Source organism: Epinephelus fuscoguttatus, linkage group LG18 (assembly GCF_011397635.1).
Source record: "Epinephelus fuscoguttatus linkage group LG18, E.fuscoguttatus.final_Chr_v1".
Lineage (NCBI taxonomy): Eukaryota > Metazoa > Chordata > Actinopteri > Perciformes > Serranidae > Epinephelus > Epinephelus fuscoguttatus.
In genome coordinates this window covers 28,177,868-28,411,249 of record NC_064769.1, presented here as the reverse complement: position 1 = coordinate 28,411,249, position 233,382 = coordinate 28,177,868, and the positions used below count along the sequence as shown (strand labels likewise).

Below are 233,382 nucleotides of genomic sequence, written 5' to 3'. Positions count from 1 at the left end.
AAACAAATAAAATCTCCTCATTTATACCATATGGGGATGAGGACATCAAGAAAATGGATGCTGACTTTATTACCACCTCTCCATGGCATCTTCACTGTCTCACTGCCCATGTACTGACATAAACTCAAACTGTGGCTCTGACTGTTGAAGTGCCTAATCACAGATCATTTATTATCATGTTTACAAATAGAACACTTATGTTTACAGATCCTGGGCCTACATGAACATGTGCAATGTGAGTATCATCACTGTAGCAGGTTTCTGATTAGAGGAACAGGGGCTGTTGCAACCATCCCCAGCCTCCCCTACTAAATATTTGTATTATTGCTTAGATCCTGTAAGAACTGAATTATATTCCATTGTATTAATGTAGCCTACTGAATAGTGACTTATTTAAGCTTTTTTTTTATTTTCTTATTTTACTTTACTACCTGTTTATTATCAATAATGCTCCAATGTCTTTATTTTTGTGGTCTTTGCGTAGTTTTCCTTTATAACAAGCAAAGAGTAGGCTGTTGCAGTGCAGCCCTCCATTGTTATTGTTCCTGTGTGATAAGTAGGGGATATCCAGTGCCGACTGTTCATTCAGCATTTGCCGGTGATGCCACCTGTCGATAATCCGGCTGCAGTAGTAGCCTGCTGCTCATGAATCAGCACTAAGAGGGCTATTCTTGGGTACTACAAGCGATCACTGTACCTCATCAAACATTTATCACAGAACCATAATTAAGAACAAGGATAAGAGAGCACAGGAGGAGAACATAATAAAAACGTACCATCTCATGCTCGTCAAAATTTACTTGACAAGAGACTAAATAAGAGCTGGTGTAGCTAGAAGTCACACTTTTTTCACTCTATCACAGGTACACTTTTTTCCGTGTATTTTTTATTTTTATTATTACTATTATTACAGTTATTGGTCTGATTATGATATTTCCTTCGGACTATTTTTTTATTACATTTTTGACTATTTTAATCTGTCATATTACATAAGCAAGACAGGTTAAAATAAAAAAATAAAAAAAAATCTGTATGGTTCTTTACGTGGTGTACACACCCATTTAAAAGGCCAGTAGCACCACCTTGTGGCCAGGGGGACCAAGGTCCAGTGACACACTAGATATATCTCTGCTCACACCCACTACCAGACTTGAACATTGATTAGACGACATTAGATAAATGTTGATGGTTTATTTACACGTATATACAGATGACAATAAGGGTGCCATACAACAACATAATATAAATATGGTGAATTTCTTTCCAAAAATCAACATATACATAATACACAGAATTTCACATCTGGAATTACCTTAAAATGAGTCCATAAATACATGCAGCACATACATAAGGAAGGATCAAACTCAGATCAAATACATCACATATTGTACAAATAAACAGCGATATTCAGGGAAGACGTGTGCACACAATGGACTGCTTGTGGAAATCACATTCAGCTCTTCAGGGGGAGGGGGGGGGGCTGTGTGAGCAACACTCCCTGCAACAGGCAACAAAGTGAGACACATGATAATAAATCAAATCCTGTGGGCAAGCAATGTCTTTTTCTCCGGGAAAAAGCAACAGCACTGCAGCAGCTCCTTGAGCTCTGTTGCCCCTAAAAGGTGCCTGGGACATTACAGCTTTTCAGTTTCACCTGTTTATAACATTTACATGTGTTGTGTGTACATGTGCGTTAAAACACAACTCTGGTATACATTTTCCTCATGGCTCGTTCTCTGCCATTGATTGCACAATGTAAAGGCACTCCTTGTCCCAAATGCACATATACTTACCTGACTCTTTATTCCTAAAAGTACCAGTATATAAAACTTACAGCCATAATCCAAGCTGATGAAAAGGGGGCTCGGGACTACCAGGACAAACAATTAATTCATTGTCTAGTTACAATCACTTCCATTTGGTCTTCAGAATTAACTTTAGGTTTACTATAACAATGGGTGCCATAAGGTATGTTCACACTACACTGCTATAAGTATGTGGTCACCCTGTTCTCATTCCAAAACCATGGTGCTGCTGTAAGAGCCTCCATGCTTTTGGGAAGAGAAATACTGCATTATAACTTAAGCAAGCAATGAATTCTGTTAATTTTGAAGCTATTAGAAACATCAATGTATATAAATTCTACTCTGGACCTGGGAGCATGTCTATGAAAAACTGTCAGGGCTATTTTTCCTTGTTTAAAAAAGTAGCAAAGAGCCAAAAGAAAAAGGACACCATTGTTATGTTTTAAATCTCTCATGGCAGATGAAGATTGCTCTCTGTTCCTGTGTTCTCGGTGATGTGAAAGCACAACCACAAACTGCCTCTCTTCAGTTGACGCGGCATGCTCGTATCATCAGCAGCTGCAGCAGGATGAACAGCGGGGAGACGATGAGGCCGTACCACAGGTCTCTGGCTTGCTCCTGCTCCGCCAGCTTCTGGCACAGCAGCACCTCACACACCAGCTTCAGGCTGAGCACCGTCAGCACCCAGAGGAGCCGCAGCACTGCCAGGCGCTTCTCATTCTCCTGGTAAAGACGGATGGACACGATGGCCGTGAAGTAGGTGCTGAGGCCATCGGCAGCGAACAGCGGGACAAACACCAGCCACCAGCTCAGCGTGGGGGTGAACATGTCAGCTCGCAGAGCCACTAGCATGCTGAAGACCAGCAAAGCTAGCAGGTGGAGGAAGAGTTCAAAGGTTGCAAAGCCCAGCCACTGGACCAGTTCCCTCAGGGAAAACAGCATAGCTGAGGACTGCAGGGTCTTCAACCAGGGACGGACGGACTGAGGATGGCCGAGTCACGCACTAGGCAGCCCTGGTAAGGGGCCAAAGTGCTCCACAGTTAGCTGGCAAAGGGTGGAGATAAGAGGTCACCAATTACGCCTGGGCACTGGCAGAAATGGTGACGTACTGCAGAGATGAACCACTTCACTCTTTGCTACATCTTCAAATCCACCCTGAGGTGGATGGTTGTGGAGGTGACTGCAGGAAGTGCTCCCAGTGTCTGGAAACCCCTCCTAATGTATGATAAAGAAAGCACAATATCAGAAAAGAGGGTACAGGGTGCTCCATCTGACAGAGCCGATGGAGAAATCAACTAGACACACACCCACACACTCACTGTAATGTAGAGTAGTCAGGGCCCAAATCACATCTCACTAAATCAGTAAACAGCTAACGTTGGTAAAGATAGGCAGTGATTCCAGCTATCTATAATTTTATCACACTGTCAGCTCAATATTCAGACTGCTTAACCTCAGCTACACACCGGCTGATACTGGTAGACAGTTTAAATTTACACGTAGTATAATATTAACGTTACAGAGCAAGTCAAGCTGCAGTTACATCGATGATACAGACTGTAGCCGATGCGAGCAGTACAATGTTAGCTAACCACAGACACTCAGAGATGATACAGACCGTCTAAATACCAGCACAACGCACGTATATGCTTATATAAAATGTATTTTAATATAACTACACATCAATTTACCTTAATAACACTCAGATGTTTTCTCCTCCATCTAACTGGACGCGAAACTGTCAGTACACAAAGCTAACAGACGGTTAGCATCGCTGCCTTTTTTTTCTTCTCGTCGCCTTCTGTGAATTATCGCGAGAAGACAAAACCCGGATTGTATGGTGGCCGAAATGGCGTTTTTAAAAGCAGGACATGAGAAGTAAATTTAAACGGACGCTTTCCTTCAAGAGACCGCTATATCATACTGTACAGGGCATGAGTTGAAGTCCACTAAGTTTTTTGTTTGAAAACCATATTAATCATTCTGTTATTTCATTCTTCTTTTAGAGAGGGCAAGAAAGGCACAATTAGAGAAAAATTACATGCTGCTTTGTATAATACTTTCCTGATTTGGTCATGCCCTTTTGTTGAAACATTCAATTCTTCAAAGGATAACAAGTTTCCATCTGAACTTGATAGACTAAATTATATACAAATGTCAAACCCTTGTTATACCAATCAGCTTTAAAACTGATATTATTTGAATTGTAATAACCCTGTTGTTCCATAATAAAGAATCGTGTAGTGAAAAGTTTTGGGTAATTATACTTTTTCCAAAATGTAATGCATGTTTGTGGAAGTCAGGAAGCTTTACAGGAATTTTACACAACTCAAAATCACAATTAAGCAAGAATTCAATCCCTCTAACCTTGTTAAATAACTTGTTAGGTATAGATTGAGGGTGAGACATAACGTTCTTTAGTGAGAAACCATCAAATCTCTTAAGCCCCCATTATCATAATCCCTAACTAAGCATTATTTGCATAGGTACTGAGCTTTATTCTTCCATATGTATTTAAATATTAAGTAGTTGGATGACTTTATCGCTTGTGATTAAGTGTATAAAGAGTGGCAAGGGTAATTAAGCCTTGATAAACCTTCTGCTTTGGAAAGAAGAATACAACCCAATATAGACAGGCTTGTGTGAGCCAGTGGTAGTGATTTCTGTACAACTTTCAGTCGGAGAATAACTTTCAGTTCTTCTCTGTTATGTAGATTTTTTGTTATTATTAAACCAAGGTATTTTACCTCATCTGAAAGGACTAGTTTTTGGTTAATGAGCAAATCTTTTGCCATTTCTGTTACCAGTTTGTTTTCCAGAAGTTCAACCTGTTCTGATTTCTCACCTCTATGATTTCTGTTGCATGTTGTTATAATAAAAACATAATAATCTTCATTTGGGTGGTGTCTTTATATCAGTGATACTAAACTTTGAATTTTGAAATTGATTCATACTGAGATTTTTTATTTTATTTTGTTTTATTTGTCTTTTGAATATAAATAAGGTGCCACAGTGCATTGAAACCCCTTAGAAAATAGAGCTTGCTTATTAAAAAAAAGTGCTAGGGGAGGATCTGGGGTCCAGCCTGAGCCCCAAATGTCTTAAAATCCTAGAATTGCCCCTGCTGACCTGTTTGTGGCTGCTGAGACTGAATTTGCCTCATTTATTAATTTCAAATGATAAATATTAGTAATGTTTGTTTATTAAGTGGCCCTTGGCCTCCTATCATTTTGCAAAAGTGGCCCCAAGGCTAAGCAAGTTGAGTATCCCTGCTTTACAGCTAGCTTATTGTAAGAAAGCCTCCAGCCAGTAGGTGGCGGCAGTGCGCCATCACGTCGCCGCACGTCGCCCGCGAACCATCGGATTCAACCGAAGAAGAAACACTGGTAGTTGACTGAAGTGTGGAGAAGTAGCAGACTCTCGTACTCACAGGTAAGTATACTGTGTTCATGTAGCAGTTATGCGGTATTTATAGATATTTTCGGATTGTAATATCACAGATATGAGTCGTTAGTCGCCGTGGGTCGTGGCTTTAACAGTCTCTGTACATTTTATAGTTAGTATGAAGGTGTTTTCCCAGCCAAGGTGACAATGACATGTTATAATAGCAACTTAGCCTCTCCTTTAGTTTAATGGCACACGAACTGTCAAAAAACACACATGTGCCTGTTAACAGGCAGCCACAGCGGCCACTAGTAGTGTGTGTTTTAGAGCTGACAGAAATGGCTTGACATGTTTAAGGTGCAGATTGGCATTTCCTTCTGCCACAGTGCTTCATATCCGAGGTCAGAAGGTAGTGGAAGGTACATTAATACAACAAGAGTAAGATCAAATCATGTAAGCATTGCAGTTTCTATAATCACAACACGGAATAAATGCTGTCTGTGGTTACTGTTTAGCTTTATGCCCCCTACGAGAAGTCCATTTGAAAGCCTGCAGCCTGCTCTCTCTGCAGTGAGACAGAGCCAAGCTGCTGTTTAGAGAAGCAGCATCACGCATGCCTGGTCAGTTTTACTGGTGACTGAGCTGAGATAAAGCACAGAAGTGTGAGAGCGCTTTCACTGACTCAAGTCCAAACAGAACCTGACCTCCTCCCTGTGTCACGCTCTGTCTTCTATCACTAATGGTCTCTCTGTCTCAGGGTAAAGATGCAGACACCAGCGGAGTCCATCCTCCACAGCGGCTACTTCCACCCAACACTAAGATACTGGCAGACCTGTGCCACTGATTTAAGACCTGACAATCTCATCTACCCCATCTTCATCACGTAAGTGAGATTTAAATCATGGAAGAGCAAAAAATGTAAGTATACCAGTCTGATTCCTTGATGTGACAGAGATCAGGGGTCGGCAATTATGAAGTGACTTTGGACTCCAATAATTCGCTGTTTTCATCACAAGGAGTGAAGTGTAGTCCAATATTTTTGACTTTAAGCTAAAATGGACTTGGTCTCAATCTTTGTTCTTTGTCCCCTCTTTCCCACAGAGACAGTGCAGATGCAGTGGAGCCCATTGGCAGCCTGCCGGGTCAGGCCAGGTAAGAGTCATCGTAACAAATCACACTCATTCCATAACTGTGAACCATTAACATTAAAGCACCTGTTTTTCTCTGAGCAATTGCAAAAACACAGTTTTAATTGCCCTGTGTTGACTGGGGGGATTGAAGTGTCCATTTAAACAAAAACCGCATGACTTGCAGCTGTGCACCCACTGAGGGTGTTGTCTTCAGATAAAAGCAGTCAGGCAGGGTGGACCCAGAGCCAAACACTGGACCTGGACTAAGATAAGAAGAGAATCCGTTAGACCTCTATTGCCCACAACAAAACCAAAATGCAAACTGGCTCTTACATTTCATGTTCTTCTGAATTACAAGACACAGGGACTGAACTGCACTCAGTTGTTGTAGTTCCTGTGTGTAAAGTGAAATGTTTTGCCAATATTTGTAAAGATATCTAGTTCCTATTTTTTTTTTTTTTTTTTTTTTTTAGTAAAACTTGATAAGGGTGATCATTGTTATTGCAATTTCAGGCATTGTGTGAAAGGCCCTTTTGTGTTTATGTTGCATGTTTCCCCATCCATAGATATGGGGTGAACAAGCTGGAGGGAATGTTGCGGCCGCTTGTGGAGAATGGTTTGAAGTGTGTGCTGATTTTTGGTGTCCCTGCAAAAATACAAAAGGTATGTAAGACCAAAAGAGGGGGAAAAAGACATGACAAAGGGACAACTCACCCCCAAATCAAAAATAAATATTTTTCCTCTTACCGTAATGCTTTTTATCAGTCTTAATTGTTTTGGTGTGATGAGCTGAGTGTTGGATATTAGCCGTAGAGATGATTGCTTTATCTCAAATATGATGGAACTAGATGGCACTCAGATTGTGGTGCTCAAAGTGTCTCTTTTCTAGGAACTGTTTTCTTTCTACTGAACTACACTCATCAACTGTATCACTGCACAGAAGGAAGTATGCATCTACTCATGGATAAGAGGCTTGTGTTCTAGCAGCGCAAGATTTAAGCATTATGGCCTCCCCCTGGGTTGAGCTGTAACGTTAGCTAGCTCAGTGGTGCTAGGTGAGCTAGCAGTAGTGATGTGGTCGGTGGGTGTTGTTCAGTAGAAAGGAAATAGTTCCTGCATGAAACTCACAAAAAGGCCTGTGGATTAAATTGAGTAACTAGGTCATGAATTTCTAGTTCCATTATATTGGAGAGAAGGCAGACATCTCTACGGCCAATATCTCCAACACTCAGCAAATCACACCATAACAATCTAGATTGATAAATAGCACTACAGGTAAGAGGAATAATATTTACTTTTGATTTGGGGGTGAACTGTCCCTTTAAAGGCAGAAGAGTGGAAACAGTTGCAGCACCAGATTAATGCCCACAGTTGTTGAATGAAATGTTCTGAGTGGCAAACCTTTCGTGTTAGGACGACAGAGGTTCCGGTGCCGACACAGACGACACGCCGGCTGTACTGGCAGTGAAGAAGATCCGATCTCTGTTCCCGGAGCTGCTGGTGGCATGCGATGTCTGCTTGTGTCCCTACACATCACATGGACACTGTGGTCAGTGTCCTCTCTTCATTTAACCTAAACAGCAGCATAAAGAGATCGTGCCCATGTTTTGGATTTTATTACTAGCGTTTTGGGTTTTTTTTTCAATTTTATTCCCACAGGTATTCTGAATGATGACGGTACTCTGAACAATGACGCCAGCTGTCTGCGTTTGGCGGAAGTGGCGTTGGCCTATGCCCAAGCTGGTAAATCCTGTTTCCCGTTTTTCAAAGTTTTTCCACTTTAGAAAACAAGCAACCTCTCAGTGAGCCTCTGTACTTGATTTGAATGATCTATGAAGTTAGGGATGCATCAGTGTGTTCATTTATTTATTTATTTATTGAGCCTTTATGATCATATTTTCACCTGTTTCAGTTGTAGAGATGCTGAGAGGTCTACATCTGTCATTTTTCCTTACAAACGTTGTGCCAATGCAAGTGGAAAACAAGCTTTTCAAACATTCTTTCTGTAATAAATTGGATATTAAGAAGGAAAATATGCTGGTTTAATTGTATTGGCATTTGAAAGTTGTTTTCACGAACAGCCTCACAGAGCCAGGGCAGCCATGTCGTTTGCATTCTGAGAGTTTGGGCAAGTTTCACAGTTAGGCAGAGTTACATTCTACAGTAAAAGATCAATTAAAAAAAATTCTTTATTTTGAGACCACATATTTTAAAGTTCACTAATTTAAAACCAACTAAACTGACATAGCTTTTGACAATGTGTTGTTGCATTCCTAATCATGTTGTCTTGGTGTTGCTCTGCAGGCTGTCACATCATCGCTCCCTCTGATATGATGGATGGAAGAGTCAGAGCCATCAAACAAGCCCTGATATCCAATGGTTTGGGGAACAAGGTAAAGGAATGAAAATCCCTGCAGTTTGAAGAAAGATAGATGTACAAAGTAAAAAGTTTTACAAAAGTTCACTTTATTCTCTATTTTTCTTTAAAGCCAATAAATCTCATCAAAAGACCAAAACGTATTCAGTATTGTGATTTCAGGAATGATATATTTTATTGACATTTTAGATTTGTTTATTGAGTTTATATTGTGACTTTGCTGTTTTGATATTACTGGTGCTGCGCTACAAACATTTTGTTAATAGTTAACATTCCTGGTATTGTAATGGAAATACCCCCAATCGAACCGAAAATCGAATCGAGTCGGGACCATGTGAATCGAAATTGAATCAGTTCAGGAAATCAGTGGTGATACCCAGCCATAATATTCCCATACTGTGTGCAGGAAACACGAACTCAAACAGGAATATATCAGCAGCGTCGCAGCATACGATGGTGCATGTGATTTATACAGTGAGTAATAACATGAAAGGCACAATGTTTTACAGCATCCTTCTACTTTGGGCACTGGTCAGGTACATTCATAAAAAGCAGATCACTGTCATCCAGTTAGGCTTCTTTGCTTGGAGGAAAAAGTGCATTTGTTGGACTATTTTCAATCGCAGATTAATTTGTATTTGGTCCTCTGGTGGATATTTACAGCAGCAGGATGGTGTTTGAGGCATTGACTTGAAATGGTAATGAAGGAACATGTCACCCAGTTATACTGTGTGGATCACTGATGTATTGTTAATAGTTTTCGGGCAAAAACAGAGCTCTGTGGCACAGAGGAATAAGATATCAGGGTTGGATACACACAGTACTTGTTAGCAGATTCAATTCCTCATTGGTTTGGTCTTTTCATGGGGTTTGTTGACAGAAAGAAAATCATAAAGGATGCGACAAGATGTTTCAGAAAAGAAGTTTTTAGCATTTTCTTCTCTTTGCTCTCATCCAGGCTTCAGTGCTGAGCTACAGTGCAAAGTTTGCCTCTTGTTATTATGGACCTTTCAGGTAAGCATGCACTTTAGGATGAGGTTTGAACAGACAAGTGAAATAGCACTTTGAAGTGAGAACAAACTTTCTGCTGTTTTAATGTACAGAGACGCTGCTCAGTCCAAACCTGCGTTTGGGGACAGACGCTGCTACCAGCTGCCTCCTGGAGCGAGAGGACTCGCCATTCGGGCTGTGGTAAGTTGATTTGTGTGTGTGTACATTTGTTTTACAGGTATTATGATGAAGCAGTCGCAGGAGATCTCACCATTGTTCTGTGCTGCAGGATCGAGATGTGAGAGAAGGAGCTGATATGCTGATGGTGAAACCAGGTCTGCCTTATCTGGATATTGTGAGAGAAGTCAAGGACAAGGTGTGTAACTGAATCATTGAATCATTGCATTTCGGAGAAATCCCAGAAGCATATTTACTGTACAGAAATGTCAGAGATTTCCTTTAAAATATTTTGATATATCAGTGTGCCTTTTGGGGGAAGTGTCCACATTGTGATTAATCTTTACTTTTCCTCATGTGCCTCTTCAGTTCCCCACTCACCCCCTGGCGGTGTACAACGTGTCGGGGGAGTTTGCCATGATGTGGCATGGAGCGCAGGCCGGAGCGTTTGACCTGCGAGCCGCTGTGATGGAGGCCATGACTGCATTCCGCAGGGCAGGTGAGAAGAGAGGACTTTATGTGACACGGCGCTCAGACCCCCTAAACAAAGACCGTGTACATACTACATTGGCTAAATTTGTTAATGTATCTTTGGCCCTCCCTTCACACTGAGCCAGTATTTTTATCACTCAGAAAGAGAGACTGTATTAATTAAAAAAAAACAGGTTTTGTTTCAGGTGTAACTGCTGTTGTAGGTTTAGTCAGTCTAAGGTTTCAGAGTGAAATGATGGACCTCCATTTCTCACGTCTCTGTCAGAAAGCTGTGTCACCAGTGTAGCTACATAGTCTAAAAGATCTGATTTGAGAAACAATGTAATTTCCCCGAAGTCTGAAAGTAGCCTTAAATGTTCTGTTTGTGACATCCAGAGCATTAATACAGCAGCAAACCACTGTCTGCTATGTAGAGATATAGTGGAGTAATGGTGTCCTGAGCAGAGACTGAAGTCACGCTCCCTCTGTGTGTGTTGTAAGCCGAGCTTCTCTGTGGTTTGTTGTGGTAAGCTGGTCCGGCCGTCCTTGCATGTTAGTGCATGAGTGCGTCCAACTGGCTAGCTCATCACTGCCGATTTTGCACTGAGCTCATACTGCGGTTACAGCTGATTTCGAGACAGCGTTGTTGAGAAACTTAGCACTCACGCTCTGGTCCCCCTGTGGTTAGCAACATTAGCTCTGTCAGCACTGTTGCCATTATTTAGCGCTGTTTATGGAGTTAGCATCGTTAGCTGCTAGCCGCTGGCTCCACCACCTCCATGTTGAGAACCATGTCCAGACATAGGCCGCGGTCGGAAAGTCCTTCCTATCGTCTATTCCTAATCACTATTCCTTGACCTCGGTGGGAAACGTCACGAGGTCAAGGAAAGATGAGTAGGAGAATTCATAAGGACTTAGGAAAAGAGAACCGCGGAGCTGAGGAAATCCGACCGCACTTACGCTGGGCTACGTCATCATGCGACGGTGGATGTTATTGACGTGGGTCTGCTGTGGTGAAACTACAGTGTTCTGAAGATGGACTACAAAATGCACACGATGAGAACATATGGGGCGTACGTTCTCATCCTGTTGTTTCATGCAGATATATAAACGTGGACAACACGGTGATATTGTTTAATTACTAAGGTCGGAATTAAATTTAAAAAATGAATATAGGCTACCAGCCACAAACTGAATCGAAATTGTCACATTGAGAATGTTTGCTCACACTCACCCATCTGAATCCCAAGTAGTAAAATGAATTAATGATATTACTAAAGGCTGGCAATACAACAACGCTCAAATGAATAAATGACTGATGCAAACTGAGCATATGTTACGGTGCATGTCCCCTCCGTCCACAGCTGTGTTCAACTTGTTTGTTTTATAACAGGATAAAGAAATATTAAATGCATTATTTTGTTTTTCCGTGTGAATAAAAAAATAATGGAAATCCACGTACTTTTTCCATTTTCTTCTTCAAATGGGCAATTGGAGGCGAAGTGAGACCACAACCAGTAATTAACTTGTGTTTGGCCTTTATTGTTAAATCAATATTATGTGCCCCTACTGCATAGATAGACAGATAAATAATAAATAATATTAATAATAAAAGCGACACTGCTGTGCCTCGTGCGTAAATGCGCACAGCGTCTCTCTTGGTGTTCGCTGCAGGTATTTAATAACCTCAGGCAGATATCTTTTAACATTACAGTCTTTTGTATTTTTTGTTATGATCCTTCCACTGTAGCTCTGCGGGGAAACACTGTACAGGGGAATAAAAAGTGGGAAGCAGTAACTTCATTGATTATTTAAATCTCCAGATACGCCAAGTATATGTGCATTTATGCACGAGGCACAGCAACGTTACTTCATTGATTATCTATTTTTTTAGATTCAATTTTATTTATATAGTGCAGAATCACAACAAAAGTCATCTCAGGGCACTTCACACATAGAGCAGGTCTAGATAAGTTTGGATCTTTTATACTCCTTGCGGGTTTCTCCTCACGACAAAATGATATTCTCCCAAACTGCATGAGGCAGCGTATCGAAAAGTCACATCTACAGCATGATTTCCCACCCACATGCGCTCACAGACGTGTCAGTCATCAATCAAGCATTAGACAATCCAACAAGCACTGCCTTAGAAGCACACTGAAGCCTTAAGCAGGTGTGCACGTACTGTGTTTATTCATTATTTCCACAAAAAAATGAATTACCGTGTTTGTCTTGGTTCACATTTGCACATTGAAAGTAATTGTCTGTGTATTAAAGTTCAAAATATGAATGTTGCTGTAACATATAGATCTGTGTCCGTTCAGCTCTCGATGTCATCAGACTTGATGGTAATAGTGTTTCCACACTCTGTGATGCAGGTGCTGACATCATCATCACCTATTACACACCGCAGCTGCTCACCTGGCTGAAGGAGTGAAGAGCCAAATATCTGAGGCCAAAGAATGCACGGACCTAGAGACGGACCAACAGACAGACCCCTTTAAAAAGTGCAAACCTGCTGTTGACTCAATCTAACAAGAAACCAGTTTATTTTTAGACCTTTATTTTTCTGTTCAGTTTTGAGATAATATCAGGTCGATAGCAGCACTTAAAATTTTTAAAGAGTTCTTTATCCAAGGTATATTTTTCTGTTGAAGCTTTAAAGGGCTAACAGGGAACTGAACACAGAATGTAAACGCTGACAATCTCATTAGTTGTCGTCACTGGGAACAGCATTAAATGAAGTTAGTCATCTCTCTTTACTAATGTGATTATGGAATGTTTATTTGTATGAATCGTGGCCATAAAAATGTCTCATATCTATGTTACTGCTGCCTCGGCTTAAGCACTGTTGTCCTCTAACAAGCTCTTATTGACCAGAGGGAATAAAACCATTTAATCAGAGCGACATGTGTTTTTCTTTTTAAAGATGATGCATTTTATTTATTTATTTGTTTATTTCGATGGGGGTATTTTCTCCTCTATGCTGCAGATCTCTGAACTTCTTCACTCCTGGAATATTTCCGTGATGTCGACAGTAAAATGACTCATCACTAAACTGAAGAAGTTATAAGGTGGATGTTTTTGATGTGTAAAGCCCTTGACTGTTGACATCTGAAACTTCTAGAAAAGCGCTAATAGGATGAGTCATTATTGTCGGGTAATTCAAGGTGCTGCTGTGTGGGCGGAGGCAATTACAGCTGGACAGGACAAAAACATGCATAAGCAGCAATCAGCAGCATCCAGGCCCATGGTGCTGTTTTAATTGGCCAGAATACTGCAGGATGTGTCCTTTCACAAACACGCTTTAATATCTTTTGCCAACAAGAATGAGTGTGATGTTTCAGCTGTGAAGTTATAGTCAGTTCAAACTTTAAAAGGGCAGCAGGAAGAGGTAATGGCAAACCAACCTCTGACCTCCCTGAGGACATGCATGTGCGCAGACCTGCTCAGTAAAAATATAATTATCTTGTAATGTGCCACAGAAGTTAGATGATAAGTTAGTTTGTGGCTTGTTATCTCTGAAAATGAGGCATTGTCTACTTAACGACCAGTCGTCACAGCCTTGACTTGAGAAATGTTTTGCTTTGTCACATTTGAATAAGTTTTATTAGCAGCACAGTTCTAAGGATGGTAATGTTGGTAGGCTGGTCCACCACTTTGGTCCAGGTGTCAAACAACTAATCATAATAGATAAATTATCGCTGCTGTGCAGCGATGGGTCGAGTCCGGGCATTTTTAGGCAATTCTGAGCAACAAGCAGAAGAATTGGAAGACATTTAGGAATTTAGCAACACAATCTGCCTTTTGCATCAGCTGAGGTTAGAATTCACAACCTCTGAGACTAAGAATCAATTTCTATCGCACGGAGCTAATTAGTCAGTGACAATTCATGTGTAGCTTCACAAATTGACTAAGCCAGACGTGCAGAAAAAAAAAAAGAAAGCAGATTTCAAACCGCTGTAAAAAATTCAGTTATCGAAACAAAAATACACATATTGCATCTAGACAGCACGGAGATGTTGGTAATTTGTTTGTAACAATGATTGATTTGTTCCATAAGTGAAAAACTGATGTTTGAAATTGCCATTTTTACATTGACTCCAATTGATCACATTAGAGCAAAATTCAAAATGCTGTCAAAAATTCAGTTTTTGAGATAAAATTCTGAAATTTGCCACACATCATCTACCGTGACTCTAGAATTTTGTCATTTTTTTCCTGAACATTTAAGATTTATTTAGCAAGAATTTGCATGTATATGTTTACAGTACTGTTTACAGTCAAAGATTTTGATGCACTGTAGGCTCAATTTTTGATAAATCAAAAATCTGAGAAGCATAGTTTTTGTAGGACAGTCTGAAGATGCTCTGTAGCAAGTTTGGTGTCAATTGAGCGTGTGGCTGTTAATTTTGACTGGAGGTCTGCGTTGGTCTTTGCGAGACTATCCAGTGAAGCCTCAGCAGTAGCTTTATCGTTTCTTAACGTCAACCAGTCTCTCATTACATGAAGTCTTTCCTTCTTGTAATCAGCCATGTCCCTTTCCATCTTCTGCATTATTCTGTTCTTGTCTTTGACAGTCTCCCATAGGTCGAATACCTCCTCTGTCAAATCCTTTTGACGACTGATAGTCCTCTTTAATTCCCAGTTTTGCTCTCTTAGCTCCATGAGTTGATCTTTAATCCTCTTTTGTTCTGACCTCTCTGCTCTCAGTGCACTGGCAAAGTCCTGTTTTTGTTCTTGAAGCTTTGCCTCTAGACTAGCCAGTTGTTGTTTGTAGTCATTCACCTCAATGATATGACTATCATTGAGCTGTTTCACCTCAGCAGCATGTGTTTCGTCATCTGTTCTTTGCTCCTTCTTTAGTGCAGTGACACTGTCATGGCTGTCGCTAAGCTCCTTTTCCAATGCCTCTACAGCACACTTACGTTCTATTTGCAAATCCAGGATTCTTTTGTTGAGGTCAAAGGTTTCGGCAGTTAGTTTTCCCTTTTCGATGTCACTCTCCTTGCATTGTTTTTGCAGGTCCTGGATTTTGACTTCAGCAGTTTTTAAATCTGCCTCAAGAGCCTGAGGTTGAAATGTTTTTTTTCACATTCATTTCTATCACTTCATCTTTCTCAAATTCCAGGCGGTCTATTCACCATTGCTCATTGCTGTTTGTCACTTTTTTTAGTTGCTGACATTAACTAGGGAAGGTGTAGGGCTTGTGTGATACAGAGCTTGTTAAAGGGACCACCTAAAAAGTTTGTATTTCATCTGGATTGGCGTGGTTCTGCAGGATGTAGCAGGGTCATCATACCAAAACGTGCCATTTTGTGTCTCTCGAACAAAACTGTGCTGTAAATGTCAATAAACAATAAATACACTATAATCATTTTAGAATTTATTTTCCATGATATCTCTTGTAACATTAAAACAATGTAAAATTTTATTTATTTTGTTTTCAAAGAGTTTTAAACACCTTTTTGTATGAAGCATCATTCAAAAACTGTAATGGCCTGTCGCTCAACATCATTGTTCTTTTACTAGCTATTAAGGCCCAAAAAAGTCAAACTATCATAAAAACATAAACTTATATATAAAGCCTCAAGTGTCCTTTTATTATTCATGAATGGGTTTTAATCTTAATATATGTAAAATGTTGTAAAAAACATCAATTTAGTCGGGTCGCCACATAATCTTCAACCCAGTTACTTTTAATGAAAATACCCCTTCTGAGATAATGGACTGCTCCGAAAGTTGCATCATCAGTGAGTGAAATCAGCTTCCGTTTGTGAACATGCTGGTGAAAAGACAAATAAGTGTCCTCTTCTTTTCATGATTTTTCTTAGAGTTATATAATGTTTGACAGAGGGGGATGAGCTTATTGTGTCAGCCCTGTTTCCACAAAAGGACACGTTAAAAAGATATTTGTTCGAAATTTTTAATGTACATAAATAACATGATTTAAGCCTCTAATGAGTGCACACCATGTGGTCTCATGACCTTCACCACATGGCTAGTAATGGCTGCCAAGAACATTTTTCGACAACCCTGTTACCATTCCAGCGTAAAAGGGTTGACGGTAACAGGGTTGACAAAAGTATGATTTTGAAAGTACATGAAAATATACTTTCCTTACCAATAGCATTTACATGATATACATGGTTTCACAAGTTTCATCTCTAGCTGAGAGGGAAATTGAAAAAAATTGTTCACTTGGTGACAAGTTTTTGAAATTTAGCATGTTGTTAAACTTGGTGGAGAGGTATAACATGGTCCAACATGGAACCCATTACAATTTGGAGCACATCCAAGTCTCTGGTGAGGGCATATTTAAATTTGTGGCTATCCCAACTTGGTTTTTGAAACCTTTATACCCATACCTTACACTATGCCAAATTTCAAAAACTTGTCACCAAGTGCACAATTTTTTCAATTTCCCTCTCAGCTAGTGATGAAACTTGTAAAACCATAATGTAAATGCTATTGGTAAGGAAAGTATATTTTCATGGACTCGCAAAACCATACTTTTGTTAACACTGTTACGTCAACCCTGTTATGCTAGAATGGTAACGGGGTTGACGAAAAATTTTCTTGGCAGCCATTACTAGCCATGTGGTGAAGGTCATGAGACCACATGGTGTGCATTCATTAGAGGCTTACATTTTTACATTAAAAATGTTTAACAACTACGTTTTTAACGTGTCCTTTCGTGAAAACAGGGCTGACACAATAAGCTTGTCCCCCTCTGTCAAACATTATATAACTATAAGAAAAATCAAATAAAAAGAAGAGGACACTTACTTGTCTTTTCACCAGCATGTTCACAAAAGGAAGCTGATTTCACTCCCAGGAAATGATGCAACTTTCCAAGGTTTATGAATGTCCCATTATCTTCATTAGACCCAAAGCTCAACTTAAACTAGCAGTATGGTAACGGTTGTCAACCCTGTTACTGAGGTGTCAGCCCTGTTACTTGTATAATATTCTAGTATAATTAAAAAAATGAAAAGACAAATGTGAAATCAACTCATTTTATATGTTACGTAAAAGAAACCAGTAATCTACAGAATGAAATGTGGGTATTATTGTTTTGTTTCTATATTCTGTTCTTAAAAAGAAAGATGCTGTGAAAGTGTCAATTGCAAATGAGCATATTCATCCATGGATAAAACATAAACACCTCAATATTCCCACTGTACAAACACACTCAGTGTAACAAGGGGAGATTTATCCTTCAAAGTATATCAGATTTGTTGTAAATGTGCATTTAAAACATTTTCAAACACTAATTGGTGTAACGTAACAGGGTTGACAAAACACACATATGCATGTTGATTACATGTGGAAAAAAATAAAAAATAAGATACCCTGAGATGGCACAGCACCTATTTTTGATAGGTAAGGATCTATTTAATCCAAAAGGGGTCATAAATAGTTTTAAAACAGTACTACTGAAATTCAAACATTAAGAATGGGAAATGGCACGTTTTCATATAATGACCCTATTAGCTAGGTTAACTGGCTTCGGCAGGAGTACCCAAACTCCTTTAACGTTACCCAGGTGAAAGTATCGACAACACAATCTAAAACGCATCACTTGGAAGTAAATGCGCAGCATATTACCGGTAAAAAAAAAAGTATCTAAAAATTATAGGCATGAAAAAGAGTTTCTCCAGAGTTTTAACTTATTTATTACTGGCTCGTTAACTAACGTTAACGGTAGTAGACAGTTGGTGACTCTTGAACAGTGCCTCTTACTGTAACAACTTGGTGTTATTTGCATTTAAAAGCTGCTTCTGAAACTTCTGAAAGCAGCTAGAAGATAAATGTAGTGGACTGTAACAACACCACCTCCCTTTGAATAGTAAACAATATCTTATAATGTAGATACTGAGGTCAAGAGACAGTAAAAATACAGGTGTAGTTTATGTAATGTTACTTGGTGACATTTACTTTTGCCTGTGTAGAATCTCCACTTACGTACTTTTATGTCCCACAAGGTGTTTGCAAGTCCTTACAGTTTTAAATATCAGGCTGTATAAGTCATTACATTGTCTTAAATAAGTTTTTACTCGTACTCATCATCCTCCGCTTATCCGGGTCCAGGTCACGGGGGCAGCAGCCTCAGCAAAGAAGCAGGGGCTGCGTCCGAAAGGCCCACTGGCATGCTGTATACTACTACTACGAACTACCACTAGATACTACTCGTACCTACTAATTAGTATGTACACTTCTGTGTCCTGTGCTGGTTTAATTTCGCCAGGCTACAGCTGTTTTTGTAAATTGTGTGTGTGGTTGGATAATTATAAAGTAATAAATCCTTTCAATTAAAAAAATCCTGTTGTGTTTTCAGTTACTGTATTATATCACAAATATCCTTTAATTTTATTAAATTGTAAATGTATATGAATGATCAGTGGAATATCCCGAAATGAAATCCCTGAGAAATTACCTTCGCTTCTATATATAAAAAACAAAAAACAATTTTACAGTAGACTCTCATTGTCTATTCTGAACACTATGATACTTAAGATACACACAGAGCCTCATGAAAAACTACTGTGTGTATACACATCAAGTATGTATATTCAAGCACTAAAATCTAATTGATCACTATTTAAAATATGCAGTGTTGCTGTAGTGTTGTGACTACATATTTACTATACAAGCAAGTAGTAAAATCTCTACATAATCAGTACTTAAATGCCTGTGTAATGAAGCAGTAGTGTTTTAACAGCTCCCTCACTACTCTGCTTGGTTACTACTGGAAACACTACTGTTTTACTACAAAACTCTACCGGTGTGTCATGAGTAGTGTATAAACTACAGATTTACTACACAATTACTACAGGTGACTACACAGCCACTACTACATGAATAGGTTTTGTGTAGTAATTTAATAGCAGTTTTTCATGAGGGAAACAAGTTGGGTCCATTCGGACATACTAAAAGATTGGTGGGAAAGCACCACATCTGCTGGCTTGACTGAGGTACTGCACCAAAATCTGAACGCACCTGTGACTATTGAAATTGCCCAAAAATGAAGCTGGCCACTCTTTATCCACCAGCAACATGTCTGCAAGCTCTCTCATGCTTCTCAACATGCAAACTGCAAGGCGTAGGCGAGCTTTTGCACATAATTAATTCACTGCCACAGTAAGCAATGACATGACATGACATGACATGCCACACTCAAAAACTTAAACTTTGCACTTTGAAGATTCTTTATATTGTTTTTTAAATAATCCAACCTGTTATGGTGATGACAACCATCATCACTTCTCATAAGTGTCACAACGCTAACATCATGTGTCAATCAAGTGATTAGTTCATTGAATATCAATATCTAGATACAGCATTTCCACCAGCACATTCTGTGATGTGTGTAGGCTGAGTCACTTTGAACACCTGTCACCTCACACAGTACAATGACATCCAATAACACTGCTCTGCCATGATGTACTTTCATTATGTCAAACTTAATCATCATTTATTTTAACAGTACTAGTATTTATTATTATCATTACTTATTTTATTATTGTTGTTTGTTGTTGTCGTTTGAATGTCAAACGACTTAATAACTTAATACTTAATACTTAATACCCGTATAAAACAGACCGCTTTGTTCATAATCATAATAGCAGAAATACATTTTGACCAATGAAAACTGTGTGTGTTGATAATTGTGCAACTACACTGAACAAAAATATAAACGCACCACTTTTGTTTTTGGGTCAGAAAACCAGTCAGTATCTGGTGTGACCACCATTTGCCTCACACAGTGCAACGCATCTCCTTCACATAGAGTTGATCAGGTTGTTGATTGTGGCCTGTGGAATGTTGGTCCACTCCTCTTCAATGGCTGCGCGCAGTTGCTGGATATTGGCAGGAACTGGAACATGCTGTCGTATACGCCGATCCAGAGCATCCCAAACATGCTCAATGGGTGACATGTCCGGTGAGTATGCTGGCCATGCAAGAACTGGGATGTTTTCAGCTTCCAGGAATTGTGTACAGATCCTTGCAACATGGGGCCGTGCATTATCATGCTGCAACATGAGGTGATGGTCGTGGATGAATGGCACAACAATGGGCCTCAGGATCTCGTCACGATATCTCTGTACATTCAAAATGCCATCAATAAAATGCACCTGTGTTCGTTGTCCATAACATACGCCTGCCCATACCATAACCCCACCGCCACCATGGGCCACTCGATCCACAGCGTTGACATCAGCAACCCCCCCCCCACGATGCCACACATGCTGTCTGCCATCTGCCCTGAACAGTGAAAACTGGGATTCATCCATGAAGAGAACACCTCTCCAACGTGCCAGACGCCATTGAATGTGAGCATTTGCCCACTCAAGTTGGTTACGACAACGAACTGCAGTCAGGTCGAGACCCGATGAGGACGACGCATGCAGATGAGCTTCCCTGAGACGGTTTCTGACAGTTTGTGCAGAAATTCTTTGGTTATGCAAACCGATTGTTGCAGCAGCTGTCCAGGTGGCTGGTCTCAGACGATCTTGGAGGTGAACATGCTGGATGTGGAGGTCCTGGGCTGGTGTGGTTACACGTGGTCTGTGGTTGTGAGGCCGGTTGGATGTACTGCCAAACTGTCTGAAACGCCTTTGAAGACGGCTTATGGTAGAGAAATGAACATTCAATTCACAGGCAACAGCTCTGGTGGACATTCCTGCAGTCAGCATGCCAATTGCACGCTCCCTCAAAACTTGCGACATCTGTGGCATTGTGTTGTGTGATAAAACTGCACATTTCAGAGTGGCCTTTTATTGTAGCCAGCCTAAGGCACACCTGTGCAATATTCATGCTGTCTAATCAGCATCTTGATATGCCACACCTGTGAGGTGGGATGGATTATCTCGGCAAAGGAGAAGTGCTCACTAACACAGATTTAGACAGATTTGTGAACAATATTTGTGAGGAAATGGTCTTTAGTGTGGATAGAAAATGTTTTAGATCTTTGAGTTCAGCTCATGAAAAATGGGAGCAAAAACAAAAGTGGTGCGTTTATATTTTTGTTCAGTGTATATATATATGTGTGTGTATATATATATATATATATATATATAAATAGATAGATAGATAGATAGATAGATAGATATACATATATAAGTAATGTAACAAAGTGTGCATGTAGTTGTATTGATGTACTGCTGCCATTGCTCCGCCATGATGTTTTGAATCTTGCCTGGCAGCGACCACGCTGCATTTAAATAGGAGACTGATGAGGGCGGTAACATGCCGTGCAACGTCTACAATGAAGAAGAAGACGAAGAAGGGGTGGGCGATATATATCGTTAACGATAATATCGTCAGTTGTTTTAACGATTTGCAAATTTACGTTATCGAGTATGCAAATGACTTCACAAAAACAACTGAAAACACACGTCGAAAGGTTGAAACCCCACACATTCACCGAACAAGAGTTACGTAACTTGCGTGTAGCAGCACGCCGCAGTACGCCTAGGTGGTCACATGATCTCTCACTGGCACCTTCCCGGCAGGTCAGCCTGCTGCTAAACAAACATTAGCGATACAACATGGCAACACCGCCCACGGATGCTCCAGCAGCTTCGAAAGACATAGGTCAACTGTAGTGATAGGTTCCAGCCTGTCAGGCTAAAGTTCGCAGTACCGCCGGAAGACCGTCTACGGAGCTACCTAGCCTAGCCACAGTTAGCTGAACGAAGCGGCAACATGGCACAGTTTCAAGACTCCCCGCCGGTAAAGTTCACCTTCAAGGCTGAAGACTGGCCTAAATGGATTAAACGCTTCGACAGATTCTGCATTGCTTCTGGATTGGAGACGCAAGCAGAAGAGAATCGCAGGAATGTGATCTTTGAGAGAGCAAAGTTTAATCAGTGGCATCAAGAAACGGGCGAGACGGCCGACAGTTTGATTACGGCGCTGCACTGCCTGGCAGAGCACTGACTGCGGTTACGGGGCTCTACATGATAAGATGGTGAGGGTCAGGCTTGTGGTGAGTCTGCGGGACAAACGCCTATCAGAACAGTTGCTAATGGACCCGGAATTGACGCTACAAAAGGCCGTCACCAGAGTCAAACAGAGAGAGCAGGTAAAAAAGCAGCAAGAAATGTTAAGAACATTTTTCCCTTAATATCATTCATGAGAAATAATTAATGAGCTATAACTCAGGCTCTTAAAAACACATGTTTAGAAGAATATTGTCTAATTATCGTTATCTTCAAAATTCTCCAAAATATCGAGATATTATTTTTTGTCCATATCGCACACCCCTAAAGAAGAAGCCCGTGGTGCATTTTGGGTAAGTAGTAGCCCTGCAGTATGCTCTGCCATCATACTACAATGTAGGCGTGTTTAGTAGGGGTGGTAGCATACTGCTCCTCCCGACTACGGTTTCGGATATACTACATACTAATTGGGTCAACTACAATCCATACTACTTGGCCTTTCGGACACAGCCCCGGACAGTCCTCTCCCCAGCCACTTCCGTCAGCTCTTCCGCAGGAACCCCGAGGCGTTCCTAGGCCAGCCGGGTGATGTAGTCCCTCCAGCGTGTCCTGGGGCGGCCCCAAGGTCTCCTCCCGGTTGGACATGCCCGAAACACCTCCCAAGGGAGGCGTCCGGAAGGCATCCTTATCAGATGCCCGAACCACCTCAACTGGCTCCTCTTGATGTGGAGGAGCAGCGGCTCTACTCCGGAGGTCCAAGCTCCTCACCCTATCCCTAAGGCTAACCCTGCGGAGGAAACTCATTTTGGCTGCTTGTACTCGCGATCTCGTTCTTTCAGTCACTACCCAGAGCTCGTGACCATTATTATTTTTAATTCAAATTACATAATTCATCTGATTTCCTAAAGCCAACCTAACCTGATATCATTCATACTCTAAAGACACACACAAGCAGTGCCAACATATGCTACCTTGACCTAACATGCCAGAGGCTGTTCACCTTGGAGACCTGCTGCGGATATAAGTTAAAATTATTGCATATAAAATAAATAACTTAATAAAGTTATTGCACACGATACAAGTATAAATATTAAATATTACCGGCTGCGTGATTTCAGTGCAGCGTTCAGTGTAGTAATGGCTTTGGGGTAAAAACTGTTCAGCAGTCTGCTGATGCGTGTTGTAATTGTCTGATAACGTCTGCCTAAGGTCAGAAGGTCAAACAGATGGTGGGCAGGGTGAGATGAGTCCTTCAGGATGTTTATTTTCTGGAGGCAGCGGGAGGTGAAAAATAAAATAGATACTTTATGCTTAGGCAGCATTACCGCTCAGCTACTGAGTCTGCAAATATACCTGGAAATATGTGGAGTGTGTTAATCTCTTTAGAGCCCAGATTTATGATCACTTGTACGTTTGTCTTCCTCATCTCCATTTCAATCTTAGACACACGTTAGGATGGAGGCGTTCTGACCAGTTAGTGTTTTCACTCAGTTTCTTTTGTTAGCCCTCATCAAGTGCTGCATGCTACACGTCAATAAAATATTAGTAACATGTAACAAGTACAGTCAACATACAATACAAATGCACCACAAATACAGCTTGAAATACACTTTACATTTAAGCAAAGGGGATATAAACATCATTAACATGTGCTTGTGTTTGGTTGCCTGTCTTGTCAAAGTGTCAAGACAAGTCATTTCTGTGTGTGTGTGTGTGTGTGTGCGCGCGCACTCAGGTCCGGAGGCCAAGAGGATGAAGAAAGGTGAGTTTAAACCGAAGACGAAGGAGCTGACGGAGGAGGAGCTGAAGAAGAACAGGCAGCAGAGGAAGAAGGATCTGAAGAGGAGCAAACAGTAGGCGGAGAGGAAGGACATGTTCCAGATCATCTGTCAGTGCAAACAAGTGTGGGGAGACCTCAGGAGGTACACACGCATGCACGCACACACACACAAGCAGAAATTGAGAGTTGAACCCCTTAACTCTGATATTCTATTTTCACGTCTTCAGGTTGAACTGAAATGCTTCACTACAGATCACATACAGTATGTACAGTACAGCTAGCCCCACGTACATGCAAACTCACAAAAAAATAACTAATAATGATAAACAGTGTCACAGAATATCTTGTTCTGAAGATGACGAGCATCTGAAAAATGCCAAGGGTCGGTTTATGCTCAATCAGAAGTCGTTTGCATTGCATGTTGTTTCACCTTTTCTGAAATAAAGAATATATTTCTAGTTGTTCTAGTTTTTCTAGTTTTAGGTCACTAAAACAAAGACACTCCCTCTAAGGTGCAGATTTTTCAAAACTCAGGTTACTTTGTATTTGTGTGGACAAGGAAAAGGGAGCATCTGGGGAACAATGACGCCATGTGCTATAAATAACAACAGCAATGCCGGGCTACTGGTTTCCCATAGTAGACCCATAGACTTTTTGACAAGAGAACCAGCGCGACACTAACTTCTGCATGGGCCTTAAGAAAAATGTCATCCCTGGAGCGCTCTATAAATTCCCATGCTTGCTGCTTAGAGTAATCACAGTCCATGGCACAGTCTCTCCCCCTCTCAGGACACAGGAGATGAGACACAGCTCGCCGCAATATGGGAGTTTAGTTGTAGTAAGTCTCTGTTGTTACGATGATGTTTTTTGGATTGGACATGAAAGAAAGCTCTCATTAGGTTTAAAATGTTTTGTTGAGGATTTTATTATTGAATCAAATTTAGGAAAGTTGAATCCCAAATGACAAATACCCTCATACTATTAAAAAACAACAACTAAAACTAATACAGAAACTAATAAAAACTAGACTTAAATGTTACATTTTTAAGCAATAAAAACTAAACTTAAACCAAAACCCAATCTGAAAACTAACTGGTACATAACTGAATAAAATCAAAATTTAAAATGAAATAAAATAAAAAACTACTGAAAAATACAAAACTCCTGGAACAAACACACTTCTTTACTTCAAGGAAAATAAATCAACTGTGTTCATATATCCAGTCAATAAATTATTTTACAGGACTCAATCATGTGTCTCTTTTCATCTACATATTTACTGTACACACAGCAACAGTATGGTAAAAAAAGAAAGAAATAATCTCCCTAGTGATGAATTAGAAAAATGATCAAAACCTAACTCTACTCTTCTGAATACAATGCGAGAAGACAAGTAATCAACTAGTCAGCTGTGATTAACAGAAGAACACTTGCAGTGCTGCTCAGTGAAGCCCTAACAAACAAACAAACAAACGGCAGAAAATATGACAGCAACAATGCAAATATGGAAATTTAGCACAACTATATACACCAAACAAAAGGTCACATTTTTCTGTGGATGAATGTCCATTTTGAGCTGAGTCAACCTTTATCTAATTTGCAAAAGCCCACTCTGTTTGCTGATCTAAACAACTGTTGTTTGGAGGGAAAACCCCCGCATCAACTCTTGCCTGCTTGACTTCCCAAAATTCAGCTGTAGATCTAGAATAGCAAACACTGAGTCCAGCGTAGAGAGGCTCAGTGAATGTGGTCTGGACTTTGTGGATTGGTGTGATAGTTTCAGAGACGCTGTAGAAGGACAGAATACCTGCCTTGTAATTTAGAAACACTCCTACTCTGGAGGACAGAGGTTTTGTGATGGTAGTTTTGCTACCGTTATGTTTGAAATCGTAAGTCATATGCATACTTTTCTTCACACAGTCTAATGTCCAAGACTTGTCATTTTCTCCAAACCTACTTTCATCTCCTGTTCTGGCAATGGTCTTGTATGCGACTGCTACTGAAACTCCTAAACCACTCCACTCCACTTCCCAGTACTGACGTCCACCCGTCAGACTTTTTTTTACACAGAACCTGAGACCTGCTCATAAATCTGTCTTGATTGATTGGGATATGACTGTTCATCTCTCATCAGTGTTGCTTTTCGGTTCTCTTTAGATAAAACCAGTTGCATGCTTGCTGTGTTTGGATCAAGTTCGAACCGATTCTTGTGAACTGCATATTATGATAATTCAGCTCTCGTCTGGGGATTTTAAGGAAGTAAAACATCCACTTCAGTCACTGTCTTTGAGATCTTGTTCCATTCCTTGTTACAAGTGTCCTTTAGTTTTTTTCCGGCTTCTGACACAGTTGCAGTCACATCCTCAAAGTGTCGCACAGGACGGATTTTGATGCTGGATGACTCCTTAAAGTTGGTAAGGTTTGGCAGTGAGGGGTAGCTCCGCAGAAACTGGGTGTAATTCTCTGTTTGTACGAGCTTCTGCAGCTGATTGCATCCTTGCCTCAGTTCAGTGATCTCCTGCTGCAGCTTCTCCTGAAGCTCTTTGACCCGACTGACTTCACTCTTCTGCCGGGATCTGATCCGTTGCTTCATATCTGTCCTTTTTTTCTCAATAAGTTGGACTAGCTCTGTGGACATCTTCTCACTGTCCTCCACAGCTTTATCAGCAGAGCGGTTGATAGCCTCCAGCTCCTGCTGAAGCACCGTCACATCTTTCTCTCTGTTCTGGATTCTCGGAGGGATGTGTTGCCATCTCATGCTGAGCTGTTGCTGCTTTTTCCTCATTTCTGCTGCAGCTGAGACTGTGTTATGGCCTTTATGTTCATCCAAGGAGCACAGATAACAGATACACTGCTGATCAGTGCGGCAGAAAATCTTAATCACCTCATTGTGACGAGTACAGATGTTCTCCTGAAGTTCCTTCGAGGGGTCGACCAGCTTGTGTTTCTTTAATGGAACAACTTCATAGTGAGGCTGGAGGTGCTGCTTACAGGCAGAAACCAGACACTGCAGACAGGACTTGACAGCTTTCCGCTTTCTCCCAGTGCAGAAATCACATCCCACATCTTCAGGTCTGGCAGAGTGATCAGCTGGAGCAGCTTGGAGTCCTGTCGTCTTCTGTTCCTCCACTAAATCTGCTAACATGGTGTTTTTCACCAGAGCAGGCCTCGGTACAAAGGTCCGTCTGCACTGAGGACAGCTGTGGATTTGCCTTTGATCCTCTTTATCCCAGTGGCTTTTAATACAGCTCATACAGTAGCTGTGTCCACAGGCAATAGTCACCGGATCCTTCAATAGATCCAGACAGATCGAACAGCAGAGTTTTCTCGGGCTAATCTGATCTCCTTGCTGTGCCATTTTACTTCTCACTGATAATGAATATTGTGGAGCTTTTGAACAAAGAGGGAGTGGTTTATTGCTTCATTCCTGAAAGAGGAGTGCTTAGAAACAACCTGTTTGTGTTCATCCCCTAAAGGATGAAAACACTATCTTGAGTTTTTAATTAATTCCTAAGAAAAGCAGTTTGAGCTTTAGTTGTAATCCAGTTTCTTACATGAAGATCAGAGATACAAACTGGACAAGACAACCAAAATATTAAGTGCTCTAAACTGACCCTACCTGCAAAGATAATAATAAACATGCCTTGCTTTCCTTGGAAGTCCACAGCTGTCTTCTGTGTCCTGCTGACCAGATCAGTTGGTTTTACAAACCTTTATTTTATTTTTTGTAATTAGTATTCACTACCCACAGCTCCTTTCTCAGTTTTTGCTTTCTTTTGAAATAAGATCTTTCCATGAAGTGACTCTTCCAAGTTTTTTTTGCATCATCATTCTTATGAACAATCACAAACATGTTTGGGCAATCAAAATAATTAAGACCTGACTTGACTTCATTCATGAAACAAAGTTGTTATGGTATTTCACAACACACACTTGGCCTCAGGGCATGATGAAAAACCGTTGTTGTAATGAACAGCGATTGAGCAATCCGAGGAGTGGTTTCTATTCAGTATTTTTAGGTCATCACAGAAGTCAACATTGCCCGGTTACCTGAACCAGTGGGATTTTCCTCTTGGGTTATTAGACTTTTGCAAAAAACATTGTGACGTTGGCCCTAAAAGGATCTATAAGATGTCTCGGGTTTCGAGTAGCAATATCTCTGCCTCCCTTGTTGATAGGAGCTTAAATTCTGTCTGCATTTCAGTTGGGGTCAATGCATAATGTTTGTCTAGTTCAGCTATTGACTATAGTAGCTCTTGTTTTTTTCTCTCTTTACTTGTTAATAATTAAGCGGACAAGAGTTAAGCAGGATTTATACTTATAACGCTATGCCGTAGCCTACGCACGCTGCCTACACTGTTGTGAGCATTTATACTTGTGCGGTGGTGTGTCTGTGTCACTCTGCAGTTACACCTCCATAACACTAGTTGGCAGCGGGGTTTCTGTGAAGTGCTGTAAAGTTTAGATGACTCAAACACACATTAAACACACATTAAACATGGCTTAATAGAGACAATTTCAAACACGAGTACACAAATCAGCTTCACTATAACTTGCAGCATTCACGTGTCTTTATCTGGACACATTTTCCCCACAAATACAACATGCTAATGTTTTTAGCACAAGCCTATGGCATTTTACATTGTATAAATTAGCCTAGCAGCTAGCGGACTTTTCCTCTTCTCATATGAAGCCAGGGACAACAGCAACATTTAACAAAGGTAACGTTACAAAATCCGGCTCCATTACAACTCACAAGTTTCACTGACAAAACAACTGTCTGATAATAAACATGTTTTCCAAACAAATACAACATGCTAACGTTATTAGCACAAGCCTATAACATTTTACATTGTATAAATTAGCCTAGCATTGAGCGAGGATTTCCTCTGCTCATATGAAGCCAGGATAAATCGCACACAAGACTTAAAATGCTATTTTGGGGAGGCTTTATTGTCTTTAACAATTTATTTTTTCTTATGTTTAAAATTAAAGTAAATTAAAGGTTTGTTTCAGCTGACAAAAATAGACAGGTCTACTTTGCCAAAATGTTACATTTATGGGGAGTTGCATGTCAGCCTACGGTGTAGGCTACGGCGTAGGCTCTACATTGATGCAGAGCCTACGCTGTAGGTATGGTGTTGATTCAACGCAGAAGTAAAAATTCCACGTAAGTTTCTTGAGGCTGCTAGACATTAACTAAAAGCAAGAAAAGAGATCACATTACTCCACATTTAGCATCTCTACATATGTTGACTGTTTCTTTTTAAGATCAGTTTTAAACTTGATGATGAGAGGAAAAGTGACGAGGAGGCTTCACACTTTACAGAGCTGCGTTCAGTAAAGACAAAATAAAAACACCCTCATCTTCTAAGGCTGTTGATTATGAACAAACAGTAGTCAAAAACAAGTATTTTTTAAACTTAAAAACAACAATAACTCCTGACAAAGTGCTATTAGTGAGCGTTACCTCTCACCTTACAGTAACTGTGTAGGTGTTTTGGTCCCCGCCTAATTAGCTCCTGATCTGCCGGGTGAGTTTTGTGCTTTAAGCTCTTTCTGCTGGCTCTTCTCCACCTGCAACTGCTTGATGCGCTCCTGCAGCCTGTTAAACTCTGTCACATCGAGCACTAATGCTTGGCTCAGGTCAGACGGCACTGAACCGTTAGTGACAAGCTCAATCTGTTGACGACAGAGGAGGTGGAGGGAAGAGGAGAGTAATTGCAGGAGATGAGAAGATGGAAAATTTTAATGAGTGGAGACAGAATTTTTTAGGATTAATAAACTTAAAGCCTGTGTTTTTATCAAAGGGACACAAGCAGAGTATGTCTACAGAAGTCTAGGGCCACCAATCCATCCATCCATTTTAAACTGCTTACCCGAAGCAGAGCAAAGCACCCCAGACATCCCTCTCCCCAGCAACACTTTCCAGCTCCTCCTGAGGAACCCTGAGGTGTTCCCAGACCAGATGTGCTCTGGGTCTGCCCCGGGGCCTCCTACCAGTGGAATGTGCTTTGAACACCTCTAACAGGAGGCACCCAGAAGGCATCCTGATCAGATGCCCTGAACCACCTCAACAAACCCTTTTCAACACAAAGGAGCAGTGGCTCTACTCCGGGCTCCCTCTGGATGTCCAAGCTCCTCACCCTATCTCTAAGGCTGAGCCCAGCCACCCCACGGAGGAAACTCATTTTGGCTGCTTGTATCCGCGACCTCATACTTTCGGTCACTACCCAGAGATCCTGACCATAGGTGAGGGTTGGGATGTAATCAAATTCAAAGTTCATTTTTCATTTCTGTGCACATTAAATTAAAAAAAAAAGAAAAGTAGGACTCTAAATCCATAAAGATCATGAAATGAAATCTGAAATTGACTTTTCATTTTCAAATTGAAGAAGAAACAAAACTAAAACTTAAAATATATCTGTAACAGAGCACCAGAGTTTTTACCTGGTGCAGTCTGAGAGGAACCACCACATCCAGTTCATTCATTTTCTGCTGTTTCTCCCTGTTGATCAACTCCAAGTCTTCCTCTGCTGCCTTCCGACTGCTCTGCACTGATTTCTCCTGCAGAGCCAAGCAAAAAAGACACACGCACACACACAGGATCAGGAAGTGAGTAACAAAAAGACAGCATGGTAATAGATAGTGACATAAAGATAAAAAGCAACAGTTAACTTTTTACGGCGCGTGCGCAACGTCGGCCGGATGGGTGGTGAGTAGCTCCGAACATGCACTGATCTAAAACTAATTTAAACTACCAACTAAACAAAAATCGACTAAAGAACCCTAATGTAAACTTTCTCTAAATATCTGGGCTATTTTTACTAAACGAAAAAAGCAGTTTAAGACACACAATAAGCTTCAGATATCGAGAGATCACTCAAACAAAGGTGAACACGTGGAAAAAGGATTAAACCGGAGGTGAGCAAGCAGATATGCATTAATCAAAACTACCAATCAAACAAATAATCAACTTTAGAACCCTAATTTAAACTCGTTCTAAATACTCGGACTATTTTTACTACATAAAAAAAGTAGTTTTAGTAACACAATAAGCTTCAGATATTGAGAGATCACTCAAACAAAGGGACAATAAACACGTGGAAAAACAAACAAATGGATTAAACTGGAGGTGAGCAAGCAGACATGCATTAATTAAAACTACCAACAAAGAATCGATTTCAGAACCTTTATATAAACTTTCTCTAAATACTTGGGCTATTTTACTAAATAAAAAAGTGGATTAAGTCACACAATAAGCTTCAAATATTTAGAGATCATTCAAACATAGGAGTAATGAACACACGGAAAAACAAACATATGGATCAACTCGGAGGTGAGCAAGGAGACATGCACGCAAAACTAGACAAAATTCTAGAAACAAATGAAGAAACTAAAACCATACTGCAAGCGATACAAAAAAGACTAGATTCTACAGATAGCGCAATCTGGACTTTAACAACAGATATGCATGAGCAGGGAGTGCAAGTGAACAAGCACAAGGAAAAGATTAAACATCTAGAAATAAAACTTGAGGCAGCAATGGATGAAATAGATCAGTTGGAAAACAGATCTAGACGTGACAACCTGTTAATCCTAAATCTCCCGGAGGGGCTAGAAGGAGAAGATATGATTGCTTGTGTGGTAAACTTAATATCAGACAAATTAAAGTTAAAGCTGTCCAAGCGTGATGTCCAGACAGCGCACAGAGTGGGGCTCAAAAATGTAAACGCAAGGTATCCAAGAATGGTGGCAATTAAGCTTTCAAACTACCAAACAAAAGTAGAAATACTTCAAGTACAGGGAAAACATGAGAAGACAGATGACCAGGATCAAATTAGATTTGTGTAAGACTACTCAGCAAGGCTCAGGAAAATCCGAAAGGAATATTATCTTATCAGGAAGAAACTGAACGAGGCAAATTTGAAGTCACAGTTGAGATTCCCAGCAACACTGTGGGTCTGGAAGAACGAAAAAAAAATACGTGTATAAATCACCTGAAGAACTACAAAAAAATCTGGATGTGCTACTGGCCTGAATAAAGTTCGCCAAAAACTCTGATAAGAAAAGGATAAATTGATTAAAATATATTCAATGATTTGTGGCCGAGGTCATGTGGATTGGGGAGGATGAGAGGGAGCAGGAGGAGAAGAAAAGAGTTTGCTTTGAAGGTTCAGAGTAAAGACTAGTGAGTTTTTGTTTTGTTTTTTTCCCTAAAAAAAAAAATAGGCTAAGTAAATAAATAAAATTAAACTTAAAAAAAGCGTCTGCTACTGCCTTCCTTTTCTTCTTTATAAGCCTACTTTATGAGAAATAAAATATGAAATTAATTGAATCTAGGAAGTAAACAGTTTTTTACGTTTAGCATGACTTAATAGGCCTATTGACTTTAAGTAAAATGTTACAATAGCAGCAGGGGGGTGCGATGGGAGGAGAGACAGAGGAGAGAAGGGGGAATGAGAGGAAAGAGGGGAGAAAAAGGAGGCGTGGAGGAGACACTTAAGCTATAACCTGTCTGTTCAAGCGGCCTAGGCTAAAAGAATGTGACCTATCTGGCTTCCTTATTGATACACTGGCCGTAATACGCGGACCCAGCAGTGCGACCTGGTTTTGACGATGACTATATGCAATGACGAAGTGAGTCATAGAATATGGAGAAGAATTCATGACAAGGTATATGTCAGATCCAGAGACGGGTTTGTCCTCAAAACATGCTGCTAATAAACAAAGGCGACAACTTAACAGGACCATATACCCACTTCAATCCAATCTTGCATGCAGCATGTAGAGTGGTGAGGGATACGATCCAATGATGGGCAAGGTCCTCTATCATGCTTCCTACGAAGATGAAGGGACAACCTAAGGCAGGACGGTTCAACCACTCTTAACCAGTCAAATGGAAGCCACAGATACAGATAAAAGGAAGAAGAATACTGGTAAAGTAGCCTAATGACTCACATCAAAATTCCATCCCCTTTATGCATCTCTCCCCAGGGCTCTCCTCTCTATACCTCCCCTGATGCACTCTGAGACAACTAGCAGATATGGGGTAAACATTTAAATTGTATACATATATATATATATATATATATATATATATATATGTATGTGTGTGTGTGTGTGTGTGTGTGTGTGTGTGTTCTCTCCAAAACTGGCATATTAAATTGATATTAAAACACTTTAAAACGTACACCTCAGGAGTTCTTACCTGTCAGGATCTTTCGGGAAACGCCAGGTGCGGGGTGTTCCACTGATAGTTGTTGCAGTTAATTGCACTACACTGTTTTCTTTTACTTTTTTTCTCCTCTCTCCTTGACATCTTGCATGTTGTCTGGGCGCAACAGTACAAGCTCATCAGTCCAAAATGGCGGCAGCGCCCCTAGTGGCTGTTGGCAAGAGATAAGATACACCTTTATTGATCCCATAATTGAGAAATTCCAGTGTTACAGCAGTCAAGGAAAAATTCAACAGTTTTTTTTTTTCTCAAAAACTTTATTGAGAATTGCTGGCACATACAGATATGTATAAAAACAATACAAGTATGCTGCTGCAACCTTGAACACAACATAACGCGAAGGTGCGCTGAACAGACAAAAAATGACAGATATAAAACAAATCACTTGCAATCAAAAGTAAACAAGAAAGACATGAGAGGTGAAGAAGACGGAAAAAAAGGTTGGGGGGGGTACGAGAGTATGGCAGTCATTTCACGTAAACACTTTATAAGTACAGCATATATTAAAGGTTCTGGTAGCTTTTTTGTTCTGTGAGGGGGAGATTGTTGATATATACTGTTCCATTTCTTTTATAAACACAGAGGAATTTGGTTTTTTGTTTGTGAATTTACACTTGTGTATGTGAAACTTAGCCAACAGTAGAATTAGATTAATAAGAAAGAAAGCGTTCTCATCTTTACTTCTGTAGTCACAACAGCCAGATAAAACGTTTTTATAGTATAAGACAAAATCTGGGAAAATACTAATAATTATGAATTTATTAATCTCATTCCACAGTTCACGAGTAAATTCACAATACCAAAATAAATGAGAGCATGTTTCGGGAAGAGATTCGCAGAAGGAGCATTTTACATTAATGCCATTCTTCAGTTTTTGTAAAATGTGTTTGACTGGATAGAATCTATGGATCAGCTGAAATTTGCTTTACCTTATTAGTTAGAAGAAACTTCTGTGGTAAAGACCAGACTTTTTTCCAGTTGATACTACTAACAAAATTGCTCCAGTAAAATGTTGCTGTAGGAACAGAAACCAATTCCTCCTGAAACAAGGCTCTTATTTTAGAATTAATACTTCTGTTAAGAGAAAAGCAAACTTTACCCAGTGAAGTTTCTAATGGATCGGGGGGGTGACAATGACAGGGGTGGAGAGTGGTCAGCATTCTTAAACAACATACAAAAACCAGATGGGATTGCATCAAAAACTATTGAAAATTCTTTTTGAGTTACAGGTATATTGTACCGGGCGAGAAATTCAGAGTAGTTGTACAGAAGTAAAATAGTGACTTATGTTTGTACAAAATACTACAGTTGTTCCAAATATAACATTTCTCTGGAGAAAAGTTGTGCTTGTAAATCAGCGCCCATGCTAATTGTACCTGCTGATGAAAGTTGGAGAGTTTAAGCGGGATTTTCTGAATACTATAATTACAAAGCAGAATGAATTTTAGGCCACCTAGATGAGAAAAGACATGGTGAGAGATAAAGTTCCAGATAGAGGTTGGGTTTTTTAAATATTGTTTAATCTAGTTTATTTTAAACGTATTATTGAGAGAGCTGAAGTCTATAAAATTTAGTCCACCTTTGTCATATGCATTTAAAACAATAGATTTTCGCATGTAGTGTGTTTTGTTTTTCCATAAGAAGTTACTGAGCATCCTATCAACAGATTTACATATGGAATTATTAACAAACAATGACTGAGCAGCATGGGTTGGGCGCGAAATGCCTTCTGCCTTAGTGAGCAGAACTCTGCCCTTCAGAGACAAGTCTCTTCGTAGCCAGTGATTGAGGACTTTTTTTGGGTCTTTTCAATAATTGGAGTAAAATTTGAGGTTCCTCTGAGCTTCTTATCTTTAACAATTTGAACACCAAGATATGTGACAGAATCTTTCATCGGAATGTGAAAAATTTAGGACACTGTACAGTTATTTACTGGTAATAGTTCACATTTGTTAAGATTAAGATAGAGCCCAGACGCTTTGGAGAAGGACTGGATAATTTTGACTGCGACTGACACTTGAGAAGTATCCTTAAGAAGTAAGGCTGTATCATCTGCCAGCTGGCTGATAATTATTTCCCTATTGGCGATAGTAATGCCTTTTAAAGGGATGGCTTTAATCTGTAAATTAAGAAGTTGTGCAGCTAGAAGGAAGAGGTATACAGACAGAGGACACCCTTGACGAACGCCACGTTTTAAAGGAAATCTTGGAGAAGTGCTGTAACTTCGTTTAATAGAGCTATTTCCATTTATGTATAATGTTTTAACTGCTTTACAAAAGAAATTGACAAAACCGAATTTGCTTAGAGCCACCATCATAAAATCATGCTCTAAGGAATCAAAAGCTTTATAAAAGTCTAAGAAAAGAATAAAACTGTCATCTTGAATAAGATCTGAGTAATCTAATACATCTAAAACTAACCTTACATTATTAGAAATATGTCTGTTTTGCATAAAACCTGACTGACATTCATCTATTACGGTATCTAGTACAGATTTCAGCCTGTTAGATAGTACAAGTGCAAAAATTTTGTAATCATTATTTAATAAGGATATTGGGCGCCAGTTATCTAATATGAGATGATCCTTCTTAGGTTTAGGAATGAGGTTGATAAGACCTTGACATAATGTAGGAGGGAGTGAACCTCTGTCTGTACTTTCTGCATATACTTCTTTTAGAAATGGGGCTAAACGTTCACAGAACTGCTTATAAAATTCGGCCGTAAAGCCATCTGTTCCATGTGATTTATTGACTTTTAAATGGTTTATAGCGTCAGTGATTTCATTCAATGTAATAGGGCGGTCGCAAAAAATACTATCTGCTTCACTCAGCTGATTAATATTAGGAATAGAATCAAAAAAGTCAGAGCTAGATTGATGGCAGTACTTGCAGCGATCGTTTTTATCAACAACCACACCTAAATAAGTGAGCGTGCTTAGCCTACAGAAAAACGTCATCCCCGTTGGTGCTTACCGACGTCACCGCGCAGTGCATTATGGGGCGGGCCGTTGATCCCTTTGCGTGTAATGTTTTTGTACTGAGAGGGAGTATAGGGGGTTTAATGCCATCTAGTGGTGAGGTTGCAGTTTGCGTGTAGGAGTACTGACGCGAAACACAAATAGCCACTTCTGTTTACGTTTGTCTCTTCAAGGCTACTGTAGAAACAAAATGGCGAACTCTGCAGATCACCGCTCCTTACATACATACACTAAGGTAACGAAAACACACCCATTTTTATTTTCAGGTGATTATAAACTAATTAAAACAAAATTATTATGAATATTACATACAATTTCTGCTAATATATGCCATTAAATAATACACACTGGACCTTTAGGTGTGACATTTCATGGTCAGGTAACGGCTTGGCTAGTTGAAGCAGCTAATACAGAACACACCAGCATAAATTATATTCACACTTTTACTGTCTTTAATTAACTCATTAACTCTTTAAACACTTTGGAGTGACAACACTGAGTGATGTGTACACTAACTGACAGCTGTAGGTGTGACAAATGACGGCAGCAGCAGGAGTTAACATGAGACATGCTGCCTGATTGGATTCACCTGTGCTTAATTGAGGGGAGGGGTCACCTGTGTTGAAAGCACAGGTTTGTGAGCTACTAATTAGTTCACACTGGAAGATGTTGAGACTTCAGAGACCACGCTGCTCATAAAATAAAAGGAACACTTAATTATCACGGTGAAACACCAAGTCAGTTAAACTTCAGGGATATCAGTCTGTCCATTTAGGGAGCACAGGTGATTGTGAATCAGTTTCAGCTGCTTTGGTGCAAATGAAAGTGACAACAGGTGCAGTGAGGCAAAAGCCAACCTTCTAAAAGGTAATGGTTTTACATGTGGTGGCCACAGACAGTTGCTCTCTCCTTATCCTTCCTGACTGACTCTTCTCTAGTTTGGTGTTCTGCTAGTGTCTTTGTCACTACTAGCAGCAGGAGGCAGCACCTGCAGCTTAATCAGGTTGCACAGGTAGTCCAGCTCCTCCAGGATGGCACATCCATATGGAAGGTTTGCTGTGTCTCCCAGAACAGTCTCAAGAGCATGGAGGAGATACCAGGACACTGGCCGTTACACTATAAGAGTTGGACAGGGCCGTAGAAGGGCATCAACCCAGCAGCAGGACCAGTATGTGCTCCTTTCTGGGAGCAGGAACAGGAGGAGCACTGCCAGAACCCTCCAGCAGGCTACTGGTGTGCATGCTTCTGACCACACTGTCAGAAACAGACTCCATGAGGGTGGCTTGAGGGCCCAACGTCTTCTATTGGGACCTGTGCTCACAGCCCAGCACCGTGCAGCTCCGTCAGAGAACACCCGAATTGCCAAGTCTACCTCTGGTGCCCCGTTCACAGATGAGAGCACATCCACACTGAGCACATGTGACTGGCGTGAAAGAGTCTGGAGATGACGTGGTGAACGTTCTGCTGCCTGTAACATCAACCAGCATGACTGGTTTGGTGGTGGGTCAGTGATGGTCTGGGGAGGCATATCCTTGGAGGGTCACACATACCTCCAGGTCATAGCCAAGGGTACTTTGACTGCTGTTCAATGCCGGGATGAAATCCTCAGAGTGATTGTCAGACCGTACGCTGGTGCAGTGGGCCCCGGGTTCCTCCTGTTGCAAGACAATGCCCGGCCTCATGTGGCCAGAGTGTGTAGGCAGTTCCTGGATGATGAAGGCATTGATAACACTGAGTGGCCTTCTTGTTCCCTTGTTAATTTATGATCCCATTTGTTTTAATAATTCAATCCCAACCCCTAACAATTTTGTCTCAAAAACTTTAAATGGCAACATCAAAGATTTTTAACTCAATATACCCATCAGTTTCTTTTCAATGTCCCAAAAACATGTAGTTTTCTTGATATTGAGACAATTTATTGACATCAAATTAGATTTGAAAGATTTTCCACTATCTTTAAATAGCTCCTCAGAGCAAAATAAGTTTTTATTGTACAATAAATAAAATAATAATGACAAATTTTAACAAACCAGTAACATTGCAAATATCATTTATGTAAAGGTCAAACATCAAAGTAAACTTAAACCTTTTTGGGTGGAGAGGGAACTTTAATTTTCCCCTGAACCATGATCCAAGGCGAGTCCAGCAGGGGGAGCACTTCAGTGACTTTGATTGATAAGCTGTCATGGGTATCAATCAAATTAATCAATCAGTCTTCAGCACCATCAGCAGGCAGCCGCTTATTTAATACAGCAGCTGACATCTGCTAAAACCTATGAAATCAACTGAAAGCTGCACGCGCGTGGGGCCATTAAATAACCATCAATCACTCAGCAGTAATTACGCACTGGAGACTGTAACAACTGTGGGGCTGCTGTGTGAAATGGCCGGCAGGGGGCGACACACGCCCGTTTTAAGGGCTTTATGTATACACTGCAAAAAAAGAGTGGGTCTAAGGAATATTTTAACATATAATTCAATCAATCACACTTTGCTTTACAGTCAGAGTTTTCCTTAAAGGTGAACAACTTGGCTTCATGTGCACACCTGTTACGCTTTTTTGCTGATGCAGTTTCATTTGTGATTTTTTTTTCTTGAAGCATAAAAATTAGTCAGAATCTGTTTTATTATGTAAGAAGGGAGAATAAAACTCATCTCTCATATGATAATAAAATACACATCTACACTGAAATGATTTAATTCCATTTGAAGCACACTAAGGAACATGTTTACCTGAGCAATTATCATTTTAACGCCAGTGGTCAACTGATTAATGAGGTGGACTTTTCTTGCAGTGTGTGACGTGTGGGGGCCGAGCAGAGGGCTGCACTGATTTAAGTTGCAGTCATCTGGATGGATGTTATCACTCTCCGAGACACTGACAGTGTGAGGACCACGCTGCGCTGGAGAAGTCGCGTTGGGAAGTACACGAACTTCATTTAACGTGGATTTACGCAGCGGAGACGCATGGCACCGCCGGGCTGGCACCACAGGATGATACCTTTACCGACTTTATTTTACGTTTGAGAACGAGAGAAGGAAACGGGGAGCGAGGGAGACGGATACTTATGGTGTGGTGTCAGGGTGCCTCAGCCGGCCGTGTCTCCTCTCCAAGCGGTGCGCTCTCCGTGGCCGTACTTTCCTCTGTGGGACTTCCGAGCGGCTGGGACGCGAGATGGGATACGGAGGCGCGCTGGGATGCTGCCTGCTCGCTGCGCTGTCCTGTTGCCTCCTCCCCGGCTGCAGAGGTAACATAACCGTGGCGGTGATGCTCCCGGACAACCACCACAAGTACCCGTGGGCTCTGCCGCGCGTCCTCCCGGCCATCCTCATGGCGCACGAGGACCTGCACGGCAAACACGGGCTGCTGCTCGGCCGCTTCATCAACATCTTGAACTACAGCACCGAGGACCCCATCGCGGGCTCGTGCGCCGAGAGCAGGGCGCAGGTTGTAGCCGTGGACGCCAAGCTTTACATCCGCCCGGACGCTTTCTTCGGGCCCGGGTGCGTGTACCCGCTCGCCTCCGTGGGGCGCTTCGCGTCCCACTGGAAACTCCCGCTGATCACCGCCGGAGGACCCGCGTACGGCTTCGACAAACGAGAGGAATACCGGACCATCGTGCGCAGCGGGCCGTCCACCACCAAGCTGGGGGACTTCACCAACGTCCTGCACACGCACTTCAACTGGACGTCCCGGGCCGTGGTGATCTTCCACGACCTGCGCCACGACGACCGGCCGCACTACTTTCTCTCGGAGGGGATCTACCTGAACCTGAAGGAGGAGATGAACATCACGGTGGAGGCCCAGCCGTACGAGGACGACTTCAAGTACTACAAGGATCTTATTAGTTTCATGAAGGAGCGCGGGAGAAGTAAGTCCATGCTGCAGGAAAAGGTGTGATTGAGTGTGAAAGTTTGAAATCCACGAGCATAGCGCAGTTGAACAAATATCCAGACTTGTAGTGTCCTAGATATCACCTCCAAAACAACTTTAACTGTATTTGATCTACATTTTATAAAAACAAATCCTTTAGTGTCCTTTGCGCCTTATCTTTGACGCATGTGCCTTTATCTCGACATAGAGCAGATCACCAGCTGGTTACTATAAAGATAATGTCCGCGGATTGGAAAGGAAATTCCCTCTAACAGGATCATCTGGGAAACTGTTTGGTAAAATTATCTCCCGCCTGCAGGCAGATTTATATCTCCTCTTTTGCGGAAACTGTGCGCTAAACTGCGAGGGAGGCAAAAACAGCTGATAAAAATATGTCTATTTAACTTGTTTTAAAAAATGCTGCAATAACAGATTCCTCTCTTCAACAGTGAGGTCACACTGAAGTTTCTCCCAGCAGATACAAACAGAGGTGGACTGGAATAGGTGCAGGGAAAAGCCTGTTAATTCCGGGAGTTATTACAGAGGAATGTTTAGGCTGTGGGCTGTCTGCTGCTGGTTTATTGCCTGCAGGATGACCACCACCTGCGCTCTTTAAAGGCAGAGACAGACGCAGAGGGTTGTGATTGAATGGGTGCCCTCTCAGCCTAAACATGCCTTGTTATGTGTGGCTTCTTGCTGCTGGTGTTCATTCACTTGTAATGAGGAGCTCATTCCAGTCCACACAAGTTTAGGTTTTAAATTCAAGTGGAGATGCCATCCTTAGATATAAAATCAGGTGGCTAAATGTGAGGGAAATGTGTGTAAAATGATGCACAAGACATCTAGAATATTTCTGTTTGTTGCCATAAAAACATGGAGGCTTGAATATTTCACTCAAGTGGAAACACACATCTTCAATTCAGAGCTGGAACAAGATGACACACACTATATATGCTCTCAGCAGTGTGGCATAAGATGATTTTCTGCCCTTAATGCTGCTTATAACAAAAGCAAGGGAGCTAAATGGTTAATAGAATTAATTATGAAATATCTGATCAAGTTGCAAAACACTCATTTTCTTTTTCACCGGCGTAGATCGCTGCTGTGTTGGCGATCAGGCGTAAATCACACAGCAGAGTGGCTGTTAATCACTCGTCACTGTTCTCGCTTTAAGTTTAATTAACTGGAAACATTGTGAGGCTTACTTCATCATTACTGCTGTTGTGAAAAGTTGATTGTGGGACTGAGAGGCTGGATTATGGCTCGTGCAGCTGTACATGTGTTTGAGGAGAGACAGAGATCAGCTGTAAGAACACAGAGGGAAGTAATGGCATATTCCTGCACACCAACATTTAGCTGTAGCTCTTGGCTTTTTTAATAGTAAATAACAGTAACAACCTTTGGGTTTTCCAGGTGTGTATAAACGCCTGTCCTGTCTTGTCCTTACTTTATAGTAATATTGTAGTTATAGGCGTAATAATTCATTAAAGTCACAGTTTAATATTAGATAAATTACCTGTATTTGCTTGCTTTCCAAAACTTATATGAGAAGATCAGTTCCATGTCTGTGTCAGGAGGCAATTAGCTTAGCATTAGCACAAAGACTGGAGGCAGGGAAAACCATAGACATATTAAGGTCCATGTAGACGTTATAATGACTGTGTCAGACTGTCACAGCGACATGTCAACATCACTGCCATATTGGAGGGGGCAAGAATTGCCTGTTGAGAAATGCAAGTAACTGGGGTGCTGCGATTTCTCTGGATTTCAGCGAGTTGTTTTTATATTCCTAAGTTTAGTTGGAAGAGTGAGTACCAGTGAGTATGCTATAGATATAGCTAACTTTTTTCCCCTAATACATGGAGATCATAAAATCAGTAAAATTGGATGAGAAATGTTACGGTAATGTGCTATTTATCCAGAAAAAAATACAGCTACCCCTGGTTACTTGTATTTGTTTACGGGAAAGTCTTGCCCTCTCCAAAATGGTGGCAGTGTTTACGTGCAATCCAGCAGCCAATGAGGCATCAGCATCTATGTGGGGCAGGGATTGACAACGGTTACTGTCAAACGAGCAATATTTAGCCAAAAAAAGAAAAAGAAAACAGCCTTTTAAGTTGAATCTAGCCTATCAACATTACTAATAAATTTACATGAGCATTTGTTAATATGTTTCAGCACAAGGTGGCAAGATTGCAGTGGGCAATTTATGATTATATGGTACTTTAACTTTGCAGTGTTGCAGATGAAAGCAACATAATTGGTGAAGAATCATTTAGGCCTATAATAATGAACAGAAATTAAAATGTTAAAAAAAAGAATGGTTATTCATCACCATCTAATTTTTTTGTCAAAGCCATAGGGAGCCATTAGAGAGGGGCTACAGAGCCACATGTGACTCTGGAACCACAGGTTGCTTACTCCTGAGATGGGGAAAACATCTTTGCTCAAAGTAAAAAACATACACCTGTACAGCTCATTAATCAACATGTTGTATCTTGTTTGTTTGGGCTATACAAGAACACTAAAGTAAAAAATCTCAGTGTGTTGTTTTGGTGGCAGTTATGTGGTGGAAATATTTCCTGATGAACAACAGCCGGACTCAGTGACAGCATGCAGCTTCCTCAAGTCTTGTCATAGTGAGGTTGCCAGGTGTGGTACCATCATGCTTGTACAGAGATGAAAACCAAAAGCGCAGTTCTCGACTGTATCTGGCAGCCCACACTGCAGCCAGAGATGCTGCATGGAAGTACTTGTCAGATGGATAAATCAACCTGGTGTCACAGAAATATGTGAAATGACTATGACCTCTTATCGCATTACATGAAATTTCATGCCGGCACAATGGAAACTAGTAGTAACACACATTCTCTGGTTCAGTGGTGTCATGCAATGGGCACAGGTATATGTTACCACCCCATAGGTGCTATATAGAGCAAGAAAGTTTGCTTCAGGAAGAAGGTTGGGATGATGGATGGGTTACACAAACACTGGACTTCACCTTGGAGACCGTTGTTCATGTCCTGTGTGAAGCTTAAGGTTAATGCTTCTTTTAACTCAATATACTTAAGTGCTTTATGTAGTTACATCACGTTGCATGATGTACTTATGTCACTTTATGTTGTATTTAGGTCTTGCATGTAACAAACAGTTATTTCAACCAAAAAACAGTCTTTTTCTAAACCTAAGGAAGTAGTTTTGCTGCCTTAACCCAACTGTGTCACCACCATGTAATTTCTACACAATATGTGCCTCCACTATGTAATGCAGTGTTAAGAGATCATGGTCACCTTATATATTTCTGTGAAAACACGTTGAGATAAACTGTTTTTTTGTCAAAAGATAGTTCTCTGTAACTCCCAGTAAAACTGCAAATAGGATTTTATATTTCTGTTCATGTATAGAGGCAAACAACATATTCAGTATTTACTAGGGCTGCCCCCTTATAGTCAACCAAATGTTAGTCAGCAAGATTTCATTGGTCACTTCGTCACAGAAAAGAACAAAAAACCAACAACATGAAACACTATTAGGAGCTGTGCTCTGTCAAAATAAATCAAAACCTATATGACTTGCCCATGTGGGAATTTAAATTGGAAGGACAGACACAGGAAGTGGCCACGCTCAGCAGTCAGACAGGAGTCACATTCATTTCCAGGGCTGGTACCTGCGGTTATTCCACAGGCTAGTTAATAACATGTCGGGCAGGAAATCCAAAGTGTGGGATCATTTTGAGAAGGTGAAGGACGAACCCAAGGTGATATGTAAACTCATCTTCATTGGTCGACTACAAACATGAGGTATCATCTGAAACATGGAAGTAGCTACATGCCCATTAGCCCACAGCGTCATTAACAGGCGGCTCGCTCAGTGTGTGACGTGCACTTGTAGATAAAATATAGGCCTATATTAATGAAGGTTCATTAGTACGGTTTGTATTTCTCTGTAATGTAGCACAGTGTTAACAATGTTACTGTTACTATTCTTTCTCACACCTTCAACTCAAACTGTTGTGTTGCCCCGCCCAAAATATATCATTTAATAATTACGTTAACATTGTAAAAATGCGGGTGACTAGTCTACTATTGGCCCTAAATGACGACTATTGGTCGACTAGGAAAATTCTTAGTCGAGGGCAGCCTTAGTATTTACCATTTTAATGAGTTTCAGAGGTGTTCGAAAGTCATATCTTTGAACTTTGGGGTGACCCAGGCTAAGTGCTTTACTGTGTTTTCTTTCCACACTTGATGCTAGGCTAACTGCTCTCGCTCTGTAACACACACAAGATTTCTTGACTTATATTCCTTTAAGTCAAAGAGATTTTTCACAACCTGGCAACCCCAAAACTGTTGTTATTAATGTTTTAAACAAATCTGTTAGACAATGATTTTTTAAAAACCACTAATAAAGCCATTGGCTACACCTTTAAACGTCTTTTGAAAAAGAGTGTTTTACTAGAAATTCGTTTCCATATTCCAAAATGCTGCTTTGGATCAGAAATGTGTTTGCAGCAATGAAACGATTTTTAAAACAAGTACTACTATTATGGAAAAGACATGTAAGTAAATCTTCCTCTCAGTTTTCACTGAAGTAAAGGTAAACAAAAAGGGGCGCCTAAAAGAAACAAAATCCCCAAACTGAAGATAAGGATCAATAAAATAGTTGGACGAAAAATAATCAAATTCTGGGGATTTCCATGCTTTCAGAGCAGTCAGAGGTATTACATGCTCCTCTGAGACTGTCCTCTCAAGAAAAAACTATAGCATCAGTTTTGTGCCTGAACCGAACCAAACCTTAAACAGAGAGCGGCCATATCAGAAACACTAACATTAATGTTTTGTTAATGGTTATTTGTGACAGTTTTGGAAGGCACTGACAAACAAAGGCTTCCTGCGAACAGGGACGTCAAAACACTTGTGTGAGTTTTTTTGGAGGGAGATTCCAAGTGACACATTTTGTCCTTTATTTTGGAGAACATCTCCAGGTTCGGATAGTTCTCTGAAACACTTGAGATGATGTTTTAAAGTCACTGCGTCTTACGTTGTGTCTTTGCAACCATCAGGTGAAAGTACAATATTTCCCTGTGAGTTGTGTCAGTTTGAGTACAAGTGCTTCCCACCTTTTCTTGTTGTTACACACAGTTATGTCAATTTAGTATTTTTCTCTAATTGGCATGTTCTTTAGAATGAATATTGCATTGATGTGTTGCAAAATGTGTTTCTCCCGATACTCCTGGCAACATTTGGAGGGAATCATATCTGGAACCAGCTCAACATCTTGGAGCGAAGTTTGCTTTCAACCAGTAAATCTTGGAATATTATGGTCTCTGGCACTGTGAAACAAACAAGAGTTTTAAAACAATCTGTTGTTACAGTAACGGCATCAACAAACAATGGAATAAACACAGCGTAAAGGTAATTAAAGGGCGGTGTGGCAGCAAGGGAAAGAGGTGAAAGGTGCAAGCCGCCAAACACCCCCCCTCCTTCCCCATTCCCAAATGAATTATGGTGCTACCGCAGTGAGCTGGAGGTCACGGAAGCTAATGGTTTTGTCAGGGCTTGTCCCGGCTCGGCATTCAGCTCACTTTTATCCCAGCAGATAACCTCCGGGCTATCAGCTCTGTAATGTCACCCAACTGCTGGTTGGCTTCAAATGGCGGGAGGCTGAGCCAAGGTGGGAAAGGAAAACTAGGGCTTTTAATGTGAAGCCACACATCATTGGAGCTTTGACAGCTGACCAAGTAATTGCGTGCTGTTGTGGAGTTAAACATTCCTCCCACCACAGCCTCTAATTCCCTGAATTCCTCATTTTAATACCTGGTAAATGCAGATGTGGGATACAAATACACAAACTCAAGTTTTCAGGAACCTCACTTGAGTATTTTTTCCTTATGCAAGACTTTCTAGTATTCCTCGACTGCATTCATTTTACTGCCTCTGACAGCTGGGAGTACTTCACATTGAAGATCCTTATTTTACATTCAGCACTAGATAAGCTCATTACCAAACACCCAGACTCTTCAGGCCCCCTGGAAGTCCCAGGTTGTCAATATTTCACGGTAGTTTGATTAATTGCACATTTGTAAGGGAATCTGCACCAGAACAATATCAACTCAGGCAGGTCCTGCGTTATTACCACTGTAATTTTGTGGCCCTGTCTTGTTGAGGGTCCAGGGGCCTCATTTATAAAGCTTGCTTACGCACAAAACGGGGCTCGAAAGTGGCGTCCGCCACTTCCCACACAAAGGTTGTGATTTATAAAAATAAACTTGGCGGGAGAATGTGCGCACCTGTAAGCAAACTCTGAGTCATGCGTGCGCACATTTTGGAGACACTGGGAAGTGGCGACGCAGATGGCGAGGTGGAGAAGTGAGTCAGATTTTTATTGATGTCTCACAAATTTAATGTCACACTATATCCACCTTAGATTCACGTTATCATTGAAATTAAATCCAGCAGCCTTATTTTGCGCTTGGAGTGAGTGATAATTGTTTCATAAAAATGTTGTAAAATCCAACTCAAATCCTGAATTGAAATTCTTTCTAAATACGTATTTAATCCGCACTCTAACGTCTCATTGTCCACTCGGTGAGCGCAGGAGGGGGAGAGGATGGCGCGACTGCATGGAATGTATTTATTTATTTAGCTAAATATTTCCAGTGCATTTATCATGTCTCGAAATACAGCCATTAAGCACAACCGTTACACTCATTTCATCAGCCCTACTTAGACATGTGCTGTTGATGATTTAACCGGCATGAAGAAACGTGTTCGCCTATTACACTTTCATCTTTGAATTGTATTTCAAATTACACGTTGTATTTTGGGACAGGGATACCACTGGTTCACGCTGTAATTCAGGCCGGGAGTCTGATCAGACTAATTGCCATAAACATAAATACTGTGGTGACCCTCATGCGTAATTGCGCAAGATGGCACTGGCACATACTCCTTTTTGCCTCCACCTTTAATGAATGTGATTCTTTATGTCGCACATCAATGTCAAACATCCTCAAATTTAAAAACAACACATTAACCACATGTTGTTAAAGGAGTAGAAATATTTGGTCTGCCTTTAGATCAGACCACTTTTTTTTTCTGTCACTGTCCACGCAGTCCCATAGACACAGCTGACAGCATCAGCAGTGTTGATGTGTTGCCACTTTTCTCGCTTTCTTTTATTAGTGATCCCGCTGCTGTGGCCACCAAATAAAATCTTTCTTCAGTCCTCCACCTCCCGTTAAAGGGTCTCAAGCTCAGTCACGGAGAAATTCCGTTTTTTGGTTCGTTTCTCACACCTGTCGCCGTGACTCTCAACGAGAGAACACTCATGCCGGCTTATTTATATGCAGATCGCATTCATGAGGTAATTTGCATGACCATTTATGGTTGAACTAGGGCGTGTAGAGGGCGGAATATGAGGCGGATCTGGGTGTGCACAACTCCAGGCGGTCTGTGATTTATAAAGAGAACATTGCGTGCAAGTGTGCGTGCACACGGTTTTATAAATCAGATTATTTTTTGGCGCACGCCATTTTCAGCTTTTGGGCGCACGTCAACTTTTAGTATGAATCCTAAGCACTCTTTTATAAATGAGGCCCCTGGCCTCTAAATCACCGCCAAGTAGCTCTGGTGTCATGTAATTAAACAAGACTAAGAATCTACAGCCATGCTAGCAGCTCTGTGAGGCTGTACCTTGGAAGTATAAGGAGAGCTGGATACAGCATTGGAGATAGGGCTCATTATCTCCTATGAAAGCTGCTCAGTGGTACGTGGTGCCAAAAAAGTTCAACTTCTCAGGTATAAGATTACCTGGATCAGACGCACTAGAGGTTTCTGCTGTCCAAGCCGGCTTCTTACGGTTTAGTCTAACTTGAATGTTATCGGACCAAATGGCTCAATTTCATTAGGGCTCTGATACTCAGCCCCATGGCGTCACATGATGGATCCGGAAGTTGTCATCCAACAGTTTTACAACTCAGTCAAATTGGCTTCAAAGCCCGGTGTTGTTGCAGGGTGCATGGGCTGTAAACGCTAACGCCTTCATGCAGTTTAGAGTATTAGCATGCTAACATTTTCTATTTAGGACTAAACAAAGTACAGCTGAGGCTGATGGGAACGTCATTAGTAAGGGCCCAAGCACTGGACGCAGTTGGTCACGAGGGCCCTATTGGAATTGAAGGGATTATTATTATCATTATTATTATTATTATTACGATTTTTATTTGTGGTCTTTGAGCACATTTTTGGGATGCGTGGGATGCTCGAAAACTCATTAAACTTTGCACGCTTGTCAGACGTGGTAAATAGATATCTGATATGGGTTTTAAGTTTAGGCCTGGCAAATTGGCTCAGTAGCAACCCCTAACATTTTTCAAAGTAAAAGCCCCCACCTTTAACTTTAACGTCGTAGACAAATGAAATTTGGTAGGCACATGTAACACTCCAAGACGTACAAAAAAAGCCTCTTGGAGCCATACTCTTAACCTAACAGGAAGTCTGCCGTTTTGAGTTTACTGTGCAATTTTGATGCATTTATAGTGCAGGGTCTGACTTTTACAGACATGGACATGGGCATCAGCCAGTGTCTTGCCAGCACCCCCCAGTTGCAAAGGCCCATTCATCACTGCTTGCAGCTTTAATTTTGTGTTTTGTCATAAACCAAATTGTTGGACAAATTTGTAAGCTCCTGACTTTTCATAGCTTCGTCGTCAGCTCAAAATGTTAGTCGTTACATGCCCCCTTTACGTACCTTAAATATCTGCCCCAAATTTCGCAGCAGTCTGTCCAATAGTTTGAAATATACATACCTCATAAACAAAAGTCAGCCTCATGGCAGTGCTAAAGGTGAAGTCAGGAAATCAGCAGTGGATAGATGGGCAATGAAATTCAAACAACGAATGACTATGCCATCCTTCTAGCTATGCCTCTAGAGGTGCTTAAAACAATCAAGCCAGTCAGAGCTTTGTAGAAAGGATCAAAAGTAAGGATGTCATCTTCTTGAACCAGAAAAATAGGCACAATAATGAGGACAATCATGAATGAGATTGACACAGCAAGTCCACTTCCAGAAATAACTCTTGAATTGGCCAATTTCTGGAATTGTGGGATAAAGTTAACTGCATGGGCTCGGCAAGGAAACACTGTCTGGGGATTCAGAGCAAGGACGTTTTGCACTAAAATGAATGTAACTTTGGATTTGACTGCAACCAATAGCTCTCTCATGTACATATGAATGAGTGAGCATTGTATTACGATAGACTTGAAAAATGTGAACCTATCCTTTAATGGGAATTTGGCAATGACAGGGTACATACAGAAGGCATAGTAGATCGTAGGTGATGGCTGGAGAAGGGCCCAACAGTGAATATTTTGCACTGGGATCTCCCAACCAGTCACTCCAGCCATGGCTAACTAAATCTCCAGAGTGTCAACATTTCAGAAAGTCCCTGTTGAAGTCGATGCTCAAATCCATTTCAGACATACCTAAAGTGTTTTCTCATCCTGTAATGGAGAACATAACCTTTCCGCTGATGTGAAAATCTATTTCCTTATTATCTCATTGTCTCCAGTTTTGGGGATTTTTATATTTATAACACTCTAACAGAGACCAGTCTTCACACTCTCCCCGTCTTCCTTGAAACTACTTTTTTTCCCAAGAAAAAATTCCTATGAAAACTGTTCTCACTCAGTGTATTCTGTGGATGGAGCATTATATTGGGGTGGAGGCAGAAATTGCAGAGATGGAAATCTAAAAACTTGGACAGATAAAAGCAAAACTATCCGTATGGCTGCGTGACCCTTTAAGTAAAAGGTTCGGAGCCCCTCTTCTGGCTCCGGCGCAGAGTGAGATGAAAGCATTATTCTGAGCGCAGTGAATATATTCAAGTTCCCAGCACATTGCCCAGTGACACTCTTGCCTCAATGCTTTTCAGTCCGCACAAGAGGGAAAATTTCAGCTGTATGAGTGGAAGAATACATGAGGCTTTTAAATTTGTTTTTCACGTTCATATGCCTGTGGTTAGTAGCTCCCGGTGAGTGATGAAAAGAGTGGCTCTTCACAATGAGACTCAGGTATTGCCGCTGTGTAATCACAGGGATCCTGTTCCCTGTGAAAACACTCCTAAGATACAATAATAGCAGACAGAGATATTAACCACACGTTGCTTTCACAGACTTTGTTTTGCTGCATTTTTAATGCAAATAATTGCAACAAAGCAAAGTGTACGAGTCGTAAGAGCCCCGCAGACAGATTAGAGCTTGAAGAAACAAAGAGCTGGAGGATAATCTTCTCTGAATAAGATTCACACAAGACAAACATTACAGAGTCGTGTTAGAAAATCCAGCACAATCCAATCAGAAAAGTGACAAAAACACATTGAGTGCAGGAAGTACTTTGTTTGTGCACTTGTGGAGCTCTTCATTACGAGTTGTCATTTCTTAAATGTGTGGAAAAAATCTGCAGACAAATCAGCTTGTTATCAGTGATATTTGCTTGATAGCTCATTCATCTTTATGTCTTGTTTCAAGACACTCTCACTTACAAATATATTCCTCAAACAAGAAGTAATGCAAACATGTACGAAAAGAATGGACGAGATGGAGGATAAGAACCCCACAACCTGAAGAAGGGTAGTGCTTCTTCCAGCAACTTCACTAGAGATGTTGAATCAGCTCAGTCAACCATGATCATGTTGTTTGTGCTGCTGTTGAATTGAATTTTGTTAGAGGTGTATCTGAAATGTTATCCACCCCATGATGCAGCCTATGTTGATAACGGTAGATTAAAACATGGACATTATTACATTCATGAAGGGAGGACTTGTTGCAGGACTGTTGTTGTGCTAGACTGTAGGTGTACCAGATAAGCAATGGAGTGTAGATTGCATACTGTGAAAACTACTATTGGCATGGGTTAGCGCAGATGGCACTAAGTTTTGTAACAAATACATTGTTTTTCTTTGAGTGCTTTACAATAAAAGCCACCTTGTGTTTCGCCATTTGAATGCTTTGAAACAACAGCAGTAGGAAATGCTGTAACAGTACAGTTCTGATACCCGAATACAGTGAGATCAAATTACTGTGCAATAATGCTGGATTACATGCTCCACGGTTTCCTGTGGAACACTTGTGCGCCGATTGTTAATCTGAATCCTGCTTGGGAATGGCGGACTCCACCACTGACAATAAAAACTACTAAAGAAGTAATACCAGGATGCAATTACATTGGTTGACTATTGCTGAAAAAAAAAAAATTCCAGCCTCAAAAACAGAATCTGTCCTCACTCCCAGCTCATCAAATACAGACACTTGGTCAGGGGCCCTCCATATAGCAGATAGCAACGCGTCAGGCACCCTTTAGCATCTGTAAGACAGTGGTTCCCATCTGGTCCAGCCACGGGTCCAGATTTCTCCTCACTCATTAGTTCAGGGTCCACACAGTTTAATACATTCAGCGTCATACTTGCATTTGGACATGTCATTGAGCTAGTTTGCTGTCTCTGTCAAGTAGCTGTCCATTAGTTACTCACTCTACAGTAGGAAACAGCACTTCAAAGTAAATCTTTGTGCCAGAAATTCACTTCATTTAAAAATTAAGTGTGTGTACAAACTTGACACGTTTGTGAGTTGCTTGCAGTCCATTCAGAGTGGTCCCACGACCCTGTTTTGGACCATGTCCCACCAGTTGGGAAACACTGCTGTAAGAGATGGAGCAGGCCGCATCATTATTTGATGTAGGGCTGAGCTTTGAATCCATTTATGGTTTATTTTTTATGTTGAAAAAAAAAAAAAAAAAGGCGAAAACGTGGTTTCTTCCAACGCTAGAATTAAGATAAAAATATTCACAAACGAAAAAACACTAATGGTCGGTGATAAGTAATGTTTAACTTTTGATTGAACACTAAATCTAAATTAAAACCCTCGGCGCACACTGCAGCACAATCAAACAGATGCGCAACTCAGAGCATCAGAAGTGTCTCTGACACCAGACTCAGAGCGGACCGGTGGAACTGGAAAATGCATATTAGGCCTACTACTTACTACTTACGTTTTTCAAGTGATTTCCCAAATTTGTTGTTGAGTTGTGATATGCCAGTTGCTTTTGGCAAATCTGGCGCTCTGCTTTCTGGGGGTTGTCGGGGCATATTTTAAAAATGCAGCCACACATCTGATGACCTCTTGGACATGTCCGCCAGCTCTGAGTGCGCTTGTCATAAGTATCGGACTGGTGGGGGTTAGTGTTGCGTTTATGGCCTCCCCCCAAAAAACGAAAAGAAAAAAAAACGCTGAAGCTTCGATTTTTTTTTTTTTTTTTTCCACAATCAAATCCCGTGCCATCGAATGAAGCTTCGAAGCTTCGAATTTTTTGGGTCAGCCCTAATTTGATGTCCACAGTATAAAGAGCAAGAGAGTGTGTATAGGGTGGGATGGACTTTCACCCAGGTGACCACTGTTCGTGTCCCATGTGAAACCAAATATCAACGTTGCATTGTTTTAAGAACGTAGTGTAGTAGACATATGTGATGTACTGCATGTCATGCGACTTACATTGCATTATGTTAGGAAGAGACATAGTTATTTTTACCTAAAACTAAACCTAACTACATACTTTTGTTGCTTAAACCTAAGGAACCTAAAACAAGTAAAGCTACATTGGAAGTTAATTTTGAAACAAGACTGTATACATTTAACACTATATATAACAAGCAGAAATTGACACACCATCCCTGAGCGTCCAAAAGTGACGCTAGAGGGGCACCTAGAGCATCAGTTTGATGAGTAGGGCCACTGACCAAGCGTCAGTATTTTACAAGTTGGGAGTGAAAATGTGTTGAAATAGTATAAAAAATGGGGGGACTGATACAACCACAAGGATTTAACGGTAATCAGAAACATGTATTCATTAGCAGTGGATTGTTTTATCCACAATGCAGAGTTTATCTTTAGAAAAACCAGCGAGCAAAGCTGAGAAACATCCCCTTTAAGAGCTCATATCATCTGTTACACAGCTCTCAGGAGTTTCTTACGAGGTGAGATAATTCTATGTTTTATTACATTGTTCTCCTTGGCACAATTCTGTGTGTCATTATCTTGAAACATGGCAGACTGCATTGTTATCAAGGAGAGAGCACTTAGAGCGCTTGCACATCCATCATCTGTATCTGTGTTCTTGTACGTGTTATTTTAATCATGGAGATGTTTAGGACTTTAGATTCAGAGGGTCAATATCAGATAATCACAGGGTGTATGGTGCAGTTGTTCATGGGAAAATACTGATTTTGCTATCTTGCAAAGTTGAGAAATCGTGTTTTAAAATCCTGGATCTTCATCAAAACCCAAATCGCTTGTTCTTTGGCTTGAGCGTAGAAATCTGTCAACAAGGTTTTGGGATATCTTACCAAATCAGTCAAAAAACTAACAGTGCTTAAAACACTGGCTCCTTAGTGGAGGCAAAAATAAGACTTGATTATGTAAAATTCTTCAAACAAACAAGTGTTATGAAAATATGAACATGGGACTTAATAACAGGCTAAATTATATAAGAAGGATATTTTCTGCAGTGTAGAGAGCCGAGCTGATTGCCATCCTGGAGTCTGTGAAGTGGAACAACTTGTACCAAACAATTTAATGTGCTTTTGTGTGAAGTGAAGCCTCGGCAGGTCTATATACTCTACAACTGCTACAACACAGGAGGACATTTTCCCCCGGCTGTGTAGCACATTTATTTTGGGAGCGGTCCAGGAGACAGCAGGACTCCTTGGCATGGTGAACCATGTTGGAAGAGATGAGAGTTGGGGTCTAAGCAGCAGCCGACTTTGGTCTAACACATGAGGAAATGTCTGCTAACTGGGAGGACTGCCTCGCAGCTGGCAGCAGCCGCTCTCTGACATACGCTGCGAATGGAAATAATGCTACGCTTTTTTTTTTTTTTTTTTTATTCATGACTCAACAGCAGGAGGGTGTAGGTGGCAGGGTGAAGGTAGTGGGTAGACACACTGTCAGAGCCTGTAGCAGAGGTCTAGAGTTTGATTCCTGCAGCAGCAAACGTTGATGTGTTGCAGTGTCTTTGAGCAAGACCTGCTCATTGAGTTTAAAGGTAAAATGTCCAACTTTCTATTCATGTTTGAGTAGGCGTGCGTATTGAAACTCAATACTTTTTTGGTGCTGTTCAAAATGTGTTTGTAGTACCTAGTATCCAGAGATGTACTGCCATTGGGCAGACATAGGGTCTAAATGATGAGATTATGTTTTATGTAAGCAAAGTTCTTGTACAACTGATACCTTTGGTCATGTTTTAGGTACAAAAACAAGGGACAGGGTAAAGTTAATGGTTAGAGTTAAGTAGGAAAGTAAAGAAGGAAACTTTTGTTGTCATGGTTACAATAATAATGACTGTTACAGAAAGAGAATGACCATGGCCGCAGATAAAAGAAAAGCAATTATAATAGGGAACAGAAAATGAATAGCAATGCCCCATTTTAAAGTCCAGTGTTTTGATCCAGCCGTTCATAGTGTTGCTCTTTAATAACCTCACCTAAATTCCTCTTTTGCACCCTATGGAAAGGAGTCATAACTCCCACCTTTGCTAGAGGGCTTTGTCACTTTCAAGGTCTAGTGCAGGGGTGAGCAACCTTTACCATTAAAAGAGCCATTATTTGCCAAAAATAAAATAAAAATAATCTGTCTGGAGCTGCAAAACATATTCCAATAAAGGTAACAACCTGTCAAGTCTAAATTAGCCCTATCAACATTACGAATAGGTCTAAATGAGCATTAATTGATTTACAACAAGGTGGCTACTCTGCATTTGGCTATTTATAGTTATTCAGTACTTTAACTTTGCAGCATTGGTGGTGAAAGCAAATGAATGAATTAATGAATGAATCCCTGGTCTAGTGTGTGGCATCTAGTGGCAAGGTTGGAGATTGACACCAACTGAATATTCTCCCTTGTGCCAAGCGTGTATGAGAACCATAGACTGTATGAAATAATGGACGTAGCCACCGTGACATCACTCATTGGTTGGAGGACTCCCATTTAAAGCCTTGAGCTTAGCATTTTGGTTGTCGCCATTAGGGGTGGGAATCTTTGGGCACCTCACGATTCGATAACGATTACGATTCAGGGGCTACGATTCGATTATAAAACGATTATTGATGCATCTTTAATTTATGTATATTGATGCACTTTTTCACAACACACATTTCTTTTTGTCTCACTGAATAAGCATTCAACACTTGCAATTTTTAAAAACAGTGCATTTGTAATAAGACACTGATGAATTCATTTCCATTATATTTTATTAAACATATAAATGGAAATGCGTGCAAACAGGAAAGTTACAACAAATAGAGTAACAAATGATTCGGTGGCGACAGACGTCCATGCATCACATGTAACTGCGATCCTACCTGCCTGCCTTCAACAGTGAGGCCATGACTTCTGTTTTGGTTTGGTTGTAGAGTGTCGGTGAAATAGCGTCGGGATGGGATGGTGTATCTGGGCTCCAGTGTATGCAGCAGTCCTCGAAATCCACGACGGAAGAAGGACGCAAATCCTTGGCAATAAATGCTGCGATAGCCTTCGTAATTCGCTTCTCCTTTTCCGATGAGGGTGGCAGCTTTCTAATTGCTTCCTCGATTGTACTCTGGTTGGTAGCGCCACTAGTTGCCGCAGCAATAGTAGCATGCCGTCTCCCTGACTCCTCCGTCAGGTGGAATCGAGTTACATGGCTTCTCATGTTTGTTGTGTTGCCAAACTATTTTATTTTAGCACGACACAGCTTACATGTGGCTCTTGTCCAGTTCGCTTCCGCCGTCAACGTTGTAGAAGGAGCTGTTAAATTAGAAGGAGCTGTTCGGATCTCACGGCGAGGTGGGTGGCGGTCAGCCATGTTTGTTTTCCTCTGTGCGCGTGTCGGCGTGTCTGCTCCAGGTGCGCATCCCAAAGTGTCCCGGAGATGACATGTACCGCGCTTCTTAGTTCCCCATTATTTAGAACCTTCTGTATTACTCTAATTAACAGATTTAAATAATCGAAATTTGGACGTTTGTGAATCCATTCACATTCGTCCACATCCGAATTGCGATGCATCTAAGATTCGGAAATTTCCCCCACCCCTAGTCGCCATCTTGGTTTTTGGATTCAGAAGTGACCAAATTTGGACCAAAGGCTGAAGCTATGGAGAAGTGAGGGGTCTATCTGACTCATAGAATATAGTGACGCCTCGCAGAGAGCCTAGCATTCAAAGTGGCCTGCCAAAAGGCCTGACCTCAAAGATGCATAATTTTAAGCCTTAATGAAATGTTAATGAGTTATTTAAACTAATAAGTGGTCATTCACGGAACTGCAGTTTTCCGCACTTCTGTGTTGGCTTCTTGTTTCAGCTCTGGAGGTCGTTGCTTGAGGAAAACAACAATGGCTGATGCGAAACCCCAAAACGCAAAAATGTGAGCTAGTGTTTAGTTTGTCCATTTTGGGCTACTGTAGAAACAACATTGCAGACTTAATGATAGTTGCTTGAGGAAAACAACAATGGCTGATGCGAAACCCCAAAACGCAAAAATGTGAGCTAGTGTTTAGTTTGTCCATTTTGGGCTACTATAGAAACAACATTGCAGACTTAATGATAGAGGACCCGCTCCTTAAGTAGATGTAAATGGCTCATTCTGAGGTAACAAAAGATTGTTTCTTAGTTTCAGGTGATTATACCATAATGAAAAAACAGTTACGAATATTATATACCAATATATCCTGCCAATACATCCTCCTGAATCCTTCACACTGGACCTTTAACAGAAATACAAGATGTTTGGGGCATTTTCAGAAAGGAGTGAGGAGGTTGCTTTTCCTTCTTTCTGATTCCTCCACTGTGAGAAGTCCTCTGACCTAACATTCACCCTCGTCCTCGAATGATTTCTGTCTCCATTTTGGCTTCTTTGTTGCCTCTGATAGATGTTTGAGGTCTTTTTTTTTTTTCATTTTATGCAAATCATGCAGGAGATTGACATTCCCTCACTTCTACAGGATATCTGAATAAAACATTGCAAATGTGAAATATATGCGGAGCAGAAGAACAGAGCTAGCGGACTTCCTAGAAATGTCCGAAACTTATTTTTGTGATAGGAGCGACTATATCGACAGAATCAAAGGTCACTTGAGGCAAAAATATAGACTTGAATGTCTGGCTGAATATTTTATTCCTCTATCCAAGTCTGTTATCTACTATACTGTTGATTTCAGTATGTGCAGCTACAAAAAATGGTGGAAAATATGGCACTCGACTCTGGTTTTAACAGATATTGTTGGTTAGCTTGAATAGTAGCGAGCAATTAAATGGAAAAACGCATAGAAGCAAATCCAGCCACAGTAAATATGCATGCTCTGCAGCCTCATGCACATAACATGAAAATGTTATAATATTATAACTAAAAGAAGTCACATATCTCCCCCTATTTTCCTCCCAGCTCACTGCAGATGTTTTGAAACTCAACATAGGTCACAGCTGAGGTTCAAAACATCAACACAGAGCTAGCCGAAAGGAAATTTGGGGATTGGATGAGCAGCAACAAAATCAAGGAGTCTATCTCAGGGCAAAGAGGCGAGTAAAGCCCTGCCCACATGCTTCAGGCTCCTCCCACTGCTCAAGTGGACCCTCCAACCTCTGAGCGCTGGGTTTCCAAGCCCACCTCCTGCTCCCCAGCCTCAGTTATTATGTCTGTCTTGTTTGTGCCTTTTGCAGATGGCGATCTGGCTGTGCACAGGCTTACATCTGGAATTTATTCCTGTATGCTTACTGCTTGTTTTGAGTGTAAATAATCAAATGTGGCTCACTGCTGTAACTGGAAATGAACAGGTGGCCAAGATTTAGAAACTAGACCAGCTTTGGAACAGTGTGTTGAGTCCTCTGGTGTAAATGTGGCCTTTGACTTTGCATTGAGAGCAAGTGAAATGTATCTACCAACTTACTCTGACTGTAGTTAAAAATCCTTTATTGATTCATGGGTCGAAACGCTTCCATGGTGCTGAACCATAGACATTTACACTGAGTGAGCTGGCCGGTCATTTTTTATACCCCTACTGCAGAGCAACCATTAGCTTTAGATCTTCGGATTATTTTTCCCTTCGATTTTTTTTTTTTAAGCAAAAATTGGTTGCAGTTATAGCCCCCTGCTCTGGGTGATTCCCTAGCTGCCGGCCTATGTCCATTTAGGAGGAGCTGCCACTGTTATCAAGCAATATCGGTCCATTATTGAGCCCTAAAAGGCTCATTTCACCTGTTTTCAACACAAATCAACTTGTTTCAATGGTTATCTTGAGTGTAAGCATCAGAAAGAAGACAAAATAGTGCAGGCTGCTGCATGAGAATGAAGGAAATCATGCTTAAATCCACAGGGTCTAAACAAGTTTAATGAAAAGCAACATTTTAAAGAAGCAAGTGATTGATCAAGATGTTTTCTTTTGTTCTTTCTGCAGTTGTATACATCTGCGGGCCCCTGGAGACTTTCCTGAACATCATGAAACTGTTCCAGAGCGAGATCCAGGACCCAGAGAACTATGCTATATTCTACCTGGACGTGTTCGCAGAGAGCTTGGTGGATCGCAAACCGTGGCAGAGTGCCGACTCTGACTGGACCGATCTCATCAAGGTCTTTAAGGTAAAAACGAACACAGAACACACATACATGCGCATACAGGCACTCGTACCCAGTGTGTAGCAACAGCCGCGCATGTGTTAATAAATTGAGACTGTGTTCGGATTCTTTGCAGATTTATTAAATCTGGACTGTCACAGTTTCACCCGCATTGTAATTGGAGGCAGGAAATAAGACAAGACCAAACCCACCATTTGGCACGAGAACTGGAGGTCTCTGACAACGCATATTTTATTCACTGTTTGAGTTCATTTTCTCTCTAAATCCCATAATCTTTATCAGACTGAACTTATTGAGTAGCACAGAATAAAGTCCTCAAATCCTGCTGAAAACTGACAGTTGGTTCAGAATCAGTTGCATCTGATTAAATATCACTTTTTCCAAGAAGTTTCTTGAAACACATCAAAACTGCAGGAAGCTTTTATGGTAACGACAGACACATATGTGCACTCCAACTAATGATCTTAGAAGGCTGTGTCATTTCTGCCAATAGGCAAATTGAGTCTCCCAAAGGACGAGGACCCCTCAATCCTTTTCGACCACATTAAGGCTTGAAATTCTTCTTTGACATTAATGAATTGGGGGGGATGTGTTTTCACAGGAAGCCATTTAGCCCGACAAATTAGTGCACTGAGACGTAAGAGAGTGGGCACAGATGTGTCGCTCGTCTAATTTGTCTCCCTAAATGTCACACTGGCTTCTCTTAATTCTCTTTGATTCAGTGTTCACAAAGTTTTGATGGAGAGTGGCTTTCTGAATAATGAATCCAGCATAATGTTGAATTGATTATGGCAATTTCTGTCATAATGGACTTCACTTAAAATGCCTTAATACAGTTGAAACATTAACTTAAGAATTTAATGGAAATAAATGCCTTCCTTTGCTTTCTATTCGTGGGACTTAAATGTGATTTAGTGTTAATGCATAACTCCACATCTCCAACTTCTATACCCTCACTTAATATTTGTCCTGCTGAAATCTGTTGTTAGCTAACAGCGTAGCAAATGCAACCCAGTTAGCAGAATGAATGTTGGCATTGTATGTTTCTGCAAACCACAGATATGTAACATTTGTTCAGTATTATGTAATGGATATGTTGAAACTTTGGTGGCACACCGTTGTTCCAATTGCCCAACATTTCAAAGCCCTGTTAGTCTGAGAAATGTCCCATTGGACCAAAGTCCCATATCTCCAACAGCCCATTCTTCCCAAAAACAAATGCCCATTGCTCTGAAGTCCCATTTCTCCGAAAATGCAAACTCTCCGCAGTTAGTTTCAGTTTCCCAGCAGCATTAGAGCCACTGCTGGGTATTTTTCAACGACCCGTCCCTGCTTTTCTAGCAACTTCTGTGCCACCAAATTTGAATCATCTTAGGCAAAACATATCCTTTCCTAACCATGACCAACCACACAGTAACCACAGCATTGCTGACAGATGTAACATATTCATGGCTTACAGAAATGTACAGTACATTTTTTCTGGCGCTTGCTTTGCCCAAATGCAGGGAGTGTGTATTTTCGGAGGAACAGGACTTAGGAACAATGGGCATTTTTATTTGGGGATAACGAATTGTGGGAGAAATGGGCTTTTGGTCTAATGGAATTTTGAGCCAGTAGGCAGTCCACGAAACCTTATGTCACTTTACATTTCAACAATGCTGTGGTTACTGTGTGGTTGTGTATGTGATCCAAGAAAGACAATAAAAACTAATGGAATGGTCAAAGTTGTGGTGGTGAAATTTAAGGTGCACTGATGGATTCATGTTGTCAACTCATGCAAACAGAAGGGGGGCCAAACATGGGGATGGTACAGAACGGTTCCTTTGGTACCATCTACAACTTTTCACAGTGGAAACAGAAAAAAAGCCTACAGAACTGAACCGTACTGCTCGGTGAAAATGGGGCTTAGGTTTCAAACAACTGTGGTCCACAGCATGGCAACCATGCATGCAACGTACAAATGTAATGTATCTGTGGTTTGCAGAAACATGCAATGCCAAAATTTTCTTCTGAAAACTGGAATCATTAATCAAGTAATCTCATTTGTTCAGTCAAAGCACACAAAAATGATAATTCAGAAGACCAATTTTCCCTATTTTATTTGCAGCTAAAGTTTTTTTATTGTTATTTGAAAAAAAATCTTCAAACAACTATTTTAATCAGCCAACACACATTTAAGATGTCATGAAAGATTTAAGTGATTTGAAACCATAAATTGGTACCAAACAGCTCTGGCATCAAACACAGTGATCTCAATATCTGTTTATCTGCACTTCCCCTAACCTTGGCTGCAGAACAAAACTTTGGCTGCCATTTCTGCTGATCACGCAAGGCGTTAATTTGTCTGCGAGTCATAACAGGGCTCATTATCGCAATATGCTTCCTTCATTGCAGTAATTGCTTGTGGAAGTTTGTGGTGGGATTCAAATAACTGTTGTAACATGAAAAACGATCTACAGCTCTTCCAGTTATGAGCAGAGCGAGAGGATTTCCCAGAAATGTCCAAAACCTCTTTTTCTGATAGGAGCAATCAATCGACAGGATCAGAGGTCACTTGAGGCAAATAGTTGAACTGAAATGTCTGGCTGAATAATTTAATTCTCTATCCAAACACTTGATCAAACATTAAACGTCTCTGTCAACACTCATGTGGTGTTCGAGCTATTTGTAACATATTCCAAATCAAAGATCATGAAAGAAGTGAGAACACTCTCTCAGCCTGTCATTTTAGGACCAACAATGTTTTCATATCCAAGCATAATCGTGTCATAATGAACGATGATGGGTTTTTTATCAATCCTGTATCCTTATCGGTGTTTCAGTTCATTTGGAGTTTACTGAAATATATTGAGGAGTACAGTGTTTTCCACTGTGTTCATAATTCATTAGCTGCTAACATCTGCATTGAGCCTCAAGCAGAAACGATGAAATACTGTAACACCAGCATATGTACTAAAAACAAGCTTATTGTCTTGTAGTGACACTCGTTTTATTATTTATTGTGTAATATTATGTATTTTTATAATGTTATATCTTTTATATTTCATTTTATGTGACACTCCTTTCTAGAAAATCTTATTAATAGTTGTAGCTGATCTTGTTTTGTACTAATGTGGCCTATTACAGACCACAGCTGTTGTCATTTACATATAATATCTGCACCAGATGACTGCAGTAGTATGCCAAAGTAATTTGGGGTCACAAAACGCTGAGAGGGCAGGAATGACTGTTAGCCTTGGTTGACCGAATATTTTATTTAACCTTTACAGAAAACACTTCTTGTCCTGTATCTTGTGTATTTGTATACTTTGCCAGATATTTAATACTCTGTTGTTCTAAAACTGGGCCCAGTGAGTGACCCTGACCCAAGGAAACCCACTGGATGTTCTGGTTGTGAACGTTGTGGTTACTGTACTTAGTGTTACTGTAATTTGAAGAGTTCTCTGGCACAAGTATTTCCTTTGAGAGCAATAAAGTTGATCGAACTGAATTGAATTAAATTTAATCCGAGAAAAACCAATTGAGATTAAAAAAAAAAAAAATCTGTTTTTCAGTGGTGCCCTGGCCAAGAAGACAGCAGAGTTACTGAGAGTACATGTTGATTATGTACAAAAAAGTACATCAAGACAGGCTAAAATTGTTTTGCATCATAGCAAGAATAGTTTGTGGTAAGGACCTCTTTTAACATTTGTTTAAAACTGGTCGGAGAAATAATATAATAATAATATAGACTCCTTTTCCAGCCTCAGTCTGCACCGGTTGCATCTTTACTTGTGGAAGATTATTGGATCTAAGATTGTAGGCGTCATACTTGCGTTTGGCTATGTCATTGTGATAGTTTGCTGTCTCTGTCAAGAAGCTGTCAATAAGTCACTCACTCTGCAGCAGGAAATGGCACTTCAAAATAAAAACTCTTTGCTGGAAATTCACTGTACTTGAAAATAGAGTGTTTTTGACAAACCTGACATTTTTGTGAGTCACTTGCTGTCCATTCAGAATGGACCTGTGACCCACTAGTGCTGTATCCCATGCTTATTAAGTGAAGACCCTCCGACCAGACTGTACAATGTGCAGTAACGAGTCCTGTAGCTTGAATGTGAAATATATCTCAAAGCAGCACGATAATGTGGGGCAAGTTTGGTCAAAGTGGAAGGACAAATCTGTAAATTAACATGAAGACAGAGAGGAATTTGACTATAATCTGTCAGAAATTCAGCAAAACGACTAGCTGCTTAGGCAGTTAACAGTGTGTGACTCTCAACCACAAACAAAAAGGTGTCACTGACGACAATTCTTCATGGGTAGTTTGGGATTTGATATGTTGAAGTAGGCCTACAAAACGGTCAGTTTTAGGATTATTGACGACTAAAACCAAGACAAAACAGAGCAGCATGTCGACCTTTACCCCATTAGCATACTTTTGAATTAATTTTTATGATTAAGGATGAAAACAAGACTACATAACATGTAACAGCAATTTTATGTTACAGTTAGAACATTAAAGTCACAAATATTTGTTTCTGTGAGATTCAGTGTCTTGTTCAGTCTGATACATTGGATACTTGTATGCTTCTGTGCTGGCAATAGCCATGGCTGAGGCCTTATGTTTTCAGGTTGTCCATCTGTACGTCCTTACGTACGTCTGTCTGGCTAATTCTTGTGAGTGTGATATGTCAAGAGCGCCTGAAGGATTATTATTTATTTTTTTTTTTTTTGTTAAATTTGGCAAAACTGTCCACTTGGACTCAAGGATGAGCTGATCAGATTTTGGTGGTTGTAAGTCAAAGGTTAAGGTCAGTGTGACCTTGTCTGTCTTGTTCTTGTAAATACAATATCTCAAGAACACCTGGAGGGATTTTCTTCAAATTAGGCATAATAGTCCACTTGACTCAACAATGAAAGGTCAAGGTCACTGTGACCTTGCATCCATCTCATTCTCATGAACAAGAAGTCTCAAGAACACTCTGATGGAATATCCTCAAATTTGGCTCAAACATCCACTTAGACTTAGCAATGAACTGATTAGAATTTAGTGGTCAAAGGTCAAGGTCACTGTGACCTTGCATCTGTCTCATTCTCATGACCAAGAAGTCTCAAGAACACCTTGAGGGAATGTTCTCAAATTTGGCTCAAACATCCACTTAGACTCAGCAATGAACTGATTAGAATTTAGTGGTCTAAGGTCAAGGTCACTGTGACATTAGACCACTAAATTTCGGGCCAAAACTCCATTCTTCATATACTGATTATGACTAAACTTAACAGAAATGTCTAATAGGATAAAATGATGAAGTGATGACATTTTATATCCAAAAGGTCAAAGGTCAGCTTCACTGTGACAGTAATGTTCTGCGAAAACACTTTTCTGGCCATTATTCAGCATCATAACTCAGTAACAGAGGAGGTTTTGGTCACATACTAAATTGGTGACTTTAATCTTGGGTGCCCACCTTGAAACTGTTCTGATTGTTTAGATCTTCTGTGCTGCCGGGGAGAAGATGTGTGTGAAGCATCCGTGTTTTCACTGACATGGATGTACACTGTAACTACAACTTGACGGGTGCACAGAGACATACAACCGCAAGGCAGTAATTCAAATTTTTTATGTTTTTCCACCTTCTGTGTCCCCTCCAGTCTGTTTTCGTCATAACTTATCGGCCTCCTGATAATCCCGAGTACAAAGACTTCCAGAGGAAACTCCATGCCAGAGCTCAGAGGGATTTCGGTGTGCATTTGGAACCATCACTGGTAAGTTACAGCCTAGAAAAACTGTTTTCTCAGCAGCATCACAACCTCTTTCATCTTTTATAATATTCTGTGCAAAATCCCCACTGTGCAGTGTAACTGGCAGCGGTTAATGATGAATGCTGTTGACAATGATTTGAGCAATTAATACTTTGTCTTTTATTACTGCTTTGATCTCAGCCATCAAGCATGGGAGTTTCAGAAAAGTGAATTAAACTGTATTTTTTCAAAGAATAATCATTTAGTGTGATTGTTGGCACATGGCACTTTGACTGACCAAACTCATATTGTTTCACAGAAGCAGGCCTTTGAATGTGAACTGAATAATAGGCCTGTCCTCCCTTAAATTCCAGCATTAAGGTCTTTGATCATAGCTGTGTAGAGTTCACGAATTTTCATTGTTGCTGGTTCTTTGAAATGATCCCTACCCTTGCAGATGGACTACATTGCCGGCAGCTTCTATGATGGTTTCGTGCTGTATGCAATGGCCTTGGACGAGACGCTGGCAGATGGTGGAGCCCAGAACGATGGCATCAACATCACAATGAGGACGCAGAACCGACGATTCTGGGGTGAGCAACTGGTGACATGCTTCATACATTATAGTAGGTTTTAAACAAGTGGCGACCTCCAGGGCTGCCACAACTACAGTTCCTTGAATGGCCACTAGTCAGCCAGTCAGTCCCCACTGCCCCTCATGTTAAAATGCCCAGCTTTAAAGCAGAAATATACCTTTATTGCGTAGTACAAAAAATGGTTTTGGTCTCTGTAGCTAATTTCCTTGTTCATGACAACTGTACATGGGATGAATTTTTATACAACTCAGCCGTTTAAATGTTATTAAGGCTTAAAGTTACACATAGTTAAGAGTATGGTCACTTTGAGTGACAGTTGGGTGCCGTCTACTGACGGGTCGCTGCCACAGTGACAACTTTGGTTTGGTAACCATGACGTAACCGCAGATTAGTCAGCGGCATAGTCAGATTTAGCTGCAGAGTGAGCGCTCTTCACTTCATGCTGCCCTTTGATACAGACAGCTGCAAACACGCAAGCAGCCACCCAGAGAACAAAAGGCTTTTCCTGGAGGCTTCAAGATAAAGTTATCGTCTGCGTTTTGCTTAGGCATCTTACAGCAACTTGAGACAATACAGTCTCTGGCTTTTGTTTGGTATCTAGTGTTGGCAAAATGTTGTTGCCGATTTACGATCCATCTTTATCGTAGTTAGCTTGTTTACTATGTCCCACCAAACATCCCGCTGATTTCGCATCTGACATAGATCTGAGTCTGGCGCAGCGCTAGCTATTTTATTGTGTTTCCATTTCATTAAAGTTAATTGTAACTCATTGTTTGCTAAAAAAAAGTTTTGACAGAGTTTGGTTGTGGTAAAAAAAACCCTCTAAGGAGTCGAATGTTCAGCTTTCGCAGTAAGTACATTTTGTTTAAATGGTTTCACCATGCTAACCAAACCAGCGGCTAGCATGAGGGTTAGCTCCAACTTCTCGTCCAAATATGGTAACTTCTGATCACAAAAATCCAAGATGGCGGCAGTCATGGCTTCAAAATGGGCGTCCAGAAACTAATGGGTTACATCATGGTAGCTACGTACATTATTTTATACAGTTTATGATTTAAAACAATAAAAGTTTGACTGTGGCAATCTGTCATATTTGTACTGTTTTACGCACACTCTAGTACTTTTTGGTTTAGATGTGTGTGTGACACTGATCCCACATCAGTTTGACATGGTGTATATGAACTTGATATTGATAGACAGTGTAAATGCAGAAGTCATTTTGCCATAAAGCCATGGCTGCCTCTCAGATAACAGAGAATGGTGCTCTCATCTTGCTGTTATTGGACAGCACCATTGAACCCAAAATGAGATTGAATATATAACCTTTCAACACAATAGTGTTATTGAACAGTTATCACACAACAGTCCGGTATATAGTCCATTTGATGTTTGATGAGGGTGCCCACGCACTTCCTTGTTTACCTAGCCGGCTGCCAGATCTGCGTTCACATCATATTGGAAGATGCAGAACAATGGGATGTTGTTGCTTCAGATTAAAAGGGTTGATGACGGCTGTTTTGCTCAGCATGATGGGAAACAACAAGGAAAACAGGGCCGTGTTGAAAATAATGATGGAAACTTTGGCTTCATTATTGTGCACGTTTTGACGTGTTACCTTGTTTTACAGAAGCAAAAGCTTTTTCAAATTTCGTAATGGAGGTCATGTTCCAAATATTTTTCAATCTTTTCTACATGATCAGTAATTATAGAGGTTAGTTAGAGAGAAATGCACAGTGTGTAGAGCCATAAAGTGCTGCAGAGTCATCTTAAACAGAACTCAATGACACAGGCAGTAAAATCAGCCTTGTAAACACTGTACGGATAAATAAAGAGTCCAGGTTTATGATGCAAACACTGAAGACATTAAAAACTGTATAGTGAATCATCCACATTTGAACGAGCAGTTCTCAGTTTATATAAGCACCACATACGATGTTGAATCAGACCCTTAATGTGAACATTGCTTGTGTTTTTAGGAGTTACAGGGCTTGTTACCACAGACCACAAAAATGCCAGGGATATAGACGTCAACCTGTGGGCAATGACCAACCAGGAGACAGGAGAGTACGGGGTAAGTCATGGTTTTACTGTTACTGTCGATAATTCACTTTGTGTTTAATGTGGTGGTGATGTTCAACATGATATGGGGAGGTAATAAATGACCGAAGAGACAGTTTTTTGCTCTGGTCCTTTAAAGTGCACTGTAAATAGATGATTTTCTCCTGTGGTGTGAAATGTTTTTCCATGGATGCGGTGGTTTGGCACAGGATTTAATGTTGGGAGGAAATCCCTTTAAAAGAACAGAAGTCAATGAGATAAAACATGACTGATATTAAAGCCGCTACAAGGAACTTTTAACTGGATATGCAAAAGTTTCTCGTTTCTGTTGATGTCTGTGCGTGACCTACAACAGCAAATGAGACCATTGGTGTGAAGATAAGCTATTTTTATATAGTGCATATCCATACCTTTAGGAAACTGTCTCCGGGTCCGCCCCAGGTCGCTTCCAAGATGAAATGATTTACGGCACTCAGACGGCACACGTCATCTTACCTAGCTGCTTACATTTATAGTGACTTTTATAAATAGTCACTATTCCTCCTCCTCCTTGACCCGACATCCACGGGGAGTTAAAATAGCAGCAATCATCAGGTAAAAGTTCTGTGAAAGCACTGGAACCACCAACAGTCAGCCACGTCTCAGTCACACAGAGAAAATCCAGTCCACGGGAAGTCAGGAAATCCTTCAGGATAAACGTTTTGTTCGCTAGCGATCTAGCATTTACCAGCCCAATCCATACTCAGTCCAAGAAGCCATGGAAGTGCTTACGCCAGAGGGGTGGAGCTGGGGCGCGGCAGAGGTGAGCTGGGATCCCCGATAGGAGTGGGGGCAAAGTTTTCCCGTCTTGTTGTTTCATTCATCCCCAAAACAAACACATGCGTGAGCCAGGTAAGCGTCTTTATGACAATACCCGCTAGAGCTCATGGGAAATGTAGGCTTCATTCCGGCAAAACACTACCGCTTTTGTCCATAGGGTCGCCAAAATCAACTCAAAATGAAAGTTCCTTGTCGGGGCTTTAAATAAGATAGAACTGGGTTAAAGAGCAGGGAGGTCAGCTGAATCACTATGATCTCATTCCTAGTCGTCATATCTTGATTCTTGGGCAGTCTTTTGTATTGTATTGTGACGCAGAAGGGTTTGGCAGTTAGGTTTAGAAAACAACTTGCTTAGGGTCAGGAAAAGATCGTAGTTGACGTTAGTCATGAGTCACATCAGTTGGCTCACTTGACTGATCAGCAGCGTGTCAAAATAACTCAACACTGACTTTTAGTTTCACATGGGACACAAACACCAGTCTCCTGGATCAAAGTCCTGTGCTTGTTGGACCCATCCACCTCCTCTCCCAACCACCCTAAGCAGACTTTCTCGCTCTTTATACTACGTCTGTTGCTCTGAAAATCTAATAATGATGCAGATGGATTTACTTTGGAGATGGTTGAAAGCCTTGTGCATCTCATACAGACGCTAAAGGGTGCATTGTGTGTCTGTATCTGCCGTTTTTTGATGCCCTGGGAGTTAGACCAGGCTGGCTGAATGGACCAAAATCTCTTTACTGGTTCAAATTTTCATAAATGCCCCAGAGTGCAGAATTTTGGACCATTTGTAAGAAAATTGGATTTTAATAGCAAAATAAATACAATTTACATGTGTTTTGTGTCAAACCTGTGTTTGGACTGTACTGACAGATAGTGCAACAAGGCACTCAGGGGTTTTTCCCTGGCTGCATTGTTCAACACTTAAGAGGCACATTTGGCATTGAGACATTTTGTTAGGCATGGACTGGGCTGATAAGCAAATGAGGAGGGACTTTTTCTGAAGTACTGTGTTATTTTCATTCTTATTTTTCAACACTAGTATTGTCTGAATCCCACGCCTTTTTTAATACTTTTCTTAAAGAAGTATGAACAGATTTTTATACACGTCGTTTCTTGTCGTCTTTCTTCTTTCGGCTATCTAATTAAGGCATGCAGCAACCCCCCCAAAACAACCATTTATTGAAAGCTGAATAAGCACAGTGTGACTTTTTTCAAAAGGTATTTGTTGGGGCTTTTTGCCTTTATTTGATGGGACGGCTAGAGCATGAAAGGGGGACAGAGAGAGGGTGAATAACATGCAGCAAATGGCCATGGGTTGGAATCGGACCCGTGCCTGCTGTGCCAAGGACACAGCCTTTGTACATGGTGTGCCTCTCTGTCAGGTGAGCAAGTGGGCGCTCCAGCACAGTGTGACTTTGCCCAGATAAAAAAGTCTCATAGTGGACAGATTCAGATTAAGAGAGCAAGTCAACAAGACTACAAATCAGCCCAATCGCCAGAAAAAAATGGCTTTTTCCATTTCTGCAAACCACAGATATGTTACATTTGCACGTTAATAATGCTTTGGTTAATGTGTGGTTAGATCAAAGCACAAAAACGACTTGGTTATGGTTGGGAAAAGATCATGTTTTGGCTTAAAATACTTGCTTTTGTGCCAGTATCCAGGCAGGAAATAAAGCGATGTCTTAGGTAAATAACAGCTGCTTTATGTGGTGCTATCTCCGTTGGAATAACAGTGATGGGGCACTATGAAGAACCCATGTTTGGTGCCTACAAAGCTGCTTGAAACATAGCAATGACCCGCTAAATCACAACCCTTTTTTGTTGTATGTTGGTCTTGAACGGAGGTCTTCAGTAGTCTGCAGCTTGGCAGCCGTAAAACCTAGATGACACACCATCCACCGTCCATTCCATCATCCGTTGACATTCAGCTCATATACTACCTGACTTTTGAAACGCTGATATGATACATTTGAAATGTACAAAATGTAAGTTATTCATGGTTTGTAGAAAAATACAATGCCTACATTTTCTTCTGGTGATAATGTATGCCAACTTTTGGTCTTTGGCAGTTTTCAGTACTCAGTGTTACAAACCCATTTTGGTTGGGAGCCAAAAAGAACAGAGGTTCAGTTAGAAACATTTTAGTGACCATAGGGGTATTAAACAAACACTTATAATATTAATCAACTTAAAAAACATAAAACATGTCATCTCCAAAAAGAAAAAAGTTTTGGGAACCTTTTGATATAAACTGTAAAACTTACTCATCATGAATCATTTTCATCCTCAGTATGTCAAGCTGTTGACACAAAATAATGACATTAACTGAAGACAATGCAAGGCTTATTCACTTCATGTGTCTCTAATCACTCTAATGAGAATCCTCTCAAAGTTCTTTTTAGCATGATACTTAAACCCTCAGCCTTTCTTTGTGTTTGCTTGTTGATGCATTGAGAGCAGAAGAGTATTACTATCTGGGACATATTCTGGGGTCCTGACTTCTCTAATGATAAGATGCATAAAACCTCAAATTTCCCGGTCCCAGTCCGATGAAAATATTTGTGTATGTTGTACTCTGCAAACACTGCTTAGTGTTTTTTTTCTCTCTCAAAGGGAAGAAGAAGTGGGTTAGCTCGATTTGACTTCAGTTAGAATTTCATAGCAGTCCTCGGAGGCTGTCAGCGTGACTTCCTGGTCTCATTTCTCTCCGGCTTTTAATTGGTCCATTTGTGTGGCCGATTGACCCGAGTAGCCGGCAGCCTAGTTGAAAACATCACGGGACGGTTTCGGCTTTCAGAGTCTCAAACTGCTTAATGTAATAAACAGAATAACAATATCAGAACGACTGATTCATTTTGACAGAAGGCCGATTATACATTTTAAGGATTGTTTGTCATCTTCAAATTTTACTTTTGGGGGGACACAAATAGGGAGATACATTTGGCAGAATTTCCCTTTATTGCCACATCTTACAGAGATATTTTAGACAATAGTGTGTTTCCAGCTTTGTGGCAACAGATTGGTCGATGCACATTCCTGTTTCACCATGACAATGCCCCCTTTGCACAAAGCCAGGTCCGTAAGGAAATCATCATCACATGTAGCGGTGTAGAATGATGGGATCCACAGACATTTGGCCACATATATTCCATGTTTTCAGCATTTGTTTTTTATGTATTCTTCTAAGCAACCTCGATATATTTTTAGCTGCAGGGGAAATAAACAAAACTGTCTGCATACTTGAAGGCATTAGAGGTTTTAAAAGTGAACACAAGATGAAGTTGTTGATTCTTTGGCAGTGCAGTGCAGTAAACACAGCCCCTCGTGCAGCTATTTCAGACGGCGCTCCCTCTGCCCCTTCACCCATCACATCTGCATTGTTTTGATGACCCTCTGTAGGGGTGACGGCCTTTAAGGTTTTAGCAGAGACGACGCGACACGCTGGGAGCACGGGTGGAAAACATAAAAACTCCTCGGGCTAGTTAGAAACACAGGAGTCGTGTTTCACAGCAGGACAACAGATGCTGCTTGTGACGCTGTGCCATCAAAATAAAGCTCACACACAAGCTGTTCAGAACGTTGGTCAGACTCTGCTTGTGTAGATGTAAGGCGCTCAATGGAGACAATGTAGCTGTGCTTATCAAGGACATGCTAATTAGCTCTCAACATATGATTCTTGATTAGCTTGAATGTTTTAATGCTATGTCACAGAATAGGTGAAACAGTAAATCAGTAATTGTTGCCATCTCAGGATGTGTGGCTAATATATGAATTGCTGTAGTAAATGCTTGTTCATTTTGAAATATGGAACCAGGAACACTTTTAACATTTTTGGACCAATGAAAGAAACCACTCATGAAAAATGTGTCAGATTATAGATGGCTGCAGGAACACGTTGTGAAGTATGGAAACCTATTTCTGTTGGTGTCATGGAAAAAATATATGGAGAATAATAAGAAACCTTCTCAGAATAATGATTTAGTATTGTTTTTTTTATTATTATTTTAAAATATTGGGTCAACACTTTGAGAAAGTTTCTCATTATTTTGAGATACTAAGTCAGCACTTTTGAGATACTAAGTCATTGTTGTAGAATAAAAACTCTATTTGGAGATATGAAGTCATTTAGATATACCAACTCATAATTTAGAGATATTCTATTTTGAGATACTAACTCTTCATTTTGAGATACTAACTCATTATTTAGAGATACTAATTCTATTTTGAGATACCAACTCTTTATTTTGAAATACTAACTCATTAGTTTGTGATACTAACTCTTTATTTTGAAATACTCTTTATTTTAAAATACTAACTCTTTATTTTGTGATACTAACTCTTTATTTTGAGATACTAACTCATTATTTTGAGATATTTGTTCTTTATTTTAAAATACTAACTCTTTACTTTGAGATACCAACTCTTCATTTTGAGATGCTCATTATTTTGAGATACTAACTCATTATTTTGAGATATTTGTTCTTTATTTTAAAATACTAACTCTTTATTTTGAGATACTAATTCTTCATTTTGAGATACTAACTTATTATTTAGAGATATTAATTCTATTTTGAGATACTAATTCTTTATTTAGAGATACTAACTTTATTTTGAGATACTAACTCATTATTTAGATATACTAACTCTTTATTTTGAGATACCAACTCTTTATTTTGAAATACTAACTCATTAGTTTGTGATACTAACTCTTTATTTTGAAATACTCTTTATTTTAAAATACTAACTCTTTATTTTGTGATACTAACTCTTTATTTTGAGATACTAACTCATTATTTGAGATATTTGTTCTTTATTTTAAAATACTAACTCTTTATTTTGAGATACTAACTCATTATTTAGATATACTAGCTCATTTTTTTGAGATACTAACTCTTTATTTGGAGATACTAACTCTATTTTGAGATACTAACTCATTATTTAGATATACTAACTCTTTATTTTGGGATACTAACTCTTCATTTTGAGATACTCATTATTTTGAGATACTAACTCTTTATTTTGAGATACTAAGTCATTATTTTGAGATACTCACTCATTTTTGTCATACTCACTCATTATTTTGAAATACTACTTCTTTGTTTTGAGATACTAACTTATAAGCTCCATTTCCACCAAACACTAAGTTACCTTTGGAACCAACAGTAAACTTCAGACATGGTGTTTCCACTGCAAACAGTACTCTTAAATGCGTGCGGGGTTGTTGTCACTCATTACTCCATCCAACATTCACTGTGTTTTCTCATCACTGGTGACACAGATGGAAGTCTGAACTTTGTTTATCGTCCACAGAACAGGCTTACTCATTGATATTTTCAGAACTAAATAAAACAGGCTGCAGTGAGAGTCTTTCTCCATGGGATATTTAAAAATAGCAAGTTTGTGCATTCAGTCCTTGTAAGGCAAGCTCAGGGGTTTAATGTTGCTGTATCCCACAGGAACGACACTCTGTGACGCCTAATATTAATAATATTAGTTCACATAATTTGGTAATTTCAAAAAAGGTTCTCATTATAAAGACCTACAGGATCTTTTTTTCTTATCACACTGGCAGAAATGGGCTCCTACAGTGAAGTTAGTTTACATCAGGCTCCAAGTATCTTTATTTTCATCCATTTAAGTGAGACTTTTTTCTGTGTTTGCAGCTTGTTGCGTACTTCAATGGGACCACCAAAGACATCATTTGGTCCCAAACAGAGAAGATCCACTGGCCCAATGGGGGTCCACCACTGGATAACCCTCCCTGTGTGTTTTCTACAGACGACCCCTCTTGCAATGACGGTATGACAACTCTGCCTCATCCCTCTTGACAACACACTTACCCTCTACTTAAAGCTGCCTACAGATGATTACACCTGTTTCTGAAGTATTTTCTACAAACAAGCGACATAAGGTTGACTAATGGACACGCTGATGTCAGGAAATTGCATGAAAGAATTACGACAACAGGTTCACGTACAGCATTATGCCACACTTAATGGCAGAATTTTTCTCATGACTTAGAGCAAGATTGAATCAGTCATCAGATGAATATTACAGCACACTAATGCTTTGTTTATATTATCACTCTCATCTCTGCGCAGTCTGTGATATTTTCATCCATGCTTTGATGATAGATGTGTTGTTTTTCCTCAATTTCATCCCAACTCTCTCCCTCAGTGATGCGAAAGAGCAAATGTAGAAGTGTAATGTTTGCTTGAATAACAAGCGGCGTGAAAGATAAGTGCTGGAAATGGTCTTAGCTGCGTGAACAGAGTGACGGTTGTCACAGATGATAAACTGAGGAGGAAAACCACTCCAATTACAAATGTATTTTGGTGTGAAGGAGGGATAATGAGCGGAGGGGCAATAAATCTGACTCAGTCACACAAATCTGAAGCCAAACAATTTGCAGAGTCGAGAGCCTGGGTGTCGTCTCCTTCTCCAGTGTCCCTCTAAGCACAAAGGGCAATGAGTGTTTGGGAATTTGATGACACATATTGACGATTAACAACATGTACAGACACACAAAGCTCAATAGCAGCAGTGTCTCATTCACAGAGTAAGGAAACAGAGATGTCCAGTTTACTGCAGTTGTGCTCGTTTGTTTCCTGGCATGATATCAGTCTTCTCATCTCAATCTTGGAATGAAAGCAAACATTGTAACCCAAAATGTTGAACTATTCCTTTAATGCTTGCTATTTAACTGTATTTGCAGGTAAGAGAACACAAACACACAATCCATTCATGTCATAATCCAACATATCAGCACGTTTTCTGACTGTTAAATCTATATAATTTCCAAAAATGTTTAGATTTATGCAGCTGAATGAATAAACTGGACACTGAAGTGCTTGCCGACTAATACAAAAGAAAACTGTGATCACTGTTTGTTGTTATGGTGACAGCACACATCAGCAGGACCATAAAAAGTGTCACGCTCACAGTTTGAGAACGCCGTTTTGGCCTATTCTTACACCTATTTTCCTCATTAAACAGAAAAATACAACCGAACCACATTTCTGTCTTTCACCAGTGTTAGCTTAATTGCCTCGTTAACTCATCGTAAAACACACATCATTCAAACTCGACAGAAACAAAATAAAACTTAACCAAAATGATCTTGGTTAATGTTAGTCTTTCCACTGTTTTAACAGTCACCGACTTTGGTTTGGTGGAAATAAACCCTTAATTTGCTGAGTTTGATGTGAACACATGCTGGATCTACACACTTTTTATTTGATTTTATGCTAAAATATATTGATAAAAAATATACATGAGTAGAATTTGCTTTTCTGTGAGAGGCAACCACGCACTGCTGTCTGGAATAATCATTAGCAAATGTAATCATAATCAGAAATAAACTCAATTTATTGCCATTCTTATTACTACCACTTCTAGTATTACGGTGTCAGGCAGTTCTGCGTCTTGTTTGTCCAAGTGGTGTTGCCGTACCCCAGTATAGCACTGCTTACTGGCATAGTTAGCTAACATTACTGTCTTTGTTAGGGGCCGGGCAGGCAGTCCTGCCAGGACCCTCTTGTTTTCCTGCTCATTCTTTCTTCTTCTTCTTCTTCTTTTTGAGGAAATCCTACTTCCCATGTGCAAAAAATCACCAAACTTTGCACAAAGGTCCAGTCCTATGCCAGATATCCTCAGCTGCAAACACAAGTCAATAGTCCTGATTGTTGCTCTACAGCAAGCGTCTAAATTTCAAAACTTTGAAAATTCACAACAAATTGACTGTATGTGCTACAGCTTCGCAACTTTAACCAAAATGTAGCCCCAATACTGAAGAAACTTTTGTACATTTAAACCTATTGCAAGTTATGGAGTCCATCACTCTGTTTTTTCAACAACTGTAAAACTTCTTAAACCTATCTCCTCCCACAATTTCTGCTCAATTGACACCAAACTTGCTACAGAGCATCTTCAGACTGTCCTACACAAATTGTCCTCACAGATTTTTGATTTATCAAAAATTGAGCCTACAGTGCATCGAGATGTTTGACTGTAAACGGTACTGTAAACCAGGCGTCACGTTAACCGGATATTCTCGGTCATTGACCGTTTTTTTTACTACAATGACCGGAAAATCTGAAGGTCGTCGGTCCTTTTGACCGGTTGCAGTTACCACCCCTGCCCAGTTGGTGGCAGAGTGCACAGTGCTGCAGAGAAAAAGTCATTCATCTGCTTCATGTAGCGTTGTTGACATAACGCCCTGGACACACCGGATGCGGAACCAAAGCGCAGCGCCCAGCAGCGGAGGCAGTTTTCAGTCAGCGCCCATTTTAACCTATCTGACTGTCCACGCAGGCCGCTGAGCAGAGCGGAGCGCCCGTGGAGTAGAGGCAGCGCTTCAGTTTGGCGTCTGGTCTATTTTTCACGGGAGCCGCGAGCGCTTCTGTCAAGCTGGATAGAGCGGATCATACCAAACAGGAAGTCGGACACAGAAAAGACAAGAGAATCCGGCCAATTTCAGAATAAAATAACAGCATGCACTGTGGAACGTGAGGAGAAAATACCGTGTTTATAATTTAAAATAACACAACAGTGCATTACCGAACACATTTTTCAATTAATTCACTTATTTCAATTAATAAGGACATGAACGAAAAGATGAACAGACATCCACACACCCGTGCCACAAGGCTTCGCCCTGGACACATCGGATGCGTTAGTGACGCGTTAGTGCCGTCCGGTGTGTCCAGGGCGAAGCCTTGTGGCACGGGTGTGTGGATGTCTGTTCATCTTTTCGTTCATGTCCTTATTAATGCACACTTTATAACTTGCTTGTTGGATTTATTAAAAACGAACGAATGAAAACTAAATGTCTTTGAATATCTTTATTATCATTTAAAAACGAAAATTAAAATGACCGGTAAAAATAGATTATGACCAGATTTTTATGACCTGGCGACAAAAAAGTCTAGCACAACATCTGTTGTAAACATATACTTGCAAATTCTTGCTAAATAAGTTTTCAAAAAAAAAAAAAAAAAAAAAAAATTACAAAATTTTGGAGTCGCGGTAAAAGATGTTTGGCAAATATCAGAATTTTATATCAAAAACTGTATTTTTGACAGCATTTTGAATTCTGTCCTCACGTGAACCATTGCTGTCAGATGCAAGATGTGTATTTTCAGTTTGAAATCTGCCTTGACAGCTGCTGTCATCCTGGTGGCTGGCTTAGTCAATTTGTGAAGCCACAGATAAATTCTCACTTGCTAATTAGCTCAGTCAGATAGAAGGTGCTCCTTGGTGTCAGAGGTTGTGAGTTCAACCATCAACTGATGCAAAATGCACATTATAATGGCAACTTTCTTGTTGTCTTCCTATCCTGCTTCTTGTTGTGCAGAATTTCCTAAATTTGCCTAAAATTGCCCTGACCATTGCTGAAGCCAATATCTCAATGCACACCTATATTGATATCTGTTCACAATAGCTTCTATAACATGTGTTATCACTATTATTACAACATAAGACAATAAAAGATAAGACAATTAGCTTTTGTGTACTGTCCACTGTTTTTTCCCCTCTCTTTTCTTTTGGTGGTAGGTCGTCTTTGCTGGTGCTTTGTTGTAATTTGCTCTCTACAAAAAAGCGATTCCTACTCCCACTAACAGCTTTCCCCTTTTAAATGTTATCATCCCTCACACTGGCTGCCAATCAGGGCTTTTGATGTGCCACACACTTACAATTCCCACATGCAAACAGGGATAAATAGGTTCCTTGTGAAGGTTTTTTAAAATTTAATTTAGTGTGCCTCTTTATTAGGAAATGGGTGCACACAACATACTGATACAGTCACCTCAGAATTCATGCATAACTTTTTGTAAAGGCCCAGTTGAATATTGCAGTAACAATCTGTGGTATCACAAAATCCCACAGCACACCTGGATTGGCATCACGGCACACCATTTGAGAGCCACTGGTGTACTGCTGTGCTTGCTTGTGATAAATAAGCAGTAGCTCATGACATCATGTTTCAACAAACAAAAGACACAAGGAAATATTGTAGTAGTTTAAAAGTAATGGACTGCTTATTTAGAAATGGACTGGAAAACCTCACCTCAGTGAGTTTGTGACAAGTCAGCTTGTTTATACGGAAGTTTAGGAAGTCGTACACATAAAAATGGTCACCGCTCTGACCATCCTGCTCCGTTCATTTAAATGGGAATGTCCGTTCTGCTCTCATTATATTTCTATGATACTGGCTGAAAAATGCAGACTTTAATTGCTTATTACAAGTAGTTAACTGTTTCTTGAATGCAGTGAAGTGAAACATCTCCTGGTGTTCGAACTGATATTTCTCCTAATGTTGAGTATTATCTTATCCTTTGATTTACAGCAGGTGCTATAATTAGTCTCCATTAGGTCTTTATATCGGGAATATCGGAGCTGTGTAATTGTGTGAAATTGTTTGCCGGTTTTTGCGGTTGACAGATTGCTTAAGCAGCGCAGCTGTATGTCAGGAAGTCACAGCTGTGAGAAACACAGCACAGAGCTTTTCTCTTTCTCCTTTCAAACATATGAATGTGGACATCTGTTGAACATATGAGCGACGACTGAGCGTGGAATCCTTCTCCTCCTGTTTCCAGGTCATCTGCCAGTTCTGGGTATTGTCGCTGTGGGATCCGGCTTAGCGCTCATCATTTTCGGGATCTCCAGTTTCCTCATTTACAGGTGAGTTTGATCGCACCTAGCTGTCGCTTCCTGTCTGTGCTGCTTTTAGCTCCAACAGTAGAAATGCAGAGATGTTTTTTTTTTTTTTTTTTATTCCTCTCAAAGACTGAAAGAGAGAGAGGGAGAAAGAGATGTGTTCGATACAGAATTTATGGGTCGTGCTGCTATAGGTGCCAGTAAGGTATTTACACAACTGTTGCCATGGCAACAGCTCAGCAGGTGACGGCATTAAAGCAGCGGTGAAGTGTGTTTAAGCTGCCAAGTGAGCTCATATACTGGCCTAGAACAACCTCTGCTGCTATTCTCACTTAATGATCATTAGTGTGTTCATTAAGTTTGTTTTCTTTGTGCTGGATTAAAGATAAATGCCACCTATTTTAATCATTCACATGCACGCTGCTGATGTCAGATGAAAATCATCAGCCGAGGTGATGTTTGTGCTCCTCTCAAAGGATTACATGTTTGTTTGTACGTTGTCATAAATGTTTTGGCTTTAAAATCCTATTAGGAGCTCAAAGATGTTTGGTCTTGAACTTGAAAACAAGGCTGTATGTTTTACACTGCAAAAATATGAGGGGGTTTTTTTTTTTTAACAATTTAAAAAACCTGCCCCTGGGATAAAGTAATTTTTAATGTGCTTCCAATGCAGAGTAACTGTTTCAAAGAGTGTTCTGTTTTCTTATTTGTAGAAATGTTTGAAACAAGAAGGATGTGAGGCTCCTCAGGGGGAGTTTTATGTTTTCCAAACTGAGGGTCTAGGGATGGAGGGTGCTGACGGTGAAGCAAAGCCCTTGGGGCAAATTGGTGGTTTTGGGCTATTAAAGTAAAATTGACTTGATTTGACAGGGTTCAACTCATAACTTTTAAAAGTAGATGGCAGGTGGGCAACAAGGCGTCAGCTTTTTGTTGCCAAAACCTGTGATACATCAGCTTTATAATAAAAATCTGACATAAAAGAACGTTAAAAAGATTATTACTGTAACCGAACAAAATTCTTTGTAGTTTGTGTTTTATCTGTTACAGATTTTTACTCCTTACTCTGCCTTATTTAAACTTCTGTGGAAAAGCTTGTGCAGATCATCTGCAGAGATTGTGTGCGGGGCTCGCAGAGAGCTGCAGAGATGCACCTCACATTTCCTAAAAATGTGATTAAGCTCCAGGCACTGCCGATGCCGCAAAAGTTTGATTGAACATCAAAGCTTGAATGTGGGATTTCCAGACAGTCCAGACAGAAATTACATGGCACATGCATTCTGCCGCAGTAAGATTATGCTTGGCGTGCCCACACCAGCCCGCGAGTAAGGCATAGGTGCACAGCCGCAGACATATAAATTAGAGGAGGCCTGTGCACACGCAAAAAAATGCACTAATGTACGTGCAGTACCGACTGACAGAAATATTTCCAATATTTAAGTATCACTGATGTAACAACTTTGGGCTATTGCTTAAATCAGATATCACAATGTTTTTGACCAAATACCTCAATATCAATATTGTGATAATATTGTAGGGTTGATCATTGGTGCTTTTATTAAATATAGTCAGGGGATGACACATATCAGCCCCTGACTATCACAGGGCTGACACATAGAGACAGACAACCATTCACACTCACATTCACACCTACGGACAATTTAGAGTTATCAGTTAACCTGCATGTCTTTGGACTGTGGGAGGAAGCGAGAGTACCCGCAGAAAACCCATGCTGACACAGGGAGAACAAGCAAACTGTGCATGGAAGGGCTCCTTCACCCTGGGTTCAAATCAGTAACCCTCTTGCTGTGAGGCAACAATGCTAACCACTGCACAACTGTGCCGCCACTTAAAACACTATGATTGTTATATCATAAGAGAGAAGGGAGATGGATGGGTCAAACAAGTACCAGACTTTCATCCAGGAGGTCGGTGTTCGTTTTGTGTGTGAAACCAGAAGTCAACATTGAGTTATGTTAACAATGAAACATAGTATGTTGATGACTGTCACAGGAGTGATTACATAAGATGTATCTGACGTGTCACTTGAGATATGTTACGTTACCTTATTAACACTAATTCTACACCAAACCATGAACTTTTTGTCAAACCTTACCCAGTAAATTTGTTGCCTAAACCTAGCTAGTTGTGCAACTGCGACTATTTCAAGTTGCAACCGTGACTGCTAACAGTCATACACGAGCTGTTCCACTGTCCATCAGTAGGTGTGGTTATTATTTAGGAACATGGTAGTATGGGTTGAAGAACTTGTTGTATTGCTTCCTACAAATACAACAAATATTAAAAAGGTATTTATTTTGAGGTTCCCACTTTTATGAAAGCTATGTTAAAAAGGCAGAGAATTGGTTGACAGTTTCTCGAAATGGTTTCCAATGGCAGCCTGGCAAACGTTATTATCATGCCCTGCTTGACTGTGGCTATGGCTGCACTGAATGCTCAATATTCTTTTTACATTTTACAATAACAAATACATATATTTCAGATTTCTTTCTACATCTTTCATTATGACTATTTTTAGTGCAAAAATACACTTGTGTCACCATGTTGTGAGATAAAAGTTGCACAAAACTTTTCCGAACAGTTAAAGGAATGAATGCAATGTGTAAAAAGCTGTCTGTTCAAACAGTTTTTGGGGGTTGGTTCGGGGTTGCACGGGAAGAATTTGAACTCATGACCTCAGTATTTCTAAAATCCTGTTACAGCCCTGCTTTGAAACAAATCAATTTGTATTCCAAACAGATTAAAATAATACAATTTTTCCACTTGTATCAGGAAAAGAAAACATTTCTGACTCAACAAAAATAACATACTGTGAAAAGATGAAGTTGTTCTGCAGTATTCATTTGTTAGATTTGGCTTCAACACAGGTGGCATTAACATCTTTAATGAAATCCTGCAGACTGTGTGAGCACCACATTGTTTAGTTAAGAATAAATGGTAATGCCTGAATGTAATCAGGTTTTTTAAATAAGTGTTAGTGTTCGCTGCCGCCCCCGAGCAGCTGTGTATCTTTTAGATAAAATAATTGCCTGCCTCGTTTCTAATGATTGTAACTTTGAGCTCTGCATTCAGCTGTAAAAACAAACTGGAATGAAATCGTTACAGTGTCCCGAGCGGCACAGTCTACATGTTTATGGAAATCACTCTGAGACTGAGCTCCATTTAATTACACAAGAAGTTAATCATGCATGCCCTCAGCAATTAAGCTACTGGAAGGATTGCTAAATTCTGGGTAATGTCATGGGTGAAATCTGCATGTAATAAAAGAAAATTAATGTTTCTATTTTTCCCTTTTCCATCACTTTTTCAAAGGTGTCTTTACATAGGCGGTTAATCATGTTCACAGCTAATCAATGTAACACAGCACTAACTAAAAAAGAAAATAAATGACACCAGTAATCTGATTACTTTTCTAATACTGACTATTAACACAAACAAGTGTTAATCACCAGCCAATCAGAATGGATTTTGATCAGAGGAATGGTGGAAGAAAGACGGAGGAGCAGCTATCTGCCTGAGGTAAATCCACCAAACCTGGAGTTGATCATTTTTTAATTTCAAATTAACTTCCAGATAATTAGACGCAGAGTGTGCACTTAATTCTGACAACACTGACATGTTCTTCTCCTTTTCTTTTGCAGCTCACAGTTCAGCAAGCACAGCATGGTTTCCTAACTAGCTAGCTAGTTTCCCTGGACCCTCGGCCAGTAAGTTTGATGAAATATGCTCTTCTTTTCTTGGAGTTTCTTTTTTAAAGATCTGGGATCCAAGGGTAACATTTGGTGACTTATGGCAACAAGTGTCTATTTCTGTTATGGGAACCCAACAGGGAAACTCTGTTATGCATTTTTGGTCCTGACCCGCAGTTTTTGCACTCTCTGCTTGAGTCCGACTATATTTAGATTCATAATTTACATAAATGACAGTTTAATATATGCAAAGCTATTTCGAACACACTCGAACACGCTGCCTTTTATTGGATTCTGAGGCTGTGAATTTGCTAATATAACCCTCCCATTCAAGTAAAAAGCATAAATTACACCACTGGTTAAAAGTTTTTCTCTGACAGTTAAGGCTAACAAATCACTTCCTGTTTTGGCAGACACCAGTGGAGCTTTGCTGATGGACAGAGGCGCACGGCCGAGCTGTTTACAGCTGTCTATAAGATCCTCCAGCTGCTGAGAGGAGGCCTCCGTGTTCAGGGCTCAACCTATAAAGACACCACTAAAATGTTTAACGAGTTTTGTCACTGTTTGTAGTTACTCTCAGATCAATCAACCTTGGGGTCACTTGATACGCATACAGGGATGCAATTTATAAGAATGATTTATAATAATATTTATTTGATATATTTTTAATAGGAGAAATAAATATATATATAAATATATTTTCATTTATATCCATTTTATATATTTGCTTACGGGTTTGTTTGTTTTTTAATAAATACAGATTTTTATAATCAGATTTATACATTTTCTAATGGCTGGGTTAATGGGATTGTTAATCTAGTTCACAGGCAGAAAAGGCTACGAAACCCAAAATGAGGAAGCTCTGTACTGTGAAATTATTGTCATATTTTGTATTTTTTGGTACGTAAACGGTGGCTGGTTGCATAGCTTTGGTAATAGGTTGCACCTCTGACGTGATACAGTGATTTCCTCGCAACTTTTTCCTGTGTAAAATGTACACAGTTGTAAAACTGGGTGAATTTAATAAAAGGAATCCTGTGTATTAAATTGTCTGTTTCCTTGTGTTGCTTTGCTATACTGCAACAAACCATTTTAACCTCAAATTCAGACTTTAAGTCTCATTTTTTTGTCATGAGTGTCAGAATTAAGGCAGACAAGGGTTTTGTGTCAACATTTTTGGGGGTCATACATATGAAAGGAGAGGTTTGGGGTCCTCCACTCAGAAATGTTTAACATCAAACACTTAATTTCCTGCATCCAGGTGATTTTTTCTGCATCAGTTTATTGGAAATGTCTTTAATTTCATCAAAATAAAAGTCCTCTGTTACTTTTATTGTTGCACATGCTCTACATATTGAGGGGGAGGTGTCCCCTGTGCCCCCCCCAACCCTAAATCAAGACTGCACTGGTACATTATTGTTGAAACAAGTTGATTTCTATTATAAACAGGTGAGTTACTCAGCTTGTCCACACTGCAAAAACATGCAGTGTACACATGCAACATAGCCAAAATGAACGCTCACTGATTTTAAGTTTTGGTGGCGCGACATCAACATCAAAATACCATCGTGCAGCACTCAGTAGATTTAACCTGGTGGACGGTGGGCAGTTGATCTTGGAGTCTGGTGTGTGGCAGCAGTGTGAGGGGATGTTGAGTAGAGCAGCAGTGGCTCTGTTGTTTTAATGGAGGGGTTGGTCCAGCAGAGGTATTCACATATGGGACTTATGAAACAATAGGCCCAGTGTGGAGCCCCACACTTTGCCCCTCTGGCTGCCAGAGGTCTCTAAACGAGGCTCCTTAAATAGAAAAATACCTTTTTTTTCTGGTGGTGGTGGAAGGGGCTGGAGGGCACCGGTGGTTTAATGGTGTTTCCTGCCCTCAAAATGGTTGCACATAGTCACGGCCGGGAGTATTTGTAGACACAAACAAGCGTCAGAATCCCCTTTAAGTTTTCAGACTGTCCGACTGCACAGTTTGTCCCTGGTGAAATGAGGTGTGTAAAGAAAAAAGGAGCCACTTTTTGGGGATGGTTTGAGGAGAGGCTAAAATGCAGTGATATGCAAACACTGCAGTAATTTCCTGCAGCCATCTGGAAGTGTTTTACACCTTTAAGATTGTGCTGGAATGTATGGCCTCCGCTCGTTTTTCATTTCTGAGTGGCTCAAACTGAAAATGAATTTCCTCCTCCCACCCCCAAAAAAGAAAAGCTCTCCAGTCTTCAAAACTCTGGGCTAATAGTTTTATTTGTGCCGTAAATCATTAAGTATCCAGAAACAGCAGCTCCTCTGAGATTTGTCCCAGATGTGTTGATTCGCTGCCTCTTCCCGTCTGTGGCGCTCTGTGTTTGCCAGTCGGACTGATTATAAACAAACAAAAATAACACTCAAAACAAGTCACAAATATAACTGACATGAAAATTGCTAGATTAATTAATTTGGTTAGGCTGTGTGTGCAGACATTTGGGGGGTTGTTTGCCGCTCTGGAGCAGTTTCTATCCGTTTCCACTTTAATGCATCCACCCGTAGTTCACCATAGAAGAGACAGGAGTGGCGATCTCAAAATTCAATTGTATTACTCGGGAGATTACGCTGACTGGGCCACATTAAAGACCAAAATTACCAGCTAAACCTGTTGCTGTTTTACTTTCAGCCCATTGTATGTTTCTACAAACCATCGATATATTAGATTTGTATGTTTTTTACATATCATTTCAACATGTCTGAAGTGATGCAGTATATGAGCGGACTTTGCTACTGAGAGGTGGAGGGGATGATGATCGGTGTGACACCCAGGTGAGACGACTGCCAAGCTGCAGACAGTGACCAGTGGCTCTTTTTCTTGTGGCTTTTTAGCCCCCAAACATAACTGTTTTTCCTGCGGTGACAGTGGCATATAGAAAGCAGTTGTTATTTACGGAGACAAACTGGTTTTCCAGTGGGGATTGGGTCCCCAAAACTGTGTATTTTAAGCCCAAAAACGGTCTTTCTGAACCATTACCAAGTGTGACACCATATCCGAGTTACAGTGTATCCGAGCCTGACCTGCCAGATTTCTAGCTGCAGCTCTGCAGCTTGTTCTGTTCGTTTTACCTGCGCTTTGGTGGCCACAGCTTTTGCCTTAGAAGACTTAAATTTGGCATGGAGGTAGCAGCTATTGCGAACTCATGCTTGAAGTACAAAGATGCAAAACAGTAAATCACGTGCACAGTGTTTAAAGCGGCCACTTCATATTAGCACAGTTCAGATGCTTATAACCAGACATACAGACCAATAAATTAATGTAACATCCCATATTTTCAGGTGAGCAGCACTGCAACATAATTGACCTTTCGCTAAGCCCCGCCCATTTGTGATTGTCCACACTGTAACTAACTGCACTCCCTGAAGAAACATTATCATATTTTTGGAGAAATGAAAGAGTGATTCCAGAGAGAAGCAGACAGAGGGGTCTACAGTCTGTGTTTGGATATATCCAGGATGTCAAACTGACTCAGCAGCAACAACAGGTTAAAAAGACAAAGATAGTTAGAAGCTAAAGCCGAACTATAGGCTACAGATCACAGTGTAAAAGTGAACCACCACATCACTGCTGATCGACACACAAGACAATGAATATTCCCTGCTTCCCTTCACTGGTTCCTGTACAGCAGAGTCGGTCTTTGTTTCACTGTTATAATCACTACAAAGCAAAAGCAGCATGTGTGTACATTCAGTAGGCTATATCTTCAGTAGCTAGCTAGCTAACCCTACACTTTTCAGGGTTTGATTTTGGTTTTGGAACAGGGAAGAAACGTATATCTTTTTCCAACCTCTCCAGGTAACGAGTATCATTAATACACGACGTGCCCCAGGCACAACATTTAGCTCTAATCCACAAAACCAGCCTGAAAATGAAGGAAATGATTGCATGAGAGTCAGTGGAGCACAGCTGTGTTGTTGTCTGAACCTGGTCTGAGCCGGCCTGATGCTACGTTATGATTGGCCAGTCTGCGTCTGGGGGTGGGACTTAGCGAAGGGTCAACTGCTTTTCACTTCCCCTCTATTACAATATATATTTCTTTTCATTTTTCACTATAAAATGTCATAAAGTCTGTTAGTGTAGTCTAAATTGTAGTTTACTGTTATCTTTTCCAGCATTACAGTATTAGCTTATTGTATTGTCATTACTCTACATGATTAAATACTGACGCAAGTTACTGTTGTTTAATTGTTCTTTGTATAATCTTTGAGGAAACAACATGCTTTTAAGGAAGCATCAGTTTTACAGTGTTTGATTTAGTAGTTATTTTTGCACCAGTGTTAGCACTAAGATAAGGTTAAAACATCTGAGTCCGCTCTCAGTGAGTTTGTTAAAAATAAATAGTGTGGGAGTAAGAACTGAAGTGGATTCTAATCTTCATCATGGTTGTCATTGTTTTTCATTGCTCTTAGAAGAAAAGACCTGTGAGTCATCAGAACAAGTAGCTCTGTTTAAAGTAAGAGAAAGACAGATCTCTCAGCCTGACATTCAACTCATCATTTCAAGTGACAAGTGGTGATTGGAAGTCAAAGAAAAGTGGTCGACTTGACTTTTAAAGCAACACTTCTTCTTACATAAAGCTACTGTTTGTGTTGATTTCCCTAAATCCCAGTATGGGTCTCTACAGCGTGATGTTTTTGCATATTCAGCATGTGTGTGAAAGAAAGAGCTCTTTGTTTGGGACTATAAAAAAATCACCTAAAGAAGTTTTCCACTTCATCAAAGTTAAATAAGCAGAGCATATGGACCCGTGAAGTTAAAATCTAATAAATGCAAACACACACGCCTGCACACATAAACACACGTACGTCACATTACTGGACGTGAAGCAGTCAGATATGAGACTGCTATCTCAGGAAATACCAGCAGGAGAGATGGAGATCAGACGTAACTGCACAAATGGAGGCTTTTTGTTTAAGATGACTCGGCAGATTGAGTCCACGTTGTTTTAAATGTCATATTCCTCATAATGCAACCGTGAGTCAACAGACCACCTCGCCTCTGAAGGATCTCTATGAATTTATTTTGTTTGTATGAAATGTGCCATTAGAGAGACGCCGCTGCGTGCAGAAAGTTGAGATTTGAAAGTCACGATTCTGTGGTGAAAACACCAGCTGACTCACTCCTGCCTCAACCCCGACCAAATCCTCTTCATGTGACATTGGCTCTCATGCGCAACAGTCTCTTTAATTTCTTACATTTTCTCTTAATTTTCTGTTAAGAGAAGAAAAAAGTCCACTCATGATGCACGGAACGATTTTAACCATCCGAATCTGCTCCTTCCCAGATGTGCTGAGTGATGAATCCCACTTAATCATAGGTAACCTAGTGGCATAGGTAACACCCCCTAAACACCATAGAAAGGCAGGTGTGCCGTGTGCAAAGACTCCAGCACAAAGGCTAGGAGGGTTGTGAAGACGTAGTAGATTAGGGATCCCACCCCTGTGGAGTCTAGATGCTGATGGTAATGGTGGTGATGAAATGAAGAGGGAGCTGAGGATCTGGATGTGAAGACAAGTGGGCTTTTGATGAGTTTGTCCTTGGCTGTGGGTAAGGTGCCTGGAGGTGAACGGGGTGGAGGAGGGTGCGACGATTCCACACAGCTGACAGGAGCAGAGAGGAGAACATGTTTAAAGTTTGGCAGCAGCAACATAAATGGCTGAAGGAGATCGTGGCAAAGTTTACTTGGAGAGGGAACACCCATAGTCAGGTGATTGGTGGAAGTGGTGGGAGTGGGATAGAGAGAATTGTGAATGGATACAGCGTAAAGAAAGTCTTCCATTTTGAGTTTACACTGAGCTTCATTGAAATCAGTGCACTGATGAAGTAAATTTTCCTGCGCATTAGTACTGATACATTTGTGATGCTGTGTCAGCAGCACTGCTGGAGGAAGTATTCAGATCCTTCACTGAAGTAAAAGTACTAATACTCATTCATGTATTCATGACTGATTGTCCTGTTCAGGGTCATGGGCTGTCTGGAGCCTATCCCAGCTGACAGCGGATGAGAGGCAGGGTACACCCTGGACAGGTCACCAGACTATCACAGGGCTGACACATAGAGACAAACAACCATTCACATCTACTGGCTATTTAGAGTAATCATTTAACCTAATCTGTACATCTTTGGACTGTGGGAGGAAGTACTGATACCAGACAGTAAAAATACTCAATACTCAAGCATTCAGAATGTTAGTAAAAGCAGAGGTATCAACTCGTGTTACATGACGTGGACATGAGTGAGACTTGAGTAGAATTTAATGACTTTAGATCAGACTTTATAAAATTAGAAAACATTTACAACTCGACTTAAATTTTTAACACCAATGACTCGTGACATGACTTGGACGTGAGCCTTCTTACCTAACAATACTTGATACCTTCCTCCGAAGATTAAAAAACTATTATAATGTTATTTAAGAGGTGTGACAAGAATGAATTAATTTCCTCTCGTTTTCTGAGTCAACTAATATTAACATTATTCATTCCCAGCAAGCTGACACTTAATCCTCCAGATCCACTTTGTTTGAACAAATCTGACACATTTCTAATCAAGCTGTAAGAGAGAACCATGAGTGCACCAAGAGCGAACATTACCCTATTGATCACCAGTTGCAGAAAGTAATAGTAAGAATTAATTTTTTTTGCAGTCAAAAACTATGGTGGGTGGTCAATGAAAAACAACATGCACTATGCAAAACTTGCAGGTTGAGACTCAACAACTTCGGACAAACTTTTTTTAATGAATAAGATCTGAAAAAGCATTTGTGATTTTTGGAAACTTAATATGTTATTGCTCTGTGGTTTAAATGGCATTGCATTCGGTGAAGGGCGCCTTTAGACTTGTCAAGGGCTCGATATTCAAAGTTTGGAACTGGGACATGCCTTGGGACTTTTCAGTCTTAGTTTGAGACTTAAGTGTTAAGACTTGAGACTTGTGACTTGCAAAACAATAACTTGGTCCCACATCTGAGTAAAAGTATGTAAGTTTAATCAGGAAAATGTATTTAAGGATTAAAGTAAAAGTACTCAATACAGAAAACTTTAATACATTTAATAAATCAAAAAAATATCAGAATGACTAAAAGAAAAGCAGCAATGGCATGCTTTTGCATAAAATGTGACAATTATATGATATGAAATAAAGGTTATACATATATATATATATATATATATATGTATGTATATGTATGTATATGTATATATACATATATATGTATATATATATATATATATACATATACATACATACATACATACATATACATACATACATACATATATATATGTATGTATATGTATGTATGTATGTATGTATATGTATGTATATATACATATGTATGTATATGTATATATACATATATATGTATGTATGTGTATATATATATATATATATATATATATGTATATACATATATATATATATATATATATGTATATACATATATATATATATATATATATGTGTATATACATATATATATATATATATATATATATATATATATATATATATATATATATATATATGTATGTATATAAGATAATGTAATAAATATTACATAAAATGTTTGCCGGTGTAGAAACTAGTAACTAAAATCTTTAAATAACTGTAGTGAAATAAAAAACATATTTTTTTTAACTCGGAGAGACAAATAATTTGCTCAATAACTCTCTTTGTCCCCTCGACTTTACTTTTGTTTATTTTTTTTATATCTATATATTTTTTTAATATATTCATTTATTTTAATTAATTTATTTTATTTTAATCATTTTATCTTATATTTACTTAGTTATTCTCTTTTCTCTCTCTTCTTCTTCTTCTTCTTCTTCATCTCTTCCTGCGCTCAAGACACTGTGATTTGTACCCACTAGGATATTTGGGAAGGTGGGAGGGTGATTTCGGAGTGATTGCTTCGCAATGTGTTGTTTGTTTCTATTTTTGTTAATGGGATGAAAAATTTACATTCTAGAAAAATCTCAGACTTCTGTTTTGCAATGAGTACCTGCACTATGTATTACTTGCTTTGAAGTCTGTTTAATAAACATACTTTAAAAAAAGGAAACATATTTTCTGCTGACATGGAGTTGAAGTAGAAAGTGGCATGAGATTAATAATAAGTAAAATAAAAGTGCATCAAATTGTGTAAAACAACAATATGTGAACTGACTTTTTTCTTATCTTGGTTAGAGCGCTCTTGACCACTCATGAAGTTTTCTCTTGTCTAAGAGGAGAGCAAATCAGTGTGTACTAACAAATAAGAACAAATCATAGATACAAAGAAAAAGAAGGAAAGTTGTCCGTGTATAGCTTCCTGCAGGAGGCCCAGCGTCCCTCTGTTCTTTGTGCTGCTGTCCTTGTTGATTTCACCACCTGTTTTTTCCCTCTTTGCAGGAAACTGAAGCTGGAGAAGGAACTGGCTGGAATGCTGTGGAGGATTCGCTGGGAGGACCTCCAGTTTGAGAGCCCCAATAAATACCACAAACGAGCCGGCAGCCGGCTCACCCTCTCGCAGGTAGATTATCGTCTCAGACACAGATTTACGTACCCACACTGTCAGACAAAACATAATAAAAATGTGCAGGTGAGGTGACAGAAAACAAACGTACCAAAGCGCTTTGCGGCTCCTGAGAGTTAAAAACTAAATACACCCACATGATCTCATATTAAAACTGGCAGCCCTGAACATCTCCTCATAATTCTGAGCTTTATATCGCCTTTTATTCCGTCAGTGTTGCTGGCTCAGCCTCCAACGTGTGATTAACAAGTTGTTTTTCTTCTGGCAGGTTATATTGCCATGCCTGCCAGTGGGAAAGACTCAACACTGGGTCCGCAGCTTTCATTCATACATGGATGATTATCAGTGTCGAGATGTCGCTGCTGTAAAATTAGACCCGCCAGGAATTGAAAATGCTAATGCTGACATGTTTGAAGTGCAGAGCTTCACCCTGTTTACACACTGCGCTGTGTATTAAGGTGCAGTTTGTGGCTTTTCTTAGAAAAAGCAAACGCTGCAGCCCTGACAGAGTCCAAATCCTTTGTTAGTTCACACATTCCTGAAAGCTTTCCCAGTGGTTTATTGAAGGTGGCTGGGTTTTGCGGTGGCAGACGCATATTAAATGATTGTTAAAATAAGCCCCCGTCTGGCCCCGCTCCCTACATACATAATACCTCATCACGTTCTTCAAGTATCAGGTTCTGTTGTGTCGAGGGGGCTAATGCATCTCCTCTGGGGTTGTGCTCTGTCCCACACGTGCAAGCGTTCATGAGAAGCACATGCACACACCTTTTTCATTACTGGTTTTCGGTCCAATTCCTGGGATAATGTGCGTGTGGAAAACGCAGTAATTTTCCAGACCAATGTATTTTCCAGCGTGCCATGTGTTGCCAACATTTGCATTCTATACAAATGTGTAGTTGACTGTGCTGGCTGGCTGTATGCACTGCGCCCACTTGATTTTTATTCACTCTGTGTGTGCACTGCAGACATTTGCCCAAGGACTCGAGTCGGTGTTATAAAAACTGAAAACACTTTATTTTCTCAAACATAAGCGAAAGGCAATTTCATGTTTCACTGAGAGGTATTTTGGATGAGAATGTCAGTGGATGAACCCTTTTCTATGTTGCAGTGAAGTGGAAGCGGTCTTAAATGACCAAAAATTTAATCCTCTTTACTCTAATCTACACAACACTAACTGACTCTTCTTCTTTCTTTTTTTTCTCCTCTCTTCTCACTACTCCTTTCCACCTTCTCAGAGAGGCTCCAGCTACGGCTCCTTGATAACTGCCCATGGAAAATATCAGCTATTTGCAAAAACGGGCTATTTTAAGGTAAGGCTTAGTGAGTTCTGACATTTTCAACTCCTGCGCACTCCTTTCCCACCCACACATGTGCACACTCGCAGAGAAAGCCGAGAGAGAGCTGGAGAGGAGAGAGAAAGAGAGAGTGTGGGCGAATTTAGGTAGTTGGTTTTAATGTGAGCTGCAGAATGCTTCAGTTTTCTTCTTCTTCTATGTTTTTTTTTTTCCTTTCTTTGTTTCTACACTCCCGCCTCGCAGTCTGGACATGGCCATCAACTTGTTGCTGCTGCTAATTTATACGTTTGAGATGGAAGAGGTGTGAGGAAGTGTGACAAAAACAAGCCCCTGGTTAATGACTGGCGTGGTGTTTCGCTGCGTGATGCAGGTTTTATATAAATGCTGATGTCACGGTACAGCTTGAATGGATCACTTGAGGAACTGATACACTTCTCAAATTCAGTCGAAGCTGGAGGTGATTAAATCTGACACCAGGCAGAGAGAACATACAGATAATGAAAAATATGTATCAGCTCTCAAACATCATCAGCTCCTAACTGTATATATAAAGCCCCCACATTGGCTCACACATGAACTGGTTTCACAGTTGCTACAACAGCATTTTCCTGCAATCTGTCACTTCTGTTGCTCCGAGATATTAACCTTGCTTTCTTTGTTTACTGATCCTCACATATCAAAGTAGCAGATACAGTTCTTCTTCTTCTGCAGCAGCAGACTGAAAAAGGCCCCAAACGTACCTGTAGGCTTTACTGCAAGACGCTGTTCTCTCCTCTGAACGCTGCTTTAATGCTCCTCTCTCCATTTTCATGCTCCGTGTTGGCACTTTTTATAGTATCAGTATGATGCTGTCGATGTTTTTTTCCCTGCCTTATTTACATCTAAATCAGTGCATACTGATCATGCTCTTAAAGGGACAGGTCTCTCTTAAATCAAGGATACATATTTTTACTCTTCACTGTAGTGCTACACACAAACTAGACTGTTTCGGTGTGAGTTGGAGGATGTTTGAGACGTCTGCCTCAGCTTGTGGTGCTCAAAGTGCCAAAAATCAAGGCAGCAATGTCTCTTTCCAGAAATCATGACCCAGTTGCTCAGAAATCCACAGACCTTGTTGTGAGCAGTTTCATGTAGGAACTACTTTCTTTCTACCAAATATGAAGCGTGCATCTACTCATGGACAGGAGACCCGTGCTTGTGACAGCGTGAGATGTAACCTTTAATGGCATCATTCTCATCTGAGCTGTAAGGTTAGCTAGCTCAGTGGTGCAAGGTGAGCTAGCAGTGGATGCACGCTTCCTTCTGCATGGTAATACGGTTGGTAGGTGTAGTCACAACAAGGTCTGTGGATTACACTTGTAAATCAGTGGATACATTTTTAGTGCATCTCAGCTCCCACAAAATGACTTGTTTCACTATCAGGATTTAATCTGTTCGGTCCGATAACATTTGGAAAGTCTAAAGGAGCATCACGATTAAATTATTTTTTTTCCCATTCCATTTAGCAGAGCGCTAAACTAGAAGTAGCTAGCTTGGCTGGTGAAAGTCTTTAGTGTGCCTTCTCTGTGGGCCAGTGCTGATCATTTAGGTAATTATATATACACAGCAATTTAACGTTTTATGCTTCATACGCAACTGAACTAGCCTGGTATGAGCATCCTGATGATGTGAGCTGGACTTGGTTCCACCCCAAACACTTTCAGTGGGCGGAAATACTCGCCTTGACAGGAAAACTCCTTCAGCCAGTCAGCGTATCAAATCACTGGGGAACATCACCTTCTTTACCAAGCGAGCCAGATGATAATCAAGCTTTTGTCAAATTCTTTTGGAAGTTAATTGGTGACTCTAAATTGCCCGTAGGTGCAAATGTGAGTGTGAATGGTTGTCTGTCTCTGTGTATCAGCCCTGCAATAATCTGGCGACCTGTCCAGGGTGTACCCCACCTCTCGCCCAATGTCAGCTGGGATAGGCTCCAGCACACCCACTACCCCTAACAGGATAAGCAGTTACAGAAAATGAATGGGCGAATGGTGAAAACATCTTTTCGTCTGAGAAACTCAGAGCCACCATTACTGTTCTGCAAGCTGCAGCCTGCATTTTATGTCGTCAGCGACAACACAGTCCCTGATTGTCTGCTTACATTGTCAGCCAAAGTGCACATCTCTGATTGGCCCCCAACCGCATTTTAATTTGTGGATACGAGATGGCCGTCACCAATTCCAGACTGATACAGGGGTTGAGCTCACATAGTCTGGGTGGTCTTACCAGGCTACAACTGAGCAACTTTCATGTAGGAATGGATGGAGCCCTGCCTCCAATGCTGAATGCAGTTTTCTATACATCCATGCTTTGAGCACCAAAAGCCAAGCGTCATCTATTTCCATTACATTCAAAAGAAAGCAGACATCTCTATGGCCAATATCTCAAACACTCTGCAACTCACACCAAAACAATACAGACTGTTGAATAGATCTACAGATAAGAGGAGGAATATGTACTCTTGATTTAGGGGTGAACTGTCCCTTTAAATGTCTTCATAAAAGTATGAAGACTTGTTGTCCCTCATGCTGGATTCATTGCTCTGCCTCTTCTTGTGCTGCACACAGGGGAACCTGGTGGCCATCAAGCATGTCAACAAGAAGAGGATAGAGCTGACCAGACAAGTTTTACTGGAGCTCAAACATGTAAGTGTTTATTAAATGTCCTGTGAAAGATTGTTTTACAGTGCTGAGTGGATTATTTTGTATCAATCAAGTCGGCTTTAATTGATTTTTATAGCAACAAATTCACAGTGTTTCAAATGTCACAACATGTAAGACTAGGAGTGCTGTCATTTTATTTTTCAGTGCAGTTTTTGAGCCCTAAATCATCTGCAATAGGCCCATAATGCAGCTGTAAGGCATTTAACCCACCCTGTGTCCCTTCACTGGTTTCCAGTTACAGGATTTGAGGAATACAGTTCAAGTTCATCACAAGGCATTACTCAACAGCGATGTCCCTTTCCAGAAATCATGACCCTGGTAACCCAAACTTGTTGCGAACAATTTCATGAAGGAATTATTTCTTTCTACCAAACTACGCCCACCAACCGTGTCACAGCATGGAAGGAAGCGTGAGTCCGCTCATGGGCAAGAGGGTCACGTAAGCATTAATGGCATCCTCCTCAGCTCAGTGGTGCTAGGTGAGCTAGATGCAAGACCAGAAGAAGCAGAAGGCTGTTAGTCTTTTTTTTCTTCAGCAGAAGAATCCAAAATTCTTGCTTTTGGTTATGAAATCCATCTGAGAGGCCGCGCTGGCTCGTGCTGTTGTCTCTGAGTGTTTGTCAGCGGCCTCAGTGTGATGAGAGCCAAGCGTGGAGACCTTGGAGGTGAATTGTATCTCAACAAGTTGTATTCAGCAAATCGTTTACAACCATGAATTGACATCATTGTGTTTACCAAAGCAGCCAAAAGACCTTCATACAGGGTTCAGTCACTCCACCTGCTTTACAAAACAAGTTCCTCAAATGTCTCACCGCGTCGGCATGGAACATTTTCTCTGACTCAGTGAGACAGTAAAAGCTTTATGTTTTATTGGTGAGCGACCTGTTTGCAGGAAGTTAGACCCAGCTCTTTATGATCACGTTGGACCATCGCAGGATGTTGCTCGTTAAAGAGTCCTTAAAACGTCTCTTCAACATCATCGACAGCAGCTGTTGATGAAAAGGTCCCTTCCACTGGGGGATATTTACGAGAGAGCGATAAGGAAGCTGACGGGGAAAAATGCGTGTGGTTTGGTGATGGAAACGCAGTGTGGCACCGGGAAACCCATAACTCGGAAATTACATGGGTGCTCATGAACAAGATGGATGCTCATGGGGAAGATTTTTGGCCATTTCTTCACTTTGTCTTCGCTCAAACCTCTCGGCTCCGCGCTGTATTTTTGGTCCTTGTTTTCGTGTGAGCTGCAGCCCGCTGGAGGAGAGCAGCGTGCGCTTCTTGGATGCCTCTGTGGCCTCTTGGTCAGTCGGCAGGCACACATGGGAGAGAGGCTGCTGTCTGAGCTGGCAGCTTCTCAGACGCCCCGGGGGCCTGATCGGCTGTCAAACCTCAGCTCATGAAAAAGCCAACCAGATGGGGGAAGAGACGGGCCTGCCAGTGGAAACTTAACCACTTGTCTTCCAGCACTCTCCTCCTCCTCCTCCTCCTCCTTCTCCTCTTCTAGTAATGGTTCTCCTCCCCCTCCTCACCAGTGTGCAGCAGGGGAAATTATATAGGCCAAAGGGTAGGCTAACATCTCCAGAGCCGTGAAACAGGAGCGACCAACTCCCTGGTTTTGGTGTGAGAGCGGCTGTCGCTCAGTGTGCTCAAAGAAGCAAAGCACACTGTTGAAACTGTGAACACTGTTTTTGAAGTTTCATGCTGGCTGCAGAAAGATTGGCCTTTTTTTTTTTTCCCCTGCTTAAGCTGCTTCTGTCAGCGCTCACACGGACTGGAATGAAAGCACGAGGAGGACGTCCATGTTTCTATAAAAGAAAATCACTGGGCTTTTTCACACTTTCTCATAAAAGGAACCTGCCAGAAAATGTTCCCTCTTAATCACTTAACCTCAAACATCTCTTGTTTTCATACATTTTTTACATTAAAAGTGATTCATGTTTTGGAAGTCACCTCGTATCGTAAAAACCAGTGTGTGATTGTGATTATTTTCCATGTGGAGCAGCTTTACACGTCCCGCCTGCTCCGCTCTGATATTCCTGCTCCGTACATCCTCTCAACACCTTTTTTTTTTCATCATCCTTCGCACACAGGCTCATTCATAACCTCCAAGGGCAATTTATGCACATGCACATGTTTCAACAGGGTGCCCTGAGCAGGAATGCGCCTCAACACGTAGAAAAGGACACAGTGCCAGGTAGCGGACTGCAAATAGACTATTTTGATGAACTGCTGGCAGCGTTATTCTCAAAACTCTGTATATAAATGAACCGTCAGTCCTCTTCCTCCGTCCTCTGTTTCCATGGGGTTAGGGAATGTGATGTTTGGAAAGAGTTACACTCACAGTTGCAGTGTGTTTGTGTGGTTATTTTCAGATGAGAGACGTTCAGTTCAACCATCTAACCAGGTTCATCGGAGCCTGCATTGACCCTCCCAACATCTGCATCGTAACAGAGTACTGTCCCAGAGGCAGCCTGCAGGTAACCTCTTCTGCTCCTATACTTTCATACATTAAAGAAAGTCCTGATTTACAGTATATGAGTATCAAATCATGACAGTTCTGCTCCTCAAAGTCTTACTTCACTCAAAAATATGTTTTACTTGTTGCTTCAGTTAAATGTTTGAGCTTATGTGCAGAGTTTGACACCAAAAGATTGTTTTTACATTCATCTCCTGAAGGGTGAAAGGCATGTACGAGCAGGATTTTGTAACTTCACAACTTGTTTTGAAACCGATCACTGTCCAGAATGCATCTTACACAAATGTGATGTGGAAACTCTAGGTCACATATGTGCTTTTCAGTGAAGCAGGGGGATCTTGTGTCCGGCAGTAAAACTTTTGAAATGAAAAATGCTTGCGTACTGATAAAGAGTAGATGTAACTGTAAGAATTTTTACAAGGTAATTGAATCTTTTTTGTGGAAGAACCACATGAGACATACGTTAATATTCATAGCAGAGTATTTTTATAGGTCCTGAAAAATGTCTGTAGGGGATCTTTAAAGGAAAAAACTTTTTTAAAAACTATTCAACAAGCAACTTAGAGGCTCCAGCACTTCTGCCAAGGCTGTCAGCGCTCCTCATCAAGCATTTAACAGATATAGAATTTCTTGAGAAAGTTTATGCTGTTAATCGATCAACAGAAAATAAAAGAAATGGTTCAACATTTAGAGAACAATTCTCCAATGTGAGAATAAGCTGGTCTTTTGTTATGGATAAATGAGCAAACAAAACAAGCAACAATTTGAAGACGTCACCTTAAACTTTGAAAATTATGATCAGCAGTTTCACAATTTTACAGACTAAAATTGAAAAAATGTTAGAATCCATAATGAAAATAACTGTTGTTTGCAGCCTTGTTCTTATGTCTTACTTATTTTAAGCAGATCCCTTGTTTTTTGGCTCACGCTCAAACTTCCCATCAAATTTAACAGGTTTTCGACTTTGTCTGAAATCAGCCCCTTCACCCCGATAAATGTTGGTTTTGTATGTTTCTGCAAACCACAGATACGTTACAGTACATATTTAATTATCTAGCGGATATGTTGAAACTCTACGTTTCTATATGTTTCAACAACGCTGTGATTTTAAACCAGCTTAGTATCATTACACTGTGAGTAGTGTGTAAACGAACTGGGACAAACTTCTCTCCCTCCACCAGCAACCAGATCTCTCTGCTCATCTCTCAGCCCAGTTTTCACTGGCTCTCAGGCTGTTGCTCAAATTACTGATCGTACCTCCTTATTTTTGTATGCCCGCCATCAAGAACACAAAGATTATAGAAGCTAATAGAGAGAAAGACCCACCCCTCTCCCTCTCTGTCTCAAACTCAGATCAAACTGTAAAACTAGACAGTGCTGATCAAATATGAACTAAGAGCCTGTCACTGTGTTGCTGATGTCTCACCTAAATGTCTCAGAAACATATTTTAGCTTACTGCGCAACTGTAAAGGCCTGAACATATTCAGGCGGAACGTACGCGGAACGGACTCCGCGGAGGTCCATGCGGACTCAAAGCGGACGTCCGCAAGCCCTGTGCGTGCAGCTCAGATTTTACAACCGCGCGGACACCGCTCCGCGCACCAGTGACTGCTCGGCATGTATTTTTCACATCGTGGGGATTTTTCACGGACATTTTTACTGGAAACTACAACACGGAAGTGTGCTCCACTATGGAAGCCCGAATGACTGTGGACGTTCCTTGCGGAGTCTCTTGCGCGTACGTTCCGCCCGAGTATGTTGTTGTATGTTGTATGTTGATTATGTGTAGAAAAAGATCATGTTTGGCTTGAAATACATGCTTTTCGTGGCACAATCCTCACCGGAAATGCAACGATGTCTTAGTAAAAAAACAACCGATTTTTACAGGACTAGCCCAGCTTGAAAAACTGTGACAGATGACGAAAAAAAGCCACATTTTTGGGCTGAAAAGCTGCAGTAAAACAGCGAGTAGTGGTCTACAGCTTGGGAGGCATCTCACCTCGCCATCATGCCACCCACCACCTCCTCTTAATGACAAAGTCAGCTCATACACATTTTTCTTACTTAGAAACACACTGCAGTTGCTTAGTGATTAATACATTAGTACATTGAAAGTGCAGCCTGTTTAATCACTGTATAAAAAGTATCTGACAGAATCCAGCTGATGGACTCTTCTTGCTGCTTTACCATGAGAGTAAACAGTTTCAGCATAGACAGCCTTGTCACATTGCTATTCCTGGCAGTGTTTGTACCGACCTCTGCCCACTGAGCTCCGCAGCAGCAACTAAAATCACCTTTTTTAGTCTCCAGTGACGGCACAGTACGAGGAGAGCTCACCTTTGAAGTGTGACATATTTTTATTCTTGTCTCACATCTCAATCTTTTGTACTTTTCCTTTTTATTTCAATACGAAGCACATGATGCTTTTCTTAAACTTGTTCTTGGCCCGCACTCCATGTTCCCGACATGCCAGCAGCTTCTTAAAATGGACGAGCTGGGAAACGATGGGAAACTCAGCCATGGTCTTCATCACTCACACTTAGAGAAAGACTTCTGTGTAAAAGGCAGATAGCTACGAGTGGTTTGATGTGGCTGGATGTCAAAAGTAGACCCAGATTCCCGTAACTGCCCAGCTGCAGGGCATGTGAGGGTAACGTCCTGCAGGGCTGAGTGTGTGACCCTGAGGATGAAAAAGAATAAATGGTATCTGGAGTGAAGGTGCTTTTGTATTTAGTCCCATAATAAACATTTGACCTGTCCAGAGTCCTGCTCTATTTTTAATTGTTTTTGTTTTCCCAGGACATTTTGGAGAACGAGAGCATCAACCTGGACTGGATGTTCCGCTACTCGCTGATCAATGACATAGTCAAGGTAAGTGGCCGTCAGACTGAAAGCTCTGTAAACAAAAAACAGAAATTAAAGCCAAGATGATCGATTTATGTGGTGCTTTTAAATAAATGTTGACAAAAAAGGTGAATTTTAAAGCACAGTTCACCCCCAAATCAATAATACTTATTTTTCCTTTTAGTTGTGTGCCATTTATCAATCTAGTTGCAGAGTGTTGGTGATATCAGCCGTAGAGATGTCTGCCTCGTCTCGAATATAATGGAACTAGATGGCACTCAGCTTGTGGTGCTCAAAGTGCCAAAAAAAATACATTTGAAAAACTCAACAGCAATGTCTCTTTCCTGAAATCATGACCTGGTGACTCAAGATAATCCACAGACGTTGTTGTGAGCAGTTTCATGCAGGAACTATTTTCTTTCAGTAAAGCTACAACTGATAACGTACAGGGTTCTCACAGTCATAGAGTTCCTGGAAAAGTTATGAAGTTAGAAAAACGTTGTTCCAGAACATTTGACGCTGGCAGCACGGGGGAAACGGCCCTGGTCTGCCATACTAAAGGGAAAAAGCATCGAAACAACCAAAAGGCTGTTCAACAGACTGCCAGCGTCAGTGCGTATTGCTTGCTGCTTGTTCACAGAATAGATTGTTGCTTCACACTCCCCTAATCAGATCTGAACTAGGAAGACAGTCATTCTCTTACAGTGCACCTCATACATGGAATAATCACGAAAGACCTTAAACTTAGACACTCTGCTACCTTTATGGCTGTTTAAATGCCTTATTTCTGATCTTGTTTTAATTGAGCATAAATGCTTTTAACTATACGTCTACACCTTAGTAGGGGTGGGAATCTCTAGGCACCTCACGATTCGGTTCAATTCTGATTCCAAGGGCAACAATTCTCGATTCTAAAACGAGCCAATAAGAAAATTTACACTAGATATTGAAAAACATTATTGTAATAAAGCTGGGAATACATATCCAGTGCATACAAACTGTATTTCTTACTGTGGTTGAGATGACTACATTCCACCAGTCTCCATCCTCCTCATCCACAAATCTCAACGGGACTCTCCTCTCCCTCGTCGACCTCCTCGACATTTCTCTTCCAGTATTTACAAAACTATAACTGACTATAACCATCTATGAACTATAAAAATACAAACTATTAAATAGACCAATTCCTCTCTCTTAATCTACAACAAAAGCGACTGATATCTGTTATCTACAATAAGATTGACCAATGGGAGAACATTTTAAAACTGATCCACTCTTCGTCAAAATGTACCAGGCACGGCCTATTGCAGTGGAGGGTGCTTCATAGAGCCCATTTCACCAACGCTAAACTTGCTAAGATATATCCCAACCACAGTGATGCTTGTAACCGCTGTAAACTTTCTCCAGCTGACCACTCACATATGCTCTGGTCGTGCCCGAAGCTAACTAACTTTTGGTTCAACATATTCCAAACTTTCAAACAGGCCCTCAACAATAATTTAGAACTGAATCCTCTAAGTGCTCTGTTTGGTCTCCATCCGACTAAAAATCTGCCCATTACTGCACAGCGTGTCATTGCCTTTACCACCCTGCTGGCCAGACGTACCATCCTCCTCAAATGGACACATGTCTCTCCCCCAACTCACAACAGTTGGATATGTGAAATTTTACAATCTCTACAATTAGAGAAGTTAAGGTTCTCACGGAGGGGATCGCTGACAACATTTCATAAAACCTGGGTCCCCTGCTGGCCTACATTAGCAATAACCTTATGGTTACTCCAGATGATGTTGAAAACTCCTAAATAGAAAGAGAGAGAGAGAGAGCCCCCCCCATTTATTTATTTATCTATTTTTATTTATCAGTTTGTTTATTTTCATTTCCCTATTATTGTAATATTTTATGCTGTATGTTACTTTACTCATATTATGTTTGCTGTGGCCGCAACTAACATGGGTTGTTGGGAGGGATGGTGGGGTTTATTTTGGGGTTTTCTTTCACTCTAAAGTAGACACTCTGGTGAAATTTGAAACGGATGTACCTTTTTTGTATTGTCTGCAGAAAATGAATAAAGAAATTTGAAAAAAAAAAAAAAAAGAGGAACTCTTGCAAAAAAGACGAACGATGGCAAAACTACGAACTATGGTGAAAACACGACCAGAACACGGCAAAAAACATTGAAAAACACGGCATAAAAAACTCAAAAGCTCTCAAAAAACCACAAATACTATTATTTACAACACTAAATATTATTTACAAAGAAAACACCACCCAAACGCCACTAAAACTCACCAAAACTCCACTAAAACACCACTAAATCACTCCAACTTGCACTCTCCTCGTCAGCTGTCTCTCTCCTCCTCCACAGGTAATGACATCACTACCGTAATGTACCATATATCACTGGAAAGCGTGAATGGTCGAGGAGTTACGGTAATTTGAAAAATAAGTATATAAATAAACTTAAAATCGATTATGAGTTTTCCTCATCCCTTCCACACACCTTAGCATGTTTATCCTGCTGTATTTCTACTTTTAGCGATTGGACTTTGTGAGGGGTGTGCTGAGGCCCTGTGCTGTTAGAGGAGCTGAGCCTCGGGACCAGCTGACTGAGAGGACTCCTCTCTATGTTCTCCTCTTGGCAATGGAGAGCCTTGTAATGGTATTTCTTTTCCTAAACCTAACCATAGTAACTTTACGTTAAACACTTATATTGAGGGCATAACGTCATTCCTGGGCTGCTACAGTAATTCATAATATCACGCGTACCATTGCATGAAGATACACTGATTATCTTCAGTAACCGGGTCATGATTTCTGGAAAGAGACATTGCTGTTGAGTTTTTCAGATTAATTTTTTGGCGCTTTGAGCACCACAAGCCGAGTGCCATCTAGTTCAATTATATTTGAGTGAAGGCAGACATCTCTAAAGCTGATATCTCCAACACTCGACAACTCAAACTTAAACAATCTGGACTGATAAATAGCACTACAGGTAAGAGGAAAAATATGTATTTTTGCTTTGGGGTTGAACTGTCCCTTTAAATCAGATACTCTGTGTGTTTGAGTCACACAAAAAATGTCTCTGTTGCCATGGTTTCACATGGACAGTTTGTGAAAGAGAGAGTGAGGCAGGGAAAAGGAATCAGAGGGGCCGACATGTAGAAAAAGTATTTCTGGCACAGCACAGTGGATAAAACTACAGTAAATATTTCTGTTATATAGTGTAAAGTAGGACAGAATCATAATCATAAACTTTGCTCAAAATTTCCTTCCAGCTTCATCAAAACTAATCACGGACTTAACTTTAGAAGATTATTTTTAATCTGTCCTAACAAAGAGGCTTTTTGTCAGCTGCCTCTTGGATGGACTGGAGATTGAACTGCACGCATGACGAGGAGCTCCGGCTAAATTTTCTCCTCGCAGATAGCAGGGCTCTGCGGAGACAAGGCGCTGCTGAATCTTTGAGGGATGTTTGACTCACCGTTTCCCCAAAATATTGAACGCGAGTACATTCAGTTCCCCGCTGTCCCTCTCCTAGAGGAATTAACAGTAATTTCACAGACATTCCCTCGTGACTGTGCCGTCCTTGAAACACAGCCTCTTTTCAAAACCTTCAGCATACATCCACTTGTCAAAGCATATTATTTCCATATGTCTGGATCTGTGTGTTTTATGTATGATGTGCTGGAGAGGGAAAAAAAAGAGGGAGAAAGAGAGCACCCCTTAATGCTTGACTTCATGCTCCTCTCCACCAGGGAATGAACTATCTCCACAACAGTTACATTGGCTGCCATGGAAATCTGAAGTCATCTAATTGCGTGGTGGACAGTCGATTTGTTTTGAAAATCACGGATTATGGCTTGGCCAGCTTCCGCTCGTCCTGCGAAAACGATGACTCGCACGCACTCTATGCAAGTAAGTGGAGTTCATGTATACGATCACAGCGCTGAATGCTTTCATTCACACAAAAAACCCGTCAGAGCTCCTGTTGTGCTGCAGACATTTTAATGAGTGTTTCTGTCTCTCAGAGAAGCTGTGGACGGCTCCTGAGCTGCTCATATACGACCGCCATCCTCCTCAAGGGACCCAGAAGGGTGATGTGTACAGTTTTGGCATCATCCTGCAGGAAATAGCCCTGAGGAATGGACCTTTCTATGTGGAGGGCATGGACCTCAGCCCCAAAGGTAAACACAACTGACTTTTTATAGGCCTCGGGGGGGGGGTCAGATGGCCAATCAGGAGGTAAACTAACATGTAAGACATGACATGGTGTCTGCAGGTCCTTAAAATATCTTAAACTTGTATAAATATTAGGCCCTAAAAGTCATTCAACAGTCTTACTTGCCACAAACATTTTATCCAATTTCATTTATACATCTTTTAATTTCTTTTTGTCAAAATGAGTCAAGCCCTTTTTACTGAAACACATTGTTTAATTTAGTTTATTCGCACATACACATGTATAGAAAATACAAAAAAAACAAATTAAAAGTTGAAACATTTTGCAGGAGAGGTTAGAAGCCAAAATGGCTGATGAAGATACCTCCCCTATAAATAACAACTATCATACCATAAAAGAAAAAGATAAAAACGAAGTTCCAGACTAAGACGTATAACACTATAAGTGTTAAGAGTCTTTGCAAGTTAGAGTCCTTTTCAGATGTTTTTTAAATAACGATAATGTGGATGATAATTGTAGAGATGGAAGAAGGTTGTTCCAAAGAGATGGTCCTCTTTATTTCTGTGAATATGAAGAAGAGAAGTCCGACAATATGGAAGACAGAGGTCCTTAGAGTGTCTTGTGGAATATGAGTAAATGTCTGAGGAAGACTTAAAACAGTTCTGAAAAACACTCGGCAAGTCATGAGTGAGATGTACATACAGTATTTATACATGAATACACAAGTCTGGTATATGCTCATATTAAAAAATGATAAATTAATTAATCTAAAAATAAAAACAAGGCCTTAATTGGTATTGAATTGTCTCCAATCAATCTTTCAAAGGATATCTGGTAATATCCATTGTTTAAAAATAATTTACAGATTGCCTCTTACATTAAGATCATGCAGATGAGTATAGCAGGAGCATCAGCACACATATTTAGCTCCCAGCCGGGATGCTCAGAGCAGAGGATCCACTGACAGCCAGCTGTCACTACACCCTGGACGACATGGGGAAGTGCAAATTCATGAAAATTGGCTTTTCAACCAGATTCAACCAAGTCAGTGCTTATAAGGCTTGGTGTATTTTATGCAAAAAGTTTGTCAAACACTGCACAATGGAAATACAGGCAGTGAATTCCCTCATGCATGAGTGAGAAACACAAAATCTAACGGCAGCTCTGTTCCATGCTCCATCTCTGCCGTGAAAAAAAAAAGTCTTAAAAACTCTTGAATCTAATTTGCCTTAACACTGTTTAAACCTACCACCAAATCTAATACTGTTAATATATGTGTACTTACCTGCTAAAAAATGTAGAATAATCTCACTCTGCCAACCATATTCTGACATAAAACCGACCTCTGCATCGGACCACATAGGTACCACTTTCCTTTATACCTTTCTGTGATTAAGAAATGTATTTCTTTCTAAAAATGAGTCCTAAATTTGTTTTAAAATGACCCTGAAAATGTCTTAAAGCATTAAATTTAAGTCTCTGATGCCTGTAGACACCTTGAACACAAATGAAAAGTAAACAAACAGAATAAATCAGCACAAACATGTTTTGTGTCTGCAGCATTATAAAGCGTCTTTATAAGAAACTAGTCTGAGAAGTATTTCTGTAGACTCGGACAAGGACAGAACAGACTGAACTTTACATACTAGGAACTTTATCCATCGGCTTTTCACTGACATTTCAAAGGTCGGGTCAGACTATCAAAGCGTGTCCCTGCAGCTACGTACACAAACAGAGAACACATGTTGGCGAGATGTCAAAGGCAGGTGGAGTCGAACCAACATCCCATATCTGGGACAAAAAACTACGTGAAAAGGTGAATGAATAGCAGAATAAAATAAGTACAAATAAAAAAAAAAATCAGTACATCAACAGCCATGAGGCAGCCCACCTCAAGTCAACGTGTGCAACAACAACAACAGGTTTCCTTTAAGATAGATTGCAGGAGGATTGTGTAATGCTTAAAAAGAAAAAAGTACATTTCTTCAAAGAGTAAAGAAAGCAAAGAGCATACGAGGAGAAACAAAGCTGGTACTTTGAGGACATAGAAAAGCAACCCTGCCACCGAAAAGAACTTCACAGGTTTGAGACAGAACGTCTCTACAGAAGGAAAACACTATTTACTGCATTTATGCTGACGTAAATCATCTACTGCTGATCCATTATGAGAGTATGTGCCAGCCCTAAAGGTTAAGGTCACATTTTTCACATTTAAACAATCCTCACATGGCCTTATGTAGACTGAGAGCACTGTTGATCCCTTTAATTATTCTCCTCCTCGTCGCCGCTAACACTTCCTATCCCAAAGCAATTTCTGTGTAAGTGATGGGGGACAAAATCCACAGTGATGTTTCTGTGGAAAAATTAATTATAAAGGTCAACCAACACTAAAATGAGGCTTTGACAGTCTGAGCTCCAAAATTATTTTTATTACTATCCTTCCACTGCAGCCGAGCAATAAAGACACTGTCCTGGGACACAAAGAGGAAATCTGGTATAAAAAGGCTCTTACTTTGGAAGTCGCTAGAAAATATATTGGCATTGTACGTCGATACTTTACATTTGTAAGTTATTATGTAATGGATACTTGAAACTTTACCTTTTTCAATATTTCAACAGCTCTGTTGTTAATATGTGGTTAGGTTTAGGTACAAAAACAACTGACGCCCCACTTCCATCAAGCAGCACAGTATGGTTCAGTTCAGTTCGCTTTTTTTCCGTTTTCACTGTGAAAAGCTGTGGATGGTACTAATGGCACCGTTCCGTACCGTCCCTCCTCTGTTGGGGTACCTAGCACACAGATCTGGTGCTAAAAGGTGGAGCTGTGAACACTGCAGTCTGATTGGTCAATAGCAGACGGTCACTCTGCTCAAGGCTGAGTTGTGGCTGGTTTTGAAGCTCATGTAACCAGTGTTACCGTACACACCATGGAGAGTTTTATTCTGCCCCCCTGCAGCTGTAGACTGAGAAAAAAATGTCTTAATTCACTGGGCCGACTGCCAGCAACTTTTAAGATGGAACGTTGACTTGTAATGTTACTCAGTGCATGAGTTGATGACATGAATCCATCAGCGCACCTTAAATTTCGACTAGATTGTGTGAACTGCATATATTCTAATCCTCATTTGGAGAAATAAAAGCAATGCAGAGCATCGTTCCTGTGGGCTCAGACAACACTAAACCCCTGAGCTTGCATGAGAAGGACTAAATGCACAAATCTGCTATTTTCAAATATCCCATGGAGAGAGACTCTCACTGCAGTTTTTTTTTTTTTTTTTTTTTTTTTTTTTAAATGTCGGCATGCAGCCTCGTTCTGTGGACGATAAACCAGGTGCAGACTTCCATCTGTGTCACTGATAATGAGGAAATACAGTGAGTGCTGGGCGAAGCAGTAAGTGACAACAACCCCGCCCACATTTAAGAGTACTGACTGCAGTGGAAACGCTAGGGTCTAGGTCCCATATCTGAAGGGTTACTGTTGGTTCCAAAGGTACCATACCGAAAGTGTTGGGTGGAAACGGGGCTTTAGTAGCAGCAAGAAACGCAATGATGTCTTGGTGAAAAAGAACCGACTTCTGCAGCACTGACAGCAATGGAAAAACAGCAATGGGTTGCAAAAAAAATACCCACGTTTGGGGGGCTAAAAAGCCACTGAAAAAAGTGATGGGTTGCCAAAACGGTCCGCAGCTTGGCAGGCGTCTTGCTTAGGTGCCATGCAATCCTCCATGCCGTCTTTCCGAAGTATGTCACTTTACGGGCCTCAGTAGCTTAGTCCTTAGGGACTTGGGTTAGGAACCAGAGGGTTGCCTGCTGAGGTGCCTTGAACAAGTAATCCCAAACTGCTCGGGGCGCCCGTCCAAGGCAGCCCCCTCACTCTGACATCTCTCTATTTAATGCATGTATAGGTCCTGTTTGTCCACGGTCTACGTGCGTGTATTTCAGGCCTGTGTGTATATGACAGCAGTTAAAAAGTTGAATTTCCCCTCAGGGATTAATAACTATATCCTCTTCTCCTTTTTCTTTAGAGACGTTGGTATGAAAAGTACAAATGTAACATATCTGTGGTGGCAGAAACATACAATGCCAACATTTTCTTCTGGTGACCATTCTGGTGACTCACACTGCTGAAGCCTCATATTAACGTCAGATGAACTTTTTCTCGCATGGACATACTAGATTTTGTCCCCCATCACTTCCATAAAAAAATGAAGTCCCCTAAGAGAGGTATCTGTTTATTATCATTATGGACAGGGGGAACAGCTGGAGTGAACAATTATGCTTTCTAGGCTTAGCTAAAGTCTGTAGTGCCAGTATGACATAATTCTTGTGAAATCATGTCTTTGGACGACAGCCTTCCTGAGAGATCTTGTGCTTGCAGTAGCTTCCTCTCAGTGGAAAACTATAATGCAAAATTGTTATCTTCTTAAGTTAACTAAGACTAAAAAATCTGAGCGTAATCACTGCTGACACTTTGGCACTTCAGCTTCCTGCGCACATGTTGCGGTTTGACCAGTTTCTTCACCACCATCTTCTTTTACCTCCACCGCTGTTTCTGCTTAGTGACAGCAGGGAAAAGTTTAACTTCCAAAGCAATCCAGGATCAGGAGTTCGACTTTTACGCATCCAAAGTGGATGTGTAAAACCCTCCCGGGGCGCTTCCTCCATGCGATGACTTTGATTAGCTTTTTATTCACAGTCACGCTCGATGCTGATTGTACAAGAGCCTGATACTTATCCATTAACACACTGAGAGCAGAGGAAGCCGTCACCTGTTCCTTAGTGTCAGAATGTGTTAACACCACAGCTGCGACTATAATTGTGTGGTCTCAAAAATGACTTTCATGATGATTATAATAACTCAAAGGAAAGGATGTATGAGATTGACTTTAGAGAGGATATCTCACACAAACTTTTTAATTTATATAATGAATGCATCAAAGAGGAGAAATCCGCACCGAGAGTTGATCTGTGATGCTGAATGCATTAAGGCTCATCCAGCAGAGATAGCACATTAACAGAAATACAGAACCATAAAAAGAATATCAATATTCCTGAAAATAATAATCGAGGTTTGAAATTTCATTGTGTTCCTCAGTCGCTGAGTGCAGCATCTCCTGCATGTAAAAAAAAACCTGAAGGGAATTCAGGAACACGGCTGAACTCCCTGCAGAGAAAATAGTAACACTCAGTAGCATTAGAGTGGTATCAATCTTCATTTCATACCCAGTGAGAATGCAAGTATTTCCAAAATGTCAAACTGTGCCATTATGAGCTTTATACTATTATTAAAGTAGGGGTACGTGCGTATGGATGTGCTTCATGCATATTGTTTTCCATACACTGATTTAATTCATCTTATTTTAATGCAGAGCGATTTCTCTACATCAATCAGACCACAAATGAGTCAAGAATGAGCTAGCTACCACACTCTGCGGTCGTTCCACCTTGCCCCCTGCTGCTGTGGACTACTTCGCCAGGGGCTGGGCAGGAAGGGCAGCAGCTCTAGGGACGAACACTTAGTTCACAGCTGGAGCAGCTTGAACTTTAACAGCCACAGTAAGCTGGTGGTCAGTGGCAGCGCCAGGTCTCACCTTTGTAACAGCATCAACAGAGTTGGGTAGTCGGAGTGTACTGGTCCCCTGGTGCTAGCTGAGTTTGAGTTGCCGCAGCAGCTGGCAGGGAGTTAGTGCCTGGGGCTGCTGCCTGCTCTACCTCACAGCGAGGTGGTCTATAGTGGTGGAGAGTGAGGCAGAGGATGCATCGTGATTCAAGGCTCTAGTTAGCTACATGAACATGAATGATAAATGGTAAATGTTCCTGCATTTGTATTGTGCTTTTCTAGTCTTCTGACCACTCAAAGCGCTTTTACACTACGTCACATTTACCCATTCACACGCACATTCACACACTGGCGGCGGAGGCTACCATACATTGTGCCACATGCTACTCAGTAACCATTCACATGCTCTCGCACACCAATAGAACAGCCATCGGAGGCAATTTGGGGTTCAGTATCTTGCCCAAGGATACTGCCACATGCGAACTTGAGGAGCCAGGGAACCGCCGATCTTCCGATTGGTAGACGACCTGCTTTACTTCTGAGCCACAGTCACACCTAGCTGTAGCTAGCTTAGCAACATTTTCTCTCCATCTTTAAAACATTTCACCAACACTGACACGGTTCATTTAAAGGTATACTATTCACAATTTTTCCAAAAGAAAATGTATAGACTCATGTAGAAATCATTCCTCTCAATCATCACTTATTATGACTAACTAACCAAGTGTGTGGCAGTGTATTCTTCTGCAGAGACTCTGCCCTCTGCTAGTATTTTAGTATCTGTGTGCACCCCCACAGTGCTCAGGGGAGAATGAAACCTTATAAAAAGGTAGCGACCAAGTGCCAGACTGTAAGCACCAAAAAAAACACAAATTTAGTGAGGCAAAACGGTAAAAAAAAAAAAAAAAAAAAGGATCTGCGGTGGCTTTTACTTTCACTTTCACCAGTCAGCGTGCATAGTATACCTTTAATTTATTGTCAGACTCTCTTATAGACTCTTTTTAGTAAGTCTATCTCCCTTTTTTGGGTTGCTTTGCAGTGTAGGCAGTTGTTATCAATGCTGGAATAGCAATCTGCTCCATTATTGAATCTGGCTTTCACCATCTGAAGGGATGTGCATGGACATCAGCAATTGTAGAACAGCCAGGAGGAACATCCTCTCTCTGAAATAACCTGTAATTGGCAAAAGTCTCCTGTCAAGGGATGGATTTTTTTAAAGCCTGAAAAGGTCTCGTTATTTCAGTCCACTTGAATTACAATAAGCTCTAAGTCTATTAAAGGATATTTGCCCAGTGATGCCAAAATAAAACCAGCTTTAAACATTTAATGCTAATCTAAGTTCAATTCAATCAGTCAAAAATTTGGAGATATACGGATTCCAATGTGAATTGAGTTTCTCATGTCCTCTCCACCACAGAGATTGTACAGAAGGTGAGGAATGGTCAGAAGCCGTACTTCCGGCCGACAACAGATAACAGATGCCACTCGGAGGAGCTGACAATCCTAATGGAGGGCTGCTGGGCTGAGGACCCCGCAGAGAGGCCCGACTTCGGCCACATCAAGATCTACATGGCCAAGCTCAACAAGTGAGTCCCGAACTTCACCTTCAGTCTCATAGTGCTTTTCCTTAAAGAGTCAGTTCACTCAAATCAGACTGTAGACATATCCCAATACTACAAGCAAGCTAAGTGAGACAACACTTATTTTTAAACCTGGGCAAACTGTGACAAAATTAAATTACACCTAAACACGAGTATCTGGAAGCACTCCTTATTAATTCAATGTTCTCCACACTTCCGTCCTCCCTCTCTAGGCGGAGATAATTTCACAAATTGAAATCGACAGTCTGTTCTTTCTCAAACTATCAGTATCTCCCCTGCCAGCTCAAATTACGGACACAGTGTCAAAACCCGATGTCCCTCTGATTGCTGTGCAAGTTGATAGGTCTGAGAGATTAAAAAAGACAAACAGGAAAAAGAATCATGTTCTGGAAATCGTGGAGGCAATTTTAGATAAAAGGCTGTTTGTAATTCCTGACAGGCGGCTCTTGACAGGAAGAGCTCTTTGCTGCCGTTCCATCTCCGAGTGCGTGTGCATGCGTGTGTTTGTGTAAGAAAGGCGAGTGTGTGAGTCCGTGTTTCTGCTATTGTTTTCAATGATCCCATGAATCATTCATATGCATATTTTGGGTCTGAGTTTTTTGTCGATGCAGGAAGGGAGGCACGCAAGTTTTCCCTGGAGTCGGGAAGCTCTGTCAGAGAGTTACTGTATGAAGCATCCTGCTGATATAAAGGGACGCTAGAGCAAACACACACACACAACTTACAGCACATTTCGTATTTGACTAGAGGCTGGCAGGAGCTGTTTGGGAAAGTGTAAAATACTTACGTTTATGAGTTTACGAGTAAAATGCGTGTTCTGTATCAAACAACAGCAATAACAAATTAATTGTCCGGTGCGATAACTTGTGAAGGTTTGCAACGGGTTCACATGAGCTGCTACAGGTCAAATTATGTCCTAATTCAGTCAGGTGACTTGAATTTGATCTATTTAATTCACTTAAGCTAAAGTTTACATGCAAGTTAAGTAGTAACTCAGGCCATTGCGTGAATGTGAAAGCAGCATTAAACTAAAGTGAAAATATTCAAGTTAAGCCAGACACAAGTGAAGCCCATCCAGTTCACCAGAGAACAAAATTGGAGGCCTTGTTTTGTAATTTTGACTGTCACGTCTCATACTTATGAGAAAAGGACTTAAAATTGCAGAAAATATCTCAGAATTAAAAGGAAACTATCTAATAATTAGGCAGCACGGTGGTGCAGAGGTTAGTATTGTCGCTTCACAGCAACCCCCCAGGGTGGGGGATTTGAGTTTGCATGTTCTCCCTGTGTCAGCGTGGGTTTTCTCCAGGTACTGCAGCTTCCTCCCTGAGTCCAAAGACATGCAGGTTAATTGGTGACTCTATGTCTGTCTCTATGTGTCAGCCCTGTGATAGTCTGGTGACTAACATAATGAGCGGTTATGAAAGAAGAATGAATAAATGAATGAATATCTCATAATTTAAAAAAAAATGACCTCATAATTATGAGATCTTCTCTAGTGACATAGTGAGTTATAAATATGAAAGGCATATTTCACCCTCTGAAATGATCATTTGTGTATCAGTTACTCACCTCAGCAAACATTCCAAAAACAGAGAAAAGCCTTGACAAATTAAAGTCACAACAACAAAACTATACCAAAACGTCCTTTGCTCAACGGGACGTTCAGTGTGAAACCAGCATTCACATGATGTAGCGAACAAGCTAACTGCACTATCGATGGATCCGAAATGTGCAACAGCATTTTTTGCCAACACAAGACATGTCGTATTAAGTTACTGTGAGCTATTAACTCACCACTTGTAAGCAGAAGAGAGAAGATAATGTTATTTTAAAGCCTGATGGTGCAGTCTCTCCTTTGACTATACCAAAGAGTATATTGAAAGTAAAGAGCGCTCACTCTGCAACTAAATCCAGGGATCAAAACGTCCTCAGAAATACACTGCACAGCACGTGGGAAAAAAAAAAAAATTAACGACTGATGATTTGAATGTGCAACTTGCAAAAATACGTTTTCAGGGCCTTTATAATTCCAGTCCTAAAAGTTTCCAACAATGCAGCCATTGGAACAAACAGATACTTTAGTACACACTGTATGTGTGACATGACTTGGCATAACAGTGTTAAAGGTGTTAAGGGTATAATTAAAGGTTACATCAGGGTTGAGGAGGGTAAGCAAAGTGCTGAGAACATACAGTTCAGCTGCCAGAGGTTGTAATGTTCTGCCAGCTGCAGTCGACCTTCCTGTCCCGTGAGTTGTGACATGGAGATCAAAACACCGGTCACGGTCCATTACACTGAATGGCAACTTGGACCTTTCTGCTTCTGACATGGTCATGTTGTGTGGTATTGTGCTCAGCTTAACTTTGAATTACACTTGTGTAGCTCAGTGCTGATTTTCACCTATATTTACCACCAGGCCGTGTTGTGCTTTAGTCGTTCGCCTCACATTGTCTTATTGTGTTTACATTTTTCAATTCAATCTGTGATATTGAGCGATGACGCAGGTTTACCTCGTCTCACTGCTTGAGAGGACACTATTGCCGTGCAATCAATAACCAAAGCAATCATGTCGACATCCTTTCATTCAACATAATAGAGAGTGAACAGTGGAGATCGCTTTGTTAGATGTGTGTTATTGAGAAGGAGAAAATCACCTTTCCTGATGTTGTCTTCCACATCGACAAGTTCCACTGGCACTGGAAGCTCGCAGGAGAAAAACATGTAACATTTGTACACTTTTTTGCAGCAGATATGTTGAAACTTAACGCTGTGGTTAATGTGTGGTTAGGTTTAGGCACAAAAACCGCTTGGTTATGGTTAAAAAAAAGATCATGCTTTGGCTTAAAACACCTCCATACATGATGTCTTGCTAATGGACAGACAGTTTTGTTGTTCGTTGGTCTTGAACAATTGTTTGCAGCTTGGCAGCTGCCTCACCTATTAGTACTATGTCTCTTTGGACATGTTGATATGATACAAATGAAATGTACAAATTATGGTTTGCAAAAATGTACAGTGCCAACATTTTCTACTGGCAGTCCAAGCTGACTAATCACAGTTAGCTACAGCGGCTACGTTCAGTTCAGACATTGGAGCCTATCCCAGCTAACACCAGAGACTATCACAGGGCTGACACATAGAGACAGACAACCATTCACACTCACATTCACACCTACGGGCAATTTAGAGTCACCAATTAACCTGCATGTCTTTGGACTGTGGGAGGAAGCTGGAGTACCTGGAGAAAACCCACGCTGACACGGGGAGAACATGCAGACTACGCATGAAAGGGCTCCCCCACCCTGGGTTCAATCCAGGAACCTTCTTGCTGTGAGGCGACAACACTAACCACTACAACACTGTGCTGCTGGGTTTTTTTAATTGCAAAGGCTAATTGTAACTTGAAATTGAATATTAACCCTTAACAGCTTGAATTATATTTAAAATAAACATATGAATATATAGAAAACACTATCAACCAAATCACCTAAACTCATAATAAGACAAACCTAACCCAACTACACTTTAACACCTTCTGTATTAACTGTTAGAGGAGAAATAATACTTGAGTTGGGATCAGTAGTTGTGTCCTTAACTCAAGAGAGACTCAGCAACTGGGCACTTCTCCATTATGTCTTCAGGAACGGCTGAGAGTGTCGCTTCATTAATAATAGGTGGTCCACATTAACAGTATACCCTAAGGGAGGCTAACTTTGCTAACTTCGGGGCTAACCCCCTTCACTTTAATCAGCAGGTGGGAAGGATGACATAGGCACTTGGACTTGTAGCATTTCTTCAGTAACAAAAAGCCTAATATGTATTCACATTGCACCACGACGTTTAACTTCATACTCTGCTCCAGACACCACAGCCTCACTGTCACACGTAGCTAGCTACGCAACAATCTGGCACCAAAAAAGGCACTGAAAACTGCGTTGTAAGTCAGCCTGGTAGGTACTGAGGTTTCGATAGACGACCTTTAGTATGACAACAGATTGTCCAGGTATCAGACTCATAGTCTGTGTAAAAATAAAGGACGTAGCCACTGTGATGTCACCCATTTATTTGTGGACTTCAGTTTTAAAGCCTTGAGTCTGGCATTTTGCTGTCAACATCTTGGATTTTTTTGAGCCAGTAGTGTCCCAAGATGATCATATGTGGGAAAGAGAGTCAACTTTTGAAGGACTGAGGGGTGGACCAGACTAAGAGCCAAAGCTGACGCCTCGCAGGCAGCCAGTCACTCAAAGCAGCACACCATTAATTATGCAAAACTTTAAGCCTTAATAAAACATAAACATGTGAGTTATATAAATATTCACCCTGGTTCATGGTGGCATTATTTCTGCTGTAAAGTTGGGCATTTTAACATTGCCGTCTATGGGAAGTGACTCGCTTCAGCCAGCCTCAAGTGGTCATTCGAGGAAGTGCAGTTTTGAGCACTTCCACATTAGCTTCATTTTTTAGCCTCGGAGGTACAGCTAATGCACCAGTGATGCTTCCAGTCCATCTTTCAAGCCTGCTGAAACTCCTTATCCAACATTTTTAATATTCATTATTTGAACGGAGAACTTGCTGTTGACTTTTACAATCAGCACAGATAATACTCCGTTCTGCTTTGCCAGAGCATCACAGCAAATGCAGAGATATGAAGTACGCTTCAAACAAGCAATCCATCACAGTGAAGATTTCAGTGCCTTTATTGTTTTTGTGGCTGTCACCTCCTCGTTGGTGAGTTCAAGGACACTCTGATGTCAGAGATTTGAGAGTTGGATGCCAAACAGCACACAAGCTACACTGTTGTGAAATCAAATTCATAAGACTGGAGCTGCATGTCTTTGTGCACTATTGTGTTGTATAGTGACTGCTGAGCCTTGAACCTCAAGGACAAATGATATGCGCACAGCGATGTGATGAGGAGGAAACTGTCAACTGTCTTTTTTTTTTTTGCATGATACGGTTGCTGTTCTCAGTTGACTCGTGAATGCCAGGCCATATTTTACTTCACGAGCGAGGGAGAGTTTTCAAAACATAAATGCAGACAGATGCAGAAGCTACGATCCTTTAAAGACAGAATGAGCGTGACAGCTTGTGTTGATTTGGAGCAGCAATCTAAAAACAGGTGGTTTGGACGGGACTCTGTAAACAGATCTGTGTGGCTGTTTATCCTCCCAGCCTGACCTCTCCTCTGTTAGCTCTGTAAGTCAGCGCAGGATGAGCCCAGTGATGTATAGCTTTCCATTTGCAGTGGCTTGGAGTAGAGAGCTCTGTATGATTGACATCCTCAGAAGCACTCAAGGATGCTCTGACAGCTGCGTACAAAGTACCTCCCCGTGTGTGTGCCTCGGACACTGAGGCCTGTGCGTTAATGCTCTGTTTGCCGGTTATTTTCATTAGGTAAATGTATGTTGTTGACATGACATGATGGATGGCCTGTTATTTTTGGTGTGCGTGTGTGCGTGTGTGTGTGTGTGTGTGTGTGTGTGTGTGTGTGTGTGTGTGTGTGTGTGTGTGAGCTTGGGCTTGAAGGGCGCGGTAACAAGAGGGGTGTTCAGCAGTAAACGGGTCGGTTTAACCCACACAGAGAGCTGACACTTTGCTCGCCATGAATAGCTGACCTCTCCCCGTGCACATCAAGTCTCTCACTGTTTGCCAGCACCACTTATGTTTATTTCACTATTTCATTTTTCTCACATTATAAAACCCATTTTTCTTTTACCCTCGACTGCGTTTTTCTCCGAGACAAGTGGCACATCAGCCCTCAGATTTGAGGAAAATGTAACTTCCTGCATGTTTAGCCACTTTGTAAACAAGAAAGCACTCAGAGAGCGCTTTCCTCTGCCAAGACTGCACAGTCGTCTACATTTGTTTTATAAATAGTTGAAAATGTTTTTAATTTTTAATCAGTGTCTAGATCCAAATCTGCATCAAATACACAGTGAAAGACAAATGCGCTGACTGGTTGGTGACAGCCATGATTCCCTGAAACTACGTCAAGGCTGGTTGGGGAAGTTACAACTTTGAATAAATAATTTAGACTCATGAGATCTAAGTTATTTAAATGCATTTAAATCTGTCAAGTTGCTGTAGGCTCATCTCCAGGTGAAATGCCATCAGATTTTACAGGAGCGTGCAAGTGTCATTTATGTCTGGTTGCAACTGCACAAAGTGTTCAATAGATAAAACAGTTTAATTCTGTCAGTAATATTTTAATAATTGCTCAGGGAGTTTCCTGGACAAAAATATGATTTGGTACAAACAGGAAAAATCTGGCAATAATAAATCACCAGAATGGCCATTAAATTCCATGGATAAGACTGTTCCTGGGGTCAGAGACAGTCAAAGTGGACTTATTATACTTTTATGTTTTGTGTTTAGTATTACGTATCGTGTTTTAATGAAGGATGTCCATATTTAACATAGCTAAAATTTCAAATAACGAGGTAAATGTATGTCGAAGTAATCCCTGAGAGTAAAAACCTCGCACCTCTGACTGTTCTAAACACTCTGTTTTCAACACTTTGTTTTTTACTTTGGCTGCAGTGTGACATTATAGTGTGCTGGATTCCTTTATGCTCCGGGCACATGACTGTAAAGGCCACAACACACCGGTGCGAATGCCACGCGTCAAAAAATGCGCCCCTAGTATTTTCAGTGTACAACCCCACACTGTCAGTGGCTAGACACGTGTTGGCACCCCCAGGCACCACTGTCCTATTTCCAGCTTGCTGCCCCCGGAATTAAATGCTTTTTCCTCCCACTCACTTTCTGCTTGTACATGCCAGCTCCCGTAGAAGCTCTTTTACTCTGCTCCTATGGCAGCTTGACTCCTCTCCTCACCATGGATGCATAAAGAGAACTCTGTTGCTGTTTTTCGTGAGAGACAAAGAATTGAGGAGGAGAGACTCATTGTTGAGAGAAATATCCTGAGCTAAACAACCCAGAATCCCATCACCATAAGACTATGGCCAAAAATATATTTCCTGGCGAGTCATAGCTCTGGGGATTGGCAGTTTAATAAGTCAAGTCAACTTTAATTAGGGGCTGTCCACACATGATTTTAAGCTAACGCAGAGGTGGAGGAAGTACAGATCTTTAAGTAAAAATAGCAATAACTTTGCATGGTCATCTGTTGACAAGCTGCAGTGTGACGCATCCAGTGTGTGCTAGGGGCGGTACTTAGCATGCATCACATGACGCGCCACACTGTGGCAGCACCAGTGTGTTTTCATCTTAAGTAGTACACTACATTGCCTGCAATGCTACATGTAGCTACATGCTAATGTCAGTGAAACGTGTGAGCTTGGGATCCCCTGATTTGGGATCATATTCCACTGTTACAGTCATTCCCTGGCTGCAATGACAATGCAGTATGGATTTATAAAGATAACTAGATACAGTGCTGGAGGCAGAGCCCCATTCATTCCTATGAGTGTTGTTCAGTGGCGCATGAAGCCAGAAAAGCTTTGTTTCCGTGGTATGAAATTACCAAGATCTTCTGCACCATGGGTCCCACAGAGCAAGCTCACATAGACTTCCCCTGATCGAGTGGCTAACTTCCGGTTTATCTTAAATGATGGAAAATATTATTTAATCATGTGACTCGCCTAGACTTTGGAAGTGTTATCAGACTAAATGGATCAAATCCTGATAGTGGTCAGTTATTTTGCAGGGGTTGTGATGCTCAAAAAAATGTATACTGAAAAAAAAAAAAAACTGTATACTGATTTACAGATGTCTCTCTCATAAGTTTCAGGGAGAAGTCTTCCTGCGGCCTGTGGCATCACGTGATGGACCCAGATGTTGCAATTCCACTTTTGTCCACTATGTAAAATTGGCTGCAAAGCTCAGAGCTGTTCCTGGGGACTTGCAGTGCAAAGATGCCAAGATAGGAAAGACTCGAAAACACTGGCCAATCAATGCAGACTAGGTTTTTTTTTTTTTTTTTTTTTTACGTGTGGGACTAATAGAGGCACTAAAAAAGAGACAGGGGTGAATACAGCAGGTGTTACAGCACAGACAGTAGGACAATTAAGTGTTTTTGACCATTAAAGCATGTGAACATGTTCTAGTTGAAACCTTAAATACTAGCATGAACCTGAAAATGAACATAATAGATCCTTTTTAAGTACAGTGTAGCTATGGACTTGTTGAATTCCAGAGACATGTCCTTTAATTGATGGTAAATTGATGATACACACAATGTCAATAAATTTTAAGTTATTATTGGAACATTTATTCATGTTTGCTGAATTTTATGCTTGTCTGTAGACTACTTTCATATTATCACATGTTGAGGTGACCTGCTGTGCACTGACTGACCGACTCATCGGGTTACACGGACAGTTAATTAGACTTAATTAACTGGTAGTTTACCAATTTAAAATCGTTCCCATTTTCCCTCAAATTAGTGCCAGATGACATCAAGCTTTCCAGTAGCCTTCCTATGAATTTACAGCTGCATAATAGTTGCTTTTTTAGGAAATCGGCTCAGACATCAGCAGCTAATAACCATGTGAGATAGGGGAGCAGCAGCTGCCCTCTTTCTCCTTGCCTCTGACCTTGGTGTCATGGCGAGGTCAACAAAAGAGGCGGTGGTGGTAACTGCTCATGGTTTATTCGTCTGTGCCCGAACAAAATTTCAGACGTACAAACAGTAGAGGCAACAAATGAGTTATCTGATTTATCTGAGAGATGTTTTCCACTTGCTTTCGGAGGATTAACAGGATACAGGATTGAATCACTTGCCGAAGTGATTATTTTCTGGCTGCTCGTCTCTTTAGCATCTCGCTCAGCATGGAGACACTTCTCAGTTTGGTTTGGATGAATGGTGGGAAAATATGGCCGTCTGTGATTTGCGGTGCAGTAAACAGTGCACGGCCTGTGTGATTGAGCTCAGTGCGGTGATACTCATCACTGTCTTTCATGTCTCCCTCTGATGTTTCGCTCTTTAAACTTAAACAACATGTGGGTGTGTGTAGGATCTGTGACCCACAAGAAACATGGCAGTTTGCCAGGCATTGATGCTTTTAGCCGCCATGGTGGTGTGGATGACTCACCTTCTTGCTTCGTTGGAGTAAATGTGTGTGCGTGCGTGCGTGCGTGCGTGCGTGCGTGCGTGCGTGTGTGAGCATAGGCATGTAGAAATGCCCTGAGACACACACACAGTCATATATCATATCATTATAATGTATGTGAAATGCTACGATCGCAGCAGTAGAGACGCAGATAGAGACCCGTCGGATGTTTGGAGTGTCTGTTTTTCCTCCATGTTGGAGGGTAACAACAGCTGCTGTGTGTTCATGGTGGGGGTGGGGAAAAAATCAATACAGTACAGTATCGCAATATTTTGTGTGGCAATATTGTATCGCTACAGGAATGCCAAATACTGATATTTTATTATATAGATTAATGCTGCAAATACAACTTAAACTTTGGTAGCGTACTAGAGTAATAAAATCTGTTGCTTTTTCAGTCCACTACTTTTTGTTTCTGCAATAAAAATGACTGAAGTGAGATGAACAGACTGGAGCTCCACAACGCATCCAATTCAAAGTCCTTCTCCTCACTTACGAAGCCCTCCATAACCAGGCCCCCTCCTACCTCACCGACCTGCTCCACCACCACACTTGCAGTCTCCGCTCCTGTGATGCAAACCTCCTAAATCCGCCACTCAGGACCAAGCACCAGACCTGGGGTGACAGAGCCTTCTCCATAGCTGCCCCCTCCCGAACTTACTCCCTGAACACATTCGAGACTGCATCAACCTCTCCTGATTCAAATCACTCATCAAAACTCATCTCTTTAATGTGTGAATGATGTTGCGTTTATTTTATTGTAGTCTATTTTATGATCATATTTAACTAATGTAAAGTGTCTTTGAGTACCATGAAAAATATATTATTATTATAATTATTAATTTGCGGTTAAAAAAGGTAATTCATTCGCAATATATTGTGACCCAAGCATCATGACAATATTGTTTCGGGCGCCTCTGTTGATTCCCTCTACTAGGTTATATTGAACGATACTGTACGCAATGAAAATTTAAACATAGATGTCTCATGGCCATGTTGGAGGAGAGACATCAACAGCGCTCAAAGACACCGTGAGGCCTTTGAATGATTAGATTTTTACCTCAATCATTTACACTGCCACTTAACCTCTGATGGTCATTAAGGTCAGTTTTCTTGTCATGGTTAGTACTACTAACTACTAACAGTTGTAGATTATCTTCTTTGGGTCTGGCGGAGCAAGTCTGGGAAAATAATGCTGATGATGTCATCACCGTTGTCTCAGACCAACAGTGTTTGAACAGAGAGCTGCATTACAAACAGGGCATTAACCAGACAGGGAAGGTCCAACAAAAACATGTTGTTGATTGCATCTTGGGAGATGTGGGACCTAGAGTTTCTGGAGCTCGGCCGATGCCAAGGACTAAATATGGGGATATCTCAAGCTTTTGCTGCCTCAAAATTCCTTTGCATTTCAAGATAACGTAGTCGTTTACTGTCTGGACTCGAGTCCAATTCATTCGCTTCTATTCACTCACCAAAGCAGGCAGTATGAGCAGTACGCTATGATAACGGGGGGGAAACAGGGTGTCTATAGGCCCTTTAAAAGTCTTAAATTCAGATTCTATGGGTCTTAAATATTTTAGGCCACATTACTGCTAAAATTTCTCCAGCCTGACAGACCAAGTGACTTTTTACAATCATTGGACAGAGCGAAGAATTGCAATAATAAATAGCGTTTATGACAGTGATGAGATTTTGTTTTCTTTTCACATTAGGCACATTAAATTTAAACTCACTCAACTGTTGTAATTTTCCTCACTGTTCATATATATAATGTGTATTTCTATTGCAGGTTTGGTCTCAAATTTCATATAGGTGGTATTAAAGGTCTTAAATTTAACTTGGTTATATCTGTAGACACCCTGGAAAAGACTGGAATCCATTAGCACTCGGACATTCAACCTGCTTATCCAGTACACACCATACCATAAACAGAATCATTTGTTCATTTCTGTCCATCAATAGCTGCACAAAAAAGTCAGAGAGCTCTGATAAACGGTAACAGTTGAGAAAATACACTGGCACTCAGAAAAAAACAGGATGTAGAATCTCACATATGCGTACAGATAACCAAAAACTTAAAGACGAATTGTACCGATTCCACACACCAGTCTGTTTACAGGTGTTGCAGAGTACTACTGCTGAAAGAAAAGTTGCCTCGTGTGTCTCCAGAGGGATCTGTGTGAAATCTGATCCATTTTCTTTTATTTACCACATTGAGCTGAGCTCTTGACCCGAAGTTTTCACTGACCAGCAGTTTGTGTGTTTACCGCCTAACTCTTTTCTGTGTGTGTGCTTGTGTTTTCCGCAGGGAGGGCAGCACTAGTATTCTTAACAACCTGCTGTCCAGGATGGAGCAATACGCCAACAACCTGGAGAACCTGGTGGAGGAGCGAACACAAGCCTACCTGGAGGAGAAAAGGAAAGCAGAAAACCTCCTCTATCAAATTTTACCACAGTAAGTACAAACAGCAATCACATGCGCACTTTTGTCCTTCCACCCCGAAAGCTTAAAACTCCAATTAACTCGAATCCAGCAAATAGGGCGAGTGTTACCAGCACGGCTCAATGACACTGTCAATTGTGTTAAATCCCTGTATTAATTAAAGACTGGAAATCCCTCCCAACACCACATTTTATTCACAGATACACATTTCCCCTCGGTGCGATCACACTGTAGATGAAAGGGAACAGAGAGAGCCGACAGGCAAACTGCTCATTAAGTGAGACAGAGAAGCGGACGTGATAGTGGGTTTGTGCATTTGGATAACACTACAGTAGCAAATCTCATCTTTCTCGCACATTTATCCTTTCTCCTACTGAAAAATCGTTCCTCCTTCAAAGCCGTGCAGACACACAGAGAAGGGCCTGAGAGAAAGGACAGAAATCGTTTCTCACAACACTTTTGAATTAGACTAGCTGACTCTTGCCACGCTGTTTTTGCCGTTGGTATTATTTGATTAGGGAGGAAATTAAGGCGAGCAGAGTAAGCAAAGATGAACTGACATGCGGTTATAATTGAACCTGCCAGGTGTTTTGTGTCTGCGAGTCTTTGAGGAAGTGGAGTCAACAAGACAATCATCATTATCTCACCACCTCTTTGAGCCTGCAGTTGCTTGTTTAACCTTATTTTTTGGCTGGAACTCAGCATGTGAGGCCAGCCCTAAAAACATGACAGTCTGTCCATCAGTGAGTGAACATGAGTGAATGAGTAATGAAGTTACACTATTGGCTGGAGTGGGTGATGACGTGAGTGTTTGTGTTTCCCCATTGGCTTTTGCTCTTTTAAAATAAATAGGCATTGATGGAGGTCTGTGTACTTCGCGGCCATTCGTTTTTCGTTTCGAAATAACGAATTGAAACACGGAAAACCAACCATTACCCGTTTATTGTTTTGAAATGACCAAACAAAAAAGGAAAAAAAAGATCCGTCTCCCGTATTTTTATTTGATAATAAAGAAAAGAAAAACGGAAAACAAATCGTTATTCATTATCCGTTATCCGATTTAATTTGGGAATTTTAAAAAAAACCCTGTGGGAAACTCCTTTCTCTATTTTTTTGTTTGTTTCTTCTCTGTGACCAGTAAGTTGCATTCATGTGGTCTATGAAATGTACATACAGAGCATGTACATTTCCTATAACTACTGCAATATTGCTTTATCTGACATGTTATGCTAATAAATAACTTTTCTAACTAATCTAGGTCACTTTACGTGGACAGCAACCAACGGCATACCACATAACACATTACATGTCTGCAAAAAATGATATGCAATACGTGAATTAATTAATCTAAAAAAGTTTTATTACCATGGACCAAACGTTCCTTTTCGTCTGCCAGTTTTCTGTGAAAGTGACGTCAGTTTCAGTCAAGTCGGCAACTCCTGTTCCAAAATTATCTCCGAGTTGTTTTTCCGACATGAGCGGGCGTTCATGTGTATTTTCCCAGTCGGAAAGTCATTTTTCCGATTATTCCGACACCACATGAAGGTAACTTGCTGGTCACAGAGAAGAAACGAACAAAAAATAGAGAAAGGAGTTTCCCACAGGGTTTTTTTTAAATTCCCAAATTAAATCGGATAACGGATAACAATTCATTTTCCGTTTTTCTTTTCTTTATTATCAAATAGAAAACAGGAGATGGATCGTTTTTTGTTTTTTTTTTTTCTTTTTCGTTTGGTCATTTCAAAACAAAAAACAGATAATGGTTTGTTTTCTGTGTTTCAATTTGTTATTTCGAAACGAAAAACAAATGCCCGCGAAGTACACGGACTGATGGAGCCATGGACACCAGGCACCCAGGGTGTGCAATGGGCCTTGAAGCCAATTTTCGTAGTGGTCAAACTGTGAAATTCCAAATTGGTCATGTGATGCTTTGTGTTGAACATCTAGAAGAGCCATTTTATCCCCATTCAAGTTTTTGGAGAGCTAAATCAGAAGTAGCCAGCTTGGCCAGTGAAAGTCTCTAGTGTGCTTACCCTATGAGCTCCACAGTGTGAAGGAAGTGCTCATCATCCCGTGAATGTATAAAGAGAACTAGATACAGTGTTGGCGGCGAGACCTTGTCCATTATATTAAAAGTTGCTCAATGGCACATTAAGTTCAAATCATTTAACTGCCGTGTATACAGTAAAGCCTTTTAGAGCGGACGTCACTATGACATCATTTTATTAGCTGGAGGCAAAACATGCTAGGCTACATAGGCTACATAGAAGTCCTAAAATGTCGTCTCGTTGTGTTATTGGGAGCCAGAATAGAAGGAGTCATGGCTCAAAACTTAAATTTGAGCACATACCAGCCGCCACTGCCCGTCAGCAAAAACGAAGACAACTATGGTTAAATGCGATAAGACGAAAGGACTGGACGGAGGCGATCATCAAAAATGCTCACATGTGCAGCACACACTTCGTGTCAGGTTAGAGAGAAATTATTTATTGTTGTAGGGATGAATAACGTTATGTTGATAAGGGTTATCATGTCCACATCATCAGAAATTGGGGAGGTATTAAGAGGAATATTGGATTTCTCTGTAACGCTAACTTTGTAGCGCATTAGCTAATGATAGCTTTGATAGCAAAACAAACTGGAGGAAACCATTCTATCGTCTTCCTTTGTAAGATTGGCAAAGTAATCCACCACAAAGCCGACCATCCCACCATCCTCTCACATCATCCATCCACTGAGTGAGAGCATACGGGTCGTGCGGTGCTCTTGATAACCGAACGGTTCATTCAGACAGCGCTCCAAATTTAGGAACGGTCTAGTTTGTGCCAGAGTGCGCTCCGGCACTCGAAGTGAGTATTTCTGAAAGCACCACTCGCAACATCTTCCTCCAATGTCTAACACAGCCAACAGAACTTGCTTGCTAGCTCTGGGTAATGTCTGTGGAGAATTGTTTCGCTTCCAGCTAAGTCCTGCCCATCAAAAATTGTCATACTGTTTACTAACAGTGAAAGGGTCTATAACCCGGATGATTGGCGCTGCTTCCACATCATTTGGCCCATACAGCAGGCACAGTAGAGTCATCCACTTCTAGTTTAGCAGTCTACTAACTCTGTTGCCAATGGCTGCGCAGCCTCCACCAGTCACACAGGTCCCCTCTGCTGTGTCAGTGTGTCTAAGTGTATTGTTCTTAAGTTTAACATGTATTTTAGATGAAGTTTTGGGCTGGACTACAACAGCGGGGCACTTCCTGTTTCAAATTAAAAGCCCTCTAGCGTGTCATACAAAGTTAAGCTATATACTAGGTTTAGACTTGTTAATCTCCTCTGATCACTAACTGCCCCTTGTGTCTAGATTCTTCTGAACTTATCTTTACAGTTTCACACCATGAACATTTTGACCTCATGTCTTTCTCTCTCTGCATGCAGTTCAGTAGCAGAGCAGCTAAAACGAGGGGAGACAGTGCAGGCAGAAGCCTTCGACAGCGTCACGATTTACTTCAGCGACATCGTGGGCTTCACATCCATGTCTGCAGAGAGCACACCGCTACAGGTACGCAGCAATCAATATGTCACTGCAGTCCTCCTCTCTGCAGCACACCATTTCTGTCAGTGTTATTGTGCAAGTTTTCCTGACTTCCCTCAACATCTGCTATGCTCATCTAAAAGCTTGTAAAAATCTCTGTTCGTGATCATGGTGAATTTTCTTTCTCTATTCATACATAAAAGTGCTCAGCAGTATCAGGTCTCTACCTACAGAGTGTCTCATAGTTCCCACAGTGTGCATTCCCACACACGGGCCGCAACTCAAAATAGTACAGTTGTTAGATGGAAGAGTGTGTTGACGCAGAGTTGAGTCACATTATGCCACCACATATCTCCCTCTCTTTTAAATACCAAAGAGAGGTTTCTGGGGCAAATACGTTATCGTGATGACACACATCCAGGCAGAGGGTCTGAAGTGTTGATGGTCAATCTGACACCCACACATGGAGTGGAATCACCGCAAGAACGGACGTTTATTCTTCTCATCTTCATCTCTTTTCTCAAAATGTCTCTTTACAAGGCCAGATATTTGTACAGTACAACAAAAGATCCCATACAGTTACATTTAACCAATTGTTGTTGTAATATACCTGTAAACATGTCACTCTACATCAAAGATGCCATTATCAGTCAAGGGGGTCGGTTTGGTTTCAGAGGGGTCCTCAACAGAAACTATTTGAATACTGCATTTATATCAATGTTGTGAATATTACAGAAAGATATTATGAGCCATCCCGTCCCTGTATGACCAATGTGAGAGCTGCGTCTGCTCACTCGGCGTAAAGTCAAACACGTTCTTAGTGGGTGTTGCCCTCCGCCAGGGTTGCCCCTTGTCACTGATCCTGTTTGTGATATTCATGGACAGGATCTCAAGGTGCAGCCAGGGGGGAGGAAGGGGTCCGATTTGGGGACCTCAGAATTGCATCTCCTCTTTTTGCAGATGATGTGGTTCTGTGGGGTGGTTTACAACCAAATGTGAAGCGGTCAGCACCTCCAAATCAAAGGCTATGGTTCTCTGCTGGAAACCGGTGGATTGCCTCCTCTGGGTTGGGAGAGAGTTACTACCTTAGGCCAGGGAGTTCACGTATCTCGGTGTTTTGTTCATGAGTGAGGGTAGAATGTAGCATAAGATGGATTGGCGGTTTGGTGCGGCGGCCGCAGTGATGCAGGCGTTGCACCAGACCATCATGGATAAGAAGGGACTGAACCGCAAGGCGAAGCTTTTGATTTACTGGTCCATCTACGTCCCAACCCTCACCTATGGTCATGAGCTCTGGGTAGTGACCGAAAGAATGAGATCGTGGATACAAATGGCCGAAATGATTTTCCTCAGTGGGGTGGCTGGGCTCAGCTTTAGAGATAGGGAAAGGAGCTCGGACATCCAGAGGGAGTTCAGAGTAGAGCCGCTGCACCTTGGTGTCGAAAGGGTCAGTTGAGGTGGTTCGGGCATCTGATCAGGATGCCTCCTGAGCGCCTCCTGTTGGAGGTGTTTCAGGCACGTCCCACAGGTAGGAGGCCCAGGGGCAGACCCAGAACATGCTGGAGGGATTACATATCTCATCTGGCCTGGGAACACCTTGGGGTCCCCCAGGAGGAGCTGGAAAGCATTGCTGGGGAGAGGGACGTCTGGGGTGCTTTGCTTGGCCTGCTGACTCTGTGACCTAGCTCCTGATAAGCAGATAAAAATGGATGCAGTATTTTTGCTTCATCTCAGATCATCTGGAACATTGGTCCAGCAGCTTGGAGCTTGTTTTTTTGTTCTGCTTTGGGGAACAGCTAAAAGAGACAAACCGGAGGATCTGAGGGGTCGTCCTTGTTCATATACTAAAAGCATTTCTGAGAGGTAGTCTGGTGCTCTGCATGGCCATGTAGTGCCTTATATACTAATTAAAGAATTTTAAAATCAACACAAGAAGTAACAAGTGTGAAGACTTAAAAATAGCTGTAATCTGTGTTCACTTTCTGGTCTCAGTCGGCACTTGTGCAGCAGAATTTTGAATGAATTGTAGCCGAGTTATTGTGTTTCTCAGCAGACCAGAAAGGACAGCGTTAAAATAGTCTCGCCCGCTTGTTATTAAAGCATGCATCAATATGTCTTTGTTGCTCAGAGAGAGAAATGGCCTCACTTTGTAGATGTTCTTCAAATGATAGTTGGTTATATATCAGAAATTCAATGACAATGATGCTGTTTTACTAATGCATTATGGGTCTTATGATGAATAAGACCACTATCTTTTTCTGCCTTTATAAATCACAATACAGTGGTGTATTTTTAACCCCAAAAAAACATAGAGAGGAGGTGACAGCACTTGTTGTGAGCCCACAGCATTGTCTGCAGCTGCTCCTGTCAGGCTATATAAAAAGCTCAGACACCTCCAACCCCCCTGCCAAGCAGAGATTTGGCCCTCAGTCCCACTGTCAGCCATTCAATCAATCAAACACTTCACCTTGTGTTGACCTGTAATTGTACTGGCTGTTTGTAATGGGGTGTTGCCTGCATCAAGACCAGGGAGATGCAGCTGTGTGTAAGATATACTGTGTACGGCTAAAAGGTATAAGAATGGCATTACATTAATATGACACAATGCACAGGCACCAAGTGTCCTGTGTTCTGAGTTTGGTGACAGGACAGACTTTAAAGGGACAGTTCACCCTGGTCATAAAGGGATGGACACGGTCAGCAACAATACTCAGGTAGGCTGTGGTGTTTAAACCATGCTCAGTTGGTACTAAGGGGCCCAAAGTGTGCCAAGAAAATATCCCCCACACCATTACACCACCAGCAGCAGCCTGAACCGTTGATACAAGGCAGGATGGATCCATGCTTTCATGTTGTTTACACCAAATTCTGAGCCTACCATCTGAATGTGGCAGCAGAAATCCAGACTCATCAGACCAGGCAACGTTTTTCCAATCTTCTATTGTCCAGTTTTGGTGAGCCTGTGTGAACTGTAGCCTCAGTTTCCTGTTGTTAGCTGACAGGAGTGGCACCTGGTGTGGTCTTCTGCTGCTGTAGCCCATCTGCTTCAAGGTTGGACGTGTTGTTGGTTCAGGGATGGTCTTCTGCAGACCTTGGTTGTAACCAGTGGTTATTTGAGTTACTGTTGCCTTTCTATCATCTTGAACCACTCTGGGTGAAAATGTCTTGTTGATGCCAGAGGTCAGAGGAGAATGGCCAGAGAACTGCTGCTCATTGGATATTTCCTCTCTTTCGGACCATCCTCTGTAAACCCTAGAGATGGTTGTGCGTGAAAATCCCAGTAGATCAGCTGTTTCCGAAATACTCAGACCAGCCCGTCTGGCACCAACAACCATGCCACGTTCAAAGTCACTTCAATCACCTTTCTTCCCCATTCTGATGCTCAGTTTGAACTTCAGCAAGTCGTCTGTCCGTGTCTACATCTATGTATTTTTGATTTAGGGGTGAACTGTCCCTTTAAGAGTTCAGTATGGACAAAATGACAGAGCATCCCTGTTTAATGTTCTCATCCACTTAACACTACTGACTCTTCGAGTACAGCACAAAATGTCCTGACTAGATAAAGACCCAGCTGGTTTTTTTTGTTTTTTTTTCTCAAACACAATTATAAAAATTGACATCAAAGTTGAAGCCTGAATAGTACATTTGTCTTTGAACAAACAGCCAACCCCTGACATTACTGCTACATCACAACCATTATGCCGCACAATTTGGCAAATTTGATGCAGATTGTGTTTTGTAATATTCCATCTGTGGATTTGATTTATGATCCTGCGAATGTGTTTGTCAGTAAGCCTCGGCGGGCGACCGTCCAGCGACAGACAAACACAGATTATGTGGGAGACTGGGAGGTTTTGCAGACACACTGGCCGCCCAATCTGTCAACCGTTAAACAAAAGACAACAGTGTCAAATGTTGGATTTGGAGTCTGTGTTTTTGCGTGTCTTATTTAGGCTGCAGTTCTGTCAGTTGGCACACAGGCGTTTAGCTAAACATGTTCAGTGCTTATCTCCTTGTTGCTTTACTGGAGTCACATTATTCAAACTCTTGTGTCTCTCTACAGGTTGTCACGCTGCTCAATGATCTGTACACCTGTTTCGATGCCATCATCGATAACTTTGATGTGTACAAGGTAAGTCAGGATTATGGGAAGATGCATTTTATTGCGTGAAAGCTCGAGTGGGAAACAAAACCGCAAACACCAACATCTCAATACAACTTATTGATGCCTTCAGGACTTACAGAGGAAGCAAAATTAGATGAATTAGGTTTTATTTTTACTCTTTGATGTATATCTTTTTTCATGATTCGTCCCTCAGGTGGAGACCATCGGTGACGCCTACATGGTGGTGTCAGGGCTGCCGGTGCGGAACGGTAAATTGCACGCCAGAGAGATCGCTGGGATGTCGCTGGCATTGTTAGAACAGGTCAAAACGTTCAAGATCCGACACAGACCCAACGACCAGCTAAGACTCAGGATAGGTATACACACAGGTGAGTCTGAACTCTCGCACCTCTTCCTCACACAGAGCAAGCAAGCGAACTCCGGCTGATAGGGAAAAAACAACTACGAGGGACAACAACATTGAGGGAGCCTTGATTGAGTCTAAACAACGGCTTGCTCATGCTCTGACAATAGGTTGGAGGTGTGCAAAGCTTTACAGAAATGGAGCCAGGGTGAGCATTCTTTTAAACAAGTGAAAAACTGAAACAATCTGATGTTGGTTCGTTTGGTCTTTCGCACCATGTCCAGTTAGGAAGGGGTACCAGCCTGGTCCTGAACTGTGGGGGTGGCATGCTGGTGCAGTGGTTAGCATTGTCGCATACAGCAATTGTATGTTCAAGGTTTGAACACAGGGTGGGGGCCTGAACCCAGGGTGGGGAAGCCACCCCGCGTGCAGGATCCTCTCCACGTCTCCGGCTTCCTGGTGACACTAAATTGGCCGTAGATGTCAGCCCTGTGATAGTCTGGTGACCTGTCCAGTGTGTACCCCGCCTCTCACCCAATGTCAGCTGGGATAGGCTCCAGCCCCCCTGAGACCCCTAACAGAATAAGTGGCTACAGAAAATGAATGAATGAATGAAAAACTGAAACAATCTGATGCTAACTCATTTGCTCGTTCACACCACGTCCACTTAGGAAGAGGTATCAGCCTGATCTTGAACTGTGCACCTGCACTAAGGTGACCTGGAGGATCCCAGATTTAATCTTTCATAATGACCAGTCCTCATCCTGTTGATGACCGCAGATGAATCATTTTTCACTGGTATACCTCTTTTCCTCCCTCTGGCACCGGAAGATGATTACCCCCTTCTTAATTCTGTCAACAATTGATTGTCTCCTGGTGGGAAAACTGCCGGTAATGAGCACAACACCAGACCTTTTTGGATTGTTGAGCCAATCGAAGATGCAGGCAGTGATTCAGAGGGCTGAAACAGGCCCCTTCAATATTGTAATTATGGGAACTTATTCAGTTCTTGCTCCCATTACCAGGAAATACAGTCAGCCGTCCAAGTATGTGTTTTGTGATTGAAGCAGCATCGGGATTTCCCATGCATGACTTGTCTCTTTCCCCTCTGAAAGGGCTCTGGGCTGATCTCACATTTATTACAATACATTTTGCAGAATTATGAACAATAGATTTCACAAACTTGGACCAGCCAAAGCACATTTCTCTTCTACCATGTAATCAAAGGTTTGCACAGCTATCAAAACTTCAGTGCTACTATGAGTCCAAGAAAGATTTTCGATGTTTGTACAGTAGTGTGTGTAATGTGACAACCAATGTGCTCTACAACTAGATGAATGGAGCGCTTGTGAAAATGTAGACTAAATGATTAGTTTAGTCAGCCGTGTCTGTCTTTTTGTCTTTACTGTACTCTCAAAAACTGAAGCTTCATAGAAGTAGGATTTATTCCTGGACCGCTGTGTTAGCCTGTATTAGTTTTAGCGAGGTATTTCTCATAATCTGGCAGCTGAGTGTGTATCATTGCCGTGCAGTGATTTGTAACTTCCCAGCTCTGGATACCAGTGTCCTGACTGGACATAAACACTCAGGATGTTTTATCTGACCTGTCGGCAGCATTTAGTCTGATGTAATTTAGAAGAGGCTCCTGACACAGTATTTAGACTGTGTCAGCTCATGGCGGCACTGTTTGTGTTCTTAATCAGACACTTGACATGCAACAGAGATGGACCAGCGTGTGTAGGCTGGTACTTAGCACTGTCAGAGTAATTTAAAGCAATCTGTGCACAGTTTCAATTCACTCAAACCTCTGTCGTTTTATTTAAAAACATTTACACTGCGGCGCTGGTGTGTCATAATGACAGCAGTTCTCAGCGTGGCGGTTATTTTAGTTTTTTCCCGCTGTAAAATGTGACTGCATTTATCTTGTGTTTTATAGGTCCAGTCTGTGCCGGGGTGGTCGGTTTAAAAATGCCAAGATACTGTTTGTTTGGAGATACCGTCAACACGGCGTCTCGAATGGAGTCCAACGGAGAGGGTGAGTGTCACTGTTTTTTCTTTTATATCAGATGTCTCCAGATCTGGATTTGAAACAAGGAAGAACAGGTTTTACAGGTGGGTTTTTTTGTTTTTGTTTTTGGTTTTTTTTGTTTGTTTGGGTTTTTTTGCGTTTACAAGGACTTCTTTGTCTTGAGATTGTGGTTACTCTGCTATAAATTATATATATTCCTCAATCAGATTTGTCATATTGTAATTCTACTACTGTGTCCTGGTAGAGAGATCCTCTCCCTGTTGCTCTCACTGAGGTTTCTTCTTCTTCCCATTATATTTTTTCTTCTTTTAAGAGGTTTTTCTATATTGATGGTTTAAGCACAGATCCATTTTAAAGCCCTCTAAGGCACATCTGTGATTTTTGGGTATAACATTTTCTATTTAAGAGCGTGTACCAAATGACATTCTACAAAAGGGATGTCTATAACTTCTACTGCACATGAGACATTTTTTATTCAGGGATGGTGTTCAGGGCTTTAACTAAAAGCATTTAAGAGGTTATTTCTATTCAATTCAGTTTTATTTATAAAGCCCAATATCACAAATCACAGTTTGCCTCAGAGGGCTTTACAGCATACGACATCCTTCTGTCCTTGGACCCTCATAGCGGATAGAGAAAAACTTCCCAAAAAAAAAAAATCTTTAACAGAGAATAAGAATGGTAGAAACCTCAGGAAGAGCAACTGAGGAGGGATCCTCCTCCAGGATGGACAGATGTCCACTCGTCGCTAGGCTAATTTATACAATGTAAAATGCCATAGGCTTGTGCTAATAGTGTTAGCTTGTTATATTTGTTTTGAAATCTTGTTTAGTATAAGACAGTTGTTTTGTTGGTGAACCTTGTGAGTTGTAATGGAGCCAGATTTTGTAACGTTACCTTTGTTAAATGTTGCTGTTGCTGGCTTCATATGAGTAGAGGAAAATGTCCGCTAGCTGCTAGGCTAATTTATACAATGTAAAATGCCATAGGCTTGCGCTAAAAACATTAGCATGTTGTATTTGTGGGGAAAATGTGTCCAGATAAAGACAAATGCTTTGTCTGTGAATGCTGTGAGTTATAGTGAAGCTGATTTGTGTTTGAAATTGTCTCTATTAAGCCGTGTTTAATGTGTGTTTTGGATGTGTCTTGAGAAACCTCCGCCGCCGGCTAGTGTTTTGGAGGTGTAACTGCAGAGTGACACAGACATGTATAAATGCTCACAATGGCATAGGCCACATGCACAGGTTACAGCATAGGGTCTGCCGCATGAGTATGAGTCCCCTTAACTTTTGCCAAATCCTGTCGTAAATACAACAAACAGATCTTCCCTCTCAGGAAAAGCTTTTAGTGCAGTTGTTTGTTCTTTTAGCAAAAATATACCATGCAGCTTGTTCAACATCGACACGATAGCAGCGTCAACAGACAGTTCCACATCTGCTTCAGCCTGCCGGGTTATGTTTGAAAACAGAGCTCCTCTTTACTTTCTTTGTCTTTTTCTGTGTCAGCTGTGACTGGCTCAGCACATCTCAGGCTGTTAGAAATCTGTCCAAAGCGTAGGGGAACCAGACGTAAATGGGGACTCCAGTAAACACTAAATAAACACTTATTTGAGCAGTTTATTAAATCCTGTGCTCATAACACACTCTGTGATTGAATCTTTGTCTCCACTGAACTTATAAACTGTCATGTCTACCTCTCTGTCCCCTGATGTGCTTGGATGGAAACATCCTTCAGCACAAATATGATTTTAAAGCTGAATGTAATACGTATTGACCTGCTGAGTCGAATACTTCCTACTGACATTTCTGCTCCTAACTGGCAGTGACAGGAACTGGTGTTATGAAAGTGTGGTTGGATATTCTGCGAGCGAATCATCAGATGTATTGATTAACTACTGAGTCGCTTCCTGTATTGTGCCTCCACTGGTAAATAATTGATAGCACTTACAGCTAAGGGCCCTTAGCCAGCGATAAACTGCACAGCCTGGAACTTCACAGGCAGGAATCTCGTCTCACATCTCTGCACTGTGTGCATTAATTGGACGAAACAATACAGGTTTTCATCACCCTTAGCATTTCATCCGCTGACGGGACCAAACGCATCATCTCGTCTGGATCCCCAGTTTCCTCGTCTGCTGTGTATCCTGAGGCCTGAGATAAAAGCAGAGTGGTGGTGATGCAAATATTGTCAGAGTTGTCTTTCACTGTGCTCAAACGCTCTTTGTTGTTCTCTTGGTGTGTTTTGCAGCCTTAAAGATCCACGTATCCTCGGCCACCAAAGAAGTGCTGGATGAGTTTGGCTACTTTGATCTCCAGTTACGAGGAGACGTAGAAATGAAGGTAAGAGACCGTGCTTTACTTTTTAGCTGAAGCAGCAGGAGGAGCAGAAAGGAGCAAGCACTGCACTGAGACAGGCTCTCCCACTTGTGTTTGTCACCGCTGAGTAACTGCACACTGCAAAAAATGTCTGTCTGTACAACTCATCTGGCCTCAGATGCAGAGCTGAGGGTTAAATTATGACTTGTTTGCATTTTTTCAGACATGTGCCAGAAATTATTTTTAAAACAAGACGGATCAAATGAAACAAATGAATTCCTTATTGGAAATACTAACCCTATTTTGGGAATATTATGACTGTGCACACTAACTGGTCGAGGCAGCGGTAGTCTAGCCACCAGACTCCAACAACTGGAGTCTGGTTGCTTTGAGATAGAGGCTTCAGTTCCCCGTAAGGAAGGACCATCTGACAGCTGGGTAAAGCTGTGAAAATATTCTAAATATAGCGTACGCCCAGTGCTGTTTCATTTTGTGTACACAGTGTGAGGGTTTTCTACCCAGAAACGATGTGATTTAGTCTATAGACTTAATACAAGATGCAGTGGTTGTTAATATGAAGATTTGTGATAGAATTATATCTCTAAATTTTAAGTTTGAAACTGACATCTAACCTTACAAAGGGGCGTCCATTTGAAAACCTCACATCTCATTTTTGTACCTTTCAATGTTCAAATAACTGAAGACTCCTATGGTGCTAATCCTGTGCTAATGCACTGGCCTTAAAGTGCAGATTATTTTCAGTATTCTTATTTTAGTAGCTTAGTCTGAGGATTATTATTTTATTAATCAATTATTTAGTCTATAAAATCAAGGCTGTAGCTTCTATGGAGGACACTTACTGTATGTCCTCAGCATTTCTGTGAATTTGGCGATTTTAGCAACCTTAGGAGGAAGACTTTACACGCAGCAAATACAAACATTTAGCCCAGGTATTTAAAGGTACACTGTGCAGGATTGTCGGTTACTGTTTGCAAATACACTCATTAATAAAAGTGAATGTAAAAGCCAACCCCAGATTAAAGGCCTTTGCACGCTGAGGCCAAAACTTTCATCCGTCATGAAAATTTTAGGAACAGGTTCGATTTTCTGCGTCTTTCGCAGCTTTCAGAGCCTTTAAAGAGTTGTTTGACCAACAATCAGTGCAGTGAGTCTGCCAGCGAGACACAGCTGTGACAAAACAGAGGAAAGGGACGCACAAAACCATTTCATAATTCAGATAGCTCATTTTCAACAGGTAAGATAGTAATGTTCAGGCGGATGATGATGAAGAGGAGGAGGATGTGGACCGCGCACTGAGTGTGGAGGACAGTGAGGGAGGACAGCTCCGCCCCTCCGTGCAGCTGCAGTGCAAAATGAAAGACAGGGCGTTCAGTGTCTAGTTAATATTTTTTAGGGGGATTGTTCTCAGAAATCTGGACTTTGGGCCATGGCCTTGTACAAAATCAGAGAAAATGGTGTAAAAACTGAAATATATTCCTTTCATATCCTCACATTTGATAAGATGGGGCCAGCTATGTTGGGTAATGGTTGTTGATTAATTTTCTGATGATCAGCTAATCATTTCAGCAATACGCTTTTAGCAATTTGAACGTGTGACCATGTGGCTGATGTTTCTCTGACTGTGCATTATGTTTCATTGGTGGAGGTATAAGCTGAGCTGCAGTAACCATCAGGGTCACCTTTAAAACGAAGGGCAGCCTAATAGAGGATATCACCTCCCACCCCCTGCTTCATCTCCATTGATGAACCTATTGATTTCTGTATTTTTCCAGGGCAAAGGCAAAATGAGAACGTATTGGCTTCTCGGGGAGAAGACTGATGTGTATGTTATCTGAGAGGCCTGCTGATAATGTGGCAGCAGCAGTGGAGACGACAGCAGAAGCTCCGGTGGCCGAGCCACTACTTTATTTGTTCTAGAATAAGTCCTTATTGGTGATTTCCGTGCCGAGGAAAAGAGAACGACACCATGTGACAAAAAAAAAAAAAACAGAGGGAATTCCAGGTATATTTATTACCTGCAAACTGTAACTGCAAAAAAAGAAAGAAAAAAAATATTGTAAAAGTTGTTTTTTGTATGAAGAACCTTTCTGTCCTGAGAGTGAGTACTTTTCACTGATAAATTCTTATTTTTTGTGCTTTCTATATTAAGATTTGTATAATGTGTTTGGAAGTCAATGATGTGTTAATATTTCCTTGAACATCCATTGAAGTTTGGAGGCACAGCGTTACAATTGATGTCACTGCAGGGGTTCACACACCGTGTTACACAGTACAAGATAATATGTATATATGTATATCCAAGATACTGTAAGATATTTTGTTCAATAAACTGAGTAAAACACTCTTTTTCCATTTACGGACCAGGTGGTATTTTTTATTCTATTCATAGTATGGTTAGTTATTGATATTTGCATCCATAAAAGGTGTAACATGAGACTAATATATAATCAATCAAATAATCATTTGTATCTCAATTACTCTGTGTTATGCTACATTTGTGAAGAAAACTCCTCCACGGTAAACAAAGTATCCAAAAAACAGAAAATTCTTGGTGAATTGAAGTAAAACATCAATTTATAAACTCTGTGCCTTTCCTAGACCTACACAGAAAGCCTCTTCCACGCGCCTACATGAAAAGCTTAAGGCAGAGAGAACACACTCCTCTGCCCTTCCACACGCAAACAAGTAAAGCCTGCGGCAGAGAGAGCAAACCTCCCTGCCCTTCCACGCGCCTACATGGAAAGCCTAACGCAGGAAGCAGCAGCAGCAAAGAATTGATAAGTCAGACACAACATGAAAAGGAGGAGCTGGGGTGGAGGCGGGTTGCAAAGCAGCTTGCAGAGGAAGCAGCAACAGTAGGCAGGCCAGAGCAGTTTAAATAGGGCGCCCTGAATGAGATTTGCCAATTGGTTGCATAGAAAGGAATCATGTGATCTATCAGCTGACTCCCTTCCATCAATCAGCTGCTCCATCAGTTGATTGGGCTGTTTCAGATCAGCTGACATAGCTGGGATGTGAGCTGAGCTTGACATTGTGTCCTGTCTGAACTAACATTTTGTGTTGAGTGAATTTTGTGAATCTGAACTAACCCTTTAAAACATCAAATTTTCTTAGTTTTCAGATTCTTTGTTCAGCGTGGAGCTATGCGAGAAAAACAAAATGTTCTTCACAAATTCGACATAGCACAGGGTGAGTAACTGATGTACAACTGTTCATTTTGGGGGTGAAGTGTTCCTTTAATCCACCCTCATGCTGTTCACGTGAACTCTCCGGATGTATCTGGGTCATAACCTCCTGGCAGTATTCATCCAAGTTTAACCCAGAAAGAATTTATAAACGACCTTGTGGTGTCCCCTCTGAAATATTAAATGTCCTGCTAGAATTTCACATTTAAAAGGCAAGACATGCTCACAGAGCTAATGCAGAGGTGTCGAAGCCGGTTCACCAGAGGGCCAGTCTACCCCGTGTAACCTTTTAGGAGCGTCTGTTGAAAGTGAGCTGCACCTTGAAGATTTTATTTTCTGTTTTTAACCTCCATTATCCTCCATCCCCTTGCAAGTCCTGACAATTAGTTCAGGTTTATGTGATGTATATTAGCCTTGTCACTTTACATTTCACAATACCGCCAGCATTATTATATTATTATTTAAATATAACAAGTGTACCGTAAAGGAACTGTGTGCAGTATAATTAACTGCAAGCAGCTGTGGCCAGATAAGGGAGGAAGAAGTGGAGAAAGGCGAGTCAGTGGCAGGCAGCTGTGTGTTTGTTATAATGACATCACCGCTCATTAGATGCTCATTATCAGTTGTGCAACAGGGGCATGGGTGCTGTGTGTGGCTATGTGTGTGTGTGTTTATGCGTTTTCATCTCTGCAGGAGCACATCTTCGCCTCCTGCACGGCTGTAATTACCGCCCACTTTCTCACAGTGACACACCGCCAACGCCTGTTCAAGCCTCAGCGAGCAGAGTGAAGGTCTCTGCTGAACCCGCGCTGACCCTGCTAACTCCTCACAGCTGACCCGAGTGTCTGTCATCTTGTCATGTGTTATTTTCTGCCTTTTCACACAGCCGAGACCTTGAAGTACAAAGCCTGTGAGCATACTGCATGAAGGTGTGCATTAGTCAAATACTTTGCAGAATAAAATTTGCAAAGCTGTAACATCTTAAAAGAACAGTTTACCCTAAATTACCCATGGAGCTATGTATCAGTCTAGATTGCTTTGGTGTGAGCTGTCAAGTGTTGGAGATATCGTCTGTAGAGATGTCTGCCTTCTCTCTAATGTACTGGAACTAGATGGCACTCAGTTTGTGGTGCTCAATGCACATCACACCAACAAAACAAAAAATACAACCTGGCTACTCAAGATAATCCACAGAGCTTGTCGTGAGCACTTTCGTGTAGGAACTTTCTTTCCTCTGAACTACAGATGTAAGCGTGTATCTACTGCTAGCTCATCTAGCACCACTGAGCTAGCTAACATTACAGCTCAGCCAAGGATGCCATTTATGTTTTGGTGTGTCTGTTTTGTAAATAGCATTGTTAGCTATGGGCACCTGGAAACAAAACATTCTGCCGTTATGTTGACACCCTGCGCTGTCACGAGCACGAGCCTCTTGCCCATGAGTAGATGCACGCTTCCTTCAGCACAGTAATACAGTTGGCGGGTGTAGTTTGGTAGAAAGAAAATAGTTCCTACAAGAAACTGCTCACAACAAGGTCTGTGGATTATCTTGAGTAGCTAGGTCATGATTTCTGGAAAGAGACATTGCTGTTCTTCAGATGCATGTAGGTAGGTATTAAAGGTATTAATACCTGTATATATTCATATATGCTAGTATATGTAGGAGTGTGTGTGTGTGTGTGTGTGATAGAGAGTGATACAGAAAGAGAAGGTGGAAGGTGGACTATTGCAAGCAATGTTCCTGTACGTTATTAATAACTTGAACGCTGTGGGTCGGGCCTGATCACTCGATACAGATCTTCACTACAGTTGACAATCGGGGATAACCGTCCGCAATTTGTCCAAGTCGGACTGCCAATTTAATGCTTGACACAGATTCCTGCATGGGTCCTTTCTTGAAAACCCACACCTGCCCATACCCGTAAAGCTCAGTACCAGAACTGACCCCTTACCCGTCATTATGTCTACGTCAAAGCCCAGAGACCCACGACCCGACCTGAACCAGTGATTTAACACACATGGGCTACAGTCACTCACATTAAGCTGGGTTCTCCGTTCTTAAATTACAAATCCAGTGGAGGAAAAGTCTCTTCCACTGGATGTGCTCACTCCTGGGATGGCAAAAACATTCTGCGCAATCACTGCAAGGTTAGGAAATATTTTAGCATGCTCCTTCCACCGCCATAAAACCTCCAAAGGATCCTCCTTGGGTGTCTTGAACTTGATGGAGGTTGCCACCTCATCCTTGGGATACAAAATTTCATGGCTGGAGTCCTCCATTTCGGTGACGCATGTGAGGATGGTCAAAGGTCAAATGTCAGATTTGTGTCATTGCCTTTCAAAATTAAGGAAGTGTGGCTTGTTAATAGTGATTAAGATGTCAAAATATTGCACATATACTGCACATCTTTTTTATTTGTTTTAACCTGAAAGATACGATATATTTTTGTTTTCACTTGCTGCTCGCAGGCGTGTAGTTCATTTTTACCCATGCCCATACCCATGAATTTAGAAATGTACATATTTTTACCTGTTACACAGCTTTTTGGGTACCTGACCTGGTGCAGGACTCCGGCTTGAAGCACAGGTTGATGACTGCACTGAAAACACTGGCCTCATTCATGTCCATTCATCCGCAACCTTGGTATCACCTTCGACAATAACCTCACATTTGAACATCACATCAGCCGCCTCACCCAAACTGCCTTCTTTCACCTCAGAAACATTGCCCGTCTCCATCCATTACTCTCCTTCTCTGCCGCTGAAACTTTCATCCATGCTTTCATCACCTCAAGACTCGACTACTGCAACAGCATCCTCTATGGCTCATCATCCAAAGTCCTCAACAAACTCCAGTACATCCAGAACTCTGCTGCCTGCCTCCTCACCCACACCCGCTCCCGTGAACATATAACCCCTGTCCTGCAAAACCTACACTGGCTCCCTGTCCCATACAGAATCAACTTTAAGATCCTCCTCCTCCTCCTCACCCACAAAGCCCTCCACAGCCAGGCCCCCGCCTTCCTCACGGACATGCTCCACCACCACACTCCCTCCCGCAACCTTCCATCATCCGACAAAAACCTCCTCTCACCTCCACACAGGACCAAGCACCGAACCTGGGGCGACAGAGCCTTCTCCATAGCCGCCCCCTCCCTCTGGAACACCCTCCCTATACACATCCGTGACTGTCCAGATCCATCCACCTTCAAATCACTCCTCAAAACCCACCTTTTCAAATCCGCTTTTAACCTTTAAACATTAGCTTTTTGTTCTGTTTCTCATGTACCCCTCCCCTTTTTTTTATATGTACTTCTTTTCTTTGTTTTAAATGTAAAGCGTCTTTGAGAGCTGTAAAAGCGCTATATAAATAAAATGTATTATTATTATTATTTTTATTATTATGTCTGACACTTGCCAACTTCTTTCAATTTCCTCCACCATTTTAGTGGTAAAAAAATAAAACACAAATTTAAGTATTCGAATATGGATTGGGGCACTGATTACCATGGCAACAACTGAAGCTCTGAAGCTTCAAAACACTGCTCACTGGGTCATCTTAAGGTTTCAGATCAGGGAATTCTACACCATATACAGACAAAGCCTCCCTATTGATCTTGTTGTAGGGATGAATGTTCCCCCCAAAAGACCAAAGTGATACACAGAAATAAAGAACTGAAATTAAAGAGGGGAACAAAAGAGAAAATTTCTGTATCACATTTCAATTCAGATCTCAAGTATAAATGTGCTCCAAGGCCTTGTGTTTCAGAGGCAAATTGGTTTTTGTGTATCATCCAATGATATAATGAAATGTTTGGAGAGAAAAGCTGCATAAATGTAAGCTAAAATTACTTGTCACCATAGCTACCGCCTACTAATCCCTGCTGAAAGGATCAGCAGCGCCTGGAATTGTCCTCTGATTGACAGAACACATATGTGAATCTGTAGCATACAGCCTGTGATTGTGTTGTGTTTCACATCTGCATGCTGTTTGCCTGAGTGCACAGGTCTTTGTCAGAGTGGAGGAAAACACTCGGTGCTATTCTTTGAGTCCTGATAAGTTTTCTTGTCATTTTCTTCAAGGACAATAGCAAGATATTTATGAGGTGTAGGAGGAAAGTGTGGCTTTTTGTCGCTTGGCACCGCTCGATTGCTACAATTAGAGGTTGCAAAAGGCAACAAAGAAATGATAGAAAAAGATGAATGAAAGCTGAAAACAAAGCGAGCACCCTGGTCAGGCAGCGGCAGCGTGAGGTGCAAACAACAGCTGAGCGACAAAAAAATACTCAACTGTCGCTTTCAGTAAAAAAATGTCTTTGTGTTTTGTACGATCCATCATCCATTAGCTAAACCTGTTGTATTCTTTGCGGTGCTGGGACGGGCTCCATTGTGTTCACAGAGTATGTGTATATTAAGACGAGATAATTTCTCACGGTTGCTGCTCAGAGTCTTTGAGAGAAACAGTGGCCTTTTCTGTATGAGTCCAAGTACATTCAACCCCCAAAGATTTTAAGGAGTTATCGATTAAAGTTTTTGTCAAAGAGCAAGATTCTGCTTCGGATGACTTCTTCATGAGTTGAGTGATACATAAAACCAACACAGAAAATGCATGATGTAGTGTTTGTGTGTAACAGCACATTTTGTTATTGTTGTTTTCAAAGCTGTCTGACAGTTTTTATGGCCTGAAGTGGAGTTGGATCATAATTAAGCCTTTGGGAACTCAATAACAATCCTTCATATGCTTCAGCTGTGATGCAATTATAAACTTATGGAACAGCTGCAAACCTACCTGGCCATGGAAGAAAGCCCAACATTTCATCAAGGGCCCTTAGCAACTTAGTCAAGAGAAACCCCCGTGTGACAGGATGACCTGATGAAGGTTGGTACAAGTGCTTCAGTGGCAACTATAGCCCCTTTTACACTGTCAGATTTTCCGCGAATGTTGGGCCGTTTTGCCGGCAACCTGCAAGCGTTTAGACACACAGAGCTGGGTTGGCGAGTTGATCCGAGATGCCCAATCTTCCGCCTCGTAGGGTAGTCATATTGGCAGAACCCTTTTAGTTTAAAAAGACCAAGGCGGCCTTCCTCAATGGGAGGGGCTGTTGATGACTTGTGGGAGGAGCTGTTGATGATGCACGTGTGAGCCACTGCCGGTGGATACACAGGAAACAACTGATAGCAGGAATTAGTGAGCAGCTAGTAGCAAGAGGGAAACGCAAACCTGACAGACACTGTAAAGATGAGCAACTGGGGAGACAAGGAATTGCACGCCCTCTTTGTCCTCGCAAATGAAGAGGCCTTTAACCGTCAGATGACAGGGACGGTGAAAAACAGGTCAACTTACGAGAGAATTGCCAAAGGACTGACTAGCTGCAGCTTCCCTCCCACGTCACTGTTTACGTCACATGCTGAGCTACACGTTTTGTTACTTGCTCACGCCCCCATTGCCCCGAAAAAGGTGCATTCAGTATAAACAAAAGTAGGCAGGTGGCATTTTGCTGCACTCCCTGATTTTGTTTTTGTACTGCCAATGCTGAAAAAAGACTGATTGGCTTTCCTGCAGATTTGCACAATTCCTATTCAAAAAGGGCTTGTAAGAGATGCACTGAATAAACAAGGACTTCATGGCCAGACTCCAAGACGCACTCCACTCTTGGCCACGAGGAACATCAAAAGTCAACAAAAATATGCCAGGAGGGATTTGGATAAGACTACAGAGTTTTGGGAGACAGCTCTATGGACTGATGAAACCAAACTGGAACTGTTTGGACATATGGACCAGTGGTATGTTTGCCGTACGAGAGGCCAGGCTTATGACCAGAAGAATACGACCCCCACGGTTAAGCGTGGAGGTGGGTCATTGATGATGTGGCGCTGTTTTTCTGCGGTGGGAACTGGCAATCTTGATCGTGCACCTGGCATCATGGATTACCAGAAATACCAGGCCATTTTAAAGAGGATCATTGACAAATTAAATCTTCGTGATCACTGGGCTTTGAACCAGACAATGATCCCAAGCACACCTCCAAGTCAACCAAAGCTTGGTTGAGAAAAAGATCCTGGAATGTCCCGGAGTGGCCTTCACAGTCACTAGATTTAAATCCAATTGAAAATCTTTGGTGGGATTCAAAGAAGGCAGTTGCAGCATAGAGGCCGTCAAACACCACTGAGCTAAAGGCCTTCACACATGAAGAGTGGGTAAAGATTCTGATCGAGAGGTGTAAGACGCTTGTCAGCACTTAATGAAAATGTTTGTTAGATGTTATAAAAACTAAAGGATGCGCCACAAAGTACTGAAGCTGGGGGTTGAAAGCACAGTGCGCCACTTTCCATTGTATCAAACCATGCTTTGCACAGACAGAAGAGCCGCGTACCCATCTCAGAATTTGTACACACTCTTTATTAAGATTGAGCAGCTGTTCTGCTCAGCAACATTCCCTGTGCATAAATCCCACTTTTGCCACTCTACTAATCCAATCTGTTTCCACTTCATGGAAGCATTTACGTGTGGTCATAATGTTTATACGTACATGTACATGTCATGTAAATGATGTGGTTAATTTTTCCAGAGGTGACTGACAAACCGGTGGTTTGGCTGAGCAGACCAAGGACATATGGATCCTACAGAAATTCAAACCTAAAGGATACGTTTGGTGTTTTCCAACCTGGATCCTATTTTTTTCCCATGTTTTTGTGTCCGAGTGATGAATGGGAACAACAAGTTTTGAAACTGGTCCAATACTGAGTGAGACTGCTGCAGCTACAATGTTACCGGGTTGAAAAATACCAAGCGTACCCATTAAAGCTAAAGGAAATGTCAGAGGACGGCCAAAAGTGGAGCAATTGTACACTGGTCAAGAAAAACATAACAACAAAATGAGAGGGGGGAAATGAGGAGCAACGCAGCTACGTCTCTTTATTCTCTTAGTTGTTTGTTTACTGGCTGCGGTCTGCACTGTGTGTCACCGGTAATGCTTTGGGTCAGTGCTGACTAGAGTTACACGGAGGCAAATGTTTCTCAGTGAATCTGTTTTATTAAGTTCAGAGATGGTTTGTTTGGCAGGTTAAAAGTCCACTGCTGACTGAAAATATGTCACCCTCCTGACAAGAACTTAAAGAGGGCCATCAGTTTCATATTAATGGGTAGTAATGTGATGTTACGTGGTACACTGACTCAGTCGTCAGATAGGAGCTCGATTTCATCCAGCCGCTCGCTGATGGGTGTGCTGAACAGGGCCGACTTCTTGAAAGGTGCTTTCAGGGTCTTTATGGTGGTGACACCCTGTGACACAAAGCGACACAAGTTCAAACATGTTGCTGTCAATGTTGTATGTCAAGCGCAGAGGGAATAATGGGGCACCGAGCTTTGAATACGGAACCTATAATCATCCTCCTCTTAACCTTGGTAATGTGCCACTCTGCTAAGAGCTGCTGTTGCATTTTCTTCTGACATTATATGGTGCCATTAGTGACTGTATGTTGTTTGTAAAGAAGGTGAAAAACATCAACAGATAGAGAGAGAGAGAAAATTACTCTGATATAGATCATATATTCCTTTTGGCACATATATAAATCCTTTAAAAAGAGCTGAAAATATTTAACGTAAAATTAACAAACAGGAACAATCGGACACACCTGTACCCGCTGGCAGTTTTCACTCCAAAATGTGACAGCCTGGTCATTTTTATAATCATGAACCTGGAAATGAGACAAGAGCACACTGTCAGATAAACAGCACTGTCAGTTTAATTTTTGAAGCCGTGTTATTTGGAATATTTTAGGATCATTCTGGGTTGTGACGGCCCCTCTGCTGTGTCTGTGTTTTCTCATTCTAGGTCTGCAGACCTTGATAGAGTTCAATCAGGGGTATTGGACACACCTGGGCTCAGTGTGCCCCATGGGCATTTATAAGACAGAGCAGCTAGGTGATTGTTGGCAGGCCTCCTCATTATACATCTTTGTCGCACGGCTTTTGTTTCTCTTGTTTTTACAGCACATTTTCGACTCTTCTCCTGACTTGTGTGACTTGCTTTGATTACTTTTTAGTTAATAAATCACTTTATTTGTTCCTTTACCCATGTGTCTCCCACTTTTTGTCCAGCCAAGCTGTCATAGTCTATGCCTTTCCTTCATTCCTCATGTGTCAGCTGTGTTCCCCCCCTCCACTTTGTTTCTTGTGGTTCCTTGTTTGTCTCTTTGACGCCGTTTACACATTGCCAGCTAGTTTCATAAACGGACATTTTACCGTCTCCGTTTTCAAAAAGATCTTCGTTTACACTTACCCGTGTATATATACACAAGAGCACGCCAAACCTGTAGGTGGCAGTGTAACGAGAAGCTCAAGCCTTCCATGTATCCATTGTCGCCATAGCAACATAGGTCGCACTTTTGACACAGGCGCAAGTTCCGGTGCATACTGTGACGTCGACTGCCTATAACTCCGTTTATCTCCGTTTATCTCAGTTTACATGCAAACGCGCAACCGAAGTTTTCCAAAATCTCCACTCTGGCTGGAGTTTTTAGAAAGACTCGTTTTCAGAGGAGAAATCTCCGTTTGCGTGTAAACGAAGGGCACAAACGAAGGAAGATGTCTCCGTTTATCAAAATCACTGTGTACGTGTAAACGGCCTCTCTGTGTCTGTGTGTGTGGGCATGGCTCTCATGACTCCTGCTGCCAATCTGCCTGCTCACCTGAAAGCCATCCACTAATCAACCCCAGCAGTACAAATACCCCGGCTCTGCGGTCCAGTCTCGTTCAGTCTACCTTGCTACTTGTTGCTTATAGTTTTTTCCTTTTAGATTTTTTGCCTAAACCTTGTTAAATCAGCTGTCTGAGTCATGCTTTTGGGTCCAGTTCTCTCTATACTTTACAACACTAGGAGCCGGGCTATGACAGAGATTATTTTCCTTATTAATGAATCCACCTTTTTTTTTTTTTTTAATTAAACGATTCACTGTTCGTCTCTAAAATTAAAAACGTGACGCATGCCTGTCAGAAGTTCCCTGATCTCAAAGTGTTGTCTTCAAACTGCTTTTAGCCCAAAAACCCAAAACAATTAAATTTCCACTTATCTGAGACAGAGAACAAAAAGCACGTCTTCACATTTAAGAAGCTGGAACCAGAGGATGAATTTAAACAGTTACTGGATTAACAAAACTGTCACTGATTAGTGTCCTACAAACCAACTCTTATTCTCCAAAAATATTTCCCCAAATGGTTTGGGACTATCCAGAGGTTAACAACTTTTGGAGTCCATCTAAATAGAGTGTTAGGTGATCTTAGGAAATGGTCCATCCATCCATTTTCAACCGCTTATCCAAGGCAGCAGGCTGAGCAAAGCACCCCAGACGTCCCTCTCCTCAGCAATGCTTCCCAGCTCCTCCTGGGGGACCCCAAGGTGTTCCCAGGCCAGATGAGATATGTAATCCCTCCAGCATGTTCTGGGTCTGCCCCGGGGCCTCCTACCAGTGGGACGTGCCTGGAACACCTCTAACGGGAGGCACCCAGAAGGCATCCTGATCAGATGTCCGAACCACCTCAACTGACCCCTTTCGACATGAAGGAGCAGCGGCTCTACTCCGAGCTCCCTCTGGATGTCCGAGCTCCTTTCCCTATGTCTAAGGCTGAGCCCAGCCACCAAATGGAGGAAACTCGTTTTGGCCGCTTGTATCCACAACCTCATTCTTTTGGCCATTACCAAGAGCTCATGACCATAGGTGCGGGTTGGGACGTAGATGGACCAGTAAATCAAAAGCTTTGCCTTCCGGCTCTGCTCTGCTCCCGCCAATCCATCTCATGCTCCATTCTACATTCACTTGTGAACAAGACCCCGAGGTACGTGAACTGACTTGGGGCAGTAACAATGCAAGGTTTTCCAGCAGAGAACCATGGCCTCAGACTTGAAGGTGAAAACGGTCTAAAATTGTAATCCTGACTCTTCTGAATGATTCTCAAATTAACTCAAGTTTGTACAACATTTTTTATGTTTTCAGGCTGCAAAGCAAGCTGTCTTCAAATAACACTAAATCCTTTAGAGCTGAGGTGTGGCATTCTTCCTTCAAGGACATCATATGTTTTATATCTACACTGTGGTGAAGTACTTGAGATGTGCACTGTTGTTGTTGTTGTTGTTGTTTGACTCCTCCTGAAAGTCTGCTTGTATTCACTCTTTCTCTGCTGTTTGTTTATGTTATTAATTTCCTTTTGTTAATAAAACATGTTGATCACAAAAAGTAGGAGGAAGAGTTGAGACAAGAAGGAATGAACTGGAGGAAAATAACTAATAAAGGAGTATGTTTTGAAATGAGTCAGAGGCCAAGCTGTCACTGGGGCACACAAACAAACAACTATATATCTGTACAAACACTGGCTGTTTGGGGCGGATACACACAAACTGCGAAAACACGGCAACTGTTAAATTTATGTAATAAGACAAAACAGAAAATCACTTTGCCCTCAGCCTGAGCACACCTTTCCTGTTATGAAGATTAGTGGGTCAGCCGGCAGTCTTTGGGTTTAACTCAGTTTCTCTGCTGTCACAAAGCTGGCTGATAGAGCTCCTCTAATTGAGATAAATCACCATGGAAACCTACTGCTCTGGAGTAGGTTAAAGGAACACTTCACCCCCAAAAATATTTTTCTCCTTGCAACACCCATCAACAGTATTACTGCACAGAGGAAGCATGCACATATTGCTAGCTCATCTAGCACCACTAAGCTAGCTAACATTAAAGCTCAACCTTGAGTAGATGCACCCTTCCTTCTGTGCGGTGATTCGGTTGGCAGATGTAGTACAATAGAAAGAAAATAGTTCCTACATGAAACTGCTCACAACATGGTCTGGATATTTTTAATATCAGTCTCAATATTAAAGTTGTATTTCAGGCACTTATTACAGGTGGCAGCATAATGTTTAGAGGAGACACACATATATATATACGCACACTTACTTGTGTTGATTTAGGAGTAACAGAGACAAACCCATCAACACAGAAATCTTTCTGGGTTGTGGAGCAGAAGTTGGTTTTGGGAGTCGGTGGGTTCATGTCAGCCTGAATCTTCTCCCTGTGAAAACAAGATACCAGCCCCAGTATTTGGTAATGTTGGAAGAACTACTTAGATTTTGTAGTTCAGTAGAAGTAGCCAAACCACAGTGTATGTTAAGTTAAAGTACAACAGTATTAGCATCAGAAAATACTAGATATGAAAAGTAAAAATATGCATTATGGCTTCCCTTGGGGATGATGCATTAACACCTTCATCACTTCTCCATCTCTCCCTTGAAACTGTGGACTCGAGTCTGACTCGAGACACTAATTGGATGACTTTGACTCAACTTAATAAATTTTAAAATAAGACTTGCAACTTGGTTTGGACTTAAGCACCAGTGACTTGTGACTTCACTTGGACTTTAGCCTTTTGACTTAAAAGGACTTGATACTTTCCCAAAAGCCCAAAGATTAGACAGTATGTTATTTAAAAAATCAACTGATATTAATACTTTTCATTCCCAGAAAGTCAACACTTAATTCTATTGTATTGTGCTTTACACTCATCTGACCTTCCTTCCTCAGCGCCCCTATAATACAACAGCCTCCTACTTTGTTTGAAATTTGAATTTGCACAAACAACAATAATCTAAACCTGATTAACATTAACATTAATATTGGCTAAAGTTATCACTCTGTTGTTAAAATGGTTAAGCAGATGTTCTTCATCCCAACTCGTCAAATACCGCTGCTTTGTCAGTGATTTCGCCATCAAAGACTGACGCACAAAGGCACCTTTACAGTGGTATGATACATACAAGGTGCATCCATTTTAGATGTAGCAGGCAACAACCCAAGTTGTCAAATACCGCCGCTTTGTCATTGGACGTCAACTTCAGACATGGAGCCAGAAAGGCATTCTTCGCAGCGGTATGATATGCACTGGGCAGCATCAGTTTTTAACACTGCCAGCCACTACCATAATTGAAAGAGCAAAAAGGTCCTTATGGGGTGGGAGGGAGTATGGGAGGGGAGGTGAATGGGTTAAACAAAACTTGGACTTTCACCCCTGGGAACCCTAAACATAAGCACACGCTTTTGTTGACTAAACCTCAGGAAATCAACCTAAAATCTTCGTGTTTTAACTACGTTGTAAGTTAGTTCTGAAAAAGACTTAATGCATGTAATGAGCAGAAACTGAAGTGTATTTTGACGACACACTGCATGTAACAAGTGTAAATTGACATGCCGTCCATGAACGTCCAAAACAGTTGTAGGTGGGTTACCTAGCATGTCATACTGCAACATTAAAGTCCACTGACAGCGCGGTGGCATTTGACAAGTTGGGATGAGAACGTGTGGGGTGAAAACTACATTATGACTTGTTTGGGACTTGTCTATCTTAACTTGGGACTTGAGTGTAAAGATATGAGACTGGCAAAACCCACCTCTGCTCCACTGTGCCTTACACAGGAGGGATTAATCTCACATTCAAGTCATAATGTTCAGAGCATTAGTACAAGCAGCTAAGTGGGAAGAACCATTCACATCAGCCTCCTACTTAAAATTCCAGAGTCTGAGATTTTGGGAGCATTTGCTTCGGCATTTCCCACTTGGTGCAAGGGTTTCCAAACATTTTTGAATGGGGGTAAGATTAGATAATGTGAAAATATCAGGGGGCAGCTGCTTTTAACATCATTTGGGTTTAAAAAAAAATCACATACAAACCACACAAATGCAACTGTTTGATCTTTCAGTGAAAAAGTATTCAACTTTGCAGCGCTCCTGAAAGTGGTGGCCCTCGTTGTTGACTTTACGCTTCTCTTCGTATACTATAAGACAAAGCCATTTAAAATCAGTCTTTGGGCCACAATGAGCCTTTGGACATACCTGCACTTGGTGTAACAAACTACAAAAGTGTCAACAAACTGTCTGCAAACATTTAACTGTGTTCGGCATTTGTATCGAAATCAAAACTACTATTTAATTTATTCAGTCAGCCGAATGAAAAGAGCTATATACTGTTGTTTTGTGTTGTGTGTAAGTTGTCTAGTCCTCTCAGGTGTAAGAGGAGGCAGATAGTAGTCAGGCACAGTCTGTTGATGCCCACACAGTCCTGAGAAGAGGTCTAATCAGTGCAAACAACCGTGTGGGTGAAACAATGCTGTGTAGGACCTTTAAGAGTGGTGATGTAAGAAACTCATTATCCTTGCACACGTCATTTAATGTCACTCAGTGGATCAGTGTTCATCACTGTGTTGTGTCAAAATAGACTGAGATGACATTTAGGCAATAAAAAACAAAACCCTCTCCACTCTCCAAACCTCTGATTCGGCTAATTTGTGAATCCAAAATTATATTGAGTTTAGCATGACAAGCGGTCCGCCAAGAAAACTGCTCCAAGCTCTTGGCTGGATGAGAACCCAGTATGAATCAAGCCGCGCTGGTGCGTTCGTATAAAGTCCAGGAAATTTAGCGTATGGCTCAAGACTGAGTGATGAGACACTGTCTGCTGCCAGACGAGCCGCTTTCACCGAAGACACGATGCTTTGTATTCTTTATGAGCAGTTGTTAATAACCTCATCTGTGGGGAGAGACTCTATAAACCCCATTAGGATGACTGGCCTCCATGTAAAATAACATCATAAAATCTGATTTAAAAGGTATTACAGCTGTGATTGAACAGTAAAACAAACCCAGACGTGTAAATATTACATCACTTTCCTCCAATATGTTCCCCGCAAGACATGGTCGGGCGGTGTTTCTCCTTTTCCATAAACAAGCCGATTCCAGCAATTATTTATTTAGCATCAAAAGGCTTTCATAGTTGATTTACCTTATCATCTGGGCGATGTGTTTTTCCAAAAGCTCGCCTCTGATGCCTGACCCGTGGAAATACAAGAGAAGAGATGAACTGAACATGCAGACTACATCATCTGAACAAGTTCAAAGCAGCAGCCAGTGTCTATGTGAATGCTGTAATGTGGTACTCAACACCTCCACCTGAATAAAACCTTTTCAACTCTTCTGAAATACATGACTAGTCTTTATTTGGGTTAAAATGGTAGTTTCGTACTGTGGCTGGTGAAAGACAGAGACACATACCCCGCAGCCTCACCCCTGGACTTTTCGGAGGGGTGTAAGTTGCTCTCAGCGTGGTGACGGCCTCCATTTTAGACTCCTGGTCCATCGTGAGAATCCCTCTGTGTCCATGTTTCTGGATTTCCATCATCGTCTCCTGGTTGTCAAGTGCGGCAACGGCCCTCTGCGTTAATGGACAAACAGGGTTTAGATAAAAAAAAATACAAACATGCTCAGAGCTGTACTGGATTCAGAATTATGTCAGATGTCAGATTTGGTTGTTCAATTCCTTTTTTATGTGGAGTTTTGTCGAGGTTTGGTGGGATGTTCAGGGTGACAGCAAAGTTCATGTGGTATAGTGAACAAGCCAAGCTAGCCCTCTTTAACGACAACTACAAAAACATTTTTGCCGTCACTAGATATCAATCAAAAACCAGAGACTGTATTGCATTAGGTTGCTGTGAGCTGTAGATTCACCACAGGAGGATGACATCATCTTGAGCTCTGTTTCAACCAAGCAGTACGGTACAGTACAGCTCAGTTCAGTACCCTTTTTTCCGTTTCCACTGTGAAAAGTTGTGGATGGTACCAATGGTACCGTCCTATACTGTCCCCATTTTTGGTCCCCCCTCTGTTGGGGTACCTAGCACACAGATCTGGTACTAAAAGGTGGAGCTGTGAACACTGCAGTCTGTTGATTGGTCAAAAGAGGACGGTCACTCTGCTCAGAGCTGAGTTGTGGCTGGTTTTGAGGCTCATGTAACCACTGTTCATACTGTGGAGAGTTTTATTATAAAATGAAAGGATGTTTTGCTGCTTCTCGCAACAGCAGGAGTCAGAGAAAAAAATAACTTAATTTACTGGGCCGACTGCCAGTGACTTTTAAGGTGGAATGTTAAAGGGATAGTGCACCCAAAAATTAAAATTCAGCCATTATCTACTCACCCTCATGCCGATGGAGGATCAGGTGAAGTTTTAGAGTCCTCACAACACTTGTGGAGATCCAAGGGCAGAGGAGGTAGCAACACAACTCCACCTAACGGAGGATTCAAAAGTTCAAAAACACATAATTGAAACCACAGAATATCTCCATACTGCTCGTCCGTAGTGATCCAAGTGTCCTGAAGCCCCGGCATAAAAAGTTGTTTGGAAAAATGTCATTTGAACTCTGTTTTTAGCCTCATTGTAGCCTGTAGCTCTAAGTGCCTCTATGTGCCCCTCATTCACATGTGCGTGCCTGCACATGTGACCAGTGAAAGCATGTGAACACACATGAATGTGGTGCCCATGTCTCACAGTCTCGCTACCTTTATGTGAGGGCTTCAGGACACTTGTATCACTACAGACGAGCAATATGGAGATATTTTGTGGTTTCAATTATGTGTTTTTGGACATTTGAATCTGGGGCACCGTAAGCCTCCATTAGGTGGAGTTGTGTTGCTGCTCCCTCTCCCTTTGGATCTCCACAAGTGTTTTAAGGACTCTAAAACTTCACCTGAGCCTCCATCGGCATATGGGTGAGTAGATAATGGCTGAATTTTCATTTTTGGGTGCACTATCCCTTTAACTTGTAATGTTACTCAATGCATGAGTTACAAAAAAATTCAACCCCCCATAGAATTACCTATAGATATGAAAACCTTTTTTTGCACCAGGCTGTAAACATGTTTATCTGTGCTGTAAAGTTGGGCATTTTAACATGGGGGTCTATGGAGATTTAGCCTGTTTTGAAGCCAGCCTCAAGTGGCCATTTCTGGCACTTCTGTGTTGGCTTCATTTATCAGCCTCAGAGGTTGCCGCTTGGTAGAAGTACAGTAGAAATAAGCATGTGAACTGGGGCGTGCAAAAGCTCCACTATTTAACTGTTTACAGACAAGTTGGAACTGGTTTTCAACTGGAACCAGTTCTCGATTCCCTCCCTGCTCTCAAATCTCAAAAGATTTTCTGCTTTTCTTTGTCTGTTATGATAGTAATAGGGATGGGAATCAAGAAACGCTTCTTTTTGAGAAATCATCTGATTCACTGGAGTGGTATGTGTAAGCTTATTAATTCCTCTTATCAATGCCGGCATATTTTTCAGATGGTTGCACATTGTAAAATAATCCAGTGTCTACACTGATGGAAACTTGAAATGCGAAGGAGTCATGGCGGAGGGGAGGAAACGGTCCAAAGCATGGCTTCACTTTACATAAAAAAGATGACAACAGTGCCCCTTTTGATGTCTGTAAAATGACAGTTTCAAGTAAGGGTTTGCACTCTGTTACATTAACACTAGCACATAGGTGGGCTCAATAGACTTTTTCCGTGGCTAAGAAAGGAGCTTTTGCACACCTGAGTCACATGTATGCCTTTTTTCTACTCTGTTTCTACACTTTGATCAGACTCAGAGATAAAAAAAAATGAGTTGCGTTGATGCTGAAAACCTGTGAAGGCCTTATTTTACCACAAAGAAAAGTGATCAGGAAAAGTGAAGGGAATCGATAAAGAATCAGACCGATAAGCAGAATCAATACTGGCATTTGAATCAATAAAATCTCATTATTTCCTGTCCGTAGACAGCAAACTGAATATTTTGCGGTCTTTTGAAGAGTGTTTTGACAAGGTCACCACGTGCTGTGGGAACTTCTGCTTAATATCTTTAGCCCTATTCATAATATCTGTGTTTTACACGCACATAATGAGACACATGTTGAACACCTTTTACAAGCATGTGCCAGCTTTAGTAGTGCTGACAGTCAGTCTTTTTATATCTGAGTTTTCAAGGTAATGCAGCACGAAGAGAAAGCCTCACAGCCATTATGACGCATATCACAGAAAAAAGGAACATGTGCACAATCGCTGTATGAAAGGCTTAACATTGAACTGAAACACACCACAAACTGCACTCGTAGCGCCTCACTAAACATTTGAACGTTATGTGAGCTTTTGACCTAGTGTGAGGACGAACACACACACACACACACTCACACAAGAGGAGAGTGGCTATTGGTCGGTTACTGACCAGCTGTACTGTCCTGCAAAGGCAAAAGATCTTAACTTCATTTTGTTTTTTTGTTGAAAACAGTGGGTTGTTTTTGCTTTAACTACAAAACTTCTGAAGAAACCAAGTCAAAATCCTGTTAATTTATTAAAAGTTCTCCGGCTTTGTTTCGCTGTGTTTATAATGCTTTGTTTATTCAAGCATGCAGGACTTGTTTTTGGTGTTGCGACTTGCAATTCTGAAAAAATAATACTCTCTGGGTTGGGAGTGAATTACTGTCTCAAGCAAGGTAGTTCAAGTATCTCACGTTCTTGTTCACGAGTGAGGGTAGAATGGAGCGTGAGATGGATCGGCAGTTTGGTGCAGCAGCTGCAGTGATGCAGGCGCAGCACTGGACCATCGTGGTGATGGAAAAGCTTTTGATTTACTGGTCCATCTACGTCCCAGCCCTCACCTATGGTCATGAGCTCTGGGTAGTGACGGAAAGAATGAGATCACTGATACAAGCAGTCAAAATGAGTTTCCTCCGTAGGGTGGCTGGGCTCAGCCTAAGAGATAGGGTAAGGAGCTCTGACGTCTGGAGGGAGCTTGGAGTAGAGCCGCTGCTCTTTTGTGTCAAAAGGGGTCAGTTGAGGTGGTTCAGGCATCTAATCAGGTTTGCCTCCTGGGTGCCTCCAGTTAGGTGTTAAGGCTATGTCCCACTGGTCAGAGGCATCGGGGCAGACCCACGACACAGCGGAGGAATTACATATCTCATCTGGCTTAGGAACACCTTGGGATCCCCCAGGAGGAGCTGCAAAGCGTTGCTTGAGAGAAGGACGTCTGGGATGCTTTGTTTGGCCTGCTGCCCCCGCAACCCGGCCCCGAATAAGCGAATGAAAATGGATGGATGGTTTTGTTTTAATTCAATACAAATATTAGTTTACCCACTTTGGTCCTAATGATGTGAGTTGGTAATGTACCATGAAGAGACAATCTGAGGTTATAAAACCTACAAATTGATTTATTTGTATTATATAAAGTAGTTTGCACAGTTTCATAATATATCACTAGATTTTATCTCTGTTATAATCATTAGCCTGTCATACAGTATACTGCTTACAATAATCAACAAGTACAATCAGATGGAAGTTAATGCCTTTTGCCTTGGTATGATCCCTTATCATTCTGCAGACAATGCAAAGGAGTACCTTAACTTCCAAATAAGAGTCAAAGATCAAGTTTGAGCCCTTATTATGTAGCTGGATAAATAACTTCATTTAAAAAAGCAAAGGATTGCTGCATTTCCAATATTATCCCTACATTCAATTTAGTTGGACACCAGAACAACTTAAAAATTAAGCTTTGTGTTAGTTCATGCAGGCCACAGAAGGCATACGCCCCAGCTGTAACCAGCTGACAGCCAGCTGATCGGATCATTATTTCTAATCAGACACGCACCAATCGCTGTCCATTCTCACATCATCGTGGTCCATTTAAATACGGCCTCCTACCCACTGATACCTGCTCCACTAATGCTGCCACACACTGCTGTTGGCAAAGCTTTGCCTCCTTCACCCCAGCCTCCACCTTTCCAATTCAGAGTTCTAACATGGCTCAAGATAAGATCAGATAAACTTTATTGTCCCACACGGGAAATTTGCAGCAGATCTTGTCAGCAGATGAAGAGAGTGGCATAACCAAAAGAATATTACAAGAATATTTTTTGAGGGGGGATTACGGGGAAGTCAGGGGTGTCTATGGTGTCAGGCATAATGTTAATGTCTTGCTTTGGGCCCAATCATGTACACCCAGGGTTGTCTGCATGCTGCTTGTCTGATCCAGGGAGCAGCCTAAGAGTGGAGTTATCAGCACCAGGTATAACTGTATTTCCACTTGTTGCAATAAATAGTTAAATGTATGATGAGAGTGTTACTGACTGAAGATATTTTTCTGGGTTAAAGCCCTTTGCCTTTGTAGGACAGCATAGAAATACAGCATGTGTCAATACACATTTCACAGTGTATTTTGAATTGTGTAAAACAGGTGTAACTAATAACATTTATCATGACAGTTTTCCAGGTGTCAGTACCCTGCACGCCGGGTCACTGAAAAGTGTTATTGCCACAATAACTGTGAGGTAAACCTGTGCTTTTAATTGCTAAGTCCACTTTCTACAGTGAAAATGGGACATACACTACCGTTATGTGGTCACTGAACGCAGCGTAACACCGCAGAGCAGTATTTTAACTATTAAATAAATATAAACAGAGCTTAAATTGATAAAAACCACACATTAATGCTATAGTTTTATATTTCTACACGGTGTGCTCACAGTTTGAGAGGCAGTCTGGAGTGACATTAGCCAGCTAGCTAACATTAGCGAGGCGTACTCCACAGTTAAGTTACCTCCAGCTTGACTCACCTCCTCTGCCCAGTTGTGTAACATACATTTTCCTGTTGTATTTATCACAGTAGTTGGCTGTTCGGTCATTGTAGCACCAAGAAAATACTAAACCCTACTAAACTGGATCAAGTTGTCCCTGAAAAACAAACTGAAACCTCTCTATCGCCTCCCGTTCACTGGATGAAGTTACATAGCAACCCACTTAGCAACAGAACTCTGTTGACGGAAGTGTCGCCATGACAACCGCTTTTTTTTGCCAGGCTGAATGGAGACAAGACGCAGAAATTATTCTTGACAAATTCTGCATACATAAGTGCGACTTTACAAACCAAAGGCTCCTCGTTACCTTCTTCTTCTTCTTCTTCTTCTTCTTATTATTATTATTTTACAGTAAACTACATAAATAATACTAATAAAAAGACCATAAAACTTTACTTGCAGGTATTAACTGTAAAGTATGTAAGTATGTGGACTTTGCACTTAAGACTGGACAAGAGACACTTGGTTTTTATGCATGAGCTGACTGTATATATGCTGAGAGTCTTGAAGAGTCTGTAGAATTAGGCTACAGATATGCCTATACTTTCCTGTCTTCTCCTTTTTAAATTCTTATTTAACCCTTTGAAATGTGAACAAATTGGCCTGATTTCTTTTATAAACAGCGACGGAAGAAGGGGAAGAAGGCAATGAGCAACGAAAGACGAAATGACCCAAAACAATTCGCAATTAGCAAACAATTAATAAAAAGGAAAAAACTGAAAACAATGTAATAAGAAAAAAAAAAGGAAAGAAAGTTAAAAATCTGGAACCTGGAAAGAGAGGTTAAAAATTATAATAATTCTGTAACAAAAGAAATTACACAAATTTGCTCAAGAGGACAAAGACTGATTGATTTTATGTTTGATTTTTTAAAGTTTTTTAGGAAAAGGTGGTAAAAAAGGAGCAGATTTGTGATTAAAAAAAATCACAATAAAACAATGCAGTATTCCAAAAATAAATTTCAATAAACATTATTTATTTTCCCCCTAGTACAACTTTATTTGCACTTTTCTTTATTTGGGCCTAATGCACATTAATGTAAAATTATTCTTTTAAGAAGCACAATTTAATTAAGTCTTTATGGCAACATGAGCATGGCATGTAGAGCAGAATACTGACATACAATATTAGGTTTCAGCACCTTTCACTCAAATTAAAATACAGCTATTTAATTAGGTTAACCTGAGTATTGTCATTACAAATAATACTATGACATTAGCAGGACACCACAGCTGGGAATAACTGGGACCATCATTAGTCTTATTCATCTGAACTACTCCCACCATATCAAGTCACAATATCTGCAGTGAATAGTCCATTAGGTTTGGTGTAAATTAAGGCCAGAGTAAACTGTTTGATTCTGGTAAATATTCATGGGGCACCACTGGTGTCTGATGAGCTACTCATCATGAGTTACTCATCATGGGCTACTAATCAGCCTCATACAGGACTTCATCTATGAGCACATCATTGTCATCGACAGGGATCTCCTGACACAGCTGCTCTTTGAAGGCCAAGGCGATGGTGTAGGGCTTTCCCTTGGGGTGCTTCATGCAGCGCTCCAGATAGGTGTCATAGAAGCCCTTCCCTCGTCCCAGCCGGTTCCCGGACCGGTCAAACCCCAGCCCCGGCATCAGGATCAGGTCCAGACCTCCTGCAGACAGCGCTTCCTCTCTGCTGGTGTCCTCTGCTGGAGGCTGTCTGATGTGCCAGGCTGTCAGAGGCAGTGTCTCCATGTCCTGCAGGCTGTGGAGCTTCAGCATGTCCATGTGGTTGCTGGTGGTGGTCTCGTACCTGGGGATGAAGCAGCTTTTACCCCGTTTGAAGACGTCTTTGATGATCTCCTCAGTGCGCACCTCGTCGTGCATGCTGAGGAACACTGCGATCCTCTGACAGGACACATATTTAGGGTGCGTGAACAGCTGCTGAGACAGGACCATAGACTGTCGGTGTTTCTCCTCGTCACTCAGAGCTGCAACCCGTCGCTTTATTTCTTTCCTCAGAGCTTGTTTAGCTGCACGTAAAGCGGCCATCCTGTCCTGAAGACTTTTAAATTAAGGTAAATAAAATAATAATTCAACAAATAAAGTGTGTCTGTAAACGCGTCTGCTTCGTGGTAGAAACGATTTCGACATCTGCACTTTTCTTTCCTTCCCACAAGTTGAACATTTACAAGTTTATCAACATAGGACTGCAGTTGAAGTTTGACTGGCGCTCTTTAAAATACGTCATCACGTTGCGTCAGCTCTTCTTCTGCGTTGAATTAATTGCACCCGACAGAAGAATCAGCGCCACCAGCTGTTTATCTCATGTATGGAAACCTGGCTGTTGCATTTTTATGATATTTATTATACATATTTATATATATTTGCCTTTTTGAAAGTCTCAACGGAATAGGCACTGTAACATGGAGGGTTTTAAGTAATTTTAAATAATTATAATTATATTTTAATAATAATCTATATAATTACATGCTTGAATAAATAAAAAAATTGTATGATTATATAATTTGATGCTTAACTGTCACTATAAATAAATTAATCGCAAATTAAACGAGACACTAAATATATATTTGGTAAATTCATTTGTGTTTTTATTCATCTATTTATATGTATTTGTACTCATCTTAATATATATTTTTTCATTTTTAATTTAATATTTTTTTGTATTTTTTCATTTTATGTTTTTATTCCTATGTATATTAATTTTTATTTATTTACTTATTAATTTATTCACCAATCAGATGCTTTAACCTGCCCCCTGACATTAGATGTATGAAGTTGACAGATGTATTTATTTCACAAGTTACTCTTTGGATAAATGAAAGTGTACATAAATAAATAAATGATTATAATAGATAAATAAATGAAGTAAATAAACAGATAAATTATTATACAAATCAATACAAAACTACATGTTGTGTTCACAGTCCCAGAAGAATGACTTGTAATGACTTTGATGACCTGACTATGACTACAGAAAGCTAAACTATAACTTTAAGGTTTTGTTCCAGAATTAAGAAATTATCGTTAAAAATCACAACATTTATTTATTACTGGAAACAGTAAACAGCCCTGAAACATAAATTTGCTTAACACGTTCACGCAATCTGCCTTCCATCCTGCATCAGTGTTACGTGCCTAATGCACCTTCTCATCGGCTCGCATTGTCTTGTCACAAAACTGCAACCTTAAAAATATGCTTATTAACCTAATCTTTGCCTTAATTCTAAGATTAAACCTACAGGAGACCCCACGCCTAACTATAACTTCAAGCTGAGATGATTTTATTGATTTACAAAGATAGACTTTGACTATTTGCTCCCTGTGCTGCTGGCACGGCTACAACCACGACTTGTGTTGGACTTCTTTGCAGATTTTCAAATGACTTTTACCTGACTGCTGTTAAATTCCCTATCTGACCATCATAATGTTATTTTGGCACTAAATCATGTCCAACAACAAAAATCTAATCAGACAGGGGTCTGTATTCTGATATCAGTGTAGTATCTAGTATCAGTACAAGGCAAATGAATTTCCATGAATACTTGAGCCTTTATTATTCGGTCTAGTTTGACTTTTTTCCCAGGCTTTAGAAATAAACTTAGCCCAAAGTTTACCACTCAGTCCAACTTCTTTTTTTTTCATCTAACCAAATGAATTCAGGATTTTTGTTCTGGATTCATACAAAGGTGCACACAGGGGCAGAAATCCCGGGGGGCACAGGGGGGACATGCCCCCCTCTCAAGTAAAGCTGTACCCCCCTAGAATAATTTGAGACACAATTAATAATTTTTGAACAATGCAGTAGTATTTATTGAAAGCACAATGTAAGCGGTGCCCATTATAATTGCGCAATAATGTGCTATTTAAATCTTAAAAGATTTAGTCCCCCCCTCCCATTCCTAGTAGTGGTATATCCCACACTCTTTCCAACGGGTGGGGCTAGGCTGGACCCGGCTGCCCACATCGTGCATCGCGGGGTAAGATGTACACTCACACAGACACAGGCTGCATCCCAAGTCTCTTATTTTATACTGCTAACTCCTAACTCCTGACTTGAACTGGAAGTCGTTCGAGGTCCGCCATCTTTAAGGCCGTCTCGTGTCTCTTATTCCTGCCAGTAAGGAGTTAGCGTTAGGAGTTAGGAGGGATCTGTTAGGTGAAATGAGTAAGGTAACACGAGAGGTTCCTAACAGGAAGTCTTCAGCTTGAGGCCCTGACATATTAATACCTGCCCCCTACATCTGGCTCATTTGAACGAGATGGCGGAGAAACAACGCAAATGTACCCGTTACATGCATTCTTTGCAATGAAACGTTGTAATTCGCATGCCTACGTGACTACAAAGAGTAACGTTAATGATATTTCCTGCAAGACTGTCATGTTGTAATTAAGTTTATTTTATTCACAACCCGTTGCGTTGTTCAGCGGACTGTTGGTGATGTGTGGCTGTAAAATGTGCAGATGCTCATGTCCAGAACCACATGTGTTGATATAACACCACGCACACGCACACACACACACGCACACACATTTGCCCATCATTAATTGTCCTGCATGTCATGTGAGTGGAATGTTTAATAGCTTGTAGGTAATATTAATTAGCCTATTAATATTAATATTAATTAATATTATTACTTTCATTAATGTTGCTGTAAGCTACTGTCATTACCGTCTGTCCTGCATCTCTCTGTCTCTCTCTCTCTCTTTCTGTCTCATTGTGTCATGTGGATTACTGTTAATTTATTATGTTGATCTGTTCTGTACGACATCTATTGCACGTGTGTCCGTCCTGGAAGAGGGATCCCTCCTCAGTTGCTCTTCCTGAGGTTTCTACCGTTTTTTTTTCCCCATTAAAGGGTTTTTTGCGGAGTTTTTCCTGATCGGCTGTGAGGGTCCTAAGGACAGAGGGGTGTCGTATGCTGTAAAGGGCTTTATAAATAAAATTGAATTGATTGAGGCAGACTGACAGGTCTGATATGTCTTATTCACTCAGCAGCTGACTTGTAGAATGATGGCGAGTGGATTTAATAATAGTGATAATATGATAATAATAATAATAATAATAATGATGCTCATCACAGTGACAGTGGCAGGGCTACAGACCGTTCTTTAATTGCCACTAACTTCGGCAAATGACTCAATAACAATTGTAATACATGCAAAAGTGTGTGACCAAAGTGTATGTGTACGCCAAACGCTGGCTCCGTTATGCAGCAGATCCAGCTGTGCCGCTGTCACCAGAATAGGAAGTCGCTTTACGTGACGCTTCAGAGTAAGGCCATCTCATGTCTCAATCAGCAATACTCGCTCCTCACTCCTAACTCCTGACTCCTTAAATGTTTTCCTAAGTGGGAGGGAGTAAACAGTTAGATAAGGTGGCTAGATAAGGTGGTTAGCAGTAATTTTAAGGGACTTGGGATGCAGCCACAGTAACTTAGTTACAACGCATCCCATTTACTGTTACAACAAGCCCCAGGCCCAGGCTGATAATATAAACTGTCTGCAACATTTCTCAAAAGCCAGACTTTAGTGATAGTCAGAGAGGACAGGAGAGAAAGAGGGAGAGGACAGGACAAGAGCAGTCAGTGATGGAGCGGCTCGTAGCTAATGGGTACCTGTCTGTATGCTCTCCACCTGTCAGTGAGACAAACATGAAAGACGTGCAGTTTAACCGACGAGAAGCGGTCATTATGCGCGACTATTACGCACGGTTGTGACGGAGCGGCTCGTAGCTAATGGGTACCTGTCTGTATAGCCTACCTGTCTGTAGGCTCTCCACCTGTCAGTGAGACAAACATGAAAGACGTGCAGTTTAACCGACGAGAAGCGGTCATTATGCGCGGCTATTACGCACGGTTGTGACGGAGCGGCTCGTAGCTAATGGGTACCTGTCTGTATAGCCTACCTGTTTGTAGGCTCTCCACCTGTCAGTGAGACAAACATGAAAGACGTGCAGTCTAACCGACGAGGAGCGGTCATTATGCGCGACTATTACGTACAGTTGTGAGGTGCGCAGCGGCAGATCTCAGCACACTGTTTATAAACCAGTTTACCAGTTTAATTGCAGGAAATGTTTAGTTGTTAAGCCATTTCTCGTAAGTATAGACATTCACTGTATATCCACTTTTCTACATGTGGCTGCTGCTGGCTTGAGTCTTGACTCTCTCGTTATCAATAACTTGCAATGCTGAGATAAATGTTTAAAGTCCAAAAAAGTCATTTATTACGAACAGGTCAATAAAACAGGTTTCAAAATTCAGCGTTTCAAAAACATTTTTTAAAGTTATGATCTCACTGCCGGTAAAAAAACAAAATGAATGAAGCCTTATTGTTTTGCTGCTATTAAACAATGAGAGACATGTTTTCTCTGTTTACTTAATGGCATAAATATTCACACTGCTGCGCACGGGGAAACAGAGACCTGCTCTGCTCCAGACACACTCAGAACCTTGGACAGCACGGCGCACCTGACTGTTGTCGATGTGTACATGTTAATTTGATTTCAATCATTTTGTTTTAAATCTGGTTCATGTGCAGGACTCAGCCAGTGCTGAGAAAGGTCTTATGCCTGCCTGTTGGAGAGATAGAGAGAAGATTAAAGCGTCAAATTGCGGTAACAGATGCTGTATAAAGGACAGGCTACAACTTTTTTCCCTTGTCCCCCCCCCCTGGAATTATTCTCTAAAATTTTACTGTTTATTGTCTCTCCCAACAATGAAATGGGAATTTCGCCCCTGGGTGCACACAGGTTATATAAAGTGGAAAACTCTTGCTACATCCTGCAGAACCACGCTAATCCAGATGAAATACAAACTTTTTAGGTGGTCCCTTTAACAAGCTCTGTATCACACAAGCCCTACAACTTCCCTGGTTAATGTCAACAGCTAAAAAGTGACAAACAGCAATGAGTTGAGAAAAAATATTTTATTTTCTTCTGTTAGTAGGCCTAGTGGCGTGACAGCGACAAGTAAATTAACAACCTGGGAAGAGATAACAACTGCTGTTAATGGCGTTTAAGATTTTTATATTTATGTCATTATGGCCGACCACTGTAACCTTGGCATTGTTCAGGGTTAGTTTGTTAGTACAAGACCATAGTAGTGCTGCACGATTTGGTAAAAATGTGCGATTGCGATTATAGTGGACAATATCGTGATTTGCAATTGCAATTACAATATAATTACAATAAAATGTAATAAATAAATGGTATCATGAGTCTTTTTGCTTGATTCAGTGTTTCCCCTACATTATATTAGGGGGTCACTGACCTGACGTAGTTATTGTTATGGACAGACAGTGTGTCAATGACCATCAACAGACTGATCACAGTCAAACACGCTGCTCACACAGCAGCACAGCACGGAACTGTACACACAGCGGAGCGAGCATATGCAGCATGTCAAGTGGGCCGAACCTGAGCAAAATTGCTCAATTTTTCATTTGTTATGGAGTCCATGATTTCCCTGTGACACTTACAAATGTTTGCTTAACTGTGCTTGGATGTTGTTTTATGAGGCTCTGGCGGCTTTCAGTTGTCTCATTGTCTTTAACATTACACGGCTCGGCTTTCTCTCGCATGCACTCTTCCTACTTTTCCCTGTGCTGTGTTGTCTCAAGTGTTGATATAGATTGGTCGTGTTCAGAGATGGCAAAAGTACCCAGATTCCTTACTTGAGTAGAAGTAAAATACCTATGTAAAAAAACAACTTGAGCAAAAGTAAAAAGTACTGATCCAAATATCTACTCAAGTAAAAGTAAAAAATACAGGCTCTGAAATGTACTCAAAAGTACTTTTAAAAGTAAAAAGTATTTCTATTGCACGATTCACTGGCTGCAAAGCTATTAAACACAGGATAATTTATATGGAATCTACTTTAGCAATGTTATTGTCTGAACAAACACTTCCTGCCTAGTATCCTAATGTACTTCACTATATAGTCCTTTAGGCATTTTATTGTACACTTAAGGTTAACACATCACACTTCTGAACATTGAATTTTGGACCAGGATTAGCTTCTAAACTATGGTGTCACAAATCATGCTCATATGCCCAATTCTTAATCAACCTTTTTAATAGCACTTTTTTTAATAGCACATCAGGCAACAATTGTTTCTCACTGTACGGGTGTTGTGTTATTGTGAGTGACTACAGATGAAAATAACTAAGCTTCTCTAGCCATTATGTCCCTGCCAATTAAATTAATAAAAAATGAAAAGACAAAACAAATTTGTGCACTGTGCATTCAGTGAAGCTCAGTGAAAAACCCTTCACAATTAAGACACAATTCCTGTGCTCCTCTGAACAGTAACTCACTATGTTTACACCTACACAACACATACTAGACCCCCTCTCCATCTCTCTACATTGCATCACTCCATCCCTCTATGTGAGTCTAATGTGAAGGCATGGTAAACAAAACAATATAACAAAACCTTTTGTTGAGCTTCAAGAGAAGCAGGTTCTCAAAGTTCCCAACTCTTAATCAAAAAATTTTAATAACACATCAGGCAACAATTGTTTAACACTGTACAGGTGTGTTATTGTGAGTGGCACACCCAGGGACTACAGATGAAAATAACTAAGCTTCTCTAGCTATTATCTGGTACAATAAACACTGTGCAATGTCCCTGCCAAATAAATTAAAAATGGAAAAAAGAAAAAGTTGCACACTGTGCATTCAGTGAAGCTCAATGAAAAACCCTTCACATTAAAGACACAATTCTTGTGCTCCTCAGATAAGTAACTCATTATATGTTTACACCTACACAACACATACTAGACCCCCCTCTCCATCTCTCTACACTGCATCACTCCATCCCTCTATGCGAGTCTAATGTGAAGGCATGATAAACAAACCAAATCTAACAAAACCTTTTGTTGAGCTTCATGAGAAGCAGGTTTTCCAAGTTCTCAGAAAGTAGCTTAGCCCTCTTGGGTCTAAATATCATTCCTGCTGTGCTAAAAAGCCTCTCACAGGCAGCTGAGGCAGGTAGTGGTGTGTTGAGCTTAAGAGACAGGTGGCACACAGATGGAAATGTTTTCAGGATGTCCATGGTATCAGTTGGACTGGCCAGGTAGGACTCTAGTTGCTTGGTGTTACCGTCCCGTTGATCTGTCTGCTTGATTATCGAAAAGAAGTCCTCCTCCTCCGCCGACGACAGAGAGTCACCTGACTGGGCTGCACTACTCTGCTCCTTCAGGTGGGTTTTGATGTAGTCAAGGCCTATGGGGGATACAAAATCAAATGAAGAAACAGAATTAGCATACAAGAGAAGGGGATGGACAGAGAAAGGAGGGACTGAGAGCAAGGGAGGGCGAGGAAATGAGGGAGTATGGATGGAGGTGTGGAGGAGGAGGTAGGGAAGGGTTGTGGGGTTATAAGTGGTATTTAACAGGTGCAACAGTCGGTTACGATCCACTTTGTTTGAATGTACATATAGATGTGAGGGGAGTGAGTTTTAGGGTGTTAAGCATATTAAACATAATTTAAAAAAATATAACAATACAATAAAAGAAAGTGAGAAAAAAAGAAAGCTTTATGTCATAACCAGGGGTGCACACAATAATTTTGATCTGGTTCTCAAGGAGCACCAAAGGTTGTTTCTTGGTGGCGCTCATTTTTTTCATGTCTGAGTCATGATTCAGATATTTTTTCTGATAAAATAAGATTCAATACAAAATTGGCAATTGAATAAAACCTACAGGTTAACATCTGACTTCATGAAATGAAAAAGAAAAAAACCCCACAAGTTTCACTATAACATTACTGCTGTTAACAGTACTGTTTACCTTTTTTGAATTTTAACAGTAGCACCACCTACCTAAAAATCATTTCCCCAGACAATGTTTGTATCCCTAAGAACAAGAACATGAATTCATATTAATCTAGACACTCATAGCAATAATGTCTGCACTGTAAAATGTTAGGTACTCAAATGAGCACTAACACACTTGGATGTGGTGCTCATTTTAATATTTTCAGCGCTCATGAGTACTGAGCACCAGCTTATGTGCAGCCCTGGTCATAACGTTACAGCTGACTAGTAGGAAAAAAGCGCGATTTCGGCCGTTTCTGCTCAAACCCAAACCGACTGTGGCAGCTAACGTTAATGCTAGCCAGTTTTCAGCATAGTCTGCTAACGGTAGCTAAGCTAGCCTTCTGCTCGTGCAAGCGCTTATCTTTGAGCGCTCTAACGTTAGTGCAAGCTAACTAGCTAACACGTAGCTAGCGCTAATGACTTACCTTTATGTGTTTCCTGAGGTTTGACGGACTGTTCTTGAACGCCAATACTTCCTGGTGTTTTGGTTTGCCCAAGATGCAACGCATTCGCCAGGAGTTGTTTTTAGCACCAACAAACTCAAAAAGCTCTTTTAAATAAGGCCATGGGTGCTGCTCGTAGACGGACTGCTCCTGTGACTGCGTGGGATCCTCACCGTCGTCCATTTCGTGCAGCTGTTCTAACGTTAGTGGTGTAACAGGTGCGGACGGAGTGGCAGACCTACTCTGACACACACGCCACAAGCGCACGCTTGCAACGCACACACACACACACACACACACACACACACACAGACAGCCGTGTCTCCTCCTGCGTCTTTCAAAACCCAAAACAGTTCACGCCTATTGGTGTCGCGGCGCCAAAAAATAAAAAATATATCGGCTTAGGCTATATATATAAAGTAACAAGCCTTTTTGGGAAATGTAAGGAGTAGAAAGTTCCGATATTTATGTTGAAAATGTAACTGAGTAAAAGTAAAAAGTCGTCAGAGAAATAAATACTAATAAAAGTACAAAGTACCTGAAAAATCTACTTAAGTACAGTAGCAGAGTATTTGTACTTCGTTACTTGCCATCTCTGAAAATAATTCATCATCATAAAGAAAACATTTGTCAAGCATGGATTTCTCTTACTGTCCTTGGTTAATACTTGTGGAAACGTCCCCATATAATTTATTGTGGAAGTAACAGACTTCTCAACTAGCTAGCTAACGCTGTCTGCTTATTAATTTACAATGTAATAACTGCAATGCATTACTTTTGTAACCTGTTACTCCAATACTGCTAAGTACTGTTAGCTCTGTTAGCACCATTAGCAGAGCTAGCTGGGTTAACATTCAAAAAATGCTAAAGAGGTTTTGTGGCTCAAAATTAGCTGCTTACACACCCGGTGGACCTGGGGGGAGACTGGGGGTGGCCATGATGTTTCCGCTATGTCATCCTGCCACCAGGACGGTGTTAACAGCGTTAACCGTGAATAAGTGCTGCTGCTAGCAAGCTCCCACCTAGCCAAGCTGCTGCACAGTGCAGAGAATCCAAGGCTAACGTTAGCTAACCAGTGGAGGACAGACAGTGGGCAGGGCAGTGAGCAGTCACCAGAGCCAATAAAAGACATTTACGGTGCTTCACAAAACATTATCCATTTCTCTCCACCTCTAAATGGATAGGGCTTTAAAAAGTGGTGCCAGAGCTCACTGAGTTCCTGTTCCACATGTCATTTTTGCTGTTTGGAATGCAAAAACTGGAACTCAGTGTCTCAGAACCACTCAGAATGCAGATAGAACCAAAACATTCTAAGGTGGCCATTTGCTGTGGGCTTGTGGGCGGAGCTACAACAGAATATGATGATGTCATCTTTAATTTGTCCTTTATGACATCACATGTCCCAAATGGAGAGTTAGTAAGTAGACCCATGCACCATTGTGAATTGACATATTGTCAGTGGTGACTCTGAGAACAGGTAGCCTAAGCAGCAAGGTAATAGACTGAACATCATCTCAGGATTTCATTCAGTAGTGTTGCACCATTGCAGAAGATGGAGGAACCAACACCACAAACACAAGGTAGTGATGGCACCTCCAACATGACACCATCCACGGCAAAAGCACAGAACAGTGAGTCCCTTCAGGATGCTGAATTCCTCCGCCAGCAAATAGACCGCCTGGAATTTGAGAGAGATGAAGTGATAGAAATGAATGTGAAAAAAACATTTCAACTTCAGGCTCTTGAGGCAGATTTAAAAACTGCCGAAGTCAAAATCCAGGACCTGCAAAAACAATGCCAGGAGAGTGACGCTGACAGTAGAGAACTAGCTGTCGAAATCTTTGACCTCAACAAAAGAATCCTGGATTTGAAAATAGAACGTAAGTGTGCTGTAGAGGCATTGGAAAAGGAGCTTAGCGACAGCCACGACAGTATCGCTGCACTAAAGAAAGAGCAAAGAACAGATAACGAAACACATGCTGCTGAGGTGAAACAGCTCAATGATAGTCATATCATTGAGGTGAACGACTACAAACAACAACTGGCTAGTCTAGAGGCAAAGCTTCAAGAACAAAAACAGGAATTTGCCAGTGCACTGAGAGCAGAGAGGTCAGAACAAAAGAGGATTAAAGATCAACTCATGGAGCTGAGAGAGCAAAACTGGGAATTAAAGAGGACTATCAGTCATCAAAAGGAATTGACAGAGGAGGTATTCGACCTACGGGAGACTGTCAAAGACAAGGACAGAATAATGCAGAAGATGGAAAGGGACATGGCTGAATACATAAAGGAAAGACTTCATGTAATGAGAGACTGGTTGAATTTAAGAAATGATAAAGCTACTGCTGAGGCTTCACTGGATAGTCTGGCAAAGACCAACGCAGACCTCCAGTCAAAATTAAAAGCCACACGGTCTGAAATGACTGAGTCCAAAAGATGGCAAACGAAAGCCGGCGCAGAGCTGCTTGAGTTAACAGAGGAGAAAAACCGCCTGCTGACTCAAAAGAAGAAAGCAGAGTCACAACTGGCCGAGCAAAGGAACAAGGTCCATGCACTGGAATCCACTCAGAAGCGTTTCAAGGCTGATCTGGAGGCATGCAAGCCTGCAATGTCGGATTTTAAGTCATTAAAATCCAAGTTTGTAGAGCTTTGCAGACGCTACCTTCACAATTATAGGCCTTGTGAAGTGAAGATGGATATGGACCTTGAGGACGAGCTTCGGGATAAGATTGCCTCTGCTGACACTAAGCTCAGCTTTTATCAAAACCTCCACAAGAAGGACTGCAGAGATGTTAAGTATCACCAAGACCTATTTTGCAAAAATCTCAGGAGGTCAGAAGCTTTTGCGGAACAGATAACCAAATTAAAGTCTGAGAATATCTCTTTGAGAAGAGATCTTGATCGGACTCAAGGGCTTCTTCAGAAGGCAACAAAGCCAGTGCCGCAGAAGGTAAAATCCTGGTTTAATAAAAAAGTCCTGGGAAGGGTACCTGTTGCCCAAGAGGCTGCAGAGGAACCACCAACCCTTTACCAAGATGACTGGCAGCCTTCAGACCTCCCAGGTGACGACATCATATCATCTGTGCAACCCTGTGCGAGCGAACCATCAACATCCTCAGGGCCAGATCCTCTGAATGGTGTCATTCACGTAAAGCCGTATGTGGCAGAAGATCTCCCACCAGTTGACGTGTGAATTTTCAGCATGGTGCAGCGTTAACGTAGCGCTCAGACGTTCAGTGACTGAACATCTGAGCATTATGTTAGGTCGGGTTTTCTCCGGGATGCTCCGGTTTCCCCGACACTCAAAATCAATTTGGAAAGTAATTGGACAAAATTAATAAAATAAAATAAAATAACAAATACATCTTTTAGTTGTGTCGTTTGCATTTCCTGTACACCTCCTGTACAACTAGAAGTGTCGATAATGTCACAAACTGAAATCAGCGGCATCACAGTTTGTGACATTAAACAATGATGTCACTGATAACATCATCATTTCAAAGCAATGGCAAGCATTAAAAGATTCTGAATATTTAACTTTGTTTGGTAGGTTATATGTTGTTCAAGTAAGCTTTAAGAAATTTTAGGAGCACAAGCATAAAATTTAAGGGCACACCTTAAATCGTCCTGCAGCTGCTATTCACATTTTTGGCCATTTTAACTGTATCATAAACTGTATGTAGTCTACTGTATAGGACACACACAATTTATTTAGCTTCTGTAGTTGAGGCGACAGGTCAAACTGATATGATGCTGATTTACATGAGAATTCATGTCAAATGGAGGCTGAACCATGAACATAAATTACAGATTGCCTGTGAGGCATTTTAATAAATTAATCTATCATAATTAAAACGATTGAAGACTGAGAACAAACTGATATAGGAGTTTGGATTCATTATTTGGATTCAGCCTAAACGTCCGCACTTCACCACACTTGCAGACCCCGGAAGTCTGTCGAGTGCGTGGGAGTTTTCAGTTCAGAGGAACTTACCCATAGTTCTACAAATGCCCTTTTTTTCTTGTGTCTGCACCACAAGAACTAGGAAAGCTCGCAGCTCTTAGCACAAGGGCTGCAAGATATGCAAAAAAAAAAAAATCATACTGTGATTATTGGGACATATTGCAAATGTAATATTGTGGAAATGGTAATTTTGCATTTTAACTAAAAAAAAAACATCTATAGAAAAATGATGATGATGTGATTATTGCTCAGGTTTGTACCAAACAAGCCTGTTTTCTTATATGTGAACCGCCAAAAAAATGGAAGACATCAACCAACAGATCGATGGTAAGGTCCAGACTGGTCACAGATATTTTGGGACCGAGCCTAGAGGCCATTTTTAATCTGTGCCTCTCAAAGTACCATGAGCAAAAGTGGAGAAATTGTCAGTTTATAATGGGTGTGAGCTACAGTGGAGAGGACTCTAAAAATCGTCTAAAACTTTTGTCTTTAACTCGCTGCCATGGCCACAATTTTCACTGTACATACACAATTTATACCACAAAACGTAGGAAAATTTGTCCTGCTCACAGATATGTTGACATGGAATCTCTCACACGTACACATTTTTGCTGAGTGGCTCCAAAGCGAAGAGGAGCGCCGTTTTTTTTCTCATTCACTCCCATGTAAACTCAGAGGAGAAATTTCTGGAAACAGCTGGGGTGCAACACATTTTAAACTCGCTCCTGTGACCACATTTTTGACTCGAGAAATATAAAACACGACACGTGCGTTCACGAGAAGTGGCTGTCTCTCACCATCACTTTATTTTCTTGACTGGACCAACGGTTTGGGTATGGGAAGAACTTGTTCGAGGAGTTAAAACCCATATTAAACAGCCTTTGCTGATCTGCTCTCATGTGCTCTGTGTGTGCCCCTCAAGTGCAGGCAAGTCATTAATCGCCATGACAACAGCTGCACCCACAGACACGCACACACGGCTCTGTCTGTCTCACAATCTTTAAAGGACAGATTACAGCAGCAGAAACTTCATTTGAAACAGAAAATACACATTATTAACCCCTAAAGTGCCAAAATGGGCTCTCTAGCGCCACCTAGGTGCACTAAACTGGCCACTGCAGCCCGTAGGAGTGTCGTAGAAATATCAAACCAAAACTGCCGTGTTCGACATACAAATCATGCGCTGACACCCATGACCCAAAGATACTATATTATAACAAGATGGCCCACCTACAATATACCCCCATTGTATGAAATGGTATACATTTCCGGTCTCCTAAGTAGGCGTTGTCCCCCGTAGCCCAATCAAAGACGATGGAGAACCGCCAATCAAAGACGAGTATCCCCAACCTCGCTTGGTTATCGTAGATTAGCTGGCCTAACCGTTAGCGGTGTCTGTAATAGGTAATAACTCATTAAACGGTCCGTGAAAAAAATATTTTTTCCAGCGGATATCTTAGTGACAACATGATTGAGCTAGCAAAGCAGTTTTGTGTTGCTATGTGTGGTATTTATTCAGTTTTGGGAAACCACGATGTCTAGAAAGTATCAGTGGCTGCAGCTGACAGGGACAGCTAACACTAGCAGCTAAGCTAACATCAGGACGTCATCTGTTAAAAGCCTCCCGTTGTTGGATACGACATGAAACTACTCCAGTTAGCTCAATCATGTTGTAACTAAGACATCCGCTGGAAGAAAAATATTTTTTTAATCCAGTATCTTTGGTGAAACTGCACTGATTTCAGCACCAGAGAGGAGCTATCTGTTGCCAGATCTTGCGAGAGTGTGTTGTTGAGACAGAGACAGGTCTTGAACAAAGTAAATTTTCTCCTGATTTGTCCGTGTGAAATTTGCCATTTTGGTGTGTGTGTGGTGGAATGTTCTGAAGATATGTGGCTTGCGATAAATGGGTCCAATATCTGCTTCCGTGACTATGGGGTGAAAGAATCGGCCATAATCTGTAATCACGTTCATTTCTCCCACTGAAGTCAATGGACTCAGTACCTGCTGTTAGTCTCCTAAAGGGGCGTGGTGGTCGCGAACCCCACGTGACACTGATACAGGAAACTGACTCGCAGTGGACCGTCTCGGTTTATCCACCGTCTTTGCATGACCTAAATCCAACAGGAAGTGAGCTATTTGCCCTTTCAAAGTAAGATTTCACCTCAAACATGCTCTTAAAAAAACCATCTCCTCCTACACCGTTTATTGTATCGGCTTTAAAGACGCACACATGCCACCTCAACTGCTGCTAAACAGATCTTCTGTATAACTTTATCAGCGGTTTGGGAATGGGAAGAACTTGTTCGAGGAGTTAAATCTCCACTAAAACAGGTCTCTCTGTGTTCTGTCTGTGTCTGTCTCTGCTCTTCTGCCAGGTGCACATGGCAACCGCTGTCACACACACTCACAGAAACATGATGTCTGTGCGTTTCTAGATCTTACATTCAGACATGACAGAGGGAGCATCTCCATTTTAACCCTTTAGGTGCCAGAGTTTATTGAGGAAAATATTCCATTTTCATTTCAACATTTCAAAAGACTGTGGCTTGAAAGTGGTGAGAGATAAAGGCATACTGTAAATGAGAAAACTATTCATCATGACCCAAAGGTTGTCATGGGAGTAAATTAACTCATCTAATTTGCATACTGTGACATCACTAGGTGGCAGCCATATTGGATTTCATACATCTCAGTAAAACAACATTTTGAAAATATTTACACAGTAGATTTCTTTTGTTTTGTGTTGTTTTTGTTGTCTCGTCCTCAAAATAAAGGAAGAGGAATCTGATGGGAAGAAATTCGCTCATCTAATTTGCATATTGTGACATCACTTCTACATACCTACAGCTACAGAAAGCATTCAAACATCAAACCGTTCAGCTCTGTAAGGATTTTCTGATGTTTGTGGCAATATGTTTGATATTTCTAAATAATTCACAGTGACGACATAAGCTGGGGGCCGAAACGGGCGCGAGTGCGAGGTCCCGCCAAACGCTGCTTGCAGCATTAATTGGTTTTGTTTCTTTACAAAACAGTGTTGTTTCCTTTAAACAGCTGGGCGTTGTACTTTGGAGGGAAACTTACTTAAACAGGAGTAAATAGTGAATCTGTTGGGGGCTATTTTCAGCTGCAGAATAATATGCGTTCGGTGATCTACCCAGTATTTACAGCAGCAGAACAGTGTATGTGTGATTTCTTGATATAAACCACAGTGTGTGTGTTCACTGTAATGAACGAACATGTAACCAATGCAACAGTGATGTGGTTTTTGGACAACAATTAAGCTCTATGGCACAGAGGAGTAAGACATAACAGGCTTAGGACCAGTTTAATTTAGTTTTTACTTTTATAAAATACGCTAACAAAAACAAAACTATAGACCATCACTAGTTTTATTCTTTGAAGATGTTGGCATAACCAAAAGGTCTCTAGTGACAGCAACAGCAATATAAACAGTGCAGTGGAAAAGGAAAACTTGCTGAAGTACAACAAATTCAGTCTGCAAACTTGGTATTACTGATGTTATCAGACAACACAAACTGAAGCTATGTTTTCAGAAGCACATGCGGCATTGTGACGATCTCAACAGGAAGTTCTCTCAAGTATGACGTGGTGCTTTGCAATAAAATAAACTCTGTTACGTGCATTTTCTCTGAATTAGACTTTGAATACATTTTCAATAAGACATTTTTCCACACTTGTTTACTTCGCAAGCTCACTTAAATTGATAAGAAAAGAGAGATTCACCCCCAGGAAATGTTGCTTTATTCAAATCAATGACATAGCATGAGGTTTAATTAATGTATCACTCCCTGGACTTTAATTGCACACATGCATTATTATGTTACTATTTTTGGAAAATGCACATCCGTTTCTTCTATATTTACATTGCATTGAATGTTTTCTTTTGTGCTGTTAAAAGTGTTCTCGTGTTGGTTAAAATTTCCTGATGCAAGATAATTTTCAGAACTATTTTAGCAAATTATGCTTTTAAAAATGTGTCTCTTTTCCGAATACGGATGAATAATCACCCTCACATTCTTTCAGGTGAGCGCACAGGCACATCCCCCGCTCTCCGGGAGACAGCTGTGGGTGAAAGAGTTTTCCCCCGAGGTGCAATTAAAGTGAACAAAGATGACACTCCTCTCATTTGATAACCTGGTGAAATGCCCTTACATCCTTGCACTGATTGATCCGTCCAATCATCACCCATTGTTACACGGATCCTGCTGAGCCAGGGTTGTGGTGGCAACTGGAACACTGCAAGTAAGGTATTTTTTTTTTTCTTCTTTTATTGAATGCTCATGTTCCTCCATGATAAAACACTGAGCTCAATTCAAAGTAAAGACACTAAAAGGGAACAGTGAACATTTATAAACACAAATCAACAAGAGAACATGGAGAAAACATTAAGATCTCCCACATAACCACCATCCGAAAAGCTCTACACAGCTAATAAGTGGACCTTGAATATATTAGCTTGTAATCCATACTGTTCCTCAGGTCAAGAATACATGTTCATGCTTGTTTGCCTGAATAATATCATTAACTTATTGAGTATTTCTGCATATTTCCCCCTTTAAATTGCTATTACCATCAGTTCATAAAATGAACATGAGAGTTTCAGGCAGTGCACATTTACACTGAGCCTAAAAACAGTGTCTAGCCCTTAATGCTCAGCTTTAAAAATGATAAAAGCCCATTGCTTGATTAAAACATCCAATAACAGCTAATCTTGAAAGTATTTCTTTAATTATTCTTTGACAAATCCACATGAGCTGCACTGGATTGTATCGTTCCCTCTTCACCTATCTGCAGTGTCTGTCTAAAGCAGCACATTCTCACTGAGTATGTGCAGTAGCTCCCTTGTCATACCCTGAAGGTGAACATCATTTGCCGCCAAACCGAGGCACAACATCATCGTTTGAGAAAAAGAACTTGATTTAAGAATATATTTATTTGCTCAGTAACCTTGTTGAATCACTCGCTCATTGAGAATCACATACCATTTATTCATAGCGATGCAAACCCTGTTATATTTAACACTTGCTGCTTGTTACCGTGGATATGAGACACAGAAACAAACCACGGAGTCTGTTGCCGAGAAACAGCAGAGGAGTTTTCGCTGTCAGACATCCAGAGTGTCTGGAGCAGTCTACCAACTCAGCATGGAGCACAGTGAGAAATCTAATCAATGTTTTATGGACGGCAGACAAATCAAACTGTGCCTTGTCATGCCACACAAACCAAAAGGTGTCCGCCCATTATTTTATAGTGATCTGTGATTATGTTGGCTGTAAATACCACATGTACTGTAGTAGTTGTGCTGTGTGGGAATGTGACACTACTAACATGCTGCAACCAAGTAGGCAGAATAAATGCTGGCATTGTAAGATTCTGCAAACCACAAATATGTTACTTTTATACCTTATTATGTAGCAGATATGTTAAAACTGTATGTGTCTTTAGGCTTTGACAATGCTGTGTGGTTATGGTTAGGAATAGATCATGTTTAGCCCTTAAACACCTTTAAAATCACAGCTGGAAATGCTGCTGAGGTCTCGCTAAAATGCCACAATGATGGCAGGAAATGGCGGCGCTGTCTCGCTATAAAGCCACCAGTATTGTTGTTTATTGGTCTTGAACAGTGGTCTGCAACTTGGCAGCCATCTTGCACAGGTGCCACACCATAAGTCAGTGCATATGTAACCAGAAATATTTCACTTTAGAAATAATTGATACGATGCATGAAACGTACAAATCTGACATATCTGTGGTTTGCAGAAATGTACAGTGCCAACATTTGCTTTTGGTGATCAGGCATGTTTATAAGTGTCATGACCCGGTTCATAAGTCATTACAAAAAATGGGAGATAATATTAAACAGAAAGGTGCACAAATTTATTATTTAACAAGAGATTAATTCAAAAACACAGTAAAGAGGTGGGTAAATCTGTGTTTCAGTGAGTCAGTGGATGCATGAGTGAGTGGGGAGTGTATATAAGGCCTTACATGCGTCACTTCTTTGTGCTTCCTTTGTATTTTTATGAAGAACCAAATGATGGTGGCATCATTCTGCTTTAGTGTGGGATTATACACTGAATCCTGCAATCAAAAGAGGTGTGACAGGCATGACATGTAACACAACAATGTCGGCCTCTAATGTGATACATAACATACACATTGGCAGCGCTCTCTAAACAACAGCGGCATTAATGTGTCAGTCGCAATCATTTATCTTCTCTGTTGTATGGTAGATGATCTCATCCTCTGCTCAGAAGGTAAGGAGCTCCCAAATCTCATTGTTTTCCCGATAAGCAGATATTTACGGCCGCTGTTCTGCTTCTTTGAGTTAGCCGCTAACAGCTGCTTTTTAAATCCCCCCTGGTGGATCGCGAACATAAAATGTAATCAAAATATCACGACTGTTCCACCCATGGTCACTTCTTTCCGGCTTTATGTTTTACACAGACCTTGTTTCAGGGCTGTTACTACCTCCATTCCTAGCTTAGAATCAAGACCAGTCTGTCCCCCCCTTGTCACTATCGTACCTTATGTGTACACAATGACGGGGTGGCATTACGGCAGCAGGGTAAAACAGGCAGTCTTAAAGTGGCTACTGTTAGCCCTGTCAACGCTGTTCCAGCTGTTTAGTGCTGTTTTTGGAGTTAGCATTGTTAGCTGCCAGCTGCCAGCTCAGCCACCTCCATGTTGAGAACTGTGTCCATACTCATATGCTCTGAATTTTACATAGAGCCCCTTTAAAAGTTCACATATATGTAGTTTTTCACATATTTCACCATATTTCTAACTGTAAAAAAACATTATATTATTATATTTGTAAATAACAAAACAAAAATTGAAGATTAAGTTATGACGAAGTTAAAAAACATCCTTAGTTGTTCAGACAGGTGTATTTTCAGGTTATGTGGGTGGGAGTACACACAAATATTGTCGTCCAAATAGTGTTGTTGCAACATTTATTTACTTCATATTGGTTTTGGGTATTATATAATTAATTTTCTTATCATTTATGCTTTGATAAATGTGCCTTTAAGGGGCCTTTTACACGCAGTACAGTACAGTACAGTACAGTACAGTACAGTACAGTATGTACATAGTGTCTATCCTGTGTGGGTGAACTAGTGTGGGGGTGGAATCACAGAGATATATGTGCTGGGAACCTAGTGTGTAAATGTATCTTGTTTATTCATTTAGTAAATTTTTAATCTTCATTTTCTTTCTCCCTTATTTATAAATAATTTACTCCTTAATACATGTAACTCTATTTGCAGGTTTTAGGTTGCTGTAGACTTTTTAAGAAAACAGCAGAAAGCGTGATAAAGAAATAAAACATCCTTAGTTACAAATGATTCTGCATTTAAGTGGGAGTGGGTTGACACAGTGTCGTGTATCTGATTCTTTATTGGTGCATGTAAAGAGCTGACATCACCTTTTACCAAAAGAGCTCCACCTTTAAACCAGTCTGAAGAACACAGGCAAATCACACAAATAAAATGAATGGACAAAGTCTGTTCCTCACTTTAACAGACAGCAATGTGTTCAGGAAGGATTTCATTGCTTCCAGTAGGAAGCTGATTAAGAAAGTAGGTTTTCAGGCCGGTGTAGTATCAACATATATTATACTTATCTGTTTCCACACCAAAATAGCTTAAGATTTATTCCCAGAGTAAAAGCACATAAGGAGCTTGTCAAGTTAAGCATCTGTGGAGCTCAAACTCCTGATTTTTGGAGCAACATCCCCCCTCACAGCATTATCTCTGTGGCTTATGTGCGGTCACTGAGGTGAGTGCGAGCTGGATGGAGATCAGATTCTCTGAATTCTGCAGTGCGTGTAGTTCATTATTCCATCCCTCCCTCAAAACATGATGCTGAGAGAACTTCTCTCACTCTCTCTGTCTCCAACACACAGAGCGCCGATGTGGCTATTTTTATATCGCATTGTGATTACATGTTAGTAACCATCTCCATGACGACCAGCATCTCTGCAGATATATTGATGAGACATGAATGTGCCGGACTGTTTTTCCTCCCTTTCTTCTCGGTTGGAAACCCTGCACTCGCAGCTCACACGGGCACCCACTTCGGAGATGTGACTCCCCGTGGGAATAGTGTTTTAGCCAAATCGCCCTGAGACTTATGGCAACACATCCAAGATCAGCTTTCATTTCTTTGCTTTCATCTTCCCCTGCAGTTACATCCTGACCCCCAGACCAATTCTGACACCCTCTGGATGAGGATGAGCCTCGGATAGCTAAAAGCAGTGTTTGGCTTTAATCTTCAGGCTCGGGGTTGTGTGCCACTATTATCATCTTCCGGATACAGAGAGACAAAATGTGGTCATTTCATAATTATAGTTATTAGAGTCCAAAGGGAATTTTTGGAATTTCAGTTTTAGCACAAATGTGTGACGACCTTGTGACTGATCCAAGGAAAATAACGAGGAGGAAACAGCATTGTTGTGGCTTAATAGTTTCCCTTCATACAGCAAGAAAGGAACGACTAGACGCCTTTAGCTCCACTGAACACTCATATGTACAGTATGTAGGCTGTAAGTGAAAGGACAGGCTGATAATCAGACTGAATCACCACTGTGTTGCCTTTCACTCATTCAGCCTGACATCATGTCCACAGCAGAGGGAGATATTTAGTTTTGCCCTACCCAATCAGAAGTGAGTGACGGATCCGGCCCACCAACATCATTTTCCTTCAACATGGAATCTGCTGTACTATTAATCCGAGGAATTAACTATGTTTTTTACTATGCTTGAAAGGAATTTGTCAGTTTCATAGCCTTGAGTTCAGCATTTCGGCTGTTGCCAACTTGTTTTTTTGGAGCCAGAGGTGACCATATTTGGGCGAAAGGCTGGCGAGAAGAGCGAGGGGTGGATCTGACTCAGAAGCTGAGGACACACTTGGCAGACAGCCTGTCAGTCAGTGTGGCCGACCCTTAATAGTACGTAAATTTAAGCCTTAATAAAATGTAAATGGGTGGGTTTTATACAGTAAATCAGCTATAAAGACCAAAGCTGTTTTTGTAATAGGCAGAAGCATGTTTATTTCTGCTGTAAAGTTTGGCATCTTAATAGATTGGGCCCAAAAAATCAGGCCAGACGTGACATGGACCTGCACAGTTTGTGTCTAAGCCCGACCCAAGCCTTACCCGCAGCAGCAGTTTTTGGCCCGGGCCTGATTAGAAACCCATATTTCTACTGTAAAAGAAATATATTATATATTATATTTTTTTAATAGTAAACATTTATTACAAGCTGAGGGCTGGTGTGTTTCCTTGCATCTATTTTCAATAGACTGTTGTCTTGCACAACAGGTTCAGCAGGAGGTGCGCAGATAATGGCATTAGCAACCCCTTCCCTTACATGATGCCATACATGCTGCCATCTGCTCTCAGTGTAAATTTTGTGCATGTTTAAATCTTTGTTCAGTGCATATTAGTTAATGTTGACTGTAAAAACACCTCTGAAGGAGAGCAACAGTTTAAAGGTCCCATATTATGTTTATATTCAGGTTCATACTTGCATTTTATTTTGTTTACCTGCTTTCTCATACTGTCTGCCTGAATATACCTGTAATCACCCCATGTCTGAGAGGCTACAAAACAACCTGTTTAAGATATTTGTTTAAAATATCTATATAGTACAGCTGTGACATCCCAAATTCACAGAAATCCTGACAGCTCGTTTAAAGGCACCGTTTCTAGTTACAGCACATTTCCCTGTTGACTGAGCATTTTGATACTTTTAACAGTATTTATACAGCACCTATCCACCTTATTTTTCACGGAAACACGGAGGCAAAACAGAACGCAGCCAGCTTCCGTTTTTTTGTGCGACACTTCCGATCCAGCACTCTTGACCACTGTGTAAATGGGAATCGCCTTGTTGTTTACCTTGTTGAGTTATATATATATATCTGTATATTTCACATTTTTCACGTCACTATATCATCGTTTAGACTAATCTGATGTTTGTAAAGTCTATAAACACAATGATTGAACAAACGTTACTATTTCTGTGTGTGTAATTAATAACATGGTTATCGTAGATTAGCTGGGCTAACCGTTAGCTGTTAGCCGTTAGCGGTGTCTGTAATAACTCAATAAACGGGCCGTGAAAAAAATATTTTTTCCAGGGGATGTCTTAGTTACAACATGATTGAGCTAACTGGAGTAGTTTCGTATCCGACAACGGGAGGCTTTTAACAGATGACGTCCTGATGTTAGCTTTGCTGCTAGTGTTAGCTGTCCCTGTCAGCTGCTGCCACTGATGCTTTCTAGACATCGTGATTTCCCAAAACTGAATAAATACCACACATAGCAACACAAAACTGCTTTGCTAGCTCAATCATATTGTAACGGCTGGATGGTTGATGTGTACATGCTGGTTCGGGTGCTGTCAGAGCCGATCTGCGCATCACTATGGCTTAATAATCAACTCAATCAATAAAAACAACCCGTCCTGTGTTAGGAGTGTATGTTGCTGACAGAAAGAAAGAAAGAAAAGGGAAAAAAAGATAGAAAAGCAGCGTACACCTCACATATTTATTTCTCACAGTTGAGCACACGTTTGGCTGGCATGCAGAAGCACTATCTGTGTGTCTGTGTGTCGGGGGTGCGAGCCGCAGCTTCAGCTGCTCAGGTAGAGAGGCTTAGCCCGGTGTGTTTTTTCGCTGATTCGGTTCTGCAGGTTCTCTGCTGGTACACTGGAGACGGGGATCAAGCAGTTTCTCTCACTCGGGATAGACTGTGCTTTTTTGGTTCATAGTTTTTGATTGACGTGCGATTTATTCGTGTTTAAAGGGAATTATTTTTACCGGCAATTACCGGATAACGGAAACGTGGGCACAGTTATCTATATAAAATACACAGACTAACTAACTAACTAACTGATTGACTAACATAAACAATTGAAAATTGAAAAAAATTAGCTTGCACCGTTAGCTCCGGTAAGGGAAAGCATGAGGGAAAGCGGCTGACCGGAAGTCACGCACAAAAACACGCAAGTTGATCACTATTTACTTCTGTGTTTGAAAATAAGGTGGATATCGGATATTTTCTAAAAAGACATTGAAATCTGAGTTTTCACATTATGGCACCTTTAATAATTATGATGCAATATTTCTTTTTTCTATTCTTTTTATTCAAGATGACCCTCAAAGCCACTAAAATAGGTGACTGTTTTCCTTGACCTCAGATACATGTACAGACATGGATACCACAGTAACCTAATGGTTAGGACAAATGCCACATTATCACAGTGACAATAGGTTTGATTCCAGCCAAGGACCTTTGTTGCACATTACGGCCCTGACACACCAAGCAGACGGTAAGCCGTTGGTCAAAGTTGGGCCGTTGGTGAGTGTCTGCAGCCTTTGTCAGTGTGGTGTCCCACACAGTTGGCACTACTTGGCTTTTACCCCACCGATTCAGGCAACTGCGGAGCCTGAAGGTGAATGAAATCCTTCTGATTGGCAGTTCAGCTCAGCACATGAGAAGAGAAATGGAGTGACAATTGTAAATTGTGAAAAAGTCAAGAGGGATTGAATTCAAAACAAACTTGTTACATAGGGTAGAATTATTTGAGCTCTTTAGCAGAAATGTTCACTGGTGCACAGTAAATATGCTCTGTTCTGTCAACACTGGATTGTGTTGTTAATGTGCTAACTGGCTCATCAGCGTCAAGGTGGTCTTCCTGTTTCCCCTTTTGAATAACAATTACAGACAACCACAGTCTGCTGGTGTGGAGAGTTGTTTTCTCTCATGCAGCCACAGAACGTATGTGCTGGTCGACCGACAGTTGTAGCCTAGTCTTTGTGGTGTCTTCATGTGCAACTTATTTGGCTGAGACACAGCAGCATCAGTCGACGAAGCAGTCAGGCCCATTTTGATGTGTCTGGGCCTTTATATTATCACCTTGTTTCCTGTCTCCTTCTACACTCTTCCCTCTGATAAGTAGTAATTAAAAGTAAGTAAAAAGTATCCCATGTACTCATGTTAAATATTTACATACAACACTACATGAATACATAGTTATTTTCCAGCTTTGCCTTGGTGTATAAAACAGAACTCTGAAGTTGCTTACTCGAGAACATCCAGTGACTTTCCACCAGATCTTCCTGTCCCTGTAAAGGGAAATCCACTGTGCATGTTGTGGTATAGAAATCCTTAACCTGTCTGCGAGCGAACAAAAACCTAGATTTAAATCGGCACAAGCTCAGAGGCAGCTGGCAGAACGCAGCGTGTTGGAATTTCAACAACATAATTCAATTTGTGCCTGTTAATACATTTACCGCTGTCAGATCTGCGTCTTGTATTTACCTAGCTGGAATAACACTTAAGCTTGCGCCGTGTGGCCTGCCGCTCAGTATCGTAATAAAGAGAAGCGGCGCTGTGCTGCAGGGGCTGCTGGTGTTATGTACATCTTCCCTCAGCACCCAGTCCTTTTACACCCCCTCCTTCAAACTCCTGAGCCAAGGCGTCGTGTTTTGGTTGGCGCTCATCGGTGTAGTCAGCTGGTCAGCACATCTTGGCCTTTCAGAGATCCATTTTTACTTCTTCTTTTTGATGAAATGTGGTATTGTGTGTGGCACACAAACACTGACAGTGGGCGGCTCGTGCTTCACACCCGAGGGCAAACATGGAAAATGTTCCCTGCCTCCGTTTCCCTGTTTTCCAGAAGCGTAAGGAACAAAAATAAAGTGTCAAAGAACACGCAGTGGTTTTTATACAGGTATCCAAAGTGGGATTTAGTAGACTGGCATTGAGAATATTGAATAGGATTGCAAAAATATAAAATAAGTTTCGTAATGGACACATGGCATGCAGCTGTAATTCAATAAGCGCACAGATCAACCAAGAAAACACAGCTCAGACTCTAAAAAACAGTTTTTCCTTCAGACTCCTCTACTTATCTTCTTCTTATTGTACATGAAGATACACAGTGTCTTTGCTTCAGTTCACACCTCCCACAGCAAACTGTATTTAGTCTGAACACACCATCACAGCTACAGATAGTATCTATAAAAACAATGTGTTCTCATGTACGACTACACAGTCATACATGACACGCTGTAACTCTGTGAAAAAAAAAAATGATGATCCTCCTCCTCATATCATGAAAACAACCAATCAGAGCTGATGACTCTATAACACAGCTGTCAATCATGTCAGTTACGGCTCACAGACTACAGTCAAACCATCAGACTAGGCAGCACTGATCAAATATAAATCAAGATTCTCTTACTGTACCGCCTATATCAAACCTCAGATGTTTTCAGAAACACATTTTTTGTGTACTGTTTAGCTGTAAAATAAGAAAGTTTGCTCCGACTGGTGGGCGCAACACGCTCCCTCACTGAAGTCGTAGAAAACCAGCGCTTGGTCAGTGACTTACAGTGTCAGACACCAACAAGAACTTTGGCAGCATCAGGGGGAAACGCAGCAGGACAACAACAAAAGTTAAGGTGGAGGAAGTCCGAATAGGGCGGGGTTTGTTACAAACGTAATGTAATGTCACATCCCGTTCGTCACTAGCAACACATGCTACACATACTAGCACACTTTGTTGTTATTAAAATAACTCAATTTACTTTTGGTTTCACATGGAACACAAACAGCGGGCCCCTGGCTGAAAGTCCAAAGTGTGTTTGACCCATCCAGCTCCCGTTCTGCCCGCCTATGCAGACTTTCTCACTCTTTCTACTACAGCAGTTACCAAGTGTTAGTATTTGATGAGCTGTGAGTGAGACCAGGTTGGCAATGCAGTAAGAGGATCTTGATTCACATTTTATCAGCGCTGCCTAGCTTGACAGTGTGACCGCAGTTCACGAGCAGTGATTGATGTGATTGACAGCTGCATTAGAGACGACTCGGCTCCTTGGTTGTTGTCCTTCACGTGTGGTGGATTGTTGCAAATGTCATTAGAAGCACTAGGAGGAGGCAGAGGTTGTAGTGACAGTAAGGCTCAACAAATCCTTAAATGTCCTGACAACCCTCTTCTCGTGGAGTTTGAGCTCCTTCCATCTGGCTGCCGTTTCAGAATAGCTAGAACAAAAACAAGGCGTGCCAGAGCTTCTTGTATCCCTGACGCCATTGATAAGCTTAATTTGCTAGCCTAGCTTGCTGTCTCTTATGCGTATCTAGATTATATAGTTTTTATATTGTGTACCTTGATTATTTATTACTATGTATTTTACCTATTGCCACTGCACAGCACTTGACGTGAAGATGCATTTACTGTTCTGTTTTCAGACCATTTCAGTTTCTGGTTGAGTGAATATCTTTGTTTTCACTTGAGCTGGGGAAGTTTTAATATTTTCGATGTCTTGATTCCTGCTGTAGAACAAGTTTCCTTTGGGATAATAATAAAGTTGTAGTTGAAGTTGAGTTGAAGACTATCACAAAAAGGTATTCTTATAAAAATTAAAAACTGTCCCTTTAAGGGTGAGGCGTACAAAGTGTGTGACATCAACACTAGGGACCAAGTTTTGACTCCTACCAGCAGGTTTCCGTTTCCAGGTTACCGTTGGTTTCCTTTAACGGTCTCCTGAAAGAGCAGTAGCAGTAGCTCTAATACATATAATTGGTCATTATGTTGATTTTTTTCAGTGCTTTCTAGAGGTCTGGCCTTGGTATTTATGTGACTTCCTTAACTTAACCTTAACTACTCCCTGACCCTAACCAACTAGTTAAAGTTGCCTAAACGTCAAATAAGTGCTGTTACTGTTCATATAAAAGGGAATAAATGAGAATCTGAGAGATTACATGATATTTTTCATTGGTCCTTTTACTGACAGGTTTACCGTGTGGATTTGAAATTTTGGCCAAAAAATATTATCTTGAGGGATAAAACTATTATTTTCCTCATTCCTAAAACACCTCTGTTTTACAGATCCATATGGGTTTCATCCAAAAACAGCTACAAGCTCTTTAGTGCCATTAACACCATCTGCATGTGAGCTCCATCCGTCCCATCGATGATGACTATCTGACACCGAGGAATGAAAGATAAGATTTAAACAAAACCGTCTGTCTCCTGAAAACCACACAAGGCCTTTCAGACGGTCATAAAAACAGGGTGTAGATAATTCTCAAATGCCAGACTTTTGAGAAACCACAGACATGGTTTTCACTAAGAAATGGTCCACGGCACTTCCCATCTGAACTGCCCAGCTGCACATTACCAAGACTAAAATAACCTTAACAATTTAATGACATCAAATTATACGTCTAGCCATCAAAGTTTTATAATGTGCTGCAAATCACGTCAGTAAAATCTCAAATCCCCTCACTGTCAAACTACAGTGCTTAATCGTGTTAAGTGTAATAAGTTTTAGTGCTCATGAGCGTATTCACAGCCTCTGGTCTGAACATCTTGGTGGACATAACCTCTTTTTTTTAACCTTTTCTGGAACAGCGATGGCATGAAATGATCCGAATCACAAATAAAAACGCTAATTTGTCAACCCGTTTGATCTGACTGAAATGCCACCTGCATAAATTACATTTCATATGGATCTTATGCAAGCCCAGGTGTGCAAAGCTCCAGCAGCACCCATCTGGCAACCGTAATTAGGGAGGATTGTAATTATACTGCGGTCCAGCAAGAGATCAAATCATCTTCCACCTCAGGGCCTTGGGAGCAAATATTCTCCTATAAAGAAACATTTCCGAACTTTCTCTTTGACACGTCGACAGGAAACTGCTGCCACAAAGACACAAACACATTTGTTTGCTTTCTTTTGCACTAATCCAAGATTAAATCCCATATAAGATCGTTGCAACAATGCCATGAGAGGACAGGTTTTATCTTTGAGCATCTGATGCCACAATGAGCCTCACGGGTGAGTAATCCCTCCGTGTTGTTTTAAAGGGCAGTCATTTTGGATTAATGTTTTCCTCTGTGTCACCTGCTCAAAGAAATCCCACTGTTTCATCATCAGGAGTCTAATATCACTCACCACGTTGGAGATGATTTTAATTAACTTTCTGCCAAAACAACACTCTTGAACACTGCGAGAGTTCTGCTCAATTGGCTTTTAAGGCTTTCAACTAATTTCCTGGACACAACAGGAGACGCCACGATCGGACACAATTCAACGTGGCCAATCCAGCGTATCCAAAATGGTATAAAAGAGCGTGATACAATCTTGGGGTCAGAACAACGAAGCAAGAGCTCTGGAAAGACACTCCTTCACGAACGCAGCGCTTTGCAAGATCTTCACCATGAGACAGTCACTCATGTCCGTCATCTTCGCCGCAGCACTCTTATTGGAGTGCTATACAATGTCAGTGGCGTTACCCATGGGCAAGACTGACGACGGCTCCTTGGAACAGGATACTTTCGCCTCACTGCTGAGCGATGAAACGCCAGAAAACAGCCTCGGCGATGCAGATCTACCCACTGTGGGCAAAACCAGAGGGCCGAGGGTAATCGTCATCGCTGATCCAAGCCTGTGGAGGGACCTGCGGGTGCCGCACAATGGACTGTCCCTTAACAAACGGAGAGCTGACGACAACAGCATCGTCATCGAGCATAGAGACGCCGGCCAGGACCTGAGCATCCCCATCCTGAGGAGGGACACAATGAGGTGCATGGTGGGACGAGTGTACCGGCCATGCTGGGAAGTCTAGGACTCTGCTCATCTAGGCAGCGAAACAGAGGACGACCACCACTTCCTTTCCTGCCTCACACTGAGCTGCAACATAACCCAAAAATCTATGTATCTATGTCTAACTTATTGCAGATCTGAGAATTAAAACCACTGAATTCTGCCTTATGTCTTGTGCATGTTTGGTATCTGTTTCACTACTAAACTCTTGTTCCTAAAACAGAAATGTTGAGGGTTCTACTTTTAAATCTGTTCATACGTGATGGCACAAAAGTATTGTTCATCCACAAATATGTAGTGCAAAAATTGTCATTGGTAGTTTTCTGTTTGTGTATGGATTAAATAAGATACGGTGTGTTAATTAGTGACCTTAAGAGGTGCTGGTAAGTTTATTGTTGAACTTTGGACAGCCTCCAGTGTTTATGCTAAGCTAGGCTAATCATCGTCAGGCTTCAGCCTGTATCAGTCTTTTCATCTACCTCTAGACAGAAAAGACAAAATGTTGAAGAAGAAGACTTAAAACTAGACACCAGAGCAGTGGTTCTACAACCATGTACCCAGCCCGTTCTCATTCCCAGGTCAACATATACTAATGCTTTGTCATGTCCCTTTGGCATGTGACACAGATGCTGAAGGAACCCTTTGGTGTATCTGTGAGACGCACTGGGTTTTTAACAAACTCCAATATAAGCCTATCCACAACAATATTTGATGCTGAGAGTTACGCGTATAGTCTTAGTCCTTGTCTCAAGACAAGGGAACCAGAGGTGCAAAAATGCTAACCTGTTTCCAGGTTTTAGGAATCATTGCAGCCAACCCGGTCTCACTCCAAAGTCCTCAAAAACTGGCGCTTAGTCAGTGACTTCTGGTGTTACACACTGACAAAAAAGGCTGACCTTTCATGTCAGCAAGATATGTGGGCGGTCGCCATTGTTAAATGGCACTCAGTGGCATCAAGTGGAAACAAGACAACAGCAAAAGTTATGGCGACGGAACTCTGAGTAGGAAGGGTGGGAGGGGTGGTGGATGGGTCCAACAACCACCAACTTTCACTGGTCACTTCCACTAAGATTGTAAAGCCAAGCTGTTCTTTGATGTCATAGAAAACCGGTGCTTGAGCAGTGACTTGCGGCATCAGACACCGACAAAAAAAGCTGTCCTTTAAGTTCGACATAATGCGCGGCCAGCGTCAGGGAGAAACACGACGCGACACAAACCAAAGTTAAGGTGATGAAAGTCACAGTAGGATGGGTGGGAGGTTTGGTGTATGGGTCCAACAAACCCCAACGTTCACCTGGGAGAGCGGTGTTCACGTCCTGTAAGATTATAAAGCCAAACTCTGTTCTTTTTTCTGAAAGCTAACCATGTATGTTACCCTGGAAATCCAGTGTTCTTGCGAGAGCACAATTTGAATTTGCTCAGCGAGTCACTCTGGCAATCAGTATTGACCGATCAGCGTAGTGTATCTGATATAGGCGGGCCAGAGGCGAGCTAAACAGATGACGACAGCGCTGCGACGACGAAGTCCGGAATCATTAAACATTGCAAGATGGCTACGGATGAACAGAAGTTGTTTGAAACGGCTTTGGCCGCTACAATGAACGAGTTAGACTTGGCTTTTTCTCTAAAAGAGGAACAGACGACGGCGCTCGAATCTTTCCTTTGCAAGAAGGACGTTTTTGCCGTTTTGCTGACCGGATACGGCAAGAGTCTAATCTACCAGTTAGCTCCGCTGGTAGCGCTCTGGATACGTCACCCCGTGTATTGTTCTGATTGGTCGTAGTGTTATCCAATTGAGTGCAGTGATATTTTCAAATGCATGCTTGGTGCCGCCCCTTGACTTGAGCCATTTGCATTACTCATGGCCAGACCCTAAATTTTTCTAGATTTGGGTCTGGCTTTTCCAAGTTTTCCAGGCTACATGTATGTGTGTTGGCCAAACGTAACCACATGCGTTTGTTGTTGAAGGAAAAAACGTCAGTTTGCTGTGTTGTACTGATGTAGTGGGTTTATTTTGAAAGAGACTCTATGCAAACAGTACATTTCCTGTGAAAATGGAAGTTTATTTTTAACACAGACAATGCATGTAACAGGCAGAAGTTGACACGGCATCCCAGAACATCAACAACCAACGCACCCAGGGTACCTTGTCCATAGTCGATGGCCAAATGTTGATGAGGTCGGAGTGAGAATTTGTTGTTGCTGCACTCGTCCCTTTGCGTATCACTAGAGAGAGAACCAGTGCCTTAGAGCAGTGGTTCCCAAACAGGTGGGCGCGACCCCCTTAGGGGTGCGCCAAAGAGCCACGTGAGGTTGCAAAGCCCTCTTGATTTTAAGGGGTGTAATTATTTTAATGTGTTATGTATCAAAATTTAATTCATTTATGTGTCAAAAACAAATCAGTTTAAGGGTAATATTAAAAGCTCATTCACTTATTAAAAAATAAATAAATAAATTAGTATAGAAATTGTTAAAATATGTATTGCGAGGATACAGATACAAAATCCCTCCTGCTGTTTACACGGAGGTAAGCAGAGGAAACAGCTGATGGTGAGATGGCGAAGTCATCCTACAGTAGCGCTTCAAACAGCTGTAGTAGTTACAAGAAGAAGTTGGTGTGAGCTGGCTTCTTCTGGACGTAATGTAGGTCTGGTTCAACAACAACATCTGTGATGGGAGGAGTCGCCTTGATAACCACTGTAACTTCCCCACTTTCAGCAGCTCCCCTAAAATTACAGACATATTTTCACAAAAGACTTTGTTACATCAGTTCCTGCATACTGGTAAATGACTGCCATTGTACGTGTGCTGGTGACTTGTTGCCTGCAGAACAAAGGCAAGCTCTCGGGAGATTATTTCCAACTGTACAAGAGCTCATCAGTGCGTCAGGGTAAACGATTTCCTGAGCCTTGCAGATGTGTCCGGCCCTCGACTAGCACGGGCAGGAGTTAATAGAAAATAGCTTTTCAATCAATCAGGAGAGGAATCAAGCTTCCTGATGTCTGATAAACATCAATTACAGATGATTAGGCTCGTTATAGCTGCTGTGGCTTCTGCCTTGATAATAAAGCTCTGCAGATTCAAACACATATCTCTTTCTGGGAAGTTTGTTTAAGCAGTGAGGGTTTGAGAAATTGTACTTTTACCTCTAACAAAGAAGTTGTTGTCTTAACTCCATTACAGGACATTTAAAAAATAGGGGCACCTGAATGCACACCATCAATTTTCATTGTGTTTCTACCCCATTATTTATGACATATGAGGTTCAGTTGTGGTCTTGACCAATAATTCATTATTCTTTGTGATACCACAGAGGATTAACCCTGATTGCTGTTGGTGCAGAACAATCTGTTTGTGTGGGAGTTCATAATGTTTACTAATTCAATGGGTGTGTAGTCGTGGATGTGTGTGAGGTCCAGTTGTAGCTTGTGCGTACTTGCAACACCTTCCTTTCGCTGCCAGGAATCAGTGGTTAAAAGCAATAAAAAGGTTTCTGCTGCTCGACTGTTGTGGGTCTGTCAAAGTGGCCCCAGTCAACTACTGCAGAACATTCCTCGCAAAATGCAGAGTGAGAGCAGTGAGTCAGCAGAACGGAGGATGTGTTTCTGGGAATGTCTGCACCTTTTTGGTATTTGGGAGTAAGCTTCTGGGGTTGGAAAAACAATTAGACTGAAGACATCGGCAGATATCCAGCATGTGAAAAATGCAATGCCGACTCTGACAAAACGGCTCATAACTGTGGTACTTTGTAACCTATAATAGACCATTTATTTCCCAGCCTGACAACATGAGAACAGTTTTCGTGAAGTAAATCCTTTAATTGTGATGAAGTTACATTTTATTCACCTGGGGAAACATGAGCTCTAGACATTACACTGCTGGTTGGTTGGTCTATCAAGTCACCACTTTTGTCTAGATGGTAATATCTCCACATCTATTCCATGGATCATTATATAATTTTGTACCGACATTCATGGTCCGCAGAGGATGAATCCTACTGACTGTAGTGACCCCTGACACTTCCTCTAGCACCACCATTAGGTTGTGTTTTGAGTTAATGTCTGGACAACTATTGAATGGATTGTCATGAAGTTTTGTATAGACATACATTTTAGCACTACAAGCAGTGGCGGTTCTAGCCTAAATTGTGCCCTGGGTGGGTTTTTATTTATCAGCTTCACCTGTACATCGTTCATCAAAAGGACAGTTCCAACACATTGTCACTCCAACTTCACCACGTATCGACCTTTGGCCATGGACTTACCACATCCAGATACAACGTGCAAGGTACCCTGGGTGTGTTGGTTGTTGATGTTCTGGGACGCCGTGTCAAGTTTTGCCTATTACATGCATTGTCTTCTCTCAAAATAAACACACTCCATCGGTAAAACACCGCAAACTGGTGTTTTGTTGCCTTCAACAACTAACATACATGGTTATGTTTAGCTAAGAAAAACATGTGGTCAGGTTTAGGCAACAAAAGCACGTTGTAAGGTTTAGGAAAAAAGAACAGGGTTTGGCTTTATAATCTTACTAAACGCAAACACCACTCGTCTGAGTAAAAGTCTGTGTTTGTTGATGATGATTTCTGGAAAGAGACATTGCTGTTGATTTTTTTAAATGCATTTTTTTGGCACTTTGAACACCACAAGCTGAGTGCCATCTAGTTCCATTATACTGGAGAGAAGGCAGACATCTCTATGGCTGATATCTCCAACACTCTGCAACTCGCACCAAAACAATCTAGATTGATAAACAAGTATTTTTGATTTGGGGTGAACTGTCCCTTTAACATACAACCACCACCGTTCATCAGTTTACTTCACCACAACTGCTGAGGACCAAAAACAAACCTTTATTCATTTCACTTCAGTTCAGTATCCTTACAGTGGACGCCTCAGCCTCACAGAGCCTCTAGCGTGGCTGTAGACTCTTAGTCTTTTTTTGTTGTTGACAAATGGTTTTACTGGACTTTAACACTGATTAATCTGAAGGGTAATTAATGAGTCATAATGTCGGGAAGATTTACTCATGTAGCGTAAGTGGAATTATGCTACATAAATTATTTCCAACAGATAGAAATACCTACCGCAGTGCGTATTTCCTGTTTGAAATCCATGCTCTACAAACCCTTTGCCATAATGCTTCAAATCCTTGGCTGTGTATACAAAGGCCTTTCGCTTTAAAATTATGACAAATTACAAGGAGAGCCTTTTGGCATTTACTTACCTCATAATAGTACGCAATTCAGATAAACATTTTATGGGAAGGTGCTTTGTTTTACCGATAACTGAGGGGAGCAACATCTGGGAACAGTTTAACAAGAAGCAGTGTAACCTTTTTCAAGCAGTTGTCGGTATATGAGGTTTTTAATTAAACTTCCCATTAATTTCACCACTTTGGTGAATCTCTAATATTTCCCTGATATGTTCCTCAAGAGTTTTTTATATTGCTGTTACCAAAATACCAAATTTCAGTCACTGAAAGATGAATAAAACAGTCTCACATTGTCTTAAAGTCACCAAGAGCATTTAGTCATCATGGCCAGTGTTTTTGGTTTGGAAGTTTTGGCTTATTGAGCTGAGTTAAAGTCCAGTGTGAAAGAGGGATATATTGGCAGAAATGGAATATAATATTCAGAACTTTGTTTTCATTAGTTTATAACTACCTGAGAATAATAACCATCTTGCTTTTGTTACATGAGAATGAGCTGTTAATATCTACACAGGCAGCGGGTCCTTGTCCACCGACTCTAGATAGGCTATGGTCTTTTGCGTTTTCGCATCGGCCACCATATCAGCACCCTCCATTGTTTTTTTTTATTCATTGCATTTACAAGTTTAAATCACCTGGGGCCCTTATAAAACTCTGTGGAGAATCCACGCTAAATGAGAAATGAGACTTGAAATTGGACCACTAGGGGGCCCCATAAAATGCTTCTTACCAATTTTTTTTCTTCTTCTTCTTCTTCTTCTTCTTCTTCTTCTTCTCCCCGCTCCCCATTTACTATGTTCAGGATATAGTTTACTAAAATCCCTTTGCAGAAATAGCACCAGAAGGCCTAATTCATGACTAGTTGTCTAGGCCACCTCTTCCCTTCAGTCTGCAACATAAAACTATTCCCTGCTGCACATTTCTAGGTTTGGCCTCTATGGGCCACCATAGGTCTCCAGTGTCTCCAGAGTGCACTGCTGCAGAAATCGAGGTGCTTGTGGGTGAGCTGGAGGTTAGAAAGCACAGAGCCTATTGTTTGGTGGCCAGTGGGGTCACAAACTAAAGAAAAAGCAGCCAGTGGGAACATGTTGCATCAAACAGGAAGACACTACCTGATATAAAATAAGAAAAGAGTTGCACCCTGACGTCTTTGCTAATTTACACAATCCATATGTGCAGGTGGTGAAGATGTGCCGGGTGACAAGTGGAGTACTGCAGTGTCAACGCAGCACATCAGACACAGGTCCCGTTTATACGACAACGACTTCAACTGAAAACGGTAAATTTTAGTTGCGTTTTGGCTGATCGTTTACACGACAGGTGTGTTTTGGGTGCCTGAAAATGCAATGTTTTGAAAACGGGTTCCAGAGTGCAATTTTTTGGAAACGGTAGTGTCTCCGTTCCTCTGAAAACTGAGACTTTTCGCACATGCGCATTACGGTTCCAGTCACTAGGCATGCCGACCATCACAACAACAATGCCGAGTTCTGTTTGTGCTGCTCACCCTGTTGATTTGAAGTGAAGTGTAGATCTGTTACTATAGCAACTCCACCTCGTTGTCCATCCAGATAAAGTTATCTGTGCATGCTTTTGCCAGTGTGTCTTCTTTGTTTTGGTTTGTAATCACCGCGTTGTAGAGGAAGGCGCTTCAGCGCAGGCGCATGGCATCATGTCGTGGTGTTGCTTTGCAAATTTACACTGCCACCCATTGGCCTGGTGTGCATACTACAGCGTTTCCAGTAGATTTTGTGGCTCCATGTGAACGGGTATCATTTCAATAATGTCGTCATGTAAACGGAGAAGTTTTTTAAAAAGCAAAGGACAGACTTTTCTGTTTTTAGAGAAACCGTTGTCGTCTAAACAGGGCCACATACTTGTGTTCTCTGCAGCCATTTTACATACTAAAACTATCTGAAAACTGAAATGGTTTTTGGTGATGTGTGCACAGTGTTAGAAGAGATTACAGAAAACTGGTGGCACAGTATACTCCAATTATAATGCTGTTTGATGTTATCTTTTAGTACTACAGCCGAAAACATTAATCCAGCTAGCCTGGTTTACATGGTTAAGGTGAAAATTCCTCTCACATCTAATCTCCACAATCTGGCGTCAGTTCACCACCACACCATCTGTGTCCCCAGTTTCCCCTGTCTCTAAAATGTGCGTATGCATGGGTAAGAGTTCCCTAAATTTACATACATTTCCTCATCAAGTTTTTCTTTATAAATCCCAATTTTTGCTTAGAAAGTGGCATACACACATTTCAATCCCTTTTTTGTGCATATGCAATGGTTATAAATGAGACACCCGGTCTGTTTGTTTTATTAGAGACTTCTGTCAATAAATGTGCACCCAGTAAAATCCTCCTGAACAATGAACACTGAATAAATCCGGTAACACTTTACTTGAAAGTATCGACATAGGGGTGACATGACATTGTCATAACTATGACAGGACGCTGTCATGAACATTATGTACATGTCATAAACGTTTATGACTGCTGTCATTAAGTGTCATCCGGTTTTTGTAATGACAAGCTGACATTGTTTGGATTGTCTTGATTATGACAACTTGACATTAATCAAAGTGACATTACCAGATGTTGTCTTTGTCATGACAACTTGACATTAAATTTGTCTGGGATGTCCTTATTATGACAACTTAACCTTATCCAGGATGACATTACCAGAAGATGTCTTTGTCATAACAATAATAATCATTATGTCAGCTTGTCATAAACTCAAAAACAGGTGCATTCTTGTTAATGTCAAGTTGTTATGACAAAGAGTTTCATCTGGTTGCAATAGTCTGCAGTCCTCACCGCGAGATGCCCCCAATCCTGCACACTGCTCCTTCAAAGCCTCTTTTTAGATGACACCTACAATTAAACTGATGAAATTTAAATGCAAACTTGACATCAAACCTCTAATTATTACATAATCGTAGCTAAAGCTTTTGTCAAGGCCATTAATTATTAGTGATTTCCCATTAACTTTTTGTACACTTAATAATAAACGCTCTGCCCCGTCACTGCTACAGTTAATTGAGGGATTAAAAAGCACTTTGCATCCTCTGCAGGGAGGCATTGTAATGCTCGCTTGCCTCGCCTGTCGTTTCTTCCGGAAGAATAGCACTATTAATAGCCGAGGAACAGCAGGAGAAAGGTTGGCTATCCATTGAAACTGTCTTGGACTTAAAAGGGTGGAAAGCACAGCTCGGCTGTCTGCTTCATGCTACTGAGTCCCCTTTCCCCCGGAACAATTCCATTTAGGACGATAAGGCTCTTAAGACGCCTCCGGACAGTTGAACTCAGTGAATGGGAATTTAATGAGCGAGATACTTCTTGAGTGGGGATTTAAAGAAAGAATTGGAACGACAGCATTTTTGGAGGACGATGAATGCACAGAAAATTAGAATCAGGGACCACAAATACATTCCGTCAATGCAGAGTCCATTTTTATACGTGATGTAACACAACATACAGGGCAGGATAAACAACATCCTGTAGATGTACATGTCATCAATGCATCACAACATAGAATAGGACTATTTGTATATTAATTACTCACCTTGTTTTACCTTGAATTTAGAAAGAAGGCTTAATTTTCCTCACATGCCTCCATGGTGAACAGAGAGTCCAAGCAGGATGAACATTTTTCATAAACCAAATATATCTGTATTGTCCTCCATGGGTGGACATTTGTCTTCAGCTCACCAAACATAAAACAACATTGTAAAAAGTAGTCAGTAAGACAGGCATGGAGAGTCATTACAAAACACTTAGACACATTAAATCATCTTATTGTCTGTCTGTAGTTTAAAACTCATCAGTCATTCTGGTGAGTTAAGGATACTGATGGCAGCTGGGATGAAGGACTTCCACAGGGACTCTATAGCGCCTCCCAGAGCTCAAGAGCTCAAACTGGCTAAAGAGAAGGTGGGAGCTATCTGCCATTTATTTATCTTGCAAGTGTACTCTTCTTCAACGTTTTGTTTACTTCCTGGGTCTTTCCCACATGGAAATTCTTACCAATTAAGAGAAGCTTTCTCATGCAAGGCATTTGATCTGGTCTGCTTGTAAATGCTGCCGTGAGAACACAAACCAACTCTAGGCAATTATACAACTTTGGAACAAAATTAGTCCCTGATTCAGACCAAAGCAAGACAACTCTAGGTCTGAAACCTAACACCCTAACTAACTGATTGAGGCAACTTTTAATTCAGTCCACCGTTGGAAAGCGTTGTCTGTCTGGGGAGTACTGAGATACCACTGGATAAATGAGTCTTGGATCATACTGCACGAGTTGTGTGGTAGGTTGTAGTTCTTCTGTTGACTTCAATTCATCAAGACTTTTCCCTGTTTTTGAATTCTTCATTCATCGGCGTCAAGAAATACAAAGTTTAATTCACAAATTCAACATAACACGGGGTCAGTTATTAACATACAAACGGTCATTTGTAGGGTGAAGTATTCCTTTGACACAATCAGCTCCTGATGTGGCCCTCTGATTAGTGGTGTGTTAACACTGCAGAGGAGAGCAGGGAGGGCTGAACACACCAATGTTTTGGACAGAGAGACCACTCAAGCTGTGGCAGTCTGAAAGGGCTGAAACAGCTAAAGCAGTGAAAGGAGGTGAACACATGATGGCTAATTATAGCAGGAAAGGAGTCATCTGTGTATGGTGCCTGCACATTTTTGTTTGCTCAACAGTGCTCGTTTTGCACAGTTTACAACAAATGGCTTTCACCCTCGCCGGGGTACCTTGGAGAAAAAAAAGAACATCTGGAACCCATTGTTGGCAAAGTGATTATTCTGTCTGGGCCGTCAAGATAAAAATCAGTGCATTGTTTTACCAAATTGCAACCACAGTATTTTCTTTTCTTTTTTTTTTTTACTTTATTTATTCCCCCGAGACATTTTGTCTACTTTATTTGTAAAACTGAGTAAAACTGTACGTTACATCTCATACAGGAGCATGGATTTTATATATATGTTTTGTTTTGTTTTTTTTTTTCTTTTTACGTCATATAAAGATGCATTCATAGACTGTGGACTCCCATTTTGAAGCCTTGGTTTGGCATTTTGGCCATCACCATCTTGGATTTTTGGAGCCCCGGTGGAGCTCACCCTAATGATAGCTGTTTGATTAGCACTGTGATAATGCTAATTTTTGCTGGCAAAAAACAGGCTTAAAAGCATGACAACTAAGTGTACCTATCAGAACAACTTAACATCCAACTCCCTGGAGGATGTTTTAGTACAATCAAACACTGAACAAGACTTTTTTTTCTTACGAATTTCCATAGATTTCCTGAAAATAATTAAGAACACCATCAGTTTAAAGGCTTTGTGTGATGAGGTAATCAGTGCCTGAGCCCAAATGTAGTTAACCCCTGACAAACACAGCAGGTCACAGTGGAAAAGTGTAGTCATCTTAGCATTTTTCCTCTGGTGCACTTTATTGATCCCTGAAGAGGACATACACTTCCTCTCTCCATGGAGGATGAGAGCACGGAGGACAGGGGTCGGTCAGACCACAGAGAGGGAGTCAGATATTAGCCTGAGGATTGTTGCACAGCAGCAAACAGGAAGAGATTTGTAAACCATATGTTGCAGGTCTCCAATATGATCATAGTGTGATTCTAGACATCTGTATTGACAAAAAGGCACATACAGTACATGAACCCCAACATACAAGAATGCGTGCAATTTAAAACACATGCATATGTTTGCCAGATTAAAAACTGAGTATTATTTAAACCATCAGACTTTGAAAATATAATTGTAACGGTCAAATCATTCAGACAACCCAGTCGCCTGGATAAATGTCGGCATTGTACATTTCTGGAAACCACAGATAAGTCGCATTTGTAAATTATTATGTAGCAAATATGTTAAAACATTTCTTCATGTTCTTTATGTTTCAGTAATGCATTAAATAATGTGTACTTGGGTTTAGGCACAAAAATCACCTGTTGCGGTTATGGAAAAGTTAATGTTTGGGCTTGAAAATACAGTTTTGGTGGCAAGAAACGCAGCAGTGTCTCTGTAAATTGCAACCACTTTTCGAATCACTATCCTGGCAGGAAACACAGCAATGTCTTTGTAAAATACAACTGCTTTTGAGTCAATATCTGGCAGGAAACACAGTGATATCTTTATAAAATACAACCACTTTTTTAGTCACTATCTGCCAGGAAACGCAGCCATGTCTTTGTTAATTACAACCACTTTTTTAGTCACTATCCTGGCAGGAAATGCAGTGATGTTTTTGTAAAATACATCCAGTTTTCAAGTCAGTATCTGGCAGGAAACGCAGCGATATCTTTGTAGAATACAATCACTTTTGAGTCCCTATGCCAGCAGGAAACACAGCAGTTTCTTTGTAAAATAAGACCATTTTTTCAGTCACTATCCCATCAGGAAATTCAGTGATATCTCGCAAAAAATCAACCACTTGGGGCACCCGGTGGCTCAGTGGGTAGAGCAGTCATCCCATTTACAAAGGCAATGTCCTTGCCTCAGTGGCTGGGGGTTCAATTCCAGCCTGTGGCCCTTTGCTGCATGCCATCTCCCTTCTCTCCCCCCTTCATGTTTAGACTGTCCTATCTAATCAAGGTAAAAAGCCCCCCAAAAATCTTTAAAAAAACCAACAACTGCTTTTTGTGGCACTATTCTCGGTAGCGAAAGGCTGCTAAGAAACATCCCTGTTTGAAAACACAGCAATGACTGGCTAACAACCAATCAGTTTTGTTGTGTGTTGGTCTCGAACAGTGGTCTGTCACTTTAGAAATGTTGATATGACGCAGATAAAACATAGAAATGTAATGTATTTGTGGTTTGCAGAAACATACGATGCCAACGCAGCATAGATCACATAAAGATTAAAATATAGCATCAGTTTGTCAATCCTTTTCTCTTTACAAAAGATGTTAGAATATATTTATACAACATAGATGAAAGATAGATAAATCTAAGAGACTAGAGACATTTCACAATAAATTACTGACAGAAATCATATTTTAGAGAGGGTATATTTCATCGGCTGGTGTCCACTTTATTTTAAGGTGACATCTGCTAGACCATCTGTCTCAACCCATAAACATCGTACTTTATCTCTAGATTTATTGCATTAAGTGCACTGATAATGACTGTCTCTTTGTGAATGAAACCTGATACTGAAATCTAATTTGGCTCATCACGATTCTTTGTCCCCTAATATGATCAGTCTGACAGTTCGGTCAACCAGCTACATGACATCTGGCGCCAAAGGGCTCTGCGACGCCCAGCGCTAATTAAATTTCTCTGACGGTTTAAATAATCAGAGTAACAGTTCAACATGTAGCCTGACTAGCTGTCCAAGGTGTCAGATTAAATGATAAATGCAGCTGTAATGGTTGTAGAGCGTGTCCGACGGAGCAGTTTGAATGCTCAAGATGTTAGCCTGTGATTTGAAGACCTCTCCAGGCGCCATGAAGCCCTTTGCTCAGAGGGTGAGAATCGCACACAGTGACAGGGAAACAGAGAGAGAAAGAAAGAAGGATGACTCTTGGCAACAGGGTGACTTTCTTCTCTCTTCGCTGACCGTGTTGACTTTCCACTGTGTTTAAGTGTTTTTGCTGCGCGTTCTATACGAGCTGAACTTCCCAGAAATGAGACAGAAGCAGACCAGCTGGAGAGCGGAAATACCTCACACTATGCATGGCTTATTTCATGTGCTTTTAAATTTTGATCAGCAGCCGTGCACAGTCTGTATGTTGGCGTGATTGCCCGAGTTAAATGGCCTTTTCTTTCATTTTCATAGCCTCTCACAAGAGTTCGCCGGGTTCGCAGTGTAACAAGTAGGAGAACAGTGGGAATATGTCTGAAGTCAAGTGGTATTTATGGAGGTAACTCATTGATACGAGTCTGCGGAACAGGACAATAAGTGGTCGTCCTCCTGGAGAGATAATGACTGTATGTGCTGCCTGTGTTCGACAGAAGTATGAGTCAGTTCAATCAGGATTTCACTTTCTCACATCTCACACAGTGGTGTTGACACTCCTGTCAGCAGGAGCGACACATAAGTAAAGGTTGCACTTTACTGTGGATCACTTCACTTTGCATTTCCATACTTATTCTCTCCTGGCAGTGTGTCACTATCAGACTGATAAAAGCTACCAGTTTGGGGGCGGATGGTGTGTAATCTCCGTCAGCGGTTCATCCATCAAAGCATTTGTGTTTTTTTTTTTTTACTTGTTTGGTTTTTTAAAATGTTTGACACACAATTAGATGGATTAACAAGGTACGGTGTGGCATACAGTATCATGTTACACGTTGTCATGTAATCTGTTGGGTTTTTTTTTTTTTAGATATTTTTTTGGGGCATTTTTTGCCTTTAATGGACAGGACAGTTAAGTGTGAAAGGGGGAGAGAGAGAGGGGATGACATGCTGGCATTGTACGTCTCTGTAAACCATGGAGTTGCATGTTCATATGTACTGGATACGCTGAATCTTAATGTTTTCAACAGCTCTGTGGTTAACGTGTGTTTAGGTTTAGGAACAAAAACCACTTGGTTATGGTTAGGAAAAGATCATGCTTTGGTTTTGGGGCCACAATCCCTGCAGAAAAGCAACAACATCTCTGTGGCGAACAACCGCTCTTCCTAAAAAGCCTAAAAAGCCATTCTCCCTCCGACCTCGCCACATATCAACGTTGTTGACGTACTGGGACACCTTGTCAAGTTCTGCTTGTTACATGCATTGTCTTCTCTCAAAATACACTTCTGTTTTCAAATTCAAATGTACCATTTACAGTCTCTTTGAAAACAAATGCACTGTGTCAGTACAACACCGCAAATTGACTTTTTTTCCCAACAACTAACACACATGGTTGGGTTTAGGCAACAACAGCACGTGGCTAGGGTTAGAAAAAAAGAACAGGGTTTGGCTTTATAATCTTACGGGACGCAAGCACTGCTCTCCTGGGTGGTCTCGGTGTTTGTTGGACCCATCCACCACCCCTCCCAAACGTCCTACTCCGACTTTCGCCACCTTGACTTTCGTTCTCAACTCTTGTTGCAGCACTGCCTTTTTTTTAATTGAATGCCACTAGTGGGAAAAAAAGTGTGCTGCACCTCTTTATTGTTGCTAGGCAGTCAGGGACTCACCTCCTTATTCTGACCTTCCTGTGTAATCAATCTACCGTTTTGTCTTTTTTTTTGGAACTTGACAATAATTAGTGTCTAGGTCCTAAAATGTTGAGGCAGAGGGTACTTGCTGTAGCTCAGGTTGAAGATGAGAGGCTATCAGCAAATAGTTTGTTGGGCACAGGGAAACAGAGATCTGTGTGGGTACATGAGACCCTAAAAAGAGGGTGGGTCACAGGGAGTATCAACAGTTGGTCCAGGAGCTTCTCCTTGATGATGGCTGTTTCCAGGCATATTTTAAGATGACTCAGGGGCAGTTTGACAACCTGCTGTCTATCATCTGTCTATCAACTGCTACCACCAGTAAACTTGTTGTCATGACCACCACAGAAGGCCCGCCTCTCAAATCATCGGATGACGAAAAAGAGATGACGTGGGGCATTTTTCCGCTTTGAGTTGAGGGTTTTTCAAACTCGAGGAGTTCAGAGCGCTTTGGCAAAAGGGTCAGGTGCCTAGAGTGCAGAAACATGAGGTGCATCGCAACAACACAACAACACAAAAACCGCGAACAGGGCTTCATTCTCATTAAAAACAATTACAAAAAGGCGCCTCCAGCTGCTAAAATGCTTTCTGTGTGATCGTGGCATAAGTCATGTTTCATGCTGTTTCAAGACAAAGACAAATCAATGCAATGATTCTACTGCATGGGAAGATGCTGACAGTGGAAACAGCTAATCTGTCATATAAGATAAATGTTCGCCACATCAGAACTTATTCTACAAAAGTGTTTCCACATATAGTCTTTTTTGACAAAGGCAAAAAACACCCTTTATCGAATCAAATGTTATTGAATTTTACTGTTTCCATACACCACACATCAAAATGCACATAAGAATAGATTTATGGAAACACAGCTGAAGACACTTTCTGCTGTTTTTTTTTTTATCCCCCTCCTATCTGCACATTTGTAGCTTCAGTTTTTGTGCAGAAGTTGGGCCTCTCTTTCTCGTCAGACGTGTCTCAGTTTTTCAGTTTTCAGCATCTTCAGTTCTCCCTCCGTCATTACAGGCTGTGGTTACATAAGCTTGTATTCACAAACACATATACACACACACACAGTATTCACAGTGTTCCCTCTTGACCACCAAGGCCTGTCGGTGAAGTGACCTGCAGAGGCAGAGCGCTCGTCTCCTCAGACAGACTCTTCCGGCAGAGCTGTGGTCCTCCACAGCTGACTCCATCATTCAGTCCCAGGTGCCCTTGTCTGGCTCCATGGGGCCGGGTGACATCATCGTCACCCCCCTCTCCCCTCTTCCCCCTGCTGTCTCTAATGGAGGCCTGGAGCTGGTGGAGGGGCCTTGTGAATAATTTAGGAGCTCTGGTGCACTTTATAACCTGGCCTGCAAGGCTAGCCGGGACATTCACCCTAAGTGCATTAGTATAATAGTCGGGGAGGAAACTAGCCCTTATTGACTAACATAATCAATAACCGTGCTTCTGTTCGCTGTCGAGTCCCAGGAGGTTGCTGTGTGTGTGGGATGGTGAACCAAACTACCAGAAAACAGTCATGAGAACGCCAAAAAAAGTAACCTCATATAATTACACTGTGAGGAAAATCAGTTTATCCCTGATTCTCGGAGAAATGAAACAGCTGATGAATAATTGGAGCAGTTTTATTCATTAATTCATTTCTTGACGGTGTTGAGTGAGGAGCCATCTGTAGCAATCAGAAACATAATTTCCCTGCGGCAAGGCAAAGAAACTCCACAGACTGCATGCATTCTGTGTCTGAGGTGGCCAATTTCAGCGAGCAAAGAGCTCTATAATCAAGTGAATTCGGTGTTGTTTCAGAGGCGACAGTGACGTGACAAATGGTGTAATTATCAGAGGCCTCTTGAGTGAGATGAGAGTCCTCAGAAAATTCATTCATCCAGAGGAGGAGCTCACCTTCATGAGGTAAAAGCTGAAGGAATAAATGACTCCTTTCTAATTTACCCAAGTGCTTAACAACACTGTACACAGGTGTTAAAGGGGACCTATTATGCTTCTCCCTGTTTTCTGTCACATATAATCTTACAGTGACGGATGTTCATATTAAACATGGTCACTGAGGTAAGCGTGTGTAAAAACCTGTGTGAGTAAAAACCTCAGGCTTTAGACCGCTCTGAGTACTCTGTTTCTGTTGTTTCTTTTCTACTCATCTGCTCCAGGGACGCTACTTAGCCTACACTGCTACATGTGGCTACATGCTAAGATCACGGAATCATGTAATCTTGAGTGCCGATGCTATTAATTTCTCCCCAGTTTCAGATCATATTCCTGCTGTCTGGTTGTGAAGATTTTGGTTTAAAGGGAGAAAGTGCCGCTATAGAGTGCTGCAGTGAAGAGTCCTAAAACCAGGACATGAGTTAGCATTTTAGCACGCCCGGTTTCCTCGTCTTGAAGTCCATGTTTTTTTTTCTTTTTATGTGTTTTGGTTAGATGCCTGAAATAAGGTCTGTGGTCAACACAAGCTTGAGAGGCTTTTTTTACGTTTTGTATTATGACATAAAATACTTATCTAAAACCCCATCTGTGAATACTGAAGCTTTTACGTGTCTTAAAAGAGTAGCTAAATGAGACTACAGAACATAATCACGCCAAACGTGACTTTACAGCATCGTTGTTGTGGCGATATTAAAGTCATGCAACTGTGGTGTAGTTCATTTGTAGCATAATGCAGGTTTTATACTTTTGCGCTGAATCGACGCCGTACCTATGGTGTCGGCTCTGCCACAACGTAGAGTCTCTGAAATTCTCTTTTTAATCATGCACCAAGATGATGCGATTTACAGTAGCTACTTCAGATGCAAAATCTCTCAAGACTGACAAGCTGGGCACATCTGCAAGCACATATAACAAGCACATATAACAAGCACATATAACACAAAAGCGGCAAACTACTAAAACTACATGTGTCTGTGCTTCATAACTAGTGACTAGGCCCGTCGTAATAGCCTGCACTGGGGCCAAATGTGACTACCTTACACCACTGGTTCCAGTATTCTTCTATGTTGATGTACTGGTTTGATTTCTCAGGGGATTTGTATAATTTTTATTGTACTTTGTTTTCAATATTTCTTTCATGCTTATTGTTGTTGTTGTTTCCGTCTTGTTGAAAAAATATATAGCTGCGTAGAGCCCCTCAGACACTGGGAGGTCCCTCAAACAAGCTTGTTGTTATTCTCTGTGAACGCTTTTTTGAATCATAACATATATAAAGTTAGCCTCGTCGGATTTGTTTTGCCAGGGTTTTAAGAGTAGAGATGAGTTAAGTAAAATAAACTACAATATTGGCGATATTGAGAAGACATGCTGTCTGCATACACAGCTTGACAACAGCAAACAATGGCATTAGTCCCGCCCATGGTGCTGAATGGCTAATTGTTGGTACCCCTCCGCGGCGCTCATTAGATCAATTGTTTTTCAACCGAGAAACTGCTTCTTCATGTCATAATGCCAGGCACATCAGTCAACTGGTGGGTGGTGAGTGAGTGGGTTCAAAGGTCAAGACCCAATCAATGAGTAAATGAAAAAAAGGTAAAAATGGTAAATACAGATTTTTAAGTGAGCCCATGGATTCAGGCCGGATTAGTTCCAAGAAGAAGCACTGGAGGTTCAGTGGCGGTCTCTGTCAATCCCTGTGTCTCATGCAGACAACAAAGGAGATGGCCAAGTGACCCCAGAGGTTGATTTACAATGTGTCAGCAGGACCGACAGTGCATCCCCTCCCCTCCTCCAAGCACACTGAGGATTTATCACAGCTCAGTGGCAACGTGTGCCAGGCAGCCTGACTCACCAAACAGGTCAAATTACAGCATACTGTAGATACCAGGAGACATTGTTAAAGACCAGCCATGCTGGGTGCTTACATCGCTTTAAAATAAAGAATGAAATGGTGCTTAATTACTAGTTTTACTATTTATAGAAATGCTTAAAATAGATTCAAAATCAACAAAGCAAACCTTAAATCCTACAGTACTGCATCACTTTCCCATAAACCAGTCCACAGCACTAGTCATCATAGAAGGGAATAATGCACTCCAAACTCCAACCACAGCCCCGAGTACGAGACTCATGGGCAGTCCCATTCTCATTATAACTGATCTCGTAAATCACCACACAAACACCGGCCCAGTTCCCTCCAAGTAAATCAGTGAGTGATATAACCTCTGATAGTTACGGTGCGTGACAACATTAACTTAATAGCCTCTGAGTGGTTATTATGTTGCACAGTGATGTCAGGTTAAAATACAGGGAACAACTTGACGAGTACAAACTGGTGCTTCAGTCGGTATGATGTCATGTGAATTGCAAGATGCACTGTGGGTTAACACTGGTGAGAAGGTTAGTAGGCTGTGTTTCTGTAGCCAGATTAGGACAATTTAAAGACAAAAGGAAGACTTGTTTTATTCTTAAACGAGTCCACTGAGAATATGTGCGATAATTTTTCCTGCATATTCCACAGTGTTTCCTTGCTGAGCTGCAGTGAGCAAATGTGGAACGTTTGATACTCAGTTTCTGTACCCCTATGTTCACCTTTGGGGGTACCCCATCTATAAAGGGATGTCTACTGCCTTATCTATCCCTTTTTGCTGTTGTACTCCACGGGAAAGGGAAGCGACATTGCTCTTATAGCAGCATTGTTAGGCTGTGTTTATAAGTTAATTTTTCAGCCTGAACATATTGTATAATATGCAAACATAATCTTGTGTCACTTAACTTGTATAGGGGCTCAAGGTATAGGGTTGTAATTGACGGAGAATTTTGTTTTTACCTCTTGCTGTCAGAGTTGTCAGGAACAAATAGAGGTTGCCTCCAAAGATATCCACGGACCGGGTGTCTCGTACATATGGCAGTGTAACGTAATCTGAACCTATCCACTGATGACATCTCTCCATTCTTCAAATGCCTCAAACTCAAGTTCAGACATATGTGAAACAACATTCTAGGCATGGAAAAGCAAAGAAACCATAAGTGATACTTGCACTGAAGCTTGATAACATTACCAACAACAGCAACAACAACAAAAAAATACAATCCCCCCTCCCCTAAGAAAGGCCCAAGACTAAAGTATGTTTTTACTGACTTCATTCATTAACCCGTTCTTATTCCCAGGTTGTCAGATACCAAGGCTTTGTCATGCCCCATCTCACAGTGATGCCCACAACACCCTTTAGCCTGTCTATGTGATGCACAGCTAAAACACATTGTAACACATGGTTAATGTTGTGAAACTGTTGTGGTTAGGTATAGGTAACAAACCACTTGGTTAGGGTTAGGTTTGGAAACAAAATCATGTTTTAACTTAAGTACGTTTGTCACGTAACAATAACGTAACATGACATAAATACATCACGTGAATGACGTCAGTGTGGGACAGCCCTATGCAAACTACATAATGTTACATTTCCGTAGGAACTCATCCTGGGGCAGCAGTAGCTCAGTCTATAGGGACTTGGCTTGTTAATTGGAGGGTCACTGTTTCAAGTCCCTGTATGGACTGAGCATGGAGCGTGGACTGGTAGCTGGAGAGGTGCCAGTTTGCCTCCTGGGCGCTGCAGAGGTGCCCTTGACCAAGGCACTGAACCCCCAACTGCCTGGGGCGCCTATCCATAGACAGCCCCCTTGCTCTGACATTTAATGCATATATAGTTTCTGTTTGTGCATGTGTGTATATGACAGAGTGAAAAAAACTTAAATTAACCCTCTGGGATTAATGAAGCATATCATCTTCTTCTTCTTGAACATTTATTGATTTGATTTCACGTGGGATATGAACTGGGGTCTCCTGGGTGAAAGTCCGGTTTTGTTTGACCCATCCAGCTCCGCTCCCTCTCACTCTTTGTGGATCCTTGCTTTTTATACAATGTACCAAGGGGCGTACTAAGGCATCAGTATTTGACGACCTAGTGTTGAGAACAGGCTGCGTTCATTCAGTCTGACAACATGTTCATGTTAGCCGATTTCTTATTGGGGTGGTTTTAGGTTTTTGTTTTGTTTTGCTAACAGAAGCTGTGTCAGTGTTTGGTAGGGGCAGTTACCTTAAAAATATTCACAAACATAAAAGAAAAAGTTGATTTTAAGAGTTGTGGCCATTTTTGTGTCACAATTTTTCTTGGATACAGCTAACCTGCTAAGTAAAAGCATGTCATCACCATTTTTTTTATCTCATCCACAAAGTTCAGTTTGGTAAATGAAATGAAATGAAAATGAATTAAATTAAATGAAGTTCAATTCAATTCAGATCAATTCAATTCAAGTCAGTTCAATTCAATGTACTTCAATTGAAATTTATTTATCCCGAAGGAAATTCTTGTGCCAGAGAATGCCTCAAATTACAGTAACGCTTTTATTGATCCACAACCAATACCAACCAGACAACCAGTGGGTTCCACGGGTCAGGGTTACTCACTGGGCCCAATTTAGAACAATGGAGTATTAAATATCTGAGTCAAATGTCAAGTGTTTTCAAGGAGCAAAAGCAAAAACCATTGCCTAATAGAGTAACAATAGGAGTATGAATGCGACAATTGTTAACCAATCAGTCTGGAACCAGCCTATGAAAATGCCCCCATCACATCAGACATGGGTCTTCAGAATGTCAAAGTTAGATCACTGATTATAACATGAATATGGTCTCAGTACCTCACATCTTACATTGTGGTTTTTCCTTCTTAAATACCATCCAGCAACAAACTGCTCCTGTTTTTAGAAGCATGTCATTGGCTGGTTTCTCCCAGTGAGAAAGTCCTCTGGCACGTTAAAATCGTTGGAGCGAGCCTATTAATCCCCAGAACTTGTGTAGTGAAGGCCAGTGGAAAAATCAGATTTGGGGAAGTGAACAATCAACAGTCCTAACTTCTCTTCAACCACACTGTACTCTGAGCTGGTCCAGTGGAGCTGCTCACTGGCCAAAAATAACCTCTGAAAGCCGAAACAAGATAATAACTTCGTTTTGTCTCCCCCAAAACAACATCTCTTGCCAAAGCATGCATGTAATAAAAGTTTGGATTTCTACACTGGCTATTTTTTGGTATAACTTAATTTCTGTATTTGTGTATCCAGGCTGTGTTTTTTTATGTGTGCAGTAAATAAATGGTTGTTATAGGATGTTTTTTTCTTTTACATGGAGCAGTGTTGTCCTGAAATGCTCTTTAGAAGAAAAAATACTGTTTGACACTTGATCTACACTGTGGTGAGGACAAATTCAGTTTACTACAACTGTGGTTTTGTTTTTATTTCAGTAGCTGTTGTGGAGCTGGTGGTTTTAGTAGTTTTTAATCAACTGTTGTCGCACTTGGCTCAAAACTGCATTTTTGAAAAATCTCAATCTGGTTTCAGAGCTTTTCAGAATACTGAATCTGCCATACTGAGAATAACTAATGACCATCTCATAGCTGCTGACACAGGTAACTGCTCCATACTCTCCATAGCCTTTGACACAATAGGTCACTCTATTCTCATTCACCGATTAAAGGAATGGGCGAGGGTCTCTGGTTCTGCTTTAAACTGGTTCTCTTCATATTTATCCAGTGGATTCTTCTTTGTCTTAGTCAGTAACTCATTTCTTCCTCATCTCCCATCTCCTGTGGTGTACCCCAAGGTTCCATACTTGGGCCAATACTCTTCCCTATTTATTTTCTTCCACTAGGCCACATTATTCAGAAACATAATATATCTTTTCACTGTCACGCAGATGATACACAGATCTACCTCCCCTTAGAGCCAAACAACATCAGCAAACTAAGTGACCTTTATAACCGCCTTTACGACATTAAATCCCAATGACATCATGCATGTCGTGAAAGACGACCTGGGATAACTGGTTTGGACCATCATGTAGTCTGTCATGTCTGTTGGCCTAGTCACAGCACAATTTTATGACACCATACTTGCCTAATCTGGCATAGTGACTGTCGGAACGGACAGAAATGTTGTGTAGTGTGAACCAGGCATTTTTACTATTATACTGCTATTATCACTCAAACTTTTGTCTTTCTCTCTTTGTTTTGTTTCTGTTTCTTTTCTTTTGTGTGTGCTGTAAGAGCACTTTGGATCAACTTTGTTTGTGTTTAAAGTGCTAAATATATAAAGTTGACTTGACACAATCATCGGCCGAGTGCCATCTAGTTGCATTAAATTGGAGAAAAGGCAGACATCTCTACGGCTGATATCTCCAACACTCTGCAACTCACACTAAAACAATCTAGACTAATAAGTAGCACTACAGATAAGACGAAAAATAAGTATTTTTGATTTGGGGGTGAACTGTCCCTTTAAAGTGCTCAGGAAAGTGGCAGAGTTTGCTGATGAAGACCATGTGATATGATCAAAAGCTCCAGAATAGCTACTAAATGGACCTTCAGGTGATATTTATGATTTACAGCACCAAATGTAGATTTTCACTTCACAGTTGACACTGATTTTTGTTCAGTCATTTGACATCAGCATAAAAATGTCCTTCCAAAGCACTCTCACAATGCAGTGTCTTTGGAAAGTAAACGCGCCGCCCCGCTCCTGTCTGCGAATATTAAACAAACATGTAAGTGTAACCTCGATCGTGAGGAGAGGATGACTTCCTGCCCGCCACACAGAGAGGCTCAGGTGGTCTGGAGAAAATCCCGTTCACACCTGGCTCAAACGCTCCACTGTTCAGGCCACAATGGGGGCCTTTCTCTCCTTCATGTGACACCGAGCGTCCAAGGTCAGCAAAGTTCAGGAAGCACATGATTTTTATTTGAAAATCTATAAATTGTGAAAATGAATGCCCCTGTGTTTATTTGTACTTCACTCCACTCTCAAGCCCAGAGGCCTCATTCTGCCTGCCAGCTGCCAACCTATTAGCACCCCACAAAAACCCTAACAGTGCTGCCACGGGCCGGCTGTTTGTTTGACTTTGTCATATTGAATTGAGACATGCAGACTCGGTGGATGGGAGGTGAGAATGGGCATTGACTCATTTTGAAGGGTGCACTTGTTAAATCTCTGGCCATCTTGGACGATGTTTAGACTGGGAAGGAGTTCCAAACTTTTGACTCTGGTCTTGGACGATCCGCTTGTGGGTGAGATCTGTATTGCTGGAATACTGAGAGGTCTGAAGCCAAGCTTTGCATTCTTTCTGGACCTCAGTGCTGACTCGCAAATTCATTTAATGGGGAGAGCTTGAACAAACATGGAAAAGGACAGAAGCTTTTGGGCTTTAAGGACGTTGAAATGTGCAGAAACATTCTCAAATTGTTGTCACAGAGGGTGTGTTAAATGCCGCTGGAGATCTTGTGAGGACATCGAGTCTGTGTGATTGTACATTGTTGGCATTTAAGTGGTTGGTTTACGCCACATTTTTATCTTTCAGTGTTAGTGGTATCTAGCCACGTGGATAGTTGTGGTTTTATTTGCATACATAGTTTTTGAGATATCTGCCTCTGAGGTTATTGCGAAACCAAAACAAAGGAGGTGAATGGAAATCCATTAAAGATCACTGAAACAATTACTCCGGATAATCACAAACCTTATTACAAGCAAAAACACTTTTTACCAAAAGATTAGATCCTTTGAAAACTAAATGACATAACTAAAGATATACTATACAGGGTTTTTCTAAAAATAACATCTCACACAGTTTCTCTCAATCATCACTTATGCCCCACTTCAAGTGTGTGGTGGTGTATTTTTCTGCAGAGACGCTGCCCTCTGCCTGTATTTTCTTGTTTACTTTTTATTTTCTGTGTTCAGGACATTTATGCACGTGTATTCCCACAGCGCGCAGGTGAGGTCAGAGCTTTATAAAAAGCTAGTGACCAGGTGCCAGACTGTAAGCAGTCAGGCATCCAAGAGACACAGCGCTGAAAAATGCAAATATAGTGAGGCGAAATGCCAAACAAGAGTGAGTCTGGAGTTGGCTTTTACTTTCAGTTTCGCTGGTGAGCGTGTTTAAAAATAGTAACCAACAATCCTCCACAGTATAGTATATCTTTAAAGACCAATAATGTGATATAATGATGATTTTCTACCTAATATTTATAATGATGATGATTTTTGTCCAGTCATTTTATTAACTTTTATTGTATATTACGATATTGTTTGATTTTATGATCCATGGATACATTGCTGCATGTTTTCTTTTTAAATGTGTCTTGTAAAGTGTACTTGAGTGCTTTGAAAGGCGCCTATCAATAAAATGCATTATTATTATTATTATTATTATTATTACCAAAGGCAAAGCCCATAAAATGTCACCACATATACTGAGAATGGGTTAAAGGAGCAGTGTGTAAGATTCAGAGGTGTCTAGCTGTGAGGATTGCAGATTTTATTCACCTGAAACTTCTTCTGATTAGAATTCCATCAGTGTTTATTGTTTAAGAGTTTTACTGGGATCCAAATTATCTGGAGAGGTCTCTTCCTCCCCAAAACAAATGGACCAGGTGATTAAAACAGGTAAAAACCTGTTGCAAATCAATGTTTCCTCTATGCTGTTTGGCATGTCGCGGATGGGCCATTTGCCCAGTGCCCAGTATGTCTCCATTTTCCCTGATAATTTAATGTGTGCTCATTATATTTCGGAACCAGACGTTAGAGAGGTTTTTACCAGGAGCCGAATTATCCGCAGGGGTCTCTTCCTCTCCAGAACAAATTAATCCGCTGATTTACATCAGTAAAAACACCAAATAAAGCGGAGCATATACATTTACATAACAGAGAGAGTGGGGGGACGACATGCAGCAAAGGGTTGCAAGCCGGAGTAGAACTTGCAACCGCTGCAGCAAGGCATCACCTCTATACATGGGGCGCCGGCACTATCCACTAAGCTACCAACGCCCCTCATATGTACATTCTTAATATGGATCCTACGCACTGTTTCATAAATGAGACCACAGGTGATTTAAACGGGCAAAAACACTGAATAAAGCAGGTTCATGTTAAGAAGTCTATGTTTTCCCAACGCTACATGTCATGGAGGTGCCCCTACCTACAATGACCGATGCAAAAATGCGAATGGCCCTATGTAGAGCCAGTGTTAGGTTTGTCTTTTCTGGGCTACTGTAGAAACATGGCGGTGCAACATGGCTGACTCCATAAATGAAGTCTCGCTCCCTATGTAGATATAAACAGCTCATTCTAAAGAAACAAAAAGAAAACCATTCTTATTTTCAGGTGATTACACACTAAAGAAAACATACATATTATATTGTATTCCATTTCTGCCAATAAACCCCTCTAAATCCTACACATTGGACCTTTAAAGTCATTGATCAGGAGTCAGTGGACAGCCAGAGAAAGATTAAGGATAGTCACATTCAACACCAGAGACCGTCTTTGGACAGAGACAGGGGATACTATCTTTTCAACATCTCCATGTCATGCTATGTTGTCAGGAAGGCACTAAACAATGTTCCAAAGTTTTGGCAAGGGATAAAATGGTGTATTTGAATATTTCTGCATACTGGGGTCCCTAAACCATCTGGGAACTGCTTAAGTTAGCACACAATAAACAGTGGGTTTTGAAATGGTGATAGATGAAGATATAATTTATTTGTTGGCTTGTGATTCAATGCCTTGTGTTTGATTTTACTTTTTCTCCTGTTTTATTCTAAGGTAAAGGGGAATATAACTGTCAGTCATATTTGAAAGATTTTTTTTAACTCTGTTTTGAAATAACTGACTGATCACATTGAGTGCATGCTTGCAAAACAGAGCATGGCCTTGATGAGTCTATAATACTGGATTTGGAAATGGTTGTTAGAGCGTCATCTCCGTCACTACAAGGCTGATGCCCAAGAGCTTATTTGAATAGCCTGATAGACCCTGTGTAATCTGATAACTCAGTCGTAACAGGCCACTGAGCTTATTAGCCTTGACAAATATTTCAACAAAAATCTAAAATGTCAACCTCATAGGCACTAAATAAAAATTCAGGGGATCACCAACTTCATAAGGGTACAATGAATGTCTGTGCAAAATTATGTCCCGATCCATCCTGTAGATATATAAATGAATAAATGAATGAATAAATATTTCACTGTGAGCCACAGATGTCAACATCTGGTGGCACTAGAGGAGAAGTGATGGGATCAGCGAGGTCAGTGCGGAGGGTTCACTCAGTTCATATAATCCAAGACCTAACCCGGGACCAATCCTGAGTCAAAAAACATTTATCCAAAAACTTTGACTCTGCGCTTAAAATCACAACTATCTGCAAGGCGTGACACCACAAAGGTCGAGTGATGAAACATGTGTTTTTAAATCATTTTTTGTGATTTAGTCGAACTGACCCTTTAAGCATTTTAAGGTTACTCGCAAATGTGATGTTTCAGTGTTCAGTTGCTGAGCTGTCTTGAACTGCAGAGCCACTATGTTCAATTTTCCATCATAATAAATGTCACGCAGCTGAGTCGTCATCAGAAAGGCCAAGTAGTGTTCCAGGCAGCTGCAAGTGTATGGTTTGGAGCCCCGCACAGGAGGAATCTGTCTTGTAAACCGATATGGCTGCCCAGTCATGACCTCAGCCTTCAAGTATGAATTCTCAGTATGATCTGTGGGTTTAAAAGCCCGGCTTTCCAGGATAACTGAGGCTAATTATCATGTGTCTCTGTGGAAAACAACAGAAGGCTCAGAGCTGGATTATAAAAGGGATGTGCTCTCAAGGTGTCGGCGTTACAGCCTGTACGACAGTGTGTCAGGTAATAGATTCTTAGATCAGTGTTGTGTTGGACAATTTAACATTATATAACTTTTGAAACTATCACAGCCTGGTTTGGCCGTGTTTCTACCATGCAAGACAGTGAAAGCACTACTGATCTTTTATGTGGAACTTACTCCTCATGTTTCACTGAATGAACTCTGTGCTTGAACCCAAAGTCCCAGTGTGCCAAATAATGTTGTTCCCCTCTCAGCGGCAGATGATTTCTGGTCTGGCCTACAAAGCAGCAGACAGGGTCATGTAGTAAGGGATTATGTAATTGGATTACAAAAAATTAGGAACTATAATCAGCCCAATGGTGGGTGGAGTAAAAGGACAATTACTCTCATAAAATTACTTCTGTAAAAAGTACCTGGTTAATAAATTAGTAAAAGTACAAGTTACTTTGCATTTTGGTATTTTAAGGGTGTGGGTTAGTCCAGAATGATGAAAAAACAGTAGTTGTTGATGAAACTTTATTTTAATAAAGTAGAAAGACAAAGAAGTTCTGTTTTTTTAGGCAAAGGCATTTAATTTGTCCACTTTGGGACAGTTAAGGAAAATGGAAATGGAAATTTGATTATTGTTGTTCATTTATAAAGCTTTGATGCCAGTACTGTTTTGTAAGAGTAATTTGCAGAGGTGTGCACTTGTGTCAGACACAAATTTGATGACTTTAAACTTGACTTTACAAAGTCAAAAAAGACTTGCAACTTGACTTTAACAGCAATGTCTCATGAATTCACTTGAACTTTTTTCCCCAACTCTTTTTATTTGGGGTTTTCAACGTCAAACAAACAGTGGCAGTAGTAGTAAAGTGAAAGCAGAATTTCTGATACAAAAATTCGAAAATATTCAACGAGTCAAAAGTCAAAAATATGTCATAGATGTATAGAAAAAGGCACAAGGTTGCATATAAAAAATATAAAAAATAATATAATATAAATGTAATATTTACAGATCAAATGTATTGTTCTATTGAAAACAATAAAATAAATAAATAAATGATAAAAATAAAAATGGGACTGGGAGGATTTAGAAGGATGCCAGATTGACCATGTTTTGTGTCCTTTGAACTAGTTAGGGGAAGAGCATAGTGCATCTTTCTTTAAGTGCTCAGTAAAGGGTTGCCAGATCTGTTTTCACACCCTCTTAAGGAGAATTTAATCTTTTCCAAATGCAGGTGTTGCATCACATCCTTCACGTAGGCAGAATGGGCAGGAGCCTGTGTTTGCTTCCAATTTGATAATATCAATCTACGTGGTAGTAGGGTTACAAATAACATTATGGACTTGAGCCTTTTGACTTGAAAGTACTCCCCAAGCCAAAAGATTAAAAATAGATATTTAAAAGTGTGCCACAAGTAGATTAAATTCCCTTAATTTCCTGAATAAACTAACTTTTATTCTATTCATTCCCAGATCCACTTTGTCTGAAACAATCTGACAGCATCCAGTCAAGTTGCAGGAGAAAACTTAGAACTAACATTACGTTACTGAGCGCCAGGTGGAAAAAAATGACACCAAAGATAATTTCATTTGTGTACAAAGACCACTTCAAGGTCAAAAAACAAACAGCAGTATGCAAAGGTCAAGTCAGAAATACATTCATAGATACAATAACTTCCAAAAAACATGTTTTAAATAGAACTTCAATAAGCATTCATGATTTTTGTGAATCAATATACCATTAGTCTGTTGTTAAAATGGCATTACATTTGTTAAAATGCACATTATGACTTGTTTAGGACTCAAAACTCAGTTTGTTTTGAGATGATTAAAGAGAAAAAAGAATATTTGTGGAACTCAGTTGTTTTTGTGGCTGCGGATCAGTATTTTATTTTGAAGTAATCAGATTACATGTTGTTGTAATGTAGCATATAATGTTACTCATTACATAAATGTCCATGTATTTGTAGTTAACTGACTCCATTTCACAGTAATGTGACCCAACCCTGCAACAGATGCATCCAAGCTGTTACCCAGCAGGCCTTTAGGCATGATGGCCTTATGATCCTGATGATGTTCACAGTGACTCACGTCATGCAGATGGCAGGTGGTCTCGTACAGCAGAGCTCTTCTGGCATCCCCCTGGGGGAAGGAGGATGGACAGAGGCGGGCTGGTTCCCCCCGGGTCTCAGCTGTGAATGGGTTGAAGTGATAACAGCTCCCACTCTGCTCTGTCCATTAGCTTTAAATACTCGTGGCTTACTGTGATGTAATTGAAGTTGTAGCTTACATGAGGCCTTTGCTTCCAGCAAGTATTAAATATGACACTGATGGTCACACTCTGCTGAAGGGATTGGCTGTGGATTATATACACGTTATAATACGGTTTAGTTTCTGGGGTTTGAATTGAGAATGAGTGTTTTTACCAAGACAATTTTCAGCATTAAAAACAAAGCCCTCCTGCTCACAGAAGACATTTTGAATGCTGCGGAAGGACAGGCAAAATTAATGGCTGTAATCTGCTATTCTACATGTTTACTGGAACAGAACCTTTTATCAGCAAAACCTCTTTTCCTACTTGTACAGGTCAAAATGTCTGCTGTGAAAAGCCCCTTTGCTTGACATTGCACACAATGTTCTTAAAATACCAAATACTGGAGCCCACTGGATACCTAATCTGAGGCATATACTGATTTAGAGTTACAAAAATCTGGAGTATTGAGGTTTCTGGTCTGCAACTTTTTCCATTTCTCAGCCAACAGGTCTGCAATAGACCAAGACAGGTCTCAGTGTAGCGTAAAAGCAGGACTTCCAAGAGTGTGGGGCATACCATTAATTAAAATGCATGACCAGGAATGAGTGTTAACTTTAAAAAGAAGTTTGCAATATTTGAAACACTTCAAAGAGTCAAAGCCAGTCTCACCCTGGAGTGAAGTCTTTGTAGCTCAGTGAGGTAAAGATCTCTCCACCTGAATTACCAATTAACTGACCTGTAAGATCACTTCTAGTCTCTGCTCAATCTGAGACAGCGGAAGCTCACAGGGGCAACTTTAAGCTTAGAGCAACCTCTAGTGGTGAAAAACAGTCATGACAAGAGAGCAAATGTCTGGTCTGAGCCATTTAATAGAAGCTTTAAGAACAAGAATGTAAAATCAGGTTAAGAGTATTGCTGTACATTTTACACATTCACACATTAAGAAAACATCCCATTTTAAAAAAAGCTGCATCTATCCACTGGACCCTTTATATTGGTGACCATTTTAAAGCATGCCACTGTTTAAGATTTGCAGCTGCTTGGCAGCTGTTTCATCAAGCTATAAAAATAACTTTTAGACTTACGTTTGTGACTTGGTACAAGTATATTGTGTAGCAATATTGCATTTAAGGGTACCCAGTCATTTAGTCTGCCAACGTCTGCAAGTTGAGAAACCGTTAACTGGATTGTGTTTGAATTAGTGTTAGCTGACTAGTTCTGTACCAACCACACTAATGGGAAACGGCAACACTTTGACATGTGGTCAAGCTGGAGCAGTTACGTAGAGGAGAAAGCCGCCAGACCCACCTCAGCATGTCAAGGGCCGTGACAGGAGCACCAAAGACTGTTGGCTTTCACCATCTACCTGCCGGATGCAACTTCAAGAAGCTATGACTAAGAAATTAAAAACTTGTGGCATGTTTGAAAAGGGTCAGTGAAAGTATACACACGATTTCAGGTGGTTAAACATGCAACCACTGACATTGTCCTTGGCGTGTAGTTCGTTCAATCCCATTAAAACCTTTAAGTTACAACTGTACAAAATCAGCACACAGTGCCAAAAACATTGTCGTCTCACTGTGTGAGCTGCTTCGCAAGATCCTTTAGGATTGAAGACTTGAGCTGCGAAATGGTGGCGATCCTCATCTGCTTGGAAGTGGAGTATTTGCCTTTAATGGCCTGCAAGGAAGGAGAAAGGTCGAGTTAGAGGTACAGAAAAAATTATTAAATCAGTTTACGATCTAGAGATCCAGCTTAGGAAGTTTTATCACTTACCATGTGCTTTGTCAGTCCGTCGTTCACCTTCACAACATTCTTGGCAATGTGTGCCATCACAGGAATCAAACTCTCTGCTGTGTAGTCCATGTAGTGCTGCAGTGTCACATCCTTAGGGGAGACATTTTACAGTTTCCATTAGAAAGACCTCAGCATTTTTTCCAGGTCAAGATTGGCCAAGTCAGTTTTATCAATTAATCAGACATCCCTCTTGGTCTAGCCTGGTCAATTTTGTAACATGTTTAACATAGCCTCTTGAGACCAGACGTTAAACTCACCCATTCGCCAGCATCCAAGACTTTGAGGGTCAGAGCCAAAGCAGCACTCGCCATCATGGAAGGTGGGAAGTGAACCATCTCATAGTCAACCATGGTGAGCTCCAGGAGGTATTTTGCCAGAGTGTGTTGCTCAGCCGTTACCTGAGGGGAGACAAGTCAGGAATAGAAGTTAGCAGCTGTAGAGAAATTATGCCAAAGCTCTTTTAACGGTGTCACCAAATCTGCTGCCACAAACCTCATAAATCTTTGAGGCCCTTCTGAGGAACTGCAGGGGAAGAGGGCGGCCTAGTTTGAACTTGAGCACCCGGAGGATTGTCATCTCCATGTCTCTGATCTGGGCGGTGGTGTAGGCCCGGTCCGTCACGTAGGCGAAGTCTGAGATCTCTGGAGGATACATCTCCTCGTATTTGGAAGCAAGGAACATGGCGGTCACGCCGACCAGCTGCAGCTGCTTCTTGGGGACAGGGTGGTCCTGCAGGAGACCCAGTCAGATGCAGATTTAGAAACTGGCAAGTCAGAAGGTGTGAAGTTTAAGCCATACAGAGGCTGTATTTCATATGCAGTCTGTTACCTGAAGGAAGCGGTCAATGATTCCCACGGTCATGTACATGGTCTCCTGCAGCAGGCGGAACTTGAGGCTCACTTGCACGAGCCAGTCAATGAGAATGGCTCGCATGTTGCCAGTCACCTCCTGACCCTGCAGATATGTGGGTCTGACGTTCTGCTCAACCTGAAAAGACAGGAAACTGGTTAAAACCAAAAAGAGTGGGGGAGGATAGTAGATAATTTAGCCACAAAAGGAATTTGCTTGCCTCAAGCTGTCGGAGATACTTGTAGATGTCCTTCACATACTCGCTGCAGAGCATGGGGTTGTCATAGTCATCTGCATCCACATCCCTGACAGCAGTGTGGAGCATGACATCAGAAAAGGCTTGGCAGAGGTCAGTGGGCGCACAGCCAGAGGTCTCCATTGGAGTGGGGGATGCTGGTTCAGGGATAACCTGGAATGGTGGCAATCCCAACATGAGTGCAAACAAACAGAAGCACCACACCCCAGCAGTCTCATTTGTGTCTTAATGGTCAGATAGCCTCTGGCATGTAACTCACCTGCACCTCAGGCTCTGGTTTAACGGGAGCAACATTTTCTGACTTTGGTTTTTCAACAACTGTTGCTTTTTCAACTTGTGTGGTGGCTCTGGTCTTCTTGGTGGCCTCTGTCTTGATGTTCTAAAATGAAAAGGATGGATTGTAGTCAAGTCAGAGCTGCTGTGGTGAGTTTAAAATGGCAGCTTTAGTTTAAATTCAAACAAAAACAGGGAAAACTCTGGATTCCACTTTCTCAATGTATTTAATATCTTAAGGTAGTAAACCTTAAGATATTAAATATTATATTAAATTATTCAGAAGCCTGGTTAATATTAGTAGATGAACCCCTGCTTACTCAAGACAAGTGGCTGCATTAGGAGCTAGCATTACTGGCACTGGGGTGCATTTTCACATTGGTTAACACCCTTTTGCTCCTTTAAAGTTACTTTAAAGGCCTTAAATGGACACATTTGGTAATGATTTTGCATTTGAGGTTGTAACGTTATATATGCAACATGCAGACGTAAAATCCCCACAAATAGACCTCTTTCAAGCCTATATTTTAAGTTATCAGCCCCACAAAGCCTTGTAAGGATTGCAAATACATGCTTACAGTGGGTTTGCGTTGTAACACAATGAATTGACTTTAATAAGCTGAATTCATTGATTTTATTACGTGGAGCTTTAATAATAAAGTCGCACTCTTACCTTTTTCTGTACTTCTTTGTTGACTGCGATGTTTCCGATTTCTCCCAGCGCAGCTCGAGGCTTGGTGGGCCCTGTGACCGAGCAGGCCTTTCCACCGAGGTCACTCCTGGTAGAGGCCAAGCGGTTCTGTAGAAAAATATTTTAAAAAGGCATTTATAATATATTGCATGTTATTTTTAAATAATTGCTTAGTCTTTAGTCGAACTCCTATTGTGGAATTGTTGCGCGAGAGTACACCCCACAGCGAGGCACGAGGGCATTTAACACTGCAGTTATTTAAAAATTAATAAAAATACGATAAATACATTTCTTCTACAAGCTTTAACAACTATAAGCATCAAAAAAGAAATATAAAAATGTTAAAATACGTACTCTGGTTACTCGGAGAGCCATTTCGATAGTTCGTTGCTTCAACAATAAAACGGACAGTCGTAATGGAGACTGATGCAGCGTACTTTCAAGGTTCAGCGTCTTGGTTTAAATCCTCGCACGCTACAAGCTGATTCGCTGCGCCCTGAACGCTCCGAGCATCTGATTGGCTGAGCGCATCTGCTTCAAATGCGTTCCCCGGACAACCAGTCGTAACATGACGTAGTTTTTTTTCTTCTCTTCCGTTTCCTGTTACGTGTTGCTATTTATTTTTCACACTTTTTAACACACTTTTCTTTAATTTTAACTTGTTCTTAACATAAACTAATATATTAATGAGCACTATTAGATGCTCAAAAATAGAAATAACAATAACTGTACTGGCTTACGGTAAAAAAAAAAATAAATTAATTAATTAAAAACAGTCGGGAGTTGACCCGTTTGCATCACGGTTTGCGTTTCTTTTCTTTCTTTCTTTTTTTTTTTTTTGGATAAACCCAGATTTCACACATTTATTTAATTCATTTTAATCCAGCCAAACACAAGCACATACACATTAGAAATAAATGCCCATTGCTTTCTTAATTTCTATTTTAAATTTCTGATTTAAATGTTTCCTCTTGGACACTAAGACAACCAAAACTTTCCCAATTTAGAGCTATTCTGCTGTCAAACATATCTGCAAATTGCTCTACTTATTTTAATATCGGTAAAAGTATGCAGTTTGCAGCTCTATTTTGTGTTTAGTGGATCTGTATATTGGAGTGCTAACTTACAGAACTCAAAACTCAAGTTAACACAGCTTTTAAAGAGGGATCAGTCATGAAGTCATGAATGTTCTGGTGCTTATCATAAAATATTAAAATGTTTTTATTGTTATTGTTTTATTCTTTGAGAATTGTTTTTGTGTTTTGCTATTTTGCTTGTATTTTCTTTGAGTGTGTGTATTTGTAAAACAGCACAGCTATAGGAATGAACACTGTAAAAGTGCGTAGGCTATAAATGCTGTGGTACGTGGCATTAGTCCATACTATATATTGTGTTATTATTATTCCTTCATTCATTTAGAGAAAGGGAAATTTTGACTGACATAATAAAAGTATCTAGCAGATCAGGTATCGGCAGATAGGCCTCCTAATTGTGTTTGGTTGTTTTTATTGCTCTTACTTACCATTTATCATATATTTTTCAACAAATATACATATAAATGGGTGTATATGTGACTGTGAGATTTATGCATTGAGCGAGTGTGTGTTGGTGCATGTGTAACATTTATATGCTGGTAATGGATTGCTCAAATAAAGTGTCCTTGTATAACATACAATGACAATAAAGGATCTATCTATCTAGTGGGCTAATAAGGCTCAGGATAAACAAACAAACAAAAAACTGATCAGGACATGGGTACTTTTGCCTAAGCTCTGCAGCTTTTAAACAAAAAATACTAACAACATGCATTTAAAACAGAAGCACTTCGCTTTAAGGGCCCCTGACCCATTGGGCCCTCGAGCTTGTGCCCTGTGTAATCCATCCATGAATGATGGACCTATACTCTGAGGACTGTTCATTTCATTGACCTGTCCATAGTGAGATACAAATAAAACAAAGAACAAGGTCAGACATGGTGCCCTGGCAATTTTAAGCTGATCAATGAACGCACAGAAGTCTACAGGCAAGCTGGAGCTTACGAGGAGCATGTGAAGGCAACACATCCTATCAAACTTGTTGTCTCGGATCTACAGACAACACGGCTGCGGTGACCCTTCCTGATTACATGAACATTGATTTCTAACTAGACGCCGAAGAAGGCTATGGTATAGTCTGTCTAGTCGGTCGAGGAAGCAGGTTTACTGCCTTGTAATAATAGCCTGAAATCTTTGATGGCTTCACTCCAACTCCGCTGCCTTCCAATCAGAGGATCACACTTTCCGTGACGTCCACCGGAAAAAGGAGAGGACGCAAACGCAGCACGTAAAACAAAACAGATGCCACCACAAATCAGCGACAGAGAGGACGTCAACCAAATTAGCCACCAGCTCTCCCAGGCGGAGTGGAGTCTTGTGTGAGAGGACTGGAGAGAGGCACACACAACGACCCACCTAGACGGCCCTAGTTAATGTAGCTCCAAGATAAGCTTATTCACTCCGCTAATCCAGAAAGTATCAAGAAAAAACGACGTTTCTCAGACACGGAAGGTAAGTTCACTACTGAAACCACAGCCAACTAGCTTAAGTGGTTGGGAAGTTCCTGAAGTGGACGATAAAACAGTCATAAACAGTGTTAAAGTCGCGTTTCAATCTAAAATTAATGTAGACGTTAATGTAAATGTGAATTCGTTAGCTAGCGAGGATTAAAGAAATGTTCCGTTTGGTTAACACGTGTCGGTGAAAACTTTTCTCAAACTGTGAGGTTGTAAATTAAGTACAACTTAAGCATTTTATACCAGCTAGCTACTAAACCAATATTATCACGATATTATCATGTTTTTCAACACCTACTTGTCCACTAACTATAAATAAAGACGGTCTGTATTTAACGTGGCTAACGTTAATCTGCTAACAGCACCAACAGCGTTTAAATATCCGTTAACTAACGTTACTCAACTGTATTTTGTTAGCTAACGTACATCAATGTTTAACGGTTATTTTATGTCCCCGTTTAACAGTTTTTATTCACGCGCTTATTTCCCGTGGTAATACTCCTAAAGATACTTTATTATAAGTTATTGTCAAGTAACTTAGTTTGTCTGTGGTGGGAACAAAAACAAAGAACAGACAAAGGCAACAACAGTGTGCTAACAGTTTTCCGATTCGGCTAACATGTAGCATGCTAGCGTTAGCGAGATCACGAGAATCTACTCACACGGTTGTTGTGGCTAACTACGGTTAGCTTACTAGCAAGCAAACTAAACCATACAGCACTAAACTGCGCTTTGTTTGCGTCGCTTGATACAAGAAACTTTTATAACTCGACTCCGAGGTGGTGATATTCACCGTGCCGGGTGACTGTTGGCATAGTTTTTAAGAGAAAGGCGATAGCAGCGGCTATTAGCTTGCTAGCATGACTCAGTGGATTTGTAGAAGTGGTACGGCTGTGGCCCGGTGTTTGTCAGGAAGCAACTGAAGACTGCAGCCTACATAAATGGTATTGATTGCTTCGTTGAGCTCATCTAAGTAGAGATGGGGTTATTGGGCCTTGGAGTGAGTTTGATGTTAGCATGCTGCCAGTATCACTAACTTGCATCTTGGGGTCAGTGAGTGATTTTGGCTTTTGTCTCAGTGATAAAAGTGCTCGACTCTTTATGCGATAAACGTTACAGGTGTTGTGGTGATTTTTGTACCCATGTCAGGATCTATTCCCACAAGTCCCCCTGCCTAACACAGTCTGAATTGTGTAGGATTTGGCACCTGTGTTCTCACAATGTGTTTCCTCCCATGGGTTAGAAAGCTGAGGGTGATCTGAGGGGAAACCTGCTCTGATGAGGATACACATTTTTGCATGATGCTAGTTCTGTTTACAGGGCACCCGAGGTTATCTATTAATAGACGTGTTTTTAGCCCTTACTGTATTGAGGTACCTCAGCAGTGTGCACCTCTGAGATCAGTGTCACATTGTACTCTTGTGACAGAGGAAAGCCGTCATACACAGATCCATGTGAGTCTGCATGAAGCACTGCAGTCTGCAGACACAAACACGTGAAGGCACAGATTGCTGGGGTGTAGTGATGGCAGTGTGAGGGAGAGAAAGAGGCACCAGAACCTGAACTTAGTGAGGTGAATACTTCCCCTTTCGGTTCCCCCATGTGTTGCCGGTGACTATAAACAGCCTTCCCCTCAAGAGATATCTTCACAACTTCCTTTAATGTAATCACGAGGCTGATGCAAGTTTATATTTACTTGATTAAGTTCAGCTAGAGAGGAGGGGACTCACTTAGTCTGTGTTCAAATAAGGAAGGAAGCAGTAATTATGTCAATAGCTTCACAGTCTGGTTTTAAGACCTACATGTTTTTCCTCCCGCAGGCGCATTTGTGACAAAATAGGTATGTTAAAGCTTTTAGAGTCAAAATGTAAACTCATCATCCCGTTACCATTACAGCTGGATTGTTTTGATACTCATGCAGATACAAAAACCTAAAAGATCGGTATCAGCAACAACATTGAAACTCTTTTAAAAGACTTTTTGATAATATAAGTGTTCCCTTATTTAACAAAAGGAGTCAGAGTTCTCAAAAGTCGAATGCCGTCTCAACACCAGAAGCCCAACAACATTTTTGCCCAAATAAAACAGGCTAAAATTTGTAACAAAGTCGCCTACTGTATTGCCAGGGCTTTAAACCACATCTCAGTCTTCATGAGATCAAGACTGCTGGTCACATACAATACAAAAGACCAATCATTAAATCAAGATAGGTTGTGATTCTTATCCCCAACTGTTATCTCATCATTGATGTTCCACATGTAGGTCATGTGAGGGCACCTGAGCGGTCTCATCTGCTGATACAGAGAGTGAGATATGAGTTAAATGTTAAAAAAAACTAATAAGTGGATTATTTGGTCAGTCTCTCAGCTCTTTTACAGTGTTGTTTGACCTTGTGCAAAGTAGAATATGATGATGTGTTAATTGCATCAAGTAGCTCAGCAGCTAAATAAACCAGAGCCAGATGTGGTCATGTGTTAATAAAGAGTGATTAATTAATGATTGCTACCTGGTAATGCACAGTGTGGTATGAATGTGTTAAGAGGAGTTGACTGTCACTTGTGTGATTTAGTTGGCAGGGGTGAAAATACACTGTCCTGACCTGTGAAACAGTTACTCATTTGTTTATTGCATTTGCAAAATATGACAAAATCAAACCGCAGTATTTCCTGACTCTTAACCTGGGTATTAAAAGTTTGCTGTGAGTTTAGTTGAGTCACAATATACCCCAAACTCCAGGCAAGAGACACAGGTTAACAGATTGTTAACAAGCTTTACAAAGAGCCATCTGAATAGTATTGAACAGGTGGTTTTTTAAAAAATGTTTTAGCCACTTGTGGGTATGTCTAAGTCTTTGTACAAAGTGATTTCACTCCGTAAATAGTTCTGGAGGTCTATTTATCATTAAGGCCAGGTTTCTTCTACTTTGTACCTTGGTTGTACCCACACAGACACTCATCACTCCAGCATGTGTCTTTGTTTGTCTCCTCTTGTCAGCTCACCAGGCGGCAGACATCGCTATGGCCCAAGAGACCAATCAGAGCCCAGTTCCTATGCTCTGTGCTAATGGCTGTGGTTTCTATGGCAACCCTAGGACTAATGGCATGTGCTCCGTGTGCCATAAGGAGCACCTGTCAAGGCAGAACAATGGAGGAGTCAGTACTTTGAGTACTGTGGGTAAGACCCGCTGTGTCCCTCACAGTTTTTTTTTGTTCCCATGTTTCCACGTGCACGCAGGACAAAACTCTCAGCCTTTGTATCTGACTGTAACATGCGGTGACATTTTCTCCCCCAGGCAGCAGCAGCGGCCCCACAGCTGAGGCTTCTGCCATCCAGAGGTTAGAGGCCACCTTGAATAATGCTGCAGCGGCTGCAGTCGCCGCTGCAGAGGTGGCAGCCGAGGCCGCTGCCTCTGCTGAGGCTGCTGCCGCAGAAGCTCTCAGGTGAGGGGAACCACCAGGGTTTACTATACTGCCTTCAAACAAATCCTGTGATGTCACAGTTTTGAAATGGGAAGTGGAGGATGCAATATGTGCTCAGCTTCTAATGGCTGAAATACATGGAGCACGCATATGACGCTTCATGATGTAGAGGCAGTGCCGGATTTTTTACCTGCTACACAGGCTCTGTCTCTGTTTTAAAATAATTTTAAACCAAGTTTACTAATTTTTTTAGGCAATTCTTTATGGATTTAAACCTGTTGGAGAGCTGCCGAACCTCCCGTAGAGAGAAAAAAAATAAGCCAGCTGTGTAAAAATAGAGATGAGTAGTGTGTTGTGGCTTCTGTGGTCAGTGTAGCAGCTTCAGTTAATTATAAGGACCACTTTGCTGTGGGTATGCTGTGGCAGACATGTGGCACCGTGTCCATGCCACAAGCATTTTGGCTGTAAGGGGGTTGAGTCCTGAGTACACTCCTGCTAGTTCTCAGCATCTTCCACAGGTTCTGGGATTTTTAATCACAATAACAAACATCATATTTTGCAAACTCAGTGCTTTCAAAATGTTTCCGCTTTAAAAAATCATGAATGCCACATCAGTGGCTCATTCATGTGGATTCTTCTTGTAAACACAACACTTTAAGGCACCATTAAACTTGTAATGATTACATCCTTGGTAGTATCTCATGAGAGTTTCTTCAGCAGATGAAGACAGTTGGATATATTGAAAATGTGGTTATGTAATTAATTTACTTTCCTGAAATATTAAGCTTTATTAATGTTCTCTTTATCTTTTGCAGTGGAGTTTCGACTGCCATTTCTGTAACACAACAGATGACTGAAATGAGCCTCTCCTGTGAGGAAAAAGGAGCATCAGCAAGCAAAGTAGAGCTCACAGAACCAGGTGGGTTGGCTTTAGTGGGTACGTCATCCATCAGTGTGATGGAGTAAAATGTACTACATTAAAATACATTAACATTGCAATACAGAATTACATACATACATAAGGGGTGGGGTGTGTGTGGTTTAGTCAGATAAATGCTTATAATGATGTGCAACACTGCTGTGTGGGTTGGTAAGAGATACTTTACTGAGTTAAGTGTTTTATTTGTGCATCTCCAGTGTTGACTCAGCCCACATCCTCAGCCTCTCATCCCTCCACTGCTGGCAGTGAGGAGTCCAGAGCTCCAGAGCCCACCAAACCCAAAAAGAATCGCTGCTTTATGTGCCGCAAAAAGGTTGGCCTTACAGGTAAGAAGGGACACAGATAGCATGTTTAATGTCATTAGAGAATATCACAGATTTGTCGGCTTTCTGTTTGGTCAAGCTTAAACTGTAAACAATCATTTACCATCCCTGTTATATATTGGTTGATCTCGTCCTTTGCTTGGAGTGTAGGGCTCTCCCAGACCTCATTGTCTCCCCATTTATCCTTCTTTGAGTTAGCCGTTAACTGCTGCTAACTGCTTTTTTAAAGCCCCAGCTGGTGGACACACGTCAGCAAAATGTCACAGCTGTCCCGTTGTTGCGGCCCGCACCTTTTACACAGACATTGATTTGGCTCCATACTACCTCTGCTGCCAACTCAAAAGCAGAACAACTCTGTCCCCTCATTCTGTATTCGTGCCTTTTAGAAAGAGCAGCAAGGAGGAATAACGTCGAACATTCTTGTCGTAAACAGGAAGTGTAAAAGGGGTTATTGATTTCTAGGAGCCTCTTGTTAGAGTAGTTCCGTCGCCGGTTTGGTTCCAGCTGGGGGCTTTTGTTCCGTGTTATGCCCCTCTTAACCCTCAATTTTTGTCTACCTCTTCACTGTCAAACTGTCCAGTAAAGGCAAGAATACCCCCAAAAAACCTTTTAAAAAGTCAATGATATCAGATTTAAAGTTTTCTCAGAAGCTTAAGTACCTATTTTGCGGGCTTTACAGAACGTTCTTGCTTGAAAGATCCTGCAAAAGGTTACAGTTAGGTCCAGTATCTAAGTGTTTTTACCTCAAAATGTTGATATATGCCTCTACTACTCACTTCACATTATGTCACATGTGTCCCAGGATGTCTACAGTCAGGGACTGTTTAGCCGCTGTAAGCGCTTGTTTTTGATTTGACTCGATTTGTCCTCTGCTGTGGCATTCCAGGTTTTGACTGCCGCTGTGGGAATCTGTTCTGCGGAATCCACCGTTATTCCGATAAGCACAACTGTCCATACGACTACAAAGCTGAAGCTGCTGACAAGATCCGCAAAGAGAACCCCGTGGTTGTCGCTGACAAGATCCAGAGAATATGAAGAGGACTCTCAGTTTGACTGTGAACACTGAGAGCGATCGGCTTTAAAAAGAAAAGTGGACTCGAGCCCGGCCTTCTGCCCGAAGGACCTGTTTTTTTTTTTTTTCTCCTCGTTTGTTACACGTTCAAGACTTTTCCCCCACTGCATGAAAGTTCACGTATATTTTCAGCTTTGGTTCTTGTTTTTGTGTGAGTTTAACACTTCTGGAGGGTTGTAAATGAGGATGGGGGAGGGGTCCGTATCTTTGGAGATTACTGAAGAAAAAGTCATTAGTATTTTAGAAGATGCTGTCGATGGCTGCGCAGGCTGTCGCGCGATCCCGCTGAGATCGCCTGAACTCTGCCTGGAAAGAGCCCGGACACATGGGCCTATTTGGACTCTCAGACTTTTACTGCTGTTGGCTGATGGCGCCACCTCAGCCGTGCTTGCTCTCTGCTGGCTTGAGTAGCAAAATGGATGATTGTCTGTTTCTGTTTGTGGCCTCCGCTTAACTCTGTGAGGTCAGAGTTTAACCCTCCTTAGTCGTCAGAATTTGCGTCCCGGTGAGTTTTTATCAACCTGAAACGCTTCTCTGTGCCGCCAGAGTCACATCCACTCCGCCCCTCCCCCCTCCCTCGTCAACACACAGCTCAGACATATTACTAGAGAAACGTTGAAAAAGAGACTTTAGCCCTTTCTTGCCGGCTCATACTCCTGCCCTGCTGTGTGTGCGGCACTCGACACACCGTGGTTTGACAGTTTGCTTTGTTCTTCTTCTGTTGACATTTGGCTGAATGCTGTGACCCATACTGTGCCAGAGATCTGGAGAGTAGGCATGTGGACTTCCTGCTTTTCAGGTCTTTAAAACCATCCACTGAAGTCACACGAGGATACAAATCACCTGACTGTTTGTTTCCTTTTTTTTTTTTTTTTCAGAAAAGTGTGTATGCCATGTGTTGTTGTATGACAAGTAGCCTAAACTTGTATTAATGTTTTGCCTTTGGAAGGGTTTAGCTCCACTAATATTTTCATCTTTTACTTCACTATTGAATGTTTTCCTTGATTTTTTTAAATGTGAGCTGACAGAGTCACAGCATTGGGAGTGTTGGAGTGTTGCATACTGTGTGTGTCAAACACAAGTATGTGTGTTTGTGGGTGTAAATGTGGATGGCTGGTGTGTATGAGGTTGAGTGGTCGTGTGCCGCAGCGACTTAGAGCTGTGGTCGTAGGTTATTAATCATTTTCAGTTTTTGAATTTTGGTCTGGCTGCTTAACCTGTGTTTCGTTTTTTTACCCTTTAGTTATGCAAGTTTGTACAAACATCTTTATTTATATACTGCAGTGCGCGTAATCTTCCAATAATAAAGAATAATTGTAATGATGTAAATAAATTATGTTCACAAATATAAAATCAAAGAGCTGCTTGGCCTTCATTCCTGAACGTTTGACCTCTGTTTTATGATTCTACTTTATCTCAAAGGGATAGTTCGGGTCTTTTGAAGTGGGGTGATACAAGATACTTACCCAAAGTCAATATGTTACATACAGTAAATGACAATCGGCATGTCACGAATTTGGAGAAGCAGACTGTAGAGTACTGGCACTGAAGATAAGTTATGTACTCTAGAGAAAAGTCTCACAGCTTAACATTGCAGCAGACGGCCCTCTGTGATGGGGAAGTTGGTAAAGTTTCAGTTCCCCTTTTACGCTCTTGTCAAAACCACCAGACCCCATTGAGAAAAACGGTAATTTTAGCTTGCCTAACATGAGAACTGCTGGTCTACTGCTGCCTTGATAAGTGACTTTGTGTTATTGTGTGACTTTGGTGAATCAGAACTAACCCTTTAAAGCCAAGCGCTGTGTCTGCAGTGATGCTGGCGCTGTGCAGGACCGTCATGGTGAAGAGGGAGCTGAGCCGAAAGGCAAAGCTTTCGACTTACTGGTCCATCTACTTCCCAACCCTCACCTATGGTCATGAGCTCTGGGTAATGACTAAAAGAATGTCAGGGACACAAGCAGCCAAAATGAGTTTCCTCTGTGAGGTGTCTGGGCTCAGCCTTAGAGATAGGGCAAGGAGCTCAGACATCCAGAGGGAGCTCGGAGTAGAGCCGCTGCTCCTTTGCATCGAAAGGGGTCAGTTGAGGTGGTTCGGGCATCTGATCAGGATGCCTTCTGGGTGCCTCCCGTTAGAGGTGTTCCAGGCACATCCCACTGGTAGGAGGCCCTGGGGCAGACCCAGAACACGCTGGAGGGATTACATATCTCATCTGGCCTGCGAACACCTCGGGGTCCCCCAGGAGGAGCTGGAAAGTGTTGCTGGAGAGAGGGATGTCTGGAATCCTTGCTCAGCCTACTGTCCCCGTGACCCGGCTTTGGGTATGCAGTTGAAAATGGATGGATGGATATAACGGTCCAGTGTTAAAATATATTTTCTCTGCATATGTATGTGAAACATTTTCAACAGGTTCAGATGTTGAGCGCAGCATCCAGCTGACAGATCCAGGCTGCTGACAGTCACATCATCCGGTGTGTTTCCATGTGACTCATGTCTCTGCAGGGAAACAGGATCTGCTGCAGTGAGCGTGGCCTCGGGTCACGTGACACCTGCTCCCATGCCTCACCATGAGCACTGTATGATTCAATACACACTCACACACGTGCAGAGTACACTCATTCATCAACATGAGTAGCACATGATGTCATGAGCACTTCAGTTCCTCAGCCACTCAGCCCCCTCCTCCCCCGCCTTTCAGTAAACGCTGACCACGCAGAGCTTTTATCTTTTCACTGCTTACATACAGAAACATTCAGCTCTGGTTCTGTGTCAGCTTCAAACCCTTTGAAAATCATTTTTTATTTTTTACCTATTATTAATATAGTATTCTCTTGGTGTTCCCCCTCTGATGTTCCTTGTTCAAAATCTTGTGCGCCTACAATGATTTTAATTTCCCATTTGAAATCTCTTCAGAAAAATGTGCCTACTTGGGCATAGAAGTGACAAAGCAATACTC

General features: G+C 41.2%; 8 protein-coding genes across 8 annotated transcripts; 4 read left to right on the top strand and 4 right to left on the bottom strand.

The window, feature by feature from the left end:
* Positions 1–1,176: 1,176 nt before the first annotated feature.
* tmem203 (transmembrane protein 203) lies at positions 1,177–3,611 on the bottom strand. The gene is made up of 2 exons (XM_049604176.1): positions 3,497–3,611; positions 1,177–3,020 (listed from the first exon to the last, which is right to left on the bottom strand). Exon 2 carries the CDS (start codon positions 2,745–2,747, stop codon positions 2,331–2,333), a length of 417 nt encoding a protein of 138 aa, XP_049460133.1. The 5' UTR covers positions 2,748–3,020; positions 3,497–3,611; the 3' UTR covers positions 1,177–2,330.
* Positions 3,612–5,175: 1,564 nt separating this feature from the next.
* alad (aminolevulinate dehydratase) lies at positions 5,176–13,238 on the top strand. Its single transcript, XM_049604683.1, has 12 exons — positions 5,176–5,237; positions 5,947–6,072; positions 6,291–6,341; positions 6,886–6,982; positions 7,733–7,868; positions 7,979–8,062; positions 8,624–8,712; positions 9,655–9,710; positions 9,800–9,887; positions 9,976–10,062; positions 10,233–10,362; positions 12,713–13,238. Exons 2-12 carry the CDS (start codon positions 5,954–5,956, stop codon positions 12,769–12,771), a joined length of 996 nt encoding a protein of 331 aa, XP_049460640.1. The 5' UTR covers positions 5,176–5,237; positions 5,947–5,953; the 3' UTR covers positions 12,772–13,238.
* Positions 13,239–24,026: 10,788 nt separating this feature from the next.
* npr2 (natriuretic peptide receptor 2) lies at positions 24,027–137,741 on the top strand. The gene is made up of 23 exons (XM_049603967.1): positions 24,027–24,204; positions 39,073–40,149; positions 58,628–58,809; positions 64,441–64,554; positions 64,988–65,123; positions 67,103–67,197; positions 73,670–73,805; positions 78,605–78,689; positions 90,786–90,906; positions 92,148–92,222; positions 94,814–94,891; positions 97,279–97,383; positions 100,183–100,254; positions 103,986–104,145; positions 104,259–104,414; positions 111,388–111,556; positions 122,960–123,106; positions 126,520–126,643; positions 130,680–130,748; positions 130,936–131,110; positions 133,022–133,120; positions 135,362–135,453; positions 137,223–137,741. The coding sequence occupies exons 2-23, from the start codon at positions 39,453–39,455 to the stop codon at positions 137,283–137,285; spliced, it is 3,150 nt and encodes a 1,049-aa protein (XP_049459924.1). The 5' UTR covers positions 24,027–24,204; positions 39,073–39,452; the 3' UTR covers positions 137,286–137,741.
* Positions 137,742–145,062: 7,321 nt separating this feature from the next.
* spag8 (sperm associated antigen 8) lies at positions 145,063–158,255 on the bottom strand. Its single transcript, XM_049604250.1, has 6 exons — positions 158,090–158,255; positions 152,730–152,889; positions 152,461–152,506; positions 149,586–149,700; positions 146,271–146,333; positions 145,063–145,917 (listed from the first exon to the last, which is right to left on the bottom strand). The coding sequence occupies exons 1-6, from the start codon at positions 158,156–158,158 to the stop codon at positions 145,810–145,812; spliced, it is 561 nt and encodes a 186-aa protein (XP_049460207.1). The 5' UTR covers positions 158,159–158,255; the 3' UTR covers positions 145,063–145,809.
* An 824-nt stretch (positions 158,256–159,079) lies between these two features.
* Positions 159,080–160,345, bottom strand: mthfs (5,10-methenyltetrahydrofolate synthetase (5-formyltetrahydrofolate cyclo-ligase)). Its single transcript, XM_049604218.1, has one exon. It carries the CDS (start codon positions 160,141–160,143, stop codon positions 159,541–159,543), a length of 603 nt encoding a protein of 200 aa, XP_049460175.1. The 5' UTR covers positions 160,144–160,345; the 3' UTR covers positions 159,080–159,540.
* Positions 160,346–188,554: 28,209 nt separating this feature from the next.
* On the top strand, positions 188,555–189,159 carry pmchl (pro-melanin-concentrating hormone, like). Its single transcript, XM_049604308.1, has one exon. The coding sequence runs from the start codon at positions 188,606–188,608 to the stop codon at positions 189,011–189,013; it is 408 nt and encodes a 135-aa protein (XP_049460265.1). The 5' UTR covers positions 188,555–188,605; the 3' UTR covers positions 189,014–189,159.
* Positions 189,160–219,116: 29,957 nt separating this feature from the next.
* ccnb1 (cyclin B1) lies at positions 219,117–222,605 on the bottom strand. Its single transcript, XM_049604173.1, has 9 exons — positions 222,479–222,605; positions 222,107–222,232; positions 221,420–221,539; positions 221,125–221,313; positions 220,884–221,042; positions 220,548–220,784; positions 220,313–220,453; positions 220,035–220,145; positions 219,117–219,938 (listed from the first exon to the last, which is right to left on the bottom strand). The coding sequence occupies exons 1-9, from the start codon at positions 222,497–222,499 to the stop codon at positions 219,834–219,836; spliced, it is 1,209 nt and encodes a 402-aa protein (XP_049460130.1). The 5' UTR covers positions 222,500–222,605; the 3' UTR covers positions 219,117–219,833.
* Positions 222,606–224,413: 1,808 nt separating this feature from the next.
* Positions 224,414–231,787, top strand: LOC125905984 (AN1-type zinc finger protein 5-like). Its single transcript, XM_049604335.1, has 6 exons — positions 224,414–224,670; positions 227,670–227,849; positions 227,968–228,115; positions 228,910–229,013; positions 229,232–229,360; positions 230,244–231,787. The coding sequence occupies exons 2-6, from the start codon at positions 227,693–227,695 to the stop codon at positions 230,390–230,392; spliced, it is 687 nt and encodes a 228-aa protein (XP_049460292.1). The 5' UTR covers positions 224,414–224,670; positions 227,670–227,692; the 3' UTR covers positions 230,393–231,787.
* Positions 231,788–233,382: the final 1,595 nt, after the last annotated feature.

Bases quoted from the DNA above. Each gene is read 5' to 3' on its own strand.
- tmem203 (XM_049604176.1), bottom strand. From the start codon at position 2,747: ATGCTGTTTTCCCTGAGGGAACTGGTCCAGTGGCTGGGCTTTGCAACC.
- alad (XM_049604683.1), top strand. From the start codon at position 5,954: ATGCAGACACCAGCGGAGTCCATCCTCCACAGCGGCTACTTCCACCCA. The intron at 6,983-7,732 runs GTATGTAAGACC...CTTTCGTGTTAG, and splicing joins TCCCTGCAAAAATACAAAAG to GACGACAGAGGTTCCGGTGC. The intron at 9,888-9,975 runs GTAAGTTGATTT...TCTGTGCTGCAG, and splicing joins GACTCGCCATTCGGGCTGTG to GATCGAGATGTGAGAGAAGG.
- npr2 (XM_049603967.1), top strand. From the start codon at position 39,453: ATGGGATACGGAGGCGCGCTGGGATGCTGCCTGCTCGCTGCGCTGTCC. The intron at 40,150-58,627 runs GTAAGTCCATGC...TTCTTTCTGCAG, and splicing joins CATGAAGGAGCGCGGGAGAA to TTGTATACATCTGCGGGCCC. The intron at 100,255-103,985 runs GTAAGTGGCCGT...CCTCTCCACCAG, and splicing joins TGATCAATGACATAGTCAAG to GGAATGAACTATCTCCACAA.
- spag8 (XM_049604250.1), bottom strand. From the start codon at position 158,158: ATGACCGAACAGCCAACTACTGTGATAAATACAACAGGAAAATGTATG. The intron at 146,334-149,585 runs GTAAGTGTGCGT...TCTCATTTCCAG, and splicing joins TTACTCCTAAATCAACACAA to GTTCATGATTATAAAAATGA. The intron at 145,918-146,270 runs GTGTGTCCGATT...TTTGTGTCACAG, and splicing joins AAAACTGCCAGCGGGTACAG to GGTGTCACCACCATAAAGAC.
- mthfs (XM_049604218.1), bottom strand. From the start codon at position 160,143: ATGGCCGCTTTACGTGCAGCTAAACAAGCTCTGAGGAAAGAAATAAAG.
- pmchl (XM_049604308.1), top strand. From the start codon at position 188,606: ATGAGACAGTCACTCATGTCCGTCATCTTCGCCGCAGCACTCTTATTG.
- ccnb1 (XM_049604173.1), bottom strand. From the start codon at position 222,499: ATGGCTCTCCGAGTAACCAGA. The intron at 222,233-222,478 runs GTACGTATTTTA...ATTTTTCTACAG, and splicing joins TGGCTCTCCGAGTAACCAGA to AACCGCTTGGCCTCTACCAG. The intron at 221,314-221,419 runs GTGAGTTACATG...CCACCATTCCAG, and splicing joins AACCAGAGCCTGAGGTGCAG to GTTATCCCTGAACCAGCATC.
- LOC125905984 (XM_049604335.1), top strand. From the start codon at position 227,693: ATGGCCCAAGAGACCAATCAGAGCCCAGTTCCTATGCTCTGTGCTAAT. The intron at 227,850-227,967 runs GTAAGACCCGCT...TTTCTCCCCCAG, and splicing joins CAGTACTTTGAGTACTGTGG to GCAGCAGCAGCGGCCCCACA. The intron at 229,361-230,243 runs GTAAGAAGGGAC...GTGGCATTCCAG, and splicing joins CAAAAAGGTTGGCCTTACAG to GTTTTGACTGCCGCTGTGGG.